This window comes from Jaculus jaculus, chromosome 2 (genome assembly GCF_020740685.1).
Source record: "Jaculus jaculus isolate mJacJac1 chromosome 2, mJacJac1.mat.Y.cur, whole genome shotgun sequence".
NCBI lineage: Eukaryota > Metazoa > Chordata > Mammalia > Rodentia > Dipodidae > Jaculus > Jaculus jaculus.
Window position 1 is genome coordinate 130,625,467 of NC_059103.1, and position 288,358 is coordinate 130,913,824.

At 42.5% G+C, this 288,358-nt stretch overlaps 1 protein-coding gene across 3 annotated transcripts; it reads left to right on the plus strand.

The window, feature by feature from the left end:
- Positions 1 to 1,227: 1,227 nt before the first annotated feature.
- Positions 1,228 to 204,057, plus strand: Chd7 (chromodomain helicase DNA binding protein 7). 3 transcript variants are annotated; one of them, XM_045142576.1, is made up of 38 exons: positions 1,228 to 1,475; positions 69,742 to 71,580; positions 108,765 to 109,186; positions 129,347 to 129,488; positions 134,943 to 135,080; positions 136,326 to 136,391; positions 145,097 to 145,152; positions 153,338 to 153,452; positions 156,653 to 156,736; positions 158,116 to 158,253; positions 158,348 to 158,469; positions 158,997 to 159,240; positions 160,643 to 160,819; positions 164,722 to 164,865; positions 165,964 to 166,219; positions 171,951 to 172,161; positions 172,664 to 172,859; positions 173,506 to 173,673; positions 173,891 to 174,070; positions 177,546 to 177,656; positions 177,744 to 177,949; positions 181,548 to 181,747; positions 181,928 to 182,087; positions 186,456 to 186,545; positions 187,234 to 187,337; positions 188,674 to 188,803; positions 189,186 to 189,258; positions 189,420 to 189,477; positions 190,330 to 190,558; positions 190,798 to 191,006; positions 191,112 to 191,783; positions 192,764 to 192,924; positions 194,315 to 194,542; positions 194,916 to 195,365; positions 198,313 to 198,534; positions 200,166 to 200,306; positions 200,504 to 200,608; positions 202,089 to 204,057. In XM_045142576.1, the coding sequence occupies exons 2-38, from the start codon at positions 69,916 to 69,918 to the stop codon at positions 203,004 to 203,006; spliced, it is 8,991 nt and encodes a 2,996-aa protein (XP_044998511.1). In that variant the 5' UTR covers positions 1,228 to 1,475; positions 69,742 to 69,915; the 3' UTR covers positions 203,007 to 204,057. The 3 variants fall into 3 exon arrangements, with proteins under 3 accessions (XP_044998511.1, XP_044998513.1, XP_044998512.1); XM_045142578.1 differs by having other exon boundaries at positions 200,199 to 200,306; XM_045142577.1 differs by having other exon boundaries at positions 192,767 to 192,924.
- Positions 204,058 to 288,358: the final 84,301 nt, after the last annotated feature.

The window sequence follows — 288,358 nt, forward strand, 5'->3', positions numbered from 1 at the left end:
CTCTACTATCTTGGAGTCCAATAATAGCAATTCACTCTATGTCCTATCACTGATATATAAACGCTTTATTTAAAAAAAGTACATTAAAATCATCTTAAAGTTTACAATTGACAGTTTTTAAATTACAATTGCTCAGTGGTTCGTCTGAAATGCTTAATAATGTTTGAATATTTATTGCATAAAAGGAAAATTAATAAAAATTCTCTAACATTTATTTTGTACCGGGGTGAGAAACGGAAGGAGGAGGTCGTATATTTCGAGCCAGATCATATACAAGTGCCATATTGGCCAGAGGATGATGAAAACATTCCAGTTCTGACACGTTTCATAATGGGCACACATCCTATTTCTTTGTTTCATAACCATTGCCCTCTCCCCCCACCCCCGCTTTTTTGGCTTGGTAACAAATTCAACAAAATCAACGCCATCTAGTTAAAACTTTTTGATTTAGTGGCAGCTCCGTCTGTCCTATCGCCGACTAGAGAGGCGAGAGCGAAGCGGAGCAGCGGCACCGAACCTATTTGAAAGTGGCATGTGTCCTTTCTACTTCACCCCGTGTGGGAAAATGATTCCAAGTTGAAGGATAATTACACCAGAGACCCGCAAACCCCTCGGGCCGCCGCCGTGCGCGCGGCGCTGGAAAGCAGTGGTGGTGGCCGAAGATCGCCGGCCGCCGGGAGCCGCGGCTTCCCGGCCCCGGGGCGGCGCGGGATGACTCGGGGAAGGTGTGCAGCGCGGGGACGTGGCACCTCCGCCGCCGCCAGCGCTCCGCCGGGCCGGGCCGGGCCGGGCGAGGAAGCTGCGCGGGGGCCGCGCACCGGACAGCAGCGAGAACCGCCCGCAGTGTCGGGGCCCGCCCGGGGACGGGAAGTGGCGCCCAGCCCGCCCTCCGCCGCCCCGCCGCCCCGCCGCCCCGCGCCGCCCCCTTTCTCTCGGCCTCTTCCTCGGCCTCCGCCACCCCGGCCGAATTCTTGCATAAATTATGCCAGGCGCGCCTGACGTCAGGTGGCGGCGCGCGGGCGCGGCGCCGAGGGAACCGGCGGGGGCGCGCGCGGCACCGAGGAGTCGGGCGCGCGCTGGCGTGCCGGGCGCGCGCAGGCGCTGGCGTGCTGGGGGCCGCGGCGCGGCGGCGGCGGCGGCGGCGGCGGTGGCGGCGGCGGCGGCGGCGGCGGAGGAGGAGGCGGAGGAGGCGCGGGGGTTGAGCCGTGGCGGTGCGGACGCGCTCGTGCTCGGGAACTATCGGATTAAACTTGAATCGAGTGAAATTACACAAAGGAGCGCCGCGGAGCAGGCGGCCCGGGGACCCGGAGACCCTGAAACTCGCCCGAGCCCCGTTCGCCCCCCGGGTAACTCCGCGCCCGTGGATTCAGCACCCCCTCTTCCCCGGCCGCGGCCGCCGAGCCAACTCCGGAGCCCGCTCCGCGTTGCGTTGTCCCGGCGGCATCGGGCGGCCGACGAGTCCAGCGACCGAGCCGGTGAGTGCGAGAGTCCCCCGGCGCCCCCGGGAGGGGCGGCGGCAGGAAATCGCTCCGGGCCGGGGCCGGGGCCGGGGCCGCGCGGACTTGCGAGCGGGCACTTGGGCGTGTGCGGGCCGAGGGCCGGCGGGGACCGCGGCGGGCGCAGGAGCGCAGCGCCACCCGCGCCGGGGCCGTGCGCCCGCGGGGCCCGAACCCGCGTCCCGAGCGCCGCCCTGCGCCCCAACTTTTAGCCGCGTCCGCGGGAGCGGCGGCGGGGGCGCGCGGGGCGGCCGAGGGTCACTTCCTCGCATGTAAATGGCTTTTTGTTGTGCTGCCGGCGTCGGGGGGGGGGTACGGGGGACAGGAGGGAGCGTGTCTGCGCGCGGGGAGCGCGAGCGCGTTTCCTCCCGCCGGCGCCGAGCACGAGTTGCCGGCTCCATTGGGGAGAAAAGGGAAGGAGGAAAAGTTGAGCTCCAACTCCGGCGCGAGCGGGCGATGGGAGCGCGGGCGCGGGGCGGCTGAGCGGCGGCGGCTCGGGGACGGTGGCGACCCCCGCCTCCTGCCCCCCGCCCCCCGCTCCGGACCGACCACGCCGCGCTCGCCGAGAGCGGCGGCCGCACGGGCGCGAACAAAGTGCGTCCCTCCCGGCGCGGCGGCGCCAGCCCGCGCGGGGACGGCCACCGGGCGAGGTGGGTCGGCGGCGGCGGGGAAAGTGCGCGCGGGGCGCCGCGTGGGGCGGGGGCGGCGCGAACACGCGGCGCGGGGGTCGTCCCGAGCCCAGCCGGTGCCGCCTGCGATCGCGGAGTTGGGAAGCCCGCATTCGGGGTTGTCTGTGTGGCGTGTGTGTGTTTGGGGGGGGGGTTACTCCCAAGTGCGGGAGGAGAAGAAAGGGAGCACGGGCCGGGACGTGCGCGGGGAGGCGCGGCGACGATCAGGGGACCCCACCTTGCCGAGCTGGCCGGGCCGGTGGCGGCGGCGGCGGCGGCTGCATAATAGCGACTTTAATCCCCGAACGCAACTCGTTTCCCCTGCTCCCCCTCCCCCACCGCCCTGTTGGGGGTCAGCGCCCTGGGGGTGGTCACTGGGTGACCCCCTCCCCCCCCGAGGTGGCCGGGCTGCGCCGTCCCCCTGTGGAGAGCCGCGGCTCGGAGCGTGAACGGCCGAGGTGGCTGGAGGCCAAGCGGTCAGCGGGGAGAGGAAGGAGGGCGGCGGGGGACGCGTTGTTTGTTTGGTTCGCACGGGGGACAGAGCTCGCGGGGGACGCGGGGCGCGGGCGGGGGCGCCGGCCGCGGGTGTGTGGCGATGCGGGGCCCAAGTGGCCGGCGGAGGTGGGGGGGCTGCGGAGCCAGGCGGGGGCGGGGGGCTGCTCGCCAAGCTCCGGGGAAGGAGCCGCCGGCCCGAGCAGCCATCATTACCGAGCCGCCTTTCTCCGGATGGCTCTGCCTCGAGTCGCCTCTCGCCGTGGGAGCGCACCCCAAACTCCCGGCCGGCCGCCCGCTTTGTGAGCGCCCCCGTGGAGCGGGTGGCGCGGGGAGTCCTCCGGCTCGGGTAACAGTTTCCCCGGAGGTCACTTTTACAGACTGTTCACGCCTCGGTTTTAAACTAGTTTTTTTTTTCCTCCCTCTTCTGAACAGACAATGGACAAAAGAAAAGTAGCAACCCACATGGAGAGTTTCCTTTTGAATTGCTAGATTAGATACACTAACCAGCTCTCCACTTGCTAAGGATACTTTTTAGTTTACCTTTGTATATTATCTAGCAATCGATTTAAATAACTTACTTAAGCTGTGTCTATCCTCTATGCTCGATCTCTGAAATACATTAAATATCTTAATTTGTTTTTTTAAAGTATCATGTGAAGGCCCTGGTTTTACTTATAAAAAATTTAATTTAAGCCGTCTTTGCAGTGGGCGATACCTTTCTAAGGGGTTTAATGTTACTTTCCCAATTCTCTTTCAGTAACAGGGGGATCACGTCATATGTGATAATAGGGGAAAATACATGTCTTTATTTGCTCACAGATCTTTTCTAACGATGCCTAAAAGTCTTAGTGCCTGGGACCTTAGCAGCATGGGTACTTGATTTATCCCAGTTATAATTACACTTGGGTTGCAGTAATGTCCAAGGGCTGGTAATTCCTATCTCAGGAATAAGTTGAGCAGGGATTTTTCTGAAGTCGACCCCCCCTCGCCCCCCAGTGTACATCTGTCGCGCAGTGTTTTGTCTCGCTGTTGCACAACAGCAGCCCTCCAGTCTTTACCCTAAAATGGCAGCTTTCATCTGACTGGGGCCCATTCATTGACGATGATAATAGAGAGGCTGAAAGCTAGATGCTTGGGGTACCGAGTGGGACTCTCGGTTGCCCTTCTAGGTAATAAGTAGGAGACATTTTAAGTCTTACTGTTTGCTCATGAAAAGTTTTATTTGTCCTGAAAATTTGCAGGAAAAAAAGTTACAAAGTAAAATGAAAATTTGGAAATGGAAAAGGACTTGAGCAGCAGAGTGTAGGAGATTTTATTTTGTCCAGTTGTGGACATAAGGCATTCTCCTTCCCCCTTTATTTATTGCAGTTTTATTTTGTCCAGTTGTGGACATAGGACATTCCCCACCCCCTTTCTTTTTGGTAATTGCTGATTAAGGATCGTAATGGATTTTTTTTTGGGGGGGGGTCAGGCTTGTAACAGGTGAATTTCCCCAGAATGGCAGTTCAGAACTGAGTTTTCTGACAGTAGGGATTTTATTATTTATATTCTCTTCATTGTCTTATTTTATTTTTTTTCCTTTTGAGCAGATGAGTAAACTGAAGTCTGATGAATTCTCTCCGAGGTTTATGCTTTCCAGATTCAGATGGGTTTCTAGGTAATAAGTGAATTATTTGAAAACCAGTGGGTGGGTTCTAAGACCCACAGTGGTTAAGTGAATGGAATTGTTTTCAAATTAATGTTAAAAATTACTTTTCTGTGTCTTAACATGGAGGGCTCAATAAAAACAACAGAGTGGTTATGTGGGTGATGGGTAAACACCTTATTCTTCTTTCAAGGAAACAACCTAACACTCTTACCTCCAGAAGTTGAAAATATGTTAGTTTTACAATAATGTAACCATGAACTTTCATAGATTCGCCTGGTCTAGTTTTTAATCAGTTGACTTAGAGAACATTTCCACAAATTTTACCATAATGAGAGCCTTCTTGGTTAGCTGTTCTTTTACCGAGGAAAAATGAATACTGGAAGTATCTGTATGTTAGTAAACATCAAGGACCTAATACAACCTTTTCTAGCATCAGTGGAAAGTCAGGAATTAGATACATGTAGTTTCTAAGCAGTTAGGTGAAAAGAACAGGGATATTTTCATCTGTGTATCTCCTGTGTGACCGTAGAGCAGTGGAGAGACAGGTGCCAGGTAGTTCTCTCAAACTTGGGGTTATAGTACTTTACTTGGGTGTGATCAAGTTTGCTTGCCATCTTGCTACCATCCATTTAGTTATTTTTCATTCTGCAAGCCTTTCACGGCAGTGCCCTGCTTTCCTTCTGGGAGTATACATCTGTGGGAGAAAACCGCCTTTCTGCAGGTGGCAGGTGCCCCAAAGGTGAACCTGGGAGGGGGCAGTCGTTGTTACTGGCCATGCTTCACTGGAATACAACCTTCTGAGTTCATAGCACACACCCTGGCCATCTTAGAAACATCGTCCATAAATAAGGCATTGCAAGAATGAAAATGCTTAGTCAGGGCTGAGCAGTGTGTGGCAACAAAAAGTGGCTCTTAAAACTTTGTCTTTATAAGTGATTCACCATCACTTCAGACTGTTTCTACATGTCCAACAAGCTGTGTGTGTGTGTATACGCATGTGTTTATGTTGCTTACTAAATTCCCTAAGAAGGATGAAGAAACATTTTGGGTGGCACCGTGATGTTAGGAGCACATTTGCCCTCTGTGGCTCTGAATTGTCTTATTCACAGAGACATTTGTGGATCTTCTAAAAGAGCTGTTCTTTCTAATGTCATTCAAAAGTCAGAACTTGGGGCTGTGAAGATGGCTCAGCATTAAAGATGTTCGCTTGCAGAGCCTGCCAGCCTGGGTTCAGTTCCCCAGTCACACATGTAAAAGCTGGATGTAAAATGTTCATCTGCAGTAGCAAGAGACACACAAATAATAATCATAATAAAAACCCCAACAACAAAGGTCAGAATTTAGCGTTCTATCTTTACTGGGTTTTAAAACCATTATAGCTTCATTAATTTGGAAGATAAAATAATCCTCTTCCTCTTCTAGCTTTATCCTTCAGTCTAACAGTCACTGGCATTCAAAGATGACTGATAATGTTAAATTATAACAGAAATTGGAAGTGAATGATCACCTAGTTTTTCCATAGAACACAAAGATGGTATGACTTATTCTACTTGGGCATCACTCATGTTACAGCAGAAGTGCGTAGCTGGTTGTGGTGCAGAGCAGGAGTGGTCATTAAAGACAATAGGACTGTTGCTAGTCTTTTTAAAAAATCAATATATTAAAATTTAAATGAATTCTCCTGTGCAGTAGTAAATAGAAAGTAGGAATAATAATGATGTCATATAGAAATTAATTTTATAATCACTAGAGTCTTTGGATATTTAGACTGTGGAGGGCCTTAGAGAGCTAGGTGAACTTTCTCACTTTACAGATTAAGAAAGCAGAGCCCAGAGAGATTAATTAATTGATCTGTCTTTGGCTGGTCACTCAGTGATTGCAGAGCTCACCTTGTCAGTTGTCTTCCCAGTGCCTAGCATGGTGCCACATAAGGGGAGGTGCAAGGCCCGTCTTTGTTGGATGACCAAGCTAGCTGTGGGGGAGAGCCGAGCTCTTTTTCATGGAATGACTCAGAAGTAGCTTCTGGCTTAAGAATCCTGTACCCTACAAGAACAGCTCTTTAAAGTGCTCTTGAGCCAACAGTGACTTGCTCCTATTACTGTGTTTGGGCCTTTCTCCCTCCCTGTTTCCCTCCATCATCTAGAAAAATGCAGAGATAATTATTCAAACATTTTATCACTTTTTTTCATCCTTAGAAGTATGGGTTTATCACTCTTTTTTTTTTTTTTTTTTTTTTTAAGGTAAGGTTCTCACTAGCCTAGGCTGACCTGGTATTCACTAGTCTCACGGTGGCCTTGAACTCACGTTGGTCCTACTGTTTCTACCTCCTGCGTGCTGGGACTAAAGGCGTGTGCCACCGTGCCCAGCTGGGTTCATTACTCTTAACTAGATTCTGTATATTTTAACTGTCAGCCACTGAAAATATGATTTTTTTCTCAGAGAAATATATATTTTTTTGGGGGGGGTGGTAGGTCTGTTCTTACCTTGACAATTAAAATTAACTTTTAAAAAATAAAGATGATGTGGACAGTGCAGAAACATTCTTTGGTGGGAAAAGACTGATTGGTTCAGTCACATTTGCTTATGTTATTGTGGAGTTAGACACTTTCTTAGTGGCTCTTCGAGCCTCAGTAGGTGCATAGATGGTAAGCTTGGCTCCTCTGGTAAGTGATTGAGTTCTGGTTAGTTTCCTGTTTCATTTGTTTTCAGTTCAGCTCTGCTACCTGAAAGGTAGGTGCAGTACTAGGGACTGGGAACAGTGGTGATATGGATGACTTGGTAGATCTGCAAAAACAAAGCTTCTGTGAGGTCCCAGGTGATGTACAAGGGATTGCTGGCTAGACACCTGGAAAGGGGAACTCAGCCCATTTATGAGGGCTTGCCCTTCAGGAAGTGGCTGCAGCACTGCTATCCATACCTGGGCAGGAAGAAGGGCTGGGACACTCCCAGCAGCCAGGTTTGACCCAGTGAAGCTGCAGCTGGAGGTGACAGGAGACTCAAGAGGTAGCGACATCCACTTTGGGCAGAATTGAAGAGGTGTGGCATTTGGGGTTTTTGAAGAAAGCTGTAGTAGCCACTTGCTCAGTGTTGAAACATTTTCTTTTCTTGACATGAACAGAACTGTCTTGAAGAAAATAGATGGGTGGGTGGGTAGAGGAGAGAGTAGGGTGTGGAAAGTATCCTACCTTCTTTTGTTGGGATTGAAGGGATGGGGAAAACAGCATTGATTTAGACTCAGTTGGTGGCTGTGGGGATGAAGAAGAATGGATGGATTTGAGAAGTATGTAGGAGTTTCAGTGAATCGACCTGAAGATAGATATTCCTGGGAAGAGGTCTTTCGAGATGTAGAGTCCTAGCACATTGCCTGCTTGGCTGGCTATTAGAACTGATCAAAGAGGCAGAGAGGTCTGATGAGGTCTGAGGAGGAAGCTCATGAGTTCTTGGAACGTGTGCCTGAGATGGCTGAGAGTGAATGAATAAAAACTGTTATTTTAGCCTTCTTTCAATTGTTAAGTGGCACCCTGACACTCAAAATGTTAGTGTATGGTATGCCCACCACGGATGGCTGGTACACTCAGGGTAATGGGACTGGGGTGGAGCCATTGTAGTTTGCCTAATACATAGCACTTTTCTGTGACTTACCTGGTATGCAGCACTTTATAGGAATTGCTTACCACAGGCCAAGTGTGGAGCCCTGTGGGTTCTCTTTGCCCATTGGTGTCTTGTTTCCTGGAGGCTGCTTCTGCTCCAATGTACATATTTGGACAGGGTGCTCAGGCTCCCAGGAAATAGCTGGTAGGTGCTGTATGCTCTCTGGGCTGAACTTCTCACTTGGAGGGAATTAATTGTGCTGGGAAGACAGTTAACACTCATATGTGGGTGTTGTAGAAATAAATATATCATTTAAATAATTAAAAAATTAACAGTTTTGGAGTATGTGTGTATAAGCCAGTATAATATGTAAATTATCTTCAAAGCTACTTTGTTCAGTTATTATTGAAAGTAGATTACACAGCATGCTTGCTAATGGCAAATGAGAAGTGATGATTGACAAATCCAGGCAAGTTTCTGAATTGTGGACTTCAGTAATATACAACACGATACATTATGAAAATCCTGAGCATTAATCTTGAAATAAGCTTTGTTGTTGATTTTATTTTGTAGTGGTTCATTTGGGGGGGGGGCATGAGACTATTATGAGCTTATATAGAGGTGATATCTTTTATTTTTCTTGGAATGTTGTTACAGTTAACATTTTATTCTTGGTTTTTAAATAAAGATGTCCTTCCTAGGTTTCAGTGGTACTGTGTCCTCCGAGGTAGTGTTTTTAAAATTCAAGTTATATTTATTTATTTTTGTGACTCAAGTGATTAGGATTGAATACAGGGCTTTGGGTAAGCTCTGTAAGCGTTCCACCACAAAGGTCCATTCCCAGCCCCTTCCTGGGTTTTTCTACTGGCCATTTATTGTAACTTGTTCAAGTCCTCCAGACTTTTCCAGTCTCTTTTTAGGTAGACAAGATTATGTGGTATTTTAGGCTAGTTTAGGAGCTCACATTTGTTGTGATACATGGCTCACTAACTGAACTTCATCTCTAGGCGCCTTTATTTTTTCTAGTTGGGAAGAGGAGAGGGCAAGTTCTTGCTTTATTATTCCTGCTGGCCTAAATTCAAGCTTCTGTCTCAGCCTCCTTAGTGCTGGGGTTACTGGAACTTCAGTGGCTTTGTCTGAGTAATTGTTTGAATAAAGTCAAATTCAAGTTAACGTTTGCATGTGCAGAATGTTACAGAACCTTGGTGTTCTGACTTGTGTTGTGGGTGGTATGCCATCTATTCAGAGAAGTGTATTTCTTTTTTTTTTTTTTTTTTTTTTTTCCCGAGGTAGGGTCTCACTCTGGTCCAGGCTGACCTGGAATTAACTCTGTAGTCTCAGGGTGGCCTTGAACTCACGGCGATCCCCCTACCTCTACCTCCCGAGTGCTGGGATTAAAGCCGTGCGCCACCATGCCCGGTTCAGAGAAGTGTATTTCTAATACTGTTTCTTCAACTTGCTAGTTTAAACCCGTTTAAAACTCCTTTAAGCTATATTCTTAGGTTTGGTCTTAGGTTTGAGGTTTGAGAGATTGTTTCTATCTGAGAGGTCTAGACTCTGAATGGAAATGCATTTGTAGGCTCATGCCATGTGGAGTCTAGTGGAGGTGGAAAGGGGCTACCTCCCCTCCAAGTTTCAGCAGTGGCCCACCAGACAGTAGGGATCATGTGGTAGGTTGGAATTTCCACCATGTATTTATTTTGCGAATACAGCCATTAGGGAAAGAGCCATGACCACTGAGAGGGACTGCAGATTCTTGTGTACATCAGGAGTCTGGGAATTAAACACATGTGGCTGTATTACCATGGCTTCTCTTCTTCACGGAATCTTCACCTTCAAACAGATTTGCATGTTCTAACAAAGGCTCTAAATACCTTGCTAATGAATTTTCTTCCCAGTTCTGCAGCAGTTTGGGGGACTACTTCAATTATTATTGATTATGATTATTATTATATTTTTTACAAGGCAGGGTCTCACTCTAGCTCATTCTGACCTGTAGCCCCAGACTTGCCTTGAACCCATAGTGATCTTCCTACCTTAAGCCTTCTCATTGCTAGCACTGAAGGCTTGCACTAACCACACCCGGCCTTACTTCCACCTTTTAAGAAGCACATTTTGTTCCCTATTCATCCTTGTGAGAGAAACCATAAACATTTTAGATACCTGTTTTGTTGATCCTAAAACAGTTATACATGTGCATATTATGTCAGCACATGTAAGAGCCACTTAACATCTTTTATGTGACGTGGAGCAGGTAAACAGAGATGTCCCTTGAAGAGCTGTGGGCATGCTTTTAGTTTCCCAGCAGTGCCTCCAACACGCTAAGTCAAACACAGCTTAAGTTGGAGCACATATTTAGAGTGTGACTTTGCTTCTGATTTTTCTTCTTGAAGTGTGTGGTTCTAGCACTTATTCATGTATGAGTGTTCCCTACATCCTTAGAAGGAACTTTATATTTTATCTGTTTGCAAGCAGAGATAATAGGTGGGTATGGGGAGAAAGGGCACACCAGGAACTCCAGCCACTGCAAATGAACTCCAGATACATGTGTGACCATGTCCATCTGGTTTACATGGGTGCTTGGGATTTGAACCTGGGTCATTAGGCTTCACATCCAAGTGCCTTAACCGCTGAGCCATCTCTCCCTTTAGAAGTAACTTTTAAAATGTCTGTATTGTGGATCTTAAGTATTTTAAATTCTATGTGCTTAACCTTGTTTGTGCTTGAAATTTTGCTGTGGACTATTTGCAGTTGTATTGATCTTGTCAAAAATCATGCAGACTCATCCTAAAAATTTCAAAATCTTGATTGAGAAACTGTTCCCCCACATGTGTGTTGAGACAATGAAATAAAGTCATGCAGATGGAACAAGACACCTTTAATCATAACTACTCACCATTGTAACTAGCTAACAGTTGAGCATTTCCAGTTGGCCAGGAATTATTCTAATATATGTGCTTGTAGGATTGAACCCCAGCCCTCATGCATGCTAAGTATGCATTTCTACCATCAAGTTACAGTGCATCTCATGTGCAGTGCTTCAGTTTCAGTGGATCATTTACTTACTCATCAGGACTTCAGGTGTTAGGTAGAGTTATCCCCACTTTGCAGAGGAGAAGACTGAGGTCTGAGAGGTTATCATTGCCAGGGTCACACAACTCTAGTCGACTACTTGGTAGTGGAGGAAACTGGGTGCAGATTTGGCCAGATCCAGTACCTGCTTTCATGACTTTGTGCTGACATTGCCACTGAGACCAGCTTGGAAGTTTGCTCCAAATAAACAAAGGTGCTCTAAAAATACCATCAGCTCTCAGTAAACACATACCATACCCTCTTGATGTATCTTCCTAGCCCAGGTTCTTTCTGACTATGCTGCCTCTATATGATTGCTGTACTTGTGGTGTCTTGGAATGTCCTGACACCTAAGATGGTCAGGGTCTGTGCCTTTCATCCTTAACATCCTGCCTCTCTATGGAGATGAAAACAACTGTTTTGGGGAGGTCATATACTCTGGTAGTTGGTAGCTTGAGCTTTTACATCAGGTAGACCTGGATGTGCATCATAAAAATGGAGACAGTACAACCACCTGCCCAAGGGCATGGTGAGGATTAAGTGGGGCACTCTACCAGAATCACTTGGTAGAGCATATGGCCTATTGATTGAGCAGTTACTATTTTTATTAGTTGACTTTTAGTCACCAAACCTATCAAATCATGTGTCCTGATTTTGGTTTTAATTAAAAAGCTCCCTAGACCATAATCCTAAATTACGACTAGTAAGAATGAGTTGCCTGCAGTAGAGGTGGGCTTTTTCTCAGGACTGAACATGTGAAGATTACTCCATGCACCTTTGTCCACCAGGATGACCAGATGGTATTTATCCCATCCTGCTGCTTGATTACGCAGGTGATTCAGAAGTCCCTGGCTGTAAAAATGACAACGCTGAGGGCACAGTTCTTGTTCTCTGGCTGCAAAGATGTTCTCTGCTCTTGAGTTAGATAGCCAGGCATTGTTTCTTTCCCCCAGGCCTGCAGTTTTCCACATATTGGGTGATGTTACTGGGGTGTCCATTGACCTGGGGAATTTGGTCATTTTTGAAGTGTTGGAACTTTCTTGTTCTGTTTGAGATCAGAGTGTACTTAACATTTGTAACATCAGTCCAGAACACTTGAGCCAGCCCTCAGAAGAGTCATGTTGTGATCTAAACCCAGAGCAAGTTTGAGGTTGGACTCTGGGAAGTGAGTGGCAGCTAGATCAAGAGAAGAGTCTGTCCTCAGGGGGGAGAATCTAGCATAGCTTCCTTAGAACTCTGTTGTTACTCAGACTACAACAAAGAGAAGAGATGGGTTGTAGGCAATTTTTGTTTCATTTTATCTTAAAAATGACTTAGGAAGTACAAAATAACTGAGGTAAAATGTAAGTAATTGGTAAATGAATTTATGGGAGGTTCTTGTACTATTTTCTTTATACCATTACTGTAAGGTTGAAATTGTGTCAAAATTAAGTTTCTTTTTTTAAAGTAGTGATTCCAAGGGATTGATCTGAAAGCTGACATCTATGGGACATGGATGTTGTGTGAGTTTGCATTTGGTAAAATATTTACACAAACTGTTTTTATTGAATCCTAAAGTGGGATTAATCACAATATATGGTGGGAACAGTAATTAAATTATGTAGGGATGGGATGAAGTTTTAGAGATTGTTTACCAATTTTCTCAATATCACAGCTTTTAATGGACGTAGTTGACTCAAATCAGAGTAGCTCATTTACCAGCCTGTAGCATCTTGAGCTGCTTTGTAGAAATTGCTCTTGGTGTTCCCATCAAAAGAACAGATCTTAGAAAGGTAGGAAGAACATTGACTGAGATCTTACACACCTGTGCTTTCTACTACAGCTCTTGAAGAGATATGGAGCAGCTGAAAGTCACCTCTTAAGGGATGGTTGTCATTGAGGCCTCTTGACTCAGATACTCTGTCTTATCAGTTGCAAACACTTTCATCCTGAAAGACACATGCTCATTTCAAAACTGACTGGTGCACCAGCCCCACTTTCATTGAGCAGTCCACAGCACTACCAGCATTAAAGCATTTAGCTCATTGCAGAATTGGTTTTTATCAAAGTTTCTTCCCAGTGTTTATTCAGGAAATAATTAAGCATTTCTTTCTCCACTGCCCAGGATGTTCCTTGGCCCCTAGTTATAGTGCCCAGCCATTCTTATGCCTTAGAATGCTTCTGCTAACACACATGCCCACTCAGAATTGAAGACAGTCATGTGTCATGTGTTTGATGGGTGAAGGACTGAACATATAGTAGTCCTGAAAGTACTGCCCAGTGGTGTCATAGCCATCTTTGTGTAGGGACACTCTTGGCTGCTCAGACAATGACATCAACTTAAGGAAACAGTTCTTAGATTTTATCCCTGTCCTGAAGTGACACATGACTCTACTCCCTTAGTAATGAGCTCAGTTGTGCAAATCAGTATGACTTGTATGTTACCGAATGGGTATTTTTCTTGTTGTCGGATTCTTTTTTTTTTTTTTTTTTTTTAAATAAAGGAACTATTTTATTTCAGGGTGGTTTGTAATAGGGCATGATGAAAATTGAATCAATGACTTTTAAATACATGCTTGCTTCACACTCGGATTCTTTTAAAAAGTGATAAAATCAGCCGGGTGTGATAGCACACTTCTTTAATCTCATACTCGGGAGGCAGAGGTAGGAGGATCACCGTGAACTCAAGACCACCCTGAGACTACATAGTGAATTCCAGGTCAGCCTGGGCTAGAGTGAGACCCTACCTTGAGGAGGGGAAAAAAAAATAGGGTTAAAGTGTTGAGGGTTAATAATACTTTATCTAATAGATGTAATCTATCAGGATGTATTTCTGGGTTTTGTACATTTGTAATATTGTCCTTCATGATTGAGTTATTTGCTAGCTTGAGTAGAGTGCCTAGAGTTAAAATGTGAGATTTTTTATTTTTTGTGCATGTAAAGTTTTTTTTTTTTAAAAAAAGGTTATTTATTTGCAAGCATAAAGAGAAAAAGAATAGAAACAGAATGGGCACTCCGGGGTGTCTAGCCACTGCATATGAACTCCAGATGCACGCACCACCCTGTGCCCCTGGATTTATGTGGGTACTGGAGAATCAAATTGAGGTCATCGGGCTCCATAGGCAAACATTTTAACTGCTGAGCCATCTGTCCAGCCCAAAGATATAAAATGAAAATTTGATTTTTTTTTATTTATTTGAGGGGGGGGTTAGGGGGGGTGGGATGGAAAGAATGGGTGTGCCAGGGCTTCCAGCAACTGCAAATGAACTCCAGACGCATACACTACCTTATGCATCTGGTTTATGTGGATCTTGGGGAATTGTACCCGGGTCTCAATTGTGTTGATTTTCAGAGGTATATTTGCCACTCAAATTAGCATTTTAATAAAGATGGTCATTTTCTCACTTACTAAAAAAGAAAAATAAGCTGATGTATGAAACATTTTTGTAGGGAGCCCTGAGACAAGTCTGGTGTGCTAAGAGTCATTCCATCTACCTGTTTTGTCTGGCAGGAAAAGGAAAGCTTGGAGCTAATGCTGTAGGATACATTAGCATGGTCAGCACTGAGTGCCATAGGCAGTTTCTTGATACAGTTGAATGTAGGTGGGGACACTACTGTTGCTGAGTTCTGGCTCCAGGCTGGGTCACTGTGCTGCAGCTAGAAACCTTCATCTTAGCTGCTGACTGCTCTGGGTGGAGAAGGAAAGGCCAATGGACAGTCTGTGGAGGCATCTCAGAAACTCAGCATGTTTCCATCTTGCAGAGTGGTACAGGTGAGGACTGTCACTCTCCATAGCTCAGCGTTTTAGAACTCTGGGAAGTGCTCATGTTGTTGGGATCACCCGGTACGGATCACAACACCATAATGGGTAACACCTTCAGAAGGTAAGCCTGTAGAAGGAATGCCACTTGATACAGACTACTTAGGCCCACTCCTGAATCTAGTCACTGATTAGACTTGTTTGACCTATTTACCAGATTGGGAAGGGTGAGAAAATGGGTTTCCTTCTTCAAGGCATTAAGGCAGGAATTCACATGGTTATAAAATTTGCCTTGCATTTTAAAGATACAAAGTCCTTAACAGCAAATCAGACTTATTGAATTGGAATTTCCATGGCTTTTGTAGAACCTGAAATTTTGTCGGACCACTTCCGATGTCCTTTGTCATCTTGGGATGCACCCATACCCTTCCGATGTTCTGAGTGGACTGTGGCAGTGTTGAGCCTTGTTCTGGTGTTGCCTTAGTTTCCTTCCTGCTCCTTGTGGTCCTCCAGGTTTTGCCTTTGGCCCTTTTAAGGGCCTAGTCCAAGTCTATTGCTTTAGTTCTTGGTTCCATATTTAGCTCGTAAAACTCTTATTTCCAATACCACTGCCCAAAGCCCAGCCTTAACATCCCGAACCTGTCTACGAAGAGCACTCACCATGTGACTAGTCTCCTTTCTATAGAAGTATCACAAAAGCATGGGAACTCCATCGTTTTGCTTATGAACTAGGCTGTTTCTACCGTGGCTGCCCTGTCCAAGCATCTGCTGGCCCCAACATTTTAGGGCCCACTATGACTGTGGCATGCCACATTCCGAGCACACGACGTGTGCGAGCTGGTGTCCTTGTGCTTTCCCTGACACCATGGGTCTGTGAGAGCACAGTCATTTTTGCCACTCTCCCTTGCACAGAGGAGTACCTGTTTGGAGGAAGTTCCTTTGCTTCCTGCCTACCCTTCTCTGGAGGGCATATCCTTGACCTATACTTGTGCACTTGAGATCTTGCCATCCTGGCCTTGGAGACTCAGAGAAGGGTCCAAGCTTTGGCAGCTCAGCCATACTGAGGGCACACACGGAGTGGGCTGGTTCTAGCTCTGCTGCTCCGGGCAGCCCCCGTGGGGTGGCTTCACTGATGAGGCTTTCAGGTACCGCTGGGTTGGGCAGTTTGACAGAGAGTTCCCTATCTTAGGCAGTGTGAGGTGGCCCTGGTACTCTTGTTTATGGAATGCCAGCCCCTGCTTGGCCCTTTTGTGACTGTTTGAGTGTGGCTGGGTTAGAGGAAATTGGTTGTTGTGGTCATATTACCATGTTTCTGGCATCTTAAAGCAGTGGTATGATTAGGTACTCACTGAATCCAGTGAGGTAATACAGTGATACTGCAGGTCATCACAATAATGTGCATACTGTGTCAGGGAAAACTGAACCAGCAAAGGAAGACCTGGGAGAGTTGGCCCAGGGAACTTTTCTTCAGAGTAAGATGTTAGCACTGTAGGTCCTTTGGCTCACAACTGCAGTGGAACAGATAACTTGCTTTGCAAGAAGGATTTCAGGAATGGGTTTTCAGAAAAGTGTGAACTTTGCATAAAAGTCCTGGACTCAGTCACTTCTAAGTAGGATGTTAATGAATGCAAAGGCATGGCCATAACAGCAAGGGGAGAATTGCATGTTTTCAGATTGATGTCTCTAAAGAAAAACCTGGCAGCTTCTGTGTAAGGTTTATAGCAAGACCTTTTTGGCATTTGGAAACAGGGACGTGCCTAGTGAAAACTTATTCCTTCTGAAGGCAAAAATCATATGCAGATCTGTAGGTTGTTCTTGCTGACCTTTTAGTATGACTTTGCTATTGGTAAAGGTGTGCTGGTGTAAGATTATAATTGTACTAATCTCTGTTAGATACTAAACATGTTTTTCCTTGTTTGGAAGTACAAGTTAACTGAGTGGCTGATGATGGCACAGAATGTAATTGGCATGCTAGCAAGGTATGGTGTCATGTGGTCATTGCGCTAGCCTGGAGAATGAATTGGAAAGGCAACTTCCCACTTCTTTCAGAGGATGGAGCAGCTGAACAAGAATGGGAACCAAATCATGGAGTGGCCATCAGCCAAGGATGGGTTCCTCCCAGAGCTGCTTACAGGGATCAGGACAAGTCTATTGTCCTTTTTGGGAGAGTGGCTTCAGTGGTGCTTGTGGCCCTGTGGTGAGCAGCACAGCCCTGTCCACTCCCGCTCCTGTCTTCCTCCTCCTCCTCTCATCCCTCAGCCAGAGTCAGGATTGGTGGGGAGGATGATGTTGGATTGGGTAGATGTGGTGAAATTGGAAGTTCAGCCTGGGTGAGATCCTTACAGGTTATATGATAGAAATGGTGATGAATGGTTAGTTTGGTAACATGAGATAGATTTCATTTGAAGCATACCAGAGGCAAAAAGTCAGAAGCTGATGAAATGGCCTGGCCAGGAGGCCGAGGAGCATTGTGAGGGCAGGGAAGCTGAGCAGGGGAGGGCGGTCTGCAGTGATGGGCACTGGTAGAGGTGGTGATGAGCAACTCATCCTTCCATTTGGAGTGGATGGTGGTACCGGAGCATCATCTGAGTAGAGAGAGCTCAGCCCAGTGGGAAAGCAGGAGGGTATACAGGAGGTGATGGAGATAAGGAAAACTCAGCTATTAAGAGTATGAACACTTGTGAATTGTCAAGTAAGCCAGGTTGATAATGCAGGCCTGTCATCCCAGCTCTTAGTGGCTGAAGCAGGGTGATCACTGAATTTCACTGTCTTAAAAAACAAAACAAAGTAGTAATAATAAAATGATGCCAATTAAACTAATCATCTTTCCCTCTTCTCACTTTGTGAAGATTCAAAATATTTTTCATTCTTCCAGAGTGTGATGAGACCTGCACTCTTATTGTTGCCTGCAGTTCAAAAATATGCACATTTGGAAAGACCAGATTATAAAGAGCTCTATGATTGGGCATTGTAGATCGCGTACCCCTGTTCTACCATGGGAGCAGGTCTGGAGGCCTATAGCTATAACATGTTGTAGAGTTTTTCTGGTGGTGAAGAAATGAGAGATGGTTAAATTCATATTGCCTTACGTTAGAGTACCATGCAAGCATTGCAGATCATGTTTGGAAGAACACAAGGCTTGAGAGAGCAGAGCACAAAACAGTGTGTTAACTATGTGTGGTTAACGTGTTATGGGATGGGCTACCTCACTTAGGTCAAGTTACGATTCTGGAGCTGACAGGGTCTGGTGTGAATCCCTGCCCAGCCACATACTAGCTGTGACTTTGGACAAATGATTGATTAGCTCTGTTGATGATAGGGAGGTTATATAATTTATTTAAGACTCAGAGAGCTAGGCATAGTGGCACAGGCCTTCAATCCCCGCACTCAGGAGGCAGAGGTAGGAGGATCTCTATGAATTCCAGGTCAGCCTGGGCTAGAGCAAGACCCCACCTCAAAAAACTAAAAAACAAAGACTCAGTTTCTTCAACTGTTCCCTGGAGTGGTGACAGTGCTTACAGGTCTGTGAGGATTAACACAGGGCACATCTGAACCACTGGCTCACTGTTGCATTATTAGCCCTTAATACATGTTACTTATTTGGATTGCAGCTAGTTTTAATGTTACTCTTTGTACTCATACCTTTTATCTTTTCTGAATATTATGTTGAAAGGATTGTGAAAACCAGCTAATAGTCTATTCACAGTTTTTCCCTTATTTCTGTGGTGTAAGTAGGGAGATTACATGTTTTATTTTATTTTATTTTTTAAATTTATTTTTGTTTATTTGAAAGAGAGAGAAAGAGGCAGAGAGAGGGAGAGAGAGCATGAGCATGCCAGGACATTGAGTCACTGCAAACAAACTCCAGATTCGTATGCCACCTTGTGCATCTGATTAACGTGGGTCTTGGGGACCTGAACCTGGGGCCTTTGGCTTTGTAGTCAGGCGCCTTAGCTGCTAAGCCATCTCTCCAGCCCTTATTTCATTTTTAAAGGAGTTTTAACCAGTTCTAACCCTGAAGCATCACTTACAATTCTTATCTGTTTGGTCTCTGTCTTTTTTGCTTAGATTGGTTGGCAACATCTGGATACTTTTCTCATCCCAAAGAAATTTTCTTGTGCTTTAAGCTGAATTTAAAAGAAACACCCCCTCCACTTTTAATTTTTGACATCAAAGAAAACAGCAGTCATCCTTTAAAAACTGTAGGTGAATCCGAACGTGGTCAGTATTAACGGCATACTTAGCAGTCAGACTTCAGGTCACTTTAGTGCAGCCCCTGCACATCCACCTAATTGTTTAAACATGTGAGCACGATTTTGATGCTGGGGAGGTGGAGGAGAAGCCCCTGGGGACTCTGTGCTTGAGTTAAAAGGCTCACTGCGCCCTGGCGGGCAGCAGTGGAGGTCGGCAGGAGGGCTCTGGCAGCTGGAACTCTTTCACCTTGGAATTAGGTCTTTCTCACAGGAGACAGTTCATTTGGGTGTACAGTCTGGAAATGCTTTTGGGCTCTGTGTGTGTGTGTGTGTGTGTGTGTGTAATATAAATACATCCCTACAAAGGAGGGCAATAGCTTTGCACTTAAACTGCCTCTGAGTTTTTGCCTCCTTCAGGACGTTACCTTCAATTTACTCTTACATATTCTTGATCATCTTCTGTGGCAAACAGAAAGGAAACAAAAAGGAAAAATAGTGGTAAATATTGTCCCTTAAATTATCAGTAATTGATTAAAAAGTAGACCACAGAACCTGGCCCATAAGCAACTATATTTTATTTCTTTAAATTTAGGAGGCTCTCAGTTGTACGATGTGTTCTGCTTCTGTGATGTTAAAACATGAAAAAATAGGTTTCTTAAAATGGATGAAATATAGAAATGAGCAAAGAAAACACCTCTAATTTCCATTGCTTATTTTGCAGTTTTGTCCATGAAGCAAAAGGAAATTCACCTAAATGTTTCTGAAATGAGAACATAACCCTATAATCTTTATCAAAAGTTGTTCCAACCACATGTCACTTTAATCACCCCTGGTACCACATCTTACTGTTTCTGCCTCTGTCACATGCAACACAGGGAGTGCAGTGTAGATGGACTCATGAGTCAGGCATTTCAGCATGACCCTACTCAGCTGTGAGGCCTAACGGGAGCAGACAGTGGGCAACTTTTTTATAGTGTTAATCTGCCAGACTGCTGTCAACACATTGGGTACCATAAAATAATGTCGCCAGGATTGTTCCACAAGAGTGATGACAAAAATCTATTAAAACTCACAGTAAAATGAGAAATATGCTGCTAACCACTTAAAGCTCGCTCAGTGCTGATCAGGTATTTGAGTGTAGGCACAAGTTTAGCACGAGGCTAGTGCCTACATTGCCCATATGCAAAAACAGGGACATGATTACTGTTCACAAGACTTATATCTATTTAATCTGGAGTACAAAGCAAGGAAAAGGACCCTTTCAGTTTTTCGCATCTTGAGTAATTTGAGAGGACTGCATTAGTTACTGTGTAAAGAACACAGGGTAGGTAGTTTTCTGCAGACTCAGATGTGCAGACCTATTATAATAGTGTCAGATCCCTCCTCCAGCAGCCGGAAAGAGTAATTTCATATGAAGTGACAGCCATTTAAAGATTTCTTAAATGTGTAATTAGAGGTGGATAAAGGAAGTATGGCATAAAGGCTGGAGGGAAAAGGGCTGGAGTCAGGCTGCCTGGCTTGAAGCGTAGTTCTAACACTTTCTACCTCAGGATCTTGGGCCAGTGACCTTCCATGCTTCCATTTCCTCGCTTATTAACAGGGTCATGAGTAGTACCTTTTTCATGTCTGGTATATATCAGGTGTTCATTAAACCGAGCTGCTGCAGCAACTGTGCTGGCTGTGTTGTTTCCCTGTGAAGAGTGCATTCTCAGTGTAGGTGGAAAGATTGGCCCGTCCCAGGTGTCTGGTATGATGGAATCTCTCAGGGAAAGATGGCAGGTAACACTTTCCAGCCTTGTGATGAGCAGCATACAACTTGAGAACAGTATGGTTTCAACAGCTCTGAGAAGTATTGAAAATGTGTCAGGACAGGATACTTTGCTGGTAGTGTCTTGGTCAGTTTTCTGTATCTCCCTCTTTGTCTTGTGGTTAGATATGGAATGGCTTCAACATGATTGGTAAATAAGTTATAAGCAAGAGTGGGAATGGTGCTTTATATTTGTTTTACCTTAGAGATTTCTGTATCATAGGCAGTGGAACCAATTTTTTTTAATTAATTTATTTATTTGAGAGCGACAGACACAGAGAGAAAGACAGATAGAAGGAAAGAGAGAGAATGGGCGCGCCAGGGCTTCCAGCCTCTGCAAACGAACTCCAGACGCGTGCGCCCCCTTGTGCATCTGGCTAACGTGGGACCGGGGAAACCGAGCCTCGAACCGGGGTCCTTAGGCTTCACAGGCAAGCGCTTAACCACTAAGCCATCTCTCCTGCCTGGAACCAAATATTTTAATGTCACCAAAAATAACGATCACCCAGATGAACCCAGAATTTTGAGATAATTTCAGAATTGCCCTCCTTGATATTTTAGCTATTGTTTATGGCCATCTAGCATAGACTGAGTCTTTTATTATTAAACTCTACTTTTTTTTTTTTTTTTTTAAAGCCTGGGATTACTTGTTGTGCTGTAACCAGCTTTGTTTCTCCCCCTCTGTCCCTTGCCACACACCTATGTTCCTTCTTCCTTCCCTGTAATCTGTCTCTGCCACTGAGTAGGAGAGGGAGGGCACTGGGAGTTAGGACGAGAAGTCCAGACCTTTTCAAATCTGGTGACCCCTGCTCTGAGCTCACCCCTCACACAGTATTCTCACAGAAGCATAGTAGGATGATTTGATTGCTTGATAGCTTTTAATTGTCTCTGTAGAAACACTTTAAATTCCACATAGCCAAATTTGCAAAGATCAGTAGGGATGGAATGAAATACTGTTTTAACATTTGATTGCTTGTCTGGCGCTCTGTAAAGCCTATTGGCAGCTTTTCATTCTCCCAATCTGTGTCTGGGACTCTCACTGTCCCTATCTCCATCATTTCACCTGCCCTCAACTGTTGGCGAATGAGTGGCATAGTTACCCAACAGGCTGCAGAGCTCACTGGTTGATGGTGTGCTGGAACTTGTGCTGACCTTGTCAAAACCAAGGCTCCATTTCTATCTTAATATAAGCATGGTAAGTATAGTCTCACACCCAAAGAATTAGCACCACAGAATCTGGTGGCTGCTATGCACAATGAGATGAGGTGGAATATCAAGAGACACTTAACAGTATTACTAGCATGAGCTAGAGATAGGGCTCAGTTGGCAGAGTGCTTGTCTAGCATGCACAAGGCCCTGGGCTGGAGCCTCGGCACTGCATGAGTTGAGTGTGGTGTTGCATACATGCAGTCCCAGCACTCAGGAGGATCTGGAACGTAAACATTCTTAGCTACGTAGTAGTTCAAGGCCATCCTGGGATACATGAGATCTTGTTGGGGAGGGAAGAAAACAAAAGAAAAAAAAAGTACTGCCATCATAGGTTCTGGCCAGGTACCCAGTTAATCAATCAAATTCTTCATAATTACAAAGGCTTAGAGCCTCTGCCTGCTGTTGATAGCATTGGAGTTAGCATAGCTGAGCAGTTAAGAGCACAGACTCTGGAATTAGAACCTGGTTTTAATTTAGACGACTCCTGTCTCATATGACCTTAGGAAAAAGCTGCTTAGGTTTGGAGGAGGAGACTGGTGCCTGGCACATGGGTTCTGAAGGAGTGATGAAGATGACAGTGGGGAATGGCATTGCAGCTTTGACAAATGACATTGTCTCAGAACACAGTGCTTTTCAGAAGTGGCAGGCAGGTTTTACAGGTCTGAGCACTTTGTTTAAGTTATGACTTAGTGTTTGGCCTAAGTTTATGCATAATATGCTTAGGCTGGAAAATTTGATAGACAATGAACACCTGTATTTCCAACATGAACTTGAGGTCATTCAGAATTTCATGTAGTGGTCATAGACTTGCTAGCAGTCATTCAGTAAGATCAGCAGACTGCAAGTAAGTGGCGGAAAAAAAAAAAACAGCCAAAATTATTACATCTTTACAGGTAACAGCACTTGGCTCATCACTGTAACTATGAGAGCGTGTGTGAGATGTCTGTGGTTCAGGTAGTTTTGACTAGTTCTGCCAGTGGTCGCCATGGTGGAAGAGATGATGACTCAGGGCAATGGTTTGTTTCATTCATGTGTAGAAAGTCTTACATCCTCTTTGTCTTTATTTTAGGACCATTACTTTTATTAGCTAGAGTTAGCTTCAGTTCCTTAAGATTAAGTAGATTGTTTTCCTTATTCTGTTTTTCTTTTTGGCTACGCTTGGATGTTTTGTTGGGATTAGTGGGATGTCACTGGATTTAATGGATAGAGGTTTTGTTGTTGTTGTTTGCTTTTAAAGTTCTTGTAGTTTTTTTTCAAGGTAGGGTCTCACTCTAGCCCAGGCTGGCCTTGAACTCACAGAGATCCTCCTACCTCTGCCTCCTGAGTGCTGAGATAAAAGGCATGCACCACTCAGTGGTTAAAGTACTTGCCTGCAAGGCCTAATGACCCAGGTTCAATTCCCCAGTACCCACGTAAAGCCAAATGTAGAGTGGTGCATTCATCTGGAGTTCATTTGCAGTGGCTGGATGCCCTGGCACACCCAAAATCATTCTCTCTCTCCTCTCTTTCTCTCACTTCCCTTGCAAATAAATAACATAGTTTCAAAAAGCTTTTTAATCTCCAGATGATACTGCAGTTTCTTCATGTCCATACTCATTACAGTGGGGAACCACATCCATACTGTGCAGTGGGACCACATAGGTAGACTTCGAAGTGGAGACAGATGTTTCCCTACTGCAGTGGGGACGTTGCGCATCACAGTCATCTTTTTTGTGCGGCTCTCTACACTAAGACATGGAGCTGTTTCTTTAATGATCTCCCCTGGAACTTTTTTACCTGGCACTTCCAGTTTTTCAGAGTAAATTTTACTTAGAAAGAAAGATGAATTTGGATGAAGACAGAAACTGCTGATTTGAAAGGTATCTGGTTTAGCAATGGTTCCAAGTGAATTTGGGAAATGTTTTCAGCCTTCCTGGGGAATTCACAAAACCTCACTCCCACCCAGAGGTTCTTATCACCTTTGTGGCTTGTTTGACTTCTCCACCGGGGATGTGCATCCCTGGGAGGGTGGATTTCTGTCCTGTGCCAGTCAGCACCTCCCTGGTGTCGAGCTCTCATGGAGTTAGTGAGTTAGTGGGGAGTGAAGGCTTTTGCTTTCCTTTGCAGTGTTGTTTTTGGAGGCAGCACCAAAATAGAGAAAAATCAGGGCTGCAAAATCAGACTTTGTATTGACTACCAGCCCGGCCACTCATTGTTCTTGTGATTTGGGAAGAATATTACTTAAGTGCTTTGATTTCAGTTTCCTTATCTACAGAGTATAGGTGGATAATACATCAGGTAGTTGTGGGGATTGGGTGTGGGAGGGTGGTTGTGTGTGTGTGTGTGTGTGTGTGTATTTGTGGGAATTGGGTGGTTGTGTGTGTGTGTGTTTGTGTGTGTGGTTGAATGTTTGTAAAGTGTCCTGGTCACAGTGAATACTAAGTGTGGATTATCCTTTATTTGTGCTTTAATACCAGTTTTTTTTTTTTAAATATATACTGTGGACACACAAGCTTAGAAACACAGAATTTTCTTATTTCAGATATTTCGCTTTTCTCTTCCGGCATCCCTCCTGACTTTCACTTAGGTGAGTGTAGTTGTCAATCATATTACGTATTGGGTTCCTAGTCCATGCCGACTTGAGAACAACTGCAATCCATTTAGCTCTTTCCGTCAGTACAGCTCTTCCTGCTAAGGTCCGCTAGTGTGAGCTTGTGAGACGGAGGACACTGACACTGCTTGTACACGCACACCTTTCCCTTTCACAGATTTCTGTTGCTGGTGCATGGGATGCAAAGGTGACTGGAATTTGCTTATATTGTATTCTCCTAGTGAGTCCTACCAGTTGTCTGTTGCTGTGTAACAAATCCCCCTGAAACACAGTGCTTCAAGCCAATGGCCATCTAATTAGTGCATAGTTTTGTGTGTCCACAGATTGGCCTGGTCCCAGCTGGACCCCTGCTGTGCCTGAGGTCAGCTGGTGGGTAATGAACTCATTCCATTGCTGGCTGGTTAGCTGAGTGTGTGTACATCTGGGCTGTGTGTATACACAAGTGTGTGTCCATCTGGGCCGTGTGTGTACACAAATGTTGTGTGTACATCTGGGCTTGTGTCTTTTGTCCTTGCAGATTGGTTAAGGCTCACGTGGTGGCTGGTGAGAAGGCAAAGCTTCAGTCTCCTGCTAAGCTTGTCACATGGACAAGGAACATGGGAAAGAATGTTCTGTGAGGTGTGAATATCTTGGGGCATCATGACAACCATCATTTCACAGTGAATGTAACTCCCTTCCCCCCATAATTTTATTGTGGTAAGACACACATGAAACTTACCAACTTAATCAGTTTTAACTGTTGATCTATGGATAAATGTTCATCTGTCACCACCTTCCATTTCCATAATTCTTTATGCTTTATAAAACTGGTATTCATTACACAATAATGTCTTACTTCTTGCCCATATGTATGTTTCTCTCAGTTCTTATATTAAATACCTTTGCACAGTGATAGCTCATAGCATTGAAATGATCAGCCTAGGGGAGAGCATGGTAGAGTTTCCCTCATTCTCTGCCCCTCATTGGTTAGAGAATGGCTATAAGTAGGAGACAAGAAGAAAACAAGGAAAGGAGGCAGTTTTGGCTTTGGAATTCCCCATTAAATTACGTTAATTTTAGAAATCCCTTTTAATATAAGTTCTTGAAATCAAATTCTGCTACAGCCCTGTAAGTTGAATAAGAATTTCTACTCCATTCCTTACTAATGTAAAAACAAGTTCATGATGCTTTAGTAACCGAGACACTCATTTTTAAAAACAATTAAGTGTATGTGTGTATATATGCATGCATGTGCCATGGGATGTATGTGGAGATCAGAGTGTTGGTTCTGGTCTTACAGGACCCTGTTTAAAACACGACTTCCGGTTCACCACTGCTAACACCAGGCTAGATGACTAAGGCAATTCTAGGATTCTCCTGCCTCAACCTCCCATTTTGTCATGGGAGGGCTGGGATTACAGCTGCTTGTTACTGTGTGTGGTTTTATGTGGTGTTGGGGATATGAACTTCGGTCATCAAGTTTGTACAGCAAACACTTCACCGCTGAGCCATCTCTCCAGTCCTGAGGTCAAATTTTGTTTAGTTACATTCCTATCAGAGTGTAAGTGGAACGGGCTCTTTTCTCCTCCAGGGAGGACTATGCCACCAACAAACTGTCCTGCCTGGCTGCTGTCACCTTGGGCAACTGCCTCAGATCCCTCTATACCCACACACCCCATGACTTTCTTCTCTGCCATTTTCAATTACTAAGCCTGAGCTGATGTTCTTTTTACCTCCTAAACCTCTCACAACTTCTGCCTTTCCCAGTCTCTGCATTGTCCCACTAGACTAATTCCATTTAGCCACATCTCAACTCCTGTATCAACATCACGTTTCACTTCATCTTTTAGGATCCTATGTTTGTGCCTCTCTCCTCTTCCCACTTCTCTCTCTAGCATAGCTAGTCCCAGTCATGTCATTCCTGGGTGTGACACCCTTGTCTTAGGGCTTTTTTTTTTTGTTTCTAGATGTTTTTTGCCTTTTTCCTATTTATAATTTTTCCCCTTTAACCTGCTTAACACTTTCTCCCTTTAAAATTTTTCTTTTATATTTGAGCATGTATTTTTTTCTCACCTTTCTGAAGGGCAAAATAATAAGTTGTTTGATGTTTATTAATTGATCCAAAGAATGATTAGGAATTCCTGTAGCCTTAGTATGTTCTGAGTGTCAGGGATACAGAGGCATCACCACTCTCACAAGTGTCCAAGGCCTGTGACCCTTCAGTGAAGGCAAAGGAGCAGCAGGTGGTGCTGTGGGCAATGGAGGTGTTGGCTTAGCTGTGCCAGGGAAAAACTGCCCAGAGGAGGTTAGACCTGGGCTGAGGCTCCCTCCACCCCTGCTGTGGCTGTACTGGGTAGCTAGGTCTGGACTAAGAATGGTGTAAATTAGTTATTCTGGTTGAACCATGTGCACAAACTGGAGGCGGTGCTGAGGGTCAGATTCAGGTCCTGGTGTATTCAGGGAAAGTCCAGATGAACACAGCAGGTGGATAGTGTGGTGTGTGTGGATGTGGCCATTGTGGGGGATGCATTAGGTGTAGACACTGTAGGAAAGGGAATCATTTTAGGTGACCCCAGATTGCTGGTTTGTCTGATGACTAGGCTGGCTGCTGATATTCAGGGGCTGCTTCTAGTCCTGTGACATCTCTGGGAATTAATAAGAAGGTACCCTTTCTCCAGGTCACATATCCTGGCTAGTGTGGAGTATTGGCTGGATTTTGACACCCACTTTCTTTTCCCATTGTACAGCCATAAGATGGTCCAGCCACACACCCGATGGCAGTTGCCCCTGGCTAGCCACCCACATAGAGGATCACCAGCTTGCTTTCTCCCCTCCCCTCTTAAGCCACATGGAATTCTTTTGTTTTATACTTTATTTTATTATTCATTTGCAAGGAGAAAGAAAGGGAGGAAGGAGGGGATGAGGGCTGGGGGGAGGTGGGAGGAAGCGTGCATGTGTGCATGCGTGCACTCCAGAACCTCTTGACACTGCAAATGCTGCAATTTCCAGATGTACGTGCTACTTTGTGTATCCGGCTTTATGTGGGTACTAGGGTATTGAACCTGGGCTTCCAGGCTGTTCAAGCACGTGCTTTTAACTGATGAGCCATCTTTCCAGCCCCTGAGATTTTTTTTGTAAATTGAGAATTTTATTGTCTGAACATACTGCAAATTGGTCACAATCCCATCAGGTACACTCTTAAGTTCTATCTCCCCTGCTCCCATTCCACTAAGGGCCCTCCTCTGTGGAGCTATTGGTTTCTACTGTGGAGTCATTAATGTACCAGTCAGTTTTGTGGGAGAACGAGCAAGCTAGCCAGCTCGCTCCCTCCCTCCCTCCCTCCCCTCCCTCCCTTCCTTTCTTCATTTAAGTCAAATGACAGGGACTTGACTGTAACAAGGCAAATGGGAAGGATGCATTTGAAAATGGGTTCTAAAGCAAGATGTAGCAAATGGTAGTGGAGTAAGAGTCTTGAAGGGAGGAAAGTATTTAGTCCCAAAGTGGGAAAATGGGCCTTGCCCTGGAAAGAGCACAGCTACTGTGTGGTTGGTCACAGAGAGGCAGGTGGAAGGGATGGTGCTCACCTTGGGCCTGTGAGCTTGACAGAAGCAACCCCCACACGTAGCCACTAGTGGGGCTTGTATTTTTTCTGCAAAGTAGAGAGTGAAGTTACTTGTTTACTTACCCTCTTCAACCAGAATATAAATTCATTAAGAACAAAGAGGCAGGCGTGTATAAATATAAGTATTGTTTATTTCATGGCTCCAGCTTGATAGTTACTTAGTTGTGAGTTTCAGTGAAAAATTGGACTTACTAAAAATTATACTCCTTACTTGGGGTTAACTTGAGTCCCCCAGTTCCCAGTGTTTGAGACCAAACCCAAGGGCTTGTACATACCAGGCAAATGATCTGTCACTGATCTTCATTCCCAGCCTTGGAAATATGAATTGCATCGAAAAGATAACTCACTATTCTTATCAGGTTCTTATTTTTTTTTTAAAATTTAGGCAGATTTCTCACTGTAGCCCAGTGTGACCTGGCACTCATTCTAAAGTAGGTTGACCTGGCTGGCCCTCCTGATGGTCCTTCAACTTCCACCTCTTGAGAGCTGGGTTAAAGCTGTGAGCCATCACATCTAGCAAGTTTGTTAAAAATTTAAATACAATAAGTATATACCATGCAAAATTACTTCTCGTCTTGTATGTTACCGATATTATTTATAGTAAGGTATCTGTAACTAAGTCTCAGAAAAATGACAGTAAGTACTCATATTTGGGTTTCTGAGCTTTTGAGATGCTTTTGCATGCAACCAACTCTGAGGGTTAGAAATAAATAGGTAAGTGTGGCACATGTGAAGAAGAAGAAACAGGAGATAAACTACATGGAGTAGTGGCCCTGTCCTTCACCCCCTGTGGATTCATCAACATTGCATAATGAAATGAAGCACATTGTACTGTTTTTAGTTCTTGTCAGAACCTTTAACACAAATTGGCACAGTAATACTTATGGGAAAGGTGCCATTTCATAGAAGCAGCAGATTCCCCAAGGTCACATACACCAAGCAGATGGGGGGGGGAGTGCATAATGAGTTCAGGACTCATGACTCTAACAGTGCCATTTCACTGTGAGTGTCCAGAAGAGATAAGTACTTTTTCTAAAGTGTACCTTTTCAGTACAGTTATGATAACATGGAGAATCTGATGGACACCCATATATCCACCTACACATACCCACACCCATACACCCACACCCCTGTATACACCTAAACCCACTCCTATCCCACATACACCCACACCCACACTCACACCCATACACACACTCACACCCATATACCCACATACCAGCAACACACACACACATCCATACACCCACACACCACCTACACACAACACCCATACCTACACACCCCCCACACACCCAAACATCCACACCCATACACTCACACACCCACCTATATACACAGCCCACACCCACTCATCCTTTTATACTGTGGTGACTGTTATTTGATCTGAGTGTTCAGTGAAAAAGTTTGTTTTCTGGTTAATGTATTCTTATTTCTTTGCTTGTTCAAGGTAGGGTTTCACTCTAGACCAGGCTGACCTGGAATTCACTATGTAGTCTCAGCGTGGCCTCAAACTCATGGCGATATTCCTACTTCTTCCTCCTGAGTGCTGGGATTAAAGGCGTGCACCACCACTCCTGGCTAATGTGTATGTATGCATGCATGCATGCGTGCGTGCGTGCGTGCACGCGCATGTGTGTGTGTGTGTGTATTTTATCATGCCCATGCAAAAAGTTTTTAAAAATAGCTTAAATTTGGCTGGAGGGATGCCTTAATGGTTAAGGCATTTGCCTGCAAAGCCAAAGAACCCAGGTTCTATTCCCCAGGACCCACATTAGCCAGATGCACAAGGGGGCACACATGTATGGAGTTTGTTTGCAGTGGCTGGAAGTCCTGGTGTGCCCATTCTCTCTTTCTCTCTCCCTCTTTCTCTGTTAAATACAAATAAAATATTTTCAAAAATGATTTGAATTTGGGGTCAGATAGTTGATCCACTATAAATTGCTTAAGTTGATAACATTCAGGAAGTAGGGATAATTTTGTATAGTACATGTTTCTCATGTTTAATACTTCTGCATACTTGTAAAATTGTTTTGTGATTCCAGGAAGTATTTCTGTATTTGACTATAGTTAGGCACATGGTTAATTAAAACTACTTCAATAGTGCGTCAGAGCACAGTAGTGTGTCCAGTGTTGGTGATGGAAGAAGAAGGGCAGCGGTTGAATGCATCGCTCATCATGTAGCGGCCTGCTGGGGCCCATCTCACTGTAGAGGACCTTGCTCTAATCACTGAAGAGCCACCATGCAGTTGGTCACCATGTGCTTGAAGAGGTAGAATTGTAGGAGATAGACAAATTAGAGAGTAGCACGTTTATCTTTAGGTTATGAAGACAAAACTGTTACAGTTTGCTTGTGATGTGGTGATTTAACATGTTTTAGCCTCAGTAAAAACATTTTGCCATGTTACTTTTAGCGTGCTGAAAGTTAACTTTCACATGTGAAATTTAATATTACCAGTGTACAAAGATTTTTTTAATTGTTTAAAAGGATTTTGTTTTTATTTATTTATTAGAGACAGAGACAAGAGAGAGTGAGAGAGTGAGAGAGAGTAGTGCGAGCAAGCACGCCAGGGCCTCCAGCTACTGAAAATGAACTCCAAATGCATGTGCCGCCATTCTGCATCCGGCTTTTGTGGGACCTGGAGAATTTAACCTGGGTTCTTAGGCTTCACAGGCATGTACCAAGTCATCTCTCCAGCCCTGTACAAAGATTTAAAGAAAATCTCTCTTTATATTGAGATCAGAATTTGGAATATGGTGTGAACTGTGATGCTGTCTAGTGTAATCTTGAGACTTGTTTATTCCTGAGTACATAGTGGTACAAACACTGACAAAACTGGGTTTATTGGTAGAGATTTCATTTAAAGTGATCTGAGTTGGGATGGCCAGCAGTCTCCTTTGACAGCTTTACTTTGCTGTGCTTCACTATTCCTGCTAAACATGAAGATTGCCATTTACTCTTTTATTCTGTACCTTTCCCTTGTTCCTTATGAAACAACTTAGTTTGGTCTCTTCACATGACAGATAGCTCACTTACCGATTAATAGGTTGAGTTAATGAAAAAAGTTTGTTACTCTTTGAATCTACTTTGAAGGATTTTAATCATTACGAAGAGCTGATTACCAGAATAGGGTACCTATTAATAGATAACCCACTTGCTCCAGGTGCATATGGATATGAACCTAACACTGTGCATGGCCCTTTTGAGCACTAGGATGGTAAATGGACATATGTAGCACTTAAAGTTGAGAGGTTTTCAGAAGGAATCACCTCTTTTGCTACATTGAAGCTGACCTTATAGCTGGATAAAGGAAGGCAGCATAGCTTTGCATTTAAGAAAAGGGAAGGATTTGGTCAGGCAATGTGAAGATGCCCAAAGAAGGCCTTCAAAAAATGTTTTATTTATTTATTTATGAGAGAGAGAGAAAAAATGGGCACACCAGGGCATCTCGCCACTGCAAACAGACTTCAGATGCATGTACTGCCTTGTGCATCTGGCTTATATGGGTACTGGGGAATTGAACATGGGTCCTTAGGCTTTGCAGGCAAATACTTTAACTGCTAAGCCGTCTCTTCAGCCCAAGGAGGGCTTTTTGAAACAGCCTAGGTTTATTTCTACTTTGAACTTAATGATGCTGGCCAAGCTGGGCACCAAGTGTTAGATGTTCAGTGGCATGTATGGCTTTTCCTCAGCAATTCTCCTAGTCACTTTGGAGCACAGTGCCTACTTTGCATTCTCTTGTCAGTCCTCTTGTCTGTGGGACCTTGGTGACATCAGGAGATTTTCTCTCTGTGGTTTCCCCCTCTTAAGTGGCTGCTGGTGTCTGCTGGAGTTGGCAAAGATGTTCTGTTCCCGCATTCAGTCTCCAGTGCCTGCATCTCATCACTTCCTGCTTCTGGGTGCTGGTTTGTGTTTCTGTTCTCTGTCTTCCACTTGGCACGGTAGCTTTCCATTCTTCCTGCCTCTGTGCTAGCTACTCTTCAAAAAATATATTCCGTAGTCAGGATTAACTACATTATTCATGCCCTCTAAACACGGTCATTCCCTCATTCATTCCTCTGCTCTTACGTTGCTCTATTTTGAATACCATTTTATCTACCCAAACCTGATTTACCTAGTCAAAATCCTTTGTGTTAGTTTTTGTTCCAAATGCTGCCTGCTGCAAAGCCATTTTTGATTCTTTTCATCTATAGGCAAATTCTTTACTTTCCATTACCTTCTCTTTGTAGCTGTTCGGAGCACATGCCACTGAGGAAGGCTCAGCGTGGCATGCAAAGGTAACACCAGACTGTCCCCAGGCTCAGTGTCACTGTGTGAGCTTTCCTGATCTCTGTCCTGGGAGACTCACCACTGTGTCCTTGGTGCTTCTGCTTGACCATGGCTTGCACCTGCTGTCGGATTTCTGACACTGTTCTATACGTATCTACATTCCTGTTTTCATAAGTAATAAGCTTATTGAAGGCAGCTTAGGGTTTAGTATTTTGTAATATTTTCCTGTGGAAGGGTAAGGTCTGATTTTTAAGATAGTTGGATCATTAACTAGTAACCAAGTTGTTTTGTAGATCTTGTGATATAGTTCAACTAACTTTATAAAATAGTGGATTGTCTTAGAGAAGGGACCTTGTATGTTTGTTAGTGTTTGTGTGAGAGGGGGGGTATCAAGAGAAGAAGGGACAGCTGAATGTGGAGAAGACCAATGGAACAGTGCACTTAATCCTGACTATGGGATATACTTTTTGAGGAGTGGATTCCACAGGGTCAGAGAGAACAGAAAGCCAACATGCCAGGTGGAAGACAGTGAACACACAAAAACTACGCTGGGCGTGGTGGTGCACACCTTTAATCCCAGCACTCGGGAGGCAGAGGTAGGAGGATTGCTGTGAGTTCGAGGCCACCTTGAGACTACAGAGTGATTTCCAGGCCAGCCTGAGCTAGAGTGAGACCCTACCTCAAAAAACAAAAACAAAAACTTATCCCATTCATTTTTATATCCCTATAGCAGACAGTAACACAGATTTCCTTGAAATGAAAAGGAATAAAAAGTCAGTTAAATGTTATTTTTCAACTAAATTACTATAATGCTGTTACATTGTGTCATGGCTACTTTTGTCTTTGCTTTCTGACTACATTGAGTTCATAAATTTTATGTTTGCTGTTTATACATAGCATCTAGCTCACTATCTGACATAATCTATGTGTATTAAGTTTTTAAATAGAGTTCGAGACTGTATTTAAGGTTACTCAGTTGTATTTTATTTTTATTTTTAAAAAAGGGTAATTGAAAAATGATTGGTTAATTTTCTTTATTATATTAACCATTTAACCAGTAACTATGTATACAAAAACACCATGGTGTATACCTTAAATACAGACAATATAAACTTCAATTTCTTCTTAGCTCTAATAGCAATGAGAATCAAAATTATGCTTTTATCCTGTACTGTCTTCCCTTCCTCCATAATTTATTTTTCTTTTGAGATGGGGTCTTACCATGTTGTCTAGGCTGGCTTCCAGCTCCAGAGTTCAAGCGATCTTCCTGCTTTGGCCTCCTGAATAGCAGCAGGTCTCTAGGTTGGTACCATTGTGCCAGGCTATAAACATGAGTTAAAGAGCATTTTTATAGAGAGGTTTGAAACATAACTTATACAAATGCTTGTGTAAGTTTGTGAAGTTACATTTTATTATTAGTAGTGAGATAGTTAAGACTGCAGATTCACAGTTCTGTGAGGGAGAACCTTCTTGATTAAGACTTTTTTAAAATAATGTTTTATTAATAATTAAGTGTGAGGGAAGAAGAAAGAGGTGTGTGTGGGGGGGGGTAAGAACAGAGAGAGAGAGAATGAATGAATGAATATGAATGTGCACATCAGGGCTTCTAGCTCCTGCAAACAAACTATAGATGCCTATGCCACCTTGGGCATCTGGCTTACATGGGTCCTGGAGAACTGAAACTGGGTCCTTTGGCTTTGCAGGCATACACCTTAACTGCTAGGCCATCTCTCCAGCCCTGATTGTGACTTTTTGATGTTAGCTCTAGCAGTAATGTCATAATAGTCATTAGTGTGATTACAAAACTTGATTGCATTTTGGTGGCCTCGACATCATAATGATCCTCCTGCCTCTGTCTCTGGAGTGCTGGGATTAAAATGTGCATAACCATGCCTGGTTATATATTTTTTGTTTATTAACTTTTAGGGTAGCCTACAAATCATTGGTTTCTTTTTTTATTTTTATTTTTCGAGGTAGGGTCTCATGCTGGCCCAGGATGATGTGCAATTTACTATGTAGTCCCAGGTTGGCCCCAGACTCATGGCAGTGCTCCTACCTCTGCCTCCCAAGTGCTGAGATTAAAGATGTATAATAGGTTTCACATAGTATCTTTTGTTTTTTGTGAAAATATTTTAAAATCTGCATTCATGCACACATGGATGTGTCAGGGTCTCTTGCCACTGCAAATGAACACTATATGCTTGGGCCACTTATTTATTTAATTAATTAATTAATTTTATTTTCCAGGTAGGGTCTCATTCTTGCCCAGGCTGACCTGAAATTCACTCTGTAGTTTCAGGCTGGCCTTGAACTCACATTGATCCTATTTCTGTTTACTGAGTACTGGAACCAAAGGCATGTGTCACTTTGCCTGGCGTGGGCCACTTTTTGCATCTGGCTTTACATGGAAACTGGGCTAGCAGGCTTTTCAAGTGAGCACTTTTGACTGTTTATCCATTTCCCTACCCTTCATATAGTATTTTCATACATATATGTCATTATACTTTATTCCACCCTCCCTACTGCTCTCCACACTGCCTCTTGTAGTCCTGGCTGGTTCCCTTCTTTCCCAGTAATATCCAGCTTTCTTAGCCCTTGTCCTTTATCACCCTCTTTTCCTCCTTTTCTAGTTTCATGACCCACTCTCCCACACATACATAAGTACATGTAATTTTAAATTTAGGTTCCTCATAAAAGAGAAAATGTGGTATTTATCTTTCTGAGTCTCACTTATGTCACTTAATAATTTTATTAGGTATCGTAGTTATTATGTTAACAGTTCTTAAAGTGATTGCACAGTTAAGTGCATTTTGGGCAAAATAATACTTCTAGGACCAGTCATCATTATATCTTTTGTTTCTAAAATGGGGAAGGCTCATTGAAAGAAAATTTAGATGTCAAAATATACATTTTTTTTAAAAACTCACTTAAGATAGAGTTTAAATTAGCCTACAAAGAACTAGATGTTTCAAACAATTTTTTGTTTTCCTTTGCCCTCTCCCCCATCTCTTCCCTGCTGTGACCCCCATTATGCTCTCTGCAGTCATGCTGCCTGCTTCCTGCTGTCCTCACCCATTTCTTGTCACCACCTTTGGTTTTCCATCTAATGGCCCCCTATTTTGAATAATTGCCTATAGTTTCGCATACAAACATTAAGAGTTAAGACCCATATACGAGAGAGAACCTATGATTGCTCTCTTTATGAGCCTGGGTTATTCAGAATGTTTTCAAATTCTACCCATTTTCCTACAAATTTTATAACTTAATTTTTTCTTTACAGGTAAGTAAAATTCTACTGCATATATATATATGACATTTTCATTATTCACTCATCAGTTCATGGGCATCTAGGTTGATTCCATTTCCTAGTATTGTGAATAGTGCAGCAATGAATATGGATATGCAAGTATTTCTGTAGCAGGATATAGAGTTCTTTGGATAATATATCCAGTAGTATAATAGGTGGGTCATATGGTCCTTCAAATTTTAGCTTTGTTTATTTTTTACTTAGACAGAGAGAGAGAGAGAAAGATAGAGAGAAGGGGGGGGAGGGAGGAAGGGGGGAACTTGATGCACCAGAGCCTCAGCCACTGCAGTTGAACTCCAGATGGTTTTGCCACCTAGTGGGCATGTGCAACCTTGTACTTGTCTCACTTGTGCATCTGGCTTATATGAAAATCTTGGGTCCTTAGGCTTTGCAGACAAGTGCCTTAACTGCTAAGCTATCTCTCTAGCCTAACTTTTAGCTTTTTGAGAAACTCCACGCCATTCTCCATAGTGGCTGTACCAGTTTACACTCCCACCACCACTGAGTAACAGTTCCTCTTTCCTCATAACCTCACCAGCTTTTGTTGTCATTTAGTTTTCTTGGACAATAGCCATCTGACTGCGGTGAGAAGAAATCTTAAAGCAGCTTTAGTGTGCATTTTCCTGATGCCTAAGGATGATGAATATTTCTTTTAAATATCTGAAGGCCGTCTGTGTTTATTCTTAATAAGAACTTTCTCGTCATTTCAGTGGCTATTTATTGATTGGCAATTCTTTTTTGGTTTTTCGTTTTTGTAGTTCTTTAAATATATTAGTTATTGACCAGAGAAATAACTAGCAGAGATCTCCCATTCTGTAGGGTTTCTGTTCTCTCTGCTGATCGTTTCCTTTGCTGTGAACAAACCTTTTAATTTCATGTAATCCCACTTGTTGATTTTGGGGACATGTTTCTTACATTGTGGAAGCCCTGTTCAGAAAGTTCATTATAACGAATTTCCAATGCATTTCCCATGTTTTCCATGAGTATTTTTGTGTTTTCGGCTTCCATTTTGAATTGGTTTTTGTGCAGGATGAGAAATGAGAGTCTAGTTTCCTTCTTTTGCAGGCTGATAGCCTGTTTTGCCAGCAACATCTATATGTTTTTGATGCCTTTGCCAAATTTTAGGTGCCCACACCAGTGTGGGTTTATTTCTGGTCCCTCAGTTCTTTTCCACTGGTCTGGGTGTATTTTTTTTGTCAATACCATGCTGTCTTTGTAACTATGGCTGTATAGCATAATTTGATATTCGGAACTATGATGCCTCTAGGAATTTTTATAAGAGATCCCAGTGAAATCCAGAAGATCATTAAGGAATATTATAAAAACATATTCCCAAAAGTTTGTAAATCTAGATGAAATGGATAAATATCTGAATGCATATGACCTACAAAAATTAAAGTCAGAAGATACAAATAATTTAAACAGACTCATGAGATTTAAGCAGTAATTAAAGTCATCCCCTTGAAAGAAAAAATAAAAGAGCCCAGGAGCAGATGTACTCATTGCCAAAACCTATCAAACTTTTAAGGGAGATCTGATACCAACACTTTTCAAACTGTTCACAAAATAAAAAGTATATACTAAGCTCATTCTACGAAGCTAATATTACCCTAATAACAAAGCATGTTAAAAAGAAGACAAAAAATAAAACTACAGAACAATTTTCTTGATGAACATGGATGCAAAAATTCTCCATCAAATACTTGTAACAGAATTCAAAAATACATTAAGAACTTACTTATCATACTCAGGTGAGCTTCATACCAAAGATGCAAGGTTGATTCAACACACACAAATCAACAAACATAATTTACCATATAAATAAACAAGGCTAGAAATTATATGATCATATTTATAGATGCCAAAAAGGCATTTGACAAAGTTCAGCATGTCTTCATGGTGAAAGTTCTGGGGAAATTATCAATAGATAGAATATACTGCCAAGTAATAAAGGCTATGCATACATATCACAGAATTACACCATCTTTATTTTGAATGGAGAAACACTGAAAAAATTTCCTCTAAAATCAGGAATGAGACTATCTTTCTTCTTATTTATAGTTCTTGTAGTCTTAGCAGTAAGACAGGAGAAGGATATAAAAGGAATAAAAATAGGAAAGAAAGAAATGAAGCTATCTGCATTTGCAGGTGACAAAATTCTATATTTAACTGACCCTACACACTCTACCAGAACACTCTTAGATTTAAGAATCACCTTCAGTAAAGTTGCAGTATGTGAAGTCAACCCACAGAAATTGAAAACTGCCACATATTCCAACAGTGAACTTTCTAAGAAAAAAATTAGGAAAGACATTTCATTCACAATTGCTCCTCCCAAAGGTAAAGTACTTAGCAGTAGGCTTCACCAAGGATGAAAACTTTAAAGACACTGATAAAAAGAAATGAAAGAAGATATCAGACATTAAGAGAGATCTTCCTTGCTTCTGGGGTGGCAGAATCAATATTGTTGAAATAGCCACATGACCAGAAGTAATCTGCAGATGCAGAGTGATTCCTATCAAAGTTTCAATGGCCTTCTCAGAGCTAGAAAAACATTCCAGCAGCTCATATGGCAACAAAAAAAAGACCATGCATAGCCAAAGCAAACCAAAGTAGAAAAAAATGTTTCTTTAAAAAAAATATTTTATTTATTTGAGAGAAAGTGGATGGGGGGATAGAATGGGTATGCGAGGGCTTTTAGCCACTGCAAATAGAACTCCAGATGTATGCACCATCTAGGGTGTCTGGCTTTAAGTGGGTGCTGAGGAATTGAACCCAGGTCCATTGACTTTGCAGGCAAGCACCTCAACTGCTAAGTCATTTCCCCAGCCCAGAATGCTTTTTTTTTAATGGACTGTAACATTGTTTCCTTGCATTGCCATTGGTGGGTTAGTTCAGCAGCATTACCTTGGTAAATGAATGGCATTCATCTGGAGGCTGCACCAAGACAGCACTGGAACTGCTGTGTAGTTAGAAAAGTGGTGCAGGATGTGCCCTGTGGTCCTTGATCCTTTGCCTTGAGGAAGACGAAACAGCCTTCCCTTTTCTGTACCAACAGTATGAAAGTTGGTAAATTACCATTCTGACATACAAATGATTTTGCCACATTAAAACTCATTTTCTCATAATTCAGAAACTCAGTATTTTCTGTAGAGAGCACAGATCCACTTTTATTAGTTGCTTTTCATTTTATTTATACATACCTAAGTCCTTAGTACTTAATCTTATTTTCTTTTCCTTTTCCTTTTTTTTTTTTTTTTTGAGACAGGTGTCACAGTAGTCCAGGAGAACTTACTCTGTAGCTCAGTCTGGCTTTGAACTCACTGCAATCCTTGTACCTCCACTTCCAGAGTGCTAGGATTATAGGTATGAACCAACACATCTTCTGTTAGGTATGAGAATTTAAATTGAATACTTGGTGTCTTGGACAGTTAGTCTGAAACCTTGAATTTAAGAACTATGCCTTTAAGAGAATAAAAAGCAGTCTATACTACAGGGAGTCAGGTGATTGCAATAGGTCATCACTTAAACATCACCGAGGAACACTCCAGCCAAGATGTGGACTGCTTGCTGTGCCATCCTTCTAGATTCCAGCTCAAAGTATCAATCTCATGCATTTGCATTGAGCTGTCCTAGGCAGGAAGGAATGCATGGGAAACTGTGGCGTTGTTTGTTTTTATAGAGACCAGGGTTGGCAACAGAATAGAGAAAATGCATAGTTTTCAATTTGCAGGGTTTTTTTTTTTTTAACTATTGGATTTATTTCTTTGTCAAATTATAGGCTACTTAAATATTTTGTGTGTTTGTGTGTGTGTGTGTGTGTGTGTGTGTGTGTGTGTGTGTGTCTTCCAAGTGTGCTAGGGCCTCTTGCCATTGCAAACAAACACCAGACCCTTGCACCACTTTTTTTGTCCAGCATACATGGTAGGCTTTGCCAGCAAACACCTTTAACTGCTCAGTCATCTTCCCAGCCTTATAGGCTACTTTTATATTGTGTTTATTTATTTACTTTTGTTTGTTAGAGAGAAAGAGAGAGAAAGAAAGCATGTGCAAAAGAGACAGAAAGAGAATAGTCACGCCACAGCCTCCAGCCACTGCAAATGAATGTGCCACCTTTTGCACCTGGCTTATGTGGGTCCTGGGGATTTGAACCTGGATCCTTTGGCTTGCAGGCAAGTGCCTTAGATGATAAGCCATCTCTCCAGCTCTGTACTGTGTTTTTCACCCAGCTGACATGTGACAGATGGGGTGTGCTGGTCACTGGGACCCCTGTAGTCCTGCTCGCTAGTCTGTGGACACGTGGGGCTGCCAATATAAGCTCCCTACTTTATAGTAAAGTATGAACACCTTGTATATGAGGACTTTAACCAGTAACATACATGCAGTCCATGTTATGCCTTCAAGTGTCTGGGGGAAGAATCTCTGAGAACTGTGGAAGTCCATCTTGGCGTGGGGAGAGGTGAGGAATCTGATGGAGTCTAGAATGGGTTCCAGGGAACGTGCATCAGCCTCCTCCGATCCTCCTTGGCGGTCTAGTGACTGTAATGAGGGTGGCATGTAATTAGAAATTGTCTCTGTCTTTCCTGAGTACTGATGAAAACCATGGCTCAGAGGTTAATTCAAATAATAATTAATATGGGTCTCTGTCAGTTCAGGGTGGTAATGAAAGCACTCCTCATTTGATGACTCTGACTTGAAATGTTGCGGGAGGAGTGGAAGTGGTGTTACTCCTCACATTGCTAATTGTGGGAAGCTCCAGAAGCTGAATGCAGAATGGTAAAGCATGGCCTTTAGAAGATAGTGAGCACAAAATGTGCGTCTGTGATTACTAACAATAGAAGCTATAACTTGCACAGAGATATCAGCATATTGTTTCCTAAAGTAATTATTTAGGACGAGTTATTAAAAAGCTTGGTCATTAGATGATTCCACTGTTGTGGATTGAGGCCCTTTTATTGGTTCTTTACATTTTCTCCTTTATATGGTATATGTGATATATAGCATTAACTTACCCATTAAATCTTTACTAATAACATATATGCTGAAAACAAAAGCACCAACTGGCTGGTAGACAAAGATGCTTCAATGTCCTTACTACCCTTGAAAGTAAGTGAATCTATAAATTGATATAACACATCACATTTAATTAACATTTTCATATGTAGAAGTGGGAGTTACAAATGCTATAGAAAATATATAGTCAGTGTAAGAAGGTTATTTGGTAATGCCTAAGTATCTCTTAACATAAATCATCTATGTCTTCAAAAAGCTGCAAAGGGAGCAAGAGGCTCTGTTGTGCCATTTTTCTCTCTCTCTCTCTCTCTCAAATAAATTATTTTTTTCAAAAAAGCTAAAAGGCATGTACAGTTGTTTATAACTAAAATGACTTGGTAGAAGATGTTCAGGTAGGACTTTGAGAGAACTAAATACAAATCCTTCCTTGAGTCACTCACTTAAAGTGATATTTTTCTCTTTGAAGTTTTTGTTGATTGAGTACTGCACACAATCTGGGAGTGATGATTGGTTTCATTTTAAGCAGCAGCCTCTTCATAGGGAAAAGTAACAAGCAAAAGGAGGATTTAAGCAACTTTTGAGGACTCCGATGATTCAGATGCCCTGGTAGTGCCTACTTGCTTAGTGGACAGACATACGCCCCACACCACAGCTGTTAACTCCTGTCTGCTGTCACTCAAGGTCCCCCAACCCTCTGCTTTCCACTTAGAAGCCGGTCTGAAGCAGCTTACTATATCATTTTAAAGTACCCCAGTACGTATCACCGAGAGAGAACAGTCTTCTCAAATTGTTGTCAAAGGGGCTGGAGAGATGGCTCAGTGGTGGAGGCACTTGCCTACAAAGCCTAACGACCCAGATTCAATTCCCCAGTCTCAACATAAAGCCAGATACACTAAGTGGTGCATGCATCTTGAGTTTGCTTCCAGTGGGTGGAGGCCCTGACACACTCACTCATATTCTGTCACTTGCACTGTCTTGCATAAAGAAAAAAGACCAGTCTGTTGGGCTTGCCTTAAAAAAAAAAAAAAAAAAGAATTGTTGTCAAGGCTTGGGTGGCTGTTTCAAAGTTGGTTCGATTTTTGTTTGCAGTGAGGGGGAGGGTCTGCAAGCTGCATACTGGCTATAGCAGAGTGGGTGATAACCTTTTTTAGAGCAGTCACAGAATCCTCACTGAGAATGACAGGGTCAGACCTTTATTTATTTATAGAAGCTGCAGGCTCTCTGAGGTGCTGGTGTCCAGATCTCTGCGAAGCCAGAGGCTTTGAGAGAGCTGGTCAAAGCTAGAAAGGAGCTCCACCTTGCTCTAGCTGCATGGCATAGGTAGGATTCTTGAAGAACTTAGAGGAAATATATCAGACTATGATCAAGGTACCTTTCCCCGAAACCAGATGTTGTCACTTGTCTCCTGAGCATCATGTGGATGTTGGCTTCTCATGATCTTGGCACAGGCCTGGATTCAGTGTCACTTCTTCCCGTCATCTCCTCTTCTGAGTTCAGCAACAACCATAGTAGTCATCCTGGAACCCCAGGTTCTGGCTCTTTAGGTATGCTCCTGGCTAAAACTTGCATTAAACTAAAAATAGTTCAGGTGGGCTAGTTCCATCGAAGCTTCTAGTGTGGCCATAGCAATGCCCTGGGGTTTCAGGGAAAGGTCTTGGGCTAGGGGCCTGTGGGCGGGGCTGGGAATTGAGCTGAAGGTTCTCCTGGGTTAGGAGTTAAAGTACAGAAACTGCAAGAAAATGGGTGGAGACTGAGGAGTGGTAAGGGCTTAAAGGAGAGGATCCGCTGGGTGAGATGCCACTTCAGGCCCTGGTGGCTTCATCTGATGCTACTCACTCCAAGTAGACAGTCACTGCTAATGCCACAGCCTCCTTTCCTGGGAACTGTGTGATAGTACCCTGCTACCCATTGTTGTGAGGTCACACATTATTCCCTGAGGGGCTTGCAGGTCACTTCCTGATGGGAAGGCCAAGCTAGCTATAGCCAGGAACCGTGGTGAGGGTTGGTGGGGGCGGGGAGGGGGGAGAATAGTCCTTTCCTGTGCTGCAACCCAGGACTCCTAGGCCAGAACTCAGAGGTGTTCAGGCAGACCTGAAGGAGGAAACTGAGACTACACAGCATCATGAAGGAGGCCTGGAACCATCTCGAATTTCTTTTTTTTTTTTAATTAAAATTTTTTTGTTCATTTTTATTTATTTGAGAGTGACAAAGAGAGAGAGAGCGCGCGAGCGCGAGCGAGTGTGGGCCTGCCAGGGCCTCCAGCCACTGCTAAGGAACTCCAGACGCGTGCGCCCCCTTGTGCATCTGGCTAACGTGGGTCCTGGGGAATCGAGCTTCAAACCAGGGTCCTTAGGCTTCACAGGCAAGCGCTTAACCGCTAAGCCATCTCTCCAGCCCCCATCTTGAATTTCTGTACCTCCTGGCTTATCTTTCAGCCCCAGGGATGGCTACATTGCCACTATTTTTGTGCCTTTTGTTTCTGCACATTCTTGGCTTCAGGTGCTCCGTGTGCCTGCAGTGATACCTATTTCCTTTCCTGCTCCACCTCCGGCCCTGTCGTCTTCTGTAGAAGTGGGATGAGGGGAGTGGGAATGCTGAGGGTGACACAGTGGGGAGGAGCCTGAGGGGATGGTCTGTTGGCAGCCAGTCAGAAAGGAATATTCTGAATCAGTCATTTTAAAATTTGGAGCAGGTAAAGTCTTGCTCTTCTGATAGTAAGGGAAGTAGCCAGAGCACATTAGAGACGCAGAGGTCTGTTCCCAAACCAGCAGCAGCCACCCACATGATACCTAAGAGACCAGTTTGAGAGCTGCCCACGTGGGATAAACTTCGGTGTGCATCTTTTGTCAGTGGGGATGGCTGACCATTGCTCTTTCCAGTTGTATGTATCCGTCTAGGAGTTAGACATCAGCTTAGTCAGGGAAATGCTCCAGCATGCTGAAGGCTCTGCCTTCTCTGCCTTCCATTTGGTGAAAGGGTTTCCTGCCTCGGCAGGAGCTCAGGCCATGTTAGAATCCTCGACTCCTCTTTCTTCACAGGCAATACACCTTTGTCCTTAGTCCCACTGAGAGGTGCTGGTCAACCTGATGGTCTCTCTGCACCTCTGCTGGAGACCATATAGCGCCTTTTCTGGCAAGCTCTGCTACTAGTCTCCACTTCGCATCTCTTTCCAACATAGCAGCCAGTCATCTATCAAAACCTACCTTAGGTAGAGCCTGTCGCTCCTCTGCAGCGACATGTCTGAAGCCCTCCTCCCTCAGGTAAGACCTCTGCCTCAGTCACCTTGTGCCCCAGCCCCTCCAGGCCTCTTTCAGGACATGGTTCTTGGTTCCATTTGGATAGCCTGCCTCTCAGTGCCATTATAGGTGCAGGTTGGAATCTGGAGGGCATCTGCTGAAATTTTCAGGTTCTTGTGTCCTGGATCAAAGATTTGCACCAGAAAGACATGGTTATTAATAGAAAAAAGGACAGTTGATTAAGAAAAAAAAAGGACACTCCTGAGAATAGGAATGGGCTAGTGAGCTAGGAAAATGCTTCCCTTCAAAAAAAAAAAAGGTGCCTTCAGATTCATGACTTTATAGGCCATTGCATCGCACCTGCCTTCCATTTGTATCTCATGGGTGTTTCTCCCACCCTTGGTTGCTCATAACCCAGTTGGGGAGGGTTTCCGGTCTTTGCAAAGTGGCTTGTCGTGTGTATGGGACTACACTTGTCTCAGCACATGTGTGGAAGCCAGTAGACAGCCTTGGGGTGTCAGCTCACCATCTACCTCGTTTGAGACAGGGTCTCTTCCTAGTTTGCTGAAGCTCATGCCAGACAACCTGGTCTGTGAGCTTCTGACTGTACACTGGGATTGCTGACAACTGAGCTATCTGTGTGGAGCTTTCTGGTCTACAGACTTTCTCAGCAAGTGCTTTTGAGCACTGAGCCAGCTCCCCACTCCCCAGCTGGCTTCTTCTATAAGTTATGTAGGTTCCTTTTATCCTGCTGTTGGCCTACCCTTGAAGTTCTCACCTCCTACAATGTTGTCTTCCTGGGGCCTTCTGGTCTTGTTCCTCAGCTCCTTCCACACCGTATCCCAATGTTTTTCTCCTCAGGCAACCCCTTGCCACCTAGTGTAAGGCAATACCCACTTCTTGCAATCTTCCGGTGCCCTTTCTGGGTAGTACCTTTTCTCTTGTAATTATAAATATAATTATGTTAGTGGCTTCCTTATATCTTACTTACTGTGTTCACTAGGATACGGTTAAACTGCATAAAGAGGATTTGTGTGCAGGGTTTGCTGATGAGTACCTGCTCCAGTTGGGCTGATGGCAGGTGTGTGGCAAACGCCTGCTGTTGCCGTGTGTGTGGAGGGAAAGGTCTTCAGTTCTCCTTAGTACAGGACATACTTTTTTGGCATACTAGCTGATAAAGCTTTTCAAGTAAGAGCACATATGGTAATAGAGCACAGTTTCTTTCAGGAATTAAATGCAGTTCCTCGAGTTGTTCTTAATTGCCATATAAGTGCCCCCCCCCATGTTTAGATTTAGAGATTTTTAGTTGGAGCTCTTTTTTTTTTTTTGTTAAATAATATATGGGCAACAGGGAGGTTCTTCCCAGTGCCTCACATTAGGACATGCTGTGCTGGTCCCTCCTGCTCCCTGGGGACATCATTGAGGGGGATCATTTGGTGAAGGTGATTCATCCTGTTTTGGAAAAAAAAAAAAAGAAAAGAAAACTTGCAGATGGTTCTATAGATAAGAGCACTTCTTAGGCATTCAAGAGGATCTGAATTTGATCCCCAGCATTCATGTAAAAAAGCTGTACCCACAGTCCCCAGGGGATGGAAATGGGAAACTCTCGGGGGCTCGCTGGTCAGCCAGTCTACTGACAGTGAGACTCTGTCTCAGGGAAATGAAGCAAAACTGACAGGACACCGGTGTTCTGCTCTGGCAGAACATGTGTGCACAAGCATCTGTATACATGTGTATATGCTATACATATATCCCCCAACAGAGTTTTTAAAAAATGGTAAGTTTCTCTCAATTTAGGATTATAGTGGTTTGTTTGCTTGAAAATTTAGTGCACGTTTGTGGTACATTTAATTGTTGTCTATGATGTAAGCACTTTTATTAGTTTTTAAGCTTGGAACGACCTTTATGTAGACTTTTGTGAGAGCCTAGATATTATTTCAGAATATTTCCAGCATTGTACGCTTAGCTTACGTAAAGAAAATATGGACTTGATTTAGGCACAGTGTGAAAGCCTCTTCACTTCACTTTCTGCTTGGGCATAAAGTGGCAGGGATTGGGTGAATAGGATGAGCTGAAAAGTATAAAATAATTTGTCTTAATGTTTAATGGATTTAAGCTGCTATGCTCGCATATAGCACACTGCATTTTGGACCAGTCCTTGATTAGTGGATAACAGTAATTGTATATGGTAAAGAGTGTCACTTGTGGGAGGTAACTTTGGAGATGACAGGCTTCTTTTTAAAAGAAATTTTAGGGCTGGAGAGATGGCTTAGCGGTTAAGCGCTTGCCTGTGAAGCCTAAGGACCCCGGTTCGAGGCTCGGTTCCCCAGGTCCCACGTTAGCCAGATGCACAAGGGGGTGCACGCGTCTGGAGTTCGTTTGCAGTGGCTGGAGGCCCTGGCGCGCCCATTCTCTCTCTCTCTCTATGTGCCTCTCTCTCTCTCTCTCTGTCGCTCTCAAATAAATAAAAATTAAAAAAAAAAGAAATTTTACTTACTTATTTGTAAGCTGAGAGAGGGGGCGGGGAGAATAAATGAGAATGGGTACACCAGGGCCTCCAGCCACTGCAAATGGACTTCAGATGCATGTGCCACTGGGCATCTGGTTTTACATGGGTACTGGGGAATTGAACCTGAGTTGTTAGGTTTTGCAAGCAGGTGCCTTAACTGCCAAGCCATCTCACCAGCCTAGGCTTCCTTTTTTTAAAAAATATTTTATTTATTTATCTTAAGGGGGTGGGAGGCAGATCGAGTGGGCATGCCAGGGCATCCAGTCACTGCAAGTGACCTCCAGCCGCACGTACCATCTTGTGCGTCTGGCTTATGTGGGTACTCGAGAATTGAATCTGAGTCCTTGGGCTTTCTAGGAAAGTGCCTTAACCACTAAGCCATCTTTCCAGCCTCCTAGGCTTCCTTTTTTCATTTTACTAAGTCAATTATTGTATATAAGTGGGCTGAAAGTAATTTGTGAGTGTGGAAAATTTGGACATCTTTTCATTTCAGACTTCCCAGTTCTTGAGAAATTTAAGTAGGTAGGTTGGTTTTGTACCTTTAAAATATGTGGGGCATATGTGAGGGTTCAAAGGTATATAAATAATCATTCCTCCCCAAATTTCCTTGAAAGTAAAGTTTATACCAGCCTTGAGCTGACACATTGTTATTAGTATTGGTCAAACAAGCTAGGCATTATTTTGGGATTAATAGGAATTAGCTGGGAACTAATAGAGAAACTCTTGTATCCAGCACTGTGGGGATTGGGCAAGGTAAAGGTACAGGAAGCACCTGCCCTCAAGGGAGTACCACCTCCTGGGTACCCTCTGCATAGTGTGGGTGCTTGTGAGTGGTGTGAAGGAAGCAGAGAATCCTAGTGGGAACTGCAAGTGCCAGCTGGCTCCTTACCCTGCAGGTGTTACGCTTCCCTACGAGAAAGCCAAGGCTTCGGATTTCATGGCCCAGCCTGGGTGACCCGCTAGCCGAGTGTGGATGGAAGTCACATCTGTTTGATGTGGTTTAAAAAAAATTGTCATTCATTATTTCTCTATTTGTAAATATGTTTATTTCAAAATGTTCTAACCATAGAACACATCCGAGATAGGCATTCTTACATCTATTCAACCCATTTTCTTCCTTGAGTCCTGTGGCTGATTTTTCATATTGATACATGGAACTCCAGTTTGCTTTTTCACGAAGTCAGACAACTACATTGTATTTCAGTGGCCCTTTGTATCTTCCTAGTGTTTCACTCTTGAAACTGATGCTGCCTTAGCAGTCTGTCTTTCCTGTGTAGGTGCATGCCAGAGACAAATTCTTAGGAGGGGTACCACAGGCCATAGATGCTCTGAGATTGGCCTACCAAGACCTGACCAGCTCGCACTCATCCAGTGGTATAGGGCCTGTTTATTGTTTCTGAACCATCACTCTGGGCAGGAGTGCTCTTTATCAGTTTGGTAGGTACACTTATTTCATTACCCAAAAGTTGAATACCCCTCCATATGTCTGGCCTGTTGTGTTTTCTTAAGGCCTGTCCTCTCCACCATTGTACTGTGTAGCCTTCAACTCCTATCGGCACTCTGTGATGGATGATGGGATGTTCCAGTGGAGGAGAAAGTAGGGGTAATGGTGCTGCCTCTGAAAGGAGTCTTGGGGATCATTCCTATTGCTGCTGTCTGCCAGCACTACCATTTTGTCAGGTTCCTTAGCCTTAGCTTTCTGTCTCCATGCCTGCAATGGGGTGATAAGGAATAAGTTAGCTTGTATATCCAAGGCTTTAGTAAAGGGCCTGGCCCATGCATAAATGCTCAGTAACTGTGCCATTGCCAGTGGGAGCACCAGTGTGGGAAGTAGCTTTCCCTCCTTCCCATAGGACTCCTGTGTCCCTCTCTGGCTGCATCAAATACCTGTTAGTACCAGGATTCCCTTGACAGTCACCAATGTGGACCCCTTTCTCTTTGTTCCTCTGTGTCACAGGCTCTGCAGGTGAAGAGCCTGACATTGGCTTCTGCTTGGTATTATGGACTGACTCATAGGTACCTTACAATTCATATGCTAAAGCCTATATTAATCCTCTGTGTGTCTGTGGTGACTACTCCTTAGGAAAGTATTAAACTTAAATGAAGGCATAGGGGTGTAATCCTGATCTAGGGGGATTGAGGGCCTTATAAAGATGAACAAAGATTTTCTCTCTCCTAACTTAGAAGAGCCCATGTGAGCACATGGTGAGCTGCCAATAAACCTAGAGACTAGGCCTCAGAATGAACCGTACTCCTTCAGTACCTTGACCTTAGATCTCAAGCCTCTAGAACTGTGAAAAGCATGTTTTGCTTTAAGCTGGCTACTGTGCGGATTTGTATTGTGGAGCACTGGCAGGCTCATTGGAGATCCACTTTCTTGGCAGATGGATGCCTGCCTCAGGCGTTACTGTTTCTAGGCCAGTGGTTCAAGCACCAAACTGTTTTGTGAAAAGCAGATTGTGTTTCAGATTTAGGCGGTCTGAGCTGGCCTGAGCAGCCATGGCTGGGTCAGTTCCCCAGTGGTGCTGGTGCGGTAGGGCCAGGCACACATTTGGAGAACCACTGCTTAGGTTCAGGGAAAAGACTCAGGGATAGTCTTGCCACTTCTTTGCATAAGGGTTTGAGCTCTCAGAGCCACTTTCTCACCATCTGTAAAATGGGGATAGGATTCATTCTGTTTATTTCATGGAATTGTTGAAACTAGATACACATGAGTAAAAGCTTCTGAATCGTCTCATCATACAAAGCACTGCAGGTTGTGTTGGGGTTGTAGCATTCTTTTTGCAAAAAGGATCAAATGATACTAAAGGAGGCTAATGTAAACTATAAAAGCAAGTTTTCTCTTCCGCTTCTCCCCGTTACTGTCTGGCTATCTGCTTTGCTAACTGCCAGGACTCTCTTCACTTCCCCTTCACTACACCTCGCTCCTCCGTCTCTTGACAGTTACATGCTAGCATAGAAGCCTGGATTCTGTAGCTACTGACTCTCCATATTTGCTTTCTCCCTTGTCAGGGATGTCTGTGGCTTTCTTGGTGCCTGTGGCACTGAAAATTACCCTGCTTTTAGTTCTCTTAAGTGTGTTCATTTTTTTCATGGTTAGAGTGTTTTGTTGTGAAAAGGCTTTTTGTTTTGTCAGGCTTAAAATGGCTTATGTAGAAATAAGTTTCTCATATATATTTTTAAATGTATTTATGCTTCTAGGCATAAAGTTTTAGGTGTATTGGATTTTCAGTGATGTTATCAGCCAGTAATGAAGATACTAGTCATTTAGAACTGTGGTCTTGGAGCTGGGGGAAAGGCTCAGTGGGGTGGCTAAAGCACTTGCTTGCAAAGCCTGTTGACCTGTGTTCAATTCCCCAGAACTGTATGTAAAGCCAAATGCAAAAGTGCCTTATGAGTCTGGAGTTTGCACGTGCGCACACATACACACACACACGTAAATAAGAATACTAAAAAAAACCCTGTGGTCTAATTGGTGTCTCATGACCTCATTATATTCTTATTGAGGACCCCAAAGAGCTTTTGTGTGTATTATGTCTATTAGTTATTGGGCTAGACATTAAACCTAAAAAGCTTACAGATATTTATATAATTCATTTAAAAACAACATTATGTCCATTACATATTAATATGAACAACTTGTGCAAAATAATTATTCCCAAAACAAATATAACCTTTGTGCCAAATAAGTTCCCCAAACTAGTATAGTAACATTTCTGCAAAATTATTCTCTAAAACAGAGATTGAGAATGAATGATATTGCTGCTGAATTTTTAGATCTCCTCAACCTGTTGAAGAACATTAAGCAAGCCTGGCTTTTTGTGGACATGTGTATGAGAAGACTGAATGGACTTAAAAAAAAAAACTGTCTGTTTTTGAGTATAAACTATCTGTGTGACTCAGTCTCCTAGTATTTGGGACACAGGTATGCACCTTCATGCCAGAAGAAAGGACTAGTTGAGCTTTTCAGGTAGCTAGATACTATACCAAAAACCAGTACAAGGGGCAGTTCCTTAAAATTTAGTTGCTATATCATTTTCACAGTGTCATTTCGGGCCTTGGGCACACAGAAATTCTTTGGCTTTTTTTGCACTTTGGGTCTTTTATCCATTCTGATGGGTAACATCATTCATTGTTTGTTTGGAAATACTGGTTTCAGTGAATTGCATAAAGCTTTCAAATGTTGACATTTCACTATGTTATATATATATATATTTAAAAAATCAGAAAAATCTTTTAAAGACTATTGGAAAACTGTCAGGTTCATGTCAGTAGATACAGGTTTTCCAAAAGTTTGATTTTTGCTTGAATGCTCAAATTTTATCATTGGCAAACAAAACTGTCAATTGTTTTCCTTGAAGTGACAGATGATTTTGTTCATTTTTGTAACGCCTGCCAAATACTCGAGACTGCAGAACCACAGTTTGTCAGTCACTTTTCTTTCAAGTGAGAATAGTGTTCCTTGAAAAAAGATCACCCCACACTCACTGAAGCTCCTTCTCAATCTGCTTGGAGTGGAATGGCTTCTGACAGCTACAGTGGAAGGCTGTGAGCGTAGAGTAGGGCTGGTGTCACATATGGATAACTACTGTGGAAGCTTGTGCTCTGCAGGTTAAGAGAGAAAGGTCTGTCAACATAACTGACTCAGCACACCAGAAACAGTGATTTGGAGACAGGAGTCCACATCCATGATCTGCCAACACTTTATTTGAACACTTGTTCCAGAGATTTCATTGTCAATGTAGTTTCAACATTGGATGGCCTAAAATGTCTATATCTAAATGTAGTTTTTTTTTTAATAATTTTAAAAAAATTTTTATTTATTTATTTGAGAGCGACAGACACAGAGAGAAAGACAGATAGAGGGAGAGAGAGAGAATGGGCGCGCCAGGGCTTCCAGCCTCTGCAAACGAACTCCAGATGCGTGTGCCCCCTTGTGCATCTGGCTAATGTGGGACCTGGGGAACGGAGCCTCGAACCGGGGTCCTTAGGCTTCACAGGCAAGCGCTTAACCACTAAGCCATCTCTCCAGCCCTAAATGTAGTTTTTTAATTTAAGAGGATCTGGTGGCCAGACTGTAAACCGTGTGGGCAACGTCTTCTTCCTCTTCAGCATTTTAGGGAGTTTGTTAGAGCAGGATGAAGCTTGTGTACAGTAAGCACCATTCTGAGTTAGACCCATCTATTTCTTTTGCTTTCCCTGATTGGCTAGCACTTACCTTCCCACTGTTTCTTCATGAGGGTGCATGTTGATTAGTTCTTAGTCTTTCAATTTTCATGCTCTGAAGAAGGGCAGCCTGGTCCCTTCATGGGTTGGGAGAGTGGTTTGTTGATGCTTCTGACATCATGAGGGGCGGGTTTTCTGTAGGTTTTATTTTTTATTTTTTGGTGGGTGTGGGGATCAGAGCCAGGGCATCCTACATGCTACATCAGTGTTCTCTCTACCGTGGAATCACACCCCTGGCCCTGGTATTTGACCCTTGATTCAGTACCATAGTTCTGAGCATGCATAATGGCCCTGAAGTCCCATAAAGCGTCAGCTCCTGTGCCGACCTCCCATATGTCTGGGGATTAAACTGGAAGCAAGGATTATTGGATGAGTTGTCTGAGGTTGCTGCAAGCCAGGGGAGAGAACAGCTAACATACTGAGTGTCAGGCTTGGTGTAGGTGGTGGGACACTGGCTTCCCAGCTGAGGGAGACACACTGGGAAAGCGGTGTGAGAGCCTTTGTGGTTCCACCACTGGTCTTACGTTCTAGGTGCTGTTATTTTTGCAGTCCTCCAGCTGAGATAATGTCATTGTCTGCCTTTTAAAAAGTTGTTGTAGCTGACTATTTCCAGCTTCTCTAAAGCGTTGAAGAGTTGTCACAATTGGATGGCATTAATCTTTGGAAGGCAGTGATTTCATAACTGAACTTTAACATTTATCAACTTCTGGCAAAGGTCAACAGGATGAGAGAAAGCTGGGGCTAGACTGTGGACCTGTGTTGGAGTGGGCCGCTCAAGCCTGCTGCCTGTGTAAAACTGAGGGTAAGTGAGCCAGAGGACATGGTATGCCAACACAGCCCGGGCACTAAGGGCCTGGTTTGCCTTTCCATCTCAAGAGGTAGAAACTCAAAATTTGGTGGATTATTTATTGAAAAGAACTTTTTTTTAATCTCCCCATCACCATTCATTTACATGAACTGGTTCTTTGTCCTGGTCACTGCCCTGCACATTGAGAGGAAGGACAAGAGCTGCTAGGAGCCGCTCTCCTTCACTCTCCAGGAGGACACTTGTGGTTTCTGTCGCCAGAGCCCTGCAAATGCAAACTGTGAAGCTGTGCTCTGGGTTCCAGATGCGAGGAAATTCACTGAGGGTGGGCCGTTAGGGATGGAGATCTTCTAAAGGCACGTGCTAGAGACTTCTCTGATGGTCGTAGATTTGTGGAAGCTGATATTAAGGGTAGCTCGGAAATGAAATTCCTTGTTTTCTTGATGTGTGCTACATCTGACATCTCTCAGTCAAGAATTTGGACACATGAAGTGCTCCAAGCTAGACCATTAAGAATATAAATTTAGGCATGTGTTATCTTACTAAGCATACTTTTGGTAGGTATTTGAAGTGGTTGAGTCCTTCTCACAGTGTTCTGGCGACATTTGTTATTGGAAAAAGAAATTGTGGAACTCATTTCTTATTGAAATTTTTTTTTCAGTCAATTAATGGGAAATGGGTAAAATGTGCTTAGGATGTGTTTCTTAGATTAGAGCTTTGCAGGACACCCTGAAGTTATGTTCTGAGCCCTTGTCATTCTAATGGGAGGCTGGCCTCTGTTTGGCAGCTCGCTTGTGTTGCTGGTGATTGGCAGGCAGGAGGCCTTGTGTGGCCAGGCCTGTTTGCTTTCATTCTCTGCAGAAGGCACTTCAGCTCAGGACCTACACTGCATAAATGGCCCCACTTCCTTTGGCTCAGTTGTGCTAGGGTCCAACTGCCCTTTCTCTAGGTCAGTTAGGGTGCTGAGATTTCCCACTAGTGCCTCCTGAGATTCTAAGTGAATGTACTCTGAGAAATAATAGCTTATTTGACATAAGAAATACTTAATGTTCCTAGTAAAACTAGGTGCCAGTGTACTTTTAGGCAGAAACATTATTTAAGAATTGTTAGTATATTATTAATTCTACATTTAAAAGTGAAAAGTCACTGAATTATTGATGTAATATACATTTGATATATCTGCAGATCACTTGTTATCAATTTATCATTGCTTTAAATTAGGTTTTTAAAAATTGCTTGGAATTTTGAGTTTCCCTTAGAACATTTCCAACTGCAAAGCTAGTTAGGTTACCATCTTGAGAATGGAGGCACTCCTTGGTATGTCCAGCTGTCTTTCCTCACCACTCTGTAGGTGGGAAACTAGAACCAGAGAGGATACTGAACTAGATCAAGACCACACAGGCTGGTTGACCTGTTTTGCATGTTTGTAATTTTCAGGTTAAAGCAGAACATTACTGGGCTGAGAAGTGATTATGCACAGGGTGTTAAGTGCTTTATACACACAATCTGCTTTAGTCTCAGGAATTAGAGATGTGGTCTGAGTGTCCACTCGCTCATCTTTCTTCCCTCCCTTCCCCTCTTTATTCCTCTCCCCATTTTATGAGACAGGACTTCACAGCCCTGGCTGCTCTTAAACTTGCTGTGTAACAGAAGATGACCTCCTGGTCCTTCTGCTTCCCAGGTGTTAAGATTACAGGCATTTACCGCTATGCCCAGCATATATTCTTCGGTGCCATGTTCTTCCTCTCCTATCCCTCCTTTTCAGAGACCTTGTCCTTGGTTGGCTCCATTCTTACTCGGGCTCTATGCTGTGTCTGCTCATGTTTATTTGTGTATCTTATATAAGACGAGCTTTTAGCGCTTATTGAGGACTAGGCATTGTTGTACTTTACAAATACTAATGTACCTATTTTTCTTAATTCTTCTGCAATAAATGCCATTATTGCTATTTTATGCTGATGGCCAGAGAGGACAAGGAACTGTCCTAGGATCATACATAGCTTGAACAAGGTTCCAAGTCTCTTGTTTGCATAGATAAATAGTCCTTGATCAGCCAGATGTGAACAGTCTCCACACTGGAGCATAGGTCTCTGTCCTTTCTGCTCACCGAGGCCCTGCCTAGTGGGTCTAACCAATGCTTGTCTGGCTTTTTTTTTTTTTTTCTCTTTGTGATTTCCGCTTTTTGTTCATTTCCACATTGAGACTCCTTCCTCCTTGGTAGTTGCTTCTTCCATGGGGTTGTCTCTTTTCCTGCCCTGCAAGTGCTGCTGTCTTTCAGGATTCTGTCACTATTCTTTTCTTTTGATATTCTACTCTGAACTCTACTTCCTTTAGTTGGTGAGTAGCTTAAGTTGCCATGTCTCAAAGCTCAGCTTTCCCTCCCCAGGTCTTCACTTGTCCACTGTACTGTCTCTTGTCTCTGGGAGAGCTCTGTGGTGGATGTTCTGTCCACATGGTCACCGCATTTCAGCCAGTGGTGTTAATGATCCGCTTTCTCAATACCAGTTGCCAGCCTAGGCCCTTCTTGTCCTTGAAGGCAGGTTGGTGGCCTTCCTTCAAGTAAGTCTGTCTGCCTGCTCTCAGTAGCACCATCCTGTGTGTCAGGCCTTGTTTCAGGTGGCTTTTCTGGTGTGGTCTTGTACCGGTTCCTCCCTCCCCCAGTCTGTGTTGCACATTTTGGTAGCTGTGATTCTTTCTGAAATGTATATAAAGCACAGCTTAAAGCTGGGGAATGACTTCTTGAACTCAGGGCTTGGTGTTTGCAGGTATCTAAGTGTGCTCTGCTTCCTTTGGCTATGGGAACAGCTTAGTCTTTGTAGCTCCTGCTTGGCCACTCTGGCTTGGCTATCTCTGACTTGCTGTCTGGGCTCAGCTCAGATAGGTGTCCATATTGACATTGTCTGTACATGCTGTTTTGTTATCTTTTGATGTTGGGGATCAAACTCGGGCCTTGGAGGTTATAAAACACCCTGTAACCACTAGCTCTTCTCTGTGAATTTTCCATTATAAACAAAGGTCTGTATTTGTTCTCCCAGGTCAGTGGCAGTAACCATACATGGGTAGAGCTGGAGTGACAGAGGAACTGAATTTTGGGAAAAAAAAAATTATTTGATTTTTATTTAGCAAATCATGGTTCTTATGTTCAATGTAGAGACTGATGGGGTGCTTGTGGGCTTTTCAGCTGTTTTTGCACTTGCCTTTAACAAGTCACTGTTTGGAGCCCAAGAGCAATATAATACTTTGTAGTATTAGTGGGAGCTGAAAACTGATAAAAAACAAAATTTAGATCTCAAATTGTATTTACTAGATGTAGATGTTACAGTGCAAAAATCATTTAACTAGAGAATTCTGATTTATCTAGCATTAGTTATTTTCAGCATATTTACATGACTTTTTCCTTATTGGATTACATCAGAAATGCTTAAGCCATGGACAGAAAGAAAAGGTGAAAATTAGTGGTCGTGGTTTATGTACTGATACTAAGTGACATTATAATTTCTAGTTATGGTGGATAGTGGATTACTAATGGAGACTGGTGCATTTAAATAGGCAAGGAAGCATGTGAAGCAGAAAAGATGGTCCAGCGTTACAAACAAGGAGCAGCACCCAGTGCCCTTCTTCCTTGGGTGTCATAGAAGGTTGCTGGATTCTTTGGCCCAGTTGGTGGGAAACGCCCTAGGCCACAGTGCTAGTAGGTCTGTTCTGCAGGCTAGAGCAGATCATACACAAGCTATAAAACTAGAAGGGTGAAGGGTGTGCTGTTCCTTTGAATGACACAGGATTAGTGGAGGCATAGAAGTGTTGTAACACCCTTTCAACAGCCCCATCCCCCCTCAAGCCAATGGGAACAGAGCAGCTATCACCTCTTGTGCATTTTTATGCTGCCAGAGGAGGCTTTACTAAGTACTTAGGTGACTTACAGTGGCCAATTCTACAAACACTTGGTAGGCACTGTCCCTGGTATCGAGAATATACAGTGATAGACATAACATGATGGTCTTTCTTGGTGGGTCTACCCATGGGAAGAAACTGGGCATATTTACAGAGAGATGGCCGGGCATATTGAAAAGGTTTGTAATGAAAGATCAAAAGATCTGAGCATGGTGACACATGCCTTTAATCCCAGCACTCAGGAGGCTGAGGTAGGAGGAACACCATGAGTTCGAGGCCACTCTGAGACTACATAGTGAATTCCAGGTCATCCTGGGCTAGACCAAAGCCCTACCTTGGGGAAAAAAAAAGACCAAACAAAAAAGACTAAAAGACAACCTAGGGTTGGGGAGATGGATCAGGGGTTAAAGACACTTGCTTACAAAGCCTGCCAACCCAGGTTTGATTACCCAGTACCTACATAAAGCCAGGTGCCCAAAATGGCACATGTGTCTGGAGTTCCTTTGCAGCATTAAAAGGCCCTGGTGTGCCCGCCCATTCTTTCTCTCTCCCCTGCAAATAAATAAATGAAAATATTTAAAAAATGATAATCCATATTCACAGCTTAGCCTCTAAGGAGGACTTCATTCATTTCAAATATAAATAAGAAAAATGGAAAGGTTTCTATCATAATTAAACATGAAATTTGCATTCATTCTGCTAAGTGGCACATGGCTTCAATAGGCCAAACTGTACTGATTACTCAGTTGGCATACATCTAGCACAAGTTACTTGGATACTGGTGGTTTAAGCGATTTCATGTATAAAATGGTTTTTAAGAGCTTTTACTAGAAGCTGTCTGACTGCTTTAAGGTGGTGGTTTTGGCCAGCAGCATTCACTGAACTCTAGTTGGGTGCCCAGTAGGTCAGGACACCTGTGGATATATTGGTACATCACATTGCAATACATGATATGTCAGAGCAGGTTTCTTTCTATGTGTCAGAGTCATCTGTAGATGCATAGTGTGCACAACTACTTTCTAGGATACTTTGATGCACACGCAGACTCTTGAAGGGTGTTTCAGAAAATAAGGGGTGTGTTTATTATAGTCATTAGTTTAGTTTCTGTAGGTGCTAAACTCAGTAAATAGTAAGACAGCTTTCTGTTCTTCAGAACTGTTTTGTAGGAAAACAGTGACTAATTTCAAATGATCTCTGACAAGTAGGCATAAGGTAGATAAGTTAATATGTTCAGGGGTGCAGTAGATACCAGGGAATTATTTCAACTTTTGCCTGGGTCATAATTTTAGTAGCAACTGATATATAAGAGTTAAACTTGTTAAAGTCATAAGATGGCTGAGTTTAGCAAACTGAGGTCTTGGTAAAGTCAGTATTTTAAGGCCAAGTAGATACCTGGTTCTTCATGCACTCTTTGATGAAACCAAGTACATATTTTAACTATAAAGCTTCATGAGTAGCCTTAAAAATTATTTTAACCAACCTCATTATGTGAAACATGTCATATCTGGTAGTAGCTCAGCTCATTTAACTTTCCTTTTCTTTCTTTTAAAAAAAATATTTTATTTATTTATTTGAGAGAGATTGAGAGAGAGAGAGAGAGAGGGAAAAGATGAGGGAGAGAGAAAGCGAATGGGCACACTAGGGCCTCCAGTCACTGCAAATGAACTCCAGATGCATGCATCCCCTTGTGCTTCTGGCTTACGTGGGTCCTGAGGAAATGAACCACAATCCTTAGGCTTCACAGGCAAATGCCTTAACTGCTAAGCCATTCCCCCAGCCCCACCTTTTCTTTTTAAAAATAATTTTAGGAGTGGAGAGATGGGTCAGCAGTTAAAGGTGCTCGCTTGCAAAACCTGCTGGCCCTAGTTCAATTCTTCAGTACCCATGATGCACAAAGTGGCATGTGCTTCTGAAGTTCGTTTGCAGGGGCAAGCAGCTCTGATGTGCCAATTCTCTCTGCCTCTGCTTATTTTTTAATTAGTTAATTTGTTTATTTCTGTTGATGTTCCAAGTAAATATCCATTTGGTTTTGAATGGCTGAAGAAATGAAGGTGGGTGCAGCAGGCTTTGCAAGGAAGCACCTTTAACTGCTGAACAATCTCCCCAGCTCCTACTTACCTTTCTTTTTTCAAAAAAAAATATTTATTTATTTATTTATTTTGGGGGGGGGGGAAATGAATGAGAATGGGCACTCCAGGGCCTCCAGCCATTGGAAACGAATTCCAGATGCATGTGCCACCTTGTGCATCTGGCTTATGTGGGTCCTGTAGAATTGAACCTGGGTCCTTTGGCTTTGCAGGTAAGTGCTTTAACTGCTAAGCCATCACCCCAGCCCTTATCTTTCTTTATATTAAGGTCTCATCTCCTTTTCAACTTAAGGTGTACTTAAAGGTTACTCTATGATGGCAAAGCACACTATTAATATTTAAAATAAGTAAGATCTCTTTTTTACCTGGAATACATCTGAAAGCTAAAATAATATGCTAAAGTCAGTTATCGTGTATACTTTATAATTCACAAAGTTGGCATTGGCTAATCAAATGACTTCTATAGTAAATTTATGAGGCAGAATCATGCCATTATAGTCAGCTTTTAATGATGTAAAATAATGTGGAAAAATAATAAGACAATTTGTTACAAAATGGATTGTAATTAAAAAAATCAGATTCAGCTTATGAATTAATTTGGTCAGATACTCTAAAAGATGTTTGCTGAAGTTGGCACACAGGTATCTGTGAGAGGAAACCTACAAGGTGTTAAGGAGGGAAGGCAGTTGAGGGCTGAGTAGTAGCTGTAGGAAAATGGAGAGCTTAAAGATAAACGCTTCCTGTTTTTAATCATGTGAATTTGAATGAAGACATTTAGTTGGCTGAAAGTTACATCAGGTGGGTTTATTTACATGAAATTGATAATTTTGACTATTTTAGAGCATACTTGCTTTTTTTTTTTTACATTTTTTTTAATCAACAACTTCCATAAGTGGAAACAATATCCCATGGTAATGCCCTTCCTCTCCTGCTTTCCCCTTTGAAACTCCATTCTCCATCATATCCCCTCCCTCTCTCAATCAGTCTCTCTCTTATTTTGATGCCATGATCTTTTCCTCCTATTATGATGGTCTTGTGTAGGTAGTGTCAGGCACTGTGAGGTCATGGATATCCAGGCCATTTTATGTAGGGGGGAGCACATTGTAAGGAGTCCTACCCTTCCTTTGGTGCTTTCATTCTTTCTGCCACCTCTTCTGCAATAGACCCTGAGCCTTGGAAGGTGTGACAGAGATACCGTAGTGCTGAGCACTCCTGTCACTTCTTTCCAGCACCATAATGCTTTCTGAGTCATCTCAAAGTCACTGCCATCTGAAAAGAGAAAATTCTCGACCAAAAGTGAGAGTATCATTAATATATGGGTATGAACATTAAGAGAAGTGCTTACTGGGCAATTTGATAAGCATAGTATATACATTTAGCCAGACAGCAGCAGATGTTACACCCCGAGGGCTCATGACCACTCCTGTCTTAAGTTTTCAGTATCAGGGATGTATTTCCTCCCATGGAGTGGGCCTCCAGTTCAATTAGAGGGCAGTTGGTTTCCCCCATGACAAATGTGCCAATACTGCACCGGTTGGCTCACTTGGCCTACCTGGCCAAATATGAGGCTTGCAGTGTCCACTGTTGAGTATCTTCACTGGTGATTTCTCTCTCTTCCATTGAACTACATGCAGAATGGCTTCTTCCAGCTTCCTGTCAGCTGGTCTACATGGAGGAGGTTATCAGCTCAGTTCCAACAGGATTTCTCAGTGGCCTTGCAGCCCAAGTATATGGTGTCTTCAGCAATAGGATCTTACCATCTATTCCAGATGGGAAACCAAGGGTTCTGACAATGACCTATAATGTTTTGGGGGCATCAGGGACCTCCCTGGGCAACAACTCTGGAAGATATCCAATCCCTGGCACTGAAAATTCATACTTGTTTTTTATGTAAATGTGAGTTTAGAAAAAATGTTTTGCAACTATGTTAAATATTGAAATGATTATGAAATAGTGAATGTAAAATTGTGTGCTGTATATTCCAGTCCTAGTCTCTCATTTGTCAAGACACTGTTTGAAAACAGAGATTGAATATTGTAGTCATTGAGTAAGTTTTTCTGTCATTTTCTTCTTCCTGTACATTTAGCTTTTATGATATTATCAGCAATTTTCCAAAATACTTTCTTTTCTAATAGTCCTCTGATGATCTCAGCCTTTCGTTACCATTCAGTTTCATTGTCATACTTCTTGCTTCTCTAGAAATCCGATACTTCATAATTCCTGTATATTTCTCTTGTGCATAAAATTCAGTACCTAATCCCTCCTAGAATTCCCTTTATCTTGGGGAGCAACCCCTACCTTCTGTACTGTGACACTTGGCTGTTTTTGTGCACAAGTTTATTCCTGATAGATAGGACTCCCTTCCTGTCATATATACACTAATCTGGCAAAGAGAATAGATAGATTATATTCAGGTGTGATGTTGCCCAAGGTAGTTATTTTTTTTTTAAATAATGAGAAGAATTTGATAGTATTGCAAAGGTAGGTTAACAGCGCTATTTATGCCTTTCAAATTGTAGACTTGAGTATACTTCTTAATTTTTAAAAATATTTTATTTACTTTAGAGGGGTGGGGGAGAGAGAGAGACAGAGAAGGAGAGAGATAGAGAGAGAGAGAAAGAGAAAATGGGTGTGCCAGGGCCTCCATCCACTGTAAACGAACTCCAGATGCATGCACCACTTTGTGTGTATGGCTTTGGTGGGTACTAGAGAATTGAACCTTGGTAGTCAGGCTTCTTAGGCAAGTGCCTTATCTGCTAAGCTATCTCTCTAGCCCTGAGCATACTTTTCCCACTAGACTATGAACACACACACACACACACACACACACACACACACACACACACACACACATTCCCCTTTCAGCTTTCCAGACCCTTTTCAGTGTTTTAAAAAAAAAAAAAAAAAAGTCAGGAAATGGCCAGGTCAGGTAGTTGGTGACAGCTGCCGAAAGTGAACCTAAAGCATGGATCCTGCAAGAGCAGTCGAACTACTCTCCTTGTCTAGCAAACTCCACTATCGGGTCAGCTTTACAGGAGTTTGTGGTTTTTAGGTCTCTGGATGTAGAGTGACCTCTGGGTAACTCCTTTTCTAATTATGTCTATTTATTATAGGCTTATCACTGAGCATGTGTATGCAAGGAATCAGTAGCTGGATATAAGAAAAAAAGCAAATGAGATAAAAATTTCTTATAGTGATTTTTTTTTTTAAGTTAGGCTGACAAATGTGGTGCCTGCCCTTTATGCACCAAGCAAGCTTTGTTTAAAATATCCCCGGATACTTTACAACATGAAGTAACTTTTCTGCTAGCAATCGGGACATTTAACAATTGCACTACTCTTCTGTTATCCTGCACTATAAACAGTTTTGCCAGGAGGGTTGAAATATACCTCTGAAAGTTAACTTTTTTCTTACCCAAATTAAAATTAATAACTAAAATTTCTGGAGCTCTTTGTTTTTCTCTTCTGTATTAAAGTTAGAATTATTCAAGACAGAATAACAAAGTTATGGGATAGATGCACATTCTGCAAGGTACCTTTTAAGTATATACATGGACACTGGGTAATAGGTGTGTATGTAAATAGATTCATCCTCATTTCCCTTCTGCCATATCATCTTCAATGCTTCTGGTATTCTTACACTGTGTGACTGCCTGGCATGGGGCTGCTCTAAGTTGCTTGCTGAATGAAGACCATGTTGTGTTTGCTTTCCCAGTGTCTGGGTAGCAGCAGAGCTGCCTCAGCTGAGTGCTAGGATCCAGATACTGTCTGCCTGATCCGTGGTCTTCACCTTTAAGGAGTGCTTCAAGGAATAGTAATTGAAGGCTGAAGTACAAATTGTAAAGATCTTTCTTTGAGGGATGTGATTCCTATGATATTTGAACTATAGAGGCACAACCTGGGTATGGGACAATATATTCTTTTTAGCCAGTCACAAAAAACAATTAATGCTGCAAAGGGGGACAATCTTCATATGAAAGGCAGTTCACATTACCCAGATACCTCAAGGTTATGTAGAAATAACTGAAAGCTTTCTGCAAGAAACCTCTGAAATACTGTTATGTAACATAGCACTAGATATTATTGTCAACTGCAGTTTTCTGCAAAAAGTTTTCTTGCAAAAAGATTGGTTGGTGTACAGATGGACATATGTTTAAAAGTAACTACCTTTAGATGTCTGCTTGTAAACTGTTACAGATTGAAGTCACTGTTGTTTGTCAGTTGTAGGTGCCAGCTTGTGTAACTCGCTTAATAGTTTTTTGAGACAGGTGGCACTTACTCTTTGTCCTCACCTTGAGGGGTCAGTGTATGCTCTTGGAGAGCAGGACATCCCAACATTCACATGCAGGGGAGTCACTGGGGCTCATGTTAAGAAAAGGCAGTTTCCAGAGTGGTAGGTCCGTGCTAGTGCATCTCTTATTGATTCCAGATGGAGTCGTTCTGTGCGCAGACCTTAACTCAAATAGCAAGACTTTAGTCTCGAGGAAGAGAGGACAGATGCAAGAAAGCGCAGCAGTGTGTCTGGAGCCTTTGTAGCTCTTGGCTGGTTGTTGTGGTGGTAATAATAGGGAGGGCTTCAAAATCATCCTGGGAAGAGAGCACCAAGATAGATAGGGAGCATCTTCAGACATGTGCTAGCAAGAATACTGAGATAGAAAAGAGGCCAGACTGTACAATGAGGGATGAGACCAGAGAAGAGCAAACCTCCAGTGAGAGGGGTGACTGCTAAACTTTCAGGATTTGACATACTAGTATGCCTTGGAGGGAATTTGTGTCAGGGACAGAGGGAAAAGGGTTAGGAGTTTTGAGAATAGAGGAGTAAATGGAGATCTGATTGATAGGGCATGCTTTCAGGCACCCTGGAGCATCTAGATTTGGTCCTGAAGGCTAAGGGTAAGCGTTTAAGGGGTTCATAGACACAGTCCATGCTTTCGAGGCTTGTCCATTCTGCACCATGAGTGCTGAACCTGGACTTGGGGGAGAATACTTGAATTTCTAGTTTTTTATTTTTTATTTTTATTTTTTTGGGGGGGGTCTTGTCATGGAACCAGGAAGGCTTAACTCTGCACTGGACTTCATGTTTGTATGAATGGGGAGGAGATAGACTCCAGAGGCCAAGCCAGCAGGTGGAATATGCAGAGTATTTGAGCAGGATTTACTAGAACAGTAAGTAGGTGGAGGGTGGGGCTACATCTGCTTTTAGTTAGGGCTATATACTCAGTGTATCAGGTGCCTTCCATCAGCAGAATTGAAAGCTGGTGAAATAATGAAAGCTGTCAATGTGATCTTTGTTACTCTGTGATGGTGTAAAAATTATTATTTTGTGGTCTTGAGGATCAAATTCAGGGCCTCATACTTGGTAAGCAAGCAGTCTACCACTGAGGTACATCACCAGCCCCACTTATTTTAATATGATGCTTGAACTAGCACAGACTTTCAGAAGGAATTCATATCCTTCTGATTTTCTATGTAGTTTGTAATCATTCCTGTCATAGTGAAAATTATCTATTCAGTAATGTAAAGCTATGTTGGGAAATAGAGAAGGAAGAAATTTTGTAAGTTGAAAGTGTAGTTAACTATGAAATACGATATTATGAGAAGAGTACTTTACATTTTATCACAAGGGATTACTAGTCTCTAAACAAGAGAAAGTACCTTTCATGAAAAGGAATTGATAGTATTCAGTGTAGTCTTTTTAAAAAAATTACTATTATTTCTTTTTGGTTTTTCGAGGTAGGATTTCACTCTGGCCCAGGATGACCTGGTATCCACTATGTAGTTTCAGGGTGGCCCCGAACTCTTGGTGATCTTTGTGACTCTGCTTCCTGACTGCTGGGATTAAGGGCATGTACCACTAATCCCAGCTAATGTAGTCTTTCTAAAAATTGGACTTGTAAGGATTCTGCCCATAGGATTTTCTGCACGAATGAAGATGATCTGTGTATGCATTATCTAAGTGGCCGCTAACCACATATGGCTGTCAAGCACTTGAAATGTGGCTTGAGAGACCAAGAAACTGAATTTTAAGTTTTATTTAGTTTCAATTTCAGTGGCAACATGTGGCTAGTAGCTGCTGGCTCAGGCAGTATAGTCATAGCATATCAGTACTTCTCAAGCCTACTAATGAGGAAGAAAATGTGGTCTTGGCCTGAGAGTTCCGGAAGGGCAAAACTTGGTCCAGGTGGTAGTCTGAAATATGCCTGGTGATGAATTAATGTTCTGATGTTGGTAATTTGGAGGCACTTTCTGATTTTTTTTCTTAATCTGGGTGCTTGTCAGTTGGATAGACCCCTTCTCAACAACAAGCATGGGTCCCGTTGGGCTTTCCTCTTTTCAAAGTGGCTGTTTGAGGCTGGTTGCCTGGCATAGAGAGTACTGCCCAAGGGCTGCTTTCCACTCATCAGTGTGAGTCCTTCATCTTCCACCTGTCAGCTTGTGGGTACCTTCTTTCTCTCCATAGGGGTTGTTACCTTGGGAATTGAGAGGCCTCTTTATGGGCAAGAAGGTGATGTGCTATTTTTCAAGCTGCTATATACTTCCTTGGAAATTTTAGTACATGCTTCACCCCATCCAGGATCATTGTCACAGTTGTGTTCTAACTTCAGGCCCTTCGCAGGTAGAGCAGAGAGATTTAAAGAGAACTGCCACAGGATGGGATAATAATGTAACTTGTGGCTAAAGGATCAGCCTCACAAACTTGAGGACCTGAGTTCAATGCCCAGTACCTATGTAGAAAAATGCCAGACATGGTAGCTGAGGGTGGTGTTCCTGAAGGTATACCTGATTTGCCACACAAATGCAAGAGTTAAATAATAAATAAAGTATTTAAAACGTAAAAGTAAAATAAAGAGAAACACAAGAAGTTGAGCTATATAGCAACCAAATAGTCTTCAGCATCTAATAGGCAGATATCCTATAGCTTTATACTTGGCTAGGTGTGCTGGTTATTTAGGAAATAACTCCCCTTAGAGTGTCATTTTGCCATGTAAGTGGTTAAGCTGCAGGAGATATTTTGCACTTGAGAGATGTTTTGTTTCTTTGCAAGCTTTCTAGTCTACTCCTGCAGTATAAAATTTCTGCATCACTGTGATACTAAATTAAAACTCAGATACACAAATGGCACTGCATTAAGTATACAATGAACATAATAATAGATAATAAAAACAAAATTTAACTTAATCAAATTTATGTTTTTTAAAATAGTAATTTTTATTATATTTTGTCTTGGTTTCTTGTGTATCCATTGGAATGCTTTTTCTTTTTTAATTTTGTTTAAAAATATTTTAATTAGCAAGGCGTGGTGTCGCATGCCTTTAATCCCAGCACTCAGGAGGAAGAGGTAGGAGGATAGCTGTGAGTTCAAGGCAACTCTGAGACTACATAGTGAATTCCAGGTCAGTCTGGGCCAGTGAGATCCTACCTTGAAAAACAAAAAAAACAAAAAAAAATTATTATTATTTGTGAGAGAAGGAGGAATGGTGTATATGTGTGTATGTATGGGCGGGTGCACAGGGCCTTTGGCTGCTGCAAATGAACTGAACTCCATGTGCCACTTTGTGCATCTGTGGGTACTGAGGAATTGAACCTAGGCTGTCAGGCTTGGCAAGCAAGCTCCTTTAACCTCTAAGCCTTCTCCCCCTCTAATCTTCTATTTTAGTTTTAAATTTAAAAAATATTTGTGGTGTTGGGGATTGAACCAGAGTCTTATGTGTGTTTGGCAAGCCCTCAGATCTCCATCCCCACTCTCCTTTGCTGAGTCGTAATTTGCTCTCTGCTTGCTGGTTTACATCTGTCCAAAATCTGCTTATTCCCAGTGAGATTTACTAACAGCCTCAATTTGGTTCCCATAGTGCTTCTTAAAAGTTACATTCTCCCCCCCCCCCCGGCTTACATGAGTACTGGGGAATTGAACTTGGGCTCTTAGGCTTCATAGGCAAGCACCATAACCACTAAGCCATCTCTTCAGACCAAAGTTACAGTTCTTAGTTAGAAAAATTTGAAAGGAAACCCCCTTCTGTTTGGTGACAACAGCATTGCTTTATTGACTCATTGCTGAATAACATGGGCCCAGGGTCAACATTTATTCTCTTGCCATTTTATCGATTTGTTGCATTCCATTGGGGAGAATTGTTTGTCATTACAATCTTTTCTATAAGACACTTAGTCTTGCTAGTCTATCAAAGGCGCTTTTCATGTTTCATGTTTTAAGAGATGCTAGCTTCAAGGCCTCCAAAGTGTGTGTCAGCTAAAATGCTTGGGACTGGTTTTATGGTGTGCCTGTGTGGTGTAGATGCTCTTAGATGGCAGTGTCATACCCACTTCTCACCCATGGATTCATATACCTTGTGAACTCTCCTTCGGTTCGCATCTTATGCTTCATACATTGGGTTAAATAGAAGTGATTAAAATTGCATTTTTTTGGCTACTTTTAAAATGTGGCTACTAGAAAATTCACAATTTCCTATATCTGACGCTCATTTGTGGCTCATCACACAGTGCTGATCTAGGTCAAGGAAATGGATGCACAGAACATAGAGATGGGAGAAGCCTCTAAAGTAGAGTTTTAGATAAATATCTTTTATGAATCACAAAATTCAGTAAGTGGGTGTTCAAATGGTCTTGATCAAATAAAAAAAGACAAATAATTTAAGTAAATTAGCTCACCTTTGAAGTATGAGCTGTAGCTACCAGGTGGATTCTTGGAATAGTTGCCAACAGGGTCAGGAGGTCAGGAAAGAGGTCAGTGTGAATGGTCACTGATGAAACTTCTCTGCTGAGGCCTCACCTGAGGGTGGTCACTGCTGTAGTGGGTGACATGCTTTCTTGACCATCAGTGCTGGCACTTTCTGTGCTGCTGGGAAGGGACTCTTAATGGAAAGAAGTAGGGAGGTGGAAGGAGAGGAACAAAACCATATGGGTACAGTTAATCTCAGTGAGGGCTCTCTGTTTTGTCACTACTGCATGGCAAAAGCAAGTTCCAACTGCACTGCTGCTGTCTCAGGCTGCCTCTGCTGAAAGCTCACTGGACCTGCAGAGACCGGGCGCCCTCCGTCTCCTTCTCCATTAGGCAGTGGCATTTCCACTTGTGGTGCTTGGTGGACCCTAGATGATGAAAATGCTATGAAACAAGGCTTTGTAGGACTTCTAAGTAAGATTGCTTTCTTTAAACCAGTGTAAAAGTGATGTGGTATGAGGTCAGCACAGCTGGCTTAAGTTATAATCCAGTTCATTCCGGTATTTATCTCCTTGAAAGTTTGTAGGAACTCTGAGTAAATGACGACAGGCTGCCTAAGTTTTGCAGGCACAAGTTCAGTTCATAGCTATTGGTTGGTTGCATTTGTACTGGGGATTTTCACTTCTCCTTGTAGATGTGCAGATAAAGCAGCAGGTTTTCAGCCCTAGATTTCTTGTGTACCTTATTTTCCCGCAGCCCAACCTCTGTATTTGGACAAAGTAGATCAGAACATTTATGGCAGTGAGTGGCAGAGTGAAGAGACCATTGACATTAGCTGACAACTGTCACCTGAAAGGGACAGCTCTGGTAGTAAGCAGGAAAGGTGTTTACATTTTCTGTAAGCTAATTCTGTCCTTGTTAGGATATGTTAGAATAGGGCTGGTAGAAATGGAATTTTTTTGTCTTATTGGGAGTGCCTCAGCAGAGCTGGTTATTTCCATTGTGTCTGGAGAAGTGTGTAATAGAATCATGACAGAGACTGTTTATAGGATCACTTTGGAAATTCTTTATTCAAAATTTTATTTGTTTGTAAGCAGAGAGAGAGAGAAGAGAGAGAATATATGATTGAATGAGAATGGGCACACCAGGGTCTCCAGCCACTGCAAATGAACTGTAGATATATGTGCCAGTATGCATCTGGCTTTATGTGGGAACCTGGGAATTGAACCCTGGTCATTTAGGCTTTGAGGGCAAGTGACTTAATCGCTGAGCTCTCTCTCTCTCTCAAGACTGACTTTGGAAATTTTTTAGCAATATTTTTTTTCAAGTGGTTCAGTATCACACAATGCTTGATGTGCTTATAAAAGAGAAAAAAAAATTAGTTTCCAAAGATGTTTAAGACATCAGTCATTTTTGTTATGTGAATTCTTTATTATTATTTTCCTCTTTTGGTTATTGACAAATTCTTCAAATCAAATTGGTTATTTTAATGTGACCCCAAATCTGCAAGGTAGAGTTTGTGTACAAGATGAAGTCTTTGGCAGCATAGCCCGTGGGCTTTTGGCATGAGACAGGGTGGACGAGCCTGCTTTCCTCACTCCCTTTGTCCTGTAATGGCTCAAGGTGGTGGTGATCTCGACATGGACACTGTGAACTCTTTTCTGTTACAGTAGCTGAGTTTTGTCTAGTTTGCATTCTCTGTCTCTCCTAACAAGAATAGTCATTGTTGACTTGCTAATTTCCCTGGCTGGTCACTTGGTTCTGGTCCCTTACCAGAGCCCAGCATGTTGACTGGTGGACAGTGAGCCTGGTGATCGGGCTGCGCTGCCATCAGTGCAGACTGACAACGTGGTGGGCCCAGAGCCATGGGGGAAATTGGTCCTTCCTCTTGGAGAATGAAAGCTTTCCTTGTAGTTTCTTTCTGAATCTTGTCTATTCCTACCATTAAGCATAATGAAATTATGACTTTATTGTACTGTTCCCAGGCTTGCTTTTCAACATCATTATGGGCGCTTTCTTGTTAGAGGCCTCTGTTGCGGTTACATAGTTGTATGTGGGCTGTAAATATCTAATTTGTACAAAATGACTGATTTTGGTATTTGTATAATCCTCTAGTCAATTTAACTAAGTTGAGCTTTTCGCAGCCCTCAGTGCTGCGCTCATCTGATTACGCTGCTCAGGGGAGTGAGGTTAAGGGCGGCTGTTGGTAACCAGAGCATTTCCAGGGCTTTAGTTCAGCAGATGGGCTGCTTGGCTATATTCATACATCTGCTTGCCTGCTGTGGCAGCTGCTGCTGCTTCATGTTGTGTTCTTTTGTTCTGTTCCATCCAAGAATGGAACGCTAGGAAGTGTAGTGAATGGATTAATTTAAGGTTAAGGTTAGTGTTTTGCTTGCTTTCTAAGTAACCGATCATAATAATGCTTCTGGTAGAAGCTAATGAGTTTCTCTTAGAGTGAACTAGATTTATAAAATACAGCTCAGTGAGGGGCTAGATTACTATTGTTGATGGAAACCAAATTCAGATGTATAAAATACTGGCAGGTTTTTTTAAAATTCATTTGTTCCTAATTCTGTTTTCTTTTTTCTTTCTTCCCGCCTCCCACTCCCTTCTAGGACGGATATCCAGACTTTGCCTGACACTGCAGGGTCCAAGAGAATTAAAGAAATATAGAATGACATGAAGAAGATTAGTTAAGGATTATAGGCTTTGAGGACAGGCACCTCAGTGAAGTGAAGCACAGACACGCTCCCAAGCTGTAGCCTGGAGGAGCTGTGTGTTGGAAGAAGATGGCGGATCCAGGAATGATGAGTCTTTTTGGCGAGGATGGGAATCTCTTCAGTGAAGGCCTTGAAGGCCTTGGAGAATGTGGCTACCCTGAAAACCCAGTAAATCCCATGAGCCAGCAAATGCCAATAGACCAAGGCTTTGCCTCCTTACAACCCTCCCTTCATCATCCCTCCACTAATCAAAATCAAACCAAGTTGACCCATTTTGATCACTATAATCAATACGAACAACAAAAGATGCATCTGATGGATCAGCCGAACAGAATGATGAGCAATGCCCCTGGGAACGGACTGGCGTCTCCGCACTCACAATATCACACCCCTCCTGTTCCCCAGGTGCCTCATGGTGGCAGTGGTGGTGGCCAGATGGGAGTGTACCCTGGCATGCAGAACGAAAGGCATGGGCAATCTTTTGTGGACAGTGGCTCCATGTGGGGCCCTCGGGCTGTTCAGGTCCCAGACCAGATACGAGCCCCCTACCAGCAATCACAGCCGCAGCCGCAGCCACCACAACCAGCTCCATCAGGTCCACCAGCGCAGGGCCACCCTCAGCACATGCAGCAGATGGGCAGCTACATGGCGCGTGGAGATTTTTCCATGCAGCAGCATGGTCAGCCGCAGCAGAGGATGAGCCAGTTTTCCCAAGGTCAAGAGGGCCTCAGTCAGGGAAACCCTTTCATTGCCACTTCAGGACCTGGCCACCTGTCTCACGTGCCCCAGCAGAGTGCAAGCATGGCCCCGTCTTTGCGGCACTCGGTGCAGCAGTTCCACCACCACCCCCCTACTGCTCTCCATGGAGAATCCGTTGCCCACAGTCCCAGATTCTCCCCAAACCCTCCTCAGCAAGGGGCTGTTAGGCCACAAACCCTTAACTTTAGTTCTCGGAGCCAGACAGTCCCCTCTCCTACTATAAACAACTCAGGGCAGTATTCTCGATACCCTTACAGTAACCTAAATCAGGGATTAGTTAACAATACAGGGATGAATCAAAATTTAGGCCTTACAAATAATACTCCAATGAATCAGTCCGTACCAAGATACCCCAATGCTGTAGGATTCCCATCAAACAGTGGTCAAGGACTAATGCACCAGCAGCCCATCCACCCCAGTGGCTCACTTAACCAAATGAACACACAAACTATGCATCCTTCACAGCCTCAGGGAACTTATGCCTCTCCACCTCCCATGTCACCTATGAAAGCAATGAGTAATCCAGCAGGCACGCCTCCTCCACAAGTCAGGCCTGGAAGTGCTGGAATACCAATGGAAGTTGGCAGTTATCCAAATATGCCCCACCCTCAGCCATCTCACCAGCCCCCTGGTGCCATGGGAATCGGACAGAGGAATATGGGCCCCAGAAACATGCAGCAGTCTCGTCCTTTTATGGGCATGTCCTCGGCACCGAGGGAGTTGACCGGGCACATGAGACCAAATGGTTGTCCTGGCGTTGGGCTTGCAGATCCGCAAGCCATCCAGGAACGACTGATGCCTGGCCAGCAGCATCCTGGTCAGCAGCCGTCTTTTCAGCAGTTGCCAACCTGCCCTCCGCTCCAGCCCCATTCGGGTTTGCACCACCAGTCTTCACCCCCACACCCTCACCACCAGCCTTGGGCACAACTCCACCCATCACCCCAGAATACCCCACAGAAAGTGCCTGTGCGTCAGGTAAGCAGATGCGGAGCTTTTGTGCACTCTGTTGTAAGAGGCAAAATCTTGGTTAGCTTGTCTAATAGAGTTACCGTTGCACGTGAAAAGCTGTTTCTTGTGAGCATCGTGATTTTACCTTAGAATCTTCCTTTTTCTCCCATTACTCCCTTTATGTACTCACTGGCTCGTTGGTTGATTTGTTCAAAAATGTCTTGATTCCTCCTGCTGTAAGCATCGTGCGAGATGCTAAGGACACACTCACGAGGTTAACTGCAGCTAGGTCCCTGCTGCGTGGTTCCTGCTAGCAGGCAGCTGAATGGTGGACCCAGGACACTCATCAGTTCTTTTCTTTTTTTTCTCAATTCTTCCTCTTTGTGGTTTAAAAATACATTGAAACTTGGTTTCTAGCAAACTTTTGTGTATTTTTTGGTAATTTCCCTTATTGCTCTTTTAAGCTTATTTTTTTGTATAAAGTTGTGAAGTACATATTTATATAATGCTTATTTTGCCACTGTTGAGTGAATGAATTTAAATTACAAACTGTAAGAAAATACAGTAAGTGGTTAATTAACAGGGTTTGGTCTTTGAGAACCGAGTACCTGGAAGCCCTGTTTTTGTAAGGTGAGATTTTTGTTCGCAATTTATAAAACAGATTTAAGTTTTAAGCTCTAGTGTTTACAAAGATATCTTTCCACTTTAAATTCCAAAGTGTGTGACTCTGACCTGTGAAAAGCAATGTTCATGTGAACAGAGAATTTTGAGTGCACAGTCACAGTAGGCTTGAGGCTGTGCTGTGGGATACAGGAGGCGATTTTGGAGCTTTAGTGCTCTAAAGCTGTGTTTGCTCCAGATGATGGTGAGACATAACTTGTATGAGAAAATACGTAACAGAGCAAAAGGTCATGCATCATCCTATGACAAGTGTCTCGAAAGAGGAAGTGCCCTTTGGGAAGGGTGCTTGACTGGTAGCGGTCTGGGAAGACATTCCAGGTGAAACCAGAGCACCTGGACTCAAGGTTGCTGCAGGAACTAAGCTTCAAGTTGGGACATACAGGTTAGCACCAGGTAGTTGGGATTTTGCACTTTGTTTTAAGGAATTGTATGTAAATGGGGAGTTGGTGGTGACAATATAGGACTTGGGACAGATGGGCAAGCAGAATGTGAACTGTGAACAAGATGTCCTATACTGTGTAGAACTAGTGGCATGGAGGAAAGTCTAGGTCTTAAAGTCTGAGTTTGAGTTTGTTTTTAATTTAAAAATATTTTTACTTATTTACTTGCAAGCACAGACGGGGGTATATATGAATAAACAAGAATGTGCGTGCTAGGGCCTCCAGCTGCTGCAAATGAACTTCATACGCACGCATCACTTTGTGCATCTGGCTTTACCTGCATATTGGGGTACATTCAGGTTGTTAGGCGTTCTGCACAAGTGCCTTAACTGCTGAGCCATCTCTCCAGTCCTAAAGTCTGCGACTTTGATAGAAGTGCCACTCATTTCATTTCTAATCCTCTAATCTTGGGCAGCTTCCTGCACCTATGGCCTTGATTTCATTACCTCTAAAGAAAAGGTTTCTGTACCTTCCTGGCTAGAAGTATAGTGAGATTAGCAGTGATATCTTACAAATGCACAACAGAGACCCCAGAACCATATAGGATCATAGATTAAATGTAAACAGTAATTGCACTCATTTTAATGTTAAACATTGAAGTAGTTTGGCATTCCTTGCCTTCAGGGAACTGTTACTGTCTGTGGAGACACTGTATATGTCTTTGTTAGGTAGAAAATAATCTCTCTCGATGTCAGAGGGGAAGGAGGTTCAGAAGAGGAAATGCCATGGAAAGTATACCTTAGAGACACTGGGTGAGCAACTGAACTTCAGATGCATATGCCACTCTGAGCATGTGGCACATAGGGGTACTGGGAAATTGAGCCCAGGCCATTAGGCCTTGCAAGCAAGCACCCTTAACTGCTAAGCCATCTCTTCAGCCCTCAGGAAAGTGTTTTCTTTGCGAGGGTGTCAGAGGAGTTTACTGTGTTATTTGAGAGAAGGATGAAGGAGAGGTAGGGGAACAGTGGAAGACATAGGTAGCAGAGCCCCACAGGCCTTTCATGTCTCACATGTCTGGTTGAGGTGAGGGAGGTGGAGCTGCCCACCTGTGTTCCTGGTAGGTTTCCAGGTAGACACAGCACAGGGGCCAGTGCAACACTTAGGAGTATAAAGAGAGTGGAGGAGGGTGGAGTCCAGGCATGGAGCATTTATCTGTTGTGCTAATTACTTTTCTTCTTGTTGGGGCAATACTTGGCAAAAGCAACATAAAGAAGAAAGGGGTCCTTGAGAGGTGGCATAGCGCTTAAGGCACTTGCCTGCAAAACTTAAGGATCCATGTTTGACTTTCCAGGTCCCATGTCAGCCAGACACACAAGGTGATACAAGCGTGTAAGGTCACACATGTGCATAAGATGCCGTGTACATGTGGAGTTTGATTGCAATGGCTTGAGGCCCTAGTGTGCCAATGCTCTCTCTCTCGGATAAAATTGTTTTAATTATTTTTAAAAAAGAAGGTGTATTATACTCACAGTTTGCTTCTACAATCCATCATGGTAGAATACCTGGCTTGAGGCAGTTGGTCATACTGCATTCACAAACAGAGAGCATGGAAATGAACATTATTTTTCAAAATGTTATTCATTTATTTATTTTCAAGCAGAGGCAGAGCAGAGAGAATGGGCACAGCAGGACCTCTTGTCACTAAATAAATGAACTCCAGGTATATGTGCCACTTTTTGCATTGGGTTTTATGTGGGTACTGGAGAATCAAACCCGGGCTATTAGGCTTTGCAAGCAAGCACCTTAACCACTAACACTGATGCTCAGTTTGCTTTCTTCTTTTTATTCAGCACCCCAGCCCATGAAACAGTACCACCCACATGTGGGATGAGTCTTCCTGCCTCAATTTGACCAGTCTTGAAACTCCCTTGTAGACATGCCCAAGAGTTTCTTAACTGTTTTGCTTGTAAATCCTGTCAAGTCAACAGTCCATATTAAACATCACATCCATGCACTGTGGACATGGAGGAGAACAACCTAGAAGGAAAACCAGAATAGCATTTTGTGTCTTTGAAGCACTTATTTAAGAAAGGTAGAGTAAGTGGGTTATCCTTCATGTAGCAGTTAAGTTTCAGGTAGCTGAATAACTTGTGTTGCAGAGTCTTGACCAGTTCTTAAGTTATTGTTTCAGATGGAAAAATCTTGTGCAGTCTTAGGATCTGCAGCATTATATTCTTAGTGTTGAGTTGTACTTTGGATATATTTGTGTCTTTCCATAATTTAGTCCTGGAATACAGTCATCGTAGAGCAGCATAGAAGTTGATAATGCTCCTGTGTTTTTTGCTTTACAAAAAAATTAAAGCTCTAGAGAGACAGTAGTATAACTCCCCCATTCTCTGTCTCTCTGTAACAACTAATAAACTTTTTCATTTTATTTCATTATTATTATTATTATTATTATTTTGTTTTTTTTGGGGGGGGGATATTTGCTCTAGCCCAGGTTGACCTGGAATTCACAGTGCAGTCTCAAAGTGGCCTTGAACTCATGACAATTCTCCTATCTCTGCCTCCCGAGTGCTGGGATTAAAGGTGTGAGCCACCATGCCCAGCTTTTTTTTTTTTTTTTTAAAGGATTTCTATGAAACTTTGTCTGGAAAATCTTGAGTCAATTCTTACTAAAGTCCTCCATTTACTCAGTAAATACAGAGTTCCAGACAGGGATAAAACAACTGGTAACTCCTAAGTATATCTATGGAAAAATTTGACCACCCATCTCACGAATCATGTAGGTGTACTGGGGAGATGGCTCAGCGAGTAAAGGCACTTGTTTGCCTCGTCTGGCTTGGGTTTGATTCCCCAGTACCTATGTAAAGCCAGATGCACAAAGTGGTACATGTGTCTGAAAGTTGTTTGTAGCTGCAAGAAGACTTGGCGGCATATTCTCTCCTACCTGCTCTGTCTGTCTGTGTCACCAAATAAATAAAAGAAAATCACAATGCACGTGTGTAGTCAGAAGTAGATGAAGAAGCCTTTTGAGCGAAGGGAAGATGGATCTGTGACTGCTACTGTTGGCACTGCTTTCACCCCTTTAAAGTTACTTGTCTGAGGAAGGTGGGAAATACAGTATCGCTAAAGAAGGACCAGCTTTTTACATTGTGTACATGCCTGCAGAGAATAGGCTTCTAACCTCCTTGGAGCTCGTTGGCATTCTGTTATTGACTGAGGAAAGGTGCAATTCCCACATGCTGATGGGTTGTTTACTTTTTATGAACCTCTGGTAAACCTTTCTGTCTGATTGTATCTTTCATGAAATCTCCAGAGTTTTCTCTGTATGGCCTCAATCTGAGTGTACTGTGACATCATGAGCAGTCGGCTGGATTTTTCCTTTCTAGAGCTGGATTACTGCAGAGCTCAGAGCTGTGCAGTGAGTTCACATGCAGATTGCTAAGTGAAGCATTAGAGCAGAGGAAAAGTTGACTTTTTTCACTATACCTGAAAGCATGAATGAACCCTCAGATGGCCATGTCTCTTAGAAAGCTTCTAGTTTGTTAAAAACCACACAAAACAAAAAACAACACTGTCTTCTGCAACTATCAAAAATCTTATAGATTGCAATTGAGAGTTTTGGTTTCTTTCTGAGCTGGATATTATCATTATCCTCTGCTAAGCGTCTTAAGGAGCCAAGTGATTTTCTTTTCTTTCTTTTAAAAAAAATTTTTATTTTATTATTTGACAGAGAAAGGGGGTGGGAGAGAGAATGGGCGGGCAAGGGCCTCCAGCCACTGCAAATGAACTCCAGATACATGCGTCCTCTTCTGCATCTGGCTAACGTGGTCCTGGGGAATCAAACCTGGGTCCTTTGGCTTTGCAGGCAAATACCTTAACTGCTAAGCCATCCCTCCAGCCCCCAAGTGATTTTCTTAACTGGTAACAATCTACATTCTACTTAAGCTACTTAAAAAGTTGGGTCTTTTTTTGTTGTTTGTTTGTTTTTTGTAGACATGGTCTTACTGTATAGCCCAAGCTGGCCTCATTCATCTAGATTCAGCCACCTGAGTGCTGAGATTATAAGCCTATGCCACAAAGAAGCCACTTTTAGATGTTGCATTTTCATCTTAAGTCTTGGCTGCCTCCATTCAAATACCTTAAAGATAATTCAATGTCCACTGTGTGTTCAGCGCTACCTTAATGACAGAGATTGACAGTGTTGTGTTAGGTGGAGGGGAGGCAAAGGTTTCCACCCAAGTGCACAGGCAGTTACTAGAGTATAGCATTTGGTCAACACTTCTCAAGCATTTACTTTGTTCTAGGTCAGTGCTACTGACTTGGCATATACTGTGAATTGCAAATGCAGGACATGTTCTTTGAGACTTTCTAGTAGCCATGTAAAAATTGACAAAACTAAGTTTAGTAATGTATTTAGTTAAGGCAACATTCAAGACATGCTTCTAAAAAACAGATGAAGTATTTTATGTAAGTACTTGAGGTCTGGTGTGTGTTGTACAGTTAGGCAAGCTGTGCTTCTGATTCAGTAGCCACATGTGGCTGCCACATGGGACAGCACAGTACTAGACTCTACACATCACGTGCTTCAAATTTAAAACCGGTGTAAAGAAGTTTATGCACATGAGTGTAGATTAAAGTTCTTTAGTCTGATTATGGTTACTCGCCTCTAAGAAAGGGGTTAGTACCTTCCGTCAGGGGGAAGTAGCAGTACCATCAGTAAGTGCAGTTTAAAGGGGCGTGTGTGCTTGAGAGAGAGGGGCCATCTGCATTAGTTTATGAAAGGTATATTATCAAGATTTAATTTGTTTGGATTTCCAAGAAATCTAAATGTTGTTCATCCTGTAGGAAAAAATACTGTGTTTCTCTGAAAGTTAGATCACAACCATCTTCAAGATTTCAGTGTGGAGTGGTTGTGAATCATTGTTGCAATTAAAGTTCCTGATTCAGAGTCCATCTGTGTCACTGTGATAGCATTACTTGTTTCTTCATGCAGCTGCCTCTCTGGTGGTTAGGAGAAAGCCTTTCTTTTTACCAGTCTGCCACACCTCCCCTCTGCAACCTTTTTCTTTTCTGCTGCTTGTCTTTTGGGCCCTAGAACATGGTTGGCCAGGGAAGAATTGGGAAGTAAGTTGGGAACAGTTAGGGCAAGCATATCTCTGGAACTAACTTGTAGAAGTTACCTAAGGCTACTTCTGTTTTCTGTAGTTGGGGTTGTAAAATCTACAGATGAGCTGTAGGTAACCAAGAAGAGATGGTCCTCATTCCTGTAATGTAGAATATAGCCCACCCCCTTTAAAATCAATGAATAAAGTCAGCAGCAAATTTGGGAGCAGCTTATACTTTTGATTGCCCCCCCCCCCCCCGCCAAATAATTAAAAACCACTTTATGAGGTGACAGTGCAACCTCAGGAGTGAGGTCTTGTTTTATTTGAGTTTTTTCTTCATTTAGTGTCACAAATACAGGAGAGCCTTCCTGGACTAGGGCACAGCACTAAGGATGGTGATGGTGGAGATACTAAGGGAAATCAGCAAAATACCATGAAACTGGCACCATTTTATGAAGCCAGCAACGACATTGGATTTGCCATCCTGGCTTTTTCCAGGCCCTTTCCAGGACAATGATGGTGATGGCCAGGTAGGGCTGCAATATGTTTCCTTCCTTCTTGTTCAGTGTTTTAGTGAAAGTCACCACCCAGGCACTTGTTTGAAGGAAGCATGCCTCTTTGATACTCGTGGAATGAATAACAGTTCTGATTTGCTTTAGTGTGTATTTGACCTGTTCTCCACCCCATTCTGGGTTTAATTGTTAATAATTTGGTGCCATAGGCTTTAGGAGAATCGTAAGACTTTTTGAAAAGATTTTAAAAGCAGAGACATGGGGGTAGGAGGAAGAGGAATATATGAGTGAATGAATATATGAGAATAAATGCATGCATCAGGACCTCTAGCCACTGCAAATGAACTCCAGCAGCATGTGCTACTTTGTGCATCTGGCTTTATGTAGATATTGGTGAATTCAACTCAGGTCATTAGGCTCGATGGGCAAGCTGCTTAACTGCTGAGCCATTTCACTAGCCCATTGTTGCTTTTAAAAGCTCATCTGAACATGAGTCTCTGAAGGGATGCTAAGTCTTAGGGCTACTGTAGAGGGCCTTAGAAGTAGACAGTGAGGAACTGACGTAGAGAACTTACATTGTTTTTGACATCCTAATGTTGCTTGCATCATATGAATTTCCAAGTGAATGTTTACTGGTAATATGTAAATAACCACAGGTATTTGCTGATTTTGCTATACAGTACTAAGATAATGTCCTTTTGACTGCACTTATACTCAGAGGCATTTCAATGGAGTGCTTTTGGAGTGTGTGGACGCATGCCTTGGTTCAAAGAGTTACATTCTTTAGGGAAAACGTTTGATGGTTTAGTAATGTGCCAGTGCCAAGTAGTACTTCATTTCCCTTACCTTTTCCCTTAAAGTGTGTTCATATGAACACTGGGACATGTTAAATGAGTACCGTCATCTTTACACTGGACCAGGATGCTGTAGCAGTTCCCACGTAGTCTCACCTAACTGGGCCTCTGAACAGGGTGTCCCCATTTCATAGAAGGAGTGGTGAATGGAAGACTTAGTTCTATGAGGAAATAGTTCAGGTTTCATTTTGGGAAAGATCTATCTTTTGAGCCAGGTTTTCAGCTTTTTTTTTGGCAAGAAAATGAAAACTACTTAAATGTAACTAAGGCCCCTAAGCTTGGGCATCATTGGTGAAGTAAAACAAGAACACCCCAAAGCAGGTAAGAGATTTCCCATAAAATGAGACAAATCATGCTTGATTTTAATCAGCTTCCACAAGACAGTCTTGAACTACATTCGATGAGGTAAAGATGACTTTAATTCCAGGAATAAGAAAATGAGAGGAAGTGTGAGCCAGCTTCTTTCCTGTGTCATCTCACAGGCCTGCTATTCTGTCTAGCAGCCAGGCACTGGGTAATGCCACCAAGCCTCTGTGTGGCACAGGATGTTGCTGGGGGCAAGAGTACTGAGCTGGGAAGACAACAGTTTTCACGCGTATCAAGAACTCTCCTTGCCTGTGGATCTTTACTTCGCTAAGCCTTAACTGTCCTGAGGATAAGAAAAGTACCACTGGCATAGGCTTATGAGCATTAAATGAGATAATGGCTGCCAAGTTTTTAGCACAGCATGTGGCATGCGATAAGTGCTCAATAAATGTTAAATACTTTCATTATAACTGTGACTACAGTGCTTGTTGAAACGAGTTCTTTGAATCCTTTCTTTTTTCACCTTCTGCTCTTTAACCTTAAGTAAGACTATTTTCTAAAATAGGACATTACCAATGCTTAACAAAAAATCCTGCCACGTATGGTGGTGCATGCTTTTAATCCCAGTACTTGAGAGTCTGAGGTAGGAGGATCACTGTGAGTTCAAAGTCAGTTTGGGACTACAGAGTAAGTTTTAGGTCAGCCTGGGCTACAGTGAGACCTTACCTCAAAAAAAAAAAAAAAAAAAAAAAACAAACGGTGTGTGTGGGGGAACTTTGATTTTTTTTTCCCTGTTTAAATTTATTTATTTATTTGTGTGTGTGTGTGTGTGAGAGAGAGAGAGAGAGAGAGAGAGAGAGAGAGAGAGAGTGCGCACACGGAAAGAACACCTAATCATATTAGGGCATCTTGCCATTGCAAATAAACTCTAAATATATGTGCCACTTGGGGGGGGTCTGGCTTAAATTTACGTGGGTAATGGGGAATTGAACCCAGGCTTGCAGGCTTTGTAAGCCTACACATTTAACTACTGAGCCATCTTCCCAGCCCAAACCCTCTATAAGACTTTCTATAAGATTTTCTAAAAGACAGACAAACATTCATTTTTTTTTGTTTTGGTGATTAGGGAGCAAAAATTACTCATATTATTAGCTTGTTTCTTTTCAATTGATTCTTTAGGAAATGCACTTTCCCATGTTTAATTGCTTTCTAATGTCACTCAGAGTGAGAGCCTCCTGTAGTTTTGGAGAATATCAAGTGCTAGATTGACATCCTGTAGTTCTGGAGAACATCAACTGCTAGGTTGACAGCCTGTAGTTTTGGAGAACATCAAGTGCTAGATTGACTTCCTGTGGTTTTGGAGAACATCAAGTGCTAGGTTGATGGCCTGTAGTTTTGGAGAACATCAAGTGCTAGATTGACTTCCTGTGGTTTTGGAGAACATCAACTGCTGACAGCCTGTAGTTTTGGAGAACATCAAGTGCTAGATTGACTTCCTGTGGTTTTGGAGAACATCAAGTGCTGACAGCCTGTAGTTTTGGAGAACATCAAGTGCTAGGTTGATATCCTGTAGTTTTGGAGAACATCCAACTGCTAGGTTGATTTCCTGTGGTTTTGGAGAACATCAAGTGCTAGGTTGACTTCCTGTGGTTTTGGAGAACATCCAACTGCTAGGTTTGACTTCCTGTGGTTTTGGAGAACATCAAGTGCTAGGTTGACTTCCTGTGGTTTTGGAGAACATCAAGTGCTAGGTTGACTTCCTGTGGTTTTGGAGAACATCAAGTGCTAGGTTGACTTCCTGTGGTTTTGGAGAACATCAAGTGCTAGGTTGACTTCCTGTGGTTTTGGAGAACATCAAGTGCTAGGTTGACTTCCTGTGGTTTTGGAGAACATCCAACTGTTAGGTTGACTTCCTGTGGTTTTGGAGAACATCAACTGCTAGGTTGACAGCTGTGGTTTTGGAGAACATCAAGTGCTAGGTTGACTTCCTGTGGTTTTGGAGAACATCAAGTGCTAGGTTGATGGCCTGTGGTTTTGGAGAACATCAAGTGCTAGGTTGACGGCCTGTGGTTTTGGAGAACATCAACTGCTAGGTTGACGGCCTGTGGTTTTGGAGAACATCGAGTGCTAGGTTGACTTCCTGTGGTTTTGGAGAACATCAAGTGCTAGGTTGACTTCCTGTAGTTCTGGAGAACATCAAGTGCTAGGCTGACAGCCTACTTCATGTTGCCTGGGTCCTTTCCTGATATTCTTCCCAGCACCCAGGAAGCTAGCCTACTGACTGTATATAGGTCAGAGTTCAGTAGTGCCAAGTCTTTATTTTGATAAGTTTAAACTCACAGAAGTTGACCTGAAACTAGTGATCCTTCCCCCTTTCATTGCTTCCAATGCCTTTGTGTGTATTTCCATGTCTTGAGATAGTAGTCTACCCTGTCAGGTGGCAATGAAGGTACAGTTGTGACTTCATTGCAGGCCTTGTCACTTCAGATCTTTGTTTGTTTTGAGGTCTCTAAGTTCAAGCTGACCTAGAACTCACTCTCTTGCCCAGGCTAACCTTGGACTTAAGGCCATTCTTCCTCAGCCTCTGGAGTGCTGAGATAATAGGCATGCATTACCACACTGGACTGTAACTTAAGATCTTCTTAATGCTGCTTTATCATATTTTTTTCCTTAAACCACTAACTTTATTTCATTGTTTGTCCATTATAGTACCTACTAGCCATGCAGGGCAACTGAGCCTTCTAATAGGGTGAGTGAGTCTGAGGAGTGGAAATGATAACTTTGCTATTTAAATATCCATACATGGCTGCTGAATTCCATAAAGAGACTGATTAAGTAAACATGACAGGTTATTTAAGTTGCTGCAAATAAGATGTAGATCACAGATAAAGCTAGAAAAGAGTTTTAAATTTTAACTATTTTTAAATTGTTGTGTGCATAGCCAGTGTAGGTTTTGTGTTTCTAGTTTTATTTTCTTTATTTTCACCACCACCACTGGCATGTTATATCTTTAGGCCCTGCTGAATGGTGACAGGGCACACTCAGCCATATACTGTGAGTCTGCTAGGTAGTGACAGGGTACAGCCAGCCACGCACTGTGACTGTGCTGTATAATGACAGGGTACAATCAGTCATACATTGTGACTGCTGGGTAGTGACAGGGTACAGTGAGCCATATACTGTGACTGCTGGGCAGTGACAGAGTATAGTCAGTCACACACTGACTATTGGGTAGTGAAAGGGTACAGCCAGCCATACACTGTGTCCCAGCTTTGTAGTGACAGGATACAGTCAGCCATACACCTTGACTTGGTTGGGTAGTGACAGGGTACAGCCTGCAACACACCGTGAATTTACTGGGTAGTGACAGGGTACAGTTGGCCATACACTGTGACTCAGCTGGGTAGTGACTGGGTACAGTTGGCCATACACTGTGACTCAGCTGGGTAGTGAAAGAGTATAGTTGACCATGTACCGTGACTCAGCTGGGTAGTGACAGGTACAGCCGGCAACACACTGTGACTTTGCTGGGTAGTGATGGTACAGTTGGCCATACTCTGTGACTCAGCTGGGTAGTGATGGTACAGCCAGCAGCCCACTGTGACTTTGCTGGGTAGTGACAGAGTACAGTCAGCTACACACTTTCCTGGGTAGTAACAGGGTACAGTCAGCCACATACTGAGACTGCTGGATACTGACTGGGTGCAGTTAGGTATACACTGGACTCTGTACCCACTCATTTTGTTATTCTTGAAATAACTTTTTTTGCTGTACACATTAGCCAATTAGACACAGGATATTCTTAATAAAGAACGTGAATAGATCATCTTGTTTTAAGGCATAAAAGATGCTTATTTGATGTGTGTAATGTGTGTGTGGTACGTGTGGTAGATGCACGTGTGTATCTATGTGGACCCCGGGTGCTGCCCTGATGCAGGGTATAGTCATGTCCAGAGTGGATAGCTGTCTTCTGTCAGCTCCATTGCTTTTCCACCCATTCTTATATGGCCAGAGTCTCTTACTGATCCCAGAGCTTGATATACCTCTGGCAGTTTTCAGGTCTCTGCTCCCTTGTGGGACTGGACTTAGAGACCTGCATGGCCACACCCAGCTTCTTATGTGGGACATGGGGATTCAACTCTTCCTTGGGCTCTAATGCTTGCACAGGAAGTGATCTTAACTGCGAGCCATCGCTCCAGCCCAAAGTATTTTTTTTTTTTTTTTTGCTTTTTGATTTTTAAGGCAGAATCAGCCTAGCCCAAGCTGACCTAGAGCTCACTTTGTATCCCAGGTTGGCCTTGATCTTTCTACCTTAGCCTCCCAAGTGCTGCAATGATATGTGTGAACCACCATGCCCAGCTTGAAAAAATACTTTTGAAAGTTATTAAGCCTAAAAACGTCTGTACTTATGGTGTACTTTCTTGGAAATTTTTAAAGTGCTTTAGGCAAGTACACTGTATACCTTAATATAGTCTATATTTTTGCTCCATTAATTCAATCAATAGAAAATAATTGGATATTTTTAATTTAACTTAACTTAATTTTTTTTTTTTGTTGTTTTTCAAGGTAGAGTCTCCTCTAACCCAGGCTGACCTGGAATTCACTATGTATTCTCAGGGTGGCCTTGAACTCATGGTGATCCTCCTACCTCTGCCTCTGAGTGCTGGGATTAAAGGCATGCACCACCATGCCCTGCAGTTTGACATTAAGAAGTTTGTTTTTTTTTTAAATTTTTATTTATTTACAGGAGCAAGAGAGGTAATGGGGTATTGTGAGCGAGAGAAAATGGGCATGCCAGGACCTCTAGCTGCTGCAAGCAAACTCCACATGCAAGTGCCACCTGTGCATTTGGCTTCCATGGGTCCTGGGAGAATTGAATCTGGGTCCTTTGGCTTTGCAGGCAAGCCTCTTAACCAATAAGCCATCCCTTCAGCCTTAATTTGACATTTTTAAAGTCATTAAGAGTCTTAACTTTTCTGATAACATAGTATATGCCACTAAAACATTGATTTTAAAATGCCTAATTTTATGTTATATGAATCTCAATTTTAAAAGAAGTCTAAAGTACCAATTTTGTATTTCATTGCTGGAGAGAAGACCTTTTGGAAACCAGATAATGATATGTTACAAAAGTTGAGCTCAAAACATTTGTTCTAATTTAGATGAAATATCCCACTTACTGCTAGCATTGAGACATAAAGTTGACTGTAGGTAAGTCCAGGGTTTCCCTTGGGTAGGGGTTCAGCTCTTTATTATATCATAATTCCAGAATATCTCTGTCCAGTGGAATTTTCTGGAATGATAGCAATGTTTTCACACATGTCTAAAATGATGTCCGATAGCTACTTGTAGCTAGAAAGCACTTAAAAGTGCTGGAGTGACTAAGGGAGTAGATTTTAAATGTTACTTAACTTTAACCAACTTAAATTTCAATAAAGCACATGTGTTTGGTGACTACTATAACTTGTATCAGCATAGTTTCCCAGGCATAATTGATAGAGCAATAGAACTAAACTTCATTATCCATTAAAAGAATTTTGGAGAAAAAATTCTGGTTTTATTTTTCTGCCTGAGTCAATATATTGACCTGCTTTTGTCTGAGGGACAACCATCTCATTACAACATTTTAGCTTTTCTTGTCTGTGTGAAGTAGGGCTCTGCCATCTTGGGTATTTCTTACTGCAACTCTGCTTAGCAGCCAAGGACTCCTCCTCAAGAGATGGTGGAACTGAAGTATATGCACTGTAATAGGAGTTGGTAAAAAGAAATGGTCATGGGAATGAATAAGCAGCAGGAAGGAGAAAGAGCAGAAAGCCTAGGAAAGGACTTGAGGTTGTCAGGAAAGCAGAAAGTATTCCTGTCTTTTAGGTACTCTTCAGGGTTCTCCAGAGTTTTGTTTGAAGACCAAAGACAGTGGACACTATTCTTTTTAATACTGGTTGTTAATTTCTACTGAACAGTCATCCAAACTCTTGGTGTGCCCCACTCCCTGCCACTGTTTTTAAGAAAATCAGGAGATTCATAAGTGCACCAAGGTTGGAAAGAGCCTCATGGAGTGCAGCTAGCACAGACTTCAGAGCAGGCTTACCACCCACTGTCCATCTGGAGTTTTATCACGGTGGCTGAGGAGAATGGCTAGCTAGCAAATTTCAGTAAGCTGGGGTAGTAGGAAGCAGACCTGTGAAACAGAACATGTTGACTTATTGGGATCTTTAGTACTAACGTACTCATTCCAGAGCTAGTCACCAAAGGCAACTGTGTTAGCTTGGCTAAGAGTATACTTTGAAATGTGGAAATTCTAAGTTGTTCTAGATAATAAAACATGGCACAAGAAAAGAAAGAGCAGGGTTCCTAGGTAGCTTAGCAAAACAAATTCTGCTGGTTCAGTTTCAGTCCCCCAAACCCCACGTACAGCCAGATGCATGTGTCTGGAGTTCATTTGCAGTGACAGTAGGCCCTTGCACACCCATATTCATTCATTCATTCATTTTCTCAAATAAATATTTTTTTTAAATACCAAGTTAAAGAATAAGAAAGAATACTTATATGGCCATTTCTTTTTTTTTAAATTTTTTTTGTTCATTTTTATTTATTTACTTGAGAGTGACAGAGAGAGAGAAAGAGGCAGATAGAGAGAAAGAAGAAAGAGAATGGGCACGCCAGGGCTTCCAGCCACTGCAAACGAACTCCAGATGCATGCGCCCCCTTGTGCATCTGGCTAATGTGGGTCCTGGAGAATCGAGCCTCGAACTGGGGTCCTTAGACTTCACAGGCAAGTGCTTAACCAATAAGCCATCTCTCCAGCCCTTATATGGCCATTTCTGAGGCAGGTATGACTCTTCCAGAACATTCAGTACCTCAGACAAATGTTTTAGGTAACTGGTCATATGTCTCCACATATGTTTTGTGTCAAGTAACAGATTTCAAATGTTTTAGTGTTAGGAGTCTTTAGATATTAAGGGACCCCATAGAACTTTGGGTTTTGATGTTTTATCTATTGTTATGTAGTACATTGGAAGTTAGAGCAGTTACCTTCTTGTTGAGATAGAATACCCAACCAGAAGTAGGAAAGGGTTTACAGTTTGGTTTGTAGTTTCAAAGGAAAGTGTCTTCATTGTGGGGAAATCATGGCATGAACAGAAAGCTGGGTGTTACGTCTTATCACATCAACACGGAGGACGTAGAGAGAATGAGTTAGCACTTGCAAGCAGAGCTGGGCTATAAGTATAAAATCCCATGGCCCACCTCCACTGACACACCTCCTCCAGCAAGGCTCCATCTCTCAGAGGCTCCTCCAGCTGGGGACTAAGTATGAGCTTAATCATAAGCACATGAGGCTCTGAGGCTCCTCCAGCTGGGGACTAAGTATGAGCTTAATCATAAGCACATGAGGCTCTGGGGACATTGTATATTCACACTACCATAAAAAATAAAACTAGGAAAATTTAAAAAATAATACACTTCAATTTTAATAAGCTATTACATTAACATAAGCAACATACTTTTAAAATACAGCTATTTAGGGCTGGAGGGATGGGCTAGTGGTTCAGGCGTTTGCCTGTGAGGACCCAGGTTTGATTTCCCAGGACCTACGTTAGCCAGATGCACAAGGGGGTGCAAGCATCTGGAGTTCATTTGCAGTGTGAAGCCCTGGCGTGCCAATTCTCTCTCTCTCTTTCCCTTTCCCTCCCTCCCTCCCTCCCTCCCTCCTTCTTTCTCTTTCTCTGTCAAATAAATAAGTAAAATATTTTAAATAAAAAATACAGCTATTTTCCAACCAAAAAACTCTAGAGAGAAGAGGTGCCTTATTCTATATTTTGCTAATAATTTGTCTAGTTTACTAGTTGACGGCTGAATTTTATGTCTACTGCTATAATTTTTGTTGTTTTGGTTGAAATATGTGAAAGTGATTGGACCTCACACAGATGAATAATTATAAAAAGGAATATTTTAGGGGCTGAGGAAATAGTTCTGTGGTTAAAGGTACTTGTTTGAAGATTCTGTTGGCCTGGTCTCATTTCCCCAGGACCCAGATAAAGTCAGATGAAAAGGGGTGTATGTGTCTGGAATTCACTTGCCAGTGACAAGAGACCCTGGTACTTTCACGTGTGCAAATAAATAATATTTTAATATCTTTTTAGATAATTATAGCTAATCTCAGATACGATTACAAAACTCTACAAGTGGTTGAATCTTGGATTTTTCAGTGTTGGAAGGAATTGGGTGTTGGAGCTATACCAGTTAAAATTTAAAATTTCTTTAGGATGCATTGACCTATAACAGGTACTCTGAGAAACTCTCTTAACCATTCATGAATGTGAAGCATTAAATATTGGTTCATTGAATTATGCTGATTTTCCAAATCATACTTTACTATTTAATTACACCTCAAAGCTTTTCTTTCAGTACAAAGCAACCACTACTCATCTTTAATTTTTAAAATAATCTTTGTTGATATCATCACTAGCTTAACCAGTAGTCTTTATAAATTGAGAATTAACCAGGACACTTAGAAGGCTGAGAGGCAGGAGGTAGTCCACTTGGAGGCCAGTCTGGGCTACATAGAGAGACTCTGTTTCAAGAACAAAAAATAAAACAAAGCTAAATGGGGAGTAAGTGGGTGAATGTACATATTTTGTGTATTGCATTATTGCATTGTGTATGTTGTTTGTGTAGATAATATGCACTCTTTGTGCATGCATGTGAAGGTCAGAGGAAGACACTGGCTGTCCTCCTGTGTCTCTCTTCTGTCTTACTTTTCTGAGATAATCTGTCATTGAACTGGGGCAACCAGATTTTGTTTTAACTGGCTGGGAGCCCCAATGATCCCCCAAGTCTGCCCTATTCAGCATTGGGGTTATAGGCATGCATGGCCATGCTTAGCTTTTTTAAACATAGTGCTGGGGTTCCAACTGAGGTCCTTGTCCTTGCATAGCACATATTACTACCCTCTGAGCCATCATTTTCCAGTCCCAACAAGAGTTGGAATTCGTGAAGCCCATGGTTGTTTTCAACATATTTGATTTTTGCTTGAAAGCTCATGTTTCTATCTTATAAACAAACATTGTCAGTTACTTTGATTGAAGTGACAGACTTAACTCCCCGCCCCCAAGAAAATGACTGGCAAAACTGAGCCTGAATTGCTTTGGTTTGTCTTTCAGTCATTCTCTCATATAAAAATAGTGTTCCTTAAAGAAACGTTCATCTCCACAGTGGCAGAAGTGCTCTTCCTGGTGGTGGCCTGTGTGCTTCTGTGGGCAGCAGCCACACTCCCATGTGCTTCCCTCTCTTGCACACAGAAGATTAAAGAGGATCAGGAGTGATAAGTGTCGAGTTATACATTCTTTCTTTTAAAATATATTTATTTGAGAGACAGAGAGTGAGTGTTGACATGCCAGGGCCCCCTTCCACTTGGTGCATTTGACTTTACGTGGGTACTGGGGAATTGAGCCCAGATTGTCTGGCTGTACAAGAAAGCACCCTCAACTGCTGAGCCATCTCTCCAGCCCAAATTTTACATTTTTAAGTGAGGTTTCTTTTTCCTTAATGGAAATTTGTGGCTTTAGAGGCAACAATGATTACTAGCACAGTTTGCTACCATTGCCCTGGTGGCATTTGTGCCATCCTTGTCAGTGCCAACACAGTGAAAAGACTGGCAATCTCTTTGTATGTTGTAAAGAAGTTCTGTTTGTTATGAATGCTCTGGAAGAGTCTTAGGGACACCCAAGGATTCATGTGACACACATTGAGCATTGATGGTTTATTTTTAATTAATTAATTAATTTATTTATTTGTATGTATGTGTGCTTGCATGCGAGTATGCATTACCAGAGTCTCTTGCTGCTGCAAATGAATGCATGTCCAGTTTCACTGGGTGGTGAGGAAATTGAATATTAGGGCAGCAGGCTTTTTAAGCAAACACCTTTAACAACTGATGACCTACCTCCCAAGCCCCATTTAAAGGGAAATTCCAAACATTTGCTTTCCTTACATACAATTTAAAATACATTTTCATCTGCGGTGCATTTAGCCCATGTTTGGGAATGGGAAAGCAATGAAGAATGGGGGTGCTAAGCTATCATTCTCCATCCCTGTCTGGAATTGAAGTCTGGTGTCCACAAGAAAACACGAGATTGCCTGGTTTTGCCTTTGAGGACTTGTGGCTTGGAATACTATTTGTTATTTTATTTTTATTTTTATTTTTTCCTCTCCTCTTTCTTTTCTGCTTACTTAGTTACCTACTTAAAGCAACCTAGGGGTGCGGGAGCATATACAGCAAACATCTACTTTATTCTGGACCCAGTGCCGGACAGTGGGGAAGTATTTCAGTTGCTGTCCAGCTGAGAGCCAGTCCAGTCATGCCTGTGCTCTGCTGTCCAGAGAGGAGAACACATTACACATGTGTCTTCTTGCTTAGGTCTTCAGTAATGACACATTCTCTTTGTGAAAATCATATGTTAAAGTAACTTATTTAAGCTAAAATGTGAATGGCAGGATTGTTGAGAAGAGAGGAGGGCAGGGTCTTAGTGAGGTTATAGGTTCATTCATTGTTCACTCATCACATGTGTAGTGGATGCATCTCAGTGGATGATCACTGAGAGCAAATTTTCAGTTTTTTTTTTAGTACTTTTACTTTAAATATTATTTTTTCCAAGGAGCTCAGCCATGGCTACCATTGAGTGGCTAAGCACATACTTGGTTGTTGTGTAGTAAATACTGATTAAGAGTGGGCACAGTGGCTAGGCCCTGGTATACTCTCTCTCTTAGTAAAATAAATAAATACCTAAGTAAATAAATAGTTACAGGGTGAGAGAGACCAGTCAGGGATTAAACATGTCTTTCAGAGAATTCAGCTTCAGATGTTGAGCATTGTGTAGGATTTTTGGGGTTGACTCTTTGAGACAATACTGAGAGCTGGTTGCTGAAGACAGTGTGTGCATCTTTAGTACTTGAACGTACTTAACAGTACTTACAGTGTTCATCATTGCTTTTTTCTGCTCCCAAAGTACACAGGAACCCAAATTCATAATCAGACCATTGTTTGCTGGGAGTATATAGTAGGCCCAAAGAGTATGTATACTCCTTGGATGTATTTACCTAGGAGATTTTTTTTTTTTTTTAAGGCAGGTTCTTACTGAAGCCCATGCTGCTTAAGTTCCTTGAACTCACTTTGATTCTCCTACCTCAGTCTCTCAAGTGCCAGGATTTAGAGGTGTGAGCCACCACACTTGTCTTTTGTCTGTGACTTCATCCTGGCTTCCTTATGTCTCTTCCACATAGCAGAGAATTCAGTAGATTTTATTTAAGCGAGGGGCTCATTTTGGCTTATCATTTGAGGGGATACAAGTCCATCATGCTGTGGAAAGTGTGGTGGGACCAGAAGCTGCTGGTTACACTGTAGCTTAGTCAGGAAGCAGAGAGCAGCTTGCTTTCTCTGTTTATTCAGCCTTGCACCATAGCACATGGACAGTGTTACTCACATTCTGGGCAGGTTTTCCTTCCCTCCCTCCCTCTCTCATTCTCAGTTAAACTTTTGTGAAAATACCTCATGGACACACCCTGAGATGTTTCTATGGTGATTCTAAATTCTTTCAAGTTGACAATGAAGATTTCCAATCTAGCCCCAGTCAATTTGGCATTCAAACACATTACTTTTAAGTCATCATCATAACATTCCACCTCAGCTTCCATAGGTTGCAAAATGCACTCATTCTAATTTTACAAGTTCCCATAATCATTAATAGTCCTTAATAGTAACAATAGTGCTCAAAAGTACAAATTCTCTTTGGAGACTCAAGGGTAGTCTCTTAACTGTGAATCCCTATAAAATAAAAAACAAATTTCAAGATGCAGTGTCCCAGAATAAATATTCCCACTCCAAAAAGAAAGAAAGAGAGGATAGCAAGATAGAATGACTGAAACCCAGCAGGGTAGATACCAAACCTTGCAGTTTCACCAGGATCTGGCACCAGGGACTTTTGATGGAATCATCTGGGGTCCAGCAGGCTGGGGACAGCACACACCTTCAGCTCAGCCACCTGCAGACACACAGCCTCTTTATTGGGCCAGCTCCTCTCCATTTCTGCAGATGTCCCAAGGGCTTGGCTTCTCCAACATCCTGAAGTCTTTATTGCACCTTAGGATTCACCTCTGAAGGCCTCACAGAGAATCTGACCCAGCCAGATGATGTCTGGCCTCAGTAACCTGCAACATTTGGGAAAACTTCCCTGATCCACCTCACTTTCATATGTTGTCAGGTGAATATGTAGCCAGGTTCCCTTGGACCACAGCTATGGTAGTTCTGTGTGTCTTCCTTGGAAGCTTATTCTAGAAAAACATACTACTTGGGGTGACCGTTTTGGAACACTGAACTCCTTCAGTGGCATTCTTAGTTCAGGCTGTCTCCTTCCAAAGGTATTTTCTTTGTTTCAAGCTAGAGTATTCAATGGTGGGGTCTTGTCTCCAAGGCACTTCTCGAGAGAACTATTTTCTCATTCCAGAACATGAGGTGTTAATAGTAATAATCTCTTCAACAGTTACATTTGGTTTCTCCATATCCTCCTTATTTGCAACTTTAAACTCGCGTACTCTTTTCGCCATCATTTCCTCAGGATGTGGCACATGAATATACTGTTCCTGTGTAAATGTTCAGTGTCCTTAACAAGGTATCATGGGAGTACAGATAGAGAAGATTCAGAAATGTTCTCTTAGAAGAGAGAGCCAGCTGAGTGGGCCCAATGGCTGGCAGGAAACCAGGGCCAAGGTCACATGGCAGTAGCCTGAAGGGCCCTGGGGAGAATGGTCCAAGAATGAGACTGTAGAATGAGGCTAGCAGAGAAGCTGGAGTCTCCCTGGGTAGTGCTGTCTGGAGGGAACAGGATGTGAACCACATGGACCATGCAAAATTGTCTTAGTCACAATGTTAAGTACACAAAAAAGAATGGATAATGTTAATTACAATATACTTTATTTCATCTAAGATATATTCAAAATATTGTTTTGGCATGTATAATTTTAATAATATTTCAACAAACTATTTAATACAAACCTATTTGTTATCTTATTTTGTCCTGACTCTCTGAGAACATACATAGCTTATCTCACTTAGGACTAAACAAACCCATACCAAGATCTCAGTAGCCACATGTGCTCATGGCCACCTTGTTGACAGCATGGGCTTTGACCGTTGAGAAGCCCTAAGTCTTGAGTGGAGGTGGTGTCTGTATGCATGGAGAAGGATGACTGCCATGTTTTTCATGTGTTTACCAAGCAGCCTTGAAGTTTGATAGAGGAATTTAGGAAAGGAGCAAAAGATCACAAGATTCACCTTTTAAAAATATTTATTTATTTATTTGAGATAGAGATAGAGTAAGAAAGAGAAAGGCAGAGTATGGGCACATTCGGGGCTCTTTCTGCCACTGCAAATGAACTCCAGACCCAGGTACCATTTAATGCATCTGGCTTTACATGGGTACTGGGGCCATCAGGTTTTGTAAGCAGGTACCTTTAATCATTGAGTGATCTCGTTAGCTTCAAGATGTATCTTTATTTCCAGGAGTAGAGGAGGTAAGCTGATTTCATTTTGGAGCTTAAGATTTAGGCATGATGGTGGATTTCATGAATATGGAGCTTAGCCTCTGAGAATTTTGTGGTCTTGAGGTGTGGGAACAGGAATTGAAGCTGAGTAAACTCAGCATGGAGCCCTGGGCTGTCCCTCCATGCAGTCCTGCCCTGGCTCTGCCTTCAGCACACAGCTGTTGGGCTTCAGGGAAAAGTCCATGTTTACCCCACTCCCACCCAGAGATAATCAGAGGGAAAACAAGCCTATGGGCTTGCTCTTCATTCTCACACATAGCTCATCTGTCTGAGGCAGTGATCAAATATTATCCAGTTCATGAGCATAGAATTTGTGCGTTTGTACATACATTTCATGGGATAGAACCCAGGACTTCATGCATGCATGGCACATGCTCTGCCACTGAGCTATACTCAGGGCCCCTTACATTTAAAATTTAAAAGTTTTATACAATAAAATTAATCATACATCTATTTATTTATTTTTTCTAGGTAGGGTCTCACTCTGGTCCAGGCTGACTTGGAACTAACTATGTAGTCTAAGGGTGTCCTTGAACTCATGACAATCTTCCTACCTACCTGTGCCTCCCAAGTGCTGGATTAAAGGCGTGTGCCACCATGCCTGGCTTCATATACCATTTTTAAAGCTAATAAGAGCATGTTCATTGTGGTTCAGCTAGTCTGTAACTTTTTATTTTGGGAGATAAAATTCCGAGAGTTTTTTCTTTTTAAATACTTTTTAAAGAACTTATTTATTTATTTGGTGGGGGCAGTAGAGGAAGAGAGAAAATGGGTGCACCACTAGCCATTGCAAATGAACTCCAGACACATGCCCCACCTTGTGCATCTGCCTTTATGTGGTCCTGGGGAGTTAAACCTAGATCCTTGGGCTTTTTGCTGGTTGGGTGCCTTAACTGCTTGCCCGTCTCTCCTGCCCCCAGGAGCTTTTTCTAGGTTTCTTTTCAGTCGGCACTTCTGTACTGCAGTGTCTCTTCAGGAGTGGGAGGAGAGATCATGCTACTGATGAAATGAGTCCATGTTATTGCTGCTGTTCCCTGTTCATTCTTTCACACAGGACACTCAGAGATGGGAGTGCCCCTCCTTCCTTCCCTCCTGTCCGCATAACATGCCACCCTTTTTTGCAAGGCTGTAGAAGTGTATGGATAACTTTTCTCCTATAACTAAAATTAGTTATCACACAATGATATAGTATCAACCAAACAAAAAGAGAAATTCAGACTTGTGTAGGAGTAGATAAACAATTTAATTACTTCAGGGCCAGGAAGAAAGGTGACACTGGAGCCAAATAAAAGGGGTGATAAAGAAATGTATGCAGACACAGTGAAGAACCCAGTGCTTTCAGATTACAGCAAATGTGAGGCTATGGCCTTGGACCAGTGCTAAAGTTGCCTTAATTTACATATATTTGCTCAACCAAAGGTTTAAGGCACTGTGCTGGGCACCATGGGGTGCAGCTGTTTTAAGTGTGCCCTTTCCAAGAGAGCCAAGAGCATGAGAGCAACTGCTGAGACCAGAACAAGGTAGAGACATGACATCCATGCCTACATTTGAATGCATGGTGAGGCTTTGATATTCCACCCCCAGCACTAAGCTTACAGGATGTGTCAGACCCTGCTGTAGATGCTGGGAATGAAACACATGCCCGCCCGCCCGCCTGCACCCCGCATGTGCATGGAAGACTATCCACTCTGCTGCTGCTGTCTGTTGTTCTTCAGTGGCTCACAGAAACAGCCCCAGTGGGTCTGCTACTCAGTAGTCAGGCGGTGATGAGAACTCCTTGGTCCTGTGAGAGATTTGCTTGTGTCTGCAGAGATCAGGGAAGGCCCCAGGAAAAGGCCATGTTGAAGGCCATGTTGGTGTTGAGGATTGAGTAAGAACTGAATGGTGGTGGGTGGTTAGGTGTGTTCAGGAAGGAGGAATGATCTGTATATAAGCTGTAAATTTGGAAAGAACAAAGTATTTTTTGAGTGACTGTATTTGTGGGTATATGGCAGGGCACAGTGGGGGACAGAGAGGCATGAGGTGAGTGTCACAGGGCAGAGGCCCCCCCTTCCCCTGCACTGAAGGTTTTGATTGTAAGTGTGGCTGCCAGGAGTCCTTGGAGGATTGTGCGTAAACAGAGGCAGTTCACACCAGGATTGCTGTCTCTGTGAAGATGCAGAGGGTTCTTTGAAGATGAGTTCAGGGAAGTAGACATTTCATCCAGGCCTGGACTGGAGAAAGCAGTGGAAGAGACAGGGCTACCGGGAGGTTTTTGTGGGGAAGTAGGTAGCACATCATTGGATGTTGCCAGGTATGTGAGAAGGGAGCAGGATTCTTGTCTGGGTTGAGGAAGGTGACTGAGTTTGTTATGCTGATCCTGTGATGCCAGCAACAAACATGGAGTCTAAGGTAGGAAGTCCACACTTGGCTATGTTACCGACTTCTGGATACTGCCAGAATTTAAGGGAGAGCAAAGAGAGAAGGAGCCAGGAAAGTGTACATGAAGGAAGACTGCTCAGTGACAAGATACAATGGAGTTAACATTGTAGCAAAGGCATTCCTTCCACTTTGAGTTTTTAAAAACTCAGAATCTATAGGGAAGTCAGCCGAATGATGCAGTGAATAGCTATAATCTTTCACCTAAAATGAACTGTGCCAACATTTTGTTACATTTACTTTGATGTATATCTGCTTAAGCTGGAAAAAAAGGAAGGGAGGGAGAAAACTTTGCTCATTTATTTTCATTTTCTTAAAAAAAAAACTTAAATTTTTAAAATTGATTTTCAAGTAGAAAGAGAGAAAGAGAGTGTGCATGCCAGTGCCAGGGCCTCACCTGTCGTAATTGAACTCCAGTTATAATCACCACTTTGTGCATCTGGCTTTATATGGGTACTAAGGAATCAAAGCTGGCTGTCAGGCTTTTCAGGTAAGTGCCTTAGCTGCTGAGCCAGCCCCTGATGGTTTACTTTTTGAGACAGGGTGTCATGTAGCCCAGACTGGCCTCAAATTCGATATGTAGCTAAGGGTAAACTCCACTTCCAAAATGCTGGGAGTAGACAGTGTACCACCCTGTCTGGCATAAGAGGTAGCCATATATTTCAGTGAAGAACTCCAAGAGCAGAGACATTCTGTGCGAAAGCTCTGAGGTGGAAGGGCGTATCTGCCAGTAATCAAGAAGTAGCTCAGGCTCGAGCAGGGACCTAAAGGGGAAAATTCTGGGAAATATGGCAAGGGATGTGGTAGAAGTCCATACTCCCAAGGACCTTGGTGAAGACTAGTTTTTCCTTTGAATGAGATGGGGAAGTATTGGAGGTCTTTAAGGGAGACATGGCATGATCTGATGATGGCTTTAATCTCTCACATTGTATAGCAGATAGACTGGGGTGGAAGGCAAGGCCAGACTCAAGGTCAGTTGCATTGTCCAGGCAGGTCTCCTGGGGCAGTAGGAGAGGCCATTAGAAGGGTGTCCTCTGTGCTGAATGTTACTGATGGATGGATTGGAGGTGGGTTAGAACACTAAGGCAAGGTCCAAAAGATGCCATCTTTATGGCTTCTGCTGCTGGTGGAGTAGTAACCTGCAGAGGTGGGATGGGGGAGAAGTCTGCTTAGTGCGCTTCATGATTGTGCTGCCTGTTGCCATGTCCAAGTGGTGTGTGGCGTAGATAGTTGAATGGAGAAGCCCGGAGCTCAGGGAGTTGTCTGGCTACAGGGAGGGCTTTGGGAAACACTGGCATGGTGGTGGTGTGCAGAGTGCTGCGTTGAGAGAGCCTATCCAGAAGCAGGAGGAGAAAGGAGAGGCAAAGTGGCAGGCTTGTCGCCCTGCACAGATGGAGCGATAGGTGGGAACGGCCAGAAGCCAGGCAGGAAGTTCAGGGGGAGTGGAAGGGTCACCAGGAAGATGCATGAAGCAGCAGGAATGAGCAGCTGTGTCACTGCAGCTAGCAGGTCAGGTGAAGTGAACAGCTAGGAGAGCAGTGGGGGTGGGGTCACCTTGGAGGAAGCCGCGCTGAGGAATATTAATGTGGTAGAGCAGATTCAAAGGCACTGGAGGAGTGGAAGTGAAGGCAGTGAATACTGCTGCTCTTTCAAGGACTCTTCTCTAAAGGGGAACAGAGAAGCAAGATGAGAGTGGGAGGAATATGTGTCAAGAGAAGCTCTGTAAATATCTGACATAGTGTATGGGTGGGTAGAAGGATGAGCAGGTGGGAAGAACTGGCCGGCAGGAGGCACATTAAAAAGTAGGTTGGTAGATAGTTTGGGGAGATAGCTATCTAAATTATTTCCTGAGCCAGAATGCTTCTAACTGACTGCTGTGAAGTGCTGCTGCTGCAGGGGTACCAGTGCTGGTCATCTGGGAAGGGCAGCCAAGAGCACCGTAGTTCTCCTTATGGCTTCCAGCGCTTGGGCATCTGCTGGTTCCTATCAGCACTGCTGGCCCCTGGCTCGCTGGCTATGGGAGGAATTGGGCTCCTGGAGGCTTCCGTGTCCTCATGTCCCTGAACTCAGTACCACTCCCCTGGCCAGGCCTCACAAGACCTTTCCCCACTGAACCTTTGCTTGTGACGCTTACCTGTTGTGGTGGTTTGGTTCAGGTGTCCCCATAAACTTAGGTGTTCTGAATGCTAGGTTCCCAGATAATGCAGATTTAGGAATTAACGCCTCTTGGAGGCAGTGTATTGTTGGGGACGGGTTTATGGGTGTTATAGCCACTTTCCCCTTGCCAGTGTTTGGCACACTCTCCTGTTGCTATTACCCATCTTATGTTGGCCAGGGGGTGATGTCCACCCTCTGCTCATGCCATGATGGAGCTTCCCCTCAAGTCTGCAAGCCAAAGTAAACTCCTTTTTCCCCAAAAGCTGCTCTTGGTCAGGTGATTTTTGGCAGCAATGCGAACCTGACTGCCACACTTGGGATGTCAGAGCTCACACTGAACAGCTTCCGGGGTGGCAGGGTCTCTCTTCCTTCCCTTTCTCTTCCGCTCTCCAAGTTTCATTTGTTATAGGGCTTTGCAGTTCAAATCGGGGATGGATTTTGTCTCCCTGGGCATTCATATTCTAGACATAGTGCAATGTTTAATAAAATCACTTATGGCATATTATATTAAGCGGAGCCTTAAGTTACTTAACTGTATGAGAACTGCATAGATTTTAGGTACCTACCGAAAGAGATTGTGTATAACTGAGTGTTCTGAAAGTTTTCCTTTTCTATTTTTTAAATTTTCATTGTATACGTTGAACATGGTATCATGTTTCATAAGGATATTTATATATATCATATACATTGAGCACATTCTTTCTCATGCCCCATGCTCCCCTTCTCACCCAAGTTTTTCCTTTTTTACTGAGAAAATTAAGACTTAATTTTCATTTCTAGTTCTTGAATATCTTAATCTAGCCTTTCCTAGGTTTTCAAATCAATTTTATTTTTGTGTTTATGTTAGAAACGTTCTCAATACTTCCCTCTGAAATTAGTTCCCTCATTCTGCCTTACAAATGCTTTCTTCCTTGATTTTCTTCAGATGGGAGTGGATATTATCATTGGAGCAGGGTTGAAAACAGAGACCACCCTCCTCCCAGAGGGTTTTAGATTAGCTATGTATTTGGGTTCATCTGCCTCCTCTTAGAGATGAGAGCTATGGTCAAAACTCAGAGCTCGCACTACACCCTTAAGGCTCACTTTACTATTCTTGCTCTAAGTGCATGTCTAAAGAGAGCTGTCGGCACTGGGAGAAGTATCCCTCAGTGGGAGTCTGACTCTGTCTGTCTGGTGCCCAGGTAACTGGGTGGATTGGCTGCAGAGCTCTAGCTCCTGTCCATGATGTGAGGACATCTGGATCATAAATCTATCTGCCTGTTGCTTCCTGTTTGCCTGCTGTCCTTGGGGATGTGATGGTGGCCATAGACACAAAATCCTGACAGGCTGTTCCCAGCATAATTTCTATTTACATTCCTAAATTTGCTGTTAGAGACACAAAAGAGAAAATTTTTAGATTTTAAATTAGAGAACTAGTGAGGATCGGAATATACATTAGGTGACTTTTACCTTTAAGTACAGAGCATATTTTAACAACTTTAAATGATAATGTCAAAATACCATGAAAAAATTGTTTGAGGACACATAAATACTGCTAAAGTATTCTATTGTAATGTGAAAAAGTGCATTCTTACCTACCCCCCTTAAATTTGTATTTGAAATGAGAACATGAAAAATAGTCTATCAGAAGTCACCTGAAATAATATATTTTTTAAAATGCTCTGATGTTTTGATATGAACAAGTTAACATAGAAGCAAGTTACTCAAGTACAAATCCTTAAGATAATAACATCCTTGTGGTGTTTTCAGTGTTCACATATTTTCACCCAGACACAAATATTTAAGAACCCTAGAGAAGGTTGCTGAGTGGATGACGCCGCGAAGGGCAGGCTGCACCACACAGCCGTTTAAACTCCAGCAGCTGGGTTCAGAGGGTACTGCTGTTTTATAACCGTATTTAAAAATCTGTTCCTCCTTCACTCCTTCAAACTAAGATCAGAGATATAATGGATCCCATTATAGGTAAAAGGTCTGTGACTCAGCCATCGAGCTACTCAAACTCTTGGCTGTTTTAATTGCCACCATTAAAGCTTTAGTACTTTTATCTCATAAAAATAGATATCATTGATGTAAAATGTGCGCCTATTGAAGATACATGTGTACCTCTGCCCTTATAGTTAGCTAATCAGCCATTTGAGTTTGAAGTTAGTTAGGTTTTATGCAGATGGGAACATGACAGAGATCACAGATTTGTTCTGAGTTAGCCATTTAATTTAGAAGAAATTGCACCAGTAACAAGAGCACTATCTAGCTGACGGTGTCCCATAAAGAACCTTATTTTTTTTTTATTTGCATTAAAACATTTAATTGGGGGACAATGGTGGATACTGAACCTAAAAGGATAGTATTTCCAATTCTAATATTGTGATTTCAGTGATGCAACCCCCGATTCCTTGCCTGACCCTATTTGACACATCTGGTTAAATTCAAGCATGGTAATTGGAGATCTTTTTTTCTGCTTGTCATCTGGTAGATACTTGACAAAAGTAATAGCCCTGCAATGGAGAAAACTCAAAGTGTGAAGCAAACTCCAAGAACACACTGGGAACTGAGTGTTAAAATGTGAAAAGCTAGCTTGTTGTGGGCTTTTCCTTCAGTGTGCTAGCAGGTCCCTGTCTCAGCAGAGTTGAGTTGCCTACCCATTCATGCACACCTTTCTCTGTTGTGAAAATTGCAAATAATTAATGGGTCATTTCATTAGGTGATTCTATTCTGCTGTTGATATTGTGTAACTGAATATGAGGGATTCACAGCAAACCAGTTCTAAAGCACAAATCTACATTTATGAGCTAATGTACACAGCCAGGCTTCTCTCTTGCCCAGCTGTGTAGATTCAATTATAATAATTTTCTCAGTTGCATAACATTGCTGTTTGTTTATTACTGTATTATTAGTCAGTGAATGAACCTCCCTCCTTTTGACCCCTCAGCAGTACATATAAAATGCTTAATTACTTTGGTGTCTTCTGTTTCATATGTGATTCTGGTTGGAAAAAGTCATGGGGACATAGTCTCCTTTAAGTGTTAAGCTGATTGTTTCTAATATGCAGTAAACTTATACATATATATAATATATATATATGTATATATATATACACACATACATATATATACACACACATATACATATACATATATATAAATATATGTATATATAGTTTATTTGAGAGAGCGAAACAGGGAGAGAGGGATGCGGGGGAATGGGCACAGCCTCCAGACACTGCAAACGAACTCTAGACACATGCTTCACCTTGTGCATCTGTCTTATGTGGGTTCTGGGGAATCGAACGCAGGTCCTTTGCCTTTGCAGGCAAATACCTTAACCGCTAAGCCATCTCTCCAGCCCTGTAGTAAACTTTCTTTAAGTAGAGGAGACTTTACTGTTTCTTGGACAAATTCTTAGAATTGTTTTTTACTTGAAAATAAGTTTTGTTTTATAATCTCCCTGAGTTAGTTTTAAGTGATGACTCACTAACAATGCTGTGTGCTCCAGCTTTGTAAAGGGCTATCTTGCTGTGTTAGCCATTGGGGTCTTTTTATCTCAGTCAGCTCTATCCAGGTGGAACCTTACTTTTGGCTTTCCTTGCCATGGGTCTTCTCTCTCTGGAGAAGGTAATGGGATTGTGTACATGGTAGTGGTGAAGGTGGTCAGCATAGTGGTTGAGCATATGGGCTTTGCAAAGAGGCTGCCTGTCTTCAGCCCTGCCTCTTCTTATCACTTGCTTTTTGTGAGTTAGGACAGATTTCTGACCTCTGTGAGTGCCTTAGTTGCCCCCATTTGTTAAACAGGGAATGTGAATTGGAAAGGAAACATTTTGGCATACCATTAACGCAGCATGTGTACAAAGCCACAGAGAAGTCTGTGGAAGTAAATATGTATCATAAGAGGGATGCTAGATATAAGAGATTTTAGATGAGAGTGAAAATAATAAGTATTCATTTCAATGACTTTCATGTGATATGTTACCACAAACTTTGTGACTTGAAGTCACTTACAGTTTTTTCCTGATGGCTTCAGTGGAGCAGGGGTCACCTGGGTCCACTACTCAGGGCTTGCCAGCCGTCAGTCCTGAGATCTTTTTTGGAGTCTTGACTTCAGGTCTGTTCAGGTTGTTAACAGACTCACTTCCTTTGCTGTATATTACAGGAAGCTTACTAGTTGTCACCTGAAGTCACCTTTTAGCTCCTGGAGGCTGCCTGAGTTCATGCCTGTGGTTTCTTCTCTCCATGTGATTACTAGCTTCTTCAAAGTTTTTACCTAGTGTCTTCCCTTTTCTAAAAGCATGCCTGATGAAGTCAGACTTGCTTGGAATAATCGGACCTTTTGAGTAACTCCAAACCAGTGATTTGCTCCTCTTGGTCGTCAGCCTGTGAAGTGTTTCACCTTGGCCGTTTCCATATTATGATCACTTGAACTCACCAGTCCTTCCACACTTAAGAACCATCTTATAATTCTAAAAGGTTTTTTTGTTTGTTTGTTTTCTGATTTTTTTGAGGTAGGGTCTTGTTCTAGTCCAGGCTGACCTGGAATTCACTCTATTCAGTGGCCTTGAACTCACAGCAGTCTTCCTACTTCTGCCTCCCAAATGTTAGAATTAAAGGCATGCGCCACCATGCTTGGCAGAATTCTAGAAGTTTTTTTTAGGGCCAAAGTAGTATCATTAAGCATTGCAAACTAAACTTGTTAGATTTTCAATTTCTGAATCTTGGAAAACTTGTTCTTCTGGGACCAAGTTCCACACTTCACTCTAACAATTTAAAGGTCAGATTTGCTATTGACAGTTGGGTGTGGTGGCATACACCTTTAATCCCAGCACTTGGGAGGCAGAGGTAGGAGGATCACCTTGAGTTTGAGGCCACCCTGAGACTACATAGTGAATTCCCGGTCAGCCTGGGCTAGAGTGAAACCCTACCTTGAACCTCCCTCCCCAAAAATGCTATTGACCATACTAGTACAAACAAAGTATACTGTCTTAAAATTTTTTTTTAGGGGACTGGAGAGGTGGCTTAGCAGTTAAGGCACTTTCCTGCAAAGCCTAAGGAAAGAAGTTTCTCTGGCCAATGACACAGATTTGATTTCACAGTACCCCCATAAGCCAGATGCACAAGGTGGTACATGGGTCTGGAGCTCGTTTGCAGTGGCTAGAGGCCCTGGCATGCCCTTATTCTTTCTCTCTCTCATCTACCTCGTCTTTCTCTCAAATAAACAAATTAATTAAGTTAAAAATGTTGATTTCTTGGAACAGTCCTTGGGTCAAGGTTGATCTCTGTCCACAGAATTGAATTTTGTTCCTGTCAAACAGAAGGGGGTTCAAACAAATAAATCCTACCTTATATGTCAGTGTTACAGTCTTAGAAATAAGGCCATTATGATTTGGGGAAAAGATAGTAAGCTGCTCCCTAGGGTTGGAGAACTCCACAGCCACCTGTCTACCTGAAGTTCACCACTCTGGGGGTGCCCAGTCATGTTTCAGAGCTTTTCAGAGGAATCTAGGTCAAGTACTTGGGTTTTGTAGCTACATCTTTGTTAAAAATCCTGGTTCCATTGCTCTTGCCACATGACTTGGGCTAAGTTAATTTTAAGGCTTTCATTTTCCCCTGTATAATGCAGCAATAGCAACACCCATTGGGCATCTTCAGAGAAGAGGCACTAAATGGTTGAAAGAGAAACAGCTCACTGCAGTTCCTGAGATGGCTTCAGGACTGCCTGTACTTTGGTGCCTATCCTTGAACACCAGGGCATGGCCTCAGTTTCCTATCTCCCAGGAGTGCTAGACCACAACTTTGGGAACCCAACAACACTCCAGGGCTATAGGGCAAGTATAGTAACCAGCCCAAGTAGTGGGGTACAGAGAAGATGCAAGAAAGGAAGAGCAGAGTGTAGCAGTAGGAGAGTAAAAGGACAGGGTACAAACACCCTGTGCTCCACTCTTGAATATATAAAGATGCTCAAGACTCTCTGTCTGCCTTAAAACTTCAGCTTTAATTTTAACTCACTTGATTGACCATTCAGCATTTTGGCTCTATTACTACAAAGTTTGCTTGTAAGTTAGGTGCCACAAAAGTGGCTCATGCTAGTGTTCACGATTTTGTTTGTATGGTTGTGTGGTGATTCTCTCTGCATTCAGATGCCAGCATGGCAGTATACTCTTAGCTACTTGGGAGGCTGAGGCAGGAGGATCACAAGTTCAAGGCTAGCTTGGGCAATTTAGCAAGACCTATAAAGTAAAATAGAAATGTAGAACACCTGTTTATGTAGAGCCTGTGCAAGGTACTGGGTTCAGTCTCCAGTACCCTTCTTGCCCCACTAGATAGTCCTCAGGTGACTTTAGCAGTAATATAAAAAAATTCAACTTTGACATTTAATATGAAATAAATCTTAATATAAATAACTGTTTTGATAGTTCAGAGCTCATTATGCCTAACATGCTATTTCTTCTGACTATGTTGATAGTGTAACAAATTGTACAAGCCATCCTTAGGATGACAGTAACATTCCTATTTAACCCCTAACAGTGACTTAAATTGAGCATAAAAATACTACCAATTCAGTGAACTACCTCATTGTATTTTATATAAAAATTGTATTTGTTCATTGAGTCTTATTAGTCTGATAAGAAAAGATACTACACTTGATTTAGTTAGAAGGTTGAGAAGTAGAGTTCTTAGAGCTATATGCTGTTTTTTAGAATCTTTCATAGCCACTGGTGTGGAGACAGAATATACACACAGAGACACATTCCTGTTTGACAGTGGATTTGTCCTGCTTTAGGCCATATCAGTACAATCCAAACTGCATTTTGAAGAACAATTTTTAATCAAGATAGTTTTGAAAGAGGGAGATGTGATGGTTAAATATCTCTAGCATCTAATATGTTGAAGACCAAAGCTGGAGTCTGATGTGTATAGACAGGCACTGTCTTATTTTCCCATATCATTTCACCTGTGAATAAATTTCTATCCTGTCCATTCTAGTTTTGTGCAAGATACCTTATTTGTATGTTTTTAATTTATATGCTATGAACAGTAATGTATAAAACAATTAGCTTATAATGATTTTTATTTTTTATGAGGTAGGGTCTCTCTCTAGCCCAAGCTAACCTAGAATTCACTATGTAGTTTCAGGGTGGCCTCGAACTCACCACAATGCTCCTACCTCTGCTTCCCCAAGTGCTAGGATTAAAGGCGTGCATCACCATGCCCAGCTTATGGTGATTTTTTGATGAATAATGTACTTTGTGTCATTTTTACTCAGCATTCAATTATTAGTCAACAGTTTAAGTCCCAAAAGTTCATGATTTTTAAAATATTTTTTTAAAGATTGAAAATTTTCATACATGCACATACTGTAATTTGATCATAATCCCATCTCATTACTTTCTTTGCCCCCTCCCATTCCTGTTGAACTGAAGCCCTTCTTTTCACCTAGTTCCTCTTCTCTTTTGATGGCTTCTTCCCTTTCTTGCATCACCCATGGTGAAATGTTGATGTGCAGGTCACCACAGCTAACAACCACTCTGAGTTCACCAGTGCTGAGGTCCCTTCATGTCTAGAGGATAGTGCCCCAAAGTACTCATTTCTACCTTCTGACTCTTACAGTGTTTGTGCCCTCTCTTCAGGTGTGTTCCCTGAGCCTTGGAGGGCTGGAGATGTCTCATTTAGAGCTGAGTACTCAGCAGTCACCGATTGACAGCACTTTGGCGAGTTTTGAGTCTCTCCATGATCCACTGCCTTCTGCAGAAAGAAGCTTCTCTGGCCAATGACACAGTGCTTATATATTTCATATTATGCCAAGAGGCATATGGGATTATGATAGAAATGTCATGTAGAAGTCATACAGGGTGTATTTAAAACCACATTTAGTACCTAACATTTCTCATATTTGGTTTAGTAACTGAGAGGTTTTAGGAATGCCCTATATGGTAATATCAGATGTTAATGGCATTGATTACCCGCCAGGCAGTGGGAATTGATGAGAAAATGTCTGCTATAAAATTAAATAGCATTAAAGATGACTGTACCATGCATCTGGTGGGGGTGGCATGGGACGCTGGGCCTGAGAGACTTTGTTGGAATATTGCTGGGAGCTCCAGGTTTTCTTCCCCCACATGATTAAGGCAGGCCATCTGTTCTTTGTTAAATGTTTACAAAAACAGCTTTTCTCTAAAAGATTTAAGGAGATGTAGGTCTAGTAAACACTATAATATTTCCGCACACCTTTTTCACCCTCTTTCAGATAGTAAAACATAGTTCTCCTGCATTTCAAACAAGATATAGTACTTCCGTTTATATTTAGTCTTTACTTTTTTCTTCCTTATGGAAGAGTTAAATTTTTTTGTTTTTTACTGAGTTATTAATTTATAGCCCCATAAATGTGTGCTGAGGAAGCTTCTGGGAAGCTAGTATTCTATTACTAAAGTAGATTAAAGTCAAGTACATATACCTGGTACTAATTTACTATTGTAAATTGTACCCATCTCATAGACGTTCCTTTTTGCTTTCCTTTCAAGGAACATTTTTTTCTTCCATTTTCTGAAAAAGTAGATTCTCCCAAGTAAGTTTGATTTCTATGTCTCTTGAAAAATAGATGTCTGTTTTTCCCTTCAATTACATTAGAAAATAACATGTGCATTTAAGTTGTTTATATATAATGAAGCACTTCTGTCAAGTTTTAGTAATGCTTAGACAGTACCTAAAGCTGAGGTCATTTGGGGTTCCACAATGTCTGAGATGGAAAACGAGGGCCAGGGGATGATTCTTCAGTGTTTGTTTTCACTTTGAAAATGGGACAAAACCCGTGGAGCTTTTCTAAAATGCCTCTGGACATGGTGTTAGAAATGGTAAGTGGACATATGATCTTAGGAAACCTAGGTTCAGAGCTTAGTTCCATACTTTATGTTGCCTTGGGTGCCACTTGGCCTCTTGGGAATCATATTTTCTATCTGTAAGGAGATAAATCACTGCATTTTTGCAATATTCATGAAAATTTATACATAATCCCAGTGTATGCTTCAGATAGATGCTCAGTAAATGGGTGTTATATTGGGATCTGATTTCTGTTACCTGATTTTTAAAAAACATTTTATTTTTATTTATTTCCTTGACAGAGAAAGATGGGGGGGGGGAGACAGAATGAGAATGGGCACACCAGGGCCTCAAGCCACTCCATACGAACTCCAGATGCATGCACCCCATTGTGCATCTGGCTAACGTGGGTCCTGGGGAACCAAGCCTGGGTCCTTTTTCTTTGCAGGCAAACACCTTAACCATTAAGCTATCCCTCCAGCCCCTGTTACCTGATTTGCTTTTTCAAGGTAGGGTCTCACTCTAGCTCAGGCTGACCTGGAATCCACTCTGCATTCTCAGGGTGGCCCTGAACTTACAGCGATCCTCCTACCTCTGCCTCCTGAGTGCTGGGATTAAAGGTGTGCTCCACCATGCCCGGCTTGTTACCTGATTTTTAAAAAAAATTTTATTGTTTATTTTTATTTATTTATTTGAAAGTGATGGACAGAGAGAGAGAGGAAGAGGCAGATGGCGGGGGGGGGGGGAGAATGGGTGTGCCAGGGCCTCCAGCCACTGCAAACGAACTCCAGATGCATGCACCCCCTTGTGCATTTGGCTAACGTGGGTCCTGGAGAATCGAGCCTCGAACCAGTGTCCTCAGGCTTCACAGGCAAGCGCTTAACCACTACGCCATCTCTCCAGCCCTTACCTGATATTTAATGTCTGATTTTAACACTCCTTTGTACATAGTAAACCTTGGCTTATACTGTGTTACTCTTGAGTCTCTATGGGAGTGGCTTGGGCTCCCTTCCTAACTGCCTAGTGTTTTAAAGTTGTGTGGCGTATAAGCTTTGATGTCACTCTTGTCACCTACAATCTATACATCCTTGGTATCTTAGTTTATCATTGTCCTCAACTATAAAATCAGAAAGAGCATTATCGTAGCTCCCAAGGCTGGCATGAGGATTCCATGATGCTGAGGGTGTAAAGCACCTGCCTCGTACACAGGAAGGTTGTTCACTTCAACTGGTATCACATGCCCAGGAAGATGCATATGAAAAAGGCACAAGAGTAGCAGCTCAAATTAAATATTTTCAAGTATTTTTTGAAATGTAAAGGTTCTTTACACATGATAACTTACTGTCTGAGCCATAATCCCACCCTGTCCTGATTTTGCTTGTGGACTATGAGGCCTTTACATACAGCAGTCACTTCACTTTGATCTCAGCAGACCACTGAGCACCTCATGCATTTCTGCTTTTTCTACTGTCCTGTTTCTAGTAAATGTCAAGGATCTCCCGTGAAGCATATTAAATTAACTGTTTATGTTCTTTCTTCTTCAGTGAAATTTCAAAAGCTAATGCTTTAAGAAGAAAAAGATTGTCTTATATTTCATATCATTTCAAAAGAAACTTAATGGGCTGGTGAGATGGCTCAGCAGTTAAAGCACTTGTCTGCAAAGCCAAAGGACCCAGGTTCAATTTCCCAGTGCCCATGTAAAGCCAGAGGCACAAAGTGACGCATGCATCTGGAGTTGTTTCCAATGGCTGAAGGCCCTGGTGCGCCCATTCTCCCTCCCTCCCTCCCTCTCTCCATATATATGCTTGCAAATAAATAAAAAAATATTCAAAAGAAACTTAACCAATGCAGAATCATTGTTTTGATATGTAACTTAATTCAATGTTTTAATGTCCCTTAAATCATAGATGACCTATGTATACAATGATTGTTGTATTTATATATATTTTGATTTCATTCTTTGTAGTATCAGAATCTTGCAGTGTTGGATGTACTCGTTCTTTAAAAAATACCTCCCCCGTGAGTTCTCATTCTCACCTGGGGGAAGAACTCTGCTTACTAAGAATCTGCTGGCTGCCACTGTCATGTTTTCCACCATTCCTCACTCAGTGTGCTTCAGAAGTACCCATGCTCTAGTGGAATACCTTCCTGCACTCTTACTTATGGATTAATAAGTTGATATTTAATCTGTTTGTTACGTAAAAGCTTTCCTCTTAAATGACTTTTTATTTTTGGATGAGAGTAAACAATAGATTCCTCAACCATATAGTTGGAAACAATTTGCTACCTGAGTATAGAATGAAATTTCTAAAATGTCATCTACTAACTTTTAGGAACTTTTTTTTCTATGGAGAATGATAAACTAATTTCAATTCCCATTTGTGTCTCTCAGCATTCTCCGTCGGAGCCCTTTCTAGAGAAACCGGTGCCGGATATGACTCAGGTTAGTGGACCGAATGCTCAGCTGGTGAAGAGTGATGATTACCTGCCATCACTAGAACAGCAACCACAGCAAAAGAAGAAGAAAAAGAAAAACAACCACATTGTTGCAGAGGAGTCCAGTAAAAGTTTTGGTAAAGCTGACTTTCCTCACGGGGTTTCTAACCAAGAACTAAATAGGAACTCACTGGATGGGTCGCAAGATGAAAAGAAGAAAAAGAAAAGGCCGAAGGCAAGAAAAGATCTGAAGGAACCTAAAGAACCCAAGGAGAAAAAAGAGCCCAAGACCCCCAAAGCCCCTACGATGCCCAAAGAGCCAAAGGAAAAGAAAGCAAAAACTGCCACGCCAAAACCCAAATCCAGCAAAAAGTCAAGGTAGGCCACAGACAGTGATGACAGAATGAGCCCCTGACAGGTTGGGGCTGATCTAGGGAAGGGGCCTGCTTATTTTCAGCATCATTGATCTGTGCCTTTCACTGATAGTCAAACTGCAATGTTCATGCATTCTGAAATTCAGGACTTGATTATTATGAGCTGTTGACTTAGAGCCTTTACTGGATAAATATTTCTATTTCAAAACCAGCCTTTCCATCTTCTTTTAAGAACTACATCTCCACTGTCTAACTGAATAGGAAGGATTATGGAAGAAAGGAAGGTCACTGTATGTCACTAAGCATTTCAGCCTTGTTTCCCAGAATTTGAAAGAGAATTAATTCTCTCCACTGGCAGGGTAAGCCTTCCAGGGACAGATTGAAATCCTTGGGGGCAGCATGGGAGAAATCCAGTAGCACTCATCCATTAGATATGCCTTCAAGAACAGTATGTCTTTAAGGTAATAAGAGAGAGTATCCTTCTTTACTCCATATACCCCACCAAATCTTTGACCCCCCAGAAGGCATATTTATTCAGTAAGAAAATCCAAGAGAAGACATTGAAGACTAATTTTTTTCATTTGTACTGAGTATTTCTAACAACTGTTCTGAACCAGTTCCAAACATCTGAATCTATTTTTCAGAATATGGCTCATGTTATAAAATATAGTTTCCAGATGGAAGTATGGTCAGACTTGGTTAATCTGAGCCTGTTTGCACACTTGGTTAGAAAACATGCCCCACCCTCTGCCCCCATGGCATGTGTAAATGTGTGTGGACATAACTGCAATTGCCTTGAACTTTCTGAGAGTGTTGGCACTAATCCTTTTACTAGTAGTTTGTGTCCTGGGTACGTGTGCAGGCACACCAGTATCATAAAGGAAATGCTGATGAGAAAGCCAAAGGACTATTTTCCAGCCTCCTGCTGGAATTATGCTCAACACTCTCATCACTTTGTCTTTACTATTGAGCTCTTTATTCCTCGATATATAGCTTTTTAATTGAAAACGTTTTCTACTTATGAGCATTCTTCTAAAAACCATCACATAATCTTTTTTATTCAAGAGACATTTTATTAAGTGCTTATTATTTTTAGATAGTGTTTTAAGTGTTGGGAATATAATGATGAGTAATTAAGAGGCAGTTATGAATTTCGGTCTGATGTGTTGTTTTTAAAACAATATTCAGTGGTCTAAATCTAAATATTGTGCTTTTTGCAGGAAGAAATGCATGTTTGTTTCTCCCACAGAGAAAGAAGTCAAAGCAAAACCTGAAAAAGAATGTTCTCTTTGTCTTAAAACGTAGATGCGTGTATTCTACTGAGACTTTGGAATTCAGAAATAAAGTACCAGTATCAATTTTAGTATCAAGAATATCTAGCTTCAGAAATAATGTCATAAATTTCTAAGTAGGTTCCCTCAAGCTCCAAGTCTACATCAGACTGGCCTTGTGTTTTAGAACCTATGCTCAGTCACTAAAGTCTTTGATGTGTAAGCATGAAGATAGAGTTCAGGCTTCTGGTGCCACATGAAAAGCTAGTCTTGATGCATGCTTATAATCCCAGTGCTGGGATGGTCACTGACCAGCTAGTCTAGATGAATCAGTGAGTTCTAGGTTCAATGAGAACCCCATCTCAAAACCCAAACAAACAAACAACAACAAAAACCCATTTGATGAAGACATTTATCATCAACCTCTGGCCTCCACAGACAGGCACACTCATGCCCCTCCCCATACAAACAATCCCCAGCATTTACTTAAACCTGTCCTTACCTCTTGTAGGGTACTTTGGGGGGCAGATATTGAAATGCCGTTAGTTAACATAGAACCATATGGAAACTCCAAAAGCTACTGTTTACACCCAGGCGGGTCAGCAGTGGGTGTGCCAGGCCTGTTTGGTTTAAATACAGACTTTGTGGTCATCCGGAGCAGGCTCCTGGGCGGCAGCTCAGCTGTCCGGGGGCATGAATTGGAGTCTGTATGGAGTGTTTGGCATTGCTGAATTTCTGTTAGGACTGCACACACACTTGTGGTAGGAAAAAGAAGGGTATATTTTTTCCTGGGAAGAAAGCATTGTGTCCCCGCACACCCCCCCCCCCCCCACTCCATTGCTTTTCACTTTTGTTTTCAGGGTATTCTCTGTAGGCAACAGTTGTCTTTATCCTTTGTGGTTTGCATAGACCTGACTGGAACACCTCCTGGTGTGTGTGGAGCTGTGCAGGGAAAGAGCCCATGCACTGTGCCCCAGAGACTTAGTAGACCTTGCTGGGGTGAGGCTGGGCAGAAAGTTGGTGGCACCTTTGTTTGCTGTGATGACCTTGCCACTTGCTGATTCACAGTGAGGCACAGAGTGGCAGTGGCAGGGAGCAAGGACAGCTTCCCTGTTGTTGATGGTCTTCTAGGGCTGCCTGTACAAATACAGGGTAATTGCATTGGAATGTGAAGTAAATTAACAAAACAAGCCATTGTTCTGTTAAATCACATTGTTACTGTTGGTCAGATGAATTGAGTATGTCAGTTGTGTTTCTCTTGTTCTGATGTCTATAAGAAAATAGCATCCTTGAGTCAAGGATAGCAAGAATGCACACGACTACATGTAAATTCCGACTAGCATAGCAGAATAATTATGTAAATTGAATATGCGGTGATGAAGGTAATAGGGGGTTTGGGTTATGCTAGTGCTGGGGTTGAATTTCCATAGCAGTTTGCTTTGAAGCACACTGGAATACAACAGTGGCAATTTTGTTTTGCAAAATGTTATGTGATACCAGTTATTTCCATCCTTGAATAAGTTAACTTGATGAATTTGTTTATACAGAAAATAATTTTCCTACAGAGGGCTGAACCAGGGGGGATAAACAGGAGTCAAATGGAAGATTTAGCCTAGCATGTCTCACATCTTTGCTCTGCAGCCCTCTACACTGGTACGGTTGGAGTGATTGTACACACAGATGTGCTGTCCTTTGAGCGGGTGGTAAATTGACCCACTGGTGGTCTGGCTGTCTGCATTATGTCACTGCTAGAGAAAGAGCTTGGTCTGTGCCATTCTTGTAACCTTCCTAATAAAGGACAGGAGGTGGGTGGCTGCTGTCGGAATGGGCTTTCTCCTAGGTCTTCATGGCAACTTCCTCACTCCTGAGCAGCCCGCTTAGTCCTATAAGGAGGCAAATCTTTTTTATTTGTAGCTCTTACCAGAGAACTGGACCCTTTTGCAACCAAAATGGAATTACATGTGTCTTTCCTATGCTGGAGAGCCTAAAAGAATCTGTCTAAAAGCTGTTGCATAGAATGAGATTGAAATAAACAAAAATGTTAATCTCAAAAAAAAAATCATAGCAGTGAGAGAAAGTATGTCACTTCTGGGCCATGTTCCTCTTTTCTAGAGAGATAGCCTATATTCTCATTCTTCTTTCTCTTTTTACTTGAAAGAATTTTTTTCCCCCCCGAGAAAGGGTCGCTCTCTAGCCCAGGCTGACCTGGGATTCACTCTGTCATCTCAGGCTGACCTCGAGCTCACAGAGATCCTCCTACCTCTGCCTCCCAAGTGCTGGGATTAAAGGTGTGAGCCACCACAGCTACCACGCCCAACTTGAAATACATTTTTCATGCTGTTTTCAGTGTTCGACCTAGGTCTCTTCTAACTTTCAAATGTTAGCTCTTAATGTGGACAATAAAGGCCAAGACCTTTGTGATGTGGAGAGGATGCCATTGTGCGTAGGGAAGGAGTCCTGAGCAGAACGAGGAGGCCTGCATTCTTCTGTCCGCGCAGTTTTTGTTGTGCATGCATGGGCCCTGCATTTGTAGGAATTGCTTCCTTTGAAAGCCCCCTGAAGGATTCAGTAGTCTGTTTGGGTGCAGAAGGATTCTTTGAATGTACAGAAACTGGGGAACTTGGCCACAGATTGTGACTTGATGACTGAAGCCTAAAGTAAATGGAGCAGTGTGGCTTGCTGCCAGTGCAGCCTCTAGGAACACACTTTGTTCCTTGCTGTATTCTCCACCCCAATGGTAAATACAGCAGAAAACTAAGATGCTAGTTTTCAATTGACTGAAGATAGCATTTTGTTTTAAAACAGAAAATAAATAGGCCACTTTTATTTTTAAAAACCACAATAGTACCGAAAACCATACAAGGTATGCTTTTAGCCAGCAGGCTACTCTATAATTATCATCAGCAGTAATAGTTACAGTTAGGTAGCAACTTCTTTAAGAGAAATGTTTTTGAAAAATGTGAAATTCTGCACAAATTCAAAGTTTATCTCCTGATTATGTGAAAATCCTTACTTGCTAGTTATCCTGGGTCTACAGAACACTCCTGAATCATTGCAGGCTGTGCTGAGCCGCCAACTCGAGAACCAGGGGCTGTACTGCTGGCCTTATTTAAGCTACTGCTGCATAGACATCCATGGGGCTTGGCTTTAAGATGCTGCACAGAGAAGTGAAATTCAGTACCCTTAATCTGCCACTGGTGTACGAGGGGATTTTTTTTTTTTTTGGTTTGTTTATTTATTTCTTGGCCCTGAGTATGAAGGAGTATAACTTAATAGGAGTTGAGGGTCTCTCGTCTTAGTGAATGGTGCTATTCTTTCCTCTGGTTTTACTACTTTTCTACTAATTCTCACCCTGCCAACAGCACCTGATTGAAATGAGGGTGGGCTGCACATCTCTGTTGTATTAGCAACCATGGGTGATCAGAGAAGATGGTTTTGAATCCAAGGAGTAGGGGTCTGACTGCCAAAACTTACCCTCACTATGGAATGCTGTCGTAAATAAAAGTGACATCTTGGAGCATGGCACACACAGTCAAATACATGTCTAACGGTTTGGCACTGGGAAGGGTATGCCGTGCTAAGAGGCCATTGAAAGGCATTGGTTTTGCATGAGCATCATAACATCTAATTGGTTCCATCCTTTATGCTGGGTTACAGTGCCAGACGGTGCTGCATAGCCAAAGTGGCTCATGTCTGTGTTGGGCTTTGGTGATGAGGCATCGTATCAGCTGACTGTACTTCCTTTCCATGTTCCCCTGGCAGCTTTTGATTCAGTCAAAAAACTTAGCTCGTTGAGTTTCAGTGTTAATTCTTGACTACATGACAAAAACTTTGCTCTAGAATTAAGTTAAGAATGGATTTGGTTCTTTCTACTACATATACGTACGTGTGTGTGTGTGTGTGTGTATTTATGTGTGTGTGTGTGTGTATTTATGTGTGCGTGTGTACATATATATATGTGTATGTGTGTGTATATATACACAGACACTTTTTAAAAGAAAAAATATATATATAACACATCTTTTAAAAGGTGTTCAGTGTTGTAGCAGTCCTAAAGACAGGATCTCGATATTATTGGAAGACTTGAAATTACCCCAGGCGAATGCCAAGTAGCAGCAGATGTTCACTGGGAGAGGTTGCCGCCCTACGGATGCCACGAAGGCCAGGCCAGCACTGGGCTTGCTGTTCTAAGACTCTCAAGCCAGGCATGTCTGGCTTCAGTATCAGGCTGCTGTTTCTGCAAGTTGATTGTAAAAGGCAAAGATGAAGCATGTTAAATTTGAAACACACATTTTAATCAAAATCAAATTAGGCTTCTAGGTCTTATCTAATTTTCTTAGCTATTCCTTTTCCTGAAAATTTAGCCCAGTCAGTGCACTGAGAGAATACTTTTTTCTATAATAGCTACTTAAGGTGATTTAAATTAGCTGACCTATAGGTATTTCACCTAGTGGCTTTCACAGAAGTTAAGTGGGAATAGTCTGTCGCTCACATAGTGCATTTGTGGTTCCTCATAAAGCAGAATCATTTCCCTCTCCTCTTCACAACTCTTTTCTGACTTGTTCAAGTAAAAGGTGGAGAAATAGTGGGTAGGAGTTAGGGTGGCAGACACTGGTGTAAGAAGTGTGTGGGTGCCAGGCTGGGCAACTGAGAGCACACAGGGGCCCAAGGCCACCTCGTCCAGAAGGGCAGGTCAAGACAGTCTTCTGAGCACACCCGGGCCTCTGTTGGAGGTGCACCACTTGTCCTGGTGCCAGTGCCGACCTTTGGGCTTTTTATCTTCTGCTGTTTATGCCGTCCCTTTTTTCCTTAGTTTCTTCCAGTGTCTGCAGCTTGTTATGTTCTAGTTCATTTGTTAAGTACATTTCAATCACATGATTTTATTTAAAAAATTTACAAGAGTTGGTTTTACTTTTTTATGCTAACTTAATTGACCATTTTAAAGACATTTTGTGCTAACTAAAAATTATTTTTGATCAGTATACAAAATAATGTGTTACATTATGAGATATATATATATATATATATATATATATATATATATATATATATCATTGTATTTTGTCCCCAACTTTCCCCATCCCTCCTTTCCCCAAAGAGTTTCCTCCTGCTTTCATGTCATATATATATATATGTATATTTAAATATAGATTGAAGGGCTGGAGAGATGGATTAGCAGTTAAAGCACTCACCTGGAAAGCCAAAAGACTCAGGTTTGGTTCCCCAGGACCCGCATAAGCCAGATGCATAAGGGGGCACATGAGTCTGGAGTTCCTTTACAGTAGCTGGACACCCTGTCACACTTATTCTCTATCTTCTCTCTCTCTCTCTCTCTCTCTCTCTCTCTCTCTCTCTCTCTCTGTCTCTGTCTCTCAAATAAATAAATAAGTAAATTTAAATATAGATTGCACATATAAGAGAAAACGTGAGATGTTATTAGTTTTTCTGATTCTGGCATATTTTATGTAACAGTGATCTCTAGTTCCATCCATTTTTTTTTTTAAAGTTACAAAAATAATTTTTTTGTAGCTGAATAAAATTCTACAATGTGTTAGTCAGGGTTCTTTAGAGGAACAGACCCGATAAAATGAACATGCTGGTAAATGGCGTTTTTTTTAGATTAGCTTACAGGATCTGGGCTGGGCAGCCCAGGAATGGCTATCTGCAGGTTGGAGAGTCAGAGAACTGAAGGCCAGGTGGATTCCTTGAGAGTTGCTGGTGTCTATGCTAGAAGGCTGTTGAAGCCAGGCTCCAGTGTCTGTAAAGGATAAGAGTAACAGGGCAGATGGCATGCTCCAGAGAGTAGCACAGGAGATCAGGCAAAAGCCTTTGAATGTTTATAAATAGTTTATATTTATATATAGTCTAACACTGGATGGGCCAACCACTCTGGTTAATGTCTTCTTCATCAATATTTCTTAGAAACACCCTCACAGACCTGCCCAAGAGATGTGTATTTTACTTAATTCCTAATCTGTTCAAGTTGACAACAGAACTTAATCTTTACAAATCTGCCCCTTGTCAACTTGGCACCAAAGCACTTCTCCTTATGTCCTGCTTAATTTACAAATGAAGACAATAACAAGAGTATAGTTTCACCTTTTTCAACAGGATATCTCTGTCCTACATATTACCAGCAACATTCTCCTTTCCCCCAAATTCATGGCAAAATCATCTGAGGAATGCTTCGTGTTTAATAATTTAAATATGATAATACAGGCATCGAGCCATCTGCTTCAGGATGGCGAGGCTTGAGAGGTCCACAAACATGCACCTACTGCATACGTCCCTGGCTGTGAGGTGAGTTCCTTGGTCAGGAATGATGCTGTATGAAATACCATGATGTGGATAAGCCCACAGATGGTAGTTTGGGCAGGAAAGTCAAATCCATACCCAGAACAAGTATCTATTCCAGTAAGAATAGAACACTGCCTGTTCTATGACAGAAGTGGCCCAGTGTAGTCAACCTGTCACCAGCTTCCTGGCTAGTCACCCTGGGGGACAGATTTGGCACTCATTGGCAACCATAGCCAGGTCAGCCTTCGTGAGTGGCAGTCTCAAGCAAATGTGCACTGCTCAAAGTTCTATCTGTTGTGAAGATTTCTCTTTTCCACTGTCCTTAAGGGTCATCACAGAAAGGGGCTGTAGTGCTGCTGCTGTTACCCAGTACCGGCTTTGCCTGCATTGTTTGTAGAATCCTCTATAAACCAAGGACCACTCTTATCCTCATTCAGTCACACGGCACACAACCCAGGATGCCATAGGTGCATCTGTGGAGACAGAAGGCATTGTACTAGAAGTAGGGGTCATAAACATTTGTGCAACTTCTTGATATAACTTCCTTGTGCCTCAGGACCTGCTTGAGCTTGATCACATATACACATTTCTATTTGATGATGGACTGCTGCTGTGCACATCAAACTTTATGAACTCATGGGTCAGATAGCACCAAGCTCATCGTGGGTAGCTCGGGTCACTCGATAATTTTGCCACCCATTACAAGAATTCAGTTTCCACTAAATAATACCAGCAGGCCAAGAGTTGTTGCTCAAAGGGAGAATAGTTGTTCCAAAATCCATGACTGACCTATGGGGGCCTGTCAGGAGCTCCAAGTAGCATCCTTATCTTCCACTGATACCTTAAGTACCATGGGGGTCTGCTGGATCATATCGCCCAAGTGGTAGAGCAGCCTGTACAGCACCCTGGACTTACTGAAGAGCCTTCTCCTTTCCAGTCCAAAATTAGCAGCTTTCACTGGGTACGCAGGCTGGAGTATACGCCTAAGAGAGGAATGTGCTGTACCCAAAAATCCAAATAAGCCCACTAGGCCTTGTGTTTGTTTCTTAGTGGTAGGAGGGGCTGGGTGAAACAACTTATCCTTCACCTTAGAGGGAATATCTGTGCCTGCTCCACAGTAATGAACTAGAAATTTCACTGATGTAGAAGACCCTTGAATTTTGTCTGGATTTATTTCCCATCTTCTGATGCATGTATGCTATATACCAGCAGCTTAAGGGTGGATGGTACCTCCTGTTCACTCAGTCCAATCAACATAATATCAAAGTAGTGAACCAGCATGATACTCTGGAATGACCAGGCCATCGAGATTCCTAAGAACTAAGGACACAGGGCTGGAGAATTAGCATAAAGGTGTACTGCTGGCCTTGGCTAGCTGAAAGCAAATTGCAGAAACAGAAGAAAACCTTTGCAAGATCAGTATCTGCATACCTTGTACCAGGAAATGTGGTGATCTCCTCAGGTAAGGAAATCACATCCATCTGGTACAACAGCTGCAACTGGACCACTACTTTATATAGGTTCTGATAATCAACTGTCATTCTCCAAGATCCATCTGTCTTCTTCACAGGCCAAATAGACTTAATGGGTAATGTGGTGGGAACCACACCTCTGCATCTTTCAAAACCTTTACAGTGACACTGATCTCTGTAATTCTTCCAGGGATGCAATATTGTTTTTTGGTTCTCTATTTTCTCTGGTACAGGCAGGTCCAGTGGCTTGCCCTGGGCCTTCCAGCCATAGTAGCCCTATCTCCACAAGTCAGGGAACCATTGTAGAGATTCTGCCAATATTATAAGTAGATTTAGTTTATATTCTGAGCATAACTAACCCAATTATATACCCTGGGACTGGGGAAGTAACAACAGGATGAGTTCAGGGACCTAAAACTCCACTGATCACCTGACCCCCATAGCATCTACTTTAAACTGGAGGGCAACAGTGCTGTTTGAGCTCTCCCAGAATCAATGTCAATTCAAAGCTCAGATCTAGCAGGCTGGGAAGGGTCAGATTATCTCCTTTATCCCAGTGTAGAGTTAAACCAAGTAAAAGGCCATGGTTCTCTCTTGGGTAGGATGGGAGAAACATTAATACTATCTCTTCAAGGGGACCTGGTTTCCCTTCATTCAAGGGTACTGTGGCTGCAAACTGGCTCACAGCTGGAAATTGGTTTAGGAACTATGATTCAAATTAGCCTTTTGTTTGGAACTTTTATGCTTATACAGATTAAGCAAGACCTTAGAAGGCTACCTATCTGTTTCACTTCTGGGAACACCAAGATTAATCAGCCAGTGCCAAAGGGCTACACAAGTCAGACCATACAAGCATTGCTTTGCCATACTATCCATTATGGTAAGTATACTCACTTCACCTTCAGCAATGCAGTGCTGTCACCTAGCCCTGGTCCCCCCAAAATCCAGTAAGACCCACTGCATAGAAATCTGTAATTCAGCAGCTGTTGCTCCCACTACAAGGTCTCAATGAAAGATCCTCCTATTGTGGAGGATTAAGTTTTACATGGCAAATCTACCTCAGTATTCCAATTTTCCAGAGCCTTTTAATCCCTTCATCAACATTAAAGCCAAGAGATATCGGGCAGCTCCAGCTCATTTACAGTAGGCCACCTTTTGGTCCTTAGACAACCAATCAACTCTTAATACCCTTTTTTCTTTTTGTAACTATTCAAACTACAGTAGTAAATCTAGAATTTCTACTCAGTGGGCCTATATCTATTTATAAACTGAGCCTGAACTAGTTTTATGTTCCTTCCCCCATTATACCACACCCTTAACATTCATTCCCATGTACTTTACCCAGACTTCTGCTTGAATGATTGGAAAACTCAAATTCTTTAAAGGGTGTATTACATTCTTGTGGGTCCCACTTCTCTTTTCTCTAGGGGCCTGCTTAACCTTAAGTCTGGGTATAGTTTAGGAGCAAAGATAGGTGGGCGCTGAGGGTCATCACTATTGGCTTGCCTGCCATCACCTTTAGGGAAGACCATTGCTGGATCCACAGATAATTCAGGATTGCTCCTCTCAGGCAAGGCTGGAGAAGACAGCATTGCATGGAGTGGAGGTGGGTGTTTCGGCTAAGGTTGGGGAAGCTGTTGCTTGTCAGGCAAAGCAAACTCCCTGGCATGAGAGTTCAGCTCCCTCAGTTTCATTGGGGTCTTCCCACATATCTCCATCCAGAGTTACTGTATCTCATTCTTTTCCATTTAGTGCCTTTGAGGCTGGATCTTGAACTCGGTTGTAGGTTAGTCAATTGTATGATGAGGGCTTGGACTTGCCTTTCTACAGTTTAAGCGCTGTGGCTGCTGGGGGCAAGAGTCTCTTCCAGGGAACACTTGGAGACCTTTAGATCATGCATGTGCACCTGAAGCTGGGAAATTTCATCTCTCACCTGATTCCTTTCCCTTGTTACTTCACCAACATGTGATAGAAAATTACAGCCAGCATTAGTGTATTTATTACTTTTCCACAAATATTCAAAAGTTGTTTATATACAGTCATTAACTTTATAGCTCCTTCCTCACAAGAGGGTACATCAGGATAATCAAATACATACATCATGCACAGTTCTCCACATAGTTAACACCGTGGATTATCAGAGCTCTCTTTGCTACCAGGACTAGTAAATAGCGTAAGAGTCAGCTCCAGATAACAAGCCCCATTTTTCTTATAGTTCTGTTTTTATAGAACCATGCCTGGTACCACCACAATCTGAATTAATCGGAGTTCCATAGAGAAACAAAACTGACACAATGAATATATACTATAAAAGGGGATTTGTTAGATGCGCTTACAGGATACTGGCTGGACAATTGAACATTAGTTGTCTGCAGGCTAAAGAGTCCCAGACCCTGATAGTTGCTTAGTCCATGAGGCTGAATGCCCCACAGTCCCATTCTGGAACTGAAGACCTGGAAGGTTTCTGGAGAACCCCTGGTCTCTAGTCCATGTTGGAAGGCTGATGAAACTTGGCTCCAATACCCACAAAGGACAGCAGTAAAGGAGTAGATGCACACACAGCAAGTAGCAACAGCAGCCTGGCAAAAAGTACTGTGTTCTCCTTGAACTTACTTGCTCGCCTTTTTTTCTTTCTTTCATTTAATTAATTTATATATTTATTTACGAGAGAGAATGAGCATGCCAGAGCCTCCAGCCATTGCAAATGACTCCAGATGCATACACCACCTTGTTCACCTGGCTTACATGGAATCTGGGAAATTGAACCTGGGTCCTTAGGCTTCGCAGCAAATGCCTTAACTGCTAAGCCATCTCTCCAGCCCTGGAGCTTCTTTATATGTAATCCACTACCACAAGACACGCACTCTGAGGGGAAGGTCTTCCTCCATCAATCTTTCACAGAAATGCCCTCCTAGACCTGCCCAAGAGGGATGTCTCTTACTGGATGCCTAATCTGATCAAGATGAAAACAGACTTTATCTGCACATTGTATAGTAGACTACATTTTAAAAATCCAATCATCTGTTGTTGGCCATCTCGTTTGCTTCCTATATTGGTTACTGTGAATAGTTCTGCATTAAACATGGATGTGAAAGTGTCTCTGTGGTATGCTTGCTTAAGAGTCCTTCACGTGTATACCCAGGAATGTAATAGCTGGGTCATATGGTCATTACAGCTTCAGTGTTATGAGAAACCCCCATACTGATTTCCTTAGTGGCTGTACCAATTTACACTCCCACCAACAGAGTATAAAGGTTTCTCTTCCCCACATCCTTGCCAGCTCCTGACTTTTTTTTTTTTTTTTTTGATAATTTCCATTCTGACTGCTGACTGGGTGCAGTTTTAGTGTCATTTCCCTAATAGTTAGGATATTGAACATTTTTTGACATATTAGTCACGTATAATTTTTCTTTGGAGATCTATTAAATTTATTTTACTCATTTGTTAGTTGGATGATTTGAGGGTTTGGGGTTAGTTTTGTGTTCTTTGGAGATTAATCTCCTGTCAAATACATAGTTGGCAAGGATTCTCTCTTATTCTGCAGACCATCTCTTCACTCTCCTGGTGGTTTCCTTTTTTTTTTTCAGAAGCGTTGTAATTTCCTGAAATTCTACTTGTCAATGCTGTTAGAGACTTTTTCAGATAGTCATTGTGTATATCTGTATCTTGAAGTGTTTTTCTTATGTTTTCCCATGCCAATTTAGAGTTTAAATCTTACATTAAGGTCTCAGATCCATTTGAATTGATTTTTCACAGGGTATATCTAGTTTCATTCATGTTTTTCAGAAAATTATTTGAGAAGGAGAGAGGGAAGGAGAAATTGGGTATGTCATGGCCTGTAGCCACCGCAAATGAACTCCACATGCATGTGCCACCTTGTGCATCTGGTTCTGTGGGGGTGCTGGGGCATCAAACTGGGTCCTTAGGCAAATGACTTAACTGCTGAGCCATCTGCCCCCCCTTAGTTTAATACTTCTATATGTAGGTATCCCGTATTCCTAGCACCAGCACTACTTGTTGAAGAGGTTATGGGGTTCATTTCTAGGTCCTCTATTCTGTTCTTTTGGTATACATGTATGCTTTTATGCTAGTACCGTGCTATTTTTGTTTGTTTGTTTGTTTTTATGGGCTTTCTGGTATCATTTGAGATCTGGTATTGCGATACCTCTAATATTACTCTGTTTGCTTAGTGATTTTGACTATTTGGGGTATTTTTTTGTGTTTTTATTTATTTGAGAGAGTAAGAAAGAGGCAGAAGAGAGGGGGTAGGGAGAGAGACAATGGGAGTACCAAGTCCTCTAGCCACTGCAAACAAACTCCAGACACATGTGCCACCTGTGCATTAGGCTTACATCAGTCCTGCAGACTCCAGCCTGGGTCCTTTGGCTTGTGGACAAGCACCTTGACCGCTACTCCAGCCCTTGAGGACTTTTTGATTACATACGAATTTTAGGACCTTTTTTCCTCTATTTCTGTGAAGAATATCATTGGAATTTTGATGGGTCTTGTATTTAATCTACACATTACTTTTGGTAATATCACCATTTTCATAGTATTAATTCTGTCAGTCTGTGAACATGTGAAGTCTTTCCATCTTCTTGTGTCTTCTTCAATGTCTTCCTCGAGTCTCTTAAATTTTTTACTGTAGAGATCTTTTCCTTACTTGGTTAGGTTTATGCCAAGGTGTGTTTTTTTTTTTTTTTTTAAGCTATTGTGAATGGGATACCTCTACCTCCCAACTCTTTTTCATCAAATCCATTATTGGTATATAGAAAAGCTACTGATTTGTATGTGCCGATTTTGCAAACTGCAATTTTGCTAAAAGAGCTTATCAGATTTAAGAGTTTTAAGTGTATAACCATATCATCTTCAAGTAGGGATAATTTGACTCTTCCTTTGGTATTTGGATTCACTTTCTTTCTCTTGTCTTGTTGCTGTAGCCAAGACCTTAACCACTGTATTGAACCTTTCTCTTGTTTCCTATTTTTAGAATAAATGCTTTCAGTTTTTTTCCACTTAGTATAATGCTGAATATAGGTTTGTCATACATAGCCTTTATTATGCTGAGGTATGTTCCTTCTATGATTAGTTTCTTCAGTGCACATGTTTTGGTTTGCTTTTTTATCTTATAATTTGCATTGTTTAATAAACTTAGACACAGGCAGGACTTGAGGAAATCCTGTGATCTTCAGTTGAGAGGCTGCATGCCCTTGTCCACCAACATTAAGACCTTGTCCTTGACCACTTACTCTGTTCTCTTGTGGCAGCCCAGGTTGTTTAGAGTTGTTTATGCCAGACGCTCTGCCACATCCTAAGTGCCCTTTCTTTTCTTATAGCTGCTTTTCACTTCATTGAAAAGCAGAACGGTGAGCCAAGAGGATTACCACAAATTCAAGGCCAGCTTGAGCTACAGAGTGACACTTTGTCTCACAAAATCCAAAACCAAATAAGCAAATAAATATTAACCCCCTAGTATATCAAGTGTAAGAAAATGTCTCAGTGCCTTTGCATTTCTCCTTAACAGTGATTGGTAATATCTTGGAGAAGCTTGAGTTTCTGAAAATGATCCTAATTAATCTTCGTGACCTTCAGTCTCAAGGTTCACTTTCCACAGTGTGGTGGGAATCCTAACTTCCTCCATCCGAAGGGCCTGCCGGAGTGAACACTCCCACCCATTGTCTAGTCACACTTATTGACTGTTCTCTTCCCATCACATTGAGCTCTATATTATGTCTCCTTTTCAAATTTTCTTTCAACTGAGGAGGAAGGTTCTTTGGCTGATATTTAGGAGTGTTCAACTACATTATGTTTTGTAATCAGGCTAGCTCCCTGACTTTCTAATAAGTTCTGACCCTTTGGATAAAGCCTTCAGTTTCTCAACATAAAGAGTTGGTCCGCTATGACCCATTTTAGCACACATTAATTCTTTCAAACCATCTTCACACCCAGCCCATTTCTATGGACCATTAATGTCTTAAGTAAAGTAGGAATCCTCCCAGAAATATAAATGTAGCTCCCTGAACATAGAATTTGTATTCTAATGATTGGACCCAAAATTTACCCTCATGATAGTGTTTTCCTTGATGACACTAGAAGAATGGGGAAGTCACAGAACTACAGAGTGGACCCTGAACAAATCCCAGGGCTCACCAGTTCAATTTCATTCTTGTAATACAATGCGAAACCTGAGGCTGTAGGTGGAGCAGTGGCCCTCGAGATTTCCAGGAGCGCCATTGGAAATAGTGTGTTCTCATGGGTTAGGAGCTCTGTAGCTCAACGTCCATCTTGTATCTTGTTTATATGCTGATTATGGGAGATGCGAATCAGGAAAATAAGAACCTTTAACTTAAAGTTTATAAATGGCACTTATTTGTATTTCCTTAGATTTTGAAAAACTCAGTTGTTTTAACTTGAATCCCATTTCACCACCCTTCATAGATGGTTTATCATGATAATAGATGCCACACAGGCTTTTGCCTTTTTTTTTCCTTTAATGAATTTGTGAAGAAAACACTTGTGATAATGTCTGCACATAGTAAGAGCCTATGCCCTTGTTATTTCCTATACTGCTGAATTAACTAGATGAAGTAACGTAATAGTCCATCTGTGCAGGCACTAAAACTACAAAGGTAAGTAACACAGTCCCTCCTCTTTAGTCCCCAGAGTAGTTGGTAAAGGAGACACACAGTGCTTGCAGGAATAACAACACAGGTTTTGCATGTTGTAGTACTGATGGTATGTGTACATCACCTAGCATGTCAGAAGTAGAGTCAGAAGGTATAGAGCACAGCATATGGGAAGAGTACAGGAAGAAAGCTAATGTTAGGAGTTGTACAAGTTGGAATGGTCCCTGCACACACCAGTCCTGTGGTTCTCGGCTGTAATATAGAGAAGGCTGGGTCTAAGCTTAGTCAGATTGTGGTTTCAGCTGGTCACTCTGGTACCTGATGGGGGTGGGCTTGCAAGTGACATGTTGGTGCCGTCAAAACCCCCATGCTGAGCTGGGGGTTGCTGATGGCAGAGAACTGAGCAGACAAAATTTCTTCAAGGCTAGAATTTGTCAGTGTGGCCTGGATATGCCTAGCTTTTCTTATGATACCACTCATGGACTTCTGTGTGGCAGTCGGCTGTGGCTTGCCTTGTGGGTAGACATCACAGCAACTGTTGGGTCCACTGAGGTGTGTCTGCACCATGCAGCTCAGTGGCCTCATCCTCAAGATTGCAGTGTTGGTTTAGGGGACACTCCTTTCTAATGATACTCTTGTTCCTATAACTGGAGGAGATGCCTTCTGCATAATCAAGCATTGAAGATAATTTGGGCAAAGAAAGTGTGTTTTGGGCTTGGCACTTTTAAAAGACCAGTTTGAACCATCTGGATTTTATTCATATAGAATGACTCCAGTATGGTCCCTGTGTCATTTTATTTTATTTCAGTTCGTTTTATCTATTTAACTGGCCTTCCTGTGCAACTGCTTCACATGGGGTGGGGCTGGAGACCTGGTAGGGACTGTCATGTCTGGAGTAGGAATGACAAGTGGATGAATTAAAGCAGTAGTGGTGGCTTGGGGAGGACTTGCCAGGAGCCTGCTTGTTCTTTTAGCCATAATTGGTTTTCCTTCTATTTCTGTTGCTTGAATGAAGTGATCCTGGACGCACTGCAGTCCTCTCTGTAGCTCTGCAGCGGAACTGGCCCAGGAGGGTCACTTCTCACATGTGGCTGCTTGTGTTCCACATGTGCGGGGCTCAGTTGTCCATGCCCAGCACTGTCTCAGCTTTCTGCCGCTATCATTTAAACTTCATAAGAAATCCTAGAGGGAGCTTTAATTAGTAACCTCATCTTATAGATAAGGAAACTGAGGCTCACGGAAACTAAGTGATTTATCCACAGTCACAAACCATTCATGACAGTGGGAACTTAAACTCAGGCCTGTTTGAAGCAAAGGCTTTTACCCACCATTCCTATATTCCTATTTCTTCATGTTAAAAAGAAACATTTTTGGCTTTACCTTTTTAGTGTGTGCATGTAAACAAGTTTTAATGTAACAGTTAATGGAAAAATCCAGATTAGCTCACTGCTAAATAGTATCAGAGGCAAGTCAATCAAAATAATTTTGTCCTAGGTTGGAAAGTCCGTGTGGGCAGTGAAGCTTTTGTAGCCTTTTTGACTTCTTCAGGTGCTTGTTTTGTCCACTGATAGGTGGCAGAACGTAGCTGCCACTGGGCATTTCTTCTGAGAGCCCTGTGAGTTCAGTCTGTTGCTGTTAGGTCTGGTAGGTGCCTTCCTGGGCCACTGGCTTGCTGTCTGCATTGGGAGAAGTCCAATCTGACTTTCAGCCATCTTGGAGGTTCTCTATAGCTCATCCTTGAGAAGAGCAGATGGAAAGTCATTATTAGTGCTTCTCTCCTCCAGCAAATAGATGCATCCTCAAGCCTGGGCCCTGGGTGGCTTCCAGACAGCAAGTCTTTTACTCTTGGAGGACAGTGTGCGCAGGCCCAAAAAGCCCAGTAAATTAAACTCTGCACTTCGCTGTGCTTGAGAGAGGTCATCGTGGAAAGCACTAGCTGCCGGCTCGCGGTTCGCTTTACCTGGCAGTGGTTCAACTCTTTGACAGGCCTACCTCTGATTTAAACAAATTTGAGAAATATGTAAAGTTTTGGAAGCAGTTTTGCACTGATTTGATAAAAGAAACCACAAAACACTGCAGCGCAGGTGTTGAGAATGTCTGAAAGCTGATTGAGGGAAGCAGATGGCTTTAGTCAGTGGCATCCAGCCAAAAGAGCAGGTGCTGGTCATGTGACCACTGGTTACCAGGGTAATCTGATTGCTCTTGGCGTGCAGATGAAAGGAAAGGGGCCCAGTGTTCAGCTGTAGTATTGTATAATTTGTGGCAGTTAGAGCGGAAATAAATGCTGGAAATGGAGCCTCATAGTAGGGGAGACTTCTGTCCATGTGTAGCGTAAACACTAGGACAGTTCATCAGGAATTGTTGGATGGATTTTTTTTAATTTAAAAATATTGTGTTTTCTGCAGATCTTTTGGTGACTTTTAAGTTTTGAGGACACTACCTTTTAAGAAAATTCATTAATTCTTGAAACCCAAGTACTATTTACTGTAATCTTGAATTACACTGTCCCTGATATAGGTATTTACTATGATAAAATGCTAGTGAAATGAATAAAAATAAACTCTTTAAACTAGTTGAAGGTGATGAAATACCTTATTAGTTTAAAAAATTGGGCACATGCTATATATTACAGTCAATAGTACTTTTGAATATTTAATGGACACGTGTTTTACTCAAATCAAATAATTCATATACCTTGGCCTTTTCCCATTGTAGCTGAGTTTTAAAACGAGATTTAATTCATCCTGCTGCAACACTTTCTCGATAATTTGTAGACATTAATTAATAAATTTGGGGTTTTGAAACACATCTTTTGTTTATAAAATTAATTGAAGTTTGTGGCTCCCTAGAAATAGTTTAGAAAAATCATTGCTGGTATTGGATCATTTTTAGTATTGTAGAGCAAGTGATGATTGATGTTAGGAAATCTTAGAGGTTGTTTTTAAGCCAAAATGTCAGTAAAGGTTTTAGCAATGCTGATAAACTTAAACTTTAGTTTTCCTGGTGTGTCCACTTCCAGTCCTAATGCTTGTCAGCAATGCCAGCTTTGCTAGCTAGCGTCCTTGTACTTCAGAGACCTAGTTTGTGAGGAAAAATGCTAACTGTGGAGCTGGAGCTGGGCCTCAGTGGTAGGGCAGGGCCCCTGGGTCAATTGCTAGCACTGATGACAAAAAATAAAGGCCAGTTGTGGTTACCTCCCCAACATGCCTCGGATCAAAAGAAAATTCATTTTTTTTATTGTGGGTATGTGTATGTATGAACATATATGTCAATGTATATGGTGTGTGTGTGTGTGTGTGTGTGTATGTATGCCACTCATTTTAGGGTTTCTCCACCTTTCTTGAGACAGGATCTCTCCCCTGTTGGTTCCTTATGTTTGTTTATTTACTTGCTTCTTGTGCTCCATCGTAGCTGGCCTGTGAGCATTGTGCTATCCTGGCTTCGTCTCCATTGCCACAGTAGTGTTCTAATTGGGGTTATAGAAGCCTGTGCCATTTTGTATACAGCTTTATGTGGGTGATGAGGAATTGAACTTGGGCCTGCAGGCTTGCAACCAAAGATCTTTGGAGAGATGGCTTAGCAGTAAGGTGCTTGCCTGCAAAGCCTAAGGACCTGGGCTCAATTCCCCAGTACTGATGTAAGCCAGAGGCACAAAGTGGCACATGCATCTGGAGTGAGTTTGCCGTGGCCGGAGGCCCTGGTGTACCCATTCTCTATCTGCTTCTCTCTCTCTCAAATAAATAAATAAACTATTTTTAAAAAAGAAAATATCATTTGTATTTAAAAAATTTATTTATTTATTTGCAAGCAGAGAGAGACAAGAGAGAATCAGTGCACCCAGACTCTTGCCACTGCAAACAAGCTCCAGATGCATGCACCCTTTGTGCATCTGCTTTTACATGGGTACTGGGGAATCGAACCCCGGGTCATTAGGCTTTGCAAGCAAGCGCCTTAACATCTCTCTAGCCAAGAAAATTCATTTTTAACCAAGAACACAGTATCAAGTAAACATATATTTTGGGGAGTGATTTTTTTTTTAAGTTAAAAGTTTTAAGTGGCATGAAGAAAATAGCTGCTATTATTGGTCAACAGAGACTTACACAGGAATATATAAAACTCTGTAAGAAACCCAAGGATCATTATATTGTATGTTTTTGCTTGATATTTAAAAATGTCATTTTATACATTTAATTTGATACTAAAACTACTTTTCATTAAGGCTTAGTATGTTGGCAGGAATTATGAACAAATTAACTGTGTGGTATTAGTAATTTTTGCATGAAGTTTTAATTGGGCCAGAAATTTGCTAAAGGTCATCAATATAAGTTGTGCTGTAAAAACTTAATTTAGAGTATCATTTAAGGAGAAATGGCCATGACACATTGGCCTAGCCATCACCATTGGTGTTTTAGGGACATTACAGTGGGAAATAGAAGGCTTGAAACATGTAGGGAGCCCCATGAGAAGTGAACACTAAGTGATGTGCTTTGAATTCTAGTAATAAGAAACCTGACTCAGAAGCGAGTGCTTTGAAGAAGAAGGTCAACAAGGGAAAAACAGAAGGTTCTGAAAATTCAGACTTGGACAAAACTCCCCCACCATCTCCTGCTCCCGAAGAGGATGAAGACCCAGGTGTTCAGGTAAAGCCATTATGCCATCCCAGCTTTGGCTGCGGAGCATGGTAACTCTAGCCACGCGTAAAGCACACTAGGCCTCTGCTGGCTTTGTTATCGAGGTGCCCTGTGAGGTGTCCTCATTGTTGTCTGGAACACTATATCCATAGTGTGGAGAGCTAGGGCCGGCATGAAACTGGACTCCTCACTGGCACTGTGGGGCTGGGCTGACTCTGACGTGCTCATTAGTAGAACAAAAAGGCTTATTTCTGTGAATGTACACTTTTTTGCTTAATCTGTGATTGTTAAATAGGTTGATATATTTAAAGCTTCATGTTTTTTAAATTATGTGAAGGTTGATTGCTTATCATTTTTTAACTTTTGTTAATAATCAGAGACATAATTTGTAGCTTTGTGTTAAGCTACTGACATTGGCTGATTGGAGGTGAGATATGGCCACAGTAAAATTTCTTTGAAAAGCGGGGCGTGGTGGCGCACGCCTTTAATCCCAGCACTCGGGAGGCAGAGGTAGGAGGATTGCTGTGAGTTCAAGGCCACCCTGAGACTCCATAGTGAATTCCAGGTCAGCCTGGGCTAGAGTGAGACCCTACATCGAAAACCAAAAAAAAAAAAAAAATCCTCTGAATATATCAGTGATTTTCCAAATGGTAGCTGCAGAATTTTCTTCTGACTTCTGGGGCTATTTTCTTGAATGTGTTGAAACACTAACTTTGAAATTAGCACTAGAAATTTAAAGCTTGCTTCTTTCACTTTTGGGACTGAGAGGGACTCTTAAAATTAAAGAAATTATTTCCTCGTTAAGTTCTCTGGAAGCATTCCAGTGTGGTCCAGAGGGATGACTGGCAATATACCTTGTGTGAGGGACATCTGAATTACCAGAGAACAGTTGTGGAGCAGGGTCCCACATAGCTGCTTGGGCTTTCTCTAGCGGATTAATGGACCTCAGAACTTTCTACCCAAGCCTCAGATGTCTGCAGGATGTATGGTATTTTCATGAGTTTCCAGTTTGTCCTTGTGTTTTGATCAGTAGAATTTCTTGATACTTGTAATTTCTCAGAATGCCTGAGCTGAGGACAGAGGGAGAGATGGGGTGAGAGGATACAAATGAAGTGTTTTTGTTGTGTTTGGTTTGGTTCTATAGCTAACCTAGTGATACCTTTTGGCGTGGATTAATTATGAAATTTTGTTAAATATATGTCAGTTGGCAGATATTTAAGGTAAGAAGATAAGTAGATACCATTTTAAAAATGGCTTGAGGGGTTTTAAGCAAGTATTTTAATACGTTTTATTTTTATTCTCAAGATTGTTTTCTGTGATTCGTGTTTGCTTAAAGTAGAATATTTGTGATAAAAACAGGTGATATTAAGAACTATTAGGACTGGGAAGATGGCTCAGCCATTAAAGAACTATTGTACAAAGCAAGGAAATTGTCATTCTTTCACAAATTCTAGTGGTGTTTTTTTAAAAATTTATTTTTTTATGTATTCCAACTCATTCTTTCATAAATACTATTGGTGGGTTTTTTGTTTTGTTTTTACCATTATGTATTCCAATTCTAATGGGCTTTTTCATTCCAATTGAAATGCTAGGTCTTTTTCTGCTGTTTGTTTTGTCTGTTTCCAGATACAGAAACATGATAACAAATTCAAAACAATCTCCATGCCTGTTTTGTAATTGGCTAGAGCATAACTCTTGTGGCTCCAGGCAGCTACACAAGGCACCAACCAACACAGGAAGTGATGCTGAATGCTTCTTTATGACATTGCTTCCTGTACCACATGCAGGAAGGGCTAAGAGTTAAAATGTCCAAATTCTGTGATTGGCTATGAAAACTAAATGACATGTAATTAGAACTAATTCAAAGTTCACTCATTACTGTAAGAGTAGCACTTCAGTTTTCTTGCCAACATACGTATTTTAATTCAAAGCATCTTTTTGTTGAAAGTTTTTGGTTTTCTTTGGTTTTCTGAGGTAGGGTCTCACTGTAGTCCAGGATGACCTGGAATTCACTCTGTAGTCTCAGGGTGGCCTCAAACTCACTGAGATCCTCGTACCTCTGCCTCCGGTGAACACATAGGTAGCTTTTAAAAAGATGCTTTGAGCCCAGGATGGTGGTACACACCTTTAATCCCAGCATTCTGGAGGCAGAGGTAGGAAGATCTCAGTGAGTTTGAGGCCACCCTGAGACTACAGAGTGAATTCCAGGTCATCTTGGACTAGAGTACCCTATCCTTGAAACGCAAAAAAAAAAAAAAACCCAAAAAACAACAACAAAAAAAAGAATGTTATGTAGAAAGTAGAGAGCCATATATCATTTTAAAATTTTAGAAAAGTTGAGCTTTAGTTACAGTTTTTGTTTTACTTATTTGAGGTAGGATCACACTGTAGCACAGGTTAACCTGGAACTCACTCTGTAGTCCCAGGCAACCCTCTTATCTCTGCTTCCCAAATGCTGGGATTTAAGACATCACCATGCCTATTTTTAAAAAATATTTACAATTAAAAGGTTACCTAGTATCTACTACTGACCTCCCTCTATTCCTTATATCATAAAGTTGGTAAGATCCCTGTCCCTAAAGGATGAGTTCCTGTTTTATTGGATTGGAACTTTTTAAATTTTTTTTATTTAGTTGAGAGAGAAAGAGGCAAAGAGAGTGTGTGTGTGTGAGAGAGAGCCAGCAAGCGAATGGGCGCACCAGGACCTTCGGCCACTGCAAGTGAACTCCAGAAGCATGTGCTACCTTGTGGATCTGGCATACATAGGTCCTGGGGAACTGAACCTGGGTCCTTTGGCTTTGCAGGCGAGTGCCTTAACTGCTAAGCCATCCCTCTAGCCTTGGAACTCATTTTGAATTAATGTAAAATGAGTTTGTCTTAGACCCTCTCCAGACTCTGCCCAGATCATTATGTTACATTTTGTTAAATAACATACCAACAGGTCCCTTATAATCCCTCTGCTGTCCTGACTTAAAGCTGGAAGCTCACAGTCTAATACTGAGTTTGTATTTTTTGTGCACTGTCTCAAATCCCTTTCTGAGGTCAGGACGAGTGTACACTTCGGTTAATACGCACCTCACCTCTGGGTAAAAGCAGTGGTGTTGGCGGTCACCCCACTCAGGGCTGGGGAGGGGAGGTGGAGGATGCTGTGCATGCTTTGCTCCTTTGCCAGTGATGCCCATTTTGCCTCTTTCTGTCTTAATTCACCAACTGTTAAATTCATAAAGGTCCTTAAAAAGTTTCAGTAACGTGGGCTACAGAGATGACTTAGAGGTTCAAGTGCTTGCCTGTGAATCCTAAGGACTCCTACTCAACTCTGCAGGTCCCATATAAGTCAGGCACACAGTGACACAAGTGTGTACAGTTGCACACGTGCACAAGGGGGTGCACACATTTAGAGCTCGATTGCAGTGGCTTGGTGGTTCTCCCATGCCAGTTTTCTCTCTGTCTCACTCTTTCATAAAAAAGGCAGTCTGTTGGGCTTGCCTCAAAATAAAACCTTTCAATAATTTATTACTCAGTATTATTTTCATTTCTTCATTATGAAATTTGCTTTTCAACTCATCTCTTCAAAATAAAATTCTGGCATTTTTCTTTTAGGACCAAAATTAAAATTTTCCTCCCCTGCTTCTTGTATTCCTTGAAGCATAGAGAAGTAAACAAGATATGACTTCTTTGTTTTCAGAGCTTTACTGATGAATGACACATCCAAATAATTAAAAGATGTGTGTGTATTAAATAATTTTTTTCTTCTTATTATTTAGCAGTTAATTTTGGAGATAGTCCCCTAATTTGTTATAGCTTACTGGAAGTGGAACTGCTGGGTCAAAAGATTGGCATCGCTGGGTGTAGTGGCACACGCCTTTAATCCCAGCGCTTGGGAGACAGAGGTAGGAGGATTACCGTGAATTTGAGACCACCCTGAGACTACATAGTGAATTCCAGGTCAGCCTGAGCTAGAGTGAGACTCTGCCCTCAAAAAAAAAAAAAGTCTCAAGGACTGGAGGACTGGCTTAGCAGTTAAAGCATTTGCCTATAAAGCCAAAGGACCCAGGCTTGATTCCCCGAGACCCACGTTAACCAGATGCACAAGTGGGCACACAGCTGGAGTTCGTTTGCAGTGGCTGGAGGCCCTGGTGCCCATTCTCTCTCTCTCTCTCTCTCTCTCTCTCTCTCTCTCTCTCTCTCTCTCTCTCTCTCTTTCTCCTTCTTTCTCTGTCAAAGGCAGTAAATAGATAAAAATAAGTATTTAAAAGAAAGTTCACTTCAGCCGGGCGTGGTGGCGCACACCTTTAATCCCAGCACTTGGGAGGCAGAGGTAGGAGGATCGCCATGAGTTCGAGGCTACCCTGAGACTACATAGTGAATTCCAGGTCAGCCTGAGCCAGAGTGAGACCCTAACTCGAAAACAAAACAAAACAAGAAAAGAAAAAAAAAAAAGAAAGTTCACTTCAAAAAAAAAACAAGATTGGCATCTTTAAATATCAATAGATATCACCACATTATCCGGTAAAGGCTGGGCGGGGATACATTTGACTATAGGAGTATACAAATGCCATTTGCCAAAAGCCCTACTATTGTTAGTTATTGCTAGTCTTTTAACTTTAAACAGCATGGTAAAAACTTAGATTAAAATTAGAACTGCTTTTTTCCAGTCACTCATTATGAATTTTGACATTCAACACCCCCCCAAAAATTCACACTCTCTACATATAATACATACATACATACATACATACATACATACATACATACATACATACATGATTTGAGCTAGAACCCACAGTCTTGGAAATGTTAGGCAAGCACTATCTCTGAGTTACATCCTCAGCCCTAAACTGTTTCCTTTGGGACCAATGGAGAAACTTTATTTAAATGGCTTTTTGACATATGTGTAATACCTTGGGAAGTAGCATAACTATAGAACTTTGTAATTTCACTTTTGGATGATTTTGGATAAACATTTTCAGTCATAAAACAGAGCAGTTTATGGACCCTGTGCATCCATTATCCACCTCAAATAGTGCTGTTATTGTTTGCTTTTCTTTTTTTCCCATGCCAGGGTCTCTCTGTGGCCCAGGCTGGTCTTGTACTCACACCCATCCTCCCAACTCAGCCTTGCAAGTGTTGGGACTAAAGGCAAGTACCACCATATGTTGCTTTATTGCTGTCACTTTAAAAAGTGTGTATATTTTTTTGCAAGCAGAGAAAGGTAGAAAAGAGACATTCTGGCTGAGCGGTCAGGAAGGTTTGCCATTACTTGTACTTTCCAGATGAAATGCATGCCTCCCAATGAGAAGACTGCCAGAGAAGAGTTGTCCACAATGATCGTTTCACTTGACTTGCAGGATTGAAGTCACCAAATCTTCATCAAGATTAATATATACATCTTCCTGTTGTGTGCTGTGCTGAGGAGCTTCAGTGATTGCTTTTTAACAGACGCTTTTGTCGGGGTTGTTTCAGAAGCGACGATCCAGCAGACAGGTGAAGAGAAAGCGATACACTGAAGACTTGGAGTTCAAGATTTCTGACGAGGAGGCAGATGATGCAGATGCCGCTGGGAGAGACTCACCGTCTAACACGTCGCAGTCCGAGCAGCAGGTCAGCAGCCAGGCCTGTGTGGTTTTTCGTGCATTTCCGGAGATGCACCAGAAGTTCTGTAGCTGGAATCGTAGAAGCTTGCCGGCAACATTGGACTTTCTAATGTTGGCTAATGTGCTATGGGAAATTATTGGTTTGTCAGTCTCTTAAGATCTCTATTTGCTGAAACATATTTTTTTAATATTTTTAAATTTTTTCTTTATTTAGTTTTGAGAGAAGGAGGGAGAGAGAAAGGGAGGAAGGCATGCCAGGGCCTCTAGCCACTGCAAGTGAACTCCAGGCACATGTGCCGCCCTATGCTTTTGGCTTACAAGGGTCCTGGGGAGTTGAGCCTGGGTCCTTTTGCTTTGCAGGCAGTTGCCTTAAAACCACTAAACCATCTCTCCAGCCCTATAAATTATTTTTATACAAGCATATGATATGTAATTTGACACAATTTTGGAGAATTAATGTTCTATGCCAAGGAAGAATCAGAGCTAGAGTACAAGGCGGCTGAATTCACCTCCGGAGAATTCAGTGCCATAGCTTCTGAGACTATAATAAACCACTCCAGCTTGTCCCCTGCTGTTTGGCACTGTGAGAGCCCCTTTATAAAATTACTGCCTTGTCGTACCCAGCAGGGCACATTTTATTTTCTGGGCAATGTAAATGATGAATAAAATAGTTTGTATAAAATATGGGTAGTACTGTAGAATTGATTATCGTGAAGACCTTTTTTAAAATAATGCTGCTTTTTACTATTACTGTATTTTAGCTAGCAAACTAGTAACCCATTGAAAAGTATACTAAATGCAGCTTTGTGTCTTAGTTGGTAATTTTTTCTATGTTAAGCTGTTGTATAATGTTTTATGTGACCTCTGTAGATAAAAGCTGCCTACTGTAACACAGTGATGAGTCTATTTACCCCATGGGTATAGATGCAGAAAAGTTAGATTTTGACTGCTGTCATGCAGAGATGATTTACTCTTGGAAGCTGGAGTTTCTGAGTGCTCTCTGGCTGGAGGGAATCATGCTAGTTGACATAACTAAACTGCACAATGAGGTTATAAGCATGGCTCTTCCTTGTGCCTTTCTTAGAACAGTGAGATTTTTCTTGATTTTAGTCATAGTTCCCACTGGTAACTTTTTACTAAGTGATTTAACAATTATGGAGGTATGGGCAAAGGAGAATGGTTTCTTGCTTGCTTTAGTAGCATAGGATCCAGTGTGCTCCATCTGGCTGATTGATTCCACTTGAACTTTTAGGAATCTGTTGATGCAGAAGGTCCAGTGGTGGAAAAGATCATGAGCAGTCGCTTGGTGAAGAAGCAGGTGAGCGCACGTGGATACGTGGAGTGAACAAGTGGTCTCTGGGGAAGGGACAGATGTGACTGCAGGGTTGTTTACTTTGTATGTCCTTTCAAGACTACTGTGGAGCTGGATATTGAGGTTCATACCAGTAATCTCAGAATTTGGGAGGCTGAGGCAGGAGGATCAAGAGTTCAAGACCAATCTGGATTACATGAGACCTTGTGTCAAAAATCAGTAAACTATTTCACTGTTGTAAAATAACACTTTTGGTCACATTTCTATCTGATATATTGCCTAATAGAAACTTGGGAGGATATTTAACCTGGGGTGAAATGAAAATCTTTTAAGCAATGAAATTATATGATTCACAGAGCACAAGAAACTCAGAATTTTCCAAAGAAAAATTTAAGACTTAGCAGAGTTACAGAGCACCTTTTTCATTAAAAAACATTCACAAAATCATAAATACACATTTGTATTTTTTCTCTCTTGGGAATGCTCCTCTGGCCAATTTTTCTGGTGGGGTAAAAGCTCTGCTTATAATCTGATAGGTAGTTGTTTTTTTCCTCATACATTTTGTACCATTTTCATATATAATTAACATATTCAAACCATATTAATTACCAGAACAACAGTGAAATGTAGGGCTACCTTCAGTATAATTCTTGAAGATAGTGTATTTGCCTTCCAAAGTCACTCAAAGTAGATAGAGATGTATAAAAACTCTGGAGTACCTGTCACTGGCCAGGTGAGCCTGTGGTTAAGGGACACCTGAATGAGGAATTCTAGTGATACCAGTGGAAATTCTGTCTTCCGTCTCAATCTCCTCCTCCAAGCCTAGTTTGGGAAATGCTGTACTTGTTTTGAATGGCAAGTATCTCGAAGTTCATTACCTTCGCACGTGGTTGTCAGTCTTTTCATCTGAATCAGCCAAACCCAGGTCTTTGTTTCAGTAGAGAGAAGTGCAACTTCATTTATTGACATGTAAAACAAATGTGGTTTCTTCTTAGTAAATATGTATGAAATATAACTTCTAAGTCAAAGAAATAAGGAATGGAGTAATTGTGGTACTTAAAGATCCCAGGCAGATCTAATAGGAGACCTGTGTCATTTTATTAGAAAGCATTAATTGCCATTGTACCTACAGAAAATTACTCCTTCTCTCCCTCCCAATACTGTTTGCTTTCCTGTTTTGTGATTCAAAGTATGGTTTTTATCAGCAGATCCATAGCAAGTTTATATGAAATCATTTGGGAGCAACAGTTCAAGATATTTTCAAATTGAGTGTGAGGGTGGAATGTGAAGATGACTATTGTAACTCTTTGAATAAGAAGATTTCTACTCTAATGAATTAAATAACAAAACCTCCTCCAAGTTTCCCACCTGTTCAAGCAGAAGTAAGCACTACTTAACTCATTAGAGAGGTTAAGGTTGCATTTTATTTTGTTCTACTAATGACCCCAGAATTGTTGATTTGTAAATTGTAGATCTATGGCAGAATTTAAATACTTGGTATGTTTTGAAGAATAGTCCCCTTCACCAGATTGACATGACTGGTTTGAGTAAATAGAATGTAGTTTGGGTGGGATATACTAATTTTCATTCAGTGGATAGACTTTAGCAGCTCAGCAGGTATGGGGGTTGCACCTTCTAATTAAATCTATTATTCATATCTGCTTAGGCTGTGCATTATGTAGGGCATAGCCTTTCCTTCTGTTTTGCCCACAGCAGGATATTTTTTGTTGTTCCCTTTACTTCCATGCCTTGAAGGCAGGTGCTTAGCCAGTAGAAATTACTGTAATGAACTTATAGGCAGATAATAATAGCCAATATGGAAGGGACTCATAAGGCCCCACCCCCACCCCCCAGTTTCTGTAGGGAGTTTATGGAAGCTGAGAAAAGAGAGACATTTTCTTCAGTGGTGTAACCACTTGCAAGGAGCCCATGATCCTGCAAGTAGTCCCTCACGCAGGATCCTGTAAGCAATTCTGATGAAACTTGTCCCCACCATATGCACAAATAGAATGAGCACTCATTGGGAAGAGGAAGGATTAGCAGGAATGAGAGGGGATCAAGAGAGGGTAATGGGGGTGAAGGGATGAATATGATAAAGGTGTGTGTGTATTTCATATATATATATATTTTATATGAAAATATCAAAGAAACCCATTATTATGTCTAGTTAATATATAAAGGGGTTGGGGATAGAGCCGGGCGTCGTGGCGCACTCCTTTAATTCCAGCACTTGGGAGACAGAGGTAGGAGGATCACTGTGTATTCAAGGCCATCCTGAGACTACATAGTGAATTCCAGATCAGCCTGGGCCAAAGTGAGACCTTACCTCGAAAAACCAAAAAATAAAAAAAGGGTGGGGTGGGGAGAAATTACATGATAGTAGAGGATTTGACTCAGTAGATCTAAGAATGGATGAAAACAATGCAAAAGTTTGTCTGGAAGCACAATATGGCAAGATTTAAAGTAAGGAAGAGAATTATAGTGCTCAGGATTGCTTATCTATTATTGGTATTTTTAAAAAAATTATTTATTTGCAAGCAGAGAGAGATAAAGGGCATGCCAGGGCCTCTGGCCACTGCAAACAAACTCTCAATGCATGCGTCACTTTGTGCATCTGGCTTTATGTCGATACTGGGGAATCAAACCTGGGTCATTAGGCTTTGCTGGCAATGGCCTTAACTGCTGAGCCATCTCTCCAGCCCTATTACTAGGATTTCATAAAGGATCATAAAAATCTGCTAGAAGATAAACTGGTAATGTTCTTGTTGCAGTCAGGTGTCTCTTTGCTGATGGAAATCACCTAACCAAGAGCAGTTTGTGGGAAAAAAGAGGCTTATTTTGGCTGACACACTCGAGGGGGAAGCTCTACAATGTCGGGAAAATGACAGCATGAGCAGAGGGTGGACATCACCCCTGACCAACACAAGGTGGACAATCGCAACAGGAGAGTGTGCCAAACACTAGCAAAGGGGAGCTGACTGTAACACCCATCAGCCCACCCCCAACAATATACTGCCTCTTGGAGGTGTTAATTCCCAGATCTTCAACAGCTGGGAACCTAGCATACAGAACACCTAAGTGTTTTATGGGGGACACCTGAATTAAACCACCACATTTTGCTACTGGCCCCCATAAACTAATAACCATACTTGATATAAAATGCAATGTATTCATACAACTTTTAAGTCCCCATATTTTTTTTTATCAATTCCAATGATGTTTGTACGTCCCTATAGTCCAAGGTATTTTAACTGAGACACAATATCAAAAAATCCCCCCCAAAACCCATAATGGCACAGAATAAACATTCATACTGTGAAAGATGGTATTGAGCATAGCAAAGAAATAGTTATGAAATATAAGATTTAAAACAGGACAAACATCAAACTGGGTAAATCCAAGTCCAACAACTCTAGTCAGTAACAATTCTCCAAGTCCGATAATTCTAACCAGCAACAAGTCTCTGGTATTCCAATTATGCCCTTCCAGCTAGGCTACTCACAGTCCTGGAAACCTTCATCCAGGTCTGGCAGCCATCGTCAGCAACCATCTTGTGGTTCCGGTATCTCCACTGGGTCTCCACTGCAATCCACGGTCCATCCTCATGGCCCCTTGAAGTCTCCATGCAGGCATCCAGCAAACCTGCTTCACACTGCCCATGGCCATTTCCAAAACATAGGACTGTGTTGCAAACTCAATGACCCTCTTTTTTCTGCATTTCTTATACTCCACAATACCAGGTAGGGTGCCAGTTTGTTAATCCAAGGGGGAATAAAGCATATTTCGAAGAATAGGACACTCCTTGAACACTCAGTCTCCTTCAAAAGAGTATTCTTCCTTTTGCCCCAGTTCGATCAGGTGGCCCAATCTCAAAGGTTGTAATCTCTCAATTGCAGTTGAACTGGCAACAGTTCACCCAAAGATTTTTCTTTCTGTGCCATATCCCTCTGCTTAACCAGTCCATTTCTATGCAGTGCAACCCTGCACAACTTCTCAGGATATGACCATAACAAGCAAGCTTCTCAAAGTGCCTCTAGCTCAGTCCAAGCAAAGCTCTCACCCTCATAAGCCAACCCTCACAGTCCATAGTTCTTATTGTTATTCAGGCCTTTCAATTTTGACCAGAATAGTCCATCAAGCTGTACTTACAGCACTGCAAGGCATCTCTTAGGCCAAGGTTTCAAATCTTCTACGTTCCTCTTGAAAATCAGCTCCCAAAGGTCAAAGCCATACAGTCAGGTGTCTAGCAGCAACCCCACTCTCGGCACCACTTTACTGTTGCTGTGAGGTTCATATTGCTGACAGAAGCCACCTGTCTGGGGCTGGAGGGATGGCTTAGCAATTAAGGCATTTGCCTGCAAAGCCAAAGGACTCGGGTTCGATTCCCCAGGACCCATGTTAGCCTGATGTACCCATTCTCTCTGTTTTTCTGCCTCTTTCTCTCTCTGTCTGTCACTCTCAAATAAATAATAAACAAAAATAAATATAAATAAATAAAGATGAATTTTGAGTATACTTCTTTCTTTTTCTCTATGTGATATATTTTCTCCTTAAGAAGCTAATTTAAAATCCAGGATGGTTGTCTTATTTTCCTTAATCCACCCAGCATCAGCAATAACAACAAAAAATAATGAAAAGTAGAGTTTTTCTCTTCCCCTGCTTGTCCCTAGCACTTTGGGAGCCACACCATCCACACCCATTCCCAAAGATGGCACAACAATGACACCAAGAAGCCCCAGTCAACAAAGGTATGACTCTCTTAAAGGGTCCACCCCCAGTTTAGGGGATATGTACACTTGTTTCACCAAGATGCACAAGAAGAAGGTCCTGAGGAAGACGTAGGCCCACAACCCAAAGGCCGTGAGCACTTATGCCAAGGTTGGCAAGGCTTCTGGAAAGCTTAATATGGTCAAGCCCAAGATCCCAAAGGGTGTCAAGTGCAAGTTTAGCCCACTTGCTTTCATTGCCCACCCCAAACTTAGCAAGTGTGTTCATGTCTATGTTTCCAAGAGTCATAGGCTCTGCCAACTTAAGGCCAAGGCCCAAATCAAGCTCCAGTCTGGTCTCCCAGCTGTGACTAGGCCCTGTGTGAAGAAAAATGGGCTGGTGTGATCTACTTGGCTTTTGCAGATCGCTGGTGTCCCATGCCATTTTTGCATATTACTTGAGGAAGGATTGTTAAAATTAGAGTAGCAAATGAAAGTTAAAAACCATAGTCACTGGGCTGGAGAGATGGCTTAGTGGTTAAGTGCTTGCCTCTGAAGCCTAAGGACCCCTGTTTGAGGCTCGATTCCCAAGGACCCACATTACCCAGATGCACAAGGAGTTCCTTTGCAGTGCTGAAGGCCCTGGCATGCCCATCTTCTCTCTCCCTCTCTCTCTGCCTCTTTCTCTCTCTCTCTCACTTTCAATTAAATAAATAAAAAGTAACAAAAAAATTGAAAAAATAAATCATAATCACTTTCATTGACATATCCTTATAAACAGTGGCTTCATATCTCTGTTAAAGTGTACACCAGTGGGCCAGAAGTCGGGAGGGACTCATATTAACATCTGATTCTTCTTATTGAGGTAATTTTTAAAGATTTTTGTGTACATGATTTAATAGCTTTTTTATTAAAAAGTTTTTATTTGTTTATTAGAGACTGAGACCAGCAGGAGTGAATATGGGCATGCCAGGGCCTCCTGCCACTGCATAAAAATTCCAGATGCATGCACCACTTTGTGCATCTGGCTTTACATGGGTTCTGGGGAATCTAACCCAGTCTATCAGGCTTTGCAAGCAAGTGCCTTTAACTACTGTGCCATCTCTCCAGCCCTTCCTCTACCTCTGTAGGTTACCTTTGTCCTGTGTACCTATGTAATGTAGAAAGGCCATTCCTCTTTCAGAGTGTAGAAAATCATTTGTTGGATGGATGCTCAAACCCAACAGAAGTTGATCTTTTCTCTTACTGGAAGTTCCTATACACATGAACAAGGGGCAAATATGTTACTATATTTGGAGCCTTAAATTTCATCTGAATTAGATTCTATAGACTAGTTATGGAGTAAAGATACACCCATTTCTTAGAAATGTTCTTAGCATTACTTAGTGTGCTTTCAGATTGAATACTAGCTGTCCAAGCAATGAATTGCAATGCTGTATGTATGTACATGTGTGGAACTAGTGCTTTAACTCTACTCATTGGGTGTGCACGTTATAGAATGGTTTCCAAAAATTGGCAGAATGGCTGTTGGAAGGCTAGTCAAAGTTAGTAAATACATGAATTGATGCTTTTGGGGCCCATGGATTCACATTTGTACACTGTTTTATTATCTGTAAAGTGAAGAAGTCAATAGATGACACTTAATATGTAAAGAAAAAGTGAGAAATAATTCTAATTTCAGGTCTAGGGCAAGAACATGGTTATCTTACATGTGTGGTCACTTAGACAACAGAGTGTGTTGTTTCTGTGAAGACATCCAAAGATGCAGGCCCTGGAACAGGTCTGTGCAGGCTCTCGGAGTGTTGTTAACAGAGGCCTCGGGACCCCGCTGTGTCTCCCAGGCCGCTTTCTGTCCTATTGTTTGGGCTCTTCCACGGCCAGTTCCCTGGGATATAGGTGGCTTTCTGGAAGCAAACTGAGACACGATGAAAACAACTTCTTGTTGAAGATTTGGGCCTAAGTTTTTTGGTGCCACTTTGAATTATGGAACAACAGGTCCATTTTGAACAAAATGAACAGAATAGCATAGAATACAAGGTAAGGAAGAAGAAAATCCGAGGAAATAGTAACGAAGACACTATCTAGGAAGTGTGTAACTTTAGAACATTATTTTCAGGAAAGAAAGAACTGCCATTTTTACTAGAGAGGTAAGGCTCAGATATTTCAGTTCCATTTTAAGTCTGGATTTTATGCAATGCCACAGGAAACAGAACATGATCTAGTCTTGTCATTGCTTTTCTTTTTTTTTTTTTCTGGTTGTTTAATGTGTTTTCTTTGCTTTTTTGTGCTTGAGTTTCTAATTCTATATAAACATGATGTATCTTGAATTGGAGTAAAATGGGGAGATACTAGGGTTAGAAAAAGGTGATTCCTGGATAGAAAGTAACTTTAAACAAGGAATATTTATAAAGCCCTTCTAGGTTTCTGTGGCTGGCTATGGTAAGTATGCAACAGTCATTTCATTTTTAACACTAAAGGCTATAACATCAATGGTGTGCCAACTATATTGGCTTAAAAACTGCTTTCTTTCATAGATAGACCTAGTAGGGCACAGTCAGATACTAGTAGGTGTTGTACATACTCCTGCCCGAATATTCAGTTGCTGTATTGTTGACTTGTGGAAAACTACTCAAAATTCAGGCTTAACTAGTACAATTGAAAGTTTTTTTTTTTTTTTCTTTTTAATTAACTTCAGAGAGAGACAGAGAGGGAGCGAATGGGCATGCCAAGGCCTTTGGCCACTGTAAATGAACTCTAGATGCTACCATGTGCATCTATCTGGCTTATATGGGTCCTGGAGAATCGAACCTGGGTCCTTTGGCTTCACAGGCAAACGCCTTAACCTCTAAACCATTTCTCCAGCCCCAAGTGAAAGTTTTAAAGGAAAGCTCAAGTTTGGAGTCTTAGGACTAGTTTGAAGATTACAGGTTGAGTGGAACCGGACCTGCACCAGTCTAGTTATCCACTAGAAGTCTTTTGCTCTTTTCTTCGACCTGTCCCATGTTCCAACTTGCTTTAATTTTCTTCCAAGCATCTATGATGATGCGTAGTACCTATGTATAACCCTCAAGGCAGGCTTGGGGATTCTTGTGCAAGTGTAAAAGCAATTTCTGAAACACCTGTAAGGGGTATTTCTGTTTCTTATCACTGCTTTATCTGATTGCATGTTCAGAAGAAAGTCACATATGGCTTGTTTAGCAGCCTAAAATTAAAAGCAGAAGAGGGAGAGATGTCTAAATGTATATAAATATTATCTTCTCCTTCCACTACCATAGGTAGGATCAAGAAGATGTTATAGATGATCTTAACTCTGAAATCTCCTGATTCGGCTGACATGTTCCACAGTTTTAACCTACCTAAGCATATTATTTGAAGTGTTAATTTTATTTGGCTGCTATGTTGTGAGACATCTTGTCTGAGAGATTTTAATTGTTCCATTGAGTAAAACTAAAACTATGAATAGTGATGCACTGAAATTACAGCATGAGAACAAGGCTTAGTTTTATATGGTTTCATGTTTAGAGTTATTAACTATATGGAGAAATAAATGTCTTTAAAATATTTTAAAACATTACAAAACCCACAATGTAAAGTTGCCATGAGGCAGCCAAAAATAATACATATGGCATTCAGGAGAGCAGTTGCTAATTGGCTGCTGCCTGAGAAAATGGTACACTTGGCATCTACTTAACACTGTGGGTTTGGCAGAAAGCCAGGTTTGGGGTCAGGTTGTTGTGAATGAAGCTGCATGTGGTTAGGGAGGAGTTAAAATGATTCATGTCTTAAGCGCTCCGGCGCTTCGAGTAGAGAGCAGTGTGCATGGGCCTGAGTGCGTCAGTCCTCCTTGCATGGACCTCCCACGGCTCCCAGCATGCTCAGCTTCCCACGAAGGCTCTCTGCTTCTCTTCTCAGGCCACTCTGTGCTCGTGTGGGAGGACGCTGGTGCTACTGAGCTATTACAGTGTGCACTTCTTAGTATGTGCCTCACATTTTCTTTTGTTGCAGAAGGAGTCTGGAGAGGAGGTAGAAGTTGAGGAATTTTATGTGAAATACAAAAACTTGTAAGTAAATCATACCTTTTTAAAAAGGGGGTGGGGATATATTTTCATAGTACAAAACAACTTTTTAAAAGTGTGAATTGGGAAATTTTGGTGTGGTTCACTAATGGTAGCTTTTTTCTACTAACTTTCATATCTTGTGTTTTGTTGCTCTTTCTGGAAAATGTATAATGTGTAAAAGTTGACTTTTTTATGTCACAAAGAATTTCATTGTAGACAGTAAAAACTTTTTTAATAACAGAAATAAATGAAGTAAAAATTGCTTATCCCCCAAGACTGGGCCTTGCTCTTTCCTGCATGTATGACACCTGAGCAAAGAACTCTGCCAAGGCATCACGTGGGCTTTAAAATGCAGTATGCTGTGGTGTGATATGGGTTAGTTCCTAATATTTGTTTGATGGTTTTGAATTGGATAACTTAAAAAAAGTCTGAGGTGGGTGTGGTGGTGCACTCCTTTAATTGAAGCACTCAGGAGGCAGACGTAGGAGGATCACCATGAGCTTGAGGTTACCCTGAGACAACGGAGTGAATTCCAGGTCAGCCTCTGTGCTAGAGTGAAACCCTACCTCGGAAAGCAAACAAACAAACTGAATGGAAAGACAAGAATGAGTTGTCCTCGGACCTGGGCTAACTACCCACCTTGGTCAGTAGTTAACCCGATGAAAACTAATATGGCCTCTTCCTAACCAGAACAACCACACCATAACAAGGACAGAGGTATCTGTTGATAACACAAATGTTCATTTACTTTTCCCTTTTTAAGACAAGGAACCAAAGGACTATATGAGTAAATACAGGGTTATGAAACAGAGGGCTTTGTGAGTTGCTGTGGAAATAGCCTAAAATTTAGCATATCCTGGAGATTGAGAGCATCCAGTAGCACTTCTTCTGGTTTGTCCCTTGTTGTAGCGGACACTGTGATTATGCCCGGGCATGCTTCTGAAGCGGATGGAAGTAAAACCTTCTACCAAATAAAAGATGAAGATGTCTCTGTCCGTTTTATTAGGAGAGTCAGTAAAAAGCAGAGTCTGGCAATAAAAACTGCTCAGTAAATGTTAACTATCATCATCAGGGTGTTCCCAGAATATGAGTTTACATATATGCAAATGCTGCATAAGACATGATTTCCTCAGGCTGAATCCTTGAGGAGGAAAGGAAGAATAAGGAGAAGATAAAGCAAATAACATGGAAGGGGAAAGTTTCCTGGACTAAGTCAAATAAGAATCAAGGTTAAGCGTTGATTGACATTTAATCCCACTACCAGGCAGGCATCCCAGTCAGTGTGGCCTGGGGCCTGTGTCCCCCTGGTGACCCCACTTTATTTTATTGAGGCAGGGTCTCTCATTTGACCCAGAGCTTGCTAATTCAGCTAGCCATCCTGACGAAGAGCCTCCCACTACCCCCACCATCTCCGCCTCCTGTGTGGTGGCATTTATGTGTGTGGTGCGTATCCGAACTCAGTTCCTCACACTTGGATGGCAAGTACTTTATCCACTGAACCATCTCCCCAGCCCTCAAACCACTTTTTGACATATTTTATGATTTGTTAAGAAAAAAAAATTCCAAGAACAGGGCTGAGGAGATAGCTCAGTGGTAGAGAACTTACCTTACATATGTAAAGTCTTGAGTTCAATCCCCAGCACTGCCAAAAACCCAAAAATGAAAGAAAGAAATATTGCAAAACCAGTGTGGAGAATTCCTATTTTTCTTGTAATTAGTGTCTGGAATGAATACTTTGAGACCCATTAAATATGGTAAGAGTTACTGCTGAATTCCATCATTTAGTAGTTGGGATAAGGAAGGCTTTTTTTTTTTTTAAATATTTTATTTATTTATTTGAGAGTGACAGAGACAGAGAGAAAGACAGATAGAGGGAGAGAGAGAGAATGGGCGCGCCAGGGCTTCCAGCCTCTGCAAACGAACTCCAGACGCGTGCGCCCCCTTGTGCATCTGGCTAACGTGGGACCGAGCCTCGAACCGGGGTCCTTAGGCTTCACAGGCGAGCACTTAAACGCTAAGCCATCTCTCCAGCCCAGGAAGGCTTTTGCCCTTTTGCTTTTTGGCTAACTGGGGACTTGTAGGTTCTCAGTTTTATATTAAAAGAGTTACAATCCAGCCGGGCGTGGTGGCACATGCCTTTAATCCCAGCACTTAGGAGGCAGAGGTAGGTGGATTGCTGTGAGTTCGAGGCCACCCTGAGATTACAGTTAATTCCAGGTAAGCCTCTGTAGTGAGACTCTCCCTCAAAAAACAAACAACAAAAGAATTATAGTCCTTCAGTACTGTAGCATTATTTACTTTGCTTATATCACCCCAAATTCACATTGTCTCCTGTCATTGTGCCCCATCCTTACTTACTTGGGGCTGTGGCCCTGAAGTTTGTTCTCAGACAGGCTGTGGCTTGCCAGTGCAGTTGTGGAATCACTCATTTCTCAGGGACTCTCAGTGTTCATATCAGAGTCACTATTTAGGAACCAAGATACGAGCTGTGGGTTTGTGCATTGTTGCTGAGGAGTCACTGCCTCCTGTTGTGTGCATGTGAGCACTTCTTCACACATAACCTACACACATACTTACCTGCTTATTATCTTTCTGCCTGCCTTTACTAATATGCCCACTTAGCTAACAGTAAGGCCTTTAATTGCTACTGATATCCCCATTCCAGTAACACTCAGGGCACCTTCGTTTTGCTCCTTTCACAGCTACTTTTGCCCTTCAATCACCAGAAACATGTTTGATTTTACTAGTCCTAAAATATACAAGAGATACTTTCAGAATTATTTACTTGCTGACATGTCTGTGAAAAAGCATTGGGAGAGAGTTTTTGTGTATGTGTTTAGCTTGAAAGTATAATACTCTTCAGAATTTCCTTGGGCTACTAGGTTACCCCTCCTAATTATATTATCTATTTGATATGCAGTTGATTTCACTGATTTCTATTTGTATTAAAATTATATTAGATACTCCATGTTGATTTTTCTTTTTTTAATTTATGAAAATATTAACATGATTGAAAAGTCAAAACTATAGAAAGGATACTCTAAGGAGAAGCACAGCTTATTCCTGCCCACCTTCTCATTTGGTCCCAGGTTTATCTGTTCTATAATTTGGGCATGAGTATGCAAATATATAGAGATATGTGTATATGTGTACATGCGCATACATTTCCTCTTGCTCTGCCTTTCCCCCAGTCTCAATCTGGGCATTGCTTCATCTGTTCATGGTCTGTGTTCTTTGTTACACTTGCAGTACTCCACTGCTTGGCTGTACCACATCTCTTCAGCCAGCCTGCACTATCTATGAGCATGTAAATGGCTTTTTGTACTTACAGGCAGTGCTACAATGAGTATTCTCATGCATGCCTATTTATATTTTCAACTTGTTGGAACTCATAGCTTAAGGAGGAATTCCTAGATACAAGATTGCTACATAAGTGTACCCATACATGTAGTTTTGAGAGAGATTTGTCAAACTCCCTTCCACAAGCATCCTGTCAGTTGGTATCCCTGTGAACAATATATAAGAATACCTGTTTCTTCCCAGCTTTTCTAGTACATTGTGTTGTCTTTTGAATTTTTGTGAGAAGTTATATTTCAGTTAAATTTTAGTTACTGTGAATAAGAACACCTTTTTACAAGCTCAATGACTGTGGCTGTTGTTTGTCTGTGTATGGTTGTTGCTTGTTTCTCTGTCCTGCTTCCCTCCCCTCAGTTTTCATGAGTTCTGTATGCATGAGGCATTTTAGCTCTTTAGCTGCAACTGTCATTTTTCAGTTCTACTTGTCTTTTTTAAAATTATTGATTTATTTATTTTGAAGGGGGAGGGAGGGAGGGAGAGAGAGAGAGAGAGAGAGAGAGAGAGAGAGAGAGAGAGAGAGAGAGAATGGGTGCACCAGGGCCTCCAGCCATTGCAAATGAATCCCAGACACATGTGCCATCTTGTGCATCTGGCTTATGTGAGTACTGGGGGATCAAACTGGGACCACAGGCAAGTGCCTTAACCTCTAAGCCATCTCTCTAGCTCTCCTTGTCTTTTTTGAGACAGGGTTTCATGTAGCTTAGGCTGGCCTTAAACTCCTACGTGGCCTTGAACTCCCGTTCCTCCTGCATCCACCTCCCAAGTGTTGGGATCATAGGCATATGCCAGCACAGCCAGCTCAGTTACGACGGTGTTTATCACATTATAAATGTAAAAAGTTAGGTGTGGTGACTCACATGTATAATCCCAGTAGGAGTATAGTGAGTTTGAGGCCAGCTTGTATGTGCTACAAGTGAGTTCCAGAGCTAGAAACTCCAAAAACAAATTTCTTTTAAAAGTTTATGTAACTAGATTTATCAGTCTTTCCTTTTGTTTGACCTGGTTTATGTGTCATAGTAAAAAGCCCTTCTCTGTTCTCTGTTAAAGAAATCTTAGGCCACATTTTCTTGCAGTGCTTGTACAATTTCAAATTCTGTGTTTAGGAATGGGATCTATTAGGTGTTTATTCTTATGAACCAAATTGTAGTTAGTCATTCCTTAAGAACAGGGAGGCATTTTGAAAACTCACATCATGACTTAATTTCCTCATTGCGTGGATGTCGTAGTATGTCCTTACCCACACCTAGATGGAGGTTTGATGCAACCATGAGATATGGAGGTGAGATTTCTAAAGCTGCCTTTAATGTAATATGGCAGACGGTCTTGATGTAAGTAATTCATTCTAAATGATAGTAGTCCTAAATACAACATATAAGACAGATGATAGTCTGTCAGTAACCAGAACAATATTAGGTGGTACATGACTAAATGATCCTAGCACCCTAACTAACCAGTACGTCTTTCCCACAGCGATTTGAAGTATGACCATTGTGTACTGAAGTTACACATCTATTGGGATTTATACCCGTTTGACTATTCATAACCACTATCACATTGCTAAAAGGTTTTGTAGTACATTTTGAATATCTGCCGTATCTATCTGGTAGCTTCACTAGCAGTACTCTATCTTAATGTTTTTATGATTATTCTTGCCAGAACAATCTCCAAGAAGTATATTTTTCTTGAGCTGGAGAGATGGTTTAGCAGTTAAGGCGCTTGTCTGTGAAGCCTAAGGACCCAGGTTCGATTCCCACTACCCATGTAAGCTAGATGCAGAAGGTGGCGCATGCATCTGGTGTTCATTTACAATGGCTGAAGGCTCTGGCACACCCATTCTCTCTCTACATGCCTCTTCCTTTCTCCCTCCCTTTTCTCAAATAAATAAAAAAATATTTTATATTTTCTTTATCTGATAGCATTAGCTAGTACCTCAGATATAGTATTGACTAATAGCAAAGATAGTTACTGATTTTTGTAGAAAAGTCTTTATCATTTCTCTATTGGATAAGATGTGGCTTTCGTGTTAAAGTCTATATATTTCATTATGTTAATGAAATACTAAATAAATCTTAGTTTTTTTCTTTAAAAAAATCCATTATATGGTCTGGAGAGATGGCTTAGTGGTTAAGGCACTTACCTGCAAAGCCCCAATTCAATTCCCCAGGACCCGTGTGGCACATGCATCTGGAGTTCATTTGCAGTAGCTGGAAGCTCTGGCATGCCTGTTATCTCTCTCTGTCTCTGCCTCTTGCTCTCAAAAAAAAATTTAAAAAAATATTATACACACACACACACACTGGATTTTATATATATATATATATATATATATATATATATATATATATATATATATATATATATACACATATACATATATATATATATATATATATACACACACACATACACATACATACATACATACACACACACACATACACACACACACACACACAATGGGTCCATTGTAGCTATTAAATTTTTTCAACTGTAGTTTCAGCACCAATTGGGATTTATATGATTCCATTTCTCTCTCCTTAGATATATTCATGTATATTGTTAATTGTGTTTAACAAAACTGAACCATCCTCGCATTTCTGGGGTAAAGCCTACTTCATGTTTTATTTTCTTAATGTAGTATGAAAGCATGTTTGCTAACATTACATTAGAACTTTACACTAATATACAAAAAGGATTTGGTCTTTTTTTTTATTCCTCCATATCATCTTTATCAGTAAGTATGAATGCTATTTTATTCATTTCTACGGAAATACTGTTTTGAAATGAAATTTTGTTCCAAAGTGACCATAAATGATATCATAGGGCCTCATTCAGATTGTTTATTAGCACTATTTTTCTACACTATACTTATTTATAATATTTTTCTAGTATTTTTAGTGGCAGTTAGTTCACCAACAATCCTTTTTTTTTTTTTTCCTGTTTTAATTAACTAAGAGAAAGTAGCCAGCCTTTCATTCTGCTGCTTTTCCTTCCTGTCTTTCTGACTAAGCCTCCAGAAAGTTTATCGACAGGGTGTGCACAAAGTGACCAGTGACTAGAAATCTCAGTTCAAAGGTGCTAGAGCATTGCTGGATGCACTGCCACAAATGCTTGTATCCAGCTTACTGCCACCTTGGTGACATCACATGTGTTTGCTCCATCCCACAAAGTACATGTGACTGCACATGAGCCTTTGAATAGGCTATTTTATTGTATTTATTTTATGATTATAGCACTATTGCTTATCTCCTAGAAATTTGGACAAGTTGAAAGCACATAATAAGTATAGTTTTGTTACTCAAATGATACTTATTAACATTTTGGTGGTACATGCCCATCAGGTTTAGTTTTTGGCATATGTGCATTAAGCATGAGGTTAATACCAATTCATATAAGGTACTTTATTTAAAACTTTTTTTCCTTTCATTTAGTGATAGGATTAAATCAGTGTAACCTTTCAAAAGGTTTGTTTAAAAGAGTATAAGTACCAGTAGTAACAATTTTGAAAGGATTTTATAATTGCTACATAATTTCTATGTAGCAGTGCCTTGATTCTGAAAGAGATGTATGTCCAAGTATATCTGCCTCTTTCTTGATGGTGCTGGGTAATTTTACCCAGGGGTTTGCATATACTAGTCATGTGTTCTGCCACTGAGCTACATTCCTAGCCTTTGGTTTTTTTGAGACAGGGCTTCATTATGTAGCCTAAGCCTTCATCCTGCCTCTGCCTCCCAAGTGCTATGGGTGTCATCTCATTTCCTTTTAATGTCATGGCCAGGAAGAGAAACAGAGATACAGAAGCTATTAAGGCCAAAGAAAAGACAATGGTACAAAAAATATTAACATAGGGCTGGAGAGATGGCTTAGCCGTTAAGGCGCTTGCCTGCAAAGCCAAAGGACCTTGGTTCGATTCCCCAGTAGCCATGTAAGCCAGATGCACAAGGTGGCACATGTGTCTGGAGTTCATTTGCAGTGGCTGAAAGCCTTGGTGCACCCATTTTCTCTTTCTCTCTCTCTCTTTCTCTCTCTCACTCTGCCACTTTCCCACTCTCAAATAAATAAATAAAATATTTTAAACATTAACATATAAATAGTGTAAATAGAAATAATAAAAGACATCGGAGAAGGAAAAGGTAGGGTTAAGTTTATTCAAGTGCAGGTTAGAGAAGGCAGAGGGGTGGTGATGCTGAATGAGAGGTAGATAAATGTTAGCCGGTGACTGGATTTGAATGGAAAGCAAACAGGAACAGTGTTACCAGCTCCTGGACAGACACAAACTGGGTGCGCAGAAGCTGACGAACTGGGGTTGGGGCACGGGCCAGAGCCAGAGCTGTGCCCAGGTCCTTTTTCCTGAGTGTTTGCAAAGAATTAGTCTAGGGTGACCATCCAGGAGCACACTACATCCCTTGTCTCCAGACAAATTGCTGCTTTAAGTTTGAGTTCTTTTAACTTGGTAAAAACCTTTCATTTCTCAATGATAAAAGGCGCAAAACATAATTTCATAATTAAGACCACCCTGTAGTGCTAATTGTTTTACATTGAAGTGTAATCCATTCACTTATGAAAATAGCTTGTTATTAGCCAACTCCCCCCTCCCATACACACACTTTTCAAATGTGTAATAGGTAAAAACTGGAGGCTTGGGACATACTATTATTGGTTTTCTCCTATTCTCAAACTTATATTATATTGAATATTGCTTAGCAGCCCTGTAAATAACTAAGGAGGTTGTTTGTTAATGATCAGTTGTCCTTTTAAAAACAATAAAAATAAAAGACATACATGATGATGACTTTCTGTATATCTCAAGGATTCTGCTTTATTCTTCCAGCTCTTATCTTCATTGTCAATGGGCATCTGTGGAAGATCTGGAAAAGGATAAGAGAATTCAGCAAAAGATAAAGCGATTTAAATCAAAGCAGGGCCAGAACAAATTCCTTTCAGAGGTATGAAATATGTGACTAATTTTTGAAGTGTTTATTTTATTGAGATACTCGTTTGAATTTTAGGTCAGGCAACTATTAAGAAAAACAAGTTTGCTTCATTTGGGGCTGTTACTTGAATACTTGTAAGTAATTATTACTGAAAAAAATATAAGCAGGAAATTTCTTATTCTTCCTATTTCTTTAGGGCATTATATGAAAATAGCATTGATGGTCTGATTAAGTCCTTGCAGTGAAAGGGCAGTTAGTAAGTAAGGAAAGTAAGTAGACAACTGTTTTGTTGAGATGTTACAGCTTCAAAAAAATCCACAGTAAATATGAAAGTTTAATTTATGTTGGGGTCAGTATGAGGCAGACTTATTTTATTAAACGTGTGCCTCTCACAGAGTTCACTGAGCGGGTAGTTCACCCTGGCATCCTGGCATGGAGGTTGTACAGCATCCTTACTGTGCTGTCTGTCTTAGGCTGTAAGTTCTAGAAAGGCAGAGATCCCTAACACATTGCATTTACAAGCTAGCTGTTCCTAAATGGTCTGTTATGTTGCTGCTACTGTTGTTTTAAATATCTATTTATTTGAGAGGGAGATAGAAAAAAAAAGAGAAGGAGAAAAATTGGGTACACTAGAGCCTCTTGCCACTGCGAGCAAACACCAGCCACATGACACCAGCTGCATGCACTACTTTGTGCGTTTGGTTTCTGGGGAATCCAGCCCAGGCTATCAGGCTTTGTAAGCAAGCGCTTTTAACTGCTGAGCCATCTCTCCAACCCTCAGTTAGGTATACATATTCACAAGGTGCTTACTGGAGTCTCTGGACTTCAGATCATTAATTTGGCTTCACTTAGATGCTCCAGGAAATGAAAGAATCCTCTCACATTGAAAGAAACTGCTTGCAGATACCTTGTTCTCCTCCAGAAAGAGTTAAACAGGGCCAGGGATACACTCCAGTAACAGTCCACATCTTAACAAGTGTGAGGCTGTGAGTTCAGTCCCCAGTGCCAAGTAGGGAAAGTACCCACAAAACTAAATAACAAGATTTAATTGAATATAAGCTGTCAAGATGTATGAAAAATGTTGAAAATAACTACTGCAGAATGATTTCACATTTCCATTCTTTGTGGAGACATCATAAAATCCTCCCTGGAATTTCAGGGGTCCAGTCTGCTCTCCTGGACCCTGATTTCCATGAGCCCGGCACGCAGGCAGGATGCCTGTGTGAGGCAGGTCTTGTGGTGCTGTGTGCATGGTGGCAAGGAAGTGGGTTGCAATAAATGGGTGAGTTACTGAACATGGCTCAGTCTTACACCTGAGAGGCTAGGAACATGACTGCTTCTTTAAAGGAGTGGGCCTGAGGAAAACCAGAGCCCAAGTTTCTCTTTATTATACTGTTCTTGGTGAAAGTAAGGAGTCCAGGACTTTGGTTGAATTGCAATTAGTAGCTTCCTTTTAGAAATAGATGCCCTGTGTCTTGCTGAGCTTTCCAGAGATTCTGAGAGAGGAAAAAGAAAAGCACCATGGAAGCTTTCTCCTGTCCTTAAATCCTGGTCCTAGTTGTGAAATTTAGTTGGACCCTGGTTCCTGTGTACATGCTCTTGTGGGAGTTGTATCTGGCCCTACCACCCACCTATCTGTATAGTCTTTGTACAGAGGTTGAAAGCATTATCTTCCTGGTAAACCAGCCCCTGGTTCTGTTCTGAATGGGAGTGAGCAGAAAACAGTAACCATCTTCTCCATGTATACAGACCTGTGCTATCTGTCCTGCAGAGATCACGGCTTCCAACCGCCTCTGGCTGTGTTCCTTCGGATTTCCGGTCATGGCTATTGTTTTGTCCTTTGCTGCACCTTAGGCTTCCTGAGTCTCCTGTGTCCGTAGTCTCCATTCAGAAAGCTCACTTAGACTAGGACACGGATCACATGCATAGATTACCTATAATGGGTAGGGATACAGTGAAAAGTAAATTCAGCACAGAGTGTGAAAACTCATGTTTAAAAACAAGTTGTCTTAGAGATAGCTTTTGTCCAACCCTAGTCCATAAGTCCCAGAGACACGATTTGCCTCAATGCAGATGCTGTGCACAAAGTCAGTGCTTCATTGTAATACCATGGAAAGTGAGCTGACCAACTCAGTCTTTTTTTTGGGGGGGGGTGAATATGTTCACCTCTGTGTGAAAGCCTGAAGAACTTGAAGCATATTTTTGCATTTGTGCCTTTCACAGTCCAAAGCATACAGAGTGGACATTTTAAGTGGTTTATAGTAGCTTAGAGAACATATTTGCTCTGAACATGCTGTGACTGACAGCTAATCTTCTCAAAAGGGGATGAGAATGATGTCTAAGTGGCTTCTAATATGCCTTCCTGTTAGCATTTTAATGTAGCTATATTATCAAATTAGTCTGTGGCAACACATAATGATGCGTGTTTTGTTTTCTAACTCAGATCTAAAAACTTACCTGACTTGGGTTTCTTTAAACATGGCTCGGTCAGTAACTTCCTTGCGAGCCATATTCTCTCCTTTCATAGTCTTTTGGACAAGCAGTATTGTTATCTTGTTTTGTAAATACTGTTGGAATATTGCTTAAGAACTCAATTATATCAGCCTCATTTTTCTGAATCCTTTGCCCCAAATGCTTCATGTTCAGTTCATGTACATGATTGCAACATGCAAGATGAATGGGAAGACTGTTGTTCTCAGTGAGGTACTGATATCGATTGGCAAAGATTACCAAACATCTTAACTCTATGTATGTAGCTTTTGCATACAGTTCTGTAAATAATGCCCCATAGCACCAGACAACCCCAGTAGTTCTGAGACTCAGTGCCACTCACTGGGTATGGTGCTGTTCTCTATTACAAATGGCACTTTCAAGAACGCTAAATGCATTGCATGCATAAGCCTTTTGGATTGCTCATTAGTGAATTGTAATTTCACACTTCATTTAAAATATTCTTAAACATTCTCTCACAGTAAAAGGTTTCACACAGTAATTAAAAGACTCAGTTAACAAAGTCTGAGAAGTTTGATTTCCTCCTAGGGAATTATTTTGCTAAATTGTAGCATTTTCCTTAATAGAATAGAATTTATCAAATACACATTTTCTGTTGTTATGACCTAAAATATTATTGTCTGGTATAAAGTGAAATTTTCCTCTGATAAAATAAGTAAACATTTTAACCTTCTCCCCCCCCCACCACTTCTTTGATATAGATTGAGGATGAACTTTTTAATCCAGATTATGTGGAAGTTGACCGGATAATGGACTTTGCACGTAGCACAGATGACCGGGGAGAGGTAACAGGAGATCATTTGTATTATATTACACAGTAGTGGTTCAGGCAACTCATGTGTTTACAGAGGAGATTAGAGAAGCTGAGGTCTGGTTCTAGTCAGAACTTTGGCTCATGATGCACTTAGTCTAGATTTAACTGAAAAATAATGGTCTGTTAATAGTGCTAAGTATTGTTTTATGTTTAGTCTGAAGTTTTTAAAAAATCAGTTTTCAATCTGCACTACATTAACATTTTTATAATTCTAGAATTATTTACAAAGACCTCAGCACATTTTTGTATTATATACCTGTCAAATAGTACAAAGTTCCCTACGTAAGACAATATACTTGTAGCAGAATAAAGTTTAATGTTATTTGGCCTTGGTCATCCCTAGTAATGATGATGAATTTCATATAATGAGACACCTGGGGGGTAATAGAAAATGCCTCTCTTTATGAGACCCTAGTTTTGGCATTCATGTGTTGCTTTGCAAACCCTATGAGGCTATAAAGGACACGCAATAGGGATATAAGGAGAAAGACAGGTCTAGCAACTTCTGAGTATGTGTCTTAATAGCCATGAGTTGTGCTGTTCCTGGCTGTCTCATGCAGACTATAAGTACTTGGATCTTGCTCATCTAGTGAGAGCTTGCAAAGAACTCCCTTACTCTAAATTCTGTATAAGGAAATTTCTTGAGAGCTCAAACATCATGCTATCTTTGCTTCTCTCATTTTGCTGACTTGTACTTCAAAGGTTTCATAGCTTATTTACATTGTACAGCAAATATTTTTAACATTACAACCAGGTCAAGGTACTTTGATCCCAAAGTGCAGATCCACAAACCTAAATGTTTTCTAAAAGAAATACAAAAAGGAGAAATCCTACTGAGACACATTACCCTAAGTATTTTGCTCTTTGATCTTTTAGATCTCAAATATATTATCTTAATATGATTGAATACCACTAATATATTTTTCCTTAGGGAAAAGATAGATCTTGTAATAAATTCGCCTATTTTTCATTCTTTAATAAACTAGTCAGTTATGAAAATGAGTAAATATGTTAAGATTTTCTACATTCCAAATTGTGTGCTTGATAAATGGTATGCACAGGTCAAAGTGAGGCTTAGATTTAGCTTCTTGTTATTGATTAGCTGCTCTCTTATATTTGGTCAAGAACATTTCAACAATTCACATAAAAACTTATTTGTTCTGATAATGCCCAGTAATGCAGTTGCCAGCTTACACTGGAGATAACTTTTAGTGGTCATAATTGTAAAGTGTGGGCCAGTTCAGTCTTACTGATTTGGGGTGTAGATAAATGGAGCAGAGCACATCTTCTTCCTTAATATGTAATATTGGTTAAATGACTTCAGTTCTGGTTTGTTTAAACCTGGCCCAGCCTGTGACGCACTATCTGGTGAAGTGGTGCTCACTTCCGTATGAAGACAGCACGTGGGAGCTGCGGCAGGACATAGATCAGGCAAAGATAGAAGAGTTTGAGAAACTCATGTCCAGGGAGCCGGAAACAGAGCGTGTGGTAAGAACTGGCACGGTGGAAGATTTATTTTGGAAATAGCATAGTGCTGTGGTCTTTGAAAAACCACTAATGGGATTTACTATATTTGAAACAGGAGCGACCTCCTGCTGATGACTGGAAGAAATCGGAGAGTTCCAGGGAGTATAAAAACAATAACAAACTCAGGGAATACCAGTTGGAGGGAGTAAACTGGCTACTTTTCAATTGGTACAACATGTATGTAAAACATGTTTCTTTTCACTAATAAAATGTGGTAGCTCTTTTCCTTGGTAGCTGTTGAAATATTAATGAAAAATAATTATAATACTTAATAAATTGTTTAAAAGCATGTTGAAAACTTAATAGTTATTTCTTAACATAGATGAACATGGATTGATAGAAGTATGTTAAAGTAATTATTTCTAAGAGACTTTCATTGAATTTAAGAAAACAGCCAGTCGAGCCGGGTGTGGTAGTGCACGCCTTTAATCCCAGCACTCGGGAGGCAGAGGTAGGAGGATTGCCATGAGTTTGAAGCTAGCCTGAGAACTGCACAGTGGATTCTAGGTCAGCCTAAGCTAGAACGAGACCCTACCTTGAAGGGCGGGGGGGGGGGAGGGAGGGACAGCCATTGGGATATGCATTTTAACTATAGTATGCATGTATGTATGTATGTATGTATGTATGTATGTATGTATGTGAAAAGATAAGAGTATCTAATATCCATATTCATTAAGCTTTTCTATTTTATTTCCCTCTCAAAGGCGAAACTGCATTTTAGCAGATGAAATGGGTTTGGGAAAAACTATCCAGTCCATTACATTTCTCTATGAGATATATTTGAAAGGAATCCATGGCCCTTTTTTAGTAATTGCCCCATTGTCCACAATCCCCAACTGGGAAAGGGAATTCCGAACCTGGACGGAGTTGAATGTGGTTGTGTATCATGGGAGTCAAGCTAGTCGTCGGACCATTCAATTGTATGAAATGTACTTCAAAGATCCCCAGGTAAAGCTCCATGGGGGGTGTCCCTTGTGCTTATTGAGTACATTGTAAAGGTTCAGAACTCAAAATCTCAGTGATATGGGGGAGGAATGTCTTTGGTTTTGCTAACTTAGGAATTCTGCTTGAGTTTTTTTTTTTTACCCATTTTTTTTGTGTTTTCTTTCTGCATCGGAGAATACTGCTTTTTATTTTTATAGCTTTCATCAGTCTGATTACTTAATTGGAAAGAGTAAAATTTTTGTATCTTTGGATTGACCACTAAGCTTTGTTTAGTGTATTAATATGTTAGTCTTGTTTCATATGCCCAAGACAAACCCAAAACAAAAGAATGATACTATTAAATATGAATAGGGAGGACATTTTATTTCACTGTTATTAAAAATTAAATATATTAGTCATTGTAAAAGATTCAAGTACAACCAAGAAGACGGATTTATACTTTGGCTCTTAGTAACAGTTGGCATAATTTTTTTCTTACTCTAGTTTGCCTGCCTGTAATTAGTAAATAATATTGATAGTGAAACATTAGAGATGACATAAGGAAGGATCATATGTGCTAAAATATTGTTAGGCATTAAAGTAATAAATGTTTCCCCTAAAATTAAAAGTAAAAGTTTGTTTTATGTGGCATGTTTATTTCATTAAGTAGAAAATTTGACCTACAATGAATCAAAGGAGGAAAATACTGAAATCTGTTTAGATTTGAGAAATTATAACTTTTATCCTAGTTAATGGTTTTTTTCTACTTCAAATGTTTTATTTTATGAGAGTTAAAAGAATTTTTCAAAGCTAATTTTTTTAACAAATAGTTAAACTTAAATTTTCCTTTTTTTTTCAAATTTTTATTTATTTGAGAGCGACAGACACAGAGAGAAAGACAGATAGAGGGAGAGAGAAAGAATGGGCGCGCCAGGGCTTCCAGCCTCTGCAAACGAAATCCAGACGTGTGCGCCCCCTTGTGCATCTGGCTAACGTGGGACCTGGGGAACCGAGCCTCGAACCGGGGGTCCTTAGGCTTCACAGGCAAGCGCTTAACCGCTAAGCCATCTCTCCAGCCCAAAACTTAAACTTTTTAGATCTCATTTAGTACCCAACTCCCTTGGCCTTTCATCTTTTAGGATCCGTACAACTAGAGAGAGTTGCCTATAATGACTTCACTATATGTGATCTATAAGGAAATTTGATCCAGAATTTTATGAACAACTTTCTAATTTCTTTTAAAAGGGCAGTGTTTTAAAACTGTTTTACCATAACAGCTGTAGCCTCCAAAATAACTTGAAACCAGTGTATGTTAACTGAAATAGAGGTCCCCAGAGGGATAAATACATACACTTAGCTGCTGTTTCTTCATCTCAGAGTTACTAATAGTCATTAAATGCTTAATAACTCTAAGCTGTTCTTGCAGGGTCGAGTGATAAAGGGATCCTATAAGTTCCATGCCATCATCACTACGTTTGAGATGATTTTGACTGATTGTCCTGAGCTGCGGAGTATTCCATGGCGCTGTGTGGTCATTGATGAAGCCCATAGGCTGAAGAATAGGAACTGCAAGCTGTTGGAAGGACTCAAGATGATGGACTTGGTCAGTGATCATGTTTTTGATGCCATTAAACCTCAGTAGAATGGTTAATGACTTGCTGCTGCTCTTGTTTTGATTGATGCCTATGAAGAGCATCTGCCAAGCCTGTTCAATATTGTGATACAGTCTGTTAAACTCTCAGTTACTTACAAACTGTTAATGTCCCAAGCAGTCATCTTGTCTCACAACAGAGTGTAGTCATAGGATTTTCAACAATGGGAAGTTCACCGGCTTGCTCTAGTCTTTTTTGTTGCTATGCTATTAGTTGTTAAGCCACCCATCACCTCAGTGATAACAGTCTAGTTGAGTTCCAACACACATAGGTTTTGCCCTATTGGTGCCAGTCAGACTTCTAAATGCAAGTTCTCAGTTGGCTTGGTCATCTGGTATTGAAAAATTTGGAATGTTCTAAGACCTTTGATCTGCAGTTTGAAACCATACCTATCATACGCTTGTCTGGTTTCTGAAGAGACAGCTCTATCTTTTTCTTCCTCTCTTGGTTTTTTTGATTCATCATTTCTGTAGACATATCACTTGGTGGCATGTTGTGGCAATAGCAGTATTCAGTTATTTGCTATACTTTGGTGCTGGGTATATGGTATCTTTACAAGAGTTGTGACAAGACCTGTTGTCCTTGAGTTTCTTTTTACTCTATTGTAATTCCTTTAATGCTGTGTTCTCCATATCAGTATGATCTCTTGTTAATAGAGTTAGTGGTAGAAAGAATATCCCCTATGTTTATGTCTATCATTTTCCTTTCTTTTGAGTTTTTTTTTGGGGGGGCCCACAAGTTTTTTGCTGAAGACTGAAACTGCTTAAGAGAACCCATGAAAACTATCTGCTGCTACTTGTCCTTCATGGGGTTAGATTGGCTAGCTATTCTTATAATTATAATCAGGCAAAAAATGTAGGAATCTGATTTATCCTACTTTGGGAAGGGTTTCCCATTTTCTCTCAGAGAAATTAATTATTAACACTGTTGTAAAGCAATTTACTAAATTTTGGTTGCCAGTTCACAAATGGCATGAACTTTTAGAAGCAGAAAGTGGTCTTAAAGGCGTGGAGTAATTGTATAGAAGGATCAAGTTGGTATCAAAGGGCTACTTTGTATTACAATGAAATAAACCTGAATTTGCAAGTAAAGACAACTCTGCATGGCAGGACTCTCCTTCAAGTGGTCCGCGAGGACAGGCTGTATGATCATATACTTCCTGAATTTATATAAAAGACTTCATCTGGTTGAGATTTTCCATGTGTTGTTTTCTTACTTGTTTATATGCTATATGCTATATTGTAAAAAACGCCTTCACTAGTGAGTAAAAATTCATTTAGGTCTATCAACATCAAACAATTTAATTGACATTTGGATACTTAAACTATTTGCCCTCACATTTTATTAATGGATTAGAATCTGTTTGACAAACAGTTTTTGTTATACACCATAGCATCCCTTAAACTTCTTTGCATAATAATAGCACATGAAGAAATAGCACATATTAGACAGGAGAGACTGGTCACTCTGTGAGAGACCAGAACTGACAGTCCTGATGGTCAGAGTCCTCCTCGCTACCCCCAAGAACCCAACATACTTATAAGACAGTAGACATTTGTTCAGAGTGGGATTGTGCTTGTGTTTCCTCTGTTCTGAATAGCTTATTTCCTGGTGTTTAAATCCTTACTTAAACATCATTTAAACTTTCCACTTTTCACATTTTTCTTAATAGAATAAGTCACAGTCAAAACAGTGAGTAGTTGGAGGTGCAGGGCTTGGGAATGGCTGTGCTTGAGTAGACTGAGCTGGGATGAGCATGCATTTGGTGAGGACGATCTCCAGGTTCATTTTCGGAAAAGGTACACCACTGAGTGTCTTCCTCTTCCCCAAGACAAAGGAAGTGTGATCTGACACCACAAGGAGAAATCACCATTTCCTCCATCCTCCACGAGAGCTCTGGTGGAACAAAGTTGCCTCGAGGTTGTCATAGATCTTTGTTGAGTTCCTTATATCCTTGTTCACTGTCAGGAGACACCACACAAGTTCAAATGAAACTAAATACTCATTCCTCCACCAGCACTAAGTAATAAATAATAATACTAACAGTAATAGTTTCAAAGCAAATGCATCTCACTCTCTGCAGTTTAGCTTGGAAATGATAACGCCCAACAGTCCACATTGGAGATCTGTTCTTCAGAGAAGTTTTTTTGAAATTAATAAATTGAAACAGCCTTGACTTAGTGTTGAGAATTTAAGTTGGTAAGGAAGGAGCTGAAGTTACACAAGTACAGTGTCAGCTCTACTCTCATTGCAGTAACTTCCTGAGTCCGTGATACATAAACAGAATACTGGGCACAGTCATTCAGAACTTGGGTATACCTGTAACCATGGTCCTTGCAACTCACCAGTTTAGAAGTTCTTGAATTGATTTTCAAGTTCCTCACACTGTTAACTTAGTGAACATGAAGACAATGGCTGACCATTCATATTTAATTGGAGACGTCTATTGAACGAGGAAAAAGGGGGGGGGGCGATTAAAACCTTGAGCTGTTTTTCATTTTCAATGAACTGCATTAACAGAATATGGAAGGTATTAAGAAAATTGTCATGATCTTGGGTCATTTCACTGGTGTGTTTACAAAACGTATACTCTGACAACTGCGTCTTGTTAGACTTTTGCTTTTGAAACCATTAAAATGCCATGGTCACTTTCTGAAATAATGTTACTTGTCCTGTATACAAAATAGCCAAACAAAATAGAAAATTATATGGCTCTTAGTATTTGCAGATTTGCTTTGTTAATACTGGTCAGTTTCAAAGGCCTCTGTGTGTTGCTTAAGTAAAATCAGAAGGACAAGGGACAACTGCATCAGGAAAGCTGGAAAGATGCTCACAAACGTGGAGAAACAACCAAATAAAGACCTAACTTGGTTCAGAGACACAAACTCAGAACTAGTATCTGCTATTTGGTTTGGTTTGGTTTGGTTTCGGTTTTTTGGCTAGAGTCTCACTCTAGGCCAGGCTTACCTAGAATTCACTATGTAGTCTCAAGCTAGCCTCAAACGCATAGCAGTCCTTCTACCTCTGCCTTCCAAGTGCTAGGATTAAAGACAGGAACTAGTAAGCTTGGCTACTTTTTTTTTTCCTTAGAAAAAAAAAATTTATTTATTTACAAAGGAAAAAGAGAGTGAATGGGTGAGCCAGGGCCTCCTGCCACTGCAAATGAACTCCAGCTTCATGCTACCATTTTGTGCATCTGGTTTTACATGGGTACTGGGTACTCAAACCCAGGCTGTCAGGCTTTGTAAGCAAGTACCTTCAACTGCTGGCCCATCTCTCCAGCCCAACAAATCCATGGCTACTTTTTTTTTTTTAAGTGATTATGCTATTTAAAACCAAGCTGACCTCAAGTTGGACATTTTTGTAGAGCAAAATGGTTTTTCATGTGCTGTTGCATTTAGAAGCACGTCTTTTGTCTCTAAAGTGAGTTGTGTAGAAAGCTGATGGAATGATGAGAGCTCAGTTGATGTGGGGAGTAGAAAGAAGCACATAGCTCTGAGTTAGAGAAAAACTTAGTTGGCAAAAGAAAAAGCATTGAGATTGAGGGACTTAGCAGTCTGCCATACTTAAATGCTTGACATAGCCAACATGGAAGAAACAGAATGGCAAGACACTTGAAGAGCTTACAGAGTTTGAGACAGGACTCTCCATGTGTCTAGTCTTATCTAAGGCAGTAACTTCCTTCCCCTTGAAGCTCCACTCATCTTTTGTTCTAGACTTATACACTTTGTAGGGTGAATGATGAATTACCCTGATGAGCAGAAACAGAAACATGGATGTATACAGAAATGCATTAGTTTTAAGAAACTGTTCTGTTCCAGTTGGATCAGTTGCTTTCCTTGTGCTGTTGTAGGAACACAAGGTGCTGCTGACGGGAACCCCACTGCAGAACACTGTGGAAGAACTCTTTAGCTTGCTTCATTTCCTGGAACCAAGTCGCTTTCCTTCCGAAACCACCTTTATGCAAGAATTTGGTGATCTAAAAACAGAAGAGCAGGTACTTACTCCTCCCACTTTGCATTTCAGTCATATTTTTAAGGATGAATGTATGAAACTGTAAAACACTGACTTGTAAGTATTTTCAGTGTAAAGATTATGTCATATTTGTCACCCTAGCAAGCATCTCTGTGCATCCTCCCCTAGGATTTTCCAAGTCATCATTACAAAGTTGTCTGACGTCCTTTACAAAGGCCTATTGACTTTGATAAACAGATTGCATTATAGACATAATTTTAGAAATTCCTGTTTGTGGCTTTGTCAGGTTTACTTCCAGGGGTCATGCCAGAAGCCCCTGTGGTTTGTGGCACTGTTTGTCTACTGGAGTTTTGGGTCTCGCTTATTTCAGAACATGTACTTGGGCACATTGATTCCTTCTGCGAGCCACATGTCTTCAGTTTAGAAACACAAGGCATAACTAGCCCATAGGATTTCTGAAACTACTGTGTGTGAGAAGCACTGGCTTAGTGTAAGAGTTATGTGGAATTAGTTATCATGTTTCATGTGCCATGGTTGAAATAATATAGAGGTAGGCTTGAAATATTGGTATTTTTTGGTCCCCTCCCAACTCACTGTCTGAAACCTCCGAATTTAGTTCAGAATGAAGCCTGTTTTGTTTCTAAGATGAAAAACAGTGCTGTGCCAATCCATGAGAAACAGAACCATGTAGAGACCTCTGCTGCTCACTGCTGCAGAGACCAAATAACACAACTCCAGCTTCATTCCTCACACCTCTAGCGAAGGAATAGACACACAGACACAGTGTTTCTGCCCTCTTCCTCTTCACCTGCATGGCTGTGAGAAATAGAAAGGAAAATGAAACAAATAATTGTGTTTTCCTTGTGTATGTTTTGAAAAGCAGGGCTTGAAGCCCTGTTCAAGACTGCTGGGTAGATGAACTTGTTTGACACACAGTTGCCCAACATTCTGCATTTCTTTAATAAAAGTTGAAAGTTTAGCTCCTTTCATACCCTTAGAGTAGGCTTTATAAAAGTAAAAATGGGTGTAAATAAATGAGACTGTTAATTTTTTATGTTAGAATATGTATTGACATGCAAGCAAATGGAGATACCAATATTGACCTGAGGTCCTTTTTTAGGTGCAAAAGCTTCAGGCAATCCTAAAGCCAATGATGTTGAGACGTCTCAAAGAGGATGTAGAAAAGAACTTGGCCCCTAAAGAAGAAACTATTATTGAAGTTGAACTAACAAACATTCAGAAGAAATATTACCGAGCCATCCTTGAGAAGAATTTTACATTTCTTTCCAAAGGTGGTGGACAAGCTAATGTACCTAACCTTTTAAACACTATGATGGAATTGCGAAAGTGCTGCAATCACCCGTACCTAATCAATGGTAAGCCTGCCCACTGCAGACTTGGTACATGGCAGTGGCTACAAGCCCCAGAAGCCCTGCTCTCCCTGCACACTGAGGGTCTCATGGGGTGTGCTTATCACTCCCTGTTCATTCAGATGGGCCCACCTTCTATGATTGCTGAGACAAGGCACCGGTGTTTTTAGAAACCTGAAAGTGCCATCTCACCTTGCCTGTCACCGGTCTTCATCATGTGAAAGAGGCAGTGTTACTGTATGACTAGATGTTGCAGGAGAGGAGGAGTTCAATCAGAGGCTCTGAGGCCACACATGAACAGCAGCTGCCCTCTCGCTCAGGTCTGCTGGAAAAGTCCTCATTCCTGTGCCCTAAGAATGAAAGATGATCTTAAGGTGTTGTCCAGTAGGTTGTACTTCTTACCAACGAGTGGGGACTTGAACTTGATGATCTTCCTGTCCATGGTGGCATGTCAGTCATATGGGTAAACCCTCTTCTATATGTTCCAAAACTGTTAAGGGATGAATACCTCTAGCTTCTGGAGCATGGAAGGGTTGATATGAGAAACATCTGTACAGGGGATGGCATGTGAGAACCATCCTTTAGGGGCAGGGAGGTTTTCCAGTCAGGATTAGAAAAAGAAAGGATGGTGAGCATGAAGTCATAACACAAGGAAAATGGATCTTGTCCACAGCCTAGCCATGTGTGAGCAATAGTGGGACCATGTGCCTTAGACACGGTGGATCCTGCCGCAAAGGCTGAAGATGGTGCTCTTGGGACGTTGTTCCAGGATGGAGGTGGAAGCCGTGGCTAGTGTTTGTGCTGAGACAGTGATGATAATATCATGTAAAAAGGATAAGAGGAGATACACACACAGAAATAACCACCTCAGGGATCATAGCTATAGTTGGGCAGCAGTTAAGACTGAAATGATGGTAGCAGGCGAATTTGGAGATACTTCTCACAATTATGAACTACCCAGCGATACAGCTAGGTTCCTTTCTAGGGAAGAAGGAACAAAACTTGCTTCTGGCTCTATTATAATTTATGAGGTTGGAGGACATCTCATACAAAGTCCTAGCCTTTCCCTATCTCTCATTGTACACCCATCTGTCACCCTGGACCCAGAAGTCCTATTTACTATAGGACCAGAAGTGGTCTATGGAAGACAGGCTAAGAGCACAGAAACCCAGGTTATTGCTCAGATGTAACATCAGTGGATTTCCCTTAATAAAATAATGTTTTTAGGTTTGTCATCTGAAGACAATACCATGTGTAGTAATTATGTTTTGTGCTCCAACCTGCTAATCTTGACACGCAGATGATCTTGTAAGGCTGTTGTGGTGTCAACCAGCCTATTGGTGAGTTGAGGCTTAAGGCAAATGCTGGAGTGAGTAGAAGACACATCTTTGCATTTAATAGCTGGGAGGAAATAATACATTACAAGAATCTCCAATGGGGAAGAAAAGGAGATAGTGCCCTAAGGGTTTGAATGTTGCCGGCAGGAGGTATGCTAAAGAAGCTGAACACCATGGTGAGAAAATCCCACTCTCCCTGTCTGCTGGTGTAAATTACACACACTGAGCAGAGTCAGGTTCCCCCATACACAGCTGATGGGTCTCTTCTGTGGCTGGTTGGTGGCTCTCCTGTGTTACCCTTTGCAGCTTGATTCTTCCTCTGGCACCTTCATGGACTCCCTGAGACTTGACATCTGTGGCCTTCATTAGGACTGGTCACATCTTGAGGTCAGCTCTTCTGTTTTTGTAAGTTAATGAAGTATCTGTTAAGCAAGTGCTATTTTACCTTTATTTTTTGGACAATGTCATTAAAAAAATAGCGGCCCACACTAAGCATGCATATGACCTATGTGGACAGTGGGTCAGTGCTGTTTGTTCTCATCTGTCCTGGAACCTCCTCTACACACAATGATCAAGCATTTGTAAGGAAGTCTTAATTTTAGAGATGAAGTTGAAATGTACTTGTGACAGAGAAAAGCTGCCCAAACAAATCGAACTTCAGTTCCACAGAGCATATCCTTTCTGCAGCCATGGAGATTAGAAGCTGTTGAATGTAGAAGGTGAAACTGGTAACATAAACATGATGGGATTAAAAAATAACAAATGATATTGAAACAAAAAAAGTGATGTAAAGTGAATTGAGTGCTCAGTGTTCTACAGGCACTCACCTAGTATTGCTAAAGGTAGGCAGGTAACTGGATAGCATGAGTAGAGTTAATAGGATTGGTCCAAACATTGTTTGAATGGAATTTCTAGTATCCTAAGAGGAGGGTTAGGAGAATGTTGGAGGCTTGTCCAAAGTCCCTTTGATGATTGTCACAGGTGACTTAAGAGTCACTGGTTGTTATTGTTTGAGGTATGTAGAATGAAGAAAATGGAAGAAGAAAAGAAAAACAATACCTGGTGGAATGTGTTTTAGAGAGGAATACAGTGCCACTTGTTTTTCTGTTAATCTTCAAGAACTAAAAATTGTGTTTGTTCATGGCTGATATAAGTAGATGGCATTATATTTGTTGCTTTGACAGCAGGCATCCATGGAAGTGTAGAAACTTCAGGATTGAAGTGAGGGCACCCTTATTTCAAATTGCCTTTGGGACACAAATTCTGTTAAATGCAGTACCAGCCATACTTGAATTTAGAGCAGAGTCAATAAAGTATTTTAGTTTATCCTAACCCATTTCCAGTTAATTTTCTGACTGATGTTTATAAATTTAACTGGAATATTGACTGGCTACTACTTGAAGACATGAATTCCTAAAAAACTGATAAGTTAGCAGATTTTGTCAGGGAAAATATTTAATTGGTGATTTTGAAAATTTGGCTGTGACATTAGAAGGCACAAATTGCCGGTCTTCCCCAAATTCCTATCTTTCCTTCCATATTGTCATCATAAAAATAGTGTTAAGAGAATGATAAAGGAAACATTTACTGATTCTTTTTACATGTGTTCACCTGCGGTGTCCATGTGTGCATGTATCCATGGTCACATGGATGTGTGTGCATGTGCATGTGGAATCCAAGGGTTGATATTGGATATCTGCCTCAACTCCTGTCCATCTCATTTATTGATACAGGGTCTCTCTTTTGGACTCAGAGCTCACCAGTTTAGCCAGCCAGCTTACTCCAGGGATCCCCTGTCTCCTCCTCCTGAGCAGTGGGTTTGCTGTTGGATCACCACTCCTACCTCACATTTATGTGGTTGTTGGGGATCTAAACTCAGTTCCTCACACTGTGCAGCAAATATTTTACCAACTGGGCCATTGCCTAGCCGCTACTGTTGTTATTTTTAAATGAGGCATTGACTGGCTACTACTTGAAAAACAGATTTTCTAAAAAATGATGATTTAGCAGATTTTGTTAAGAAATAGTGAAGCTTTTCTCTTTTGCTATTCTTTTTCAGTTTGGGTTTTTGTGTGTGTGTATGTGTGTTTTTAGGGCTTTGCTCTTTCCCAGGCTGATGAGGAATTCAATCTGTAACCTCAGGCTGGTCTCAAACTCACAGTGATCCTCCTACCTTTGCTAGTGCCACCACATTCTGTCCCTCTTTTTACTATTATGAGAATTATTGAAAGCAGTGAAAAGGCATGGTGGTTATGTTGCTCATTATTAGTAAAAATTTTAAAACATGAGTTTAGATTTCTCTTGTTTGAATTATTCATAGTTTCAGAATTTTGTATTGAAATGATTCAAGCATTTCTATCTGTTAACATTTATTTTCTCACAATGAAAATCCCGTTTTTTGCAACTATTCATTGATCATTAACTTGTTTGAAACTGTTAAAACATATTTTATTTTGTATATGGATTATAATCCTCATCTGTACCAAAATTTGCCCAGATTTGTAAGAGTAAAATATTTCTAAATTTGGGGGCTGGAGAGATGGCTTAACAGTTAAGGCACTTGCTGTGAAGCCTAAGGACCCAGGTGTGATTCTCCAGAACCCACATAATCCAGATGCACAAGGTGGCACATGCATCTGAAGAAGTGGCTGGAAGCCCTGACACTCCCCTTCTCTCTATCTGCCTCTTCCATGCACATATGCGCGCGCTCTCTCTCTCTCTCTCTCTCTCTCTCTCTCTCTCTCTCTCTCTCTCTCTGACCCCCCTCTAAAATAAGTAAATAAATAAAGTATTTTATAAAAATAAAAATTTTTCTAAATTTAAACCTTTTAAATGTATTATAAAAAGCATAAACTTTAAGACTATCTATTATAACATAATGCTTTAAATTTGTTTCTTATCCCTTGAGGGCTTTCTGTTGAATCTAGATCCTGGGTTTTTAAGTTTTCTATTTTGAGAGAGATCATTCAATTTGGCTCATGGCCGTTCTTGCTAGTGCCATAAATACCATTTGTTCTTTACCTTGCCCTAACTAAAGCCTTGCTCTGTTCCATGCTTATAGAAAAATGTGGAATACTGCCTTGTTTCATGTAGAAGAGGGAATTAGGGCCAAATATTACGAAAAGAGCTGACATTTTGTGCCAGTTTCCTATGGTAGAAAAATAGTGTGATTTGTGGAAAGCCTGGTGCCTGCTGAAGACATTTGTGACTTTAATGTGTTCTTGGTGAATTGTTTGCCAGTCATACTTAACAGGCTCCATTCTGTGTAAGACTGTCATGAGGAAAGTTCCACACGCACCTTACCATGTAAGCAGGATCACACCTTTGTCATGTCTTGGGTGTCTTGCTGAAGTGCCATGTGTGGTTGCAGTGGCCTTTTGAGGTATCTGTATCCCCATCTGTATGTCATTGGTCACCTGCTTAAGTCAGTAGTCAGAGGGTAAATGACTCTACTAAGTTTGTGAATTCATTGTGACCTCTGAAGAATGGATGAGTCTGCCCCCGGAAAGAGAGAGAATGAACCGAGCACTGTGCTGTGGGTGGCCCCAGGGTCCAAGGCAGCCACACCAGCTTTGCCTCCTGCTTCCTGACCCAGCCTGTGTGCAGGGTTAGTGGGTAGTGGTGAGGCTTTGTTCCTTTGGAGCATGTGCATGTAGAATCCAGAGGTTGACATCAGGTGTCTTCCTCTTGAGGCTTCCGTCTAACCTATACAGGTTGTTATATTTGCATCTGGAACAATGTGGAAAGGTTAGTCAGGAAGCCTGGCATCAACCCTTAGAGGTGGTGTCTGTTATTAGCTGTTTAAAAGGTGACATCATCTAAGATGGACTTTGCATTTTATGAAATTATTAGATGGGAAAAACATCAAAGGAAGGTTTAAGAAGTTCCAGTAGCTTTTTGCAGAACTTTTGGCAATGTCAATAGATAGCTGTAGAAACAAGCTATAACTCTCACACATTGTTAGGCTGGATTTCTTTGTTCTCGGTTTCAGAACAGATTTTGTTGTTTTTGTTTATATTCCACTAGCAAGCAGTTCATTTCTTTAGCTATTTAGGTTCCAAATTTTCTGTAGGTATCTGGCCCTTGGCTTGTTTCTGCCACTTCTGGCCTGACAGTCTGTTGTTGAAAGTCGGTTTGTACAGACAGCAAACATTTGTTTGTTGGAAAATGTGGTTTTTCTACCCAAATGCCTCAATGCATGATGCTTACAACTTAGATTCCTTTTGTAGGATTATGATTTCATGCAGACTGAACTTTGAGTAAGTGGGTGGACTCTTGTTCATAAACACGAGTGGGTGCTTTGGTTCCTGCAGTTTGCTGTGGGTTTTGAAAGCAAACCCATTGTTTTTAGTAATAAAAACCTTTTACAGTATTCACATTATGCTGTCCAATCTCTGCAGGTGCTGAAGAGAAAATTTTGGAAGAGTTTAAAGAAACACACAATGCAGAGTCTCCAGATTTTCAGCTCCAGGCAATGATCCAGGCTGCTGGCAAGCTAGTGCTGATTGACAAGCTGCTGCCAAAACTGAAGGCTGGTGGCCACAGGGTGCTTATCTTTTCCCAGATGGTGCGCTGCCTGGACATACTGGAAGACTACCTCATCCAGAGACGGTGAGGCCACTACAGAAAATGGCAAGAAGGAAAAGAAAGGCTGCCCTACTAGAGCTTTAAGTAGTTTACCTCGGGTCCCACTTCTGACAGGGAGGATGGAATAGAAAGAGTGTGCCATGCCTCCCTTTTCAAACTGTACTTTACAGCAACGTGTCTTACAGGGTGATGCAGGAGGAGGGCATCACAGGCTTTTGTGGGCAGATCGCCCCATTGCTTTCTGTCATTTGGGGTAGAAGAGTTCTTACTGAAGGTGGAATTGTCATCTTGCTGTTAGAAGGATCAGCTATTTTTAGAGTATAGCTATTTCCCTGATGAGGAAATAAATAAAGTTTTATCTTTGAACATTCTCCAAATTGTATGAAAAACAAGAATCTCTGATCTAAAGTTTTTTCTATTAAATCATTTCAGTTAGTGGGTACATATTCCATCGTGTAATTTTTATATGCATAAAAGAAGCAAGTGTGCTGTAGCCATTAGTCAGACCCCCTTGTTATTTTTCTAGGTACCCATATGAAAGGATTGACGGTCGAGTCAGAGGCAACCTCCGCCAGGCAGCTATCGACAGATTCTCTAAACCTGATTCTGATAGGTTTGTTTTCCTCCTGTGTACAAGAGCAGGCGGTTTAGGCATTAATCTCACTGCTGCTGATACCTGCATCATCTTCGATTCAGATTGGAATCCCCAAAATGACCTCCAGGTAAACACAAGGAAAGAACTGCTCCTGGTGCTGTTCTCATTCCAGCGTCACAAAGAATCACTAGTCAAGCTAGTCATCTAAAGGTGTGTCATTCCTCAGGCCCATGATTCACAGCAAATCAATCAGTGATCACCTTATTAATAATATAAGAATAAATCTAAGCATGTTAATCTCCTTCCAAACTGTACCTCTAAGTATCGGAACATATGGTCTTATAGCCAGCAAGTCTTATGTTTCTTTGTTCATTGTGTCAGTCAGTTTGGACTGCCAAAACAAAATGCCGTGAGTTAAACAACTTAAGCAATAGCCTCACAGTTTTGGAGATTGGAAGCCTGAGGTCAGGGTGCCAGCAAGATTGGGTTCTTTGTAAGTGAGCTCTGCCTACTTCGTAGACAGCTGTCTTCCCGCTGCATTCTCACCAATCTGACTTGGTAGCCTCTTTTTTAGAGGACCATTAATCCAATTCACTAGGGTACCACCCTCATGACCTAATTATCTCCTGAGTACCCCGCTCCCATTGGGACAACATGAAATTAGAGAGAGCCCAAACATGTATTCCATTGCAACAGCCACTATTAATATTCTCTCTGTGTCTCCCTCCCCCACTTCCCTCTCCACCCTCCCTTCCTATCTCTCATTTCCCCAGGCTCAGGCTAGATGTCATAGGATAGGACAGAGCAAATCTGTGAAAATCTACAGGCTGATTACAAGAAATTCTTACGAAAGGGAAATGTTTGACAAGGCTAGTTTGAAGCTGGGTCTGGATAAGGCTGTGCTGCAGTCTATGAGTGGAAGAGAAAACGCCACCAACGGGGTGAGATGACATTGCCCAACCCACTCTGGCTTCTTGCTGTATCTTCCCTCATGACTGAGATACTATTCTGCTTCCATTTATTTTTCCTGCTCAATATTTTCAGCATATTTGTTACATTTTGCTTTGCTATAAATCAACCTTTCTTGAGAAAAAGAGAACTTTGAGTTTCTCTTTTCATTCTGAATTTCTTTGAATACTTAATATTTCTCTGAAATAGGTACAACAGCTTTCCAAGAAAGAAATAGAGGATCTTTTACGCAAGGGGGCTTATGGTGCACTTATGGATGAGGAGGATGAAGGGTCGAAGTTCTGTGAAGAAGATATTGACCAGATTTTGCTTCGGCGAACCCACACCATCACCATTGAGTCTGAAGGCAAAGGCTCCACGTTTGCTAAGGTGCGAATCCATCTGAGGGGGCCGGGTTTTCTAGAGCAGCATCGTGGCATTAAATAAGGGCTCACAGAGTGTGCGCAGAATGTTTGCTTTGCATTACGGACTTACATAACTTATTAGCTCCATGGTGAGCCTGGCACATAAAACAGTCTGTGTATGACAGGCTCACTTTCTGTGGTGTCTAAGGGGTCTCATTCCCATGTGTTCTCTGCCTCATCCTCTCCAGGTGTGAATCCAGCCCTGTCCTTTTCCCCTTCCCCCCGGATCCAGACTCCTGAAGCACCGTTAAGAATGATCAAGCCAATCCTGTCTTTAAATCACTCAAGTTTTCCCCTCTGACCACAGCTCTATAACTCTTCGCTTCATAACTAGAACACACGATATCATATCCTACACCAGCTGTCTCCATGGTTTCCACTTAGCCCTCTCACTATCAATCCAAACTGCTCTGGCCAAGGACACCCTGAGCCCCTGACCTGAGAGCCTTTTCTGAAGCATCACCTACATATTATGCCAGCCGTCCACCCCAAGGCCCGCTCGACATTTTTATTTGAAGTGTTAGCGAACTGTGATTTACTTGCCATCAAACTCACCTGTTTCAGCTATGGAATTCAGTGCCTCTGACATATTCTAGGCTTGCTCACCAATCAGCACAATCTTTAGAATGTTGCTGTCACCTAATGCCCATTAGCAGCAGTAGTCTGTCCCTAACGCCTCTTCCTTCTCACACTTTACCCCAGTCCCTGGAAACCATAGTGTGTTACTCTACAGATTTTCCAGTCCTGAACAGGTCATATAAGTGCAGTCATAATAATATATGGTTTTTGGTGTGTTTTCATTTATTAATGAGTTTTTGAGGTGCATCCATCCACATGGAAGTAACTTGTTCCTTTTTATTGCTTACAATATTCTGTGTCTATGTGAAAGTCACGTAGTACCAGTTCATATTGGACATTGAGTTAATTTATGCACTGCTAGTTGATAATGAAATTTGGGTTATTTCTAGTGCTTTGGAATTTTTATAAGTAATATGGTTTTGAACATTTGTATACTAGTTTTTATATGGATATATATTTTCATTTATCTTGGGCATATGTCAGGAGTGATATGTTAGTTTCATTTATCTTTCCCTCTCTTCCTCATTCCCTTCCTTGGGGATTTATTAAACTTAAGACTGCACATATGCATATTTATCTCAGTGAGGAACTATCAGACTAGTTACTTTTTCAAATTTTTAATTAATTTTTTAATGGTAGCACACACACACACACATATATCTATATAATGGATTTCATTCTGTATTTTTATGTATGTACATCTTTATACTCTATTGGCCCTCTCCCTATGTCTTTTATATACTCTGCTCATTGCTTTCCTCCCCCAGTAGTCTACCTTTTTGCTTTTATATAATTATATAATGTCATATACATTCCGTCTTACCCTCTCTGACCCCCTCTCCATTAAGATTTCTTTCTCCCCTGTCATGATCCCCCTTTTAGCTTCATGACCTACAAACACACACATATGATTTTAAATCTGTGTTCCACATATAAGAGAATATGGATTTGTTCTTTCTGAGCCTAGCTTATTTTGCTTAGCATAATAATTTCTAGTTCCATCCATTTTTTGCAAAGGTTGTGATTTCATTTTTCTTTGCAGCTTAATGAAATTCCATTGTTTATACATTGCCACTTTTCTTTATCCATTCACCTGTAGATGACATCTAGACTGAATGCATGTCTTGGCTGTTGTGCAGCAATAAACAAGGATGTGCAAGTCAAGTATCTGTGGCATGCTGACATGAGCACTTAAAGTGTATAAACAAGGACGGCACAGTTGGATCATATAGTAGATCGATTGTTAATTTTTTGAGGAATTTCTGTACTGACTTCTATAGTGAGTGCACAAATTATAGTCCCACCAGCAGAGTAATTCCCTTTTCCCCAGCCCTCACCTGCATTTATTGTTGATTTTCTTCCTTTCCTTTCCTCTCTCCCTCCCTCCCTCCTTCCATGAAAGTGTGTGTGTGGTGTTCATGTTGTGCATGTAGGCGCATGTGTACATATGTGGTGGTCAGAGGTTGACATTGACATCTACATTGGCTGTCTTCCTTGATCACTATCTTCTTTAGTTTCGGGCATAGGGTCTCTCCCTTGAGCTCAGAGCCTGTTAATTCAGTTAGTCTAGCTATCTAACTTCCCCAAGGACCTCCTCCTGAGCATTGGGATTACAGGCAGCCACCATTCTTACATGGGGGATGGGTATCCAAACTGCCATCTCCTTAACCCTTGTTGGTTTTCTTGATGATAGGCATTTTGACTGATGTGAGATAGAACATCTCAAAGAATTACAATTTGTTGTTTAATTCAAGGAAACAAAAGATTTACCACTGTATTTTCTTCTACAAGATTGAAAGTTTTTCCTCTTTCTTTGAGGTTTATGATCTCTGTTGAGCTGAGTTTTCAGTGTGGTGTGAGGTAGGGGCCTGGATCCTCCATTGCTTTAGCGTGAGTACTTTTCTCTGGGTCTGACCCAGTTTCTTCTCCTTCACTTTTCAGTCTCGTCATAGATTCTTTCTTCAGTCTATACTGACTGATCAGCCCAACCAAACTCTTTACTCATCATCCCTGTTCTCCACCCCTAGCATACTGCCACGTGCACGCACGCCACGTGCATCCCACATGTGTGTCCACCAGCGTAACGTGCAGATATTTGCAAGAGTTGGACAGGGCGTCTCTCTGGGCTTCTTCCCCTTTTGTGCTTCGTATCTGCTCGTAGTTTATGTCTTTAGAAGAATGTCTTTCTAGGCAGTCTTGTTTTTCATTATTTCTTTGATAAATGACTATAGTCATGTGTTCTACTCTTTATGCTATAGGATGTTGCTGTAACTTCTCAGTAGTGCGACTGTAGATATGGTCATGTCCATCTTGAGATTACTCCTATTTTCAAATAGCTCATGGCTCCCTTGGGATGGAGGCCAGACTGTTAGCAGCTCATACAAGCTGTGCTTGCCCTGGCTTCTGCCTTCCCCCTTCCTTGGGGCTATTGTCCCCTGAATTACTCCACTCTTATCCCTTCCTCCATGCCTTTGCACGTGCTCTGCCATGAACATTTCCTTGGGATTTTTTGTTTTGTAAATGCTGTAAAATATGACATAGGCATTATCTCTTGGGGAAGGCTGTTTTCTTTTCATTACTCAGCTAGGGCTGTATTTGGGGGCCCTCTCTGTCTGTTACATGCTGGGGTGTACCTGTTGCCTATCATTTGTCTTGGTACAGTGTGTGCATTTGTTTCCTGATCTGTCTTACCCCCTGGAGAATGAGCTGTGTGAGGGTCAATCTTGCATCTAAGTCCCATTTATTATACTGCCAGACGTGTGAGGAAGAACACACAAGAGTTGAGTGAGTGGATAAACATGGCCTGCTTTGCATTCTGACTAAGAAACCCATCTCAAAGTAATGCATTTCCCCCCCTTTAGGCCAGTTTTGTTGCATCCGGAAATAGGACAGATATTTCCTTGGATGATCCAAACTTCTGGCAAAAGTGGGCTAAGAAGGCTGAATTGGACATTGATGCCTTAAATGGGAGGGTGAGTGAGAAGTCATATTCAGATACCTGTCTGACCTGACCCAGGAGTCATTTTGGGAAGTTTCACATGCATTTGCTCTGTTGTTAGAACAACCTGGTGATTGACACTCCACGGGTGAGGAAGCAGACCAGGCTGTACAGTGCCGTGAAGGAAGACGAGCTGATGGAGTTCTCAGATTTGGACAGTGATGCTGAAGACAAGCCTTGTGTAAAGCCCCGGCGTCCCCAAGACAAGTCACAGGGCTATGCCCGAAGCGAGTGTTTCAGAGTCGAGAAGAATCTGCTTGTCTATGGGTAAGGTTGACTTGCCATGGGAACTACTAGACTCCCCAGTTGCCACAGAAGAACTGTGTTTGGATTAGCCCGACTCCTCTTCACACCACCAGGCGAATGCCTCTGCAGTATCTGCCTCCAGCCTGGTGAAAGTGTCCAGATGTGTTCAGACCCTCCCAAGTATAAAATAGTCCCCTAAGTTAGGAGTGAAGGCTAGTAAGTATCTTAAGGAATTCTGGCATGTCCAAAGTTACTTGTAGATTATTAATAACTGAGAATACTCTAAAACTGCAAAATCTTTTTTACTTACCATCACATAAACTTTATGATAGCAATATTTTAACAATTTTCTGCTATGAAAACTACCAAAATGGGGGCCTAGGAGATAGTTCAGTAGTTAAAGGCACTTGCTTGCAAAGCCTACTGTCCCAGATTTCAATTCCCCAGCCACTGAGGCAAAGCTAGACAGCCATTGCTTTGCAGTGGCCAGAGACCCTGGGATGGACACACACACACACACACACACACACAAATGCATGTGCATGCACAAATAAATAAAAATTATTTTTTAAAAAAAGTTACTACAGGGCTGGATAGATGGCTGTGTGGTTAAGAGCTTGCCTGTGAAGCCTACGGACCCCAGTTCAAGGCTCGATTTCCCAGGACCCACTTTAGCCAGATGCACATGTGGCACACACATCTGGAGTTCGTTTGCAGTGTCTAGAGGCCCTGGCGCACCCGTTCTCTTCTCTATCTGCCTTTCTCTCTCTGTTGCTCTCAAATAAATAAGTAAAAATAAACAAAAAACTGGAGAGGTGGTTCAGTAGTGAAAGGCCCTTGCTTGCAAAGCCTGATTGCCAGAGTTCAGTTCCCCAATGACCAAAATGAAGCCAAATAGGAAAAGTGGCACATGTGTTGAGTTCATTTATAGTAGGTGGTGTATTTTTTTGTTTGTTTGTTTGTTGCTTTTTTTAATTTAATTTTTTTTTTTTTTTGGTTTTTCGAGGTAGGGTCTCACTCTGGCTCAGGCTGACCTGGAATTCACTATGGAGTCTCAGGGTGGCCTCAAACTCGCGGCGATCCTCCTACCTCTGCCTCCCGAGTGCTGGGATTAAAGGCGTGTGCCACCACGCCCGGCTTGTTTGTTGCTTTTTTTGAGAGAGAGAAAGAATGGGCATGCCAAGGCCTTCACTTGCTGCAAATGAACTCCAGGCATGTGCACCCCCTGTGCAACATTGTCTGCTTGCATTACTGTGCGTCTGGCTTTACTTGGGACCTGGAGATTTGAACATGAGTTCTTAAGCTTCACAGGCAGGTGTCTTAACCACTGAAGCATCTCTCCTGCCCTGTAGTGATTTTGAGACCCTGGTGTGCACATGCATACACACAAATGTATTCTTAAAAAATATTGCCAACAGCAGTAACCTCATCTAAGACCTGAGTGATCATTTTAACTTTGTGAGTGTGTTCCATTCCTTCTGCTGGGAAGTTTGCTCCCAACACACTGGATTCATTTTTGTAGTATCATAAGGCCTTCAGTACTTTGAATAGCAGGGTGCTCACCCGAATCAGTACTATAAGTTATCTCACAGACTGTGAGACTGTAGGTAAATTCCATTAAAATAAAAACTGCCATAAAAGCAGTCTTTCTGCTGTCCTGATGCTGACCTCTCTGTGATGGTTTCTTCCAGGGGTTCACCATAGTGCAGAGTAGAGACAGACATGTTTGTGAAGAGTGCAGGGTTCTGTAGGTGGCCCTTGTCTGTTTTTCTAACAGTCCAAGCCAAGTTTAGACACTCTGCTTCCTCTCCTTGGATGTCCATGTCATCTCTGTCTTTGCTCAGGCTGTTCCCATTAGCTAGGTTCATCCTTCCTGTCCCAAACCTCAAACGTGATAAGCCTTATACCTGCTCCCCTGCAACACCTGGTACAGACTCCTTCCTTACACCCTGGACTCACATTCTCATCACACTCATCATGTTGTTTCATGACTCTTGAGTGATCTGCCTTTTTCTAATGAGAAAGAGAGAATTGGTGTGCCAGGGCCTTCAGCCACTGTAATCAAACTCCAAATGTGTGCATCATCTTACGCACTTCTGCGACTTTGTACGTTTCTGTCACCTTGTGCATTTGTCTTTTATGGGAACTGGAGAGTTGAACATGAGTCCCTAGGCTTCACAGGCAAGTGCCTTACCCACTAAGCCATCTCTCCAGCCCTTCTTTCTACTTTTTTCTATCAGAGAGTTGGCACACCAGGGCCTTGAACCTTGAACCTTGTGTGCTTGAGTCACCTTGTGCTTCTGTGTTATGTAGGACCTGATGAGTCCTTAGACTTCTCAGGCAAGCCCTTAACAGCTAAGCCATTTTTCTAGCCCAACCTGCCATTCTTGATGGAGTCCCACTGAGCAGCTCCTTGAGGACAGGTACTCTTTCTTTGTATCCTCAGTTCACAGAGCAATGCCAGACATAGCCAGTGCTGCATAAGTGCAGCTGTGTGGTGTACACAAAGTCCAGTGGAAGCCCTTCCTGTATCAGCAGCTCTGTAGGCTATACTTATTGTACACACTGAGTCTTTCTGTTGCCTATACATAGAACTGAACTCGCCCTGCTTCAGAGCTTTACTTACTTCAGCCTAATGATCATAGTTACAACTTTTACTGGAGACCATAGGATTCGACTGTAGTAGTAACGCCTGACTCTTAAGAAGGACACTGAGAGCATTCTGTCTTTCAGTCATGCCTTCCCTCTTCCCACATTGGGTTGAATACCTACTGTGGGCTGGACTTTCAGGATACTTTCAGATACCAGGTGTACTGTACCATTGTGATCAAGACAAGCATAGCAGCAGAACTAACAGTGTGTCATGAGAATACTAGACAAGGTAGTATGTAGGTAATGGAACATAGGAACTTAGCACCTATAAGTCAGAGCTCAATATTACTGTCCCTCTTCTGTGGAGAGAAAGTTAGCATGAGCAATCTGTGGCAGATGGATACTAGGAGTCTCCCATCTATGGGGAAGTACTGGGGCTTGTAAAAGAGAAGAGGACAACAAGTACAAAGTCCTAGAGCTGAGGTCCATTCTTGAGGCCAAAAGAAGTTCACAGGAGCTAGGAAGAAACTGGGTGTAATGGATGGGAAGAGGGCTCAGTGGTTAAAGGTGCTTGCTTGCAAAGACTGCCAGTCCACGTTCAGTTCCCCAGCCAACTCTGCAAAGCCAGACATAAAAAGTGGTACAGGTATCTGGCATTCATTTGTGGTAAGAGATCCTGGCAAGCACACACACACAGATAGATGATGGATGGATGGATGGATGGATAGATAGATAGATAGCCAAAGTATGGGGAGAGGCCTGACTAGGGTGAAAGGTAGGCCCTGGGAAAGGATGTTTGCTACTGTCTGCAGCCAAGGCCAAGTCTTCTCCACCAGTGCAGCATAGGAGTGTTTGCACAGTGTACTCCCTCTGTGAGGGGTTGTGTTTCACTCTTTTGCATGCATTGTTTTCCTCTCCCCTGATATAAAATATTGCTAATGTTGACTTGGGATTTCCCTGACTATCAAGGAAGAGGCCACATCTGCAGTCAGAGGCCCTATCCACACGCTGCCTGTTTGTTTCACAGCTGGGGCCGCTGGACAGACATTCTGTCCCACGGGCGCTACAAACGTCAGCTCACTGAGCAAGACGTGGAAACCATCTGCAGAACCATCCTGGTGTACTGTCTCAACCACTATAGAGGGGACGAGAACATCAAGAGCTTCATCTGGGACCTGATCACACCCACTGCTGACGGCCAGACGCGAGCCTTGCTCAATCATTCCGGTAGGTCGGCCTTGTGCTTTGTGTGCTTCTGGATCACAGAAAGTTTCTGGAAACAGCAGTGCTCCCTGGTAAAAGGAGGCAGTGTAAACCCTATAATTCCCCACCTGTCCCTTTCAGTATCTGCCCATGACAGCAATGTGCAGCATAAGAGCTCTGTGACAGCGACTGTGGTTCTTCTAGGTCTGTCAGCCCCTGTGCCGAGGGGTAGGAAGGGGAAGAAAGTGAAAGCCCAGAGCACACAACCAGTGGTACAGGATGCGGACTGGCTGGCTGGCTGCAACCCAGATACCCTGTTCCAGGAAGACAGCTACAAGAGGCACCTGAAGCACCACTGTAACAAGTAGGTACCTGGGTCTGCCAGCGAAACCGGTGCTCTTCCCAATGAGGGCGTGGCAGGGAGCGAGGTGGCGCCTCAGGTGACTCATTGTAAGTGGTTTAAGAAAAATGCACTGTTTGTAAATGAGCAACTTGTTGCATTCACAGTGCAGCTACCCATCACCACCATCTCTCCAGCACACACTCGTTGGTCCCCTCGCAGCCTGCCCCTTTCCCTGCCTCCAGCTCTGGCAGCCATTAACTTGCCTGTTCTAGCTGCCTTGTGAGTGGAGTTCCACGGCGTTTATCCTGTTAAGTCTGGCTGGTTTCACTTAGAGTCATGTTTTCAACGTGTCAAAACACTTTTGATAGATGAATACTATTCCATTGTCTGTTTATGTGTGTGTGTGTCATCTTGTTGATGCATTCATCCATTGATGGACATTAGGATTGTTTTCCACTGTCATAAGTAATGCAGTTGTGAGCGTTACAGATGACTGGCCTTCAGCTAATATCTGATCAAGAATCGTGGTTCATTTTACATAATTTATATGACTCCACCTTCAACTGGCCAGTTCCATTGGGAGGTAACAGTATTTTTGTTTTAGTAAATTCATTACTAGGTCCTATGTGTTTAGAATCATACTCTCTATTTTCTGCTTCTAGAAACTCAAATTATTGAAGAATGTGGAACATAAATTCATTTCCTTGCCTAGGACTTTCCATGTACATCTTCTGTGTTGTCCACTGAGTGGGCCTTTCTGAGGGTCAGTAGTTGAGACAGTAGTGCTGAACAGCCCAGCCACCTCCCAGACTTGTGTGGCCTTTAGAAAATTTCTCAGAGTGACAAGGTCAGCAACAAGATCTCATTGGATGAGGCAAGGCAGGATGTAAATAACTAGTACTGTTTTAATAGTAACAGCAGTCTAAGCATACTAGCAATGTGCTTCTGTACATTGTGTATGGATTATCTGTCTTGGGTGGCCTAAAATAGCCTTGCTTATTTTATTTTTATTAATTATCCAATCGGTTAATCATAATGCTGGGAATTAAACCCAGGTGTTTGTTCATGCTAGGCAAATACTTTAACCATTACCTGTGTACGCAGCTTTTTAAATTTATTTTATCTTTTCTTCTTGAGGTAGGTAGACTCTCACCATTACTGTCCTCAAACTTCTTGGCTCCTGTACCTCAGCCTCCTGAGTAGTTAGGACTGCAGCGAATCACAGTTGCAGTTTTTTCCCATTTAACTGACCAGAATTTGGAGTCCTCTGCTGAGTAGTTTATCTCTCAGCCAGCCAAGGGCAAAGCAGATGTTGACATGTTGACCTCCTTTCGACCACCATAGATCCCAGGGGCTCTTGAGAAATTCAAAGAGGACTTTGGAATTATCACCTCAAATCATTTGGTATCTCTGAAACTTGTAGTTAGGCATGGTGTCTCTTGCCTCTAATCCTAGCACTCAGGGCCTTAGGGGGGAGGATTCCCATGGTTGGAGGCCAGCCTGAGCTACCCCATGAGCACTAAGTCAGCCTGGGTTAGAATGAGACCCTGTCAAAAGGAGAGAGAGGAGGAAAGAAGGAAGAGAAGGATGAAGTGGAGAAGAAGAGAGACTTGGTACTGTGGTGGCTGTGGACATGGGATTGCTTACTAAAAGCTGAGCTATTAGAAAACTTATGTGTCCTTGTGGTTGATGTCAACTCTGGGTCAGTAGCCGTCTGAGCTCTGGCGTCTAACAAAGGAAACAAGGTGGTTCAATGTGGGACAGTGGGTCCCGCTCCCGGGTGCTGTTGGGGCTGTGGTCGCTTTCACTTCCCATTTTCCTGTGTATCGGTTTCTCACTGTGGACATGAGAGGAATTGGGGCTTTTGTACATTTTCACTCCTTTCGAGAAGGATGTTGATGTATTCAGGCTCATCTTTGAGATGGAGTGAGTGATCCATTGTCCTTTCCCAGTAGACCGTGCTGCTGTGAGAGTAGATCTTGTCAGATGGAAAGTGAAGGAAATATTGATGTTAAGATAGAAATGAATCCCCAGGGCTGGAAAGATGGCTTAGCGATTAAGACACTTGCCTACAAAGCTAATGGACCCAGGTTCAGTTCCCCAGGACCCATGTAAGCCAGATGCACAAGATGGCACATGCATCTAGAGTTCATTTGTAGGAGCTGGAGGCCCTGGCATGCCTAGTCCCCCCCCCCCCCACCAACTCCTCCTCCTCCTTTTTTCAAATAAAATTGAGGAGTAGCCTGAGAAAATAATTGACTGCTTTTTTTCCCCCCACAAGTTGCAAGACCATGAGAGGCCAAAACAGGATGAGTCAGGGTACAGATTATTGAGTGTTGTGTGTGGCCCTGGGCTGGGGCTTCTCCAGCAAATTGTCACTAGTGAAATAGAGGAAGGAATGTGGGTAAGGCCCAGTCATGTCCATCTGTCACAGAGTGCAGACTCCCTGGGGTCAGGAGCCATGCTCTGGCCTTCCTTTCTCCTCCCTGTGGTGAGCCTAGCCGGCATTGCACACTCTATTGGCAGCACTCCACTTGTCCCTGGCATTGGTTTGAATTTCTTTTCTGAAAAAAGAAGCCATTTATAGTTAGCTCATAGAAAAGTCTCCACATAACTAAGATTGCCCCGACTTGGAAATCTTTGTCTTCTACTAAAAGGAAGAGAAACCATTAGGCTCCTGCCCATGTATGTCAAGTTTTGCTGTGAACAGTAAAGACTCCAGCCACAGGTAAAGGGGATTTCCTTTGGAACTACCCTTTCTGAACTTCCTGTGCAAACTCTTTAAGCAGAGGATAAACACAGTACTGACCATACTATCACTTTCCATTCATTGGTTCATTGTGGCAAAGTCAGTGTTTAATCTCAAGTAAACAAAAGAAAGAATAACAAAAGGGCATTATCCACAATGATTGTTTTACCATGGCATATTTTTGACTATTTGCAGCTCTACAGTTTGCCCATCTAAAACTCCTGCTGGCCACAAGTGGACTCAGGGAGATTAAAAAAAAGAGTGTTTGTGTGTGTGTGCGCGCGCGTGCATACGCACAGCACATGGACATGTCAGAGCCTGTTGCTACTGCATGTAAATGCCAGGCACTTGCATTACTTTTTGCATCCAGCTTATGTGGATGACTTGGCAATTGAACCCAAGCCCATAGGCTTTACAAGCAGGTGCCTTTAACTGCTGAGCCATCTTCCCTGTGCTTCGTGGGGGATATTTTAAAGGAATATCCTTGGGATGAATCCTAGTTCTGAGTGCTTATACTCAAGGTGACTGAGACCTTGAGTTTATAGCTTGTCTTCTGTTACCCACAGTGTTCACATTGGTTATATGGAAACTGGAACTTGCCCTACTTCAGCTAGGGTCATCATGAAGAACAAATGAGCCAGTATGTGTAAATGGTATGCATTGGTGTAAAGTGTTTTGCAAGTATGTGTCAGGATTATTCAGCAAGGGAAATGGCACTGGAGAAATTGGTCCTTGCCAAGAGGGTGGCCTTTGAGTCCCAATCCTGGATGCACAGTAGGGGCGGCCCAGCAGGGAATGTGAGATTTGGAGTACAGGGATGTCCTTTGAGATAATGGCAGATGGATTTTATTGAAAAAATCGTGTTTTTGTCATTGAGGAAATCCAAGAAGAATTGAAAATCTGGTTCCCAAATTATGCCAAGGGGTTTAAAAATGAGTTCATTGCAAATGGGTGTCAATGAATTGGATACATTTTAATCTTGTGGTGTTTATTATTTTTAAACCACAACCAGGCCCTCTGAGCTAGAGGGACTATACATGTCTAGCATTCCCTGAGGAGAGTGAGAACCTACCTCCTATCCACCCCATCACCGTCTCTGTTCCTCGGGAGCAAAGTTGTATAATCTGAAAAACCTGACATTCCATATTGAGGGTTTATTGTAAGGTAGTAAAACCAGATTTTATATCTCGTTTATTCCTACAACTTCTGATGTGCTTCCAAAAATGGTATTAAGGCAGCAGCTGAGGAAATTTTATGAGATAATGAAGCAGAACAGTTACTGAAAGCCATCTGCTCAGTTGTTTACAAACTTGCTTCAATACTTCAGAGGCAGTGGTAGGGTACGTGTCTAAACTTCACAAGCTGCACTAGGTAGAACTAAATGAAGTGCGCCTGGGCTGGGCTGAGCTCGCTCCCTCTCTGTGCAGCGTGAGCGGTTGCCAGGCAGGCCTGTTGGAAGCCAGCAGAAAGCACCACACAGAGGTGATTATGTGCCACCATCTGTCACGCTTCAAGCCTACCATACAGCATGGCTAATCAGCCTTGGCAGGATGATGGATGAACAGCAGCAGCTGCCAAAAGCCACTGTTGGCAAACAGTACTGAAGTTAAGAACTTTTTCCCCTCTGTCTTCCTCTCCAGGGTCCTGCTGCGTGTCCGCATGCTGTACTACCTAAGACAAGAAGTGATAGGAGACCAGGCACATAAGATCCTTGAGGGTGCTGATTCCAGGTTGGTGAAGTGCGCATGTGTTCTGTCCCTCTACTGGCTAATCCAGGTGGATGGGAGACTTCATGGCTTGTGTTTATACCATGGCCTTCTCACACCATTAGTAGCTCACTTCCTTTCTTTGCATCTTGAATGCAAATGGTTATCTTCTGATGTGATGACATTGAAGAAAGGCCCATTTCTGTATATTTGTCTGCTACAAAAAGGAATGAGGGCTGGAGAGATGGCTTAGTGGTTAAGTGCTTGCCTATGAAGCCTAAGGACCCCGGATCAAGGCTCGATTCCCCAGAACCCACATTAGCCAGATGCACAAGGGGTGCACATGTCTGGAGTTCATTTGCAGTCACTGGAAGCCCTGGTGTGCCCATTCTCTCTCTTTCTCCCTCTCTGTCTCTCTGTCACTCTCAAGTGAATAAATAAAAATAAAAAAAATTTTAAAAGGAATGAACTAAACGACCAGTGGTCTGAGGTACCCTTTAAAATGAGGCACATTGTGGTAAGGCCCTTAGCCATGGTAGAGGGTGATTACCGGTGGCCTTCTTCACGTTGGCTGGTTCTTTTCCACCTTGCTTAGCTATTTATGTGGGGAGAGTGGGCCTGTGAGTGCATGTGTCAGATGTGCTACTGAAGCTAGAATTCCTTTTAAATATTAGTGTTTCTATAAAGATTGGCTAAATGGCTGTCTTTTCAGTGAAGCAGATGTGTGGATCCCTGAACCTTTCCATGCTGAAGTTCCTGCAGATTGGTGGGATAAGGAGGCAGATAAATCCCTCTTAATCGGAGTGTTCAAACATGGTAGGTGACATTTCTGTTTGAATGCATCCTGGCTGGATGGCTTTGTCCTTATTTAGAACTCCCTGCATACTCTTTTCCCAAGTCATGGTATCAGTGAGGATAGTTCCAAAGGACTCTTGGCGTCTACCATTTTTCTGTGCTAAAATTCTAATATGAACTGTAAATATCAGATGCTGTTTTTGAATGTTTGTTGAGTATTTGAGAAGAAAACATTTCTTTCTTGGCTGTAAACACAAGCCAAACCATATTTGTTTTAATAATAGCCAAGTTGTACTATAGCTTTCCCTAAACTTTGCTTCCAAAACAGCTTCCCTCGCCAACTCTGCCAGCCAGTGTCAGAGTGGACGGTGGGCTTAACCTCTGCTATTAATCTGTACAAGTGCCTCCTGGGCTTTGTTCCAAGCAATATTTCACAAATGTCAGTGCTGAGGACTCGCTGCTCCCCCGAGTGGGATGCAGCCTTGTTAACTTTGAAAGGCTGGGGATGCAGACCTGGCATGATATATACAGTGAGCGATTCCTGATTATAATCCCAATTCTCTGGAGGTCGCGGAGGTATTCTCAGCAGCCCAGCCTGACTAAAAGGGAGAATGATGGCTTATAAAACCTTTCATGATTACAGTTTGGCTTGCGGCTCTACAGCAGTTAGGAGCGGTGTGTTGTAGTACACATCCTAATTGAATTGTGCTCTTCTGCCTGTGTACTGCAGCCACGTTTTGTGAGCTCAGCCTCAAAATCATTTTCCCGCAGTGCACTGTTGGGATCTGCCATTTTCCATCTAGTCAGCTTGGGCAGTCAAAAAGCAAATTGCAGTTTGAAAACCATAGAGGGAACAGTGTCATCTTACTGACATGCATCATCCTAAACCCAATAAGACAGGTTCGTTGGCCTTACGTATACAGGGATTTTTCAGCCAGCCATGCGAGTTCCTGCAGGACCGAAGCTATTCAAGGAGGATGGGAGTAGACCCAGAGTACCCCTGCAGAGGTCATAAAGAAACATCATGAAGCCTTTTAAATGTCAAGCAAAATTAGATCTGGGGGAAAAAATAGGGTCAGAAATCTTCCCAGGCATCCTGCAGTTATTCTGGACCTGTTTTTCTGTTTGTGTTGTGGCAATTCTGATAGCATCCCTGAAGTGTAACTTGGCTTCCAAGTTATACTTCCAAAAGCCTCCCTAGAAGGAGCATTCCCTAGAATGCTCTACTAAAATGAGGTCTGTTCATTTTAACATAGATGATAATCTTTGATGTTGGGGTAAGGCTGTGATGGTGACAGTGATGGGGCCTTTCTTTGTTTCTGTGTGTGTCTTCTGTGGGCTGGTGGGCATGGCACAGGCTATGAGAAGTACAACTCCATGCGAGCTGACCCCGCACTGTGCTTTCTGGAACGAGTTGGCATGCCTGATGCCAAGGCCATTGCTGCTGAGCAAAGAGGAACAGACATGCTAGCAGATGGCGGTGATGGGTAAGAAGAACATTTTAAAATTTTAATAAATTTTGTGTCAGTATCATATCTACTGGCAAGGTTCTATTCTTATGCTACACTAGGCGCTATATTATGTCTGATTTGAACTTAATTGATGTTTACCAGTACATCCTAGCTGTGCATCATAATGACTGTTTAAACCAAGGACATTGTCTAGATAATCTGAAACTGGTCTGTTCCCAGTGGCATCTCCACCCCACCACTGAGGGCCGTGTATTTGAAACACTGATAAAATCACTTTTGATGTCAAAGTCAGAATTACAAGTAGCACTAAGCACAATATGACCCTACCCTCCTACCCCAACACTTCCTTCTTACTTACCACTGTGATACAAACTTTTGTTTTTCAAATTGTACACAGTGGGGAATTCGACAGAGAAGATGAAGATCCAGAATATAAACCAACCAGGACTCCATTCAAAGATGAAATTGATGTAAGAACTTGGGTGTGTTGGTTTTTACAGTGCCATTAAAATATTATATGCTCATATAAGACTTGTTAAAATTTATAGATAATGCCCTTTTCATTAAAATATAAAGTAAAATGAAATGAAACCCCAAATTCAAATAGCTTTTTTTCTGTATTGCTTTCAAGGAATTTGCAAATTCTCCCCCAGAGGATAAAGATGAGTCTATGGAAATGCATGCCACAGGTAAGGCCCATGGAGTACAGTGAGCAGACTGGGCAGTCTTTGCTCATGTAGCTAGGCCTTGTTCTGCAGTATGATGGTGCGATTGCAAAATGTTCTCTTCTACACTGACCCTTGTGGGGATTACTTCAGAGTCTTATTTGTGGTTTTCATTACATTAACTTTTTTGGTTAGACTTTTTTGATTTAAGATAATTGATCTACTTATAGTTATATTAGTTAATGGAAATTTTAAGCATCTTTAAATATCTTTAAAATATTTGTATTTATTTGCAAACAGAGAAAGGGAGAAAGAGAGAGTATGGGTACACCAGGGTCTCTTGCAACTGCCAGTGAACTCCAGATCCATGTGCCACCTTGTGCATCTGGCTTACATGGGTACTGGGGAATTCAGCCCAGCCTGTCAGACAAGCAGACCACTGAGCCATCTCTCTGCAAAATACATCTCTTGGAAGTAATATATTTGTTTTTATCTGAACTGTTGCCAGTTTAGACTATTGACCTTCTAGGTGAGTAAAATCACTAGATAGCAATTATGTGATTATTTGTTATGTTCAAGATTATTATTAACAAAGAGACCATTATAGTATAGTATGTATTTTAAAGTAGTGCTTTTGTTTGTTGGTTTGTTTTTTGTAAGGTTGATAAACTTCTTTTCCTCCCACTGAGGAGCTAAATGTAAATACTTGTCAGTTCTGTACTGACATGTATTCTGTACTGACATGGCTCCTGGTTTATATATCAAAACTGAGGCCACTGAGATAGCCTTCCCACACTGTCATTTGCACGCTAATGAGTCAACTTATGTATTGCGAGATTACAGGACATTTCAGAAATGCTTTCCCCACCTCCCCAGGCAAGCACAGTGAATGTACTGCTGAGTTAGGCCAACTTTACTGGCCTAACACTTCAACCCTGACTACGCGTCTGCGCCGGCTCATTACTGCCTATCAGCGCAGCTATAAACGACAACAAATGAGGCAAGAGGCCCTAATGAAGACTGACCGGCGCAGACGGCGGCCTCGGGAGGAAGTGAGAGCACTGGAGGCGGAAAGGGAAGCTATTATATCTGAGAAACGGCAAAAGTGAGTTTCTCCAGCTTTCTTGCAGCTCCCCTCATTCCCTCTACTCTGTTCTTCTAGGCCTCCAAGAAACAGAGGTCACATCAAAGACAGTAGCCAGCAAAGAAAGGCCTGCTGCTTCAAAGTCACCCGACCCCTAGCCCCAAATAAGTACTAGAAATGGACAGGAGGGCGGGGGAGGAGGAAGAATAAACTGTAAACTTTCCTCAAGTGTGGTGTGAACCCCTGTCTTGCTTTCTCAGGTGGACAAGAAGAGAAGAGGCTGACTTTTACCGTGTGGTCTCCACCTTTGGGGTTATTTTTGACCCTGTCAAGCAGCAGTTTGACTGGAACCAATTCCGAGCCTTTGCCAGACTTGACAAGAAGTCTGACGAGAGCTTGGGGAAATACTTCAGCTGCTTTGTGGCCATGTGTAGGCGCGTGTGTCGGATGCCCGCCAAGCCAGACGATGGTAGGTACACTGACCAGCCACACCATGTGCTAACGTGGCCCATGCCCACGAGGGTAGGGCAAGCTCAGGGCCCGCCAAGTAACCACGCGTGCCTCCGTGTTACAGAGCCACCGGACCGCGCCTCCCTCATCGAGCCCATCACGGAGGAGCGGGCCTCCAGGACTCTGTACCGCATCGAGCTGCTGCGGAAGGTCCGCGAGCAGGTCCTGCATCACCCCCAGCTGGGTGACAGGTTGAAGCTGTGCCAGCCCAGCCTCGACCTGCCCGAGTGGTGGGAGTGTGGGCGGCATGATAGGGACCTGCTGGTGGGTGCTGCTAAGCACGGGGTCAGTCGGACTGACTACCACATCCTCAATGACCCCGAGTTGTCCTTCTTGGATGCACACAAAAGCTTTGCTCAGAACCGCGGGGCTGGGACTGTCTCTTCTCTGAGCACACTGGCTGTGGGCTTTGGGCAGCCTCCTCCAGTCGTCTCTTCAGCTCACAATCATGAAGAAAAGGTCACGGATCAGGCAGAAGGCAAAGTGGATGATTCTGAACACTTGCCGGCCAAGGAAAGAAGCGACGGGAAAGAAGAGGAAGAGGAGGCTGACGGTGGGGCCAAGGACAGCAAGCAGGAATTCGAGGCCGAGGCCAGCTCTGTGAAGAGCGAGCTGAAGGGGACAGAGGGCAGTGCAGACTCTGGATCCAAGTCCGTCTCAGAGAAAGGCTCCGAAGTGGATGAGGAGGAAAAGCTGGAGGATGACGACAAGTCAGAGGAGTCCTCCCAGCCTGAAGGTAATGCCGGGTAGCTCGGCTCCGTTGAGTCCGTAGTAGCTTACTGTGGAACACAGTTTCCCTGTCACGCCATAAGCACTTAAACTTATTTTTTTTTTAAAAGAGTTGTAAGTATCCATTTTCTTCTGTACAGGGGTAATTTCAGTTGTGGTTATGTATGTTTTGCCCCCGTACTTTATGTCTACAAATTTGACATTTCAAATAATGTAAAGTATAAGAGAAGTTATACATGTGTGTTAGTAACCTCTGATTTAAGGATAGAAGTTAACTTCATAATCATGTGTGCTAAGAAATCCATGTATAGTTCAGGCAAATGAGTGTGAAGGAAGAGGATACTCATTGAATAAAGTGGTTTTAATTATTTTTAAGTCAATGGTGCTTTGACTTAGAGGTCAAGGTAACCCAGTCTCTTAAGCTGCAGATTGCTGTAGCTGACCCAGAGTAGAACTACAGTACCATTCTGTAGTATGCTGCTGGAGTAGTCTCCATTGTCAGCCAAAACCTTAGCTTTGTCCTATGGAAGCTTTTGGGTCAGAGGCATGGTTAGCATCACTACCTCTGAGATTGATTTGCAAGACCCTGGTATGTTGACACATGCCTATAACCCTAGCACCTGGGAGATGTTGACAGGAGGATCAAGAGTTCAAATGTAGTTTAAGAGTTTAAGGCCAACCAGGGCTACAATGGACCTGTTTCAGGTAACAAAACCAAAATTTCATTGCACAGTGCTAGATGGCCAGTGATGGAGCTTCTGTTGGCCACTGTTTCTTCACTTGCAAGATGGAAGCACCCATCTGCATGATCAGGCCCTTCCAGCTTTAAACAGCAAATATTTGAAAGCACATAACACTGTTACAGATGAGTAGTAGGTGCATAGTAAAATGGCAGTGATTAGTATTCATACTTTTGACGATAACCTTCCTAAACTTCGGTTTCTGTATGTTCTGTTTGTGAGTAATGCACATTAACTTCTTTCTCAGCAGGAGCTGTCTCTCGAGGGAAGAATTTTGATGAAGAAAGCAATGCTTCTATGAGCACTGCTCGGGATGAAACCCGAGATGGATTCTACATAGAGGATGGCGACCCTTCAGTAGCCCAGCTCCTTCAGGAGAGAACGTTTGCCTTCTCATTTTGGCCTAAGGTTGGCAGGTTTTCATTTTTATCATTGGTCTGTTGATTTAAAGAGAGAGCAGGGAGAAAGTCTTTTCCACTTGACTTTTAAATTTTCTGAAGTAAACATTGTCAGTTTATGAAGACTGCAGAATTTCCTTACATTTTTAAGGAATTATCTGGAACAACCTAAAGAAGATATATTTAGAATACTTTCATAATAGGATAAAGAAGATGACATGGAAGAACAAGAAATTGAGCTGTTGGTACTTTTCAGATCAGTCACCCCATATGGATTAGTGTTTCAGTGGATTCATCCTTAGCAAAATAAAATGGGTGGAGCTTAAAACCACAGTCTTTTAATGTAAAAGGAAGGAAGACTTTCAGATGTAGGACAGTGTGTTTGAATACCTACTAAGTTTGTAACTCCAGAGAAGGTAGACTCATTTGCTCCAGATGTCATTATCTGCACAGTACCATGATGCTGTCATAGTCCCTGTGTCTATTGGGTCAGCTTCTCAAGGTGGGAAAGTAGTCACTTCAGTCACTGTGCTGGACAAGTACCACACAAACCCAGTTTCAGGCAGCTCAACCCCAGCCAGGCACCACAACATTAGTACTCCTTAAGAAACAAGGTGATGTGTCTAACTGATGAGCACTGTCAAAGGGAAGTTTTCTTTTCTCCTTTTTATGTCCCTTTGGTCCCTCCTCATGCGACTCTCCCATAATGAGCATAAAGGGGAGCTAATCAGATCAGTCAAAGCTTTATAATAACAAGCTCTGGTAATCTATGGAAACTTGGTCTAAAGAGCTGTAGTGGGAAATTTTTCTATTCTTTTTTTTTCTTTTTTCTCATTTTTTTTGTAATGGGAAATTTTTAATGTGCACGCTTCAATGAAGTTTGGAGCGATACTAGGTGGGGAATGCAAATTGACATTCATTAGATGTTCCTAGGTTGGTGCCCACTTCATAATGCTGAACTTTATTAATAGTGACGCTAATGATGTCCCCCTTCCTGGGACACACTACACTCCGGCCTGTGGACTGAAGGGCCACAGCTCCAAGATGATAAGTGTAGGGAGGTTCACCAGTGGTTCTTGGTGAAGCTGTATGAGTGTTACTTTTAAAATATGAGATAATTTTTAAGGTATGTTTTTTAGCTTATGTGTTCATAGTTGAAAGCTAGAAATTTGTCATTATTAGAGCTACCTAGCACCTCCTACCATAGCAAAACCATTTCAGTGGGTTTCATTTACTTTTTTGTTGGGCATTTGTATCATGTTTTCTGCCCTGTCCCTCTCATTTACTCATTGACTTATATAAATAGTTTGTGGTCTTTAACATCCTGATAGATATATTAAATCTAATAATTTAAACCAGGTCTTTGTTACAGTTCTCTGTGTGTTTTCTTCTCCCTTTAGGACAGAGTAATGATAAACCGATTAGACAACATCTGTGAGGCTGTGCTGAAAGGCAAATGGCCAGTAAATAGGCGCCAGATGTTTGATTTCCAGGGCCTTGTCCCTGGTTACACGCCCTCCACCATGGACAGTCCCTTACAGAAGAGGAGCTTTACTGAGCTTTCTGTGGTCAGCCAGGCCAGCATCAGTGGGAGTGAAGACGTCACCACTTCTCCTCAGTTGTCCAAGGTCAGTCACAGCAGTTCCATTTTGTTGTGGAAAAGAAATCTCTGTAAATCATAACTAGGTTTGGGAATTTGCGCATACTGGGCCCACTTGGTTTTGAGATGGGCTCTCATTGTATTTCCATACACTGGCCTTGAAATTATGGGCTCAAGTGATTTTCCTGTCCCAGCCTCCCAAGTAGCTGGGGTCACATATGTTTAACACCATGTCCCAAGTAACTCATCTTGCTTTAGAATAAAATGGTGGCTATTTCTCAGCTCTGGCTACCATTAAGAAACATTGAATTCCTTATGTGTCTTGTTCTTTACTTCTATTGGCCAGCCCCTGTAGCAGACATTCTTGTCTCACAGAAACTCTTCTGTTGGAATTTTTTTAGGAAGATGCCCTCAACCTCTCCGTCCCTCGCCAGCGTCGGCGGAGGAGGAAAAAAGTTGAAATAGAGGCAGAAAGAGCTGCCAAGAGGCGAAATCTCATGGAGATGGTCGCCCAGCTGCGGGAGTCTCAGGTGGTCTCAGAAAATGGACAAGAAAAAGTTGTAGATTTATCAAAGGCCTCAAGAGAAGCAACAAGTTCTACCTCAAATTTTTCATCTCTAAATTCAAAGTTTATCTTGCCTAATGTCCCCACACCAGTGTCTGATGCCTTTAAGACTCAAATGGAACTGCTCCAAGCAGGCCTTTCGCGCACACCCACAAGGCATCTACTCAATGGCTCCCTAGTGGATGGAGAGCCTCCCATGAAGAGGAGGCGGGGCCGCAGGAAAAACGTGGAGGGCCTCGACCTGCTTTTCATGAGCCACAAACGGACTGGAACAGCATTGAGTGCAGTAAGTTGAAGAGCTCACTCCCACTGTGTAGACCAACGTTGGCAGCCATGGTCCTTGACTGCTGAACCCGCTGAGCTAGTTCTTGTCAGCAGTGTCATAGTAAAGCTGCCTTCTTCCCCTGGAGAAAACATTACAATGAACAGTCATGGTTCTGCGCTGGAAAATCATGTTGATCACTGCTATAGATCACCCAGCCTGAACCAAGTGTAGCTTGTGATTTATTCTTCCCACTGTTCTGATGTATCGATTGCTCTTGAAAGACTAGCATAAAACAAAAATGTGGTTTTTTTTTATGAGTGTACAGTTGTTATTTCTGAATTCTTGAGGGGGAAAACTTCGCTCTTAGAAATATTGATGTTTGGGGCCCCAGGATCAGTTAGATTAGTGCACATATTTAGTTTCAGACCTGAGGTTTGTGTTCATGTGCAAAACTTGTGACATGCATGCTTGGATGCTTGTACCTTCATAGCTGGTTTTTATAGATCTGAAGCCATATCTTTCCTAGCTTAAGTTTGATGAAACATGTGGATGTTTGAGTCTAAGGAAAAAAAGGCAGTATAACTAAATAATCCTCTTCCCCAACCTGCTTCAACCACACTACCCAAAAATCTGATTCGCTGATGACACAGAGTTTACACCAATACACATGTCTCTCCTGAAAAAGTTCTTAGTACTTGATATTCCCAGGTTCTGGCCTGGTGCACCCTGAACACTATAATTTGAGATTAAGAGAAGGCAGTTGTTTCTTTTATTCTGTTTCCCATTTTCCATTGTTTAACCCAGAGAAGGTATAATAACTTTCAAAAGATATGAAAAGGCATGATTTAGAAATTATAGAATAGCACACACAGAAATTTCTTTGCCCCTTTGGGGGGTGTAAAACAGAGGCATCCACATTGATTTGGAGTCATCTTCCAGTGTTGATTTCTGATGCATTGGTAGCATAATGATTGCAGTTGTTGATTATAGGGTTATTTTTAGAATTTAAAGCAAATACAGACTGTAATGGGCTGGCTGTGTGTTCCCTAAGTTAGAAAGCATTTCTGGTGCCCTGGCATCAGACAGTTATATCTCCAGTGCCTTAACCTGTTCAGCCACTCCTTTTCCCCAGAAATATCAGTAGATTGGGGTGTTTCTACAGCTTGACCTTTCTTTGTATTCCCTATCATATTTAGTTTGCATATGAGGCACACCTGCCTGTGGGCCAGGCATCAGGAGATGGTAGTGTAACACAGGAGCTATTTTCCTATTGCAAGGAAGCACCCTGGACTAAACTTGGGCTAATTTCATTCATTTCACTTATTTTAAACTACTGCAATGTATTTCTCGTAAAATTGCAAAGGCTATGTATAGAAAGTATATATGAAAGAGAAATGAAGGGCAGAAGAGATGGTTCAGTAATTAAAGGCACTTGTTTGCAAAACCTGCCAGCCTGGCTTATGGTTCCCACATAAGACCAGATGCAAAAGGTGGTGCAAACATCTGGCATTCCTTTGCAGTGCATGCATGCATATATACATACATATATACACATACATCCACACACATGAAAGTAAATTAATTAAAATATATATATATATATATATATATATATATATTTTTTTTTTTTTTTTTTTTTTTTAGTTTCTTGAGGTAGGGTCTCACTCTAGCCCAGGCTGACCTGGAATTCACTATGGAGTCTCAGGGTGGCCTCGAACTCACAGTGATCCTCCTACCTCTGCCTCCCAAGTGCTGGGATTAAAGGCATGTGCCACCATGACCTGCTTAATTAAAATATTTAAAAAGCATAAACTTATATTTAGACTTGATTCCCAACCCGTACATATATGACAATCTGTATACAACTATTCAAATTGCCCCCCCCCCCACCGTTACAAAAACTGAAATACTGCCTGGTTCCTGTTATTGCATATGAGAAGGCTCAAGTTCCTGATGTGGCGTAGTGGGGTATGTGTGCTGGGACCAAGGCTCATCTGGAGTGCTCTATGAGGTCAAAGAAAGGCTGAGTGATGGTTATTTGTCATTAAGACAAATTAAAGATCTTATTGGAACAGAGACTGAGGCAAGTGAGAACCTCTTATGACTGCAAGTCACTGCAAGTTTTGCTGGTGAACAAAAGATGTACTTGAGCAAATATATGCTTAGAGATAGGGCAGAATAAAGATTGTAACAGGCCTAGATTTCCATTCTGAAGAACTTGGGGATGTCCTAAAAGGCAATAGGCAGTCAGTTATTAAAGTAATTTAAGTAGGGAAGTGAGTTAATGCCAGTTTGTTTGTTTGTTTTGAGGTAGGGTGTTGCTCTAGGCCAGGCTTGACCTATGCCAGTTTTTGAACTGGTTGCGACATCTTTTTGAAAACTTGGTGAGGTGTAGTAGCATGGAGGTTGGGTTGAATAGGGCTGGGACTAGAGCCAGGAAAGTTATAACAACACATTGGGAAATGACGAAGTCCTGGAAATAGAGAAATGGGTATCTGAAAGTTCAAAGAACAGAGTTGAAGGACAAGTGGCAGATGATGGTAGAATGTTGATGTCCAGTATTTCCACACTTAGCTGATATAAAATGTTGCCTTACCAGCAAGATTTCACTGCCCATAAAGGGCCAGCATGCCAGTTACTGGTAAACTAGTGGTTGGAGCAATATCCAGGGATCCCTGTGAGGTCACCTTTCAGTATCTCAAGTTCAAACTACACAGTACCATGGTTGTAGTCCTAGTGGCTTGTCTGGCAATTTAAAACACAGATCCTTGATGGACTGATGTTCCTACTTTGTGTGAAATGTACAAATATTGTCTAATTTGGCAGCCACTCCAAAACTGGCATTGTTTTACAAGCATCTTTTTTCCCTTTTTGGTGAGAGATCTATCAGGCTGGGAAAACATTTTCCCAAGATTGAATAGTCAGAATCTATCCCATGGTCATTCAGATCTTTATCCATTTTCTGTAGGATGATGCTGAGGTGACCAAAGCTTTTGAAGAAGATATAGAGACCCCACCAATAAGAAACATTCCTTCTCCTGGACAGCTGGACCCTGACACGAGGATCCCTGTTGTAAACCTTGAAGATGGGACGAGGCTGGTGGGGGAAGAGGCTCCTAGAAACAAGGACTTGGTTGACTGGCTGAAGCTGCATCCTACCTACACTGTTGATATGCCAAGTTACGTACCAGTAAGTATTGCAGGTTTGTGGTTGGCAGGAGTGTAGTTGGAGCAGTCCATTTCCTTCTCGACTAACAGGGAGTCCTTGACAGCAAGGTGGACACTCTGCCTTATGCTTGAATGTCTTTCAGTCTTATGTATTTCCCATTTTCTGTTGTGTCTTCTATATTAGAGAAACTAGCTGCAGTCTATTCTACAAAGACACCTGTTGCTCTATTCTGTGTTGTTTCCCTTGCCCCTCCCTTCTCCCAACAGTGATTTCTTTACATAGCCTGGCTTGCAGGTATCTGTCTTGGCATTAGATGATAATCTTGAGTACACTTTCATTGGGCTTTAGATAAGGACAACCAGCCCAACGTGCTACAAAGTTTTCTCCAGAGATTGAGCCAGTTAATTTGAACCAAGTTTACTAAATGCATTTCTTTTTTTCTTTTTTCTTTTTTTTTCTGATGTAGGGTTTCATTCTAGCTCAGGCTGACTTGGAATTCACTATTGTAGTCTCAGGGTAGCCTCGAACTCATGGTGATCCTCCTACCTCTGACTCCAGAGTGCTGGAGTGCGCCACCACACCCTGCCCTATTAAATGCTTTTTAAGCACCTAACCTTTAGGTCTTATATTAGGTATAAAATAGTGGCTCCAGGTGACTTGTCACTGCTTCTTAGCTGACCACAAAAATCTTTTATTTCCCAGTTTTTTAAATATATTTTATTTATTTATTTGAGAGAGAGAGAGAGAATGGGCATACCAGGGCATCCAGCCACTGCAAAGGAACTCCAGATGCATGTGCCCCCTTGTACATCTGGCTAACGTAGGTCCTGGAGAATTGAACTAGGATCCTTTGGCTTTGTAGGCAAAGACCATAACTTCCAAGCCATCTCTCCAGCCCCTACTTCCCAGCTTTTTAAACAAAAATGTAGGGTTTTGTGTGTATGTGGTGTTTTCCATAAATTAAGCCAGTTCATCTCTTGCTACTAAGAGCATTTCTTTGCCTTCTTATTCCTGGGTGACTCTGAAATTTCTTCTTGTCAGATAAGATATCTATGTTCAGTGCAAGTCTCAGATTAGACATTAGTAATGGAACTATAGAAAATACTGTGAAGAGTATCATTACATGAGTAAATGTTTAGAGACACCCCCTTTTTGTCCCCCAGGTGCTGGGCATTGAGCCCAGGGCCTCACACGTGTTATGTAAGTACTCCATCAATAAGCCAAACCCTCGGCCCATGAAGAAAAGCTTTACATGGCATTCTTGATGAAGCAGATTCTCAGCTTGCCTGTTTGTTGGTTCTTTGATGGATAGGTCAGGGGTGGGGACTTCCTTTCCAAGAAAATGGTTGTTAATACTTCATGATTGAAACGGTTCTCTCTGGCATTATATAGAAAAGGGTCAGGACTAGATGGTTTTTTAAAAAAATATATTTTATTTATTTAAGAGAGAAAGAGGCAGAGAGAGAATATGGGCACAACAAGGCCTATAGCCACCAAAAATGAACTTCAGACACATGTGCCACCTTGTGTATCTGGTTTACATGGGTATTGGGGAATTGAAACTGGGTTCTTAGGCTTTTCAGGAAAGTGCCTCAACCACTAAGCCTTTCTGCAGCTCTGAAGTTATTAAGTACATCTTTTTTCTTTTGCAGAAGAATGCAGATGTGCTATTTTCCTCGTTTCAGAAACCGAAACAGAAACGACATAGATGTCGAAATCCCAATAAATTGGATATAAACACTTTGACAGGAGAAGAAAGGGTGCCTGTTGTTAATAAACGGAATGGGAAGAAGGTAAATGTTGAAAAAGGGAATTGATCTCTGCAGAATTTCTCACCCAGAAAGAAGTGTTTTATCCTGCCATTATTGATTGGGGGGAGGGGAGTCCTGTTTCTTCTAGAATCTGTGTATGTTTGTATATATAGAAGGGAATCATATGGGGAGGGGAGACTTGGTGGGGTTTTAGTCATTAACCAAGTGCCTCTTCCCAGATGGGTGGAGCCATGGCCCCTCCAATGAAGGATCTACCCAGGTGGCTGGAAGAAAATCCTGAATTTGCAGTTGCTCCAGATTGGACTGACATAGTTAAGCAGTCTGTAAGTGCAAATTCCACATTTCTGTCAAGAAAGCCATACACACAGAACTGTTTTCCTACATTTTTCTTTATTTTCAGTTGCCCATTAATTATTCACTTCTAACTTGTACTTAGTGTAAAAGAAATGTCTGATGCCTCATTTCCTACATCATCAATACATCTTTCTAATACCAATACATCACTAATCTGAAGTAGACTAATTTGTCAGCTCTAATTGTGTAGACACACATGCTCTCAGCCCTGGAAGTGGACTTGATCCAAGTTCTCTTATTTAATAGATTGTCTGAGCAATGGAATTCATACCGATTGAGAGCATTAAGACTATTAGTTGTGGTTTCCAGTTTTAAAATAAACAATTCTGCATAAAAATATTTTACCAAAGCCGTAATGGTGCACACCTTTAATCCCAGCACTTAGGCAGAGGTGGGAGGATCACCATGAGTTTGAGGCCACCTAAGACTACATAGTGAATTGCATGTCTACCAGGGCTAGTGTGAGACCCTACCTCAAAAAACTAAAATAATAATCATCATCATCGTCATCATTACTTCCTTAAAATAAGTTATGTCATCCTGATTGCTTTGTTTAAATCATACAATAAAATTGACAAAGTTGACCTTTCTACCAGTTGTAACAAACACAGTGCTATGAACTGCCATCACAGTAACAGTACAGCTTCCTAACCTTCCACCTTACTTTCCTTGTACTGCACAACCCTGACAGTAGCCTGGCCCAGCCTCTTAGCTCATCACCCATGGAAGGACCTCGGAATTTTTTCCACGTTTGAAATTTTTGTTTTGTTTTGTTTTCTGAGGTAGGGTCTCACTCTAGCCCTGCTGGACCTATGTAGTCCCAGGCTCACCTTGAACTCCCAGCTATCCGCCTAAAGGCAGTGTGTAGAAAACATACCTGTACAGGTTTTTATGTAAACATGGCTTATTCTCCTGATACACATGCTCATGTGATTTTAACTTACTAAAATTTCTACGTTACTACTTTTTTTTCTCATTTTTTCCGTATATTTGAAATATCCAAAATATACAACAGGGGCATAAAATAACTTATATACAACTCTTATTATACTGTCCCTTCACTATGCAATTTTATAAATTTTCGCCCTCACAAAATCTTTTATAACTGACAGGTATTTGGTTGACAGTTAATTTACAAATGAAAAGTGTCTACTTGAGGTGTGTGTAGCCTAATGGTCTGGACTTGCACATTTCATGCACTAATCACCTAGTGATACGCTGCTTTTAGATGTGTTTCTTCTTAAGTTAGCTAAGGATGCTGCTAACTTGACATTTCCCTAGTCTTGGGGTAGCCTTGAACGGTTGTTTCTAAAATTTTTCACACCTCAACAACCTAACGTAATGGTGAAGAAAACGCTTGCAGAGCTCTAACATTAAGCTTTTGGAATGGAAGTGCTTTCCTTGTGTAGCATGTTAAGGTTTCCTCGTGGGTCTGTCCCCTTGTCCCAGGGCTTCGTCCCCGAGTCCATGTTTGACCGCCTGCTCACCGGGCCCGTGGTGCGCGGCGAAGGCGCCAGCCGGAGAGGACGGAGGCCCAAGAGCGAGATGGCGCGGGCCGCGGCCGCCGCCGCCGTGGCCTCCACGTCGGGCATCAACCCTCTGCTGGTGAACAGCCTGTTCGCGGGCATGGACCTGACCAGCCTCCAGAACCTGCAGTCCCTGCAGTCCCTGCAGCTGGCGGGCCTCATGGGCTTCCCTCCGGGACTGGCCGCGGGCCCCGCGGGCGGCGACGCCAAGAACCCTGCGGCCGTGCTGCCGCTGATGCTGCCGGGCATGGCCGGCCTGCCCAGCGTGTTCGGCCTGGGCGGGCTGCTCAACGCGCCCCTCTCAGCTGCTACTGGAAACGCCACTACTGCCCCGAGCCAGAGTCAGGGCGAGCCCGAGGACGGCGCCCCCAAGGCGGACGAGAAGGGCGAGGCCGAGGACGAGAACAAAGAGGCCGACAAGAGCACAGACGCCGCCTCGGCCCCTGACGCTGCGAACGGACCCGTTGGTGCTGCTACTGCCCCGGCCAGCTTGCCCTCCAACCCGCTGGCCTTCAACCCCTTCCTCCTGTCCACCGTGGCCCCAGGCCTCTTCTACCCATCCATGTTTCTACCTCCAGGACTCGGGGGACTGACGCTGCCCGGCTTCCCGACGCTGGCCGGACTGCAGAGCGCCGTGGGCCCCAGCGAAGACAAGGCTGCTGACAAGGCCGAGGGAGGCCCTTGTAAAGACGGGGAAGCCCTGGAGGGCAGCGACGCCGAGGAGAGCCTGGACAAGACGGCCGAGTCCTCCGTCTTGGAGGACGACATAGCACAGGGTGAAGAGCTGGACTCCCTCGACGATGGCGGGGAGGAGGTAGAAAACACCAGGAACGTGGAGTGACCGGCACCCGTTCCCGTGAAAGTGTTGAAAACTTTTGACAAGTGGTAGTCCTACTGTTTACACTCACAGTTAATGTTCATACCTAGTTTTATAAGCTGTTCTGTAACATAGTGTAGCAAAAAAAAAAAAAAAAAAAAAAAAAGTCCAAGTCATGTTATGCAGGTGTGTCAGAAGGTATCTTGGTCATTAAGTATTGTGCAGTGCATTATTTATTATCCCTAGGAGAGATGAAATTTGAGAGGTGATCATGTCTTTTTAAGGAAATTTACATAATGCTCTGCTTTTCTTTGGTACCATTGGTATTATAATAAAGAGCAATTTGTAACCGGGTGGCACTAATGGAAGGAAGTGCTGCTCAAAGGAAGTATGAAGTTATATATTTAATTTTTTTAATTTTAACTTTTAATTTTTTTGCTGTGAAGGTCAAGATGAAATTTACCGTACATATCATACTTGCTCATTCGTTTCCCTTTTTTGACTGTATGGGGTTCCCACACTTGTGCATACACACACATCCATACACTCTGACAATCTCCACGTTAGTGTGAACGCCTCTGTCCCGAGGTGCAGCAATAATAAGGCAGCTGTTGAATGTGAAGGGTCCCTTTGGAAAATTATCCTACTGGGAGGGTTCTTGCCAGACAGAACTGCAGTTCCATTGTCTCGTGGTCTTGTAATGCACTGGTATAAACAAATAGAAGAATAAATAAAAGAGTGAGAGAAGTGAGAATCAGGTACCTTTTTTAAATTAAAGGACTTTGTTACTTTAGCCACAAAGCTAAAACAGCATTACCTCAGCTCTAAACTAGCCTTGAAGTTTACAGACAGGACTTTGTAAATGTATTGTTTTTCTTTGTTGTGATGTCCTTTTATTTTTTTCTTTGAAAACTGCTATCATGTAAGATAAAATGTAAATTGCTGCCAACTGTAGTAATGATGCTTTTAATAAAAGTGACCCATGATATGCAGAGATGGAATTATAGAATGTAGTGTGCAGGGGAACTGGTGTTCATTCTATTTTTTTGTATTCGCAATAGATGCAAATACAGCATTCTGGCTTTTGTAGTTTCTTGACATATCTTCTAATACTAGATTAGCTGTTAGTAACACACTAAACTGTCTTCAAGACTAGATGGGAAGGAAAACCTTGAATTACCTTCATATAATTCTATGCCAGACATTTGAATAGAAACCCACACAAAAATCTCCTCTTACTCTCCCCAAAGGGCATCTGAGACCAGGAATACTTACAATGTGTGCAGCATGTGATAATGTGGTACACTGAAGAACAAAAGGGCAAAAGAAAAATGAGGCTTTAATAGGCACACTATCTAGGTCATTTATCCTTGGATAATGGGTAGAAAAACACAATGCCTCAGTGTCAGCAAGGGACACAAAGGCGCTCTGGTGTCCTGCAGACCAGAGCTTGATGCCAGAAACGAGTGTGTGGAAAAACCCATGTAGAGCTAAAATAGACCCACTTTAAGCACACGTGTGTGCACATACACTCTCTTTCTCTGTCAAGAGCTACTACCTTATTGACCTTTGGACTCTTGATGTAAAATATAAGATCTGCTGTTTTCGGTTCCATCCCACATACAAACCCTGATTTCTCTCCAGTCAAAACAAGAGGTGCTGTGGATGAAGTTGTTATGTTTCTGTTCTCTCCTTCCATGTCCTCCCTCAGTGCACACACAGGCTATTCCTTCACTCCACATGTGACAGGACAGCATATCTAAGTTCCTTTTGGACCGTGAGATTCAGCTTCCCCAAATCCTGGGATGAAAATATACCCATTGTGACTGTGGAAAAGGAACCCTTGGAACCTCCACCTCATAGATCTGTGATTGCAGCTAGCCACTGCCATTACTGTTAATATTGGAAGCTAACTGGCCCTGTGCATCGAAAGTGCCTTAGATTGTCTTCTGAAATGGAATTCTTTGAACATGGAAAATAAGATTAGACCTGCACAAGGCATAGGAAACTTAACTACTCAACTGAAAGACTTTAGTAGAGAGAATTTAATAAAATGTATTACAAAAGGGTCTATTCCTGTGAGCTTCTGTAAATAGAGAATACAACATGATTCTGTTCCTGTGAGCATCAAATGCTAAGAGTACTCCTTGTCAGCTGCTTGTAACCCGCAAGAGCTCCGAACTGATCTTAGTGCCCATGCCACTATTCACCATTCATCATTTAATGATACGGCTTTGAAGAAACTCAACTTTGTACATTGGAAAATGCATATTTTTTTCTTCCAGTGGAATGAGTTCTTGAGACTAGACCTTGAATCTTCCTAAGAAATATTTTCATTTCAGTCTGGTGTGAGTGAAGCACCATGGAGCCAGTGCTATTGCTGCCTGTGGCTAGTGAGGGAAGCCCAAGTAGGAGGAGTGAGTGGCTGGCTAACATGGAGTTTCGGAGCATGATTTGAACCAGACTTCAGAGCCTTCCTAGAAGACAGTGTTCTTAAACTCTGCAGGGAAGGTTACATGGGATGATCTGAAGTGTTTGTTTCTGCCTTTGCGTTTTCTCCTTCATCTTACTGAATCTTATGTTTGAGGGAATTAAGAGAACATCTTTTTTATGTACTTACCTGTTTTTTATTCAGGGTCCTGCCCAGGCTGGCTTTGAGCACTTGCTCTTCTTCCTGCCTCAGCCTCCTGAGTTCTGGGATTATAGGTTTGTACTACTGTGCCAGAAAAGTAATAGAATAGAGCTGGAAATAGACTGAGTCCCAGTTAGTAATTTAAATTTGGATTTATTTTGCCCATAGGTATTCCTATCATATAATGAAGTCATGGGAAAGATGAGTGAGCTTAACTCAAATAAACCACAGTCACACTAAACTGCAGATAAGACTTGGTATTTGAACTCAGATTAGCCTGACTGCAAAGCTCAGGATCTTAACCACTATGCTGATGTAATTAAGGTTCTCTGGTGCTAAGGTTATCAGTACTACATGGACATGGAAATAAAAAAAAGCAAGACTAGTCCCCTCCCATTATGGTACTTACATTCTAGTATAAGAGATGACTGATGGATTGCAAGTAAGTTTTGGCAAAGCAAGGGAAAAAATGAGGTGATAGGGTTATGAAGAAGGACTCAGCAGAAGGGACAGTGTGGCTCAGAAGAAACAGTAGGCAAACTATAGTCTAGGACTGCAGAATGTTCCAGGCAAAGAGAATAGCCAGTGCAAAGATGGAAGACTGGGACTGACATAGAATCAGTCTGTGTGGGGTGCATCTGCCTAAGGAAAGTTGGTGCCAGCTCTTACATGGCCTGGATGGCCCTGGTAGAGGGCTTGGTTTCATTCTAAGCACTAAGGAAAGTCCTTGGAAGGTTTCATCCAGGAAAGTGCAATGCTATTTATGTTTTCTAAAAACCAGTATGGCAGCAATGGAAAATCAGAGTTTGTAAGGGAACTGTGGAATTCCACGTGAGAGACTGCCATAGCAGCCCTGGGTCTCGATACTGGATGGAAAGGGAAGTGCGAAGTGGTGGGCTTGGGAAATATTTTAGAGGTAGAGCCTCATATGTAAATAAATTGTTCAGTTAGTGATTTCAGTTAACTCTTCAGGATTACTAACACTAAAGTATACCCAAAGGTAAAGCCACTAGGCCAAGAATATTCACCATGTCCTTTTTTTTTTTTTTTTTTTTTTAATGCTGTGATATATGCTAAAGGAACTGACTTTTTCAATAAAATTTTCTCAGTTCAATGAAAATTATTTTTAATTGCCTTTGGAAAGAGTTTTAGAAATAATTTCTGGCAGGTATGGGAGGTCAAAGTGGAGGGGCATTTTGGAAGCTAGGTGTTTACAATGAGTCTCTGGAGCCATCAACAAATTTGTTAGGAAGGAAAACGATGTAAGTGACTGGTAACATGCACATAGACGTCAGGATAGCTCTTGCTCATTCAGTATGACTCCCTAATGAACAATTTTATATATATACACACATATATATATGTATAAAATATATATGTATATATATGTGTGTGTGTGTATACACACACACATACAGATTAAGATTACCACAGTTTTATATACATACTAAACTACATTGGGGGGAAATAAGATAAATAACATCTGGAATTTCATCTAATGTAGGATTTCATCTAATGTAATATTCCAGTTTTTCATCACTAAATGTCTTAGCTGAACAATCACCCTTCTTGGCAATTTTCTGGAAGAATGAGGATGGTCATTTGTGAGATATTTGGAACTATTTAAGTCATATCTGTCACCATGTAGTCCCACCCCCCCCTAAAGGATCTGTCAGTCTGTAGATCTAAAGGATCTTATTTTGGGTCTTCCCAGGAAGAATGAAATTTTAATTTAGATCTCTAAACATTTTTCATATTTTTTTTTGTTTTTAGTTTTTTTAAGGTCGGGTCTCACTGTAGCCCAGGCTGATCTGGAATTCACTATGTAGTCTCAGGGTGGCCTTGAACTCATGGCGATCCTCCTACCTCTGCCTCCTGAGTGCTGGGAATAAAGTCATGCACCACCATGCCTGGCTTTCATATAATTTAAATGAAATAGAAGTGGATAATAACAGGATATCAGATGTTTTTACTTCTGATAACTTTGCCTTCAGAATGATGTATAATTTGCTTAGCAGAATGAAATTTTCATCACCTGAGCAAAGGCAGCAGAATTCTGTACCCACGTGTTCCCAGCCAGTCTTTGAGGCTTTCTTTCTGTGAGCACTCCTTTCTTATGTGGTCTTCCTGAGCCCCAGGTAAATCTTTCAGTCAATTTTTAATAAAGCAGCATAATAGATTTCAAACAAAAGAATCAAGTCATAAGATTATTTAGGGTGCTGGAGAGATAGATCAGTGGTTAAAGGCACTTGCTTATAAAGCCTCACCACTTGGGTTCAATTCTCCAGTGTCCATGTAAAGCCAGATACACAAGGAGACACATGCATCTGGAGATCTGGAGTTCATTTGCTGTGGCAGGAGGCCTGGCACAAGCCCATTCATATTCATTCATTCTCTGTGTGTGTGCTTGCAAATAAAATATGTAAAAAAGAAAAAAATTGAAAGACTGTTTAGGCATCACCTTGCGTGACTTTTTTCCACTGTCCTCATTTCTGCCTCTTAATCTGAAAGTTCAGGATCCAAATTACTGATGAGAAGCCAGTTACTGTTCCATTACCTGACAGGAGCCAGGTGATACAGTGGCTTCAATGCTTTGTAACACAGAACTGTCCCAAAGCTATCAGACTTGGTTCTAGAACTTCTGCTTGGGTATTGGCTGGGAGACTGAAACCTAAGCAGGCTGTACATCTAATGGGTTGGGGAGGGTATTTCGCATTAGAGAATGAATGTTCCTTTCTTGGGAGTGAGGAAGCTCTAGATGTAGAATTCAGTGGGGGTTTTTGTTGTTGTTAATAGGCACCAGTGAACTAATCTACAGCACACCCAGCAAGTTAGGCCCACGTTGTTGCCATCATCTGTTTGCCTGGGAAGTAGGGTTATTTGCCCTAGGTCTGTGATAAGATTAATGTGGTCAAAACTAGAAAACAGACTTCTCTCATAGGAGCAATGTCTAGTATCTATCTGTTTTAACTATAAACTATAAACCTGCCATGAACATTAGTACAACCCTGAATTAGCCACAACATGATTATTATGCTACAAATTCTTCAAAATTTCTCATGGGGACTGAGGAGATACCTCAGCAGGTAAGTGTACTTGCAAGCATGAGGACTTGGGTTTAAGTCTCATCACCAATATAAAAAGCTGGGCATGACCACACATTCCTATAACCCCAGTGCTGGTCAGAGTCGGGAATCACAGAATCACTGCCCAGCCAGTGTAACTAAAACAATGAGAGGCTCTAGGTTCTGAGAGACTATATCTCAGAGAAATAAAGTGAAAGAGTCATAGAGGTGAGTACCTGATGTTTTCCTGTGGTCTGCATGCATTGCACATAGACATGTGCATACATCATACACATACACACAAAAAATTTTTTAAATGATGGTAAGCTCTGGAGAACATAACAAATTTTCATAATCATAAGACAAAATGAATGAAAGATGACTGAAGGTTGTTTTACATATGTAAACATACATAAGAATCAGAGAAAGTTGGGGCTGGGAGATGGCTCAGTGGTTAAAGACACTTGCAAAGCCTGACAGCCTGGGCTCACTTCCCTAGTACTCATGTAAAGCCAAATGCACAAAGTGGCAATTGCATTTGGAGGCCCTGGAATGCCCATTCTCTCCTTCTCATTTAAAAAAAAAAAAAAAAAAAAAAAACTTTTAAAAAGAATGACTGAAGGATGTTTTATATATATATATAATTATTTATATGTTTAAACAATTAAAAACTTCATGCTGTGCTATTTTATGATATAATCTATGAAACTGAGGGTCTAAATATTTATGCATAGTTACTGAAGCATATTCTTTAGGATTTCTGGACAGTGATCATACCTTCTATCTGAATGGCCCTTAAAAGGATATTATGCAGAGATGTTGCCTCTTCCCCATAACTGACTGCTCCCCCACAATCCATAACTTACAATCCCCTGGCCTGCATCCTTAATGAGGAGGGTCCCTTTGGGAAAGGGCAGGGATAAGGGAAAGGATGGTACCAACATATGTTGTCCATTACTCATAAAAAGAAATCTTAAGAATCATAAAAACAAGTAGTCCCTGATTAGAGAAGTTGAAATGATAAAACCTGAGATGTGTGGTTCTTGTGAGGGTGGAAAACAGCCCTAGCAGAATGGTGTGTATTCGTGAATCCTTACCCACTGGGCTTCTCTTCTTGGAGTGCTCACTGTGGATCTGGATATCTGTAACTGCAGAGTGAAAGTTCTCTGCTAGGCTTGGGGCTCTGCAAGTCAACTCCAAGGTCCTTTCTATGCTATTATGAGCATTCCTGGAGAATGAAAGTAGCCATTGTGTCTGGCTATGGATGCATTCATTGCCTGTTTTTTGGCCCAGTTTCTACTGCACCAGGGCTAGCAAGCTTCTGAGAGCAGCTGTATTGACACATAGCCCAAAGGGTTGCAGAAAACCAGGTTTTAAGATACTTTTTTTAATGTATAGTTTTATTATTGACAACTTCTATACAATGAACCATGATAATTTCCTCCCCTCCCACACTTTTCCCTTCACAAGTCCACTCTCTATCATATCCCCTCCCTGTCTGTGTTAGTCTCTCTTTTATTTTGATGTCATGATCCTTTTCTCCTATTATGAGGTCCTGTGGAGGTATTGCTAGGCACTGCAAGGTCATGAATATCAAGGCCAATTTCTGGCTGGACAGTTGCATTGTAAGGAGTTGTACCCTTCCTTTGGCTCTTACATTCCTTCCACCACCTCTTCCACAAACGACCTGAGCCTTGGAGGGTGTGATAGAGATGTTTCAGTGCTGGACACTCCTGTCACTTCTCAGCACAATGTTGCCTTTTGGGTCATCCCAGTGGTCACTGCCATCTGAAAAGAAGCTTTTCTAACCAAAAGGGAGAGCAGCATTAATATATGAATATGAACATTAAGTGTAGTGCTTTCAGGGCAGTGTGGTAATATATATATTCAGCCAGACAAGAACAGGCTTTATACCACTAAGGCTCATGACTTCCCCTGCTTTTGATTAGGTTTTCATGTATTCCTCCAATAGAGCGGCCTCCAGTCTAATTAGACAGCAGTTGTTTTCCCGTAGAGCAGACATGCCACTATTGCACCCATTTAGTCATTTCACCTGTCTGGCCAAACTTGAGGCTTCCAGTGTCCATTGTTTACACCGCTGATGACTTCTGTCTCCCATATGGCTGCATGCAGTGCAGCTATTTCCAGCTTTTAATTGGCTGGTCTACATGGAAGAGGGTTTTGTTTTGTTTTGTTTTGTTGTTTTTCGAGGTATGGTTTCATTCTAGCTCATGCTTATTTGGAATTCACTATGTAGTCTCAGGGTAGCCACGGACTCAACAACGATCATCCTACCTCTGCCTCCCTAGTGTGCCCTTCACTCTCAAAAGCTAAAGGTAAAAACAATTCCTGTCCTATTTTGTTTGGAACCAGTGTGTTCTGAACCATCAAATAGAAAGGGGCACGGTCATGGCAGGTCAGAAACAAGGAGCTTGGCTTGACCTCCTGACCTCAGCCTACTTTGGGAACAGAATTCCATGGACCATCAGAATGCATGGCTGGCCAAGGGAAGAGGAATGTAGTTAAATCTGAGTATCTCCTTTTACATTCTACTGTTCCATGAGAGGTACACAAGTATCACTTATTTATTTCAAAACCTAAGTATGTTGACATCATAAAGAAAAGCTTTTGTGTTTGTTTGCCTCTCCTTTAAAAAAAATTGCTTCATTTTTTTTGAGTTTGTCCTGTTAGCCCAGGTTGGCCTTGAACTCTCTAACCTCATGCCTTAGCCTCCAAGTTGTGGTATTATATAGGTATGTGTCACCACACTTGGCTTAAGTTGTTTTTTGCTGTGGTTTAAGGGCAGGCTATATGTACTAAATAATTGTGTTCTTCCAAAGGGGCTAGGGAAAAAACTGACCATGAAGATCACTTTATCCTTGCATTTAGAACGTCAGTGTCCCATGAGTAGAAGGTCCTCTCTAGTCACCATGTTTCTAACACCACTGCCAGAAAGCTTCTCAAGCCAGTTATAACTCTGCTGGGCAGCAGTAGAACACCAAGCTATAAAGGCCAAGAGCATGCGGCAGGTTGATGGTAAGGTAAGGCATTGGACAAGCCACCACATGGCTAAAGTGCACATGGATGTGGCACATCACCTTCACCCATGGTACGGTATGAGCTAGAAGCCTTGCCCTGTGCTCAGGGAGACCAGCATCTACTAGAACTTGAAGGCTGAGGTAGGTTTACTGTTGTAATCGCTGCTGCAGGTGTGGGTCATCCGGGTACAGTGATTGTCAGCTGACTAAGTGTGTAGCATAATTAAGTAAGATCTTAGACCCAGAGATTTGAGGAGGGAGCTATGGCTTGATAGGTTATCTTCTTCCAGTGAGTGCGCAACATTGGGCCTCATTAGGGCTGCTTTAAGAAGAAACAATCCAGACTTCTCAATTACTGAGAAAAAAAATCCACATAAATCAGCCCCAAAGTTTAGAAGTGTTAGTTAAATAGCCCACACTTTAACCTCTCGAATTAAGGTGAGCATATGCCACTTCTCTTAGAGTCAACTCAAAATGGCAACAGCAATGGCCTGAGGATGGTATCACTGGCCTGTTTCTTTCTAGACTTAGACATTTGCTTGATGCAGCCATTCTTATTTTCACATTTCTGTTTGGGGCCTTTATACGTTACACCTTTCAGGAATGAATGTTATGAAGTCTTGTATATTAAAGTTTGTTTTTTGTTTTTGTTTTTGTTTTTATGTTTTTACTCAAAGTTTGTTATACCAGACAAAAGGAAATAACATCATATCTTTTAGTAGCAATCAATTACCAAATACGGGGCTGGAGGGATGGCTTAGTGGTTCAAGGCATTTGCCTTCAAGGCCAAAGGACCCTGGTTCAATTCCCCAGGACCCACGTTAGCCAGATGCACAAAGGAGCACGTGTGTCTGTAGTTCGTTTGCAGTGGCTGGAGGCCCTGGCATGCCCATTCTTTCTCCCTGTTTCTCTGTCAAATACATAAGTAATAAATAAATAAAAATAAAATAACAATTAATGGATACATAATGTGCACTGGAGCTCATGTAGGGGTAAGGGAAAATGTGAGCTCACTGCCCTTGCTTTCCCAGCCTCAGCATGCCTCAGCTAGCTGCCTGAGCTGCACCGAGGTCCAAGCACATGGGCATGTGCTGTCTCAACTGCTGCTTGTAACCTTGAGAGAGGCAAGTGTGTTGTTACTTACATTATGGCACAGGCTGGTGTTGGGTTTAGCTGTGAATCTTATAGCCACATATTTGGATTTTAAACCACATAATGTGATCTGTCACATTAAAACCCAGCCAGGAAACTCCTACCACCCACAGAACAGGAGCTTGCTCCATCTCTAAGCTCTCATTATTTATTATTATTATTATTTTATTTATTTATCTATCTATTTATTTATTTATTTATTTATTTGGTTTTTCGAGGTAGAGTCTCTCTCTAGCCCAGGCTGACCTGGAATTCACTATGCAGTCTCAGGGTGGCCTCGAACTCATGGTGATCTTCCTACCTCTGCCTCCCGAGTGCTGGGATTAAAGGAGTGCGCCACCACGCCCAGCTTGCCCTCATTATTTTTTGTCCATTTGAGGGAAAGTAAATAAATAATGGTCATGTTTTCCTTATAGTGTCCTATGAGGATTAGAAGTGGGGACTATGCAAAGCCCTGAGTTTCTGGCTTCAACCTGGCACTGAATAAATGGTACTTTGAGTTCCAAGAACGTGGCATAGAAGAGAGCAGGGTAAAGACACTGAGGAAGTGGCCTGGGCTGTCAGGACCTGTTGGGATGCCCCATAGGAACAGGGTTGGTGCCCATCCTGAAGCACAGCTGGCTCTCACTTGAGAGACCATTGCAGACTCGAGCCCAGAGGGAGAGCCAGAGCGGGCATGAGACTGGACGGCCGGCTCTCAGGCCCTCGTGAGGGTACACCTAACACTGGGCCTTATGTGCGTTTGTGTTCAGATAGGATTTCTTTTTTTAACTTCATAAATTAGGCTGAGGATGTAGCTCAGTGGCAGAGTGCTAGTGTGTGTGAAGCCCTGGGTTCCATCCCCAGTAAAAGACAGACACACACACACACACACACACACACACACACACACACACACACACACACAGCTAAAGCTTCACAAACTATGTTCTTACTCCTCTAACTCACATATTTTCTTTCCGTTGCAGTCTAGTCTATTGCATCGTGATAAGGAAATGAGAGATCATACCTCTTTAACTAAATTTATGACTAAGTAATGGTTGGAAGCCTACACTTTGAAAAACCCCACATTAAAACCAGGTTTCTTAACTCAAGTCCCAGAGTGGGTGGCCCCAAAGCTTGTAACTTTAGATGCACAGTTATATGTGTGCATTTTTGTGCCAAAAAGGTCTGTATATTTACTTGGTCATTAAAATATCTGTGACCACTCACAGAACATCAGGAAAGCAAGACAGGCCAGGCTTGGCAGCCCGTGACTGTAATCTCACCACTCAAGAGGCTGAGCTGAGGCAAGAGTAGCATGAAGTCTAGACTGAGTTGGGCTACACAGAAAGATTCTGTCTCAAAATAACCACAACAACTAGATATCAAGCCAATGAAGGAGCTTGGAGTTAGTGGGAGTTGTTTTCAATGCCACTGCAGAAATGGAAGATGCGGCAGGTCAGTCCCGGAAAATGAAGAAGCATAGCAAACTACATGTTCCCCTATAATGCCTCCTGCACAGAGGACTCCCCTCTCTGTGGTATGTCTGAAAGCACTAAACATACCCTCTTTTCTCTTGTCCAAAGTGGGGGTGAAAGTAGCACCCCACATGCCAGCCTGCTTTGAATACTGAATGAGGTCATGCTTAGAGCTCCCTGCCCACTGGCAAGGAATATGCACAATGTGACTATTATGCTCACTGTGCCTGCATGGTGACAGTACCACAGGGAATGCTGTCCCCATTGTATCTGTCCAATGTTCTGTGAGTGTGTATTTGTTTGGGGTGGAATGAACAGTTTCTCTCATTCCCTGAGGCTGAGAGAAATTCAGGCAATCTAATAAGCCTCTAGTTTCTCCCCTCAGAACTCACAACACAGAGCTGCAAGACACAAATGAGTCCTTTTTCACCCTGTGTGACTTCTGGGAGCTGGCTTCTGGACCTGTATGGTAGCCCTGCCAAGCTAACACAGGTTCCTAGATGCCCAAGATGTTCCCGTCCCTTCCAGATGGCAGCTGGTGCCCACATCACTCCCTCTGCCCTGGCATGCTCAGGGCTTAGCTCCTGTCCCTACTCGCCCTTCAATATGAAAATCAAGCCAACCTCAAACAATATAGGCTCCAGGGAACTCCTTATGAGAAGCCGGGTGAAAGGAAAAAGGCCTTTCTACATGAATTGCCTTTTGTTTCAGGGAGTATGAATTCCTGTTTTCTTGTTTTAAAAGTCTAACATTTTGGCTGGAGAGATGGCTTAGAGGTTAAGGCACTTGCCTACAAAGCCAAAGGACCCAAGTTTGATTCCCATATAAGCCATATAAGGACCCATATAAGCAAGATACACAAGGTGGCACATGTGTCTGCAGTTCGTTTGCAGTGGCTAGAGTCCTGGGCCTGCCCATTCTCTCTCTCTCTCTCTCTCTCTCTCTCTCTCTCTCTCTCTCTCTCGCTCTTTCAAATAAATAAATGGAAATATTTTAAAAGTCTAACATTTTATTTGCTATGTGCTATTTGGTCCTGAATGCCAGGGCCCCACAGGGCAGTAGCATCCGGAGATTCCATGTTTGGGGCGGGGGGCTGGGGAGATAGGTGATAAAGCGTGAGGGTCTGAGTTCCATGTCCAGTGTCCATGTGCTGAGTGGTTACACACACTGAAATCCCAGCCCAGGGGAGTGGAGACGAGTGGGCTGGGGCTCATTGGCCAGCCAGTCTAGCCTACTTGCTGAGGTACAGGCCAATGAGAGACCCTGGGTCAAGAAGATGTGGACAGCATTCCTGAGGAATGATTTCTGAGGTTGTCTTCTGGCCTACACACACACACACACACACACACACACACACACACACACACACACACGTGCCCACAGAGCAAAAAGAAACAAATAGGTCTAATCCCTATAGGGGTTCACCTCTTTTGTATTTTTCTTTTATTACTTGAGGCAATACTAGGCAGGTGTTTTTACTCTCAAACCTGATCTTTATTCTGTAATGGATGTGAGTTGTTAACACCAGCAAATCCTTTGTCATTGTATCATCTTAAAATAAGCTTTGGAGTCCGGTGTGGTGACTTGCACTTGTAATCAATCCTAGCATTTGGGAGTTCATGGCAGGAGGATGGAGAGTTCAAGGCCAGAGGGGTTTACTTATGAAGACTCTGTGGACTCTGCTAAAGGGCAGTCAGTCCTGCTGAACCACCTGCAGGCTAATTGCCCAACACAAGCTACTTCACCTGCCTGGACACTGTGTTCCCTGAAAGTCAGAGTGATGGGTACGGTAGTGATTCTACAGACTCTCAGGAGTAGGATTCCACAAGGTCACACACCTCAGGTATTGAGCATCGAACCCACAGTACGTATGCACACAGAAATGGTTATTTGCTGTCAGGAACCTGAGGCATAAGGTCTTTGTCTCTCTAGAAGTGTGACCTTGAGTTCCCACCCGCTTCCTGCAGTAAAGACCGTGGTGGCACTTGTCGCACTTTCTGCTCTGACATCTTGTTTCCCTTGTAAATGTCGATAGGAGGAAACATTATTTTTGCAGGAAGAAGAGGAACGTCTTAATGAGTTACAAAAAGCAAAAGAGTTTTAGGGGTTTCTCATGTGCTCATTGTTGACAAACCCAAGCAAACAGGAATGCCTTTAAAAAAAATGCCCTACCAACCAATTTCCTTGAAACAAACAAACAGAAAAACACAAAACTGGTGCTGTTGGATTCTATAGCTACTAATACGAAAAGAAAAAAAAGTAAAAGCACCAACTTGTACTTTCAAGCAGTACAAACTGGTACAGTAAATCTGTTTAGGTCTCATCTTGTTTGACTTTAAGAAAATGGCTGAGCTATGGGCAAGGTAATACAGGGGGATATAAATGGCTGCATTATAATAAGGAGACACCTATTTTAAGCATGATCTATGTTTTTGAGAAAATTCATTATAATAAGTCTTACAATACCAACCTCTTCAATGAATTTTTCATGTCTGCATACCAAGATATATATAAAATGATCGTAATCATGCACCTTTGGGGCGATGCTGAGCGCCAGCTGTTTCGGGCATGATTTATAGGTTGCCACGCTCAAGGTTAATAATCAGGAGAAACAGGTTACAGTATGCAATGGATTTATGTCAGGTTACAAGTTCAGTTAGTGGAGATAGCATGTTATAAGGAAGCACACACTTTTAATTATTTTCTAAACCCCCCACCCACATCTGCAGTAAACTATAAATAAACGACATTTCTACACAGGGAAACCTCTCTGCTAAGCATACCTTCTGGTTATTGTTGGCTTTATTTAAAGGGAAACCACAGCTAGGAAGTAATTATTAGCTGTGCATCTGAAAACACAGCTTGAAGGTACTTAAACATCTGGGCAATGGGCCTGCGTAGAGGGAGTGATGGAGCTCCATACACATCGTGTTAATTATGCCCTTGCTGAATTGTAGCACTTTCTGCCAGCCAAATGTCTAACCGGATTTTTAGAGATGTGGCACATACAAGCCTCAAGTCAATCTCCAAGGTGCTAAGATGTATAGCTCATTTCCCTTTTCAGGCAAAATGATTGTGTTGGTTTCATGAGCATCCCTTTTAAATCAAGGCCAAGGTGTATCTTTTTTAATTTCTACCTTATCATTTTTGATTTATTCTTTTTTATATTTTTGAATTTTATTTTAAATATATTTTATTTTTATTTACTTATTTGAGAGAGAGAGAGAAGCAGATAGAGAGAAAGAATAGGCGTGATAGGGCCTTCAGCTTCTGTAAACAAACTCCAGATGCATGCACCACTTTGTGCTTCTGGCTTATGTGGGTTCTGGGGAATTGAACCTGGGTCTTTTGGCTTTGTAAGCAAGTGCTTTAACTGGTAAGCCATCTCTCCAGCCCTTATTTATTTATTTTATGATATAGAGGCACATAGAAACAGAGAGAGAGAGAGAGAGAGAGAATGGGTGTGCCAGGGTCTCTAGCCACTGCAAACAAACTCCAGACACATGTGCCATCTGGTGCATCTGGCTTTATGTGGGTACTGGGGAATCAGATCAGGATCCTTGGGCTTTGAAAGCAAGCACCTTAATTTCTAAGCCAACTCTCCTGCCCCCAAATGTATCTTGTTGACCTATGAAACATGTTTATAATAAAGAGAATGGGCTGGGTGTGGTGGTGCACACCTTTAATCCCAGCACTCAGGAGGCAGGGGTAGGAGGATTGCTGTGAGTTCAAGGCCACCCTGAGACTAGTCCAGGTCAGCCTGGACTAGAGTGAAACCCTACCTAAAAAAAAAAAAAAAAAAAAAAAAAAAAACTTACAAAAAAATACAGACAATGTTTTTTGTATATATGTTGTGAGCATATGCCTATTTAAGATCATGTGAGTGCGGGATATAATTATATATATGTGCTGATATATGTGGGAGCCAGAACTTGGTGTCAAATCTCCATTTTATTTGTTGAGAAAGGGTATCTCACTAATGGAGGTAGACTGGCTAGGTAGCTTGCATGTGTCTGACTTTTGGGATTACCAGCTTGTTCCATCTCACTGGGTATTAATGTGGGGTTTGGGGATCTGAACTCAGGTCTTCATGGTTATGTGGCATGTGCTTTGCTGACGGAGCCATCTCCCAAACCCCAAGAACGTTTTTCCCAATGGCTTTTTCCTACGCATCTTTGTTGTCGTTGATCAATGCAGGTATCTCCCTTGCTTCATTTTGCACTTCTCTTCCATATCAGATCTAGTCTGTTGCCCCCACTCGCCCAGATCACGCTGAAGATGGTTTTCTAATGTGATTGTTGAATGCATGTTGTGCATAAATGTCTATAAATCATGTGATGTTTTCTGTGCATATGTACTTTAATTATGTAAGTGGTATGGTTATTTAGCTCATTCTGCTTTTTAATATTTTTGTTGAGTTTGTCTTTCTTTTTTTGCTTTATTTTTGAAACAGTGTTGCACATAGCCTAGAATTGCCTGGAACTTGCTATGTAGCCGAGGCTGGCCTTGAACTCCTGACCCTCCTTCCTGCATATCTCAAGTGTTGGCATTATAGACATGTCATCACACCCAGTATGATTATCTTAACAGCTTTATGCACAGTTGGTACATATAATACTGACATGCTTAGAGAAGATTAGACATATGTGAAGTCATCAAAGGAATCAAGACAATGAACACACCAGTCCACTTCCCCAAAAACATTCCTGGTGTTTCTTTCTAATGCTTCTCTTCCAAGCCCCTCATACCCAATTTCCACTCCTGTGCTTCCTGTCATGATAGAATAGTTTTAGAATTTTATAGTTGTTTCATATCCACTTTTGTCTGAGAACATAGATATTGGAGTTCAGTCATGTTGTGTCTGTCAGTGTCCGGTCCTTTTGTGGTTGAGGAATTCTCCATTGTGTGAGTATGTCAGGTCATTTCTCTAGTCACTTATAGGTGGACACTTGGTTTATTTCTACTTGCTGACTGTGATAAATGAAGGTCCTATGAGTGGCCATGTACAAGTCTTCAATGGACACAGGCTCATGTGGCTTTTGGATAGGTGCATGAAAATTGAATGTCTGGGTTACAGAGTGAGTTTACATCTACTTTTTAAGAAAGTTATTAACTCTTTTACATGTCATTTTACTTTTGGCCAGAAGGGTTAGAATGTTCAATATCTATCACATCCTTGCCAAAACTGGCTATGACCAGTCCTTTTAACTTTTGTTATTTTACTAGACATAGTTTTGTATGATTCTTTTCTTATTAATTATAAACTTCACTGTATAAGCATATTGTGCATTGGTCATATTTCCCTCAGGATGTACTCTTATATCCCTTCTTCCCTACTCCCATTCCCCTGAGGGGCCTTGCTCATTGGGGTTATTAGTATTCATTGCAGGGTCTTGAATGCATCAATCGGTGAGGGAGCAATGCCTCAAAATACTCCTTTCTACCTGTGAGTGTTACAATCTCTGTGTCCATTCTTCCACAACGTTCTCTGAGCCTTGGAAGGTGATTTATAGGTCACCTTTAGTGTTGAGCTTTCTGAAGCCTCTGATTTTCTGCTTTGGTAAATTTTGAGTTTCCTCAGTGCCTATTGCCATCTCCCTAGAGGAGGTTCTAGGTGAGCAGTGAAAGCAGGGACTCATAGTTAATCTGCCACTTGCTCTGTAATGTCTCCTGGGATAGAAACAGATGGCAAATGTGGTAGAAATGACTCATGTTATGTGAGGCAGTTGACTTTCTTTTCTTATCATACTGATGTATCTTGAAGTCTCCCTGGTCATGGTAGTTTGAATGTATGTCCCCCCATAGACATTGGTGTTTTGTTAATGCTTATAATTTGGGTCTCTAGCTATCTGGCTGGAAGAAGTGTCACTGGGGGCAGATCCTGGTGTCTAGCCTAAGGTGTGTTTGGGAACAGATTTGAATTCCAACCCAGAGGTATGCAGCAATTGAGCTGAGGGATGGGGGTGGTCCTGCTTCCTACTGGTTTGTTTTTGTTGCTTTTGATGTTTGCTGGCTGCTGATGGTTTTTCTCTCTGCTTGAATTTACGAATGGGAGCCAGCTTCTTCCACCATAGATGGAACTTTTCCTGAATCTGTAAACTTGAAATAAACCTTTCCTCCCATAAACTGTATCTCATTTGTATGTTCATCCCAGCAACTTAAAGCTGTTTACAATACTAGTATTCACTACCATCTATATAAAGCAGATTTTCTACCCAAAAGTGAGAGTAGCATGGATCCTAGGGGATAAGCGTTGTACATACCCTCTCATTTTAGACAAATAACAGTGAGAGCCTCCCTTAAGAGTCTATGACCTTCCAAGCCATAGGCTTCTGACTTGGTTCTCAGAACCAGGTATACCACTGAGCAGACCTCATACAGTATCAGAGAATCGATGATTTACCACATAGCCTGTGTGCCACTATTGTACCAGTGGGTACATTTGCTTGGCTGATTGATGTTGTAGCGTGTTTGTTCATGCAGCAGGTTGCATAGCACTTTCCAACACCATGAGGGCTAGCCATTAGGGAGCTGGCTTCTTTCCCAGTTCCACCATGATCTCTCGATGTCCTGTGGTTATAGATTACCATTTAGATATGATGGGCAATCAAGTACTTTGGCATTGGCCTGCATTATTTTGAAGAGGCCTCATAGGCCTCTCTGACCAACATGTCACTATGCGGCTAAGCCAGTTCTGATTCTGGGGTTTACTAGCAAAAGCCTATGGTTTTAGGGTTTTAGAGATAAGCTTTCTCCACCTCTGACATGTTACTTCTGCCCCAACTATCCTCCCACCTTATGAAGAGTTATCTTTTAATTAGCTAATGAGGAGGAAGGTTTCTATGGTAGTGATTCATGCCATCATTAGTCTTATATATTTCCCCTCTCCCACACTCCCTCTACCAGCCCCTGCTCAAGACCCTTCTCCCCCCTGTATTCTGTCCCTACAACGCCTGTCAAGTATACTTTCCTCTCATCCCTCCCTGCTTGCCCTCTCCTCTAGCCTCGTTCTAATTCCTTGCCAGTACTACTAGTGCTTGCTAGGATTTATAAACAAATCAAGTTGTTCCAGGTTAGGAACCACATATGAGAGAGAACACATGGTGTTTGTCTTTCTGAGCCCGTGTAACCCTGCTTAGAACAATTTTTTTTTCCAAGTCCATCCATTTTCTTGAAAATTGCATTATTTCACTTTTCCCTACTGCTGAGGAGAATTCTACCGTGCATATGTACCACATCTTTGTTATCCAACCATCAGTTGATGAACATCTGGGCTGATTCTAATTCCTAACAATTGTGAATAAAACACCAATAAACACAGTTGAGAGCAGGTATCTCTGTAGTAGAGTGGAGTCTTTAGTGTGTATGGCCAGGAGTGGTAGAGCTGGATCAAATGGTATGTCTGTTTTTAGATTTTTGAGGAACTTCCATGCTGATTTTGTGTGGCTATACTAGTTTGTACCCCCTCCAGCAGTGGAGGAGGGTTTCGCTCCCCCCACAGCCTCACCACCACTTGTCAGCATTTGATGATTTTTTTTTTTTTTTTATAAAAGCCAGTCTGACTGGAGTGAGATGGAACCCTAAAGTAGTTTTAATTTGCATTTCCCTGATGGCTAAAAATGGTGAGTGTGTTTTCAGGTGTTTATTGACCATTTGTATTTCTAGCTTTGAGAACACTCTGCTCAGTTCCTTGCCTAATTTTTTAAATTCTATTTACTTATGTATTTTTAGTGAATTGATCGTGTTTGTTTTGTTTTTCCTCAGGATGAGGGTGGTTTGAGGTAGAGTCTTGCTCTAGCCTAGGCTGACCTGGAATTCACTATGTAGTCTCAGGATGGCCTTGAACTTACAGCACTCTTCCTACCTCTACCTCCCAAGTGCTGGAATTAAAGACATGCGCCACCACAGCTGGCAAAGTTGATTGAATGTTTATTGTTTAGTTTTTTTGAGTTCTTTGTATATTCTAGATATTGAATTTCTGTTAGACGTGTAGCTGATGAAGATTTTTTCCCATTCTATTGGTTGTCTATTGACTCTCTTGGCAGTTTGATTATCTGTGCCATAGCTTTTTAGTTTCATGAGGTCTCAGTGCTTGAGTGTATCTTTAATCCCCTAGGCTACTGGGTTATTATTCAGTAAGTCTTTTCCTACACCTGTATCTTGGATTGTTCTCTTTATTTTTTCTTCTAGACATTTCATAGTTTTAGGTCTTATATTGAGGTGCTTGATCCATGTGAAGTTGATTTTTGTGCATAGTGAGAAAACAGGGTCTAGATTCATTCTTCCACATGTGATTATCCAATTTTGCCAGCACCATTTGTTGAAAATGCTGCATTTTCTTCAGTGTGGACTTTTGGCCTCTTTGTCAAAAGAGCAGTCAGCTATAGTTACTATCACTTATACCTGGGCAAATGACATCTGAACATTATTGAATTTTCCAACCTCGGAGCATATGTTTAAAAAAAAATTGGGGGGCTGGAGAGATGGCTTAGCAGTTAAGTGCTTGCCTGTGAAGCCTAAGGACCCTGGTTCGAGGTTCGTTTCCCCAGGACCCACGTTAGCCAGATGCACAAGGGGGTGCACGCATCTGGAGTTCGTTTGCAGTGGCTGGAAGCCCTGGCACGCTTATTCCCTCTCTGTCTCTTTCTCTCCCTCTCTCTCTGTCACATTCAAATAAATAAATAAATAATGAACAAAAAAACATATTAAAAAATTTTTGGTAGCATATAAATTTGTTAAGATTAACTCATGTACATTTTTCATCTCTCCCTGTGGTTATCTCCTCTGTCTGCAATGCTTGTCACTTCAACATCTGCTTCTATTATCAGATTGCCTTCTCTGACTTCTGTGTTCCTCTTCTAAAGACTGTTGTGACTCCAGCAGGCTTATCTGGATAGTCCAGGACCATCTTCCTATCTCACAACACTCTACTACTTCTCTGGTTGCTTTTGATATGTAAAATAATAGTCCCAGGTCCCAGAATTAGGGTAAGACATACTTTGAGGCCTTTGTTCATCCTACCACACAGTGCAAGAATCCATCATGTTTTAGGTACCCACTTTCCCAATCATTGATAGCAGTTGGCCCCTACTTTTTACAATGACAAGGAATACTACAAAGATCTTTAGGATTTGTGCCCAGGAATCAATCTGCAAGATGACAGATATGTGCATATAGTTATTGCTGTGGTCCTGAATACAACGTGTTCTCCCAAAAGGCTAACGTGTTGAATAAAGGCTTTGTCTCAACTGGTGGTGCTATTGAGGGTTGATTGGATCATGGGGTGTGCAAAATTCATCAAAGTATTAATCCATTAAGGAATTCATAGCTGAATGGGATATTAGGAGGTAAAACCTTGTTGGAAATAATTCCCTGGGAAACTAGCTCCCTCCCAGCTGGCTTTCATAGTGCTAAGAGAACCCTGCAGGAGCTGCTGGAGGACAATGGTCACCAATGGCATGAATAAGCATGTTTGAATGAATTGTTAATTAATTGTTTTTTGCAGTACTTGCAATAAACCAAGGACCTCACTGCTAGGGAAGTGATTTACCAGTAAAGTTTATTCCCAGGAAGCTTAATAAACTGAATTGGTTCTAATAGTCTGTCATTTTTTAGTAGATATTTTCTACAAGTATGCCAGTTTTATTATGTTAGGAAATCTTTTTTTTTTTTTTTTCTAGAATTCTGTTGCACTCAGCTCCACATTGGTGGGATGAACATCCAACTAGACACAGTTTGTGAGAGGAAGGGTTTTTTTTCAGCTTACAGATCCAGAAATTCCATCAGTGGTGGAGAAGCTTCTGCAGACAGAGAGAGAGAACTGCAGCCAGCCAACGCCAGCACCAGCAAAGCACACAGCAGCCAGCAGAGCACTGGCCACTCTGCACACACCTTTGGCCTGGACTTTGCCTGCTAGGGTCTGAGGCTACACACCCACTTGTAGCACCACACCTGAGTCTGAGGGGCATACTTTTACATTATCACATTCCAACCACCACAGACTGTAAAAGATTTATTGTGCAAAATACAGGTCCCTCACTGAGACCCTGCCCTTACTGTCGAGTGCAATAACATACGAAATGTTGGCCCTGGTTGTTCTCTGTCACTAACATACCTGTGGGAAAGAGGCATCCACTGTCCTTCGTACTGGACCTTCCTCTACCAGATGCCTTGTGTAGTCAACACTCTAAAAGTCAGTTCAAGAAATAAAACACAGAACACTTTAATTAGAATTGAAGACAAAGGGCTCTTGACCAAGATGGTAGGCCCTTGAAAGAGAAAGTATCTGAAGTCATGGTCCCTTAAGATGGCTTCACATCAAGGTGGTAGGCCTCTGAAGGGGATTGTAGGACCCTGGTATTTTTCCTTTCCTCCTATCACTTTCTAGTTCTTTTTCTCTAGGCACACTTGCTGTTGTGCTGTGTAGCCATAAAACCCCATAATAGATGGAACCCTCCAGCACTGTGAACCAAACTAAACCTTTTGTCTTTTTAAGTTGATTTATCTCAGGGTTTTTTTTGTATAGTGACAAAAGCTATTATCATAGATTATATCTGACATTTTTAGTTTATGTGTATCTTGCCAAGACATCCATGGCACCAAATGTTTCCTGTTTTCTGAGCCCCATCATAATGACATTATCAGTCATTATGTAATAGAGCAGTATGATGTCTTTTGGAAAGAAACATGATCAATGGTGCTTAGGCACAGAGCCCTGAAGCAAAATGATAAAGAGGTACTAGTGACCAGCCAGGCAAGAACAAATTTCTCCCAATGTTTTCCACTTATTGGGATGGAAAAGCAAATGTGTCTGTAAGATCAGAAGCTGTGTAGAAAATACTAGGGCCAAGTTGATTTATTTCAGATAAGAGACCATATCTGGTACAGCAGTGGCCAGTCCAGCAACCATGTTATTAATCTTATTCTACTCCAAAGTTCACCTGTCCCGTGAATCATCCTCATGTCTGTGGTCTATACTCATGTAACCATTTCTGGCTTTAATTCTTTTATCAGTGGGATTCCTAGTTAAAAGCAACAAAATCAGCTCTGCTGATACATGTACTGCACAACCCATACATCTTTGAAGTCTTTGGTAGAAACAATTACTGATCTGTCCATTTCCCTCAGGAAATACATATCAGTGTTTCTAAGTGTCTTCAGGGTCTTCCATTCAGTGCTCCAGCCTTTCCTAAGACTTGAGTCGCTATTGATAGGGTAACTGGGGAGATGCTCAGTATTCCACCAAATCTGCTGGGGGAGGATTTCTTAATTTCTTTTCTCACTCCCCCTCAGTTTAGAAGAATGCAGTGCTGTTTTTGTATTCAGCAACTCACACTGTGGAACAACAATAGTGTCATCTAAAAACACTGGCATCTGGGTGTGGTGGTATATACCTTTAATCCCAACAATCGGGAGGCAGAGATAGCAGGATTGCTCTAAATTCAAGGCCACCCTGAGAATACACAGTGAATTCCAATTCAGCCTGTGTTAGAGTGAGACCCTACCTCAAAAAAACAAAACAAAATAAATAAATAAATAACAAAAACCACTGGCTCCCACCTGACCACTGTATTTCTCCATGTTTCAGTGGAGGGAGTATTTTGTTGGGCCCTGCACTGGAAACATGGTAAATTTTAAGAGGATGTTTACACTTAATCATCCATGACAGATCTACTCCCAGAATTCCTCTCCAACTTGTCAGTCCTTGTATTCCTTCAACTGTGTTTTATTAGAAAACGTCTTACATCTTAGTCTCATTCAGCAGGGCCCATCAATGAATACCTGTTTGGGACAACTAAACACACAACTGAAACTGCTCCTACTTGCCCAAATTAACTCAATGAATCCAGACTTTCTGGGAAACACATTTATAGCAATTAAATTCTGTTCAGTCTAAAAGTACATACTAGCTGGGTGTGGTGGCGCACCCCTTTAATCCCAGCACTCAGGAGGCAGAGGTAGGAGGATCACCATGAGTTCGAGACCACCCTGAGACTACATAGTGAATTCCAGGTCAGCTTGTGCTAGAGTGAGACCCTACCTAGAAAAACCAAAATATAAAATAAAAAAATAAGGTACACACTTACCTACCATGCAACCATAGAGTGGATCTTTAGAATACACCCCTAAAGGTATTTTTCAGGCTTGTGCTAATATAAATTACTTATTTAGTGTGAAAGCCATTTCTCCTCAGATTTGGTAATATCCTTAACCCTTCAGAACACTCTTAAGACCTGACCCTGGTTATGAAACTAATGAAAGATCTGAGAGGGTCGGGAGCACAGGAAATGAAGACAAATTTTACTTAGACAAAGAAGGTGACAGGAAGCCTTCCGTAAGATGGCAGTGGCCTGTCAGAGAAGGAAGGGTGGACTTTCTTGGCAGCAGGGAAGACTTAAGGAGCAGCAGCTCTTGGAACCCAGATTCTACTGGACATCCAAATTTCCATTTCAACTCATGGGCTTTGACTCCTCCATTTCCATAAGAAAGTGACTTGGAATTTAGCCTGTGACTTGCTCAGGTATAGGTTGTAAATATGACTTTGATAGTCCCAATTTTAATGATTATGCTGTGGGCCAGGAACTGACAGATTTGTACTTTCTTTGGGTTATCCACCCCTGAAGAAACACTAACTTCCTACTTAGATCTTCATACAGTTGTTGCCAAGGGCTGTTTCCCTGGTGCCTACCTGAAGAGAAGGACACTTTACTGAGCTGAGAGCAGGTCATTGCAGACCATCTCACTGGCATGCCATAAGACCTGTCACGGCCATATCCTTCTCTCCATTATGTTTTTTAAGCCATCAGCCCTAATTAAGCCTGATAACCAATCCCATATTTCCCTCATTACCATGAGGTCTGGTTTTTATAACAACTGCTGGCTCCAATTTCTCCATCTGTAAGCATTCTTAGTTGCAAGTAGCAGAGACTTACTATGGTTGATTTAGGGAATAAACTCATTTAAAAAGATACCATGAGGGTTGCGGAGATGGCTCAGTGGTTAAAAGCACTTGCTTGCATAACCTCTTAGACCAGGTTTGATTCCCCAGTGCCCACATAAAGCCAGATGAGAACAACAACATAGTACATGTGTCTGGAGTTCCTCTGCAGTGGCAAGAGATCCTGGTGTACCCATATTCATTCTCTCTCTCTCAAATAAATAATTTTTAAAGAGATAACATGAATCAGAGAATTTCTAAATTGGCAAGACATAGCACCCCCGGATTGTTTTGTTTTTGCTCATAAGGAGATCAGTGATTGGAAACCGTCCTGTAGGCTGCCTCCTCCAGGTATTCCACCATTCTAGTAGCACCACCCGGGGGAAAAGCCTGGAGCACATGGTCCCTTGGATCAGTGCTCACAAGCAGAGATTAATCTGCTACTTTGTTCATTGGTTACCACAGGCTTCAGGATCTTATGTAAGAAAGACCTTGAGCAAAAGAAGAAAACAGCATTCAGTGTCCAAAAGTGAGTTTTATGTCCACCTATGAGGCTCTGGTTCTCATGAACCACCCTGGTATGCGAAACTTCTTGGAATGTACTTGCCTCAACTATCAGGTGAAGGTTTGGCACTTTACATGCTAGAAAAGAGATTGTAAGAAATGTGGAGTAGCTTATCCATCTCGGCAGAGAGGGTAGTTTAAAAAACGAATAAATATGTGTTCAATTAAGTATTTGTGGTGGTTTGATTCAGGTTTTCCCCATAAACATAGGTGTCTGGGATGCTAGGTTCCCAGCTGATGGCAACTGAAAATTAATGCTTCATGGAGGCAGTATATTATTGGAGGTAGGCTTATAGGTGTTATAGCCAGTTTCCCCATGCCAGTGTTTGGCACACTCTCCTGTTGCTATTGACCACCTTATGTTGGCCAGGTGATGATGTCCACCCTCTGTTCATGCCATCATTTTCCCTGCCATCATGGAGCTTCCCCTCGAGCCTGTAAGCCAAAATAAACCTCTTTTTTTTCCCCCAAAGCTGCTCTTGGTTGGGTCATTTCTACCAGCAATGTGAACCTGACTGCAATAGTATTCAAACTCCAAAGATGTTTTGAAACAATTAAATCAATAATTTTTTAGTTGACATATCAAGTCATTTAAGGTTATAGCTAGAAGACCTTAGACAATAATACTTATCTTTTCCAGTCTTTTCACCTGATTGCTGAGAAGGTTGGAGATCACAGGAAACATGTGATCTTTCCAAGATTGGGGTCAAAGCAGAACTGGAAGTAGGTGTCCTCCCCCTCTCCAGGCTGCACGGTTGCAAGCAGCCTCGAACATCCAGAGCTAGAAACATTTGCAATCCTATTCATACTTACCCTGTTTTGCAGTCAGGTTCATATGGCTGGCAGAGAACACCCAACCAAGAACAGCTTGTGGGGAAAAAGAGGTTTGTTTTGGCTTACCAACTGAGGGGAAGCTCCATGATGGCAGGGGAAAACGATGGCATAAGAAGAGGGTGGACATCACCTCCTGGCCAACATCAGGTGGACAACAGCAACAGGAGAATGTGCCAAACTCTGGCAAAAGGAAGCTGGCTATAACACCCATAATCCCACCTCCAACAATACACTGCCTCCAGAAGGCTTTAAGTCCAAACTGCCATCAGCTGGGAACCCAGCATTTGAAACACATAGGCTTATGGAGGAAACCTGAATCAAACCACCACACCCTGCATATAGTTGTATGACCCAAACCAGCACCCATTTTGCTCTTCCCTACCCTTACTGGAGACCTTTGCCATAACATCCCAAGGGAGATACTGAAAGAGCAATTCTTTTTGTTTTGTTCATTTTTTGTGCTGGGAATTGAGCTAAGGGCTTCATGCATACTAAGCATGTGCTCTACTGAGCCACACCCCTAACCTCAACTTTTTTTTTTTTTTAATGAAAAATGGCAAAGCTACTGCCTTGGAGCCATGTGGTCCCTTTTCTGGTCTCAGGGGAGACGCAGAACTGAAATCATAAATACCCTAGAGATTCCAGAATCAAGGACACTAGAGAGCTTTCTCATAAATTGCCTCTCCATTACACTCTGAGCATATTCACAGTGGAGAACTCTAAATAAGATGACAGAGAGGCTAATTCATTTTATAAACATCACTTTAAATCTCTTTGTGTACCTGAACCACAAAATTAATTATGACTATGACAAAATGGAAAAAAAAAAGAGTTATTTAAAATGGTAATGAACATTACCAGAGCCTGTTTTCTTAACCAGTTTACTTTCTAAAAGATGAGTAGATGATTCCATGAATCTAAATCTCCTCATGCAAAGCTGCCTGGCGGCAAGTCACAGTTACTTAGTATTCAGCAGTAAATATATGTATTTTTATCATTAAATGATGTAGCTTTACTATTCTCAAGCAAGAATAACGTCCCTAGTGGGGCCAATGTGGAGAAGCCCCATCCTTTAATAGAAATGTAAACCTGTGAAGGCAAGTGACTATTTCTCAATGCATATGTGTAGAGGGCATTCTGTTAGTCAAGCCCACCCGATTTCTTTTTGGGATGAATTTGGGATACTTTAAGTAGCCCTTTCTCTCTCTCTCTCTCTCTCTCTCTCTCTCTCTCTCTCTCTCTCTCTCTCTCTCCCTCCCTCCCTCCCTCCCTCCCTCCTCTCTCTCTGTAGTATGTTTGTGCAGATGCACACAACTTGAGCACATATATGTAGAGGCCAGAGAAGGATTTCAGGCGTCCACCTCCATGGCTGTTCTGGAAAAGCCTCATTTCTTACAACCTCTTTTCTAGAATGTAAAGTGCCAAACCTTCACTTGGTAGTTGAGGCAGGTCATTCCAAGAAATGCCCTATGCCCGGGGTGTTTCATGAGAACCAGAGCCACATAGGTGGACATCACAACTCACGGACGCTGAATGCTGCTTCCTTCTTTTGCTTAAGGTCTTTCCTAAGCGAGACCCTGAAGCCTGTGGTTACTAATAAACACAGTATCAGATTAATCTCTGCTGACTATGAGAACATAAAGATCAAAGTGACACCCCAAGCATTCTATACAGCCTTGGGGTTATATACAGAGGAGAGTGGTGCATATCAGTAATCTATAAACAGAAGCATCCTGGGCACTGCATAAAGATGTCAGATGCATTCCGGCAGTACAGCAGCTACTGATGTTTCCTGCATGCTTTCTAGGGCCCCAGCTCTCATCCATGCTCCTAATCCTCACAACTAGTCAATGAGATAGATCCAAGTATTATTCTCATTATCAAGTTAGGGGAGATGTGACAAAGACAGTGACACAGTGTGATCATGGGCATACAACTACCAGAGAGAGTCTGGATTTAAATCCAGATAGAAGATGGGTATGGTGGCTTACTCTTGTAAGCCTGGCACTTGGAATACTGAGGTAAGAGTAGAGCTGTGAGTTTGAGGTCAGCCTGGGCTACATAGTGAACTCTTATCTCAAAAGAAAAAAAAAATTAAATACATTTATTTGACTCTGACCCTGCATCAATAAAATAGTCAGCTGCCTTTTGGAAAGAGGGGAAGAAACAGACCCAGAACAGAGAGATAATAGGGTCCCAGGTCTTCAGACAGATTTTTTTTCCTTCTCTGTCAATAATATATCTTGGCTCTGTTTATTGCCCCTCCTCCTCTATTCTCCCAGATGGCAGATATAAGTGCAGTCAATTAAATTTTGCCTTTAATGACTTTTCTCCTTTAGTCCACATTCTTTCATTTGCCCCAAAACCACCATTCCCACATCATGACCTCCGTTTATCTAGGTCCTCCTCTACCTGTTAGTCATGTCAGGTCTTCATCATGCCAGAGTCAGTGTGGACAGTAAGAACTAACTGAGCCCAGTATCCTGCCTTCAGGTGACTCTTTGGTGCCCCAAGGCTGGTACCTTTCTTTGTATCTTGCTGGTGGGGATTTTGGCCGTATACTTCCTCCTGCGCAGGGCTCTGCAAAATGCCCATTTGATAAGGTTTGCCGTGTGCATGGAGGAAATGGTACATGGCTAGTTTTATCATTGACTCTCACAGTTTTCTTGGGAAAGCCAAGCCTTTGCATTGCTAAGCTGTTACACACTGTGAAATCTTAAGGGCTATCACGTAGCGGACGTTCTACAAATGTTTCCTGTATCTTTCCTAGCATGCTTGGGGAGACACTCCCAATGGACATTTCCTTCCAGATGGATTTGCCTGGCAATTGATACTTGAGTCTACACCATGGACATCACCCATACAAGGCAGAGGAACTGAAAGTCTGGCATTCCCTCACTGGTTCACAGTTCCCATCTGCTTTGGATTTAGAGATGGCTTCTTTTACAAGTATCTACTTGGAAACCAGCCAATCGAATTGGTGCTGGGTTGGAGAAGCAGTGACCTGCCCCATACTGAAGAATGTGTTGGACTTCAGAGAAACTCTCTGCCAGGTGGGTCCTTCCTAAGGTATTTTCAATGTAATTTTGAAAACTTGTAATTTTGCCCTGAGAGTCTGAGTTGTGATGAAAATAATTCTAATATTAACAAGGTGTATCATGTATTTATAACCATCCCTTGTTAAGGAAGCATCTGTATTGTAAGTTTCTTACTTTCATCAAGCATTATCATAGTATATTTTGCAAATTATGGTGTCTGTTCCTTTCAGTGTATGCTGGACAAGAATATCCTCCCTCAGAAACAAATGCATGGCCAGGCTTAGTCTGCCAGCATCCCTTTCGATGCCTCCTGTCTGAGAGGTGTCTATACGTTGACCTCATATTGGTGACTTATGATTTCTCCCTCTGCTTCTGGGCTCTGCCTTTCTCTGGGTTGACCTTGCATTGGGACTGACATTCTCAACAAGGAAATTCTTATGATTTTAGCTTTCTAACCACAGAAAGACCATCTTTTTCTACAGTAGCAATTCTAGAAGCTACTTGCACTATCTCTCATTGATCCACACTGCATCAGGCATCCATGGGTATATGTGATGCTGACTGGCTGGTCTTGGAGATAGGGTCTGAGAAGAGCCAAAATCAGTCCAGTCCTTATAGAAACAGAGAGGAAGGAAGGGGACGAGAATCAGTGGGCATTGTCACCTGAAGAACTGGGGACAGATACTCACATTTAAAAGCTCCTCAGGTCTTAAGGTTTTCCATCCTCCTACTGTTTTTCCTGTCACTACCATCTATAGTAGATTTAAATTACCTGATATCCATTGTGATCCAAAAATATTAAATAGAAAATTCCAGAAATAAATAATTCATGTTTTATATAAATCTTTTACAGTATATTATTAAAGTTCTCTGTTTTGTTGTTAGTTATGGTTGTTAATCTTACCATGACTAATATATAATTGAACTTTTTATAGGTCTGTATGTATAGAAAACAAAACACAGCATGTATAAGGTTGGGTACTGTCTGCAATCTCAGGCATGGGCAGAATGTATTGGAACTTATTCTCTCTGAACAAATGGTACCACTGTAGTATCTCTCCCCACTCCTTCCTTTCTTAACTCATGGCTTTGACTGCCTCCCAATTTCCATGTCTTCATGAGTGCTGTTTACTTTCTGCACCTTGTTCCATTTCCACTTGCTCCAGCTCATATTCCTTTAAACTGTCTAAACTGTTGCTAGTGTCCCATATAACGTGCCCTTATAAAGCAGTGTGGTCCTGGGAAACCACCAACTCATCTAGAGATGATCCCTTCAGGTCAGATTCCTTTGCTTGGGATAGTCAAGCAGGCTGACAGAGCTTTGCCTGGCTTTAGAACTCAGGGGACCTATAAGGAAAGAAAAGACTTTGGCTACTTTGTTGAGAGGATGCAACAGTCAGAGCTTAATAACCAAGAGAACATGTTATATATTTCCCTAAAAGATGGCTTCCTTAGAAACCAAAGCCACTCTTGCGGAGACTTTCCTAGAGAGAGATTTTGCATTTCTTTAGACTCTAGGTGGTACCACTGTTGGGTGGATGACTGAATGGAAACTCTAGAAACCAACTATCTCAGTGCCTCAAGGAAAATGTGCTTGATAAGAAAAGATAAAAGGAGTTAAGAAAGGTGAAAAGGTAACAAGACAGCTTAGGAAAAGAAAAGTTTAAAAAAAGGCATTGCTCAGACTGCAGGTATAGCTCAGTGGTAGAGAACTTATCTAGCATGTGCAAGCCCTTTAGGTAGGTCCCAATGCTAAAATAAGTATTGAAAAATTTAAAGGCATCGCTTGGTTATTCCACATGTTAAGGAAGTACAGAATATGGCAAATGGGTTTTAAGTAGCAGCAAGAAACAATTCTATTAACTATAGATGGAAATACCAAAGCATGCTTCTAAAGTCTTTCTTTCTTTCTTTTGGCAACTTTTTCTTTTGGCTGCTTTGTTGAGAGGATGCAATAGTCAGAGCTTAATAACCAAGTGAACATATTACATATATATCACTAAAGGATGGCTACCCTAAAAATCAAAGCCACACTTGTGGAGACTTTTGTAAAGAGAGAGAGAGAGAGAGAGAGAGAGAGAGAGGGAGACAGACAAACAATGTGTGTGTGTGTATGGGGGGGGGGTTGGCCTCAAACTCACAGTGATCCTCCTATCTCACCCTCCTGGGCACTGAGATTAAAGGTGTGTGCTACCATGGCCTAGCTGCTTCTAAGCTTTCTAAGAGCCCACATTACGTATTGACTGACTGCTTCAGTATAGTCAGAGGATAAAAATTTATGAGCTTTGTCATTTGAGTTTTAAAATACAGCAGGAATGGAAAGCCCAACACTTTTTAAGCTAATTTTAGTCTACAAAGGAGTCTTCATTTTTTGTGTATTCTATCCGGTCTTCCTCCCTATCATTCCTAGTGTGCCCAGCTAGGATGAGGCTACCAGGAAATTTAAGACGACCTTCATTCCCATGTGCCAATGCTGTACTAGCTGGAGTTGAGCATGAGAGCTTCCTTAAATCCTGCCCCTGAGTACCTGGCAGTCTCCCCTTAGTCTTCTTGGACCTCAGGAGGCTTTGTAGACAATGTTTCACTATCAGCAGTACAGCTGTGGCAGGCTGAAATTTGCTGTGCTCCTGCATCAGCCTGGTGAGCACTGGGATTGCAGGTGGGCACTACCATGCCCCCCATCCCCAGCATCTGTCAGTGGAGAGTTGGGGGGGGGGCTCTAAAATCAAAGCTATTTGATGGTTTAGATGGGAAAATGATGTCATGCATCTCTTTCTGACTTGGTCAGTTCAAGTGAAAAATGAAGAATTTCATTTGTATGTGAGACAGAGACAATAGAGTGCAGATTTTCCTGAAATCTTTTTTTTTTTTTTTTAATTTTTGTGAAATACCAAATAACATCAACTAGCTCTCTTACTGTCCTCAAGACTGCCAGGTGGCCACCTCTATTCTGAGGCAATCTGTCCCCTGTCGCCAGAGTACTATTTAAACACGCTATATCCTTGTGACTTATTAATAATTGGCTGCAACCATTCCAATTTTCCCCTCTAATAGACTTGCCATGTTGTGTTGCTTATCACATTATGAGCTCAGTTCCTTGGGTTTTTATATTACTTGTCTAAGGTCTTCAGGTAAATTGAAGGATCACCTGAGTGACTCGATACCAATGAGCAAGGCTCTGAGGCAAGTGCCAGCCTAGACAGGACTAGAATGTTCTCTGAAAATCTGGGTTAATTGTCATCAGGCTGTTTAATATGGCTACGTTATGCCCAGCTTGTCTTCCAGCACTGAAAACATGTCCTGTGAACAAATTTCACCTGTGACAAACAGCAGGACCAACGTTCACCGATTTTGCCACTGTCTGAGTGCCACCATATGCATACAGGTCCCTCCTCATTCTTTTATTTCCTAAGAGGTCAAACTTTTCAAGTGGCGCATCCTTCATAGCCATGAACATGAACTTTAATTTTGTTGGAAAGCATTCCTGTCTTATTGTCCTAGAAGAACTAGTTATGTCCACAAAGAGATTTCCTTAAGCACTTCAAATCATTAGAAACTTTGACTTAGGGTGTGTGTTTTCAGAAGGTACTGAAAACTGGTGACAGGTTTTTGGATGAACATATAAAAACATTATTTCTTGGTGTTGCAACTAAGCTATGGAGTGAGAGGTGAAGAAATGAGCATTTTCCCTGTGTGGGATTTTGGTGTCTGGGGCTTCTTTGCAGTCTCTTTTCTGGTTGGTTGCCTCCGGTTACAAGGAAGCTGGAGATGCCATTGGGGCTGCTTGGCCAGTCAGGCTGGTCTCCTAGGAGAACTGCGTACCTAGTCTGGTTCTGGGAAAGAAATGATTTGTTAGGGTGCCTGGAGGTGTTTGGCTTTGGACTGCCTCTTGCTTAACCAAAACCACAAAGCAACAACATGAGAACCAAGAGCCTAGTTCATTCATACTTAATGCAAAATATAGTAAGGCAACAGCCATGGGTACTGACAGCTACAGACGTCTGTCTACAGGAGCCTACTGCACCCACCTCCTTGTAGGGAGGTACATCCCAGAGCATAGGAGAATTCCATACCTGGTCACATAATTTTCTTCTCCCTCTCCACCAGCAATGGAGGGAGACAGAGTCTCGGGACTGAATTCTCTTTCCCAAAGTTCCTATGCTGACCCTTTCAGTTCTAGAAGAATCTTGAGATTAATGAAGAAGAAACATGAGTAAGATAGGCAGCTAGTTAGGGACAGAAGTCCAAAGGGGGAACAAGGAAATGCCATTCTACCCACCCTGACAAAGCCAGAGCTCAAGTCTGGTCTTGTGTCATCCAAGATGGCTGCCAGCAACACTCCCTAGTAGGAACTTCCTGCTTCTTCCTCAACTCAGCCTCTCTGGGTCAACCCTCTGAGTCCAAGAAACAATCAGGTCTTTCCTTATGGATCTGAGTCTGATAACAAGGCTCATCCTAATTGGATGTCTTTCCTATGACCTTGTCTGAACATGTGTGTCAGGGTCTCCACACTTCCCAGCCACGATGGCAAGGCAAGCGCACTTCCTTCAGCCTGGGTGTTCTCCACTTGCCTCGTACATGTGTCTCGCTTTGGGGTGCTTTCTCATCTTGATTGTACATATAAATTTTATTTGATCTCTGAGTCCGTCACTGTTTCCCAATCCTCTCTGGTCTCCTATGTGAAAGGATCTCTGGTTCTCAGGCTTTTCCTTACACATTTGGGTGTGCGCCTCCTCCAGAGCCTTTTACAAGCCCCGGAGATTTCTCGATGGTAGATTCTCTCCATCTCCCTCTCCCTTTCCAGCCAGGCAAGGAAAAGAGTTCTCCTCTGGCTTGAGTATTTCAGATAGCCTCTCCCTGGATCTTAATTCCCACTGCAATAAACCTCATAATTCATTATTTTTCTCTAAATAAACTTAATAATTTATAACTTACCATTCTCAGAGTCTGTTTGCTAATTCTTTGCTAAAATAGGATAAGGACTCAAAAGTCAGGGCTCATAAGACTTCCCTGAACCCAAAATCTTATTATCACATTTTTTCCTCTCCCTATGACAAGATGGGCCCACTTGGACACATGACATTGCCTTTCTAAGAATGTCCATTTACAGTCTGCAATACTACTGTGATCCAATTCCTTTAAGACATATATTCATGGACAACTGCAAAGCATACATCATTGCTGCAGACATTTGATTAGAGTCGTACACTAGGCCCCAGGTCACAGGGCACAGTTCCAGGTCTGAGTGGGCCCTTCTGGTGGCTCCAGCAATGGACAGTTTTACCAACCACAGAAGGGAAGAAATGATTGATGTATCCAGGACATCAAAACAAACTGAACACCTGCTTTGCCTATCTCTGCTGAACTCCAAGCCTCAGATAGCACCAAAGATAAGTTGGGAAGTCTCAAGATTGGAAGACTCAACACACACACACACGCTTCAATGTGGGAAAGGAAGCAAATGAGGGAAAGCAGAACTGTGAGCTAAGGCAACACTGACAGTGTATGTCCCCTCCATTGTGTTTGTTGTCACATCAAGCTTGTATGCTACCAAGTTCCAAAGGCTCAGTTCCTTCCGCACGTTTACTTTTAAGAACCTGTCTGTTGGGAAGGTAGGTGATGTTTCCTCTGTGCTTAAAGTAATGCTGCAGCAGATGCTGGCTGTGGGGGTGGTTTTGGTGAAACTCTCAGCACAGGCAGCGATGACTGATACCAGGACTGGTTCAAAGTTGCTCCCTGCAGGCTCCTTTCCATCCCCTCCTTCTCAAGTATAAGTAAGCCTTTTTTTTTTTTTTTTTTTTTTCTGTAGCATGAAGATTCAAAGTTTCAAAACAAAAAACAATGGTTAGTCAGAATGTTGTCCTCTCTGGAAAACCACCTATGGAGGGGCCAGGAAATGACAACTTTCAGCCTCCTCTGTACGTGAAGGATAAGCCATACATAATGTCATGTGAAACCAGGGACACTCATATATTTCAGGAAAGCCCCTCCCTTCTGGGGTTCGTGGGTTTTGTTTTGTGTGAATCAATTCCTGTATTTTCCTCTGGCTCCTGCCGGAAGGAAATGAGAGACTTCAGTCTCTAGAGGGGAGTTACTCTTGCAGCCTTCAGGCCCTTACTGGAAACCCTCTTGTGTTTCCCTAGTAAAGCCCTGCAGGTTTATCCAAGCTGTGAAAGCTGCACAAAGAGAAAACCCATAGTGTGTTCCTTGCAACAAAAAAGCCATCTGCTTAGTCTTTGGAGAAGCAGTGCTCCTTGGACTTTAAAAGGGACCACAGTGACAGAAGCATGGAAACAATTGTTCCTTTATTTCAGTTTCACCTTCCTCTCCAGTGATGCTTACACTGATGCAAAAGATTTAGAAGGTAGTTAGCAGGTTCCTGGGTCTGTGGCTTTGGTGGCTCTTGTGCAGTAGAAGTATGTTCTCCCTGGTTCCATAGTCAAAGGCAGAAGCTCAAGGAAGGTTACTTCCTGTCCACGTTGTTGAAAGGTGTGTGTGTGTGTGTAACACAGGGCCTTGCACATGCTAGGTAAGTGTTTTACCATTGAGCTATACCTCTAGCCAAAAGAGCTGTTTAAATGCTTTGAAACCTTTGTCACAGATCAGAACTAGCCGAACACAGCATCTAAAGACACAGCATGTTAGTCAGCCTCACCTTGTGGTGCTGGAGTGATGTGTAAAGGATGTGACTGATGTTTGGAGATGTTGCCCTTATGTCACAGGCTGTGCTCATTCTCTGTAGAAAGCAAACTTTGTTTGCTTGTTTTGTAGTGCCAGATATCAAACCTGGGCCTTATACTTGCTAGGCAAATGCTTTACCACTGAGACACTTCCCAGCTCTCTGTAAAACCCAATTTGGTTAGAGTATTTCTTTGTGATAGTGAGTGCTGGTCATTTTGCTTTGGTTTCCAGCAATGGTAGCAATCTGAGATAGACAGTCATGGGCCCATTCTAGATCGATTTGTATAACCTAAGACTATTTCTTCAGATATATAATGAGGATAATAATAGCATTTAGCATTCCAGGGTGCTTCCCTAACAGCATGCTTAGAGCATGCCTCTCTGTTTATTAGTTTAACAAAATGTTGTTCCATGTCCCTGGAGAGGTATGTATTGAGAATTCAGTGGAAGCACCATAGTGTGTATTTGCAACTTCTTCATTGTTATTCCCAGAAAGAAAATAGCAAACAAAAATAAGGCAACTTTACATGACATACAGTATTGCAAAGGAAAAGAGCAGGGTTTAAAGGTTTTCCTACAATAGATGCATTTAAATAGAAGAAAAAGCAGTGTCGTGCATGCGAAGGTAGGAGCATATGCAAAGGCCCTGAGGTACAAGTGTCATTGTGGAATGACTATAACCCAGCAGGTGACACATGTGATGTAGGCTGATGAAATAAATGAGTAGTATTTGGGTCCAGGAACTGCTGGCTTGGTCAAGGGACACAAGAAGCTGAAGTTTGTCCCAGTATAGTGTGAAGCCATTAGAAGACTTTAGCCATAAGCAACACTTGGTTTTTTTTACTGTCTAAAAAGAGTTCCCTGGCCACTGTGTAGAGGGGGCTATAGAAGGAGTGGAAACTAGGGCTTTCATTGGATTGATTAAATGAAATAATGAATGCTTAACATTTTGTGCAGTATCTGACACACAATACTTGCCCAGTTATGCCACTGATTTTCACTAATAATAATTTAATTATTAAAATAATACTAGTTTAGCTTGCCAACCAAGTTTGAGAGTATACATTCAACATGTTCACCTGGAATTAAATGTCCTCTCTGACTTCAGTTACTACAGTATCAGAAAACAATTAGATCAGAGCATGGGAAGTGAGCTTACTGGCTTAGGGAGGATTCAGATTTAACACTCGGTTGTGTCACTCATTTTTAATCTTATCATTTTCCACATAATTAGGTGCACTGCAAATATTTTGCATATCAAGTTTTTGGATTTTATTTCAGTAATTATATTAGTATCCACATCTATAAAAAGGCATTCCTTAAAAATGCTTTATTTTCCACAATATTTAATTTTGTTAGATTTATTTCTGATCCTATATAGAGAGAATGTGTCTGGAAGGCTAGAACTCATTCAAGCCTAATTCTTAGGCATTAAGCAAGCATCTGACTGGCTACAGAACACTAACTCTAGCCATCACACTGGTTTTCAAATGTTGGTCCCATTTCCTCAACTTCCAGGCAAGCAGACAGAACTGGATTCCTATGTCACCAATGAGAAGTCTGAGGCATAGTAGGTCCAAGTCTTCTGTAGAGCAATACAAAACATGTCCTACCAAAGGCTCAGGGTCACAGAACCCAGGCCAGGCCCGGCTCCATCTCTAATACTGCAAAAGAAAAAGAAAAGAATCAAATGTGGGAGCAAATGCAACAAAGTACACTTACCCAGACCTCTGCCAGAGCCCTGGATTTCTTCTCCATCCCATGGCCCACTATACCTGTATATGCCCTCCTTCGGTTGTGGGGATTGGGGGGGGGGGGTGTGACAACCCTGCTGTTACAGGGTCTACACATACAAAGCGCTCTACAGTCGTTATCTGTTGAGGGTGCTATCAAATTCCAAATGCAAAGCCCTTGGTTCTGGTACTCCAGGTAGAACTATATAGCGCAGTGACCTTTGCCATCTTACTCACAGCCCTAATTTGACCCGTGAGCCAAGAGGAAGGCTGGAAACCTTTCCCTCCCAGCCCTGGCCCTAGCTGTAGGGTCTCCATGGAGTTCTCCTGAAAAGCAGACTGGCAGCTCTGTGCGACTCACCCTCCAAATCCTGCTTGAAATTACAGTTGTAACCCGGGAGTTTGATAAGCCAAGGGGTCTGCGGTTTCAATTCCCCCTGTCCTCTGCTTCTCTAATTATCTTTGCAATGCTCTAATGCTAAATAATGACGCCGCTAATGCACGCTGCACTTCGCACACAGGTGCCAGCTGTTACCTCGCCCAGGCAGCTGACCGCACAGTGCGCATTCCCGGGGCCCAGCCCTGCCTGCCGCACAACAAAACAAAGAAAGCCCGGCTTCCTAGCCAACGCCCGCCCGCCTCCAGGAGGCCCCGCTCCCGCTCTCCTCGCCGCCCCGCCCTGCCCTGCCCTGCCTCCCACCGGTGGTTTCTTCCTGCAACAGAAATCCAGGAAATCGCCCCCCCCAACATTTCCTGTACCCACAATTTTCTCAGGGGCCTGAGTCACACACAGTCCGGCTTCATCTGGAGTTCCCTTTTCACTGCCCCATGAGAAACCCCAACTCTCCATTCATTTCTGGGACGAGGGCTTGCCAGACGGGATTGCAAGCATGCGTTTGAATCTGATAATTGAACTTGCATCATTAAATTGAAGAAGAAGAAGAAAAAAAGGCACATTGAAGATGAATGACCAAAGAACAAGTGTAGTTTGTTGGCTGCACACACACACACACACACACACACACACACACACACACACACACCACCCCCCCCCCCCCGTGTTCGTCAGTGGAGCAGCTTTCAGCAGACAACATCTGCAGGATGAATTGTTTTTAAACTTTAATCTCGCAATTTATTGTGTCTGTGGTGCTGGTTACAGCCACTAACAGGGTTTAACAGCAGCCAACTTGGCACATAGACAAATTTAAATGTGAACCGAGGGGTTTGTCCACCTTGTGATGACTGGTTGACTTGTTGCCAAAAAAAAAAAAAAAAAAAAAAAAAAGAGGTGGGGTTGGTGAGGGTCGGGGGAACCGGAGTTGCAGTTGCTACACAGGGTGGAGGCTCCTTTAATCTTGACAGCACGGAGCCTACCAGGGGTCACGGCACATCTGCGCTGAGGACAGACAAAGGGCAAGGTGGGGCCGCCGTGGCCCACGCGGGGCTCCTGCAGGGCCGCGCAGGGCAGGGCAGGGCAGGGCAGCGCGCGCCGAGCCGAGCGGGCGGGCGTTGGGGGTCGCAGCCCCGCCGCAGCGTTTAACCTTGACTTCTGCCTCCTGGCACCCGAGCAAAGCCGGGCCAGATGGGCGTCCGGAGTGCGACGACGTCCCCTCCCGTCCCCGCGCTCTCGCACAGATGTCCCGGGCTGCCCCTGGGGCCCCGCCACGCCGCCCGTGCAGGCCGCGGGTGGCCAGGGATGCTGGCGCAACACTCGTCGTCCCTGTCCGCCCGCCCGCCTTGGGTGCCCCTCGCGTCCCTTACCCCAGGCAGGGACCCGAGCGCCCAGACCAGCTCGGGGTGTTCCCGAGGGAGTCCCAGGGAACAATGGCGAGCCTGTGCTGTGCCGGCTGTGGGGCGTCGTCCCTTGCAGCTGGTGCGTCCCTCGGGGCGGACGCCGCGCGGTCCCCTGCGGCCCAGGCCTGGGCCGCCCTGCAGGGTGCTGGGGCCTGGCGGGGCGGCGACATCTGAGGCCCCTGAAGACCTACGGTGCGGGACAACGGTGTCACCCGCGCTGGGCATGCCATGGAGACACACCAAGCAAGTGACAGGCCGTAGGCAGCTCGAGGGATCCATAATTTATGATATTCTTACCATAGCAGTTTGGGATTTCACAAGCTTTGTGTTTCCCTAACAGTTGTTGCTTCTGTTGGTCCTTTTGGGGGAAACCTCTTCCCTTACTCAAGGCAGAGCAGTTATATGGAATTAATGTTCTAAGAAAAAGATGGGGTTTTAATTGAGGAATTGACGGATGGAGTGCAGGGAACACAGGTGAGAAAGCAGGTTGTTTAGCCATGATATGTTGGACTTAACTGTCCTGGACTACACAGGAAAAAAAAAAATAACTCCATTTTCATAATTGAACACCAGCTCTGGAGCATAGGTAATGTCCATAGGTCTTTACTCCCACTATTGCCTTTAATTCAACTCATTCATGAATGAGGTTTTTGACCAGCAGTGATCAGTGGCCAGGAAAGAAAGACATGAATTGCACCTCCTTCCAGTTCAAGATCTCAGCTGATCCCTGGGAAAGACCTGCATTGCTTCTTTGAAGCCAACCTTAGGTGTTTCTAATTTAGGATATTTCAGGGATCCTTAGGCAAAGGTCCTGAAAATTCCTTAAACTGCCTTAGTGATTGGAGAAAACTTCATGAACTTCATCAAATTTTGGTGCAATGAAGGGCCTCAAACTAAGTTAGGGGAAGTTTTCTTTCTTTTTTATTTATTTATTTATTTATTTATTTATTTATTTATTTATTTATTATTTGAGAGTGACAGACATAGAGAGAAAGACAGATAGAGGGGGAGAGAGAGAATGGGCGCGCCAGGGCTTCCAGCCTCTGCAAACGAACTCCAGACGCGTGCGCCCCCTTGTGCATCTGGCTAACGTGGGACCTGGGGAACCGAGCCTCGAACCGGGGTCCTTAGGCTTCACAGGCAAGCACTTAACCGCTAAGCCATCTCTCCAGCCCAGTTTTCTTCCTTTTTATCTTAAATCCCTCTCCCCTTTCATCCTTCTCTCATTTGAATTTGGTGAGGCTAAAGGGAACCAGCTAGCCATGGTGGCAAGTGCTTGCTGTGGTTGTAGCAGACACCATGAGGGGTTTGCATAGGCTGAGGTTTAACGGGACCTGCACCATCTTGGTGTTTGGGTGCTGAGAGTCCCCTACCCAAGGCTGCCTTTCTTTCTCATGCGATGAAGACCTGGGAAGAGTTACAAGCTCCCGAGCCCACAGCCCCAGCAGATGGCCTGGTCATTTTGTGGCTTACAAATGACCAAGTCAGGTTGAAGCCATAGTCCCTGTGGTTACAGGCAACCATGATTAGTCACGCAGTTGGTGACCCAGTTATGACACACCTTCTTTTAAAAGGACATTATTTAACATCTTGCTTGTTTGATTTCAAAAACCATCCATGCAAAATGAGTGGGTGGGAGACTGAAGCCTGTCTGTGGATGCAAGTAGGCCAGGATTGGTTTGTTGAAAGGGAGTAAGTTTGGGTGTGGAAATTAGAATTTCACTCAACTTCGATTGGAGATTGCTTGCTAAGTTCAAGAGTGGCTCTTTCTAAGGGGAGTCTCAAAAGGAATCTGGGAGGGAAAGAAAAAAGACTTCTGGTTGTTTTGACGTGGCCCATGGATCTGTGGCCATTGGTAAATGAAAGAGAGGAGTGAGGAAGGCAGTAAGAGGAAGAAGAACCCTCACTATGGAGACTTGTGTGGGTTTTTAAACTTCTTAAAAATAGCATTTCTTTTTACCACAGTGGCACAGGAACTTGTAAATTTGAACTGCCAGCAATAACAAAACAAATCAGTCTAGGCTGTTTTATCTGAAAAGTCTCATTCTCTCTCTCTGTCTCTTCTTCTTCTTCCTTCCTTCAAGAGAAAATGCAAAATGCCTCTTTGATGGTTCTTTGCTGGGGGAGCTTGTGCAGGAACAAATAGTCTTCTATACAAATGGTCTCCAGAAGTTCATAAGCAAAAAAGTGTCCAATGTCTGGGCACCCACAATACGACCTCTGCTGCATAGTGGAGCTTTTCTGTCCTGAATTTGTGATCTGCTATCAGAGCCCTTTAATTTCTCTGAACAGAAGGCTCTTTGGGAGAAGAAAGGACGGGGGTGGGGAAGCAGCACTGGAATCAATCTTTCCCCCCCTTCCTTTTGCTGTTTTCTTCTAGTCAGCAAGGAGTGCTTGATTTCCTCTGATCTTTCCCAGCATCTCAGTGAGGTTAAGGGCCGCAAAGGGTTAAGGGAGGCCAACACAGGTTTCCCTGCTGGGTGGGGCAGCTGGACAGGCTCCACCTCAGAGCTGTTGAGAGAAAAGAGAAACCTCACTCCTGACACCCTTAATCTCCTTTGGAGATTTTCCTTTTACTGTGCGTTTAAAACGATTTTCAGTGATGACCCTTTTTATAAAGTTATAGGCTTCCTTTAACCACCGGGAGTCACTTCAATTCTCCCAACACACAATCTGGTATAATGAAAGGAAAGGCACTGATTGGGCGAAGATGATGGACTACTGTTTTGAGAGCTGGTCAAAAATAATGATTCGTGATTAATTTTTAATGGTCAATCAACAGAGCATTTTAAACATTTGGCTCTGTGTGTGTGTGGTTTGAAACTATTTTTTCAATGAATTCAATCTGAGCAACCTCAACAAAAGCCATGTGCTGTCTTGTCCTTAGTGGCAGAGTAAAGGAGGGAAGAGGACACCCCACAGCCATGCTCTGATGATACTCACATTCTAGTAGAACAAAGCTCAAAAGGAATTTATTTTATTTTATTATTATCATGTTTTGGTGCTAGAAATTGAATCCAGGGCCTTATACATACAAGACAAGTGCTCTACCATGGTGCTGCTTGCCCAGCCCAAGATATCATGTTTAAAATAATTTCTTGCACAGGGATAGGTGCTTCAAAGACAAAACAAGTACAGCCTGATATTTCAGCTGAGCTCTAATAAAAGAAAGAGAAAGTGCCCTTTGGGAGAAATGGTCAGGAAGGATGGAGGCCAGGACCAGCAGCTTCAGATGCAGAGGAAGAAAGAAGTCACATGTCACAGGGTTGGAGAAATATAGTGGGAGCAAGGCTCAAGGTCCCTGCATTGTCCAGCTCTTCCACACTTGCTGGAGGTTTCCGTGAGCACGTGCAGGGCTTCCGCCACACTGGGACCTGCTGCACCAGCATCCACTCTGGTTCTCTGTACTTGAAACCCGCAGAACTGCTAACACCCAGCACTTGCAAAGCTTTTGTGCCTGTGTTCGAAACTCAGACATTTTTAACCAAAGCAGGCAGTGCAACAGAGCCAAAATATGGTGTGCAAGGTTGAGGGGGGGATATATGGAAATGCATGTTCCCGGAGAATTGGAAGAACGGCACGGTAGGAACAGGAATGGGCCACATAGTTCTGCAGTGAGGTCCACAATGTCTGTCTCACTGTCCACTATGGTAGGAGTAATATTTTTTCTCCAGATGAGCCTTCTGCTCATCAGAAGTAATGCATTCAGTGAGGAGTATGACTTGCCTTTCTCCTCTTCCATCTGCTCCTTGTGTACCATTTGGCCTGATATTCAGCCCTCAAATCTATTCCATCTTCCTTTTAGGAGGCCTGGGATATCCTTCAATACTCTTCTCTGTCCCAGCATATGATGAGCTGTTTTATTTTGTTCTATTCTGTTACATAGCTCCCTGAGGAAAGCCCATCTCTATCCTTTCCCAATTTTCTCTTTCTAAGCTTTGTCATAGGCAGGATTTTCCTGTCTTTGAATAGAACATTGGGGAATCAGCGGAAGAACATTAAATGGAGCATCAGGAAGAAAGGTAAGCATGGACGTATTGAGGCTTCTTTTTTATGGAATGTTGTGGACACACCCTGCTGTTGGCCTCAGGAGAGTAACCAGGCAGGATTATCCACATCCTAGATTCCTTTCTGGGTAGCATGGCTTTCTTTCGCAGGGATCCTGGGAAGATCACTACCAGCTCTACACCCTGTTGAGATACACACATAGCAGGTTAGTAATATGACTCAGTGGTTAAAGGCACTTGCTTGCAAAGCCTGCCAGTTCAGGTTTAATTCCCAAGCTACCTATATAAGCTAGACAAGCCCTGTCACTGACTCCTCACACATGCAAATAAAAAAAATTAAAGAAGCCAGGCGTGGTGGCACACACCTTTAATTCCAGCACTTGGGAGGCAGAGGTAGAAGGATTGCTGTGAGTTCAAGGCCACCCTAAAACTACATAGTGAATTCCAGGTCAGCCTGGGCTAGAGTGAGACCCTATCTTGAAAAACCAATTAATTAATTAATTTAAAAATAAAGAAAAGAAAAGAAAGAAGAAAAACATAGTGGCTACATGTCCTATCAGGAAGAGAGCACCGCTGGAAAGGTGGCTTCCACCTCGATCTGTCCTGGCTGAGGGTGCCTCTGAGCAGGAACAAGAACCCCGGTCTCCAGGACAGGGGCTCCTTCTTTTATGTATGCACTCCACACCCCTCATTCTCCTCACCTCATCAGAGGAGAACATGTTTCTGTGTTTTTCAACTTCAGTTCTCTTCTAGAATGGTCTTCTGCTTTGTTTAGTCAAGTCAAGAAAGAATACTCTACCCAACCCCCACCATAGCATCTTGCCCTTGACCCCCCAAGACCCACCTCTGGGTTCTAGAACAGTGGCTGGGTCCTAGCAGTCATTTACTGGCCACACGATGTGATGATTTTATTTCTTTGCCTTTCTCACCTTCTACCATCTCACATTCTTGACTTCCTGCCTCCTGGCTCCTCTTCCATCCAGTTTTCTATGGCCTCTGAGATTTGCTTTCTTCTCTCTTCTCCATCTTTTTTTTTTAAAATTTTTATTTATTTATTTGAGAGGGACAGACACAGAGAGAAAGACAGATAGAGGGAGAGAGAGAGAATGGGTGCGCCAGGGCTTCCAGCCTCTGCAAACGAACTCCAGACGCGTGCGCCCCCTTGTGCATCTGGCTAACGTGGGACCTGCGGAACCAAGCCTCGAACCAGGGTCCTTAGGCTTCACAGGCAAGCGCTTAACTGCTAAGCCATCTCTCCAGCCCTCTTCTCCATCTTAATCTAACCCAGGGAGCTTGCAGAGTTGGGTCACCTTAGAATTTCCCTCATCCACCCAGCAACTATGGACTATAGCTGAGCCACCTCCAAACTCTGGGCAGCTGGAACTCTGTGACTCTGAAGTCCACTCAGGTTTACTGTGCCATCTCAAACCAAATCTGCCTCAATACTAAGTTATTATCCTCTCTTTAAATCAGTCCTTTGCCAACTTCCAAGTAGGGGCTGCACCTTCTGAATACTGTTCCTAGCCACTATCTCCTCCACTGAGATAACCCATCTGAAGCGTCTTTGTTGATTATATCTTTCCCTTACAATTATTTCTTTTCCAAACACCTCTAGTTCCAGAGCCCCTTGAGGCTGTGATTCTCTAGTTGCTGTCGAGCCCCCCACACTCCTAGGCTCCAGTTTTGTTCTCTAATTGGTGCCACAGTCAGTCTGTGGGAAGAAGTCTTGTTTCAGTCTCCCTCTCTGTTTAGAATCTTGGTTTCTTCCTCTGGATGATATCCTCTTGCATGCTCATAGCAGACATATTTGGGCTTGGAATCACCATCAGTTGATGGGGCTTCATCAGAGAGCTGATTTGCATGCAGGCCCCAGAGAGTCTCAGGCAAGGACTGATCCTAGGAGTGACAAGAGTCGAAAGTCTTTAATCCCAGGAGGATTTAATCTCAGGAGGCAGAGGTAGGGGGATCACTATGAGTTCCAGGCCACCTTGAGACTACATAGTGAATTCCAGGTCAGCCTGGGCTAGAGTGAGACCCTACCTCTAAAAACCAAAAAAAAAAAAAAAAAAAAAAAAAAAAAAAAAAGAAAGAAAGAAAGAGAAAAAGAAAAAACTCAAAAATGTATAAGCTACTATTTAAGGTGTGATAAGGGAGGAGAAACTTCTGGGGTATTAATAGGAATGATAATAAGTAATATTGCTGGTATTTGTCTTCATTTCATATCCCACCTTCCCTTTAACACTCACTCCAGAGCTTTAACAAGTGTAAGCTGTATTGAAAATGAATAGAATAGCTGGTTCACTGCAATGTCTCTGCTGTTATGAACAGATTCATTCATTCCTCCAGGGCTTCCTAAACAGGCGCTGTGGACTCAGCACTAGAGATATCACTGAGCAGTGCCCTGCCTGCCTGCCTGAACTTTGTCCTCAAGGAGGGTAACAGCAAACACAAAGTAATTACAGTGAATGCCTGCAGATGCTATGGGTGGTCTGCACAGCAGGTCATGGGACCTCAAGCTTGGGGAATCAGATAAGACTTTGTGGAGGACACTGAGTTTGATCTATGACATGGGGGACAAGGAAGAATCAGTCAGGAGAGGAAGAGGCACAGGACACACACAAGTCCTTCAGGCATTGGAGCATGGCATGTTTGAGGAACTGAAAGAGGTTTGGCTTGGGCACAATATGGGCAGGGTGGTGTAAAACAGAACTGGCAAGGGTGCTGGTGAGAAAGATCAGGGCTGTACAGGTTATGCTCATGAGTTGTGATTTTATTCTAAAAGACAAAGGAAAGCCATGGTGTGTGTGTGTGTGTGTGTGTGTGTATAATTAATAGTCACATTGGAGTGTTGGGCTATGGAGAAGGAGCAAGACCAGGATGATGAAGCCAGTAGAAGTGACAGGAGTAAAGGGATGATAGAGCCTGGGCTGCAGCAGGATGGGGAGAGGCAGAGAAGTAGATGGTTTGGGGCAGGATCTGAGAAGACTTGTGATGGGTTAGATAGAGAGAAAAGAAAGTCAAGGATAGCCCCCATATTTCTGACTACAGCAATTGGGTGACATTTAATGAGGCAGGGGACTTGCGGACAGGGAGAGTGGGTAGATTTGCTTTTCTGTATTTTGAGTTATCTGAGTGATAGCCTGGTTGATGTGAGTTTGGGAATACGTAGCATGGGCAAAGCCAGGTACAGACTAGAGAAAATAGTTCCATTAAGGTGTATTTATTCATGCTGGAGTCTGAGCTCTTTGGCTGTAAGGAAAAAAATGTACTCAGGCTAACTCAGATAAAACATGGCACTGCTCCAACACAGCAGGTTTCTTGGAGAGCAGTGCTCACAGAGAAGCCTGGAGGTAGAAGAAAGTTTTCTAGACTTCACAGGGCAAAGTGTACTCTTGTTAACTTCTTCCCTTGCCCTGCTTTCTATAGCATTCGTCTTTGCTGGTCCGCAGAGCCCCTATCCTCCATGTCTTTGCTCTCTAGAACTGACTCCTGTTCTATCATCAATCAACGAAATGAAATTCTGATTTGAAAAGTTTAGGCTGTCCCACAATGTAGCTATCTCTTCAAATTCTTGAGAGGAGAGGATGTGATCAGGCAGTGAGACATTAATAGCATGATGGCTCTGGGTCAAGTGCTCATCTTTGCACCAAGCAGTAATGTCAGTGTGTGTTTGCGTGTAAGAGACATGGTCTAGCAGGTCTCAATGTAGAGGTCAACACTTTTGATAGCACAGAATGTTAACATTTTTTTATTTGTCCAGCCTAACAGATGTCAATGCTGCTAATTCTATGCCTTTCATACCACGGCAAGAAAAGAAATACCCGAGTGTGAATGTTCCCATCAATAGTACTACCTTGGGCATGGTACTTGCACTGTATTCTGAGAGCTTCAATTTCCTACTCTGGAAAATTAGTCATAATGTCTCCTTTACCAGTAGAGAGAGAATTAAATGTGATAATGATGCAAAATGCCCAACAGATGGCAGGAAGCTTGTAGAAATTACTGCCAACTGCTGTTACTTCTCTTTTCTGCTTGTTCGAGTCCCTGTTTTATCAGAGAACTGGAAATAAACTGAAGTCACTCATGTTGATAGTGATTCCTATGCAGAAGCATCAACAAATGTTCATGGAGTGATCTTATCTTTTATTAGAGAAGGATTATTACTACCCAGTAACACTTTGGGAAGTTGAAACACAGAAAACTATTTAAGCCATATAAGCTTGCTATCTAAATAAAAACACATTAACTGTTTACTGGTTATCCTTTTCCCTGGATATTTTTGTTTTTCCATCCACAGAATCATAGTTTACAAACAAAAATGTAATGTTATAAAACATTTAAACCTAAATTATTTTCAGTATACTACATATACAATTTAAAGCAATTGATTTTTATATTTCTAAAATATTGATTGACATCTAACTCTAATTTCCTTCTTTGTGTCTTGAACATCTGGAGGGGTGGGGACACTGTTCATTTCATGAGAATCATAGTGGATTTTGCCAAATTAAAAAAAAATATGTTCCAAGCAACAGCTATCCCCACTGAGAACTTTGGTATATTAGATTTAATGTAGAGCTAATGAGGCCAGGCCATAGATTTCATCCTCACTTGAACCCATTAGCCTTATGAAGTACTATAGTCACAGATTTTATCTCCATCTCGGTTTCTACCTTGCAACTGAGTGCCAGTGTCCAGAAGGAAGAACAGAGAATTAAGTTCAACTCCATTGCCATTGCCCTCGCTAGACAAGCAACTGAGAGGCTCACAGTTCTGGAGGTTGGGAAGTCTTAGATCAAGAAAGGCGACTACTGTATCTGTTGAGGCCCTGCTTCCTGTTCATAGTTGGAACTGCATCACCACATGTTAGAAAGGGTGAGTGTTCTCTTTCATGTTTCTTTGTGTGGATCCCATTCATGAATACTCAACTCCCATGACATGATCACCCTGCCAAGGCCCCATCTCCCAATTGTATCACTTTGGGGTAAACATTTGAACATATGGATTGTTGGAAGAACACATAATTCCTCATTAGGCCATTTTTCTGGGTTCATCTTAGAGTGTCCTTAAATTTTAAAAAAATCTACTAAAGAAAAATGCATCATGCCATTTGGGAATTTTTTGCATGCATATGTGTGGTGGTGGTGGTGTGTGTAATATGTATATTCTTATGAGTGCAGAGATACATGTGTGTATGCACATGCTTGTGTGTTAGCTTGCATGTAGAAGCCAGAGGTGAAAGTTGGTAGCTTTTTTAATTGCTTTCCATTTTAGTTTTTGAGTCACAGTCTCTCACTGAACTTGGAGCTAAGTGATTGGGATAGACTAGTAGCCTGTATAACTCAGAGATCCTCTTGTCTTGGCCTTTCCAGTACTGGGATTACAGACTCACACCATTGTTTCCAGTTATTTATTTGTAATTTTAATTTTTTTGTTTATTTTACTTATTTATTTGAGAGCAACAGACAGAGAGAGAGAAAGAGGCAGAGAGAGAGAAAGAATGGGTGCGCCAGGCTTCCAGCCACTACGAACGTACTCCAGACGCGTGCGCCCCTTGTGCATCTGGCTAACGTGGGTCCTGGGGAATTGAGCCTCGAACTGGGGTCCTTAGGCTTCACAGGCAAGTGCTTAACCGCTAAGCCATCTCTCCAGCCTTAGTTATTTATTTTTAAAACTTTTTTATTTATTTACTTATTTATTTACGTGAGAAAGAGGGAAAGAGTCAGAGGGAGAGGGGATTGGTGGGAGAGAATGGGCACTCCAGGGAATCCAGCCACTGCAAATGAACTCTAGACGCATGTGCCACCTTGTTCATCTGGCTTACATGGGTCCTGGGAAATCTAACCTGGGTCCTTTGGCTTTACAGGCATTCACCTTAATTGCTAAGCCATCTCTCCAGCCCCCTCAGTTTATTTTGTATGGGTGCTGGGGATTCAAACTTAAGTCCTCATGCTTGATAGGACTATTTCCCCAGACTGTACTGAGGGAATCTCTATAGTGACATCACAGATTTGACACTGAGCGTTTGCATATTTGAGGTATGCTTTCTTTGCACTCATATGCTATTATTTGGAGGTACCTCGCAGATGCCTACAACATTCCCTGTAGTTCTGTGGAGAAGGGAAATGGGCTGTTTGTGGTTTCTTGAGCTCTTCTGTCAAATGGCAGGCTCATGTTATCCTTCATCCTTTGTTTCAGCGCTAAGCATGAAAACGTTGGGCAAGCTGATTCAAGCTGGCCTTGGACTCATGGCAATCCTCCTGCCTCAGTTCCTGAGTACTTGGATTAAAGGAGTGAGCCACCATGCCTAGTTTGGTTTTCATACTCATGAATGCACTCAGCTGGTTTCATTGTTCTCTAGAAGAGAAAAATGGATAGCATCTAAGCTCCTGGATTTTTCCTCTGAAGCCTTTCTGTTTTAGAGACCACACAGAACAGGCTGAGAGCACATGAGCTGCTGTTTGATATGGCTCTGTCTTGTTACCACATCAGTGGCAGCATCAAATGTCCTTATTGATTTTCCCTGATTGGTCCAACCTGGAACAGGATCAGCCTCATGAATGGGACATCTTGTGGTCTGAAACACGAGATTTGTTTTAACAAATCACTCTTAACCATCATCTCTCTGAGGAAAGACAATTGCTAGATTTCTCTTGACTTTGTTTTGGTGATACCCTCTTGCTCCTTTTCTTACCTCCTCTCTTTGCTCTTGCCTCTCACTCCCTCTGCTCACCCTCCACCCCAATAATGATACAGGGAACCCCAAATCATCTTCTGAGTCCCTCAATAAGATATCGACTGAGTCATCCTGGATTCAGATTGAGTGAAGGTTGCAGGGAGAAAATACCATTGCACAGGTTAAGGAAAGGACCAGAGATCTCTGCCTTTAAAACCATCTAAAGGCGCCATACACAGCTGCCATTTGGAGAGAAAACAAATGAACAGGATTGTAGCTTTCTATTTGCTTTATTTTTTTGTGTGTAAAATTCTTGTTTCCCAAGAACTCCCACATGAAACATTACATATTTTTATGTCGGCTAAGTTCCCTGCCACCTTTGTTTCCCAGTCGGCTTGCCTTCCTCCCCCCTAACAGCTGGACACATCACCGTTCCATTTTTCTATTGGTTGTGACTGAAGTAGCTTGAGGTCAATTATTTCCCCAGCAATTGACAAAGAATCTTGATGAAGAGGAAAGTGACATTGTCCCTTAAACAACATTGCTCCCTCCTCCCTCTACCCTCCTGGGCAGGGGTGGGGGGAGCTCTCCTTTTACAAGGAGCCCAGCAGGGCAGTGGCCAGGGTCTGTGGAAGTGCGTGGGTAACATATGGTAAGTGGAGAAAATATTTATATTCATGGTGAAAGAGCAGGAGAAGATCCAAAGAAGGTCATTCCAGAAAGATTGCAAGCAGGTGACACAGACCTGATATTCTGCCGTTTGCCCAGATGCAAGCGGGAATTGAAAGGATTTTCTTTTGTAGCTCGCTCTCCCTCTGCCACCTGAAATCTCCTTTCCAGTCTGAATCTGTTGAAAAAGGGAATATTGGTCCCCTAAGAGTCTGAAAGTATGACAGTGGACCTTCTCAGGACCTGCCCAGACTTCTGTCACCACTGACCCCTCCCCCCAGCTTCTGCCGTCAAAGACTGGCACTCCAGCAGTGCCTTGGGCTTGTGTTGGTGGCTTCTGTAGTTTGGACTGGGCCACTAGGCCAAGTCGGAGAAGGGCTGGGTGGACATTCAGTGTGTGTGACTGATACGTGGGGGAAGATATAAATAATAGCTGGGTGTTCGAGGACTCTGTCAAGACGTGCGAAACCTGCGGTGACCCAGAGCTTTCCAGCGGCCATTTTGAACCCCAGCTTCCTAGGAAAGGTCAATGGCCCTGTTTTTGTCCCCCCCTCCCCCGCCCGGGCCAAGTCCCCCGACTGTCCCACAGTATCACAAGCAAGCGTGAGCAGAAGTGAACGACTGCGGAGGGGCTCCGGATGCGACGCCGCCCAGATGCGTCCCCGCAGCCTCCGACGACCACGTCTCATCCCAACCAGGCGCTACCGCAAGCCCCACTTTCCGGACCCCGAAGCTGGACGGGCGCAGGAAGGTGTGCAGACTGGCGTGGAGAGCAGAGGAAACCCAAGGGGAGGGTCATTTCCCCTTTCGCCATCGAAAGTTTGCCCAGCTTCCTGGGTGTGCAGGAAGAGCTGACCGCAAAGGCAGGAAGGTGTGAATCCCCCCTGCGAGGGGGGGGGGGTGAAACTTGGGGGCGACCCTCCGAGGCGGGGCTCCATGGTTCTACTGCCTTAACTCCTCGGGGCAGGTTCTTATCCTCGGCTGCCCTCACTGCCAGTCGTCGAGGGAGGTAGGGGTCCGGGGTACAGGTGGATCGGGGTCCTGGTTAGGGACGCCCCTCCCAGGACCCTCTGGAGATGCTGCGCAGAGGAGGCCCTGGGCGCTCAGGCCGCGCGCGCTTAATGGATTCTTGCAGATAAAAGAGCCCGGCTACCTTTCTTTCCTTTAATGGCCCCTGAGGCTAACGTCTTAAAGAGGAAACAAAGGGATTGTTTTACAGCCCACGAGGGGGGCAGGCGCGCTGGAGATTGGGGGACTGGGCACTGGATACGCCGGAGGTGGCCCAGCTCCTTAACCCTTCCCCTCCCGCGGCCGCCCAGGGCTTCCAGGCCCTCCCGCCTGCACCCGGGACCCGGAACGCGCCAGGAGATGCTCGCGCCTGCAGGGGCCTCGACCTCCGGCTCTCCGCCCTGCATCCCCCCTTTTTCTTTCCTAAGAACTACTGAAGGATTATTGAGGGGGATGGGGGAGTTTAGGGAGAAGAAAGGAAGGCATGGATTACATGAAACAAATTGTATTTGTAACCGAAATATCTGTATGCCAACTTAAAAAATAATAATAAAGAACCAGGGGACCCACATATGCTTTGCTACAGTTTGACAAGTTAGTGGGAGGTGGGGTGGGGTGAGGTGGGGACGTTTCTGAAAGGCAGAGCCACCTGGGCGGGACTCTGGGAAGCTTGCGCTGAGTTCCTAGAGTGAGCGGGTCTAGGGACACCCTTCTAGAAGCACCCTTCAGGTGTGAGTGGGGTGTGCGCCTGCCCAGGCGGCGGTGACAGGAAGTTTACGTTTGCAAACTGCAGAACCAGGGAGTCGTGGTCGCTTCTGCTTCCTGGCCTTTTGTTCTGGCTCCAGGAAAAGATCAAAACAATAGTCAAATAGCAATCGAAGACAAATGATGTACGAAATAAACAACTCAACAACAAAAATGCCCACAGGGATGGTTTTTCAAAACCCTTTGTTATGGAAATCCGTCGTGAGTACACAAAAGGAGAAAGAACGATATTATTCGGCGGGGTCTTAACTTTGAGAGTTCCTTAGAATCACTAAGCAGAATCCTCTGGAGGGCTTGTTAGAACACAGACTGCTGGACCTAGCCTCCGAGGTTTCTTTTATTTGGGAGATCTGGAGTCAGCCCCAGCATGAGAATGTGCAACTTGTTAGAACTCCCAAGTGCCGCCCAGGTCTGGAAAGGACACGGAGGTCTGTGTAATCTTCTCCTAGCTTCAGGACTGTAACATTTTCTCCATTATGCTTCCTCCATCGCCTTTTCCAACTTGATGGGTTTGCTGGAGAGTATAAAGCAAATCCCAGTTATCCTGCCCTGACACTTCACCCATATGGGTGTTTTTTAACTCAGTAGCTATGCCAGGTCTGCACACACTGGGAGAAGGGAGACCTTTCATTAGTATCCCAGAAGTCTGTCCTGGTCATTTCACTGGGGAGGAGTCATGTGCATGTGTCTTTCTCTGTAAAATATGTGGGTGGGGATGGAGCTCAGTGGTACAGTGTTTACCTAGCTCTCAAGGTCTCAGGATGCCATCCCCAGAATCTTTAAATTAAAAAATAATAATGAAGATGAAAATGAGAGAGAGAAAGCTAAATTTGGTGTTGATACCTAGATCACGTGTTTCACCCCATTTCTGTTTCAGATCACTAACCCTAATCTGCCTTTGTTTCCCCTCCATGACTTTGTGGTCCTCGGAAATGTTTTTCTAACAAGTCAAATCCTCCCAAAGGATGGGGCACCAAAATGGAGTGGTGCTCACAAGATTTTCAATCTGTTTTTCTTCTTTATGAATCCTGAGCTCTGACCCTGAAAGTGCATCTCTGGCCTACCTGTCCTTGTATCTGCTCGTATTGGAAAAGGTGACTCCAGCCACAGGCTCACGGGAATGGCCACTCCTGAAGCCCCTTGTAACCTTTGATCAATTCCGGCTCTCCGAGATGAGCTGCTTTTGTGCTAGATGTGATCTGAGTTACTGATTCCAAGAGGAATCTCTTGGCTAGTCTTCTGTGTGAACCTTCTACCACAGACGCCTTGACCTTTCACGGACCTCACTCTCGAAAGGCTTCCCTCTCTCTGGTTTAGGATTTCTTGTCCCTCAGCAGGACTTTCTTCTTTTGCAGTGGCCTCCCAGGGTTGCTTGCAGTCAGTCCCCGGAGGTCTCACTGGCCTCCTCTCTTACGTTATGGTGGTGCTCTCTGCTGCTCTGTCTCTCCAGGAAGCTATACAAATTTTTCTTTTCTCCATCTGCTGCCAAAGAAAGCTCTGGGGATGGAGTATACTCCTGTGCCCCAGAGCTCTGTTCCTATTTTCATATTGCCTCATGTTCTCATGTTTTTCTTCCTTCGACAGCCTGGAATCAGCTGTCACTTTCTGTTTTCTCCTGGGTCCTTCCCCTTGCCTTTGCTTTTCTAGCCTTTCTCAAAGAAGATGCAAACAGCATGTGTTTGTTCCCCTTTGGGTCTTCATGCACTTAATTTTGTTTGGTGGTCTGTCTATGCCAGCTGAGGTAGCAGTTTTTCCCACTTCTGACACGAAGGGAAGTCACATGGTATTGGCATTAATATGAGTCCAGCTTTCTAGTAGCTTGTGCTATGAGGGTCAACCTCTGGAGCTTTGGCTGCCTGACTCATTCAGTCAAAAAACCTGTGTGAATCTCTGCTATGTGTCAGACACTAACCAAGGGCATGCAGCACTGAGCCACACAGACATCCTGCCCTTGACTAGCCCTCAACTGTGGATCGAAAATATTAGAAAAAAATTGCATTTGTACTAAACACATACAGACTTTGTTCTTGTCATCATTCTATAAACAATACAACAATGACTTACATAGCATTCAAATTATATTCATAATATAATTAATCTAGAGATAATTTAAAGTGGGGCTTAAAGTTTTTCCACTTGTGTGGCTTTATGGCCCAATCATTTTTCCTGTGACCCTAAGTATGTAGGTATATAAACTAGGGATACAAATCAGATATTTATCAATAATAAATCATAAATAAATTTATTTTAAAACAACTACTTGATATATACTTATATATAATTGATATATAATGATATAATTATATATATATAATTTTACTATTTATTAAAGATGAAATAAAAGTTTCATACTAATGAGATAGACATGCTTTTAAATTTTACATAAACAATTAAATGTTGGTTGAATATTGGATACTGCAGGACATAGAGGAACTCCAATGTTGTTCAGGGTTAATTAATGTTTTGATTTTATAATCATCAGTGCTGAGAATGACACTGATAGAGTTCTGGGGTGTCTTTGAGAGCCTTTCTTGGTTCCCCAGAGGGTGACTTAGGAGCTGGGGTGCCAGACAGTCATGGTAACAGAAAATTTCCACTGAATTAGTAGTTTCTGAATTATTGTCTTATGAATTTCAAAGAATAAAACCCACAGAACAGAGGACAAAATTTAGAAAGATTTTCTTATAGAGTTTATGGAGATAGAGCTTAAGAGAGGAAAGAATACATTCCTCCTGCCCAAGAGGAGGTAGGTGTGGGGTTCCCAGAAATGGGAAAGCCCAAAGCCCATCTAGATACCCAGATGGGGGTCTGTGGTGGTTTGATTCAGATGTTGCCTATAAACCTACGCTTCCTGAATGCTAGGTTACCAGCTGGTGGCAATTTGGGGATTGTATCCTCCTGGAAGTGGTGTATTGTTGGGAGCAAGCTTATAGGTGTTATAGCCAGCATCCTCTTGCCAGTCTTTGACACGTTCCTCCTGCTGCTGTTGTCCACCTGATATTGGCCAGGAAGTGATGTCCACCCTCTTGTCATGCCATCATTTTCCCCTGCCATTATGGAGCTTCCTCTGGAGTATGTAAGCCCAAATAAACCCTTTCCTCCTATAAGCTGCTCTTGGTCAGTTGTTTTCTGACACCAACACTAAGCTGACTGCAACAGTAAAATTGGTACCAGGAGTGGGGTTGCTGCTGCTAAAAACCTGACTGTATGGATTTTGGCCTTTTGGCCCTGATCTGCAGGAGGAATGTGGGTGGATTTGAAATATTGGCTTAAGAGACTTTTTACAGTGCTGTAAGGTCAGTTTGATGGACCATTCTGGTAAGAGTTGAAAGACCTGAATGCAGTAAGAACTATGAGCTCTGAGTTCTGGCTTATGAGGGTGAGAAAGAGCTTTGCATGGACTGGGGTACAGGCAATTTGTGTGAGAGGTTTCTTCCTATGCTCATGTCCTGAGAACTTGTGCAGGGTTGCATTGTGTAGACATAGATTGATATGGCACATAAAGAAAAGAAGTCTTTGGGCTGAAACTGCTGCTTATTCAGCTGCAATTGCTTGAGAGATTACAACCATTGAGATTGGCACAGATGATTTGCATTAGGACAACAGGAAGAATGCTGAATATTTTGAAGAGGCCTGAATGCTGAAGGAATGTCATGTTCTTCAAAGTCTGCTTTATTCCCCACTGCATTAACAAGTTGGCAGTCCACCTGGTACTATGGAATATAAAAAATGAGGAAAGCCATTAAATTTGCAACACGATTTTATTTTTTGGAAATGGCTATGAGGAATGTGAAGCAGGCTGGGTAGAGGCCCAGTGGAGCCATGAAGATGAACCATGGGTTGTAGTGGACAACCAGTGGAGATGCCAGGACCATGGGATAGCTGCAAAGGAGAACTACTGGCAATAGATGAAGTTTTCCAGGATTGTGAGTCTCCTAGCTGGAATGGTGGAATTGGAACTCCAGAGACTAATTACTGATTAGATTTATTGGATTTGGAGACCTATCACTAACTAGAGTTGCTGGACTTGAAACTACAGAGTTTGGTGTTTGCCCTGCTTGTTTTAAATATTGTATTGGTTAACTATTTCTTTGCTATGTCCAATGCCATCTTTTGTAGTGTGAATGTTTATTCTGTGCCATTATGTTTTTTTTTTTAATTTTTTTTTTTAGTATTATGGCTCAGTTAAAAGATCTTGGATGATGGGGATGTTTGAACATTGTTAGGACTGATAAAAATTATGGGGACTTAAGGTTGCACTGAATGCATTGCATTTTGTATCATGGATGGTTATTAGTTTATGGAGGCCAGGATTGGAATGTGGTGGTTTGGTTCAGGTGTTCCCCATAAACTTATGTGTTCTGAATGCTAGGTCACCAGCTGGCAGCAATTTGGGAATTGGATCCTCCTGGAGGTAGTATATTGTTGAGGGTGAGCTTATGGGTGTTATAGTCAGCTTCCCCTTGCCAGTGCTTGGCCAGGAGGTGATGTCCACCCTCTCTTATGCCATTGTTTTCTCCTGCTATCATGGAACTTCTTTAGTCTGTAAGCCAAATAAGCCCTTTCTTCCTGCAAGCTGCTCTTGGTTGTGTGTCTTCTGACAGCAAGGTGAAGCTGACGGCAACAGGGTATTTGATGGGAGTTTGCTGGATGGAGCTGAATGGGCTGGTTCAGCCCTCACACCAGATGTCTAGGTATCACCAGGTTTTCAGGAAAGGGAGTGATCTCGTTTCTTACTTTTCTCTTCTAGGAAAGAGAGAGAGAATGAAAAAACAGTTTTTCCCCATACATCCTGGCCTCTAGCAAAATGAAGAGTCCAAGGACTCCTTTAGGGGGAAGAAGGAAAGGGTGACACAGATGGGCCCTTTATGGACTCAAGGACATTCTTCTCTTTTACTTTGCCTGTTGCCACTAAACTCTCTGACCACTTCACATGAATATACTGTATAAAATGACAGAAGTATTTTTAGGGCGATCTCAGAAATTGTTGGAAATTCTGTCCTAAGTAAAAATTCAATCAACTGTTTTGTAAAATATTCAAGTCAGTATCTCAAACAGCACTCTCCCCCCACCCCCACCCAGAGGTAAGATCTCACTCTAACCTAGGTTGACCTGGAATTCTCTCTTTAGTTCCAGGCTGACCTCAAACTCACAGTGATCCTCCTACTTCTGCCTCCTGAATGCTAGAATTAAAGACAGTTACCACCAAACCCAGTCAATTTTTAAAATCAAGCATCCTAAAACCTTATAAAGATATACACTTTTGATACTTGCTTGCTGAAGAATGATGATGATAAGAAAATAGTTAAAAGTCTTTACTGTTCTGTAACCAATTCCTTGTTTCTATAACAGCAGAAAACTTTGTGTGCATAATAAAGACCCTGCAGTTCATAACATGTAATAGTCTGAAATCAGAGCTTGGGTGTTAAGGCAGTGATTGCTGGTGCTGCTTGGTGTGATGACCTGCCTGCACAGTGCAACGTGCCCAAGTTCTGTGGGGCTGGAGAGATGGCTTAGCGGTTAAGCGCTTAGCTGTGAAGCCTAAGGACCCCGGTTCAAGGCTCAGTTCCCCAGGTCCCACGTTAGCCAGATGCACAAGGGGGCGCACGCGTCTGGAGTTCGTTTGCAGTGGCTGGAATCCCTGGCGCGCCCATTCTTTCTCTCTCCCTCTATGTGTCTTTCTCTCTGTGTCTGTAGCTCTCAAATAAATAAAAAATGAACAAAAAATATTTTTTAAAAAAAGAACCAAGGCTGTGGGCTGGAGAGATGGCTTAACAGTTAAGCTCTTGCCTGTGAAGCCTACAGACCCCAGTTCAAGGCTTGATTCCCCAGGACCCATGTAAGACAGATACACAAGGGGGTGCATGCATCTGGAGTTCATTTGCAGTGGCTGCAGGCCCTGGCACACCCATTCTCTCTCTACCTATCTGCCTCTTTATCTCTTTCTCTATCACTCAAAAATAAAGAAAATAAACAAAAAACTTAAGAAAGAGAAAAAAAGAACCAAGGCTATGCTGGAGACACAGGATGTAACATAGGTGAGCACTGCCAGAAACGTGGATTCATCATTCATGTTGTAGTACTTTTTGTTTATTGCACATTTAGGAAACTTTTACTTTTTTTTTTTAATGGTAGGGTCTCCTCTAGCTCAGGCTGACCTGGAATTCACTATGGAGTCTCAGGGTGGCCTCGAACTCACTGGTGATCCTCTTCCTTCTGCCTCCCAAGCGCTGGGATTAAAGGTGTGTGCCACCACGCCCAGCCCTTTTACTGGTTTCAAGTTTTCAAAAAAAGCCACTTACAGTTGTATGACCCCATAAGGGACTGGAACCCACAGTTTAAGAAGCTCGGACTTAAAGAATATGGGAAGATGTACTCTGTGTACATTATATGCAAATACTGTACCATTTTTTATAGCGGACTTGAGCATGCCCTGATTTTGAATCTCAGGGGCTCCTTATCATACTCATAGATGACTACATAATTATAAATATTATACATATGTTCTACTCTGGGAGACAGACAATGGGAGAAGTAAGAGGATGTGCTAGAAAGTAATACAATGATAGAGTGGGAAATCAAAGCAGAGTGGCAGGGTTTGTGTTGACATTTTAGACAGCATGACTAGGGAAGGCTTCCTGAAGGAGCAGATACGAGCACAATCCTAAAGGTAGGGAAGGCATGCGTTGGTGGGGTGTCAATATTAAACAAGTTTTTCAGGAGGAGATTTGATGGTACACTGGAAAGGTGCCCATTGAGATAGGCCATTTGCCTTTGTCTTGTTAATGTCATCTCCTAAAATGGCAGTTGTTGAAATCTTTGAATACTTAAAAGGTTTTCGTGCCTCTGATGATGTTAGTGACTATTTTTTTTTCTTTCCCCTGTTACACACTTTCTTTGGTAAGTTTTGGCTTGGAGTGTGCCCCGTGGGTAGCTTGGCTTGTCCCTTCCTGGAGAGGCTTCAAGGGCTTGTGGCTTGTTAGTCTCCCATGCCTTCTTGTGGCCTCCATGACAATGCAAAGGAAATGATAATGCAGAAGCTGGTCTTTTAATGAAGGAGATCATCAGAAAGTCCCTCAAAAGAGAGGGGCTGATCAGTCTGGCTGAGGCAGAAGCTGAAGCTGGGTGGTCACTGCTGCCATCAGTGTTGACATTCACTAAATTTACTGTGCCTTTAATTATTTATTTAAATTTTTTATTTATTTGAGAGCGACAGACACAGAGAGAAAGACAGATAGAGGAAGAGAGAGAGAATGGGCGTGCCAGGGCTTCCAGCCTCTGCAAATGAACTCCAGACGCGTGCGCCCCCTTGTGCATCTGGCTAACGTGGGACCTGGGGAACTGAGCCTCGAACCGGGGTCCTTAGGTTTCACAGGCAAGCGCTTAACCGCTAAGCCATCTCTCCAGCCCTTTACTGTGCCTTTTAGCAAGGGTAGATGATTTTGTTACAAGTGGGTAGACCAGAATCTACCATACTCAGCATGCAATTGGTGCTTTTTAGCATGCTTTTGGTTTTAATGCTCATTTCTACTTTCTACCCCTTGCAGGTCATCCTAGGCACTGGGCTGTGATTTACAGAGGTTTGTTTGACAATGGCTATGCTCCTTGGGCTTCCACTTTCTTCTGAATGCTACAGAGACTCAGAAGAAGGTCGTTTTGCTCAGGGGTCTCTTCCCTTAAAGTCAAATAGCTTGACACACTCTGTTCTTTTTGTTGTTCTTTAAAGCTGCACTGGGCATGACATATTGGAGCTTCTGAGCACCTGCCACTTGACACTCTTGAAACAGGGTGTTAGGTTCAGGAAAGTCCTTGAGACCCAAACCCTAGGTTTGTGTCTACTTTTAACCAACAAATTGAGCAACACAAGACTGAGCAGGATAATTATTAAATTATTATATTTATTGAGGGAAGTATAGAACCAAGGGAAGGAAAATGAATACACCCACCTGGCCTGTGAACCCACATGGTGGGCCTGGAAGAAATGTTAAAAGAGAATTAGAAAGGAAAGTAAAGAATCAACAAAGAGCTCCTGCCATGTGGAGGACAAGAGGAGGTAAAGAGCCCAAGTGGGAAGAAGGAGTCAGGGGGTTCTCCCCTCATCTCAGCCCAGCTGGGCCAAGATGAAGGGAAATTCACCAGAACTTGGAAGTTCATGAGTGCTCAGGCAGCCCAGAGAACTTGTCCTGCCCTTGTAAATGTATTTATAACCTCATGGTGCTAGGCCCTACCTTCTGGCTCAGGTGATCCAGAGAGACAACTGATTGGTCTGAGCTAGGAACTATCTCAGGAAGAGGCTAGCCATGATGATGCCAAGTTCTGAGGCCTGAATGTGACCAATCATAGTGTTAGGATTAGATTTAAATCCTAGGAAGGACCTCCCTCGAAGGAGGGGTCCAGGTTGTTTGTGAAATAACAGATCTCCTTTAGGCAAGAGATAAGGAGTCACATCAGCCTTTGATCTCTAGAATAGACTGCAAGGATAGGCCCAAAGACATTCTTGCTTCTTATTTTCAGGGGCCCAGTTCCCCTAACTGCCTAACAAAGCTACCTGACTCCCTCTCACCCAGAGCTGTCTGGAGAGGCTGTTGTTCCAGATCTAAAAGCAAATAGGAGCAGCACTGGGCAACTGGTCTCCCAGTACCAGAGAGTGGGGAGCAGGAATGATTGTCCTAGTAGAGCTGTAGAAAGGAGCCATTAGAGTTCTGAGCCCTGGAGAATTTCCTCTTATTGTCTCCCTAGGGGAGTTGTGGGTGTGGAAGACAGAGGAAAGAGTGCATCTTGACTCTATTTTAATGTTTTAAATTTATTTTTGAGAGAGAGAGAGCAAGAGAAAGAGAGAGAGAGACAGAGACAGAGACAGACAGAGAACACCAGGGCTTCCAGCCACTGCAAACAAACTCCAGACACACACCCCTTACATGGCCCTGGAGAATTGAACCTGGGTCCTTTGGCTTTGCAGGAAAGCACCTTAATAGCTAAGCCATCTCTCCAGACCTTGACTCCATTTTAGAAGAGTGGATAGACTGTTAACCATATTCTTCTCAGAAAGCTGTCCAGAGGCAGGCTGAATGGGAGGCAGCTGTCCCACTTATCCACGTGTCCTGGGCTCACTCTCACAGCATCTGAGTGTGTGTGGCTGTCAAGGAAGGAGAAGCAGCTGAAGGGAGGATGTGGTAACTTTGCAAGACCCTAGTTCTGTTACAGGATTAAAATAAAAACCAAAACCACAAAATCTTGCAAAATACATTCATGTTACAATTTCATTAAAACAGTGTGTGTGGATGTGCATATGTGGAAGCCTTCAGGCCACATTATAATTCTGTGGTTCATGGTTGTTTAGCGTGATTATGTAGTTTACCAAGAAAACCTTTCTACCTCCCTGTACTAACTTGGTAAGGCTTCAATAGCAGAGTGCCTTAAATGACAGAAATCTATTTTCTCACAGTTCTGGAGACTGGTATTTTAAGATCAAGGAGTCAGCAGGGTTGGTTTTTGTGAGGCCTCTCATTGGCTTGCAGATGGCAGTCTTCTGTGGCTTCCAGTGGCTTTCCTTCTGTGTGCCATTGGTGCAGTTACCTTCATGACAGTTACCTTCATCATGCTGGGAAAAAACATTCCACGGGAGCTGATGGGAGGAAAAGGTTTCTTGTTGCTTCCTGTCTCAGGAGAAGCTTCATGTTGGCAAGGGAAAGCATGGTACAAGCAGAGGTCAGACATCGTCTCTGCCACAGCAGGTGGAAGATGGCAGCAAAACAGTGAGCTGAGCTGTATGCAAGGGGAGCTGGCTGTAACACCTCAAATCATGCCTCTAGGAACATACCTACTCCAATAGGCTCCACCTTCCAAATCACTGCCAGCTGGGGTCCAGTCATTCAAAACACGTGAGTTTGTGGGGAATTCTGATTCAAACCACCACACTCATGCTTCTCTTCTCATAAATTCACCAGTGATATTGGACGATGATCCACCATAAATGACTATTAATAACATTACCTCTTTTTAAAAGGTTTTTAAATTTTTGTTTATTTTTTATTTATTATTTGAGAGTGACGGACAGAGAGAGAAAGAGGCAAATAAAGAGAGAGAATGGGCGTGCCAGGGCCTTTAGACACTGCAAACAAGCCTTGAACCTGGGTACTTTGGCTTTTCAGACAAGTGCTTAACCACTAAGCAATCTCTCCAACCCCAATATTACCTCTTTTAAGGACCTTGTCTTCAAATAGATTCACATTTTGAGATACTAGGGTTAGAGCTTTGACATACAAGGAAAGTAGCACAAATGAGCTCTTAACACTTACAAGAGCCATTGCCACATGGACTAGCCTGTAACACTCTCCAAAAGTCATACTACATAGAATAGGCTTCGGAGTTTAGGTAATATAGGGCTTACCCGGGGGGGGGGGGACAATTAATATTTCTTTTTTAATTTTTAAAAATTTATTGACAATTTCTATACTTACAATAAACCATGGTATTTCCTTTCCCTTCCCTCCTCTCCCCTCCCCCATTTTCTCCTTCATAGCTCTGCTCTCTGTCATATCCCCTCCTTCTCCCATCAGTCTCTCTTTTAATTTGATATCATCATCTTTTTCTCCTATTATGAGGGTCTTGTGTGGGTATTGCTAGGCACTGCAAGGTCTTGGATATCGAGGCCAAATTCTGTCCAGAGAGTTGTATGTGAGGAGTGGTACCCTTCCTTTGGCTCTTACATTCTTTCCGCCACCTCTTCTGCAATGGACCCTGAGCCTTGGAGGGTGTGAGATGTTTCAGTGCTGGACACTCCTTTGTCTCTTCTTCTCGGCACTATGTTGCCTTTTGGGTCATCCCAGTGGCCATCGCCATCTGAAAAGAAAAGCTTCTCTAACCAGGAGTGAGAGTACCACTAGTATTTGAGTATGAACATTAAGTGTAGTGATTTCAGAGCAATTTGTTAAGAGTAATATATGCATTTATCCAGACCAGAGCCAACTTTATACCCCTAAGCCTCACGACCTCTCCTGCCCTAGGCTTTTGATTAGGTTTTCAGTACCAGGCATGTATTCCCTCCCATACAGTGGGCCTTCAGTCCAATTAGAGAGCAGTTGGTTTCCCCCAGAGCAGACATGCCACTATTGTACTCATTCAGACATTTGGCTTGCCTGGCCAAACTTGAGGTTTCCAGTGTCCACTGATTTCACCATAAGGCTGCATACACTGCAGCTTTTTCCAGCTTTCAGTTTGCTGGATTACAGGGAGAAGGTTTTCTGCTCATTACCACCTTGATTTCTCAGTGACTTTCTGCTCAGGCATGTGATGTCTTCAGTGATAGGGTCTGACCATCTCTTTCTCACAGGGAACCAAGGGCCTTGGCAGTAGCCTGTAATGTTTTGGAGGCAACATAGACCTCCTTGGCCAACGACTCACTGGGAGGTATCCCATCCCAGGCACTGAAGCAATTAATATTTCTTTTACTGAAAAGAAGTACTTAAAATATTTTAGGGTTTTTTTATTTTTTTTTTTTTTTGAGGTAAGGTCTCACTGTCGCCCAGGCTGACCTGCAGACCTGCAATTCACTGTGCATTCTCAGGGCAGCCTCTATTTCATGGAGATCCTCCTACCTCTGCCTCCCAAGTGCTGGGATAAACGATGTGAGCCAACACATCCAGCCAGTTTTTTTGTTTTGAAATAGAGTCTTGCTATGTATCGCAAACTGGCCTGCAACTCAAGATCCTCCTGCCTCAGCCTCCTAGTATTGGAATGACAGATGTGTACCACCATACTTGGCTATTTTAATACTTTCAGAATTGATTATGACCTTGTATTCTTCAACATTAAAAACTGAAGTACACTACAGAAGTGGAGTTAGGGTCATTAAATTTGTTTCTACTGATGAAGGCATATGGCTCAGTGGCAGAGCAATTCCCTAGCATCACAAGACCCTGGGCTTGATTGCCAGCACTAGGAAAAGAAAAGTATTTCTATGTCATGAATTTTATTGTGTGTTATATCACCTTCATCATTAAGAATTGCAAGTGCAGAATGAATGGAGATTTTGCATAGATGTGACCTTTAGGAAGGACTTGTTCCAGTTTCTCCATTCTGGAGTAAGAAGCTCAGGGCAGGTGACAGGATGAGCTAGCTACCAAGGCCAAGCCTAGCCCAGCCCCCAGCCCACCTGCTTGCACTGGGTAGTTGAGCCCCTGGCTGCCAGGGATGATTGGCTTGGTTCCTACATTAACTGGGTTGACAGAAACAGACTGGAGTCATTAAATGCGAGGTTCTTTGATCCTGAGGTGGGACTTTTGCTATTTCTTTTCAGAGAATACTTTCCTTTGTTTGTTTTACTGATGAATCTTGAAACCAGTATAGACTCTTCTGCAGCCTCCACGATACCAAGATGAGACAGACAGGGCTCATGTCATCTTTTCATCTCCACCCACAACACCCACACAAACAAAAGCTGAGAAGGCCAGTGCTGGAGCCCTTTCTGGTCCTTCTGGAACATAGCACTTCATTCCCTTCTCTGTAAAAACAGGATGAAAGCTCAGGAACAGGGTGTCACTGGTTTCAGCAGTGGGTGGTGGCATGGGCTGCTGGTCCTTCCTGGGCTTCCAGCTGGCCCACCTCCACCTGCCTGGTGGGAGGCAAATCACAGCGCCCACCTGGGGAAAGGCTGCTCCACACTTGGGAACTGGCTGCCAGTGCACATTACTACCCACAGCACACCTCTATGGATTTGGACTCTGATATGAATAAACATTGTAAGATGTATCAATATTATCTGAAGGCCAACTAGTGACCTCATTAGTCGCCTGTTTCCTTATTGCAGTTAAGACAAGGATGCACAAATGTTTATTTAGGGTTAAGGAAGGATGTGGCATTGTTTGGAAAGGGTGAGTGTGAGAGGGGTTTGTTTTTGTTTTTAGTAATTCCCCAGCGACATGAGATAGATGGTGTATTTCTCAATGACACAGAATCCCGTGGCCATTACTTGCTGTCAAGACCCAACTTGCCATCTGTTCTGAGATACCCTGGGTCTGTGCCCAGGATTGTCTAGAGGAGGCATGTCCTCTGCCTTTTCCGCCTCTTCCCCTTTTCCAAAGCACACATTTCCTTGTTGCCCTCTCCTGCTTCTCTCCCACACACTCGTGGGACACGTTTTCTTTCCTCTGCTTCGATGCAGTGCTCAATGTTTCCTTGATCTTCCTTTGGAGAAGATAATTAGTCTCAACTCCTCTCCCTTTTTCAATATTTTTATTCTCTTTACACATTTTTTTTGTTTACTTATTTATTTGAAAATGACAGACAGAGAGAGAAAGAGGCTGAGTGACAGAGAGAGAGAGAGAGAGAGAGAGAGAGACAGAGAGAGAGAGGGAGAGAATGGGTGTGCCAGGGACTCCAGCCACTGTAAATGAACTCCAGACATGTGCCCCTTCTTGTGCATCTGGTTAATGTGGATCCTGTGGAATCGAGCCTCGAACCCAGGTTCTTAAGCTTCACAGGCAAGCACTTAACCACTAAACCATCTTTCCAGCCATATTTTTATTCTTATTTATTTGAGAGGGAGGAAGATAGAGAGATAGAGATACAGAGAGAGGGAGAGAATAGGCATACCAGGGCACCAAAGCCACTGCAAATGAGCTCCAGATGCATAAGCCACCTTGTGCATCTGGCTTATGTGGGTCCTGGTGAATTGAACCTGGGTCATTTGGCTTTGCAGTCATGTGCCTTAACTACGAAGCCATCTGTCCAACCCTGTTGATTCTTTTAACATGTGCTAAAATATGCATACATGAAAGGTACCATTTTACTCACGCTTAAGTGCACAGTTCAGAGGCCTTAAGTACATTTACAGTGTTGTACAATCATCACTGCCATCCCTCTCCAGATCTCTTTCATCATCCCAAGTAGAAACTTTATGCCCACTGAACAGAACAATCCATTCTTCTTGGCCCAAATTCCAAAGTGAATCTATTCTTCCTGTGTTTCTGAATTTACGTAATCATCATGGTACCTTATTTAAATAGAATCATATATATTTGTGTTTTTTTTGCGGGGGTCCCTGACTTGTTTCACTTGGCACAATGTATTCAAAATTCTTCATGTTGTGCTATTTCAGACTTTAATTTCTTGTAGACCAATATTCCATTGTATCATTGTATATGATACATCTTGTTTATCTATTCTTTTTTTTTTTTTTTTTTTTTTTTTTTTGTGTTTCGAGGTAGAGTTTCACTCTAGTCCAGGCTGAACTGGAATTTACTATGTAGTCTCAGGGTGGCCTCAAAGTCATGGAGATCCTCGTACATTTTCCTCCTGTGTGCTGGGATTAAAGGCATGCACCAACACACCCAGCTTGTATTCATGAATATTTGTATTGTTTCCATCTTTTGGATGTTGTGGGTAGTGCTATGAAAATCAGGGAAGATGAACATTGATCTGTTTGAGCCTCTGCTCTTAATTTTCTTGGGAGTACTCTTAGCAGAGGAAATGCTAGATGATTTTTTTTTCTTTTTTTAGGTAGGGTCCCATTCTAGCCTATGCTGATATGAAACTCACTCTGTAGTCCCAGGCTGGCCTCGAACTCATAAAGATACTCCTACCTCAGGCTCTAGAGTGCTGGGATTAAAAGCATGCACCATCATGCTTGACCTATGTGGTTAATCTATGTTTAACTTTTGAGGTTTTTTTTTTTTTTTTTTTTTTTTAACCAAACCAAATCATACTTAAACATCTCACTATAGGCTCAAATCTCTAAAACCCAGTCTTTGATAGTTTCTCATCATGCAACCAGGACCCCTTCCTGAAAAGCACAGGATATCAGAAGTCCTCTGTCATGGTTACCTCCCTTCATGGCTGGGCTAGCTGGGAAAATGCCTGAGTGCTCCCCAGTGCCAGACAGGCAGGGCTAAATCTCAGGTTCCAGACTTGCCATATCTGTCATCTTGGGTGACTTAACTAAGCACTTAATGAGGACAGTGCTATTATTGACTAGATAAACAAAAGGTGACATTCACAAAATACAATAATACTCAGTTTCTAATGAGGAAAATGTCTACTTTCTTGGGCTGTGGACAATATAAGACAATGTGGTAAGAAGCTTGGCTCAGTGCCTATTATGGGTAGTGACCACTGTTGTTATGGTGACCATATTTACAGATGAAGGGGCTCAGGCTCCTGGAACATAACAGTTTTGTTTTGCTTCTTAGCATTCACTGAACAACTTTGGAAATGTCTTTGTGTGTCGACACAGTATGTTGACAGAGTTCAAGAATAATCCTTTCGTGTACCTTGTTCATCTTCCCCAGATTGCTTTCTGTGGATATAACTGAGTCCTGTAGACTAATAGGTAAAGAGTGGAAGTTTATTAAGACTTTCATTCTCAGTACTAGGGATTGAATCAGAGGCCTCACATCATAGACAAATGCTTTACCACTGAGCTATAGCTCACCAAAAGAATAGAGGTTTATTAAGCTCATGGTTCTAGAGGCTCGGATGTGTAGGAGTATGGCACTGGCTGAGGTAGAATTGTCAGCTAACTCTATTCATGAAGACTGGAAGTGCACCCCTCCCCCAGCTCAAAGCTCATGTAGCTTTTGCTGTGTCATAGCATGTCTGAGAGCATCAGACAGCCTGATAGAGGCATTCTGGAGACAGCTTGCATTTAAACAAAGTCACTCCCATGATAACCCATTAACCCATTCACTTGCACATCTCAATCACCGCCTCCCCCTGCCAAAGTGCTTACTGCTAAATACTGTTATACTGAAAACCATATATTCAACACATGAGTTCTTCTGGGATTACTTTTAACCAGAGTAGCACTGTTCATGGACACTGTTAGCTGACAAATTTGACTTAAAATATTTCAGTAGCAGCATGACTGGACACCATCCCACCTTTTACTTACTAACCATGTGGCCTTCAGTAGGTCTAAGCCTTGGGTTACATGCCTCACTTTTTAGAAAAGGAACTAGAGCTGTTCTACCTGTGATGAAACTGGGGCCAACAACTGTGGTAACTTCCTGATTTAGTCTTGCCCGAAGAGTTCCAGAGGAAATAGTTTCTTTGGAAATGCAAACTCGGACCTGGCACACAGAGTGTGAGCTACTTTAAGGAGAAAAGAAGGGGAGATGGAAAGAAGATGAAGAGAGCAGAAGAGAAGACGGGAAATGAGAAAAGGAGAGAGAGTGAGTGAGAGAGAGAGAGAGAAAACATGGCGAGCTCATCTTATGAAAAGGAAGCAGCATCCATACCCTGTGTTCATGGCTGGAGTTGTGTTCTGAGCTGGAAGTGCAAAGGAGACTCATCTGTTGTCTCCAAGTTAATCAACTCCTCTTATCCTTACTCAGAGTGTTTTATACAATTCATCCATTGAAGGTGCCAACTGTAAGTAGTGACTTACTTCTGAGCCTCTAACACATCAACTTCTTAGGTTTTGACATAACTTGTAAGGTGCTCTTGATAATGGCCTTGCCTGTGAGTTACTCCGAATCCTACAGCTGCCAGTGCTTGGGGGATGGTAGTAAAATCAGGGATTTCTGAATCCCTCTCTCATATGTGAACAGCATCTCCTACAAGTTTGCAAAGTTGACCGTCTTCCTAGGGTTTGAAGAGGATCATGGGTCATAACCTCCAGATTGTCAGATTCATAGCCTGGTGGATTGATGGAGGGTCACTTTCCTGTGGTAAAGTCAAACCTTAATAGTTGTGAGGTGTCATCAGCTCTGTGGCTTCAATCTCTATTTTAGATGCCCTCTTCACCTTCATAGCTTGGAGTGCTCGCAGTAAGTGCTTGCTATTTCCATCAGGACTTTCAGCACTGTCCCACTTTGAGAGGGAACTATCACATTCCTCCTTCATGGGCTTTGATTCAGCACAAGAGAAACTAGCTCATTTCTCTGCAGCAAGTGTGAACTCTGGCTTCAGAGGGGACTTCCCAATCCAGGGCCTTGGCACCTCCTCCATTGACCTGTGACCACCATCCAAACAAACAGAAACCCAAGTGGGAACACACTGTCTCGCTCCCCTAATGTCACAGATGTACCTTCATCTATACCACATCTTCCTTCTTCACATCTATCCTTACCCTAGAGATGGAGCTGTTGGTTGACCTGTGCTTGTATCCTCTCCTTGTCCACCCTCTTGAAGGCCATGCTCTGTTCTTGCATGATTTCTTCTCTATTTTCATTCTCTTGTGATCTATATATGCCTGTCCTTGGTTAGGTGTCTCCCATATTAAGAAGAAAAGCTACTCATCCCCACCTCCCAAAAGTATATTATGCAATTACTGTGTGTGCTGGCTGTGGAAACCTTGAACTTAACTCCCACCATATATGACAACTCCACTCTTGGCAGATCTTAGAATCCTAAGGTCACTGTACCCTCCAAGTTGTAAAACCCAGTGAATACCCCTTAGTTCTTATTCCCTTCTCTCTGGGAATTTGCTGGTGCTCCCCAGTCCTTTGGACAAACTTTGATTCCCCTGGGACTTCTGCATAGTCAGGGTGCCAGTGAGTTTTTAAAAATTTTATTTATTTATTTGACAGAGAAAGAGAGAGAGAGAGAGAGAGAGAGAATGGGCACTCCAGGGCCTCCAGCTACTGCAAACGAACTCCAGACCCATGCGTACCCTTGTGCATCTGGCTAATGTGGGTCCTGGGGAATCAAACCTGAGTCCTTTGGCTTTTCAGGCAAACACTTTAACCGCTAAGCCATCCCTCCAGCCTGATGGCTTGTTTCATATACAAACTGGACTGGGCAGGCTAGGAGATGCTGAGATATTGGGTTAAACATTCTTTCCAGGTATGTCTGTGAAGGTGTTTCTGGTAGTTTAACATTTGAATGAGTGGAATGAGTAATGCAGGGTGTCCCCTCAGTGGGTGTGGGCCTCATTCAATCCATTGATGACCTTAATAGAGTGAAAGGCTAAGTAAAGGAAAGTTTGCTTTCTCTGCTAAGGACAGAGATGAGACATTGGTCTTTTCCCGTCTTCACATTAGGGCCTGGAGTGGAGCTTAGACCGTTAGCTTTCCTGATTGAAACTACACAGTTGCCACTCCTGAGTCTCCAGTGGGCTGACTACAGGTGAATTTGAACTTCTTAGTCTCAATAACCACATGAGTACAGTCCTCATAGGAAATCTCAGTGTGTCCTTTTATCTCTCAACATTTCTATATTCATCCTACTGATGGTTTCTCTAGAAACTGAAGTCTAATATACTTTCATTCTGTGGATAAAGAATTCTTCTTCTTGGGCTTGTGGAAACTGACCTTACTGATGGGACTGTCCAGGAAAGGGCTGGTCTCTCTCAGCTGTCTACTGCTTGCCCTGAGCTACCTCAAATATCTGCTTAAAGAGAAATGCTTATCCTTTGCCTCTCATTTCTGTGGAGAGATTTTTTTTTTCCCCCACTACAGAAGGTATTCTCAAAGCATGGAAGGTATTGGTATTTGTAGTGGTTTGATTCAGGTGTCCCCCATAAACTTAGGTGTTCTGAATGCTACATTCCCAGCTGATGGAGATTTGGGAATTAATGCCTCCTGGAGGCAGTGTATTGTTCGGGGTGGGCTTATGGGTATTATAGCCAGTTTCACCTTACCAGTGTTTGGCACATTCTCCTATTCCTGTTGCCCACCTTATGTGATGTCCACCCTCTCTCTGCTCATGCATCATCGTTTTCCCCTGCTATCATGGAGCTTCCCCTCGAGTCTGTAAGCCAAAATCAAACACTTTTTCCCACAATGGCTCTTGGTTGGGTGATTTCTGCCAGCAATGTGAACCTGACTGCAATAGCATTCCTTGGGAAAACGGTAGGACTGCAGCCTCTTGAACTTCACCTCGGACTCAATAGTTCAGTTCTGGAGTGATCTCAACAACCTTTTCTTTCACACTCTCCAAGGTGTTAGTTCTCATCACTGTGACAAAGTATTTAACAGAAGCAACTTCAAGGAGGAAGGATTTGATTCTGGATCAGTTTTAGAGGAATTTCAGCTTGTCACTGTAGGAAGAGTGGCGCCATCCACAGTGATGGGCAAGAAGTAGAGAACTCAGGCTGGAAACAGAAGCAGTTACAACTTTCAAGTTTTGTCCTTGGTGATCTACTTCTACTAGCCAGACCTACCTACAAAGGCTCCACAAACTCCTGAACGTTGTCACCAGCTGGGAATCAAGTGTTGAAACACATGAGCTTGGGGGGAGACTTCCAAGTAAGGTTCATGTCCACTGAGAATGAGAACTATTGTCCTCTCATAACAGCCTGCTTTGTTATGGTTGTTTTAGTTTAGATTAATTGAATTTTTATTTATAAAAAATAGCTGAGTGTGGTGACATCTGCCTTTAATCCCAGCACTCAGGAGGCAAAGTTAGGAGGATTGCCATGAATTCAAGGCCACCCTGGGAGTACATAGTGAATATCAGGTAAGTCTGGAATACAGTGAGACCCTACCTTGAAAAACTTAAAAAAATAACAACAACAAAAAAAATCAAAACCTAAACCAAAACAAATAATAATAATGCTTATATATACAGTCCTATGGCCTAAACAAATGCAGTTATCTATGCATTTATTATCCTTAACAAGATATTGAGGGGCTGGAGAGATGGTGGTTAAAGTGCTTGCCTGGGAAGCCAAAGGACTCAGGTTCGATTCCCCAGTACTCATATAAGCCAGATGTGACAAGGTGGCACATGTGTCTGGAGCTTGTTTCCAGTGGCTAAAGGCCATGACACACCCATTCTCTCTTTATCTCTATCTGACTCTCTTTCTCTCAAATAAATAAATAAATAAAATATTTTCAAAAATAAGATATTTATTGAATGTTTCTTTCACCCCCAAAAGTTTATTCATCCTCCATTGTATTTAATCTGTCCCTCCATTCCCAAATCTGGCAATTCCTGACCTGATTTTTAAGACTTATTTATTTATTTGCAAGCAGAGAGAGGAGAGCGAGAGAATGAATGAGTGTGCCAGGGCTCTTGTTGCTGCAAATGAACTCCGGATGCATACACCTCTTTTTACCTCTAGCTTTATGTGAACACCGGGAATCAAACCCTGACAGGCAGCCTTTGAAAGCAAGAGCCTTGAACTGTTGAGCCATCTCCCTAGCCCCCTGACCTAATTTTTCTTTTGAGAAGTTTGTCATTTTCAGAATAGTTTCTGTCACTTGGCACAATGCTTTTATGATACACCTATGCTGTGGCATCAGTAATTGGTTCCTTTCTATCACTAGTAGTATCCTATTGTGTGGATACTCAAGTTTATTTAATCATTTACTCACTGAGGTGCATCTAATTTTGACAGCTATGAATAAAACTAGAAATATTCATGTAAAGATCTTTGTGTGGAAATAAGTTTTCATTTCTCTTGGGTAAACACTTAGGAGTGGCATTGCTGGCTCACATGCTAAAGGTGTTACTTTCATCCCAGCCTCCCAGTGAGTATGGCTGTATTCTGCATTCCCGTCAATGGTGGATGAGACTTCTGTTTGCTGCATCAGCACTTGGTTATCAAGTTTTTAATTTTTTTAGCCTTTGTGGTAGGTTTGTGCTTTTTTCATCCTTCTCCAAGTCCTATCTCTGAGGTGGGAATGGAGTGTTGGAAGTTTGGGAGGTAAGTTCAGTTCCATTCTCCCTTTTTGTGGGGTGGGGATGGCCCACAGAGAAGATATGTTATGATGACAAGCTGTATCGTGATGTGCTGGGCAAGCTTACCTGGGCAGGCTTGTTCCCAGGCTGTACTCCTGCTCAGGCAGCTGCCAATTTTCCAGTGTTGTCTCTGACTTGGTATGGTGGTTTGAATAGAATAGATGGCCCCCAATATATTCAGTTGTTTGTTTGTAGTTTGCATCTGTAGCCACCTGGATGGAGGCAATGTCACTGGGAGATCTTAAGGTGTGGTGGTGGTTTTCAGATTTCAATCTAAGGATATGCAAAGTGTGCCTAGCTGGGGTTCCTGAAGTGTGCTGTGCTGTGTGGCTTTAGGCTTGTGCTTCTCTCTCTGCTTGGTCCTGTGAAGGCAGGCCAGCTTCTTCTGCCATTTATGGAACTTCCCCTGGATCTGTAGGCTTCAATAAATATCCCTTTCTCCATAACTGTGCCTGGTCTGGAAGTTCACCTCAGCGAACCTGAAGCTGTCTGCTACTCTTGGGTAGAGTTTCTTCTTAGAGGTATTGTTAGGAAGCCCAGTGTGCTCAGACACTCAAGTCACGTCTGCACTAGAATGAGCTCCTCCTGTGTCCTCAACATGAAGTCTGACATGTGGCCTGTGCCTGGTTCCTGAGCTCTTCTTTTGTTTGACTCTATGTCTAGGGCAGGGAGAGCTGTCTTACTCTAGTCAGGCTGGCTTAACAGAACACCGTGGACCGAATGGCTTATGAACAACAGAACTTTATTTCTCAGTTTTGGAGTCTAGAAAGTCTAAGATCAAGGTCACAGTAGATTCTCTGTCTGGTGCAACACTTTCTGTGTTTTCATTTGGAAGAAAAAGGCCAGAGAGCTCTCTCAAATTCCTTTCATGAGGCCACTAATCGAATTCATGAAGATTCCATCTCAAAACCTAAGCACCTCCCAGAGGCCCCACCTTTTGTTACCTGTACATTGAGGTTAGAATTTGAAACAATGGTGTCCCTAGCCGGCTCTTATAATTGGTTTAGGAGGGTAAGCAGTAGGTGAAAAGCTCTTCTTTGAATGGACCTGCTGGATCTGTCCCCATGTCAGTAGAGTTTGTCCAGGAATACAGGCAACCTGAGAAAGGCAAGCTGAGCTGAGAGATGTGGAAAGGAAGGGGCAGAAGTGTGTGGAGGCCAGTAACAACACTGCTCTAATCCTCCCAGCTGGGCCTGAAAAATGCTCTATGTTCTTCCCATCATCTTGTTAGTTACTGTGAACAGCAAATTTCCTTTTATAGCAACAGCTTGCATTCAATTTCTACTCCTTACAGAAAGCATTAGTGTAGGGTAAATGAGTAAAAATGTAGTTTTGGAGTTTTTTCCTTTTACTAGCTGTGTGATTTTGAGCTGATCACTTATCTTCTCTGTGACTCAATTACTCTATGCTAACATGATGGTCCTAACCTCTGGGGGGCTGTCTAGATATTAATATCTGCTATTTACAGGGAGCAGTTTCTGGTGCTAGGGATGTTCTTAGTAAATGTTGCCTTGTAAAAAAAAAGATTTAATTTTATTTATTTATTTACTAGAGGGAGGGAGAGAGAGAGAGAGAGAGAGAGAGAGAGAGAGAAGGAGAGGAAGAGAGAGAGAGGGAGAGAGATTGGGCATGCCAGGGCCTCTAGCCACTGCAAACAAACCTGGAGAATCAAACCTAGGTCTTTAGGCTTTGCAAGCATATGCCTTAACCACTAAGGCATCTCTCTAGCCCATAAATGTTGCTTTTTTAAAAAATAAAATATTTGAGAGAGAGAAGGAGAGAAAGTATGGGCATGTCAGGGCCTCCTGCCACTATTAATGAACTCCATATACATGTGTCACTTTGTGTATCTGGCTTTACATGAATACTGAGAAATCAAACCCAGGTTGTCAGGCTTTACAAGCAAATGCCTTTCACAGCTAATCCATTTCTCCAACCCTTAAATGTTGTTTATTTATTTATTTGTTGTTTTTAGAGATGGGCCTTGATGATGGGCCTCATGTGGCCTTGATGTCTCCCTGTCCTGAAGACAGCCTTCTTGACCGTCTTCCCCTCCTGTTTGTCTCCTCTGTGCTGGGATTGCAAGCATGGGCCATCGGACTTGGCTTATGCATCAGCTTTTATCAACACAGCTATATTCCTTGCTTTCCTCTTGCCTCTCTGGTCGGTTTTTCTTAGAATTTTCTGAACATCCTCTAGTCTATGTCCTGTATCTTGTCCCCATCACTGTACCTTTTCCCTGACTCTTTCTATATGCTAATAATTGTCAAATGTCTTCTCTCCAGGTCTGGACTCTGTCTTGAGACTCAGACCCAAAGATGTACTTTTTTGTTCATCTCCTCCAATTAGATGCTGTATTATTTTTCTTTTGCCTCATTACAAATTATTATTCTCAGTATCTTAAACCAACACGATTTCCTGTCTCCCAGTTTCCCTGGGCCAAGAGTCCATGCAATGCTGAATTAAGTGTCTGCTCAGGATTTCTGTGGCTGTAGCCCAGGCCCTTGTTGGGCTGGGTTTGTTTAGTAGCTCTGAAAGGGAGGATTCTACTTCCTAGGTCACTTAGCTTGTGGCTGTAGAACTGGGAAACCCTGTGTTTTGCTGGTTGGCTGTGGAGGCCAACTTCAGGGTATGGAGGCTGCTTACTTCATTGGTTCCTGGTGGGCATCTACTGTCTAGCTGCCTAAGAAAGAGTTGTGCATAGCTCTCTTGAAGAATAGATGTTCTGTTACCTTTGCTGCATGTTGTTTGCTAGATGAAAGCCACAGGTCCTGTCTACACTCAAAGGGAGAGGATTGACTGCAGGATATGAACACCATACGCAGCGGTAGAGAACGATTCTGGAGTCTGCATAGCACAGATGTCATCTTCAGCCTGCCTCAAGTGGGATGCATCACGTCCTGACCCTCTGCCTTCCTTCCACAAATTCCTGCAGGAGGATGTGGCATCACCATTCAAACCAAGGCCAGGTCATCTGGACTGGCTCTCCTAGCCAGAATTGTGTACAATCAGCCATTGTGCCTGGCTGATTTGCCTCCTGGTCCCTTCCTCATCATCCCTGTGGTGCCTCAGCTGCCACCTTCCTTCCTCCTTTCTTTTCTTTCCACAGCAGCTAGAGACACACCATGGAAATGAAGTTCTGGTTATGCGGGACCCACATTGCACTTTAAACACATGGCCCACAGGACTTAATGGCCAAAGGGCTTCTCTCCCCTCTCAACCTCTGCCTCCTGTCTTTGTGCTCTTTCTCCCTTTGCTGAACGAGTCAGGTCTCTGCTGCTATAGCCCTTCCTTCGGGAGGTGCTTCCTGTCCACTGGCCTAGGTCAGGCCCTGCTTTTGGCTCCCTGTTCCCTGGACTTCCATGCTCCTGGTATTCCATGTCCTGGCCACTTCTTGTTCATTTGTCCTTTTTCGCTGGAAGGCAGAATGGGGCATCCCTTGTGGCTAGCACCATGGTTTCAACACTGCAACCCCTAAAGTAATTGGCAAGTGAAGAAAATGATAGATGGAGCCTTGGACCTCAGCCTGCCCTTAAAAACATTCCCAGTCTTCCCTCACAGTAGCACCCAGCACTCACTCCTGATGGGCTCTGTTCCAGTTGGCAGACCTTTCTAAATCGAAAGTAATATATTAATAGAGGCACCTTTGTTTCGGGTAATATTTCTTTCCTATTATGGTCAGTCCAGTCTCAAGACATTTCCTGATGTACTTGACATCAGCACCAGGACATCACCTATTTCCTCTTATGCAGGGTTGGTCCTCTTGCTGTGTCATTAGAATTCTGTAAAAATAGCTGACCAACTGTGGTACGTATAGTTCCAGGAGCTGGCTGGGAACAGTCCTTCTTGTCCAGGCTATGGAGGGGCCCACAGCTGCTCCCGGACATTCCAGGGGATGCTCTCATCCTCTGAGAACAGAAGAAGCATTTGTTCCCTAGCCCTCTCTGGAAGGACAGCTGAGTCGTGCCCAGTCCAGCCAGGTCGGTCTGTCCCTGACATCAGAGTCTAGTTTCACACAACAAGCGATTGAGCTAATTGACAGGTGTGAAGTATGTTCTTTCTAACTGGCTTGATTCACTTCTGCCTGTAGGGGTGAGGCAGACTCACTTGGGAGCCCAATTAGCATGTCATATTGGTATGGGGGTGCTGGGAGGGAGGAGATATATGTGTTTCTGTGAGAAAATGGTTGAAAGAGTAAAAAAAACTCCCAGATAAAGAGAGGTAGGGAAAGATGTGGAGATAGAACCTCTGAGAGAAGAGGAGAGGTGGAGAAATAGGCAAATAGACAGAAGGCAACCAAGGACGAGAATGAGGAGAGAGATGACCAGATAAGAGAGCTTGGGAGCTTGTGCACACAGGCACCACTGGTGGCCTTTTAGTTGGGTTAAGTGCACACAAATGGAAAATGGGGTAGGGTAGAATGTCAGTCCCATCTGGAGGACCATGTGTGAAACAAGGACAAAATGAGCATCTGTATAGTTGTTAGTATATTCCCAGTGGACCTGGGATGAATTCTGGGAGTGAAAAGGTCTGGGCCGGGTGAGACTGGGAGGCCTGCGTTTCCATGGCAGGAGGATTTATCTTCAGCCTAAACCAGTTGCCTTGCACACATGTGAGACTAGGAAGATGGTAGACTGAGCCAGGATACTCCTGGATGTGAGAAACAGTTCTGTATGGAGTGAAAATCATTATCTAGAATGTTTTGACATGATGCTGGTATGAAAAGAACCAGAAAGCCCAAGTAGTCTTTGGGACTGTATTGGCTTTTGATTCCCACTGAACAGGGCAAGATACCAAGAGTGCATAAAGCATGCACCGGTCCTGATGTGATTCCTGGATTACCTCACTGGGTATCCACACTTGTACCTCCCCTGTGCACAGGGGGATATGAGACACAGGGAAATTAAGCAGATTGCACAGCTGCATGCCACTGGCAATGGTCGAGCTGAGCTTTGAAGCCAACTCAGTAGGTCAGTAGGTCCCAGACTCAATGCTGACAACAAAATGTGCTGCTTGGTGGGGGGGGGGGTGGCTGTGGGGTGGGTATTACAGCCAGCTCTCTCTTGCCAGAGTTCAGCTCACGGTCTTGCTGCTTCCTGCCAGCTGCTGTGGCATGGTGGGATGCCCAGCCTCTCTCTGATCTACCATCATTTCCCTGCCACGATGAATCTTCCCCTTGAGATTGTAAGCCAAAATAAACCCTTTCCTCCCATCAGATATTTTTGGTCAGGTATTTTGTCCCCACCACAAGAAGCTAACTACAATACTTATCCACAGCTTTCTGAGTCCATGAATGGGGAATGCACTATTATTTAGATACCAACTATTGTTATGGTAGGGACAATATGGGATAAAGAATGTGAGTGGCCTGCTAACTTTCTCTACTGGTCAGCTCTTAGTATTACTGTTACTATTAAACACTAAGTGTGAGGTACATGTTAGCCATGTGATTCAAGAGCCAAAGGAGACAGTCAACAAGTGGAGTTGCTTATGATAAGGTGGAATAAGATGGAGGCAAAGGCACAGTCAAGTAATACTAGATTGGATATGGAAAACCCACATAAGTATTCCAACATCATTCTCTGGGGGCCAGCAGAGGGAGGGATTAGAAAAGACTTAGGAAAGGACTAATTTTTAGAAAGCATATGAAAGCATTCATCAAATGCATGCTGAATCTCTATCCCTAGCCAGATATTGTGCTTGATGCTGGGATACAGCTACAGATACTTTTGGTACCCAGGAAATGGTTTGGGGATGAGACTTCCACTGGGGTGAGGGAGTTTGGAAGGGCATTCCAAGAAAAGAGAATAGGGTGAGCAATGACAGATAAGAAAAAACAAGCTAACTTTGTAAAGCCCTCAAGAATCCACAATGGCTAGCATCGAGTATATAGGGTAAGGGGAAGTGAACCGTGTTACTTACAGCTGGACTGGGCAGTCTTGAGTGATAGTCTGTAATTAATTTGCAATGTAATGTGGTACCATGGAAGGCCAATAATATGCTTTCAGCGACATAAAGGCTACTTTGGTCTATGAATTAATGTTACTATAACCTACCTAATGAAGAGATCATGTCTTAAAGCTAGATTATAGTTTATTGCAAAAAAGATCCAGTCAAAACTTTTTCAAGGCATGAATATGTACATTCTGTTTTTAGAGTGATAGTAAGTCAGTTATAATAAGTAAAAAAATGTACTTTTCACAGGCTCAGCACACACACACACAAGCATATGCACTGGTACACATCAGCAAATTTCATTTTAAAGTCACTTCTGCATCTGGAGTATTTATATGTCATTTTCTTTCCATTTCAAAATCTAATGTGTCACTATATATGATTCAAGAGTAAATGTATATGGCAGGGTAATTGTTCAGGAATTAAGAGATATGCCAACAGAACACCAGCAGGCTTTATTTCATGACATTTGGAGCTCTTGTTTTTTCAGTGTTTCCTTGTGGGAAAAGAGGTAGATTAAAGATCACTGCAAATCAAAGTGATGCTTTCAACCTCCTAAATGAACACTAGCTTGTCTTTTTTCCATTTTTACACATTTGCATAGATCTGTCAACTGAACTCTGGATTCTTTTCAGAATTATGTTGAATACAAAGCCAGGAACACCCGCCTGCCACCAAATTGCTTTGCCCTGCTCTTCTTCAGGTCACATCTCCCTGCCCTTCCCCTCACCCGCTCAAGAGCGTGTTCCCCTCTGAAGGTTTGGAAGGAGCTTAAGGAGAAAGAAGCTGAGCCTTCAACACAAGCCAATCACTGTCACGCTGAGTGGCACTTCCGGGTAGACACTGACCTTTTCCCGTGTTTCTGGGTTCAGCGACAATTCTGCCGACACTCAGAGAAATATGTTGTCCAAGGAAACCACCCAAGTATCTCATGGCTGGGTCTGAGTATTCAAGCGTGCATTCCACTGGGGCAGAAGATCACCCTTGGCTTTGGTGAGGTTGAAAAGCCTAAGCTGGAGACATTCTTTGTGGTGGGAGGATGGATACCCAGCTGGCTCACACTGTTCATCCATCATCTCCTTCAACCGTCACTTAAGGGCTATTTATAGTGATCCAGTGGCTCATGTACATCTGATTGGCTGCCAGCTATGTCCTAAGGAATTGTCACACATACTTAAGTTTGCAAGACATGCCAGCTCTGCTTGTATTTAAGCTGCTGGCCACACTGGTAAAGTCTTCAAAAGAAACAGCCTTAAAGCAAGCAGGATCTTAGTTCTGTATGTATTTTGTTTTCTGTTCTGTTTATTCCAAATTAATATCACAGATCAAGCCCACAGTTGAATAATACATCTGTCTGGGGTCTGCATAGCAATTCACAATATGTTTTTATTCATTATTCCTCTAATTATGGCTCAGACTTCTTTTGACTCTCTCCCAAGTAACAGGTGGTTTTCTGACCATGATGAATGCTAACTGCTGTGGCAGATGAAGCACTGAGGCATTGTTTTCCTAGCTGTGCTCACACCTAGGCCCCAGGCTGCTTCTGAGAGAGCAGCTAGCAACAGATTGGAATTCCTGGGGGACTTCACTTAACCCTTCACTCTCCCAAACTTGTTTTCCATGCACTGTCACATGGGGGCTTCCCAACACACCCAGCTGTGTGGCACATGTACTTTTTGTATCCTCAGAGGCAGAAGGAGGGTTGAAGGTAGGTCAAAAAGTTAATGTGTCAATGTTCTGAAGGGTGATGGGAGTAGAAACTTGACGAAATTAAAGGTGATTTGAATTTAGATTTTTTTTAAGAGAATAAAAGCATTCTTTTATATATCTGCAATAGATGATAACAATTAAATAAGTCACACATGAATCACTGAAACTGGAATGAGGGCAAAGACCTATTAGATCATGCAGCCAATTCCCCAGTGATCACAGACTTATTCCCCACAGTGCTTTCAGGGTGCTTTGTACAAGCTTTGAAAGGCTTGAGCAATTGGGGCCTTCAGGTCTTTCCTGAGGGAGACACTCTTCCTTATAAAGAGCTGAAGCATTTTCCTCTTTTACCTGATGTTTATGCAAAAATGTGTCTATATGGTGCATGCAAAATCATTTGCAGTGATGAGAGAAATCATGCCTACAGGTCTCCCAGAAAACAGTAAGGATGCATTTGACACTCTTCTGTGAACTCCCACTTCTGGTTTTAACACTTGGATTTGCATGCTCCTTGGAGGTGGCCATAGAACTGAAGTATCCTTCCACAGACTTCCTACTGTTGATTCTGTTGTCACTGGCTGTTCCAGGGTGGCAGGGTGCCTCTTCTTTTGGAAAGAGGGTTAAAAAGGTTTATGAATCAATTCTGTTCAGATTTTCCATGTCTTCAGGGTAAAGAACACTCACTTACCCAGGAAATAGTAACTACTTTGCATTCCTGTCTCTCTGGAACAGTCTGGTATTGTCAATCCTGAGTTCCTGACTTTGGAGGGACTACTAATTGTACACACATGTAAGGGCTCCAGGACAGACATTGTGCCCGCAAACATTCTGCTGAGCTGGAGCTGCACAGCCAGCCCATTGAGAGGCAAGAAAGAGACGCGAGTGCCATGCTTTGTGGAAGAGTGCTCTTGAAGGACTTCCCAGTTCTGAGAGGTCAGAGTTTATGATCTTTCTCCAGAACTTATGATTTTAAGGGGCCAACTGTAGACTACAAAAGGGCACTATGGATGGCATAATTTACAGGATTGGAGAATGCTGTGATTTGTGTATCTTCCATTTCACCATGACTCCTTCATTAGAGTGCAGCCAGTATGCCAGGCAATGAGCTCGGGCAGAGTGAACAATGCATCAAGCTTACTGCCTTGGAGAACCTCTTGAACAGGTGAGGCAGGCAGTGTAAATAGGTTTGAGGCACTGAGGTCAGCGAAGGGCGGGGCATAGGGTGAGAGAAACAGACTTCAGTGAACGGAGGGATTGGAAACTTCTCAGGGAAGCTAACTTGAAGGATAGTTTCTAGGAAAAGAAGAAGGGCAAATAAGAGCAGATTCACAGAGGCAAGGGTTGAGTCAAGGGAAAGCATCTGAGTTGTCATGAGGAGTGGGAGGGGACCAGAGGGTCGGAGGCCTAGCACCTCGGAATCATGTAGCCGCTGGGACAGCTGGTCTATCTTAACCTACGGGCTGTGTTAATTTAGAAGAGAAAGGCAAGACTGGAGTTCTAATTCAGAATCAGTCATGGAAGCTGCACAGCTCTGGAGAGCTCCCACACTGACTAGAACCTTTTGTTATCCATCTGTATTGGACAGGTACAGACATCTTGGTGTGTCAGCCCATACGAACAAAGAATGTGGGTTCTGCAGAGATCATGAGCTCTAATAGTTGCTCAGGGGCTAGAGAGATGACTTAGCAGTTAAGGCTCTTGCTTGCGAAGCCTAAAGACCCAGATTTGTTTCCCCAGTACCCACGTAAGCCAGATGCACAAGGTGGTGCATACATCTGGAGTTCGTTTGCAGGGGCTGGAGGCCCTGGCATGCACATTCTCAATCCCTCCCCCACACTCTCTCTCCCTCATAACTAAATAAATAAAATCAATTTCTCAGAATGACACTTGTGGCAGCAAAACCCAGGTCCTTTGCAGATTGACTATCTGACCAGGGCTGAGTCAGCTGGGTTTGTGGGAGCCACACTGAACCTGTGGCTACAGGCCAGGCAAAAATGTAGTGCTGTGGTCACGCCCTTCCAACAACCGTGTGGCATATGGGAAGCAGGAACATTCTGTACCTCACAATGAGGAGGGGGAGAAATGAGAAAGACAAAGGAGTGGCATACATACTGGGAACATGTATCAGAGGTGGGTGTTGGGCTCTTGTTTTCATGTAGTCATTACCTCCACTGGTAGGATGTTCCTGCCTCTTTCCACATGATTTAGTAACCCTTACTGTGATATTTCTACTCAACTCCACCACAGAACAGCCATGCAAGCACAAATGGGCATATGCTTGTGTTCCCGTGAAATACTGTGATCCCGTTTGATCCTTTTCCAACTTCTGTAACAAATACCCTAGACTTGTGGCTTAGTTTTCAGTTCTACAGGCTGGAAAGTCCACAACCAAAGTGCTGACAGATTTAGTTTGTGCTGATTCAAAGATGTTCAAAGATGGCCATGTGATTGCTGTAGAAAGGTCCTATGGCTTCTTTTTGGTGTGTGTGCATATACGTATGTCTCTGGAGTTCAGGTATGTAAGTATGCACATGTGTACATGTGTGTGTAGTGTGCTGAGGTTGGCATAGGATGTCTATCACATTTGTAGGCCAAAGTTCATTGCCATACCACCTCTTCCCCACCCCTTTTCCTCCATGACTTGGTAACATCTATTTTGTAGGTTCTATCTACAGATGCTGTTCAATTTAGGATGGAGCTAAACCTGTTGTACAGTTGAAAATATCATAAGTTGAAAATGCATTTAACATAGCTGTCTACCAAACATGATGGCTTAGCCTATCAGAAACTACTAAATAGTACATGCCATGTATTAAATATTATACTGGAAGTGAGAGAATGGTTGAATTGAGTATGTTTTCATGCCATCTTGAAATTAAAAAGTGTGACTTGGGAACTATTTGTACCTTGCCTATTAAAGTCCAATGACAAAACATGGGAGGAGCAGTGGCTAGTGCCTCATCATATGAATATTCAGTAGACATTCCACTTTTGTTTTATCTGTTCCCCTAAAAGTGTTCTTGGAATCTACCATCAGCAATTCTGAGGCCTGGTGGAGACAGAGGTGTGCTTAACTTTTTATAGTAAGCAGTATTGATGCAAGATTTTAGGGTTCAGGAGGGCTCTCTCAAACTTATGAACCCCAATTTGGGTCCTTATCCTGTTTTAACAAATAATTGATAAAAATGGACTCAAGAAGAATTATGAATTATTAAGTTTATTTAGGGAGGAATCACAAAATGTAGGGTTAATTGAAGGAAAATTGGGGTCTAGCAAGAGGCTGGAGCAGAGCCACAAGCACATGGAAGGTCGGAAGCACACACTCATGTGGAAACCACAGCACAGTTCATGAAGTTCACTTAAGAGAAATGAAGATCTAGGAAAAGGCTGGAATTGAGCCACAAGCACATAGAAGATAAAACCTAGGAGTTTGTGTAGGGAGATTTAGAAGAAACACACACTTGTATGGAAGGCTCTGCCTCCTCCCTGAGCCTCCACATGCAAGAAAGTTAAGAAAGCAAGTGGTGATGGCTTAAGGAGGAATACTAGGGGGAAAGTATCAAAGCAGAGACCATGAAATTCAGATGAGAAATGGGTAGTATAGACTCAGACCCATGGTAACCCCCAGTTTAGAGAAGTTACACAGATAGCAGGCCCAGAGTTTAAAGGAGATGTCCATATGGTCGATCTAGAGTGTAAAGGGCATACACTTGTGGTAGACTCAAGAGGGGAAAGTTTAGTTTAGGTCATGGGTTCATTTCCCCAAGGTGGGCGAGGCATGGTGTTTGTGGCAGTGGGAGTGTGAGGCAGCGGTTGTTCACTATGTGGATGACCAAGAGGCAGAGGGACCTGGCCAGAACGTGGGTCTATGCATCACCTTCCAAGTTCCAGCCCCAGTGGCCTACTTCTGCCAGGAGGCCTCACATCCTAGAGGTTCTGCAGTCTTTTAAAATAGAGCTTCTAGATGGAGAACAATTATCTAAAATCAGATCCCTTGGGGGGAGGCATTTCAGATCAAATCATATCAGAGTCCCTTTGAAGGTTTAAGCTTTAAATAAGTCTCAGGTTCATCCCTCCTTTGTACAGGCTCGAAAGCCCTCATTTCCCTGAACAAACATGATAGATTTTGGTAAAAAGTCAGGTAGCATATATTTATGGCCTGTAGACCAGGTGGTGTTAGTTGCACCTGCTTAGCTCTGTTGTAACACAAAAGTAGTCACAAACCATACGTAAGTGAATGGGCATGGCTGTATGCCAGTAAAGCTTTATTTACAGAAACAGGTGGTTGGCCTGCATCTTGTTTTTCTAACCCTGCTCTAGACTTCTGGTACTGGCATTTGTTTCCTGAGAAGCTCTACCTCTCCACTTAAAAATATACATAGAAACTGTGTTAATTGATTTAGCATCGCAGCTTATGATGAATTTAAGTATTTTATAATAGGTGAATTTTTAAAATATCTAATTTTATAAATTTGCGGTACCAAAATTCAGCAATTTCTCTTTCCTCCTCAGCTTTCCTACTTGGCTAAACAAAACCTGATATGTGAGCTAAGTGGTAACCATCTGTTTTTCCTTAAGCACCCCTCAAGTCCCTTAACGTCCTGTCACACCAATTAATAGCTTCCCCCCTTCTGAGAACGTACAGTCTCCGCAGCAAGATTTCCAAAGACATTTTAGGATTTGGACTTCGTTTCTGTCACGTCAGAGGATGGTGTGTAGATGGTCCTTGACTTACAGTGCTTTGACTCTTGATTCTTGGAGTTTTAAAACGGTTTGGAGGAATACCCACAAATTATTTTGCTTTTCATTATCACTACAGTATTTACTAAATTACATGAGATTTCTATCACCTTATTATAAAATGGGATTTGAGTTAGATAATTTTCACCATCTACAGATGCATATTTAAGGCAAGTTGGGTTATGCTGTGATGTGTGGCAGGTCATGTGTACCAAATGCATTTTTGACGTGATATTTTCAACTTATGTGTGATGTGTTTATTGGTCTGTAACCCCAGTAAATCAAGAACCATC

Bases quoted from the DNA above. Each gene is read 5' to 3' on its own strand.
- Chd7 (XM_045142576.1), top strand. From the start codon at position 69,916: ATGGCGGATCCAGGAATGATGAGTCTTTTTGGCGAGGATGGGAATCTC. The intron at 188,804-189,185 runs GTAAGAAGAACA...AATTGTACACAG, and splicing joins CTAGCAGATGGCGGTGATGG to TGGGGAATTCGACAGAGAAG. The intron at 198,535-200,165 runs GTAAGTATTGCA...TTTCTTTTGCAG, and splicing joins ATATGCCAAGTTACGTACCA to AAGAATGCAGATGTGCTATT.